The sequence below is a fragment of the Cololabis saira genome, chromosome 15 (assembly GCF_033807715.1).
Source record: "Cololabis saira isolate AMF1-May2022 chromosome 15, fColSai1.1, whole genome shotgun sequence".
Taxonomy (NCBI): Eukaryota; Metazoa; Chordata; class Actinopteri; order Beloniformes; family Belonidae; genus Cololabis; species Cololabis saira.
In genome coordinates this window covers 6567538-6853189 of record NC_084601.1, presented here as the reverse complement: position 1 = coordinate 6853189, position 285652 = coordinate 6567538, and the positions used below count along the sequence as shown (strand labels likewise).

General features: G+C 38.9%; 15 protein-coding genes and 1 non-coding gene across 32 annotated transcripts in view; 8 read left to right on the top strand and 8 right to left on the bottom strand.

The window, feature by feature from the left end:
* The window catches only part of ndufv1 (NADH:ubiquinone oxidoreductase core subunit V1), a 7935-nt gene extending 1214 nt beyond the window's left edge, over positions 1 to 6721 (bottom strand). The window contains exons 1-9 of the mRNA XM_061742315.1: positions 6632 to 6721; positions 4204 to 4313; positions 4035 to 4117; positions 3728 to 3898; positions 3071 to 3254; positions 1522 to 1711; positions 1138 to 1350; positions 90 to 256; positions 1 to 12 (exon numbers count right to left, since the gene is read on the bottom strand). The exon at positions 1 to 12 is cut by the window's left edge and continues 70 nt beyond it. Coding sequence (XP_061598299.1) covers positions 1 to 12; positions 90 to 256; positions 1138 to 1350; positions 1522 to 1711; positions 3071 to 3254; positions 3728 to 3898; positions 4035 to 4117; positions 4204 to 4308 — 1125 coding nt within the window. The 5' untranslated portion in view covers positions 4309 to 4313; positions 6632 to 6721. The remainder of the gene's footprint in view (positions 13 to 89; positions 257 to 1137; positions 1351 to 1521; positions 1712 to 3070; positions 3255 to 3727; positions 3899 to 4034; positions 4118 to 4203; positions 4314 to 6631) is intronic.
* Positions 6722 to 9088: 2367 nt separating this feature from the next.
* Positions 9089 to 25533, bottom strand: hcn3 (hyperpolarization activated cyclic nucleotide-gated potassium channel 3). 2 transcript variants are annotated; one of them, XM_061742313.1, is made up of 7 exons: positions 24408 to 25533; positions 19578 to 20007; positions 18915 to 19076; positions 16109 to 16327; positions 15308 to 15454; positions 13902 to 14142; positions 9089 to 11812 (listed from the first exon to the last, which is right to left on the bottom strand). In XM_061742313.1, the coding sequence occupies exons 1-7, from the start codon at positions 24869 to 24871 to the stop codon at positions 11562 to 11564; spliced, it is 1914 nt and encodes a 637-aa protein (XP_061598297.1). In that variant the 5' UTR covers positions 24872 to 25533; the 3' UTR covers positions 9089 to 11561. The 2 variants fall into 2 exon arrangements, with proteins under 2 accessions (XP_061598297.1, XP_061598298.1); XM_061742314.1 differs by lacking the exon at positions 15308 to 15454.
* A 25101-nt stretch (positions 25534 to 50634) lies between these two features.
* Positions 50635 to 52504, top strand: LOC133461109 (extracellular matrix protein 1-like). Its single transcript, XM_061741888.1, has 3 exons — positions 50635 to 50772; positions 50967 to 51223; positions 52029 to 52504. Exons 1-3 carry the CDS (start codon positions 50706 to 50708, stop codon positions 52230 to 52232), a joined length of 528 nt encoding a protein of 175 aa, XP_061597872.1. The 5' UTR covers positions 50635 to 50705; the 3' UTR covers positions 52233 to 52504.
* Positions 52505 to 55757: 3253 nt separating this feature from the next.
* LOC133461407 (phosphatidylinositol 4-phosphate 5-kinase type-1 alpha-like) lies at positions 55758 to 74836 on the top strand. 2 transcript variants are annotated; one of them, XM_061742308.1, is made up of 16 exons: positions 55758 to 55870; positions 56229 to 56372; positions 62372 to 62406; positions 62629 to 62715; positions 63693 to 63823; positions 64205 to 64322; positions 64626 to 64778; positions 66063 to 66362; positions 67414 to 67640; positions 67772 to 67855; positions 69476 to 69524; positions 69621 to 69705; positions 69901 to 70056; positions 70213 to 70351; positions 72268 to 72352; positions 72436 to 74836. In XM_061742308.1, the coding sequence occupies exons 2-16, from the start codon at positions 56327 to 56329 to the stop codon at positions 72439 to 72441; spliced, it is 1701 nt and encodes a 566-aa protein (XP_061598292.1). In that variant the 5' UTR covers positions 55758 to 55870; positions 56229 to 56326; the 3' UTR covers positions 72442 to 74836. The 2 variants fall into 2 exon arrangements, with proteins under 2 accessions (XP_061598292.1, XP_061598291.1); XM_061742307.1 differs by having other exon boundaries at positions 70210 to 70351.
* Positions 74837 to 75598: 762 nt separating this feature from the next.
* LOC133461408 (26S proteasome non-ATPase regulatory subunit 4) lies at positions 75599 to 82747 on the top strand. The gene is made up of 10 exons (XM_061742309.1): positions 75599 to 75649; positions 77656 to 77796; positions 77894 to 78008; positions 78482 to 78568; positions 78726 to 78794; positions 78915 to 79130; positions 79378 to 79486; positions 81682 to 81813; positions 81914 to 81966; positions 82187 to 82747. The coding sequence occupies exons 1-10, from the start codon at positions 75624 to 75626 to the stop codon at positions 82355 to 82357; spliced, it is 1119 nt and encodes a 372-aa protein (XP_061598293.1). The 5' UTR covers positions 75599 to 75623; the 3' UTR covers positions 82358 to 82747.
* Positions 82748 to 82923: 176 nt separating this feature from the next.
* On the top strand, positions 82924 to 99532 carry znf687b (zinc finger protein 687b). 3 transcript variants are annotated; one of them, XM_061742305.1, is made up of 10 exons: positions 82924 to 83058; positions 83640 to 85977; positions 87719 to 87981; positions 89733 to 89917; positions 91254 to 91430; positions 91543 to 91705; positions 94565 to 94903; positions 95468 to 95568; positions 95886 to 95973; positions 97148 to 99532. In XM_061742305.1, the coding sequence occupies exons 2-10, from the start codon at positions 83655 to 83657 to the stop codon at positions 97742 to 97744; spliced, it is 4236 nt and encodes a 1411-aa protein (XP_061598289.1). In that variant the 5' UTR covers positions 82924 to 83058; positions 83640 to 83654; the 3' UTR covers positions 97745 to 99532. The 3 variants fall into 3 exon arrangements, with proteins under 3 accessions (XP_061598289.1, XP_061598287.1, XP_061598288.1); XM_061742303.1 differs by having other exon boundaries at positions 87686 to 87981; XM_061742304.1 differs by lacking the exon at positions 82924 to 83058 and adding an exon at positions 83156 to 83552 and having other exon boundaries at positions 87686 to 87981.
* LOC133461656 (small nucleolar RNA SNORA13) lies at positions 94333 to 94470 on the top strand. The gene has a single exon (XR_009784214.1). It is a non-coding gene; the product is annotated as a small nucleolar RNA SNORA13 (small nucleolar RNA).
* On the bottom strand, positions 97876 to 105749 carry aqp10b (aquaporin 10b). Its single transcript, XM_061742310.1, has 6 exons — positions 105450 to 105749; positions 104742 to 104868; positions 103738 to 103875; positions 102695 to 102813; positions 100705 to 100922; positions 97876 to 100245 (listed from the first exon to the last, which is right to left on the bottom strand). Exons 1-6 carry the CDS (start codon positions 105747 to 105749, stop codon positions 100050 to 100052), a joined length of 1098 nt encoding a protein of 365 aa, XP_061598294.1. The 3' UTR covers positions 97876 to 100049.
* Positions 105750 to 109688: 3939 nt separating this feature from the next.
* On the top strand, positions 109689 to 112398 carry LOC133461402 (uncharacterized). Its single transcript, XM_061742300.1, has 3 exons — positions 109689 to 110115; positions 111073 to 111201; positions 111303 to 112398. Exons 1-3 carry the CDS (start codon positions 109746 to 109748, stop codon positions 111713 to 111715), a joined length of 912 nt encoding a protein of 303 aa, XP_061598284.1. The 5' UTR covers positions 109689 to 109745; the 3' UTR covers positions 111716 to 112398.
* Positions 112331 to 116313, bottom strand: hax1 (HCLS1 associated protein X-1). The gene is made up of 7 exons (XM_061742301.1): positions 116153 to 116313; positions 114725 to 114975; positions 114401 to 114621; positions 114268 to 114310; positions 114029 to 114162; positions 113079 to 113196; positions 112331 to 112744 (listed from the first exon to the last, which is right to left on the bottom strand). The coding sequence occupies exons 1-7, from the start codon at positions 116203 to 116205 to the stop codon at positions 112671 to 112673; spliced, it is 894 nt and encodes a 297-aa protein (XP_061598285.1). The 5' UTR covers positions 116206 to 116313; the 3' UTR covers positions 112331 to 112670.
* Positions 116314 to 118077: 1764 nt separating this feature from the next.
* On the bottom strand, positions 118078 to 156410 carry ubap2l (ubiquitin associated protein 2-like). 7 transcript variants are annotated; one of them, XM_061742292.1, is made up of 31 exons: positions 156355 to 156371; positions 156166 to 156269; positions 154185 to 154316; positions 152644 to 152721; positions 149936 to 150046; positions 149082 to 149256; positions 147703 to 147804; positions 147540 to 147585; positions 144888 to 144932; positions 143245 to 143351; positions 142154 to 142213; positions 142004 to 142056; positions 140659 to 140744; positions 140141 to 140321; positions 139820 to 140018; positions 138911 to 139248; positions 138593 to 138765; positions 137134 to 137254; positions 137015 to 137054; positions 136717 to 136912; positions 134323 to 134389; positions 132742 to 133066; positions 131778 to 131866; positions 131266 to 131319; positions 131076 to 131157; positions 129633 to 129850; positions 127286 to 127391; positions 125690 to 125815; positions 122425 to 122492; positions 122087 to 122281; positions 118078 to 119348 (listed from the first exon to the last, which is right to left on the bottom strand). In XM_061742292.1, the coding sequence occupies exons 3-31, from the start codon at positions 154272 to 154274 to the stop codon at positions 119253 to 119255; spliced, it is 3627 nt and encodes a 1208-aa protein (XP_061598276.1). In that variant the 5' UTR covers positions 154275 to 154316; positions 156166 to 156269; positions 156355 to 156371; the 3' UTR covers positions 118078 to 119252. The 7 variants fall into 7 exon arrangements, with proteins under 7 accessions (XP_061598276.1, XP_061598277.1, XP_061598275.1 ...); XM_061742293.1 differs by lacking the exon at positions 156166 to 156269 and having other exon boundaries at positions 156355 to 156410; XM_061742291.1 differs by lacking the exon at positions 156355 to 156371 and having other exon boundaries at positions 156166 to 156332.
* A 2698-nt stretch (positions 156411 to 159108) lies between these two features.
* LOC133461398 (protein C1orf43 homolog) lies at positions 159109 to 165435 on the top strand. Its single transcript, XM_061742290.1, has 7 exons — positions 159109 to 159446; positions 159522 to 159623; positions 160612 to 160717; positions 162620 to 162673; positions 163280 to 163446; positions 163578 to 163636; positions 164769 to 165435. Exons 1-7 carry the CDS (start codon positions 159378 to 159380, stop codon positions 164974 to 164976), a joined length of 765 nt encoding a protein of 254 aa, XP_061598274.1. The 5' UTR covers positions 159109 to 159377; the 3' UTR covers positions 164977 to 165435.
* Positions 165436 to 167176: 1741 nt separating this feature from the next.
* On the bottom strand, positions 167177 to 198174 carry tuft1b (tuftelin 1b). 2 transcript variants are annotated; one of them, XM_061741790.1, is made up of 12 exons: positions 197963 to 198174; positions 176812 to 176868; positions 176616 to 176708; positions 176432 to 176506; positions 175313 to 175381; positions 173971 to 174054; positions 171634 to 171744; positions 169668 to 169885; positions 168598 to 168703; positions 168318 to 168401; positions 167682 to 167770; positions 167177 to 167574 (listed from the first exon to the last, which is right to left on the bottom strand). In XM_061741790.1, exons 1-12 carry the CDS (start codon positions 198026 to 198028, stop codon positions 167502 to 167504), a joined length of 1125 nt encoding a protein of 374 aa, XP_061597774.1. In that variant the 5' UTR covers positions 198029 to 198174; the 3' UTR covers positions 167177 to 167501. The 2 variants fall into 2 exon arrangements, with proteins under 2 accessions (XP_061597774.1, XP_061597775.1); XM_061741791.1 differs by lacking the exon at positions 197963 to 198174 and adding an exon at positions 190324 to 190392 and having other exon boundaries at positions 167179 to 167574.
* Positions 198175 to 207163: 8989 nt separating this feature from the next.
* On the bottom strand, positions 207164 to 250026 carry cgnb (cingulin b). Of its 5 annotated transcripts, none has more exons than XM_061742284.1 (23): positions 249911 to 250026; positions 242455 to 243181; positions 239144 to 239571; positions 238601 to 238695; positions 238440 to 238515; positions 228735 to 228832; positions 227250 to 227382; positions 226230 to 226442; positions 223364 to 223512; positions 221826 to 221852; positions 221466 to 221492; positions 219580 to 219637; positions 219123 to 219335; positions 218835 to 218933; positions 218012 to 218269; positions 216977 to 217147; positions 215292 to 215453; positions 213683 to 213772; positions 213502 to 213585; positions 213297 to 213415; positions 210932 to 211040; positions 209350 to 209513; positions 207164 to 208433 (listed from the first exon to the last, which is right to left on the bottom strand). In XM_061742284.1, the coding sequence occupies exons 2-23, from the start codon at positions 243170 to 243172 to the stop codon at positions 208301 to 208303; spliced, it is 3624 nt and encodes a 1207-aa protein (XP_061598268.1). In that variant the 5' UTR covers positions 243173 to 243181; positions 249911 to 250026; the 3' UTR covers positions 207164 to 208300. The 5 variants fall into 5 exon arrangements, with proteins under 5 accessions (XP_061598268.1, XP_061598267.1, XP_061598269.1 ...); XM_061742283.1 differs by having other exon boundaries at positions 249829 to 249936; XM_061742285.1 differs by lacking the exon at positions 221466 to 221492 and having other exon boundaries at positions 249829 to 249936.
* A 1668-nt stretch (positions 250027 to 251694) lies between these two features.
* Positions 251695 to 259526, bottom strand: pygo2 (pygopus homolog 2 (Drosophila)). 2 transcript variants are annotated; one of them, XM_061742279.1, is made up of 4 exons: positions 259339 to 259526; positions 257216 to 257276; positions 256553 to 256605; positions 251695 to 255012 (listed from the first exon to the last, which is right to left on the bottom strand). In XM_061742279.1, exons 2-4 carry the CDS (start codon positions 257262 to 257264, stop codon positions 253216 to 253218), a joined length of 1899 nt encoding a protein of 632 aa, XP_061598263.1. In that variant the 5' UTR covers positions 257265 to 257276; positions 259339 to 259526; the 3' UTR covers positions 251695 to 253215. The 2 variants fall into 2 exon arrangements, with proteins under 2 accessions (XP_061598263.1, XP_061598264.1); XM_061742280.1 differs by lacking the exon at positions 257216 to 257276.
* A 1043-nt stretch (positions 259527 to 260569) lies between these two features.
* On the top strand, positions 260570 to 275989 carry LOC133461392 (SH2 domain-containing adapter protein E-like). The gene is made up of 6 exons (XM_061742281.1): positions 260570 to 261407; positions 263551 to 263677; positions 271077 to 271313; positions 272253 to 272496; positions 273481 to 273600; positions 273893 to 275989. Exons 1-6 carry the CDS (start codon positions 260931 to 260933, stop codon positions 274074 to 274076), a joined length of 1389 nt encoding a protein of 462 aa, XP_061598265.1. The 5' UTR covers positions 260570 to 260930; the 3' UTR covers positions 274077 to 275989.
* Positions 275990 to 285652: the final 9663 nt, after the last annotated feature.

The window sequence follows — 285652 nt, the reverse complement described above, 5'->3', positions numbered from 1 at the left end:
GATAATGTCAGTCTGCAAAAGCAACCCATTCTCCAATTAACAAGGTCTTCATGTGCGATGAAATACTCTTCAGAAGCGGCAAGACTTACAGATTTGTCCATGACGATAAGAGCAGCTGTACCAAGCCCGGTCTGAGCTTGAACCAGGCCATCAAAGTCCATCAGCACCTCTTCACACACATTCTTGGGAATGAGGGGAGTTGAGGATCCACCGGGGATTACAGCCAGCAGGTTATCCCAACCTCCACGCACACCACCTACCAAACACATGTCCGTTTCAATTACAATGAAAAAGTGCGTACTTAAACTGTCCTAATCTTTGAGTTGGAGAACATGGCAAATGCATTTCCATAGCATTAACATATTCACCCAAATATTAAATTCCAAACTAATTAAGTTGAGGCCCACATTGCTGTTTTTTAGCTCCAAAATGATATGACACATCCTGAGAGCAAAATGTACCTGGGTCAATGACGTGACGCCTATATTTTCCGAAAAACAGCTTTTTTTTTCCAATTCAAAAAAGGTTTAAATGGATAAAAAAATACAATATATATGACCTGCCCCACATATGGACTCACTTGAAATTTACAAAAAATACTAGTTATTTGGGATTTTGTTGTTGTTTTAAGCATCAAAATGTCATGTGGTGCGACCGTCCGACAATGACTCTTGTTTTGAAAACTTATTTGAAATCAATCTAAATGTTTTTAAATCAATCTTCTGCCCTATCTGGCATGATTTCCGAAATGTCTTGTAGTGTATAAGATATATACACATTTATATTTATATTTCCATCATAATATACAAACAAAGTTTGACTGATGTCCATTTTATGAAATATCATGTGACGCGACCATTAAAATAACAATTTTTGTATAACACTGAAAACTTGTAAAAAAAAAAGATGTCAAGATGTTAAGGAAATTAATTTATTTTAATATGAATCATGGTTGCACCACATGACTTTTTTTAAGGCTAGTGCCAATTCATCTTGACAAAAATCACTTAATTTAAAAGTTTTATATGAATTTATGTGTACACAACATTCTTAATGTTTGAACTACTGCAATAGATATTCTTTTTTTTATTATTTTAAAATTGACCTGTTGAAAATCCTTATTCGTCATTGACCCACCTGCATGTCTCTCAATGAGTTCTTTCAGAGGGATCGACATCTCCTCCTCTACGGTGCAAGGATGGTTGACATGCCCAGAGATGTTGAAAAGCTTCGTGCCGGAGTTTCTCTCCCTGCCAAAGCCCAGAAACCACGGGCCTCCGCGACGACAGATGGTGGGAGCCACCGCCACCGTCTCCACATTAGCGACAGTTGTTGGACAACCAAACACACCTTCAAGACAACATGTGGGAATTCATGTCATTTCAAATCCACTGTGTTCCAATCCCAATGAATGTGGTGTCAAGAAACATGGCCAGTAGGGAAAAGTCAGTAAGGTTGTATACAAATGTTTTTCAAAAATGTAATGCCAGATTTATTAACCCTGTGTGTACAGTTACTCACCCACATCAGCAGGGAAGGGGGGCTTCAGACGGGGCTTCCCCTGTTTTCCTTCCAGGGACTCGATGAGAGCGGTCTCCTCTCCGCAGATATAAGCTCCAGCACCACGCATCACAAACACATCAAAGTCATAATCAGAGCCACAGGCGTTCTTGCCAATCAACCCAGCAGCATAGGCCTCGTTGATGGCCACCTAAGACACAAAAGGAAAAAAAGATCATGAGAGCAAAGAATTCCAAAGGTCGCAACAGCGAGCAGTAGGCATGTAAGGACCCCTGTAGCTAAGATGAAAGAATAATACAGTTATAAACAGTATTCAAGTTGAGGGGGGATGGCATCCCCCCTGAAATAAAAACGGTCCAAATCATCCCCCCAGTAAAACTGCCATCCCCCCTTTCCATCCCTTATGTCATTTCATTAATGAATGTGGTTTTACTGCTATTTCAACATTTAGAGTCATCACCAGAAAAATAACACCAGAAAAATAACTTATTTGACAATTTTCACCTGTTTCAAGTAAATTTTCTCTTGAAATAAGTAGGAAAATTTATCTTAGGAGATTTATCTTATCATTACAAGCAAAAAAATCTTGTTCCACTGGCAGATTTTTCTACTTATTTTAAGTGAAAATCTACTGGAAACGGGTGAAAATTGTTGTTTTTTTCCAGTGATGAGGCTTGTTTTAAGTGTAATGAGATTTTTTTTTACTAAAATGAGACATTTTAACTAGAAATAAGACAAATATTCTTGTTAAGATTTTGAGTTTTTTCTGTGAAGGACAGAGTCATATTGATAAGTTCAGAAAAGTGTTTTTTATTGTTGTGTTTTGATGTATTTGATGTAAGCCCAGTGGATATTTAAAGCTTACAGAAGGTTGCATTTAACTGCTGCTATGTCATTCCTGCAGTATTTCTCTAGGTGTTTTGGTCAATGCTATTATTTGTAATATATTATATTATTTGTAATCAGCACAAATTATCTGACCACATATGATAAAATCCACCATCCCCCCTGATTTTTTTTTACAACTCGAGTATTGGTTATAAAAATAAGGGGTACATGTAATATTAAAAATTGAAACAAAAAACAACTGAACTTCCAACTGAAAATCCTTGGGAAGTATACAATAACAAAACTTCATTCAATAGCTTCAGTCTTAAGCCCCTTTCACACAGCCAGTTCGAGGCGGGAACGTTGCGCCTTTAAGCCGCCTCGCTGTTCTGTGTGAAAGTCACGGAGGCGGAATGGGGGGGCCAAGTGGCCCCACCAATAAGCCGGCAGCGGAGGTAGTCACAGAGCCGAAACGGGGTCTGTGTGAATGACACAGCCGGCATGCCGGGGCCAGCCGGGGCCAGCGCTGACGCTGTCGTCACGCCTCTGATTGCGGAACGCCGGCATGCTGTGTGAATTTACAGACGGGAGCGGCGTTATGCCGGCGTTGTATGGTTCTGTGTGAACCAACAAAGGCGGCGTATTGGCAGGACTTCTTTACACCAATATTGCGGAATCTCTGTGTGAAAGGGGCTTTAGTTTTCACCCCACCAATATTCACCTGCAAGTTGGATGACTCGTTGTAAAACTCTCCTCTGATGTAAATGTAAGCAGCACGAGCCCCCATGGCCTTCCCAGCAACCAGACAGCCCTCTACCAGCTTGTGTGGGTCGTTACGCATAATCTCCCTGTCCTTGCAAGTGCCTGGTTCTCCTTCATCTGCATTCACCACCAGGTACTTTGGCCTACAATGAGAAATTAAAATGAGATCAAATCATGGAGCAAAGTACATTTTTCTAAAAAGGTAGAAAAATTGTAAGTGAAAAGTCTCCTTCAATGTGATCAACTGATGTTCAAAATCAACCAAAAAATGTCTAGCCTTGACATGGGCATTCATTGCATACTCAGATTAATTATTCTTAATGGTTGACCAGGATGTAACGGATGGGGGGAAAAAAGGAAGAACATGCCACCTTTTAGAAAGGTTAAAATACCAATCTTGTTAGCAATGACCAGTCCTAAGTTACACTGGCTGGTTTTAATCAAGTGTATGGGCAAGACACCGGGAAAGCAAGACAATGCTTCCGAAAAGTAATCAAATATTCTTTCAAATAAAATTGAAACCGATACTTAAACATGAAAAAAAGACACAACACATTTCTGGTGGTTTACATCCGACATTAACCCTGGAAGTAAATTTGTCTCTCTCCTCACTGACCTGCCGTCGCTGGGTTTGTTCATAAAACTCCACTTCATGCCAGTAGGAAAACCAGCTCCACCTCTCCCACGCAGGCCAGAAGTCTTGATCTCATTAAGAATCCAGTCAACTCCTTTCAAAAGAATCTCCTTGGTTTTGTACCAGTCCCCACGCTTTTGGGCTCCCTTCAGCCTGAGGTATGAGGAGGAGGATAAGATGAGGAATGTGTTCTTTTAGTTTGTTTTGACTTCCCTGTCTGCATTACATCAACATAACTATTATGCTTTAGATTATAAAGACAATTTGAGAATAGCATCAGTCATGTTACCGCCAGTCATGACGACCATAAAGGTTTGTGAAAATTCTGTCCTCATCTGCCAATGGTCCAAACTTGGTTTTCTTTGGAGTGCTCTGGATAAATAACCCAAGAATGTTAATCATTTTGTCACAAATAAATGTGTTTTTACTGTGGTTTTAACAAGATACAAGGAGCCCACCTGCGCTGTGCTGTTGTATCGGGTAATAGCAGCAACGCCACTTTGGCTGACAGCAGCCGGGACGCGTGCCACCCCACAGACCACTGACCGAGTCAAGGACAGCATCCCTGCTGCAACAAAGACAGTGAATAACATTACATGTTAATCTCAGAGCAATAAAATAGTTTAAGTGACTTAAGTTATATAATTATAATACAATGTATTCATTTTTTTAAGAAAGAAAGCAAGAAAACCACAATTTAACCAGAAATGACTGCATGGGTCATCACTTCTATTGTATATTGTTCTGCTTGGATATTTTCTATATCATGCAACATCAATACAATTTTTTTTTTTTTTTTTTTTTAAAGTAGCTAATTTTGCTATATTTGTCTTTCAAAGAGGGCAACTACTGCTGTCAGGCACAAAACCCATTAATGTTACACTTTAAATTAAAAAGTCAAAGCAAAGTTTCCGTAGGTGAACAAGCAGATGGATTCCAACAGTGTGATGTAGGATGGATAAATTGTGACCATTCAGGCCTTCATATCATTAAATTAACGCTGTCCAAAACTCAGTTTAATCTGTACTAAATTGGATAAAAGATCCAGCCTCAGCTTTATTCTGTGGCCAGCTGGCTGCTCCTGTCATTCGTCTCTTCATTCCTGATTCTACATCAAAACTGCTCACAGAGCTGCAGGACTGTCAGTTTCAGGAGCCAAGTCCTGATTGATGTGGAACTGCACATATCAAAAATATTCCCAGCTCTCTTACCCTCTGCTACCCCACCCCTGAAACTATAGATGCTGTGACAGAATCCCTTCTTCCAGTGATGACCTGCCTAACTGCCTGAATGGGACTTGTACTCCTGTAGTGCACATCCTGTGGGTCAGCTCCTCCCACAGTGAAACATGTAAGTCCGTATAAAAACCTCTCTTGCTCTCAGCAATGATGATAACAATGTCATAATTTTGTCTGCCTGAAATGGGTAAAAGATCAGAACAGATCTGTGAACTCCCAAATGTTCATTGATCATCATTATTTGCTTGGATCATTTTATTAAAGAAAAGTTCCTGCACAGAAGCGTCTGACTACATTTACTAGTCAACCAAAATAAACACTGTTTTCATGTCTGTGTAAAAGCATACATGGTTTTGTTATACCATTACATCACATTGTTGCCCTCTTTTACTGCAGGCCATTATTAAACATGCTACAATTACAAAAAAGGAGCTTGCTGTTTTTACGGAAATTAAACCAGCCCATCTTTTCTTACTCCATAATTGCAATTTGGTTTCTGTATATCCATCCATCCATCCATCCATCCATCCATCCATAGAAATATGACAAATGCTCATAAGGCACAAATAGGGCATGGGGAAAAAAGTAAACATTTAACATTATATCAAAAGTCATCGCGCAATATATCCCATACAGGACTGTCTCAGAAAATTGTGATAAAGTCCTTTATTTTCTGTAATGCAATTAAAAAAACAAAAATGTCATACATTCTGGATTCATTACAAATCAACTGAAATATTGCAAGCCTTTTATTATTTTAATATTGCTGATTATGGCTTACAGTTTAAGATTCACAGAATATTCTAATTTTTTGAGATAGGATATTTGAGTTTTCTTAAGCTGTAAGCCATGATCAGCAATATTAAAATAATAAAAGGTTGGCAATATTTCAGTTGATTTGTAATGAATCCAGAATGTATGACATTTTTGTTTTTTTAATTGCATTACAGAAAATCACAATATTCTAATTTTCTGAGACGGTCCTGTATATTCCAACTTCACTAAACTATTTTAAAAAGGTATCACAATGGGCCCACTATCGCTTTTAAAAGAATCCGGAAGTGATTCACAAAATAAAAGCCAAACTGTTTATACCTACAAAATAAGAGCCCGTTACATCACCCGTATTGTTTACGTTACATCAAACTAATAGTCAGTTTTTTCAGCGACAAACCACTACCGAAATTAACAATTCTTTTTAAACTGGCCTCGGACATCTGAAAGTTAATTGTTGCATGGTCTTCTGATTATTAATTATGTTACTATTACGTGAGGTTACGTGAGAGGAACTTGTTAGTTAAAGAAGGTGAAAACAATAAACTTACAATGTTATCCGTCCTAACACTATATTCGTTAAAAACTGAGCCAACACATGATTAAAAACGTATAAATAAAACGACTAAATTGATGTTTTTTCCCTCACTGTTGTCTCTATCCGAGTACATATTGACCTCCATGCTAGTGTAGCTTAGCTGTAATGTAACCTTGTAAAGTCGGAATAAAGACAGCAAAATCCCAGCGCAAAGTGCGAATCCCACACTGGGAACATCTAGGTCTGATTGTTAAGAACTCGTACGTCAGTAGCAGCACCCAATAAACACGATGAAATGTCAGCAAAAGTCAGAAAACCACCGCTGCAGCAGCTTACCGTCAACGTTAGGGGTTTATGAAATGCAGCTGCAGGAAGAAGTGGCTCCAGCCCGGATACAATAACACATTTATATGTAACACATTTATGTAACACAGCGCTGCGGAGCTGCGGGAGGAGCGGTGTCATAACAGTGTGCCCTTGCAAAAAATCATTGAAAAAAAAAATAATAAAGACAAATTCTTATTATATCACTCTTTTGATTTTGATTTGATTTATTTTATTTTTGTACATGTAAAAAAAAGCAACACTTCATGAGAAGTTTAAGAAAATAAAACAAAACAAAGAATTTCATCCTTTAAAACTTGCTATCTTGATTTACATGTACAGGAAGAAGTGTAAACTTATTTAGTCCTACCCCCATTCACTGATCATTTAACCTGTATTTATAAATATTCACACACTATACTCACACTGCTAAATAACATTATTATTATTATTATTATTATTATTATTATTATTATTATTATTATTATTATTATTATTATTATGTTTATTATTATTATTATTATATACTGTAATTATACTCACACACATACTTATCTATACATACATACATACATACATACATACATACATACATACATACATACATACATACATACATACATACATACATACATACATACATACATACATACATACATACATACATACATACATACATACATACATACATACATACATACATACATACACACACACATAGTTGAATTTTCTATATATTTGTATATATATATATATATATATATATATATATATATATATATATATATATATATATATATATTATATATATATATATATATATAGAAAATTAGAATATTATATATATTATATATATATATATATGTGTGTGTGTGTGTGTGTGTGAGTATAATTAAAGTATATAATAATAATAATAATAATAATAATAATAATAATAATAATAATAATAATAATAATAATAATAATAATAATAAACATCATAATAATAAGCATGTATGTATACTGTTTTTATTGTTTCCAAATACCATCATTTTTGTTTTGTTTAAGTTTAATCATAACTTGTTATTGTCAAACCATTTTTTAATTTTGTCAAATTCTGAGGTAATATTGTCCAAAAGTTGCTGTAAATTCTCACCAGAATAAAATATGTTTGTGTCATCGGCAAATAGTATGAATTTCAATATTTGTGATATTTTACATATGTCATTGATATAGATGATAAACAGTTTAGGACCCAACACTGACCCCTGGGGGACTCCACACTCAATGTCCAAACATTGTGACTGATTTTCTCCCATCTTCACAAATTGTTTCCTGTTCTTTAAGTAGCTTCTAACCCACTGTAATGCACACCCCCTTATCCCATATAGTTCCAATTTATTGAATAATATGTCATGATTTATTGTATCGAAAGCCTTTTTTAGATCAATGAATAAACCAACTGCATATTTCTTTTCATCTATGGAATTTGTAAATTAACTTTTTTATTGCATTTTTTTTTCTCGCACTGCACTACTTTTTACTTCTTTTGCTGCATGTGTGTGTTGTGTGTACTACTGGTGCACTTCCCCATTGAGGGATGAATAAAGGACTATCTAATCTAATCTAATCTAATTTAACACAGCTAGCTGTTATTCCTTTTTTTGGGGTCACCTTCAAGTTTATATGATATTCAAAAATAAGCCATGTGACTGATATGTGCAGGTATTACGGTTGACATTAGTAATAATCCTGCTGATATCCTAAGAATTCTCTATATAATATAATATAATATAATATAATATAATATAATATAATATAATATAATATAATATAATATAATATAATATAATATAATATAATATAATATAATATAATGGATGGATGGATGGATGGATGGATGGATAATATAATATAAGTTGCTGAAATAAGTTTTTATTTTAGCAGTGGATGTGAGGTTGATAGTATAGAATAGTATTACAATATCAGTATGTATTATTTTATTTATTTACTTTTTTTACTTATCTTGCACTTGGGATTTCTTGACCACATAACCTGAGTACAACCCACCAGGGGAGGTTTTAAAAAAGATTTTCTATAGAAAATAAGGAAACAGTTGATAAGAGTAACAACAGCAGCAGGACGTTGCAGGTACGGCCTATATTTGCAAGATGAGTAACTGAGGAGGCGAAGAGATCCTCAGCTACTGAGCCTCAGACCCGAGGACGCCATTAACTGGCATATGCCCGGAACCATAAAGGATGGTCCATTGTTTGAACAACTGGCCACAAAAATGACAAACCGGGCTTTGCAAGAAGCAAAACCCAGCCAAATAACCCTCATCCCGATGTTTATCCATCCTCGTTTTGAAATGTACACCTGTCAGATGGCATATTTCATCCTGCTTATGTAGGGATAATTTGTCGTTCCACATTCCCACACATCTTACATTACGGTATGTTACGTGAATAACACTTCCTGACTTGCCTTCCCTTCCCTCTATTCGCCTTCAGGCACGGGCTGGCAAGTAACACACCCTGCCTTTATATTATCCAACGCATGTGAAAACACTCGTTCATCATCCAGTGATAATAGCTGGATCTAATCTAAAAACGTCTCTTTTGGAGCCAAGCCTCAGTCAAGGAACTGCTATTTTTCTTCATTCCGCAATTGCCTCAACTCTGAGGTTGAATAGCTTCTATGACCCGGACGTAGATTTACTCTTGTTTTGTCTTGCTTAGTTAGTCTCTCATTCTCATACAGGCCCATCCAAAAACAGTTATTCAAAACAACCAAGATGGCTGCCTTCACATGCTTCATTACCATGACTGTCTGCATACTCAATGGTTTCTAGAAAACGTTTCCTCTGTGCCTGCTGGTGTTACCCCTGGAAATCAAAGTTGATTCCAGGGTAACCAAACTTTTTCTTTGTATCAAATATAGAAAGAATAACGGCAGTATAGCAGAAGTATAGCAGTAAGGGAACCCAGCAAGGAAAAAACAATACAACACGGTTGCAATAGTTTTTTAATTGGTTTCTCCCTGTATTTATAAGGTTGTGTCCAGGGGCCCTGAGGAGGAACGGGACCCCTGATCGAGATTCTATTTGCTACTGAATAGTGGTATTCTTTTGCAAAAGAAAGAAACACTTATCCCTGCTGTGCCTGCCTCTGCATATGCTTGATGGCTTTTATAGCAAGTTTTCAATACATTTACATGTAAATTAAGTTAAAAAACGGACCTGAATTACAAAACCTGGTATCGTCTTAAACATTCTTGTTCAAAATAAGGCTCTGGTGTATGAATTTGAGCTGGTGTTCTTTGGTTTAGCCTTTGTCTTTCTCCTGTAGATCCCATACTGTAAGCATATAATACTTGTACTTCAAAGCTAATATAATAAAATGATACATGTATTGTTAAAATGACAACATTTTTGAAAGCAAGTGAATAGGAAAAATAATTTTAGATTTATTTTTTCAAGGGCATAATAATACATTGCATCACTGTTAGGGTTAAGTCTGAATGAATACATAGAATACAAAAGAATTTTGGTTGAGAATAAACCTATTTGTGGGATAACTAGAAGTGGTAAAATACATTTTCCTCCTAAATTAACCTGAGAACAGTTCTTATTACTAATATTAAAGTAATTGGACTGATGCTTTCAGGATTAAGCCCATATTTGACAAAACCTGCATTTTAGCATACAAACAAAACTAAAATCAATTAAACTGGGGAATATTTAGTTGAAAAAGGTGTTGTTATTTATTACAATAACTGATGATATTATTGACTGACTAACTGTGATGTAAGAGAAAGGGGACATTTTAGATACTATGAGATACTATGAGATGTGCTTTTCCTGCACAGGTTAACTTTAATTACACATTGATCGCTTATAAAAATGAAAATATACAGTAAGAACTTTCCCCTCAATCTGTAACTATGTAACATTGTTTGTAAAAGTTAGCCTGTTTGCATATTTATTCCCATAATTCATTAGTGTCCGTCTACCACGGACTGTCCCCCCATCCCACTCTACGTTACATTAACATAAAGACTCCAATCCTGACCTTATGCGTTACATTAACGCACATCCTAAGTCACTTTTGCACAGACTCATATCCGGCACTTTAAAAACCTCATGTTGTACATTTTTGCTTGTACATTTTCTCTCTTTTCATTACATATTTGCTCTTGTATTGTATTGCACCAATCACCACAACAAATTCCTTGTGTGTGTTTAACAAACTTGGCAATAAACCTTTTTATGATTCTGATTCTGATTCTGAATAAATTCGGAAAACATTTTATGAGGAACGTAATTAATTTGTTGTAATATCTTCATATGGAAAGTTAGGAAAATGCAATGACATGCAACAACAATCTGACATGGTTTGCTGCAACTATTTTCTGTGCACATTTTATGATGCAACCTACAACAAACCTGAGGGATCATTTGAATCAGAAACCTCTGTAATGAATTACCAATTGCTGCTATTATACTGTTTGCAATCAATATCCACAATAAATGATTTGACAGATAATCAACTTAGCGCTGCAGTTCTAAAGAATATGCAGAACTGCTACTGAAATATTCTTAATGCCATATTTATAATTAGATGATCTAAGGACACTGCTGGTTGAAAAGTAAATTATATTTGCTTGAGAAACAAGAAGAAAGCCTTGATAAAAGTCTATTAAGTTTGTAAATTATATGCCTGATCCAAACTGAACAATGAATAAAGATTTAAACAAACAATAGCATATAATAAATATATTGACATTATGTAACAAAAATACATAATTCGAAGGTACAATATTTTTATCCAAGTAGTGCAATACTGTCGTAATTATTAACATTTAGGGTCTCCCTCTGTTGTAGTAAAAAACAAATAATTTGAATTTGCATCAAAAATGTCCTTGTTAAGAGGTGAAGATTAGTGAAAAAGTGACAAATCTGCTATTCTCTGACTGGAGTCTCTCTCTTTAACTGTTCAGGGAGTCCCTGAAACTCCGTTGTTGGAGGCTGATAACTGGGCCTGCGTGAAACTCGGTCCAGTCGGTCCACGGCCACGCTCTCAAACGCCCTCCTCATCAGAGGATGCTCCTCCAGGACCTCGTTGAAGTCGTCTGCGCTCAGGGAGTAAAGGCGACAGTACGTGTCGGCCATCACGCTGGCCGTGCGTCGCCCCTGCGTTAGCAGGCAAATCTCTGAACAAAAAAGGAGAGAGTCAGGTTAACTCTTCATTTAGCTTTAAAGAAGGACAATTTTCACGAGTGTATTTTATTGTCAGTTCACAAAGTATCTAGTTTTGCATTTATTTTTATAGTATAATACAGCATATGGGATTTTAACAAAACTGTGGAGTTCTAATTTGTGCATCAAAAACCTAGATAACCAATTACATTTTCTAACTAAGTAATGTTTCATTCAAAAAATCAACACATCTCTGTTTTCATCAACTATCACTAATTTCAGCATCAAGCCAAAGGAGGGTGATACATCTGTCCTTTAACAGACTTTCTTCCCTCTTGTGATCCAAAAAATTATTTGTATCTGACCACATAATAAACACCAACCAGCAAGTTACTGTGATATAATTTTAAGTAAAAAAAAAAAAAAAAGAAAAAAAAGGGTAATTTCTTGTTGGTAATAAAGCTAATCCAATGTCACCACTTAATTTTTGTTTTGTAAATGGAACTGCTCTGGCATAAGTAATGGATGTACTGACACATTTTATCGTCTTGTGTAATCTCCTTGAAATTATTTCTTGTTTGTGTTCATTTGGTTTGTTAAGGCTGAATTATGCTTCTGCGTCAAAACGACGCCGTGTCTACGGCGTGTGGTTTTTGTACACGCAGAGGACACGCCGTCACATGCGCCGTCAGTGACGTGCACCTCCTGAAAAAGGTGCGGGTATACTTCTGCGTCACACACACGCAGAGCACACGGCGCACCCGTGACGTCGTCACGAATCCTTCGGACTTCTCCGTCTCTCCATTTGGTTCCGGTGCAGTACCCCCCGCGGCCACTAGTTAGCGATCTTTTTCTGAATGGTTTATCCGACTTTTTCCGGTCACAGTAAATCAAAGAGATAAGGACAACTATTGTGCAAAAAACAAAAACAAAAAAAATCACATATAAACGAAGAAAAGAGCCCTGGAAGTTCACTACTGATTCAAACCGGAAACCGGAAATGCTTCGCTTTCAAACGAACCAATCACAGCCCTCTCGGTCTGCGTGTGGTCGGCGTCTCCTCGACGCGTAGTTACAATTTTCAGGAGGTGCACGTCAGAGACGGCGCATGTGACGGCGTGTCCTCTGCGTGTACAAAAACCACACGCCGTAGACACGGCGTCGTTTTGACGCAGAACCATAATTCAGCCTAAATTGTAACTACGCGTCGAGGAGACGCCGACCACACGCAGACGGAGAGGGCTGTGATTGGTTCGTTTGAAAGCGAAGCATTTCCGGTTTCCGGTTTGAATCAGTAGTGAACTTCCAGGGCTCTTTTCTTCGTTTATATGTGATTTTTTTTGTTTTGGTTTTTTGCACAATAGTTGTCCTTGTCTCTTTGATTCACTGTGACCGGAAAAAGTTGGATAAACCATTCAGAAAAAGATCGCTAACTAGTGGTCGCGGGGGGTACTGCACCGCGACCAAATGGAGAGACGGAGAAGTCTGAACGGTTCGTGACGGGCTCACGGCTGCGCCGTGTGCTCTGCGTGTGTGTGACGCAGAAGCATACTGACACCTTTATTTAGTCGTTTATTTTTTGTTTGTTTCTTAATTATTAAATTGTACTCTTTATCGTTATTCATATATCCGATCATTTTTCTTTTGTGTAAATTCTTTGTAATTTTCATTTATTTCTATCATCTATAGATTTCTAATTGCTCATTTGTATATTTTGTTCGTATAAGTATGATATTCAATTTTATGTTAGGTGGAGGCACCTGATAAGCTCTTTGAGTTTTCGCCTCTTTCTGCACTTTAGTTTGTAAAGTTGTTACTTTTATTTGTGTAATTTTTAACTGTGCAAATAACTAAATCTGTGCAAATAAATACATCTAAAATGTCCTTTTATCAAGGTAAGTGTCTCAAATGAAAAACCTGTAATTGAAAGATTTTGGGGACTGTATGAGGACAATTTTTCTTGCTTCCTCGTTTTGACTTTTGGACATAATAGGGGGGAGGGGCTTCCATAAAGCTAAATATTTGTTGTGACAACACTATTTAAATGTCAAAGAAAGTTACATTTGTGACAATGAAGGTCAGAGTCAGTGGCAACTGATTTACCCCCAAAATACATTCCATCGTTGAGCTGGATCTCCTTGCTTCCGCGTGGTATGACTGTGACCGTGCCATGCTGGATGAAGTACATTTTCCTACCCAGCGTCCCCTCTCGTATGATAAAGTCGTCTGGTTGGAAGACTTCGAAACGCAGCTTGGTGAGAATCACTGTCACAAAATGAGGATCGGTGTTGGCGAAGAGCGGCATGTTGGCTACAAGCCCCCGACAGTTATAGCTGACGATCTCCTGCATGGGGGAAAGAGGGAGGAGACAATATCATCAAAAATGGTTACAGCAACAATGAAACATGGCTACTTTTGTCACACAGTGGATGCAGTTTCAGTAAAGATAGGTAGGGATTTCTGTATGCTTCTTTATTATTATGGCCTTTGAGCAAATTCTCCTGCAGTTCAAATTAGTCATTTACAAGTTATTGTGTCTACAGAGGTTTGCGGAGTTGGCAATTTTGTATAATCCTGTCTATGTGTTAGTGCCTACATTTGAGTTGGGGTTCGTTCTTTTGACAACACTGACAAGAGCTGGAACTTATTCAATGATCATCTTTTCAGTTAATAGTTTGCACTATGAAATGTCAAAGAGCAGCATACAAATGCTCAAGACACAGTAAAATCCTAAAACTCTGCTCTTTTTTTCTTTACAAATCTTGCAATATACAGGACTGTCTCAAAAAATTAGAATATTGTGATTTTCTGTAATGCAATTACAAAAACAAAAATGTCATACATTCTGGATTCATTACAAATCAACTGAAATATTGCAAGCCTTTTATTATTTTAATATTGCTGATCATGGCTTACAGCTTAAGAAAACTCAAATATCCTATCTCAAAAAATTTGAATATTCTGGGAATCTTAATCTTAAACTGTAAGCCGTAATCAGCAATATTAAAATAATAAAAGGCTTGCAATATTTCAGTTGATTTGTAATGAATCCACAATGTATGACATTTTTGTTTTTTTAATTGCATTACAGAAAATAAAGAACTTTATCACAATATTCTAATTTTCTGAGACAGTCCTGTAATAAAATTAAGTCCACATTTCCTTTTCCTGGAAAGTGAAAAATTGTAAATCCTTCAGAAACAAATATTTAGTTGCTTGGTCCTTGTTATGTGGTGGTTGGCAGTGTTTTTCTCATTTTTTGATGGTTCCCTTCAGGTTTGACTTGTTTTTGGACTATACGCCTGAAGACGAATTTGAATTTTGTTACCACCGTTTGACATTTCAAAATAAATTTTGGAATGGAAATTAATGTTATTAGTGGGCTCACATTTTTTTTTTTTTTACCTCTATTATTTATACCTGTGAAGCCATACTGTAGGGTGTTATTGGAAAGAGCTGAGGGAGAAACCAAGACAGATGAAATCCACTTAAAGGTCTGACTAACCCACCTCCTTCAGTGGATCACTGAGCTCTCCGAGGATGCTGTCTTCATCGAACATCTTGCCTTGGAATCGCTGCTCGTAATAATCATGGATCCTCTGCCTTACGTCCGCTGGCAGTTTGTGGAACGACATGTACTGTTCCACTTGCTTATACTGAAAAGATTTGCACAAGATCCATTGTGATTTGGCCCTTCATTAGGATACAAATGGACTTCTGCAGGACTGATGCCAGATATCAAAATTAGCTGAATTATTCCACGGCGTTTATGTAGTCTCTCTATTTGTTTTGTAGGATTTCCTCCTCATTTCAATAAGTGGATTACAAACTCATTTGCTGTCAGCTGATCCAAAACAAATGTGCTGCCATTGGACATCATCTGCACAGCTTTATTTTGTGGTAATCCTCAGGAAAGGATCACAGTAAGACCGCAAAATCCATCCACATATTCTATTTATATTCTATTTGTGGGGTCTCCCAAAATATATAATTAAAGCAAGAAAGCAGACCCATCATATGAAACAGGACTGTGATATTAAAACTCAAGACCAGAATATCATCCCACATCCCACTAGGGGAGTTTTTACCTGCCATTGTTTATGTAATAATTGCTCGGAGGTTTATGTTCTGGGTTTCTGGAAAGCGTCTAGAGACAACTTTTGTTGTATTAGACGCTATACAAATAAAATTGAATTGAATTGAATATCATGAACAGTCCATGTGAGTATCCTGTAACATGTGGCCATATTGTGTGGGTCAAAGGGTTTTTCAAGTGGTTGAACTCTTCAGGTCAAAGCAGAGATCGTTACCTTCTCTTGATACTGGCGATGTGACGCATCAATGGATTGGACCAGGTTAGCTGCGTGACCCAAGAACATGGCGTAGCAGGTGGCTCCAATAACCATGCTGGTCATGGTGAGCCAGACGTCACTCGTGCTCTCTGGAGGGTTAGCACCATATCCGATACATAACATGTGACTCATGGCCATGAACAAGGCGTGGGAGTATTGCATTTGCCAGGTTGCATTCTGAGAAGGAAACAGAAAATGAAAGAGGAGATGAGGCAGGACACAGATATGTGGTTACGTAGACGCAGAGGTGGGTAGTAACGAGTTACATTTACTCTGTTACATTTACTTGAGTAAGTTTGGGTAAATGTTGTACTTTTAGGAGTAGTTTTGAATCACTATACTTTTTACTTTTACTTGAGTAGATTTGTGAAGGAGAAACTGTTCCTCTTCCTCCGCTACATTAGGCTACGTTGAGCTGTTACTTTTCTTTTATCCCTTTTATCCACGTACGCGTCAATCTCATGACATCACTGGGTGATTCTTTGGGAAAAATGTTTGTTTTTGCATGTTTTGTCACATTTACACAGACTCAAACACACACAGAGTTTCTATGAGTTCATGTTTGTTCTAGTTCTGCCTGGTTAAAAAAGAAAAGTACAAAGGCTTTAAATTTTGTGCTACTTGTGCTTAACTTATTTTTTTATTCTGTTATTATTTTATTTATTTTATTATGTATTAAAGTACTTGAATTTACTTTAAGATTATTTTAATTTAAGCTATTTATTATTAATTTTAATTTATGTTATTATTTTATTGATTTCATTTGCCTGAAGATGATTATTTTGTACTTTTGTCTGTTTGAACGGTTGTGTTAAAAAAAGTTACTCAGTACTTGAGTAGTTTTTTCACCAAGTATTTTTTTACTTTTACTCAAGTAATTATTTGCATGACTACTTTTTACTTCTACTTGAGTCATATTATTCTGAAGTAACAGTACTTTTACTTGAGTACAAATTTTGGCTACTCTACCCATCTCTGCGTAGTCGGACTATGTTGTACACAAGCCAGCCACTTTATTGAGTATACCAGCGGTAACCAAGAAAGGGGCCGGTGAGTGTACATGGAGTTAATCATAATTAGACTGATTAAGAAATCCAAGTGAAAGTATTATGAAGGAGGCTTTTTATTGCATTTTAAATTTGAATAGATCTGTTGTATATACTTAATGTCTTTCTTAAAATAGATATGCGACTAGAACTATGTTTTTCATTGATGTAAATTGTGTGAAAATAAGTTGCAAAAACAGTTGCATTGTTATTAACTTACAACTGGCATATACCGGTAACATATATAAACCTGCAGGCCGCCCTCCTGATGCAATTTTTTACTGGGGTAGCATCATAACAAACATTTTCTCTATAAATTTAAGCTTACTGTAGATTTAAAAAACACAAAAACAACAAAAAACAACATTCAGTAAGGTATGGTACTGAGCTACGGAGGGACAATAGTTCTAATAGATCAAATACAGAGCCTCAGGTTTGCAATGTTGGAGAAGATGATCGCTATTATGTGACCACATCTTAATCTCAAGATAATTATATGTATATTATTTTAATAATTAGTTTCAAATGTAGTTATTTTTTATATAACATTTAAAGTTTATTCATTCAAATACTAGGAAAAGTGTGTGCCACATGTTAAATTATAACATATGAGGCACTGGTAACTTTGATTTGATACCATTTCATTTTAAATTTGGGATAAATCACTGTGTCTCGCAGTCTCTTGGAGTTTATAACTTTGCCATCTTAAGTCAAATATACTTAATTAGACTGTCGAAAAAACAACAACTTTGAAATTCAAATGATGATGAAAAAATTGAGAAATTGTTTGTCTTGTCAAGAAATTTCAGCTCATTCTGCAACTTGTGGCCTTGCAATAATACATTCACAGATACAACCTGATAACTTATTCCCATGTCTTAGAGAGGTGTGGCCAAGACTCAAATACACAAGGAAATGTAATGTGGTAACATTAGCTAAACCTTGCTTGCTACCAGCTCTAACAAGTTGTGAGCTCATGATCGACTGAATCTGTTGTTTATGACAACTGTTGGTATGATGCAGTTCAGAGGCAGCTGAGTCCCCATTGTTTCCATGATATGTGTGGCTAATAAGGTTAAAAAGATCATTTTTGTCAGACATATTTGGTAAAGAAACCTCAGGCCAGGCACAGGGCAAAACAATTAGCCTTGCTTTCTTCATATGGTAAAGATGATCTTACATTTATGATCTGTAAATCTTGGAAAGAACAAATTACAGGACTGTCTCAGAAAATTAGAATATTGTGATTTTCTGTAATGCACTTACAAAAACAAAAATGTCATACATTCTGGATTCATTACAAATCAACTGAAATATTGCAAGCCTTTTATTATTTTAATATTGCTGATTATGGCTTACAGTTTAAGATTAAGATTCCCAGAATATTCTAATTTTTTGAGATAGGATATTTGAGTTTTCTTAAACTGTAAGCCATGATCAGCAATATTAAAATAATAAAAGGCTTGCAATATTTCAGTTGATTTGTAATGAATCCAGAATGTATGACATTTTTGTTTTTGTAATTGCATTACAGAAAATCACAATATTCTAATTTTCTGAGACAGTCCTGTATACCATAATGTTATACATGAAGGAAAAAGCATATTTCAGACACATTTATTCCCTTGTTTCCAGTTAAATGCGCGCGCGCATTGAAAAAAAAAAAGTTGAACCATGGATGCTTGAATTTCCCTGTATTGAGATTAAACCATACTCACCACCATGTTGTTTTTAGACACCCAGCAGTCTGGGGGAAAGTCTTGCAGCATAGGCACCATGAAGGTCATGCAGCCGTCCCAGTGGCACAGGAGCAGCATCATGCCAATCAAATTGACTATGCGCACCACAGCACTGGCCAGGTCATATGTCATGTGACAAATCTGTCAGAGGGAAAGTAAGATTAATGAAAAATACTGATCTCGGTGCGTATCTTATGTCTACACTGCAAAAACTCAAAATCTTACCATACCTTACCTTATTTCTAGTTAAAATGTCTCATTTTTAGTCAAGAAAATCTCATTACACTTAAAACAAGAGTCATTACCAGAAAAATAACTTGTTATTTGACAATTTTCACCGGTTTCAAGTTAATTTTCACTTGAAATAAGTAGAAAAATCTGCCAGTGGGACAAGATTTATCTTCTCATTACAAGCAAAAAAATTTTGTTCCACTGGCAGATGTTTTCTACTTATTTTAAGTGAAAATCTACTTGAAACAGGTGAAAATTGTTGTTTTTTTCCAGTGATGAGTCTTGTTTTAAGTGTAATGAGATTTTTTTGACGAAAAAATGAGACATTTTGACTAGAAATAAGACAAATATTCTTGTTAATAAGAGTTTTTGCAGTGTAACTACATGTATTTTTTCATGCTGTGTATTTACTTCTTCCCACTGGTGAATGTATCGTATAAGGCGGGACAGTCGGAGAAGACGCAGTAGACTAAGGATCTTGGTGAAACGCACAATGCGAAGGGCGCGGGCGGTACGGTACACCTCAGACGAGTCGTGACGGGCCTCCAGGTCAACGATGAGGAAGAAGTAGTCGACAGGGATGGAGGAGACAAAGTCTACCAGGAACCAGCTGTGGAGGTAAACTGTGCGGATTTGTTTGGGGTCCAGGATGATGTGACTGTCCTCTCCCAAGATACCAGTACGGAAGTTGAAGACCAGGTCCATGAGGAAGAGAGTGTCCGACAGGACGTTGAAAGTGATCCAGGGCATGGTGTTCTGGTCCTCAAAGAAGGTGATTCCCCACGGTAAAATCACCAGATTGCTCATCATCAACAGAAGCATCACAATATCCCAGTAAAACCTGGACACAACAGGAGAGGGTGGCACAGTTAGATATTTGATTATGTCTCTGATTTTGCATACACAGCAAAATCATCAGTGTTAAATTAACATTACACAGTGCCTATACGTGCTAATTCTCTTTAGTGTAATTTTAACACTGTTTTTGTGTAAAAGTAAATGTTTCAGAGTAGAATTAATTAAGTTTTAGTTTATATTTCGAGTATGGCATGCTTTCTTCCATGTGCAGTGTTAAATTTACCATGGTAAATGATTGAAAAATGAATTAATTTTACTCTGAGAGTTTTACTTTTACACTAAACAATGTTACAATAACACTAAAAAGAGGGCACATATAGACACTGTTTAGTGTTCATTCAACACTTGTGATTTGGCTGTGTATCTTATTAGTTTCAATATTTAAATTCGACAGACAGACTTCTCAGACTGGCAAAATTATTAAAGAAGGAGAAAAGACAATGATAAGTAATAAATAATTCAACAGTCACCATTAATGAAATTCAGTCTCTTTTGTATACATAGGACAACCTTAAAGAAAGACAGCTATCCCTGAAGCTCTTCATGCCAATCATGCTTTTTTTTAAATAAAAACCAATTTCTTGCTCAAATGCATTTTATAGCCAACTGTGAATTTGAAAAAAGCTCCTGATTGACTCTCAGATCTCAGATGCAAAATTGCCTTTTTAGATTAGAAAGAAGGATGAATATATAAAGGTGTAAACCTTTTGAATAGCACGTCCAGATTGGAGAGCAATCGTACATTTCAACAGACTATGACTTGAAATAAACCATCAAGAAAGAACAAAACGAGGGACTTCAGGTGTGAAGGTCAGACTTAGGACATGATCCCCTGGAAAGACCAGAATACGACTATGTTTTGACAGTAACCATTCCACCTGGTTCAACTTGGACATTTCTGCCAAAAGGTTTGAAGGGATCCTGAAATGAAAGTGTGACATTCTGATTCTGAGTGCATTTACAGTTTGAGTGCATTATCTGCATACAGGTGAATAAGTTTGCTGGCTGGTGTTTATAAAAGCTTCATAATTCAAATGAAAGTTGTAAAGGATTGAAACAGCTAACAAAGTCAAGTGAAGTCATTCCGTTACGAGGTCAGTGTGTCATCCAACTGACCCTCATTGTCATAGTAGCTTCTATCACAATAGAAACCCTCATTTAAAATAAATGCATGAATGCTGTTTATCTTGTCAGGATCAATATTCTACAAAGAATCCAAAATATAAAAAGAAAGTGACAGTCTGCCTTTGTGATGTATTAAAACATTGAACTTTGTGCAGCTGTTCATCGTTTACATGCATCAATAACCCTTTTAAAACCTGAATATTAGCAATAACCCGAATTTGCACGGCCATGTAAACACCAATAACCCCTTTGAATAACCAGAATTTGCTCATATTCAGGTTTTTAAAAACCCGAATATGACCCCTGGGTTACTCCTTTTAAAACCCGAATATTGGGTCATGTAAACGCCAAACGGAATATCCCCATCAAACGGAACAGGAATTAGTTTTCTGCACATGCTCTGTTCACAAGGAATCCTGGTCTTTTGAGTCCAGGAAGTTTTTATAAACATGGAGAAACACAAGACCAGGAGGAGACTAATCACTTCATAAATGTAATGAAGGATATGAACATTTCTGCATTTGTAGACGGTAGAAAGTACGGGATAGTGAGATTTACAAGAAGGTGAGCAAAAATTTGCGCGAAGCAGCATTTGTTTTGAATTTGGATACAGGAAGAAGAAGCAGAAATGACGGTAATTGCGTCATCACGTTCTCCGCGCGTCGCTTGTTTGATCGGGATATCCCGAATGATTAATTACCATGTATACAGGGATAACCCTGTTTGCTCACGCATGTAAACGGAATATTCCCAATGTTTCAGTAACCGGAATATTAGCAATAACTCGAATTTTGACTGCATGTAAACGTAGTCATTGTCTGCTTCATCTTTTACACATTCCATCACCCTACATGTCACTGTTGACTACACCTGTGGTGAATGCTATAGATTTACTTACAGATTGTTTACATCAACTGTCAATCACTTTGGTCCCTCTGTGGCTGTCAGTCACTCTTTAATTACACTGGCAGAGTAACAGAATATCAGCTCCACTCTTTGTGATTACGACTATCCTCCATGAACTATGTGAATGAATGAGTGAGCTTTTCGTTGTCATTCATTCATTTATCTCACCATCAGTCCCTCACCTCTGTGCCCTCCTTGTTAACACCCTGGTTTACGTGACTGCTTATCATTACATCTCATGTTCCAGCGGATTAATGGCTTCTTCCTCCGGCTTATAACTCCATCAAAGACTCTACAAGACATTGTAGCTGCTGAGAGACACATGCTGTTCATATACACATGAGCTTAGCGTTAAAGAGAACCAATATCAACCATTTAGACAAGTTGTTAATAGCAATTGCTATTAAGAAAAATAACCAATAACGACCTTGCTGCCCCTTTTAGCGATGACAAAACAAACCTAAAGAATCAGTAACTATCAGCCTCTCTCCGGGTTTAGTAATACTGTTCATGCAAATCAACTCTACACCTTTATTTTGGATCAAATGTGCTAAAGGAATTATATTTCCCTTTAAATCTGGAAAAGGAGAGCTGAGCATAAATGTGCCCATTCAGCTGGTCCATTTTAGGAGGAAATTGACCATAAGGTTTAAGAAAAGCAGGCCCCTTTGTAATCTCTCCCTCGGCTGACTGTTTATTATTGCATAATAGAGCAAGTTGGGCATTATACAAATTATTATGGGTAATAATCCCTGTGTGTGGGTTTATCCTCTCTGTCTGTCTAGGCCTGATGGTTAAAAAAGTTCAATTTGATATCATCTGTTGTTGTGGACTCCACAGACAGATTGCTTGGGCATCACTGTTAAGATCTCATTTAGATCCCAAAGCTGAATAATCCAGCAAATCCTCTAAAATTGTTGCCAAATTGAGTTTAAAAAAAAGCTGAATGAGTTGGATCGAATGATCGTGATCAATAAATGTAGTTCCCTTTTCCTCATGAGCAGAAAAAATTGAGTCACAAAAGAGTGGTGTATCTAATCCAGCTGATCTTGCCCTATATACTGTATCATTAATCAAATCCTTTCATCGCCTTATCATGTGCTACGAATTGTGATCAACTACTGTCCTTGGAAAACTGGGCATAAGCCCTGAGTCACTGGGTGTCTGGTGGAGAAACTAAATGCTTTCAAGGGAAAATTGTTGATGACAAAAAAAACATTGAAAAACTTGATGTTATTATTGCTCTATATGAATTTGTCTCAATCTTTAAATAAATGATGTTGCAGAATTTTCTTCACAAACATCACTAAAATAATTAAAAAAAAAATTTAATTAAAAATCAAGTTTTGGAGTTAGTCATCTAAATATACACTGAAAAAAAATAATCTAATTGCATGTAAATATAACATATTTAAATCTGTGATATTAACAATTAAAAATGAAGTTTGTTGCTTTACATGAATACATCTAGTTTTGAACTTAATCTGCATTTGTTCAAAAAACCAGACATTGTGCCTTTTTTTCCTTAACAATTAGTATTTATGTGAATCCCAGGCAATCTTTTCATTTACACACGAACAACAAGCAATGATCTTGTTGTATTTACTTTTCCTTTAACAATTTTAATCTATTGGGAAGATTGACCAACGTTTAGATGAAACATGCTTTATTTGTTTAAGTAGAACAACCACAGTAAAAGAATATCTTGCTTGATCTACTTTAAAAAAATTAAGGCAACTTTTTCGGACGAGATTTTTATGTAGATCAAGAAAGACTAGTCTTTGTATAAACTACTTAATTTTTAGTATGTACAAAATTCATTTGCAAGACAATTGACTGTACTTGCAAAATGTATTATTTACATACAAAAAATTAAGTAGATTATACAAAGACTACAGGACTGTCTCAGAAAATTAGAATATTGTGATAAAGTTCTTTATTTTCTGTAATGCAATTAAAAAAACAAAAAGGTCATACATTCTGGATTCATTACAAATCAACTGAAATATTGCAAGCCTTTTATTATTTTAATATTGCTGATTATGGATTACAGTTTAAGATTAAGATTCCCAGAATATTCTAATATTTTGAGATTTGAGTTTTCTTAAACTGTAAACCATGATCAGCAATATTAAAATAATAAAAGGCTTGCAATATTTCAGTTGATTTGTAATGAATCCAGAATGCATGACATTTTTGCATTACAGAAAATAAAGGACTTTATCACAATATTCAAATTTTATGAGACAGTCCTGTAGTCTTTCTTGATCTACATAATAATCTCATGCAAAAAGTTGACTTGTTTTTTTTTTAAGTAGATCAAGCACAATACTTGTATGAGTGTATGATTACCTGAAATCACTGTAGGGGTGAATGATCCACACTCCAAAGCTCTTGACTCGTTCCTGCTCAGCAACGACCCCCTTGTGGCTGCCAAACATGCGCAGGGAAAACTTGTTAACCCCCGGTTGCAACATGGATCCAAACTTCTTCTGGAAAAAGGTGGAATGGTCCTGGAGGAGGTTCTCGATCCCTCCATCGCCGTCTCCGCTGGGCTCGAGCAGCCCGTCGGGGTCTGCGACGTAGTCCTCGTTGTGTGTCTGGACCAGGGACAGCAGCGTGCGGGTCACGTCGCTCCGCTTCTCCGTCGTCGGGGAGGGGGTGCCCGGCGGGCTGGCCCGCTGAGAGCCGCTCTTCCACCGGGAGAAGCGCAGGCCGCTCCAGCTGCGGTACCGGGACGTCTCGGGCTTGTGCACCGGGCTTTCACCCATGGCTTTCTGCTCGTCCTCTGATCGACTCCTGCGAGGGCTGCTCATTTTTATATTCACTTTGAATGTGAGCAAAGAAAAGTGGTGCTGATTTAGCTGGTTTTGGGTAAAGCTCACCAAATAAAGTATTATGAATATGCCATTTCACATGCAATATTTCACCCTGACTTAAGAAAAAAAAAAAAAAAAAATCACTGATTAAAGCTTTCAGAAACAACTTTAAATACGTTTTAAAGTTAGTTTAGTTTTAAATAAATGTAAAATAAATACATTAATAATACAATAAAATAAATAATAATAAAATAAAATAAAATAATAAACAATAATACATAAATACAATAAATAATAAAAATAAAATAAATGATAAAAAATAATAAATAATAATACAATAAAATAAAATGAATAAACTAAATAAATTTAGTTTTAAATATTTTTTTTACTCTAAAGTTATTTCGAAAACGCAGACAATCAATAAAACCTATTTGAAGCAATAAAAGCAGCAGTAATAAGTAACAATAGATCCCTCTTAGCGCTTCTCACAGTGCCAAAAACATGCAAGTATCAAAATCTTGTAATAAAATATGTTTTAAAAATCCCGCGAGTTCTCTGAATCCGTAAAAAGTTGGAAGTCCCAATTAAAAACTTCAGGCGATCAATCAAATCGGCTCCGTACGTCATCAACCACAGATGTGTCCACCTTTTGCTTGACCAAGCAAGCAAATTAACGCAGAGGGATCAGTGGCCTTCAATAATCGGCTTTTTGGCATAGCTGCACCCACCCCACCTCCACCCTGCTGGGGCGTGTTTCAAGGCTGATTTATGGTTCCGCGTTACACCAACGCAGAGCCTACGGCGTACGGTGCGCGTCGATTTAACGCGGAACCATAAATCAGGCTTCAGTGATGCACCTTCAACATGCACGGTGCGCTCTCAAACAGAAAAGCGGCAGGTCGGCATGAACAAACGTCATCACTGGTTAGACTTGTATTCAAGACCAAATCAAGATAAACATCTCAATTGACTGTAGGAGTGTGATGTTTTATTTTGTCCATGAAGAAAATGACATCACTTTTATTAAAAACCTGTTCATTCTGTATGGCAAATTTCACATACACAAATAATAAGTAAATACTCCAAAACTCCACCCCACTTTAAAGGTTTCTTACTTGAGTTTAAAGAGTACATTAAACTTAAACCTTAAACTAATTGACACCAAACAAAGTATAACATCCACACATATATATTATACAAGATTTTTTTAAAGATGAATACTGTATTTACATTTTACTTATTTATTTTTTCATTTACTTTTTTTTCTTTTTCATATTTTATTTATTCACTCGTTTGTGTCATTCTCCCTATTTCTGTTAATTTCACTGGAATTTTATATTTATTTTTTGTTACATATATATTTGAGCCCTTGTCTGATGTTTTTTGTATATAACCTCTCAATAAAAAAATAAAAATAAAAAAACTTGTAGTCAAGACCACCTAAACTGAGTCCAAGACACTACCAAGACCAGAGAGTATCAGGACCAGACCAAGACCAAGATTAATTCAGCTGAAGACCAAGACCGAAACAAAAAAAAGAAGTTATTTTGTCATTTTGCGTGAGTTGTAGAACATCAGCACCATCCTGGGTTCAGCTGCTTAGTTTCCATATGAGGTTGTATTCAACTGCAGCACAATAACACACAGACAGTGGATGTCTTATATGTGAACTCACTATAAATGTTTTCATCAGTTAACTGAGATCAAATATGTGTGGTAGTTGCACTACCGCTATTTCTACACTATTTGAGGATTGACACCACTACTGACTAGTCCCAAAGTCATCTAGATTTTTCTGAGTCACAATCTCAGAAAAGTCTAATGAATAGTAAATGTTACTGATTTAAATTGTACTTAATTTGTAGAGAAAATGTGCATTTTAAATATTGAAGATACACACAATTATCAACCTGAAATTTCATTATTTACCATTATAGTAGCCAGATTACACTGTATATCAGCATCGCTGAATAAGATCTAATGCTTAATCAATCACAACGATATGCAAATATTATTTAAAAGGCCAATGATGCCATATATTTATTCAAACAAGGCCATTATAAACACAATACTGTAATTAAATACAGACACACATGCAGATGCACCAAAACATTAAATCAGTTTACAAAACTGTACATTAACAAGAGGAAGAACTGGTGATCACAAGATTCACCTTGGTGTGTGCAACGACATCTCAATAATCTGAGTGGTCTCGAGAACTACAAGTCTACACATTACCAACTGACCACTTGGCATTTTCAGTGAATTTGACATCTGAGCTGCAAATACAGAGGCAAGAGAGCATAAAACTTAAAGATAATATTTATTCTTATCCTGTTAATTACTAATAGACCACTGCAACCAGCACTGGGAGGAATTCCTAGAGACAAGGGAAATGGCTACCAAAGTAAACCATGGCGGAACCTGAATCCTCCTTCTGCCAGTTGTTACTGCCAGGGACCTATAAGGCTGTGGTTGGTTGCCAAGTTGGCAACCCCAAGTCAAGCCGGGCATAGCTTCAGCTGAAAAGCCAAACTAAGCTAAAATAGTTCATTGTGTGCCTGAAAAAAAACGCCCAAAAACCTTAACAATCCTCATCAATACATATTTTTTCAAACATCCCATGAATTTAAACATAAACAAATCAGTAACATAAAAATTCATCAATAACTGGAACAACAGTCCACATATCAAAACCTGTTTTTATTTATTGACTTGTGGAGTGGCAGTCTCATTGTTTTCAGCTGGGTTTGTTGCCACATAATTCCCTGAAAGACACAAACATACAACGCTTACTCCACATGTTGTGCACCTTCCTGAAAAGGTTTGATTTGTTGAATATATGTGGTGACTTACGCTGCTTTTGGATCCTTCCTCACGTAATCACATATTGGTCTGTATTGTTTCAGATTTGAATTCAGCATGTCGAATTCCACCTTCCAGGCCTCGGACTCTGCATTCAAACTTTCTTTTAGATAAAGAAAAGAATGTTTCAGAGCCAAATAGTGATTCCTGCATTTCACCACATGGTTGCAAATGAATATCAACGTGCGTGTGTGGAAGGGTGTAGGTGTACCTATGGTCATCTGGTGTGCTTGGTCAGCTGCAACCTGTTCCTCTCTTTTTATTCCCTGCAACGGGGGAGAAATATTGTATGTTGAGATAAGTCAGAACATCACTAAACAATTAACTTCTTCCGTCAACTGTTTTTTTTTACCAGCTCATCGAACAAATAAGGAGCAGCTCAGAAGAAGGCTCCATTCAATAAAAGTAACTGATACAAATACTCACATCTATTAATACAATTAAAATACCAATAGCAAAATAAAAGGTTGTGTGATACCTGGAAGAGGTGGCACTCATCAGTTAGTACATCTCACTCAAATTATTCTTATTCTTATTCTTATTCTAGGAATTTTCATTATTTAAAGTTGAAAAAGCAAGTCAGGTACGTTGGAAAAGTGAGCACTCTGAATGGATAAGAGGTTAAAACCATTTAAGGAGCAACTGGTGAAAATGGTGAAAACTTTGAACTGAAACCGGAAGTGTGTGGTGTGATCAGGATAAAATTCAAATATTTCTCTGGGGGTGTGTATGACCAGTTAGGGATAATATATATCTCCAAATGAAACTATTTATCTGTAAAGAGAAATAAGCAACAAGTAGTTTTGTGGTGTATAAATTGATCTGGGTCTGGCCAACTGTAGCCACACACAACAGGACACAATTGATAAGAATTTATAAATTTACACATTTATTTGCTGTCCAATAATAAAATAAAATAAAATAAATAACTTTAAGTACAGACACAATTTAAGTTTGCTATGTCTTCATGTAGTCTTCATTTTTAAATCTATTCTTATGGGTGTTAAATGTATCTTGAAGTGTATAACGAGTTATAACGAGAATTTCTTGTAGGAGACAACAAGAACTATTTAACATTTTCTGTGTTTATTTATAAAAAACTGATTCTTTGGTTTGTTTAGTTCAGTGTACTTGTGACTTCTCTTCCAGAGTCTTTATTATTTAAAAGTCCTGTATTTATCGTACTACAGGCATTGTCTGACCCAATCCGTAGCTGACTGTAAGCAGACATGATCATTTTAAATGTGGACCTTGCTGCATCAGCAGCACAACACCAGAGGGAGACATGAGCTCAAACAAGGTCTCGGGGAAGCTGCTGGTGTCAGCATCCGTATGCAAATAAACATGGGAACATATTGCAATTAAAGGATTATTGTATGACACCCCCAGTCTGACCTCACCCCTCATTGCAATATATAAAGAACCAATTCTAATTCTAATAATTATTCTTGGCATTGTCATGATATATTGTTTCATTTATTATATTAAGTTATGAAATGTCATGGGATGTTAAACTATAGTATTGTTATATTGTTATATATTATAGTATGGTGATATCATTTTGTTATATGTTATAATATTATAAAGATTATTATGTTATATTAGGATATTACTATATTATTATGTTATTATTATAGTATTACATATATTTATTTGTTTATTTGTTTATTCTCGAATTAATATTCTTAATTTATTTATCTACTTTCATCATATTATTTACACACACACACACACACACACACACACACACACACACACACACACACACACACACACACACACACACACACACACACACACACACACACACACACACACACACACCTAGATACATATCATTGTAACTGATGTCGTCTTTTGTCGCTGTTTGTACTATATGTTAATAAATTTAAAAAAATAAAGGATTATTGTATGGATGAATGGTGAGAGAGGATAGTGTCTCAAAAAGGATTGTTTGATTATTCTTTAACAATTTCTATATTATGGTATTCTTATTCTTTGATGATTATGGTTGAAGGTTAGCTTAGTTAACTGGGTTAAACATGAGGGATAATGATGATCATTTTTCTTTTTTTTTACCATTTCTGTTTCACATGTGTCAGTCTGTGTCTTCTTCTTCTCCACATCCAGGCTGCTTGTGGCCACTGCAGTCTCCAGCTCCATCAGCACACTCTGGCTTTGAGTCACAATCTCCTCCAACGACTTTTTAGTTTTCAGATCTTCATTAATTTCGTTATAAGCTTTTTCTGTGCGCACTTTCAGTCCTTCGTACTTCTTTGTTATCAATTTAAACTCTTGGTGCTGGCCCATAATGACCATGAGCAGTCCTACGCACATCAGGATGGAAAAAATGGCCAAGATCCAGTAACCTCGCATTTATGCTGTTTGGAGTTGCTGTAAAGAAATATAGATGAAGAGAGATGAATGCACCTGGATAAACCAGGATGACACGTTTCTACAACTCAGTAAAAACACATAATTGAACATCAAACTTCTTCTAACATTATGTGTGTTGGCTTCAGCTCCACCCCCTGCTTATCTGCCTGTTTTGTGTATCTGGTCTGTACAAAACACAACTCTGTGTTGTCCCTTTTCCCTTTTCCCTTTGCCACGCCCTTCTTGTACAACTCCTGTGTCTCTTCCTGTTCCACGTGCAAACAGAGGGCTTCATTAAATATACCTTTTGTGAACCTTTAGAGCGCAAACACTGGGGAGAAAGGGCTCAAGTGTGCTTCAAGCTTTATAGGCAGTGTAATGTCACCATCACAGGGGAGAACCTGCTCTCATAGGAGCTGGCTGAGGCGGCTGCATATTTAAACAAAAAAAAAAAAGATTGTAGGCAGAGCTTCTTACAGCTGGAGCCTTTTTAACAGCACAGGTGCCTTGATTCTACCAGACAAAAGAAAACCAGGTCTTTTCACGTATTAATTCTTCTCGTTCCTGATTCTTGGAAAAGTTATAAATGCTTGGCTGAGCCAGGAAAAACATTATTGATTGTCTTTTAATAATTAAGAAACGGTAACTGTATGGAGAATACACTTTGATTTTAATTATGCTGTGGCTTTGGTAACACCTTTATTATTTTGTCTCACATTGTATACAGGACTGTCTCAGAAAATTAGAATATTGTGATGAAGTTCTTTATTTTCTGTAATGCAATTAAAAAAAGAAAAATGTCATATTTTGATTTGATTTGTTTATTTGCACAACATAAAAAAACGGTACAAAAGTTTAAATGAACATAAAAAAACATGAAAATATGTGCAGGTGAGAAAGGAAGCCCTAAATGGGCTTATTCAAAGTTCTCACCAGGAAAAATAGATTGTATTGAAATAATAGCAAGAACAAAAAAAACAAACAAAAAAAAAAAACAGCATTCAAAAAAGATGGATATAAACAGACAATTTCTCGGTGTGCACGTGCAGAAGTGAGTCCACATTAAGTGGAAGCACTTCTAGACGCTTGGTCAATAAGGCTGGTCTTCAATCTCTGTTTAAAACTATTAATAGACAGTGAAGATTTTGCGATAAGTATATGAGAGTTCCAGAGTGAGGAACCTCTGTCTTTGATGGAGAACTGAGTGCTATTGGTACGACTGAATGAAGAATGGAGATCCTCAAATTGTCTGGTATTATAGTTATGAATTTGCGAATCATACATTCTGGATTCATTACAAATCAACTGAAATATTGCAAGCCTTTTATTATTTTAATATTGCTGATTATGGCTTAAGATTCCCAGAATATTCTAATTTTTTGAGATAGGATATTTGAGTTTTCTTAAGCTGTAAGCCATGATCAGCAATATTAAAATAATAAAAGGCTTGCAATATTTCAGTTTATTTGTAATGAATCCAGAATGTATGACATTTTTGTTTTTGTAATTCCATTACAGAAAATCACAATATTCTAATGATCTGAGAGAGTCCTGTATATATATTGCGTACACATTGTACATATTTCGTACACATTCATAAGACAATATTTGATTATTTCAAGCCATATTTACACACAAATCAAACACAGAGCTAAAACCCATGCTGAACGTTGGATTAGATTGTTAGAACATTTTCAATTCGACTCAAATGAATTCAAACAAAGTTCTCACTAACAACGGCCTCACCCAGTAACAAGTATGTCAATGTTTGCGGGATTACTTCTCTATACCTGAGAAACAAAGGGAACCAGATGAGTGTTTGGGCTGTTTCTAACAAGCCAGGTATAAAGTCCTTGAAAGCCAAACAATGTATAACTAGATCTTCTTCTGATATGCTGTATTGTATATTGTTGATTAACTATTAGATACTCAAGCTATACATGTACATATTCTATACTTAACTTTTCTATCTATATTGCTTGAAAAGTCAGTTTCATCACTCGTATATTAGTTTATAACTTCTACACACTTTTATACCTCATTTGCATGCAAGTGTCAGTTACAGCCTGACTAGCGTTTCTGGTTATACAGGAATGAGGAAACGTAACTTTTCAAGCAACACTAGTTACCAGGTGTAATGCATATGGATCTCTTGTATTTACTCTTGCAAGTTGTGTGGATTTTAAACTATACGTGTTATGTTATTACAGTGGCAGCAAAGAGCTCTTGATTGTTACACATGTGTATTACAGGCCTTCATTATTCAGCTGTTTATTCTACATCTTTATCTTATTAAATGAAGACTATTTAGCAGGTAAATGAAACTCTCGACACAAGGTTATTCAAGATCTTTTGTTATTTCTTCATTTACAATAAGCAATTATCAACTTTAGCAGAGAAACATTTTGAAATAAAGACTGACATGCCTGAGTTGTCATTGGCTACATAAATACATTTTTAAAGAAATGCAACTTTTCCTTTTGCTCTTTACTTCAACAGATTAAAATAAACAAAAAAACAATTAAAGAAATCTTTAATTCCTTACCTTTACTGCCTTATATAAATCAGGGACACAACAACCAGGTTGCAATATGTCCACAACTCCCAAGGAAGTATGAATACAAGTGAGAGGAGCAATGTGTTAAGGAAACAAAAAAGTATAGTATGCATTAATCCTGTGGGTGGAGCCCCAACCGTCGCTGTTGCCACCTGAATATTACATTTAACGCTTGAACAGCCGCCAGCTGATTTACAATGCTGCAGTGAGAGTCCTGATGAGGATTACCAAGAGATATTTCTCTAATCTAAACTTCCCTTCACTTCCCCTGTTAGATTAAAATTCATTTAGCTACATTGCACCAAATAATATGCAACAAAAAACAAAACAACAAAAGCCCTTATCTTTCATGCAGTGTGGGAATGGGAAGCTTCCCCTGGCAACGAAAATGGACAAAGAAGCGTGGACAAGAGCAACAAATTATGGAACTTTAGTGACAATAACTTAAGACAAAGCAGTATAATAGGAGTGGACCAGAATCTCGGAAGTGAACAGAAGTGTCAAGTAACAAATAATTTAAAAAATAAAAAAATTTTGGTTATCTATACTTCACTGGAGTCATTATTTTTCAGACGACTTTTTACTTTTACTCCTTACATTTTCACGCAATTATCTGTACTTTTTACTCCTTACATTTTAAAAACAGCCTCGTTACTCTATTTCATTTCGGCCTTTAAAAAAAAACTATCCAGTTAAATTGCTCCATCCGGATAGAGTGAATTTGGTTGTGGTTGTTTCAGATGTTCTTGTCCAGTTTTGTTCTTACATCCGTTCCCTCAGATTCCTGCAACTAAACTTGGATGTACATTCCAATAAAGGTTAGGATAAATGATAACATGCCTCTGAAGTTTGACTTTTTGCACCATTACAATACTTATAGGCAACTAGTCATCATATCTCCTGCTCTCTGAAACACATGTTAATGCTCAATAGTACACATATATGCTTCTTTAATATATTTGCATTATACTAAGATGCATTCCGGTTGGTTAATTGGTACAAACATACATTTAGATTAACATGGCACACACACATCCAACTCCTGCAACATTACCATTTACATATAATGTTATTTTTAGTGATTGGATTATGGATAAATTAAAGTTCGTCACCTGGAACGTAAACGGGGCCGGGAACACAGTAAAGAGATTAAAACTTCTTAATCAAATTCAAACTCTGCAAGCAGACATTGTTTTACTACAAGAAACACACTTAGTTAAAGCTTCAGCAGATGCATTGGCCACGCCAGAATTTCCGCACGCTTATTCCGCCTGTTACAACTCCAGACAAAGAGGGGTAGCAATTCTCATTAATAAAAGAGTAAATTTCACTGTAAAGGACACACACATTGACTCAGAGGGTAGATATTTAATTTTAGTCTTGCAAATTCAAAGCTTGAATTTATGTATTTCTAATGTATATGGTCCAAATGTTGATGACTCCTCGTTTTTTCACTCTTTTTTCACCTCACTTTCTGCTCACCTAGACAACACAGTCATCATCGGAGGAGACTTCAACATGGTTCTGGACCCTGGAGTGGACAGGCTCAGTAATGCAGGCGGACACAGGAGTTGGCAGTCAGCAAGTATTGTTAAGCAATACATGAATGATCTGGGTCTTTGCGATACATGGCGCTCTTTACACCCAACCCTTAGGAACTACACTTTTTTCTCAGCCGTTCATCACTCATACTCTAGGTTAGATTATTTTCTAGTCAGTAGCTCTCTGATGAGAGATATCTCAGAATCACAAATACACCCAATCAATATTAGCGATCACGCACCTGTTTCTTTCACTCTGGGGAAGAGGGGGAGCGTATCATCCTCCAAAGTTTGGAGATTTAATACATCATTACTCAAAGACCCCGACTTTACTAACTTTTTTAAGAACGAATGGGACATTTTTTTGCAAATTAACGACCAGCCGGAAATATCAGCAAGCGTTCTATGGGAAGCTGGGAAAGCAGTAATGCGAGGCAAAATAATTTCCTTTTCGTCAAATAAAAAAAGAAAAGACAACTTAAAAACAAAAGAATTAGAAGGTGAAATAAAGACGCTAGAGGAGGCCTTCCAGACTTCTGCAGATGAACGTATCCTTAGCAAAATAAGGAAAACTAAAATAGAATTAAATAAAATAATTGACGCAAAAACGCAGTTTCTAGTACAAAGGCTTCGCCTGGAAAACTTTGCACATGCTAACAGATCAGGAAAATATTTAGCCAATCAATTAAAAATAAACAAAGAAAAAACAACCATAACATCTATTAAGGACCAGTCAGGGGAAGTTACACATGATCCCTGTTTAATAAATTCAATCTTTAGAGACTTTTACTACAAATTATACTCGTCACAAATTGAACCATCTGATCAATCCATTAATGAGTTTCTTGGAGAAATCAACCTGCCAAAGTTACATCAGGAACAGGTTACGAATTTAGATTCACCACTCTCAATAGGAGAACTCCATGAAGCTCTTCAACATATGCCCAATAATAAAGCTCCGGGCCCAGACGGTTTCCCAGCTGAATTTTATAAGGAATTCTGGAGCATATTAGCACCAACGTTTTATAAAATGATTCTAAATATTAGGGAAAATAAAAGCTTACCCTTAAATATGAACTCTGCTAATATTAGTCTTTTATTAAAACCGGATAAAGATCCCTTGCTCCCATCGAGCTACCGCCCAATTTCATTAATAAATGTAGACCTTAAAATAATTAGCAAGGCCCTTACTGAACGTCTGAAAAGAGTCACCCCTTCTATTATACATCCGGATCAAACAGGCTTTATTAAAGGTAGACATTCCTCTACTAATATTCGCAGATTATTAAATATTATAGATTATTCCAGTATCAATAAACAGGAAACTACTATTATATCCTTAGACGCAGAAAAAGCATTCGATAAGGTAAATTGGAAGTTTCTATTGGCAACCTTACATAAATTTGGATTTGGTGAATCTTTCATTGACTGGGTAAAAATATTATACAGCTCTCCCAAGGCACGTGTAAGGACAAATGATCAAGTCTCTACAAGTTTTACCTTGCAAAGAGGCACTAGACAGGGTTGCCCTCTATCTCCCTCATTATTTGCAATATTTATCGAACCTTTAGCAGCAGCTATTAGACAAAATCAAAATATTAAAGGTATACAATGCAAAATAGTAGAGCACAAAATAAGTCTTTATGCGGATGACGTACTCCTCTTCCTCCAGAACTCACGATCTTCACTATCACAGACAATTGCACTTATAGAGGGATTTTCATCTCTGTCTGATTATTCTATTAATTGGTCTAAATCCACCGTTTTGTGCGTGAACTGCAATTTTAGGAATATATCCAATACTCAATTACAATCAGGGAACATTAGATATTTAGGCATAAACATCTCCCCTAGGCTGTCAGAGTTAATAAAATTAAATTATGTTCAACTTATAAAGAAAATAGAAGATGATCTTGCTAGATGGAGCTCTCTCCCCATTTCACTCATGGGTAGAATAGCCACCATTAAAATGATGGTTTTACCAAAAGTAAATTATTTTTTCTCAATGATACCATTCAAACCCCCTATTTCCTGGTTTAAATCGCTGGACTCAGGTGTTTCAAAATTTCTGTGGAAAAATAAAACTCCACGCATTAGTTTAAAGACATTGCAGAAATCTAAAGAATATGGAGGTTTAGAGCTACCTAATTTTCAGTATTACTTCCTTGCCAATAAATTACAGTATATTGTAAAATGGTCAAAGGATCATCCTTTAGATAGTCAATGGCTGGACTCAGAGCAAGTGTTTTGCAACGAACTAGAAATCTCAGAGTTACCATTTATTAGTCAAAGTATCAAACGTCATCAATGTTTCAAAAGCATTAATATTAGCACAACTTTATCAGCTTGGTGGGAATTTCTTAAAGTAGCTAAAATTTCACTTTTTCCATGTAACCGTACACCCATATGGAACAACCCAGACATCGTGAAAAATGATAAAAAGATGGTTAACTTCGTTCAATGGAGAGATCAAGGAATACGGTATTTACAGCACGTAATTGTAGGAGGACAGTTTGTACCTTTCAATACACTTATGGTTCAATACGGAGTTAGCAGGAGTAAATTTTTAGAGTATCAACAACTCAAGGCCATAATAAATAAAACATACAAAATTAGACAATTAGACTTACAACTTCCCGCTAAGATAATAGATTTATTAAATCTAAGCAATTTAAAGTTGTTATCAAAACTTTACAGGTTAGTGTCTAAACTGGACGAGTCAGTCTCTCTCCCGATCTCCAAGTGGGAGGCGGATCTCTCTCTGAATACCGACCAGCTTTCTTGGTCACAAATATGCTTAAATACGTTTACTATGACTAAAAACCCAAACTTACAACTTATACAGTATAAAGTTCTTCATAGAATACATTATACTGGACAAAGGATGTTCCAGATGGGCTTTGTCACCTCTAATATCTGTTCACAATGCACAGAGAACACCCCAGATAATTATATGCATGCTTTATGGTTCTGTACACCGGTACAGAGGTTCTGGAAGGAGATTTGTGAGGATTTATCCACATGGATCGACCACAGAATCCCAGTGTGCCCCACGGTGTGTATATTAGGTCACCTGGGAGACACTCAAATAGATCCTAATTGGACACACCGGGTTCTCACTGCCTTATGTATCGCAAAGAAAACCATTCTAGTAAATTGGAAACAAAAATCCAGTTTATGTATTAACCATTTTAGGAATCTTTTATCAGATCATATTAGTAGTGAGATAATGTCTGCCTCCACTGAACAACACTCGGCTGAATTGCACTCTCTGTGGTCCCCGATTATTGGCTTCGTTACCTAGTGGGGGCGGGGGGGTGGTGATCTCGTAGCCCTTGGGGTTGGGGGTCGGCTTGGGGGGTCTGGGGCGCGGGCCTCTGGTGGCCCCTGGGGGGCGGTGGGTGGGGCCGCGGGGTCCTGTCCCTGGCCGGTGGGGGCCTTGGGGGCCTGTGGGGGGGGGTACCTCATGGCGGTGGGGGGGGTGGCTGGGGAGGGCTCGGGCGGGGGGGCGGTGGCTTGGGCGTCTCCGGGCCTCCTGGGGGGGGCTGGGCCGTGGACGTGGGGGTCCCACCCGGAGGGCCCGGTCCTGCCTGGGTGGGGGGTGGCTGTCTGCGCTGGGGGGGCATTGCTGCCTTGGTCCTCCGTCGCTGGGCGGGGGCCGAGTGCCCCTGCGGATGTGGGGACTCCGTGACCCTTGGGGTGTCCGCCGGGGTGGCCTCGGGGGGGGGTGGGGCCGGGTCCGGAGATCGGGCCTCCCCTGACCGGGGGGCGCACGGGCGGGCGCGGCGGCGGGGTGGCGCCATTCCCAGGTATCTATGTCTTATGTTGTCAGTATGAATGGGAGGATGTTGGACCGTTTCCCCCTCCGTCTGGGGGGCTCCGGCGGCTCCGGGGGCGCCCGTGGAGGTACGGTGGGGCCCTGGCCCGGCTCGGGGGGCCGGCCCCCGTCTACTGGATGGCCGGTGGGGGGACGCGGGTGTCTTATCAGGGCCAGCTTTGCTGGTCCTGCCTCCTGGCTTCGGCCTCCGCTCCCCCTCTTGCCCCCCCTACACGATTCATACGCACATAGGCGAAAGGCGGGGGGTCCGGGTCGTGGGGGGCACTGTCCCGCGTGGCCCGGCACTCCCCGCCTCACGGTTTTAACAGCAAACTAGACACTGCACATTCAACACTTTATAAATACACTTGACAAGGACACGTAGTTCGGGAGGGGGGGGGGTCGGTGTCAATCGATACTTGGCCCTCCCTCCTCCCTGTTTTTATGGCATTAATCACATGCACTCAACACAAGGGGCGGGAGGGGGTCCCACATCACCCGCGTTCCCTCACCGGCCTGGGCCTCGGACGGGTGGGTCGGGTTACCCGGGCCTGGCGGGGCCCGCCGTGCAGCCTGGGGTGCCTTCTGGCGGTGCTGGACCCCCCCGGGGAGGGGGAAACGGTGCGTGATTGTATGTCTGTGTCGGTGAGAATGCGGTATGGAAGGATCCTGCCATGGAGGATTTGAGCCTCCATTGGCAGGACATCAAAAACTTAATAATTTATCAATATTATATTATACAAAGATGGTTATTATTATTAGTATTATTATTATTAGTATTATTATTATTATTATTATGTATAGTATATTATATTATTATTAGTATAGGTATCGGATAGGTGAATGGATGAATGAATGGGATGCCTGGGTCTGGGGCCCTCCGTTGTCGGGCCTGCGCGGGTGTCGCCTTGTTGGGGGGTTCCCTCTCTCCGGGCCCGTCTCCGGTCCCCCCCGCTGCCTCTACGGCGGGGCGCCCCTCTGGTCTTGGAGGGCCACTTTCGTGGGGGACGGGTGCGCCTGCCCGCGTCGGCGGCCGGGGCGGCTCTGTCTCTCCGGGCAGGCTGGCCCCCTGCCGGGTGGGGGTCGTTGGCCTGAAGGGTGAGGGCCTCCTGGCCGCGTGTCCGGCCCGGACCGGGTGGCCGGGGATTGCCTGGGTCGCGGTCCGCCGCCGCGGGATCCCTGGCTGCTTCTTTCCGCGCCGTGGGGGCCCCGCCCGCGGGCCCCCTCGGCCGCCGCCGGGCGGGGGGGGGGCCTCGCAGGCGGTGGGTTGCCTCCCTCCTGCTTCTCCCCTCTGTGGGGTTTGCCGGTGGCCTGGGTTCCGGGCTCTTCCTTGTCGGCCTCTGGTCTCGCGGGTGGCGGGGTCGCTCCCCCCCCTCCCCCACTATAGATACACTTCAGGTGGAGCTTTGTTTGGTTTATTACACACACACACACACACACACACACACACACACACACACACACACACACATACACACATACACACATTTAGTCATTTAGTCACATGCACACACACACACACACACACGCATGATCATATACATACACACACACACACATAGACATACACACTGGCTTGTTCACCTGCATGCTGGCTCTCTAGTTTTTGGGCTTAGTTAGCGGTAGCGATAGCTTAGCTCAGACTGCGATCAGATCTCAAGATTTAGGTCGATTGCTGTTCGTGTTTTGGTTGGCTCCGTGCCGGTTTCGTGCTTTGTTTGTGGTTTTTTGTTGCAGATTTCCAGTGCTTGACGTGTGTCTCCGTGTGTTCCTGCTTCCTGGATTGGCAGTGGATGTCGTCACCCCCCCCCCCACCCCCTCCCCCCCCCAAAAAACAAAAAAAAAAACAAAAAAAACAAAAAAAAAAAAAACACTGGGTTTGTATGTGTATGTTTATGTATGTGTACGCATATGTGTGCGTATATATATGTATATATTACATATAGTAATAATGCACATATATACACTTTTGGTTTCTACCGTCATGGTATCGATCAATAATATGTGTGCAGACAAGGTAAAAAAAAAAAAAAAAAAAAAAAAAAAAAAAAAAAAAAAAATAAGATGCATTCATTTTCAATGGCTTTTGTCCTTAATGGCTTTTTCCCCCTTACATTACTTTTACTTTTATACTTTAAGTAGTTTTGAAACCAGTATTTTTATACTTTTACTTGAGTAAAAAACTTGAGTTGATACTTCAACTTCTACAGGAGTATTTTTAAACGCTAGTATCTATACTTCTACCTGAGTAATGAATGTGAATACTGAAGACACCTCTGGAAGTGGAGTCTGAACTCAGTCAGGAGTCTCGTCAGTCCCTCCAACTCATGGAGAACCTTGGAGAGACAAAGAAAAAAAACACCATCAAAGTAAACAACACACTTAATATGATATTACACTGCAAGACAACACCATGAAAGTTTTATGCTCACAACAAAACGAAAGTCACAAACATTCACTACCACACTGTAAAACCTAACAGTACATATTAATAACAGAAGTAAGTTGAAATAACTTGTGGTCACTCATTGCCATCAGTTAAGATAACTCAAAAATGAATTAAATAGATGTTTGAAGCTGGTATAAGATGTCTGTGTTTGTATTGTGTTAAAGCAACTTAAAGTTGAGTTACTTAAGTTATGACAACTACAATGGTTTAAGGCAATCGGTTTCCTAAAATGAATTGAGGAGCTAGAAGTTGTGACCACTAGAATGTGATCATTTAATTTAGAGGAATAAAACTGAGTAACTTTAACTTAAGTACTAACATTTATGTAAAGAAGATTCAATTAAGTTAGTCTGGCTTGATGCAAATTAATACAATCAACACTTTTTTAAATAAGTCTGAAGGAAATACTACTTATGAGTGTATAATACGTATTAGTTTTAAGTTCAGTTTACTGAATGAAATGGTACTATCCAATTTATTTAACCAAGTTACCTTAATAAATATTTGAGTTACTTGAACTTCAATGGAATATTTTTTTACACTTGAATTGTTTGAGTTAATAAACTTAAATGGTTTTAGGCAATCGGTTTCCTCAAACAGTTTGAGTTCAACTAACTTATCAGGTTTTACAGTGCAGTAGCACACATTAAATAAATGAATAAATCAGAGTTTGTTGATTCAAGAACTTGAGAGTTCTTCGTGATTGTCGGTCTCTCCTGACATCTGAGATTCCTTATTATTATTATTATTATTATTTTAATATTGCTGATTATGGCTTACAATTTAAGATTACAGTAAGATTCCCACAATATTCTAATTTTTTGGGATAGGATATTTGAATTTTCTTAAGCTGTAAGCCATGATCAGAAATATTAAAATGATGTCATAGCAACGTTATTGGCTAATTATTAGAGATATATAGAGATTTTTCTTTTCAATACAATTCTACAATTTTGTTATACAACGTATAATGACAATAAAAGGCATTCAATTCAATAAAATGGCTTGTTGAAGTAGTTCGTTCTTGTTGAATGAAAAATGTAAATCCAGAAAAAAACAGTCACACAAAAAATGTTTTTTGTTATTTGTTTAAATCATACTGATACATATATATTAAACGGATTTAATACTGATTTACCCATATTCAATCACTTTACATCACTTGTTACACTGAATCATTCCTCCTTGTTAATTGGATCTTGCCCAGGAAGCTTACAGGCCACATTGTACAGTAGCGTGGTCATGTATCGTTACTAGGTATGATGTAGTTCAGTTTCCGCATATGCTGATGATTATGTGCCAAAGGAATGAAGCTTTTGTTAAACAAGCACTCCTTTTTTTAGGTTAGCGTTGTGGTCTTCTGATGTTTGTTTGTTTTTTGCGGTGGTTACATGGTCAGAAAGGGAACAGGATTATACAATGACACCTCCATTAAAGGTCAGATGTTTTTTCAATGAAATTCAGACTTGACTTGATGACATCACAATGAAACAATTTTGCAAACAGTCTTTTAGAGCCTTAGAGAAACAGAAGCTAAATGAAGCATTTCAAACTTAAGTGAAAAAGGTCGCCTGGGAATGTACACTATAATAAAATAAATTATACAAATAAAAAGCTCTTTAAAGCTCTGAATAAAATCCCCTGTTACACTGACTAATTAAAGAGTCAGTGAAATTAAAGAGAAAACGTTTGAGTTGCTAACACAGAAATATATACATATATACACCTAAGTGTGTCCTGGGCATTGCTCACCCTCTGCACTGAGCTCAGGTCTCCTCCTTAACTTGAGGAGTGAACAGGTCACTGCTTTTCACCTGATAGGGTGGGGCTTCTCTGGCCGGGCCCGGACGTAGCGCGTGGAAGGATCATGTTATTCCAGCCGGATCCTCCCCACCCCATGTGGCGCCCCGGCTAGAGGGGGCATGTATAGCCCAGGACTGCTGCATGTTTTTGTGAGGGTAGCTCACATAAGCTACGCAAGGGAACACGGGGAGAACATGCAAACTCCACACAGAAAGGCCCTTTCTCCAACCCCACCCAGGGTGTGGGTGCTGAAGTCATGGGGGAGGTAAACAGTATATACTGTTTGTATATATATATATATATATATATATATATATATATATATATATATATATATATATATATATATATATATATATATATATATATATATATATATGTACATTTAAAATTGTTGAGCTATTAACAATGGACAGTCGTAATCAGCCTGAACAATGGCTGTGCGGGGCTTTTCGAGAGCAGTCCTTTTGTCATCGTGGAAACAGGCCCGATCATGCAGCACCACTGTGTACGGGCTGTACAGTAGTTGTGCAACCAAATAGGAGGAGGATTTTTCAACCCTAAGTGGTTCAATAATCAGTGAGTGGCACAGTTGGAGAAAATTATTTTCCTCTTACCATCACCGTCTGCTTTGGCAACATGTCTGCATAGAACGATCCTTATTCATTTATTTATCTTATTTATTTAAAGGTTTAGTTATCAGGGACAATGCACATTAATACATTTAAACACATGTAAAATATGCCAGAATTAGCCAAAAAGGCTATTTTGCATCTGCTGTCCCTGGACTGGTGTAAAATAGTCAACCTAAAAGAAAGGTTATTAAGATATAATCAATAAAACATTTCCAAATAAGAAGGCTACATCAGAATAAAGATTAAAAGGTAAGAGCCTAAGCTAAAATACATACACACACAGGTTAACATAAACTCAACGACAGACAATTGCTACAAACAAAAACAGAAACAACATGAAGCAGCAACAGTAACATCAACATTAATAACATAAGACACAGTAACACACTAACAGGCCAAAAAAAACAAGACAAAAGCACTTAACACAGAATAAAAAGCCATGCACAAAAAGCAACACTGTAACTAGACAAACTAATAGCCAACATGATGATGTATTTAATATGATTTTTAATTAATTACATCTATGATTTATGCTACTGCTAATCTTACCCCATGTGCTTCAGTGTTATCGTTTTATTACTTCACTTAGTCTCTCTGCAGGCCTTGGATTTATGCTGTTGTTAATTAGATGGATTTTAGATGGATTTTTCTCTCTCTATTTATATTTTAAGTTTTATTTGGTGGTATATGAGAGAATGGGCTCTGTGTCCAGAGACGTGTCTAATGAAGGCCTCGTGTGTACACTGAATGAATGTTTGGCCTCACATTTTAAGATTCAAGTGTCTTTCCTTGGTGGAAAAAAACCCCAAACTATGTGGCAGAGTGACGACTGTGAGCTGAATTTGAGGCAAACTGGACAATATTCATCTATCCCAAAAGGTTGCTTTGCATTCTATACTATGCTGCAAGAGCTCCTCCATCTTCTGATCACAGATTAAGATTATGATAGAAGATAATGTGAGGTACTGAATATATACATGTATATATTAAACCTGCATTTGGTTCAAAATGAAAGATATTCAATCTATAGGTCTTCAGCAGTACAGTGTAGGTATCAGAAATGCTTGTCAAGGCTTTTTCATTTAGGCAGTGGAAAACTACAGTGATTCTCAGATTTTCAGCCAGTGCGGTCTTTGTTTTACCCACAAAGTTTCCAGATAACAACATGAAATGAAAAGTTTTGCATTTTTGGCGAATATAAACACACAATCATCCAGTTCCAGACGACAGGAAGAGCTTATCAGAAGCTCTTTGGTGTTTCTGGAAATGAATAAAACTCCCTTTGATAAAAGTCTGCATCATGTTTCTTCAACAACTTCTCCTACTCAGTAAAGATAAGATAAGCAAAGGTCAGTATCTTTCACTGCTTAAAATGTAATTAAAGGAAGGATAATATCACAAGAACATAGCCAGGCTCATTACCTAGGTGTTTAGTATACATTTTCAACACTGTCTATTCTCATTTAATATAGCTTTCAGTCAAGAGGGTACCTGAGTTGACAAGAAATGGAAGGGAGTTTCTGTCAGTTATTTAGGAGCACATGAGGGTCATTTCTCACTTGAAACTCTGATTGAAGCACATTTAACTAGAGTTTTATGGACTCCATAAGAACATCAGAGACTATTGTCTGGTGTACTTGTACGTTCAATTATTAACTTTTTACTTGGATTGTCTTAACCAATTGTCAGACACTTACTGTATGTTGTTTCAAAAGGCTTTTTACCCCTTTACTTACAGCTATTCTTGTTTAATTAAAAATGGTTTATCTTACCTCCCTGTCTAGACTACTTACACGGTGGTCCTTCATTCAAGTCCTTTAACTTTTTGGATGAAGGTCAGTGCTTAGGAATTGAGTCTCCGGTGTTGCACAACATGCTTCGGCAGTAGTTGTTCAGCCTCCCCTAGCGTGTATAAGAAGACCAAAAGAACAATTGGTTCAGTCATAGTTCCAAAATATAATTGGACATATGTAAAAACTGTATGATAGTTTCTCAAAATAGTTCTTGTGTTCTGTTATACACATATCAAGTACAGGATTATGGCCGGTAATGTAAGTAAACTCTTCTCGCTTTGTTACAACAACAACAACAACAGTTACAAATGTTCTGCTGGGAAAACTTGCATCCTGACATTAACATGAATGTTATTTTAGCACACTCCTCATCACGTCAACATCAATCCTCCACAGTAGCCGCCTCCCCCAGCATGTTAGCGTTTTGCCTACATATCCACCGTACACAAAGCAGCACACTAAACAAACATGACTGCATTATCAAACATTATCATTGTATGATTGTTGATGGTTTTAGTTCTCTGACAGAATCAGAGAATCCGTCTCATTCATTCATTCATTCATTATCTTACCCGCTTTATCCCTTGCGGGGTCACGGGGGTCTGCTGGAGCCTATCCCAGCTCATTTCAGGTGAGAGGCAGGGGTTACACCCTGGACAGGTCACCAGTCCATCACAGGGCCACATATAGACACACAAACCATGCTCACAATCACACTCACGCTCACACCTACGGGCAATTTTAGAATCATCAATTAACCTAGCATGCATGTTTTTTGGACTGTGGGAGGAAGCCGGAGTACCCGGAGAAAACCCACGCAAGCACGGGGAGAACATGCAAACTCCACACAGAAAGGCCCCTGCCGGGCCTGGGAGTCGAACCGGGGACCTTCTTGCTGTGAGGCAACAGTGCTAACCACTAAGCCACCGTGCTGCCAGAATCCGTCTCAGGTCCCAATAAAACCAGCGCTCTTTGACGGTCTAATCTAACATATTTTATTAGAATCTGTCTCAGGTCCCAATAAAATATGTTAGATTAGACCGTCAAAGAGCGCTGGTGAAGGACACATTCACCCTCAGTCTAACACACCAAAAGAAAAAAAGAAAAACAAAAACTTCAATAAAGCTGCAGAGACAGAGGACACCTCTGTATACAACTTTATTTCAGGCAGCTGTCTCCGCCTGTAGTTAAAGGGGACCTATTATGACATTTAATGTCTATTTTAAACAGGCCTTGAATGTCTTAAAAACAAGCTTTTGATTGTTTTTTCTATATAAATTAGAAATTCAGCCTCTGGGCCATGTCTTTATCTTTACCGTTTCTAACCTCATTATCTATGCAGGATTCTGAGTGGGCGGGGCTATGATAATGAGGCTCTGCGCTGATTGGCTGCCTGAATGACGCAATACACCGCTACGAAAAAATGGCAGAAGCTCCGGTCGGCGGAGTTAAAGCAGCACAATGTAACTTTCAGCTTTTGTTGAGTTTGGCGGCTCCTTTGGACAAAAGCGATAGTGCTTTACCAGTAGTGTGGAAGGGTTCCTACCATCCACCTCAAAGTTACATAGTGCCAGTGAAGGCGATACAGACCCCTCAGACCATGACAGCTGCTACGTGATAGTTGGACGCTCTCATGCAGTTACACGGTTTTATAGTTGTGGGCGTGGTTTCACTCATCGGAGGCATAACCTCTGCTCCTGTTGTGACATCACGACAGGAGCAGAATCTGAACGGTTCGTAGATCCACATCACACTGGACGGCTCATCCGGGCGGCTGTACAGACACTGCAGAATTTGGTTGCTTTCCTCCTTCTCTGAGTTGGCAGGCTGAGGGGAGACCACTTTATATATGTTAAAGCAAGAAAAAACCTGTTTTTCATAATAGGTCCCCTTTAAATACAGTGGGGTGCATGGACTCAACATAGTTGTTGTTTGTGTTGCATTGCTAATGACTAAAGACTATTTAAAATCTTATTCGAGCAGCCACACCGTTCAGAATGAGACAAATACCCACATAGCTACTTCAGGGACATTTCAGGCAGTTAGAAACTTCCCAAAGCCATGGATGACCAGGGGTGTCCGACTCCTGCAATAAACACGCAACACTGTCTTCAGATCTGGTGACGTACAGTGGTACAAGGCTGCCTGGGCAAACCTGAAGAGGGTAATCGAGGATGCTAAAGCAGCATATAAACAGAAGATTGAAGAACTCTTTAGCAGCTCTGACCCCCGCATGGCATGGCAGGGGATACGTCACAAAACAACACCAGCAGCACTACCAGTGGAAGTGTCTTGGAGGCAGAGCAGCTGAACCGGTCCTTCACCTGCTTTGAGGTGAACCAGTCCAGTTCCAGACACCAGCAGCCAGACTGTCGTCTTTCAGCCTGCAGACGTCCTCACACTCCCCAGGATCAACACACAGAATGGAGCTGGCCCAGATGGCGTCCCAGGATGGGTGTTTAGAGTTAGGTGAAGTATTTACAAATATCTTCAATCTCTCTCTATCACAGTGCACTGTCCCCACCTGCATGAAGACATCCACCATAATGCCAGTTTCCAAAGAGACTTCAATAACAATATCTCTCAATGACTACAGGCCTGTAGCACTGACACCTGTAATTATGAAGTGTTTTGAAAGACTGGTCCTACAACACATCAAAGCTGCCCTGCTACCCACTCTGGATCCCCACCGATGTGCATATCGAGCCAACAGGTCAACAGACGACGCCGTCTCCATGCTGTGCCACCTGGAGCTGTGGGGGGCCTATGTACGGCTACTGTTTGTGGACATCGGCTTTTAATACTATCCTTCTCCAAGATGTCCAACCTGAACATACAACTCTGCCTCTGGATTAATAACTTTTTGACCAACATCTTTCCCCCACTCTGTCACTCAGCACTGGGGCCCCCCAGGGCTGCATGTTGAGCCCTTTTCTCTACTCTCTGTACACACACCCCATCTTAAACTACCAACACCACAGTGAAATTCGCAGATGATACAACTGTGCTGGAATTGATCATCAATGGTAATGAGTCTGCCTACAGAGAGGAGATTCAAAGGCTGGCAGAGTTCAATTCAATTCAATTCAATTTTATTTGTATAGCGTCTAATACAACAAAAGTTGTCTCTAGGCGCTTTCCAGAGACCCAGAACGTGACCCCGAGCAATTATTACATGGACAATGGCAGGTAAAAACTCCCATAGTGGGAGAAAAGCCTTAAGCCAAACAGTGGCAAGAAAAACTCCCCTTTAGGAAGGAAGAAACCTGGACCAGGACCAGGATCATAAGGGGGGACCCTCCTGCCGAAGGCCAGACTGGGGGAGTCGGGGACGTCAGCAGCACACAGCAGGCAGGTGGAAGCAGCAGCGGGATGACCAGAGTGTTGCTCAGAGAACAACCTGACCCTCAAAAAACAAAAACAAAAAACAAAACAACTGATCATTGATTACAGGAAGCAGCAGGACACACACACACACACATACACTACACGTCAACGGGGAGAGGGTGGAGAGAGTGTCCAGCTTCAAATTCTTGGCCATACACATCTCAGAGAACTTATGAACTTATGATGGATAATAAACACCACAGCAATAGTAAAGAAACCACAGCAGGGGCTATACTTTTGCCGCACACTCAGGAAAGCCAATCCGTCACAACAGCACCTGAGCTCCTTGTGATGGAAAACTTAGCCTTGGCCACTTGATTAAACCAAAACTGCTGAGAGCAGCAACATATAGCCTTGTCCTGACTAAGTGTGCAGACTCTGCCCCAAAAAGATTAACATTGACCTCCGCATTGATTTATCTACCAGAAAGAATGAATCATCATTCATGCCTTTAAAATGATTATGTTTCCTTTGTTTCATTGTCATTCTGCATTGAGATGCCTCATATATGTTCTGACCCGATTTTGACTCTATTTTAATTGCTTAATTAAATCAACTGAAATCTGAATCATCTCTCAAATCTTATTCTTGGTAACTAAGTTAGATACTCAGTTTCAGTCCAAATATTAACCTAGTTGGAAAAAACTGATTAATAGGTTTTTCCACAGCAGTCCTTCCATCGCTGCTCCATTGAGAGTGTGCTCACCTACGGCATCCTGTCATGGTATGGTAGTACTTAAGCTGCAGATGGGAAGTCACTGCAGAGGACTATAAAAACCGTCCAAAAAATGATCAACCAACAGCTACCTTCCATGGACAACATTTTCACATACCGATCCTAGAAGACACACAACATTCTGAAAGACTCACTCCACCCTGCTAATTATCTGATTGAACTGCTGCCCTCAGGGAAACCATCAGGTCCATCACGCACCACAAGCTTCTATCCAAAGCTGCATTGTATTACTGTGCAATTACAATAAATCTCTATTCTATTCTATTCTATTCTATTCCAAAGAAAAAAAAACTAAGAAAAAAAAACACTATATAACTAAACCTATCACTGTTTGCAAGTCATATAATAGCATTATGGTGACTACAGTAATTGTACACATTAGATTATAAACCAGTCCTGATGAGAATACATACTACGGTAATTAATGGTGGTGTATTACTGTATCCATGCACTGTTCTCCCTTATTCAGATACTTGTGTTCAAGGACTACACCCTGGTCATGCATCGCCACCTTGTTTGTAAGTTTAGAGAGCGGAAAATGAGGAGCTGAAGATAAAACATCTTTGAGGCTGTTGGAGTCTCAGAATCTAATTGAAATGTATAAAGGATGAACAGCATGGCTAATTTTCTTTTTTTGTCTATTTCTTTATTCTCAGTGTATACTGCAACATTATGGGGACTAATATTTATCATTCAATTCAATTTGATTGTTAAATTGCATCAACCCACACTTCATGATAGTCACAAAAAGAGCAGCCTTCACATTCAATGTGACCATATTTTTTGTGTGGATCTTTTCAGCTGCTTCTTTTCAGATATGTTAAAATTTCATTGCATTTTTATTTATTCCGATCATGGAAATATGCAAACAAAAAAACAAAAAAACAAGTAAAATGACAACACAATCAAAAGCATATTCCATAACCAGAAAAGAGCAGGAAAAAGAAAATCTTATTCTACCTGCCCCTCCCTCAAAACAAAATTGAACGATAATAACAGATGGTCTGCACAATTACAATTACTCAGTTAACATCACAAAGAAAGAAAAACAAAAAAATCAAAGATAGATTGTCTGTCTCCATACGCATATATTATAAATTTTAACTATTTCATCCATACATTGCTATTTTTTTCTCTTTAAATTTCTTTTTAAACTGAAATATGTTTATACAGCCCTTTAAATCATCATGTAATGAATTCCATAACTTAATTCCAACAACAGAAACACTCATCTGCTTTAAAGTTGTTCGGGCAAATAGATGTTTAAAATTAAATTTTCTACAACTATCTTCATTATTTGAACTGAAAGTAAACATGTATTGTAAGTTTTCTGGTAATGCTTTACATTTAGCTGTACATGATGGTGAGTGTCTGTATCTTAACCAAATCATCGAGTTTCAGTAATCTTGATTCAAAAAATCTGTTGAAGAGTTATTTGACAAGGAAGAAAGCAAACTTGAAGGCAATGTTTTTTTCTTTGCACAGTATGCATCAAATGTGCAGAGGTTTAAAGTGAAATGCATGCAATGTCTGACTTCTCACTCAAAATACACGGAATGCAGTATTATGGTATGCCAGCAGTTTTCAACTGGTTTGACATGACAAATATCACACACACACACACACACACACACACACACACACACACACACACACACACACACACACACACACACACACACACACACACACACACACACACACACACACCAGAACATTCTTTTCACCCCACCACTCCCACTCCACCTCACAAACGTTTCACTCCCACACGTGCTCCCTATCACTCATATAAATTGGTCAAGGATGCACCAACAGCACCAGTTGGAGGGGAAGTGACTTTTCCAGAAGTTCCTGCAACATCATCATACAGCCATGACTTCAGCAGGACGTCTTGTGGGGTTTTGGATAATTGCAGTAATGACTGTTGCACATCTGGGAGGTAGGTGAACCTCTTATCAAGTAATAATCATGTATAATCATAATAATTCATTTTATTTATGGGCGCCTTTCTTGACACTCAAGGTCAACATACAAAGTTCAAAGAGCAATCACTCCTTGATCATGTACACTTAATGTAATCCTTAAACAGCAATGCTTTTAACCTCTATGTTGCTTCATGTTTGATGTTCGCAGAAACCAAAAAATATTCTTACAATGAGCCAAACGTCCCGTTCCCACCTGCCCGTCCCACCATGAGGAACCTCGCTAACATTTGCCACCAAGGTCAGGGCCGTCCGAGGTATCCGGACAGTTTCTTCCCGAACTCTGGTGCCAGTCACTACCGCCGCCGTGGAGATGCAATCAACCGTCTGGAGTCGTGGTACAGTTTGTGCTGCAGTGGGCAAGTGGCACAGCAAGTGGGGCAGATTCTCTGCTGCGCCCAGCAAGCTGTGAGTCTGTCTTATATAACACTATTAGAATCCTTCTATTTGTTTTTTACAATAGTCTTGCTGTTTTGTCACAGAGATTTACATATATGTTAATGCATTCTAGATTTGCAGGACTGTCTCACAAAATTTGAATATTGTGATAAAGTTCTTTATTTTCTGTAATGCAATTAAAAAAACAGTTTAAGATTAAGATTCTCAGAATATTCTATTTTTTTTAGATAGGATATTTGAGTTTTCTTAAGCTGTAAGCCATGATCAGCAATATTAAAATATTTAAAGGCTTGCAATATTTCAGTTGATTTGTAATGAATCCAGAATGTATGACATTTTTGTTTTTTTTTAATTGCATTACAGAAAATCACAATATTCTAATTTTCTGAGACAGTCCTGTATATGTTTTAACAAATGTACAAAAAAAATAAGATTTCACGTAAGAGCTGTGGGACAAAAATGTTGTCACAAGCTGTTTCTATTTACTAATTCCCATATACACATCTGAATTAAAATTGTACAAATTGTATAATGCAAATGATATGATTAATGTAAAATATTATATAAATGTATCTTTTAAGAAGTCACATGTAATCAAACACGTAAAATGAAAGAATAAAACCCTGTTGCATATATTTTCAATATCATTAAGTGCATTTTACAGAGAATGGCAAACACTATACAAAGACACTGCTTTAAATGAAAAAAACAAAGCCTAATTATAGTGTGTGAGGATTTGTCCTCACGTTTGATAGACATAGAAATAAAACTGTGACATTAAGTATGTATTTATTTTACTCTCTCTCTCTCACAGTGGAAACACGCCTTGTCCCGTTTCTGTGCTGAAGAATTCTCCACCATGACTTTGGCGTATGAGTGTTGTGAGGACAAAGGAGAAGCGAGGTGGCGTTGCTTCGACAGCAGGCTGCCCAACCCAAACTACAGCGCAACACCCGGCAGCATTGCTCCTGAGATGCCTGCTGAGCCAGGGTTCACCTTCAGACAAGATACTTGCTAAAGATGACACAAAAAAAGCAACATTCATATATACACAGTACTCGAGTTGTAAAAAAAAAAAATCAGGGGGGATGGTGGATTTTATCATATGGGGACAGATCATTTGTGCTGATTACAAATAATATAATATATTACAAATAATAGCAGTGACCAAAACACCTGCAGAAATACTGCAGGAATGACATAGCAGCAGTTAAATGCAGCCTTCTGTAAGCTTTAAATATCCACTGGGCTTACATCAAATACATCAAAACACAACAATAAAAAACACTTTTCTGAACTTATCAATATGACTCTGTCCTTCACAGGATAAGTAAAATGGATCACTGCAAAAACTCAAAATCTTAACAAGAATATTTGTCTTATTTCTAGTTAAAATGTCTCATTTTAGTAAAAAAAATCTCATTACACTTAAAACAAGACTCATCACTGGAAAAAACAAAATCTTTCACCTGTTTCAAGTAGATTTTCACTTGAAATAAGTAGAAAAATCTGCCAGTGGAACAAGATTTTTTTGCTTGTAATAAGAAGATAAATCCCACTGGCAGATTTTCCTACTTATTTCAAGTGAAAATTTACTTGAAACAGGTGAAAATTGTCAAATAAGTTATTTTTCTGGTGATGACTCTAAATGTTGAAATAGCAGTAAAACCACATTCATTGATGAAATGGCCTAAGGGTTGGAAAGGGGGGATGGCAGTTTTACAGGTGGGGGTGATTTTGACCGTTTTTATTTCAGGGGGGGATGCCATCCCCCTCATCCCCCCTCAACTCCAGTACTGCATATATACCGTGCATACATAAACTTTCATCGGTCAAAAATAGCAAAGAGTAAACACTTATTATCCACATCTTGCCTCTGTCCCAGTTTGTCAGAATGGAACAGGAAATACTGGTCTGGTCCATGCTGTGTAAGGACAAGAGTCTCGCCCAGTTACTTTGTCAGCTCCGTATGTTAACCTTTTTTTTGTCACAATTGCAAAAACAACACATTGTCAAGATGTAACTCAAATGCTCACTGTTACACCTCTCATAATATGTGCCCTGCATAAATATTTATGTGTAGGATTCTCTATAAAACCCATATGCATGCATATTGTCTCTGAAGAAGCTACCAAGGAAGTTGTAGTTGAGGTTGAGTGATGGTTGGCTGGATTAGTTGGGTATGAAAGTACATGTAACTAAGAACATCTGTGTGTTTTTCTTCGCATTAATATACATAAACAACAAATAAACACCTTTCAAACATTTTGTCTGAGTTATGCTGTCTGTAAGAGCACCAGAACAGTCAAGACTACTTTCATTTCCTGTTTTAGTACTTAGCTTTCAAAATAAATGAATAAGTAAAAATCAAGACGTTATCTTTACAAGAAGTACTTTTTAGCAGGGTTTTATGTATATACACATTGATCAAATCCAATTACAATCATTAATCAAAATTCTAAAGTTTTATATATCAGGACTGAAATAAAAACATCTGGTTTATACTGGCTCTTGAAAATAGGTGAATACGACCTCAGATGACATGTTATACTGTCTCTTTTAAACAAAAGCAGTGTTCTGGACACTAAATGCTGATCATCAGCATATAGTAGCAGCTTTTTAAGAAAATAATTTAGCATTTTTCTCATGTGTAGCATTCAGTGTGTTGACACAACATAAAAAATGAAGGACTTAAACAATGAACTGAGAGAATCATTTCTTGTTACCTCTCAATGCAGGAAGAGTTAAAGACAATTTCCTAACCATTTGAATCCATCATTTTATAGTGAGAAAGAGTTTTTTAGTAGACAAACAGATGCTAGTCTTTATCTGGAGTGGGTATAGCTGAGGATTCTTCCCAAGATCACCCAAAACCCAAACATTAAAAAAGTCAGGAAAAAAACAACCAAAAACCTGCATCTCAAACTCTAAAGAGGTCGTCTACTCACAGTCTTATTGGCCACTCAACAAAACATGAATGATTAAAGCAGTAACTAAGAAGATCAAAATAAATATATAAAAATCATTAGAAAATCAGCAATGTGTTTATTACGGCCATATCTCTCTGGTGAAAGTTTACTGAACTTACAGCTGAAGAATTAAGGTTTTGTAGTAGGTGATCTTCAATTCTGTATTGTTGCGCTGCAAAAATCATCATACTACACCTGAGTTGACCATAACAACTGTTCTAACCTATATTATTTTAGTAGGTGCATAGCCCTCCAGCCCTGCTGGTGCAGCATTAGCTCTTGTGCCAACAATGGTACAAGATTCTCAACTTGGGTTTTCATCCCACAACAGATCAGATTTTATGAGCTAGTTTGAAGCCCTTCTAACATCGACTTTGCAGCATCTGCAGATTTTCAAAGTTCTTCCAAGAAAAACAATAAATAAATAAATAAATAAAATTCTTGCATCCAGGAAGAATAGATTTCTTTCATGATGTGAGAATACTTTACTTGCTAGAGTACACTCTGTTTTATTTACATAGGACACAGCATACCATCTTTTTTGTCTTTTTGAGGGAAGCAAGTTTGAGACATAATGTTTTTGATTATTGCTTTCCAAAATATATACTACGTTGCAAAAGATTTAGCCCCCATACTTTTTTTTTTAGAGCTGTTCTTGGTTCTGAGGGAGGTCACACTGAATCCTGACTTTAGCCGTTTTGTTTTGAAGACTGTGGGGTCTTACATGTTCTCACTTTATTTTCTGTTTATAGCAACAAGTTACAGTAAAATTACAAAAGTATATTAACTACAACTACAACTACATTTATAAGTTGCACCCAGATACTGCCTCCCATTTATTCTGGACCTCATAATTCATGGTGAATGGTTTTGTCAATACACATACAGTATATATACAGTGTCTTCCCCCAAGCTGTTGCTCTGATCAACTCTCACAATTAATAGAGTCTCAGAGAAACCAATCACCGTGCAATAACAATAATAGCAGCAATTATAATAACTATCACATGCACCTTCCGGCAATAATCATGTCTGCCTCATTCTGCTGCACCTTTCACTTTAAAAAAAATTGTATAAATGTTATTTTATTTAGAGCCGTCATTTTTCTACCTCATACTGCTGCACCTTCAGTTCTTTAATTGTATATATGTCAATAAGTGCCACATTTGTTTATTTTTCTGTTTGCTATTTTTAAATCTGGGTACAGCGAGCGATATAACCAGAGTCAAATTCCTTGTTGGACAATGTTCAAACCTGGCCAATTAAGATGATTCTGATTCTGATTCTGATAAATAAATGTTACTATTATATTATATTATTGTTATAATATATTATATTATATTATTGTTATAATATATTATGTTATATTATATTATATTATTGTTATATTATATTATATTATTAATATATTATATTATATTATATTATTGTTTTATTATATTATATTATATTATATTATATTATATAATTATCATATTATATTATATTATATTATATTATATTATATTATATTATATATTATAGTGTTTTATTTTGAAGTCCCTCGTACCGGAAGTGCTGTGTTAGCCGGACTCTCCCTGAACTTCCGCATAGCTTCCTTGTTTACTTGTTTTGGGGATTCATTGCTATTGAAAAGGATTTTTCTCTTTCTCTGGAAATTCCCGGAAATCCACCACAAACTCTTCGAGTGAGTTGCCGCTTTGTCTGTGTTATTTTCGTCAGGTTTTATAGCCAAACATTCGGTAAACGTAAATGTTAAACAACTAACTTTTTCGCTTCACTGATTTAGTGTCGAAACATAAAAAGCTCTTCAGTTGTTATAATATCGACCAATTACTACCAATTACTACCAATTACCACCTATAGTCACATCAAGATATGCTGTTATCATCCACGGTCATTGTCCATGAATGACAGCCTGTTCTTTAGTGAATTATTAAAGTTTTTCTCACCGCCAGAGGCATCAACGTGGCCGCTGGTGGTTTATTCTGGTAGGAACACTTTTAAAATGTCTGTCGATAATAAAACAAAGTTTCTTTACACAGATCCCCACTTGCCTGACTTGTGGACAGCTCCAGACTTGTTTTTAAAGGCTTATTCAGGACCCCAGTTTCATTAAAGCCCAGCTTAGTTCCTGTCTTGAATGGCCACAGCTGCAGAGGAGAGTCAACTACAGGACAATGTTTCCAGTAAGTACCGGGACATTATACACATTAAACTTTACACTCTGAGTTGTCACATTGATAAACCTAAAGATTTTTTAACCAGCTCAAGCTTATTGGATACAGTTGTATTTAAATGCAAACAATGTCTTGGCCCAACACACAAGTCTGTTATGGAACATTAGCAGCTGGGTAGAGGAGCCAAAAATTGTACTCAAGTAAAAGTACTGTTACTTCAGAATAATATGACTCAAGTAGAAGTAAAAAGTAGTTATCCAAATAATTACTTGAGTAAAAGTAAAAAAGTACTTGGTGAAAAAACTACTCAAGTACTGAGTAACTGTTGAGTAACGTCTGATTTATTTTTTTAACACAACCATTCAAATAGACAAAAGTACAAAATAATCATCTTCAGGCAAATTAAATCAATAAAATAAATTAAAATTAATAAAAAATAGCTTAAATTAAAATAATATTAAAGTAAATTCAAGTACTTTAATACATAATAAAATAAATAAAATAATAACAGAATAAAAAAATAAATTAAGCACAAGTAGCACAAAATTTCAAGCCTTTGTACTTTTCTTTTTAACCAGGCTCCGCAGGCAGAACTAGAGGACTCTCTCAGAAAATTTGAATATTGTGATAAAGTTGCATCATTTTCTGTAATGCAATTTAAAAAAAAAAAAAAAAAAAAAAAAAAAAAAAAAAAAAAAAAAAAAAAAATGTCATACATTCTGGATTCATTGCAAATCAACTGAAATATAGCAAGCCTTTTATTATTTTAATATTAAGAGAGTAAGATTCCCAGAATATTCGAATTTTTTGAGATAGGATATTTTAGTTTTCTTAAGCTGTAAGCCATGATCAGCAATATTAAAATAATAAAAGGCTTGCAATATTTCAGTTGATTTGTAATGAATCCAGAATGTATGACATTTTTGTTTTTGTAATTGCATTACAGAAAATCACAATATTCTAATTTTCTGAGACAGTCCTATAGAACAAGACAAAACATGCAAAAACAAACATTTTTCCCAAAGAATCACTCAGTGATGTCATGAAATTGACGCGTACGCGGATAAAAGGGATAAAAGAAAAGTAACGAGCTCAACGTAGCCTAATGTAGCGGAGTAATAGCACAGTTTCTTCTTCACAAATCTTCTCAAGTAAAAGTAAGTAAAGTATAGTGATTCAAAACTTACTCAAGTAAATGTACCGGAGTAAATATAACTCGTTACTACCAGCCCCCGGGTCTGGCACTCAGAAGGCGCGCCGATTTTTTCCAGTGTCCAGCCGCGGTACTGCAACCAAAAATCCCATGTGGCCCAAAAAGCTTTTTTCCCATAGACCGCAATAGTAAAAGAGAAGCCTCTAAAACTGTTCACAGGACACCTCTAGCTGTAATCACCGGCAATTACTAATCTTTGTATTTTATATTTTTAAGTCATGGACTTTATATCCGTCAAAGATGTTTTATAACGGCCAGAAAAGTCAAAGAAAAGTCTCTTTCTGGGCGTGACACGGCTGACGTCACAGCCGTGTCCGTGCATTCCACGGATGTTTATATTAATATATATTATGTAATTATATTATATTAATACATTAATAATATATGTAATACTATACATGTAATAATATACATTAATTAATATATTATATTAATACATATTATATTAATAGTCGAGTCATTGCCCCGGGGCATGATGGGAGGCCCCAGAGCATCATGGGAGGTGACTCAACTGCGCATGCTCTATGGGCCGCATAACGCGGAAGTAAACCCGGAAGTCAGGAACTTTTTCGGCTTATGCGCTGGCTGAGCAGAATGCATTGAAATGAATGGGCGGCCATTTTTGACGTCCCATCCAGTTTTATAATAGATCCATGGTTACTACCCACCTCTGAACATTAGTTGGATAGCTTTCGCTCTTTTTTTTTTTTTTCTTCAATTTTTTTCAATATTTTTTTACTTAATTTTGTTCATTTGCTGACTAGGGATGGGTTAAAAATATCGATATATCGATATTTTATCGATATGCATGTGTAGGAACGATTATCGATACATAAATCCAAGTATCGATTTAAAAAATTTTTTTTTTTTTTTTTTTTTTTTAAATCCCGATTTTTTCCCCCATTTTAATCACCCAGTGCTCCTACCTAAGTCAGTCCTGGGCATTGCTCCATCTACCAACCCCGGGAGGCCCTGCAATGAGCTCAAGTCTCCTCCTTACTTGAGGAGTGAGCAGGCTGCTTCTTTTCACCAGGCAGGGTGGGGTTTCTCTGGCCGGACGTGGCGCGTGGAAGGATCATGTTATTCCCTTATTGTAACTAGAATATCGATATCGAATCGTATCGTATCGTATCGGAAATCGTATCGTCTGGGACCTAGTGTATCGGAATCGTATCGTATCGGGAGGTCAGTGATGATACCCAGCTCTATTGCTGACTGAGGTTTTTAGTTTTGTGACATGCCATATTTTTTATATTATAGAGTCATGGTTTTCATTACATTGGTATCTGGATTACATGACAGCCAAAAAGGAGAATAACCAGATTGATCCATATATTAGGATAACCACATAGGTTGTATTTGAAATGATGCAGTTTTGAGTACCAGAACCCTCTTCAGATATTATGTATTTAAGAGCAAAAGTCTTCACACAGTAACAGTCTGAAGAAAACAGCAAATGCAAACTAATACTAATAAAATATGTTTTTGGTGTGTAAATCCATCAGTTTTTTGTCTTATTCATATGATTAAAAACTGAAACATGTAATCCAGACCTAAAATACATAGATTAATAAACTGCTCATGCTCAAAAAGCAATTTTGTATTACGCCTTGACGCTCCATTAAAAAAAGAGAAAAAGTACTGCGCAATGGGTGCCCTATTTGCTATATAACTTGGTAACCTAAACATAGTAGAAACATGTGCATGGAACAAATGATGGCTTAAGTGTTGCATACAGTAATTGAGCTTTAGATTTTCTTTTTAATGATCTAGCTTTACTTGTACTAGCTTCATGCATAGTTGGAGTAATGCATGATTTATTCATTTAATTGCATCACTTTCAGAAAACCCCTTCTAAAAGATAATATTATAATAGTAGGCACATGTTCAAAGGCATTTCTTTCCCCTCTGTTTCCCAATTAAAATTTAACCAATCTGGGCATTAGTTGTTATGATGCCATTTAAGTCATTGCAGAACCTCTGATTATGCAAGACCAAGATTCAACAACACCAGGACCAACAAAAAGGATGAAAATCCAAGTCAATCAGCCACCTGACTCCTGTGTAGCTTTTGGCCGCTGTTTCTTATGTCCTTTTATTACCTGAATATCCTTTTAAAATAAGAAACTGTAAAATGGAGAGAAAAATATGCTCCTCTCATGCAACTATTTTCAAGGAACTTTTCATGATCACATCATCTTGAAAAATAATTTTCTGTCAATTTGGCAAGTTCTTTTTTGATATTAATCATGCCCTTTTTCATTTGAAAAAAATAAATAAAACAAAAATCACATTCATCATCATTTAAACACACTTCAATATGAGGCATTGGGAAGTATTTCAAATGTTTATATGTGAGGGTGAATCCTACAGGATTTTGAGGGCGATTTATTTGAAGGAAAAAAAGGGGGAGAAAAAAAACTCCATCAAATTTAACCTTTTATACATACCTTTTAAAAATTACAAAAGAGCATTTCCCCTTTTTAGTTCCAAGCTCAGGTGTGATGTGCACGTCTACATCCACAGCAGACGCTGTACTTCCAACACTGGAGATAGTCACTGATAGATAAACAATGTCATGACATAATTTCCAAACTACTGCAAGCTAAGGTTTTTGGACTTTTTTTCTTGCCATTAATAATGTCTAAATATAATGTGCTTAGGCTGAAAACACTCAAACCATTATAATTTCTTGTTTTTAGTGAACACTGTAATTAGATAGATTATTCACAGTTCTTGTGGAAAAGATAAGTGAGCCCTTGGAGTTAATCGCTCTTGTCGTCTTGCTCTTGCTCTTGATCAGACCTGCAGCACATTTAGGAGGAATTGAAATGAAAAACTTCTCTTGATAGATCAGCTTGAGCTCAGACACATTAGTTGGACGCCTAGCCTGACTTGCTCTATTGAAGTCATTTAACGGCATCTCAAAGAGTCTTGATCTGGGCTTTGACTTTGCCACTCCAAATTATTATTTTTTTTTTTCTGAAGCCAACCTGTGGTAGATTTGAATCAAGGCTTCAGGTCTGCTGCATCACCCAGCGTCTACTGAGCTTCAGCTGGTTGTCATCTACACTGACATTATCCTGTAGGATAATTTGGTTAAATTTGAATTAAGTAGTGTTGGGAATTGTCATGAGGATCTTTGGCAAACTTACTGTCATGCTTTTTTGGAAAGCACAGTGGCTTCTTTCATCATGATCTGTCATTAGCAAACTACTTTTATCAATTACTTACTGTATTTAGCTGTAACTCATTAGTTTTTCTAAATTATTTGTTAACCTCCATTGAGAAATGTCATATTTAGCCTTTCAGGTCATCTTGGCTGGCCATGCGTTTATAGGAAGAGTAGCCAGGTTACAAAACTGGCTCTCTTTATTAAAAACATATCTCGCTTTACTGATCAAGTTTTAGAGATTAGTGATGCAGATGAAATATCAGCTGATGCTTCTTTTGAACAGCAAACATAACATTTTTGAGTATCCTTTATCAAATAAAGTAGCCCTGAACCACACTTTCAAACTTATTTCATTAACTGGAGTCTAAGTTTGGAAACTGAATCCAGTTAGCGTTCCTTGAAATCATTACTCTGTGAGATCACTTACTCTTTCCACAGCACTGTGAATGCTTAATGGGTGTATTCAATAAAGACACACAAAATTATAATTGTCCACATGTCATCATATTATGCACATTCTGTTTGTATAATATTGCTTCTTAGAGGAAAATCAGAAGGCTATTTATTGGATATTATTGTAGAAAACCACTTCATTTCAAGGGGGTTTCTTTATTTTTTCTTTCCGTTGTATGTTTTTCACCATCATTTTGAAGTAAGTGGGCCTAAAACAGCTATAACTCTAAGTTGATCAGGTCCATTTTGTCTTTTTATTGTACAATATTTGTAGTTTTCTTCTCATCAGACAATTTGAGGTCAAAATTGTCTCAATGGTCTGATGAAAACTACAAAAAATAAAAAAAATGTAGCTGTCACTCTGCTTAACTAAGCTCAGCACACCACACAGCAAAGACTTTAAAGGATAATCCAGCAGCTCAGTTTTGCTCTCTCTAAACTGACCACTCATCAATGTGGAATTTAAGAAGATTCCTCACATGAACTTCCTGGCAATAGTTTGTGAATGTTAATATTTCCCTGAACACCTCTTCCTTTACATGAGTGAGTGCGAGATAGAATTCCACTATAAAATATAGTGTACAGTTAAAATCCATGACTATAATCAACATCTTTAAATTATGTTTAATGTTCAATCTTTTTTGTTTTTCCCAGTGACTTTCATTACATCTACATCCCTTTTAGTTTTTTTTCCTTTTTTTCACTAGGGCTGGGCGATATTGCCTAAAAATAAAATCTCTGATTAAATTTCGTTCGTGTGTGGCATCGATTTACGATTTTAATCACATTAATAAACCCCGTCTTGTCCACGGTATCATTGTAGCATCACAATAAGTCACTTTTGTACAGTGTTCCTTGTTCCTTATCAGCCCTGTATGACGTGACTTTAATAAGGTACTTATCTAATTCCCTCCTGCTGCACAAAGACCTGCAGAGTCAGTTCTGGAGGGCACTGTCTTCTCTCACAGGTAACAACCAAGGTGTGTCTGCATGCTTGTGCCAGAGCTCAGCCGCACACCGCTGCCAGTTGTACAAATGATGAAAACTGTTGTTGTTTGACATCAATGCATCCATTCTGGGAAATTGGTTTGCTTGTTAACCTCATGTACTTTACAATGCGTGTTATTCTTCGCTAACTTCTATGTTTCCTCTCCTTTATTGCTCCAGATCTGACCGTGACGCGAAAAAATGTTACCACAGAGGTGAGAAATAACGGATTTATTGGGAGGAAATGTGTAATGTAGTTCTGCACATCACTTAGGAAACGGCCAGTGCTGAGAGCTCTGAAACGGAAGTGAATTTACCAATATTTTGCTGACATGTCATCTCGTCCTTCCCGTTTGAAGGATGAGAATGTTGCATACTGTTGTAAATGTACTGCTTGTTTTTCTTTAGTAACTTCTGTTTTTGTGTTTTATTGGCAGGGTCCGAGCATCGGCATGACTCAGGCCATGAAAAAGACGATCGGCCATCGTGGAATTGATCCCACGGGAGAGACAACATACAAAAAGGTCTATTTGCAGACTGAGACTCATTTTAACCCACAGAGGCTATAACAATTAATTATTTTGATTTGTGCTAATCTGGAAATGTTTTTTTCATTGACTCATTTATTTAGTCTATACAATTATGAAACATTTACATCATGATTGTAAGACTTCTTGAATGTTTCTCACGCAAGTGTGTGGGTAGTACCTGTTAGTTGTTTTATCCAGTTGATAAAGTCAGTAAAATCTTTGAGGTCTACACCCATTACATTCAAGTGGAAAGCACATTTTTCCTAGAAATATTACAGAATGTTTGTTATAATCATTCAATTTATTAATAAAAAAAAAAGAACAATCAGGGAAAGGGCTTTATTTTTTTTTTTCATAGACTAAAATGTCAGGATTTCGAGGATCAAAGTAGAACATTTGCTTTTTTCTTCTCACAAAGAGGCACATTGATGCCCCTCATCATGCCACATACCTAACTTATTTCCTTGCATCAAGTTTGCAACGGACAACCTAACCTGATTTAGCAGTAAGAAAACGTGATAGTCCAAATTTTAATTCAGACTCCTCATGTTGGCAAAGTACTAGACTGCTGCAAGAATTGGGGCTAATACTCTTGCGTTTCTTCCTTAGTGACTGTGTGTGTGTTTGTACATGCGCGCATTTGTGCGTGTATTCCCTGTTTAGCCACACTGACTGTGGTGTGATGAAGTTGGTGCAACCACACAAAGTTTAGCAATACTTCCTTGATTTGTGACTGAAATGTCAGAGAATCTCAGCTTTTTTATTGCAAATATACAACTTCAGAATCTCAGATTTTCTCAGACCATGTTTGTAAATTTACAGTGTGTATTTGTTCCTGTTATATTTTTCTCCCCCAAATCATGCCTACATAAGAATATTTTCAAGTCGCATTCAGCAATGATTACCAGCTGCAAGCATTTTTAATTGTATTTTCCATCTGATTAAAGTAAGTTTTCTTCTTTTTTTACCAGACCACATCATCTGCTCTAAAAGGTGCTATCCAGTTGGGCATCACGCACACTGTGGGCAGCTTAACCCAGAAACCTGAGAGAGATGTGCTGCTGCAGGACTTTGAAGTGGTGGAAAGCATCTTTTTTCCCTGGTAAGTTGTGAGTCTGGTCTTTTTCTGGCTCAGTGCGGGACATGATACCTAACTCTGACTTTTACACTTGCTAAAGACTTGTTTTGTTGTGTGTTTTGTCTGGCAGCCCCACCTTTTTTTTCTTTTTTTTTTTTCTTCTTCCTGTTCTGATGTTTGTTGTTTGTTTTCATGTTGTGGATTGTTCCTTATGTAAAATTTAAAAACTATAAATAAAATATTTAAAAAAAAAGTTGTGACTGTATAATTATGAAAATATATTTGCTTTATTTAATGCTCGTTGATAGCTTGTCTGTACAACTACAGCCCTATTTAGCTGTGCCGCCCTTGGTTGGTATGTAATATGAATCATAGATTTCTCTTTTTTTCTTTTTCCTTTGACAGTGAGGGCAGTAACTTGACACCAGCTCACCATTATGGAGATTTTAGGTTCAAAACATACGCGCCTGTTGCCTTTCGCTACTTCAGAGAGATGTTTGGCATCCGGCCCGATGACTACATGGTATATGTTTTTTTGTTCTTTCAACTTGCATCTTATTTTTTTCAGAAAATGTGTTAAAACAAGCCTTAAAAGAAAAGGAAAGGGGTGTGAATTGTGACAGGAATGAAGTAGTTGAGTAACCGGAAAGACTGAAACCGGCGAAGTATAAATAACGGAGTGTTGACACTGGGAAGGTGCAGCTTTTGAAATAGCAAGCTACTAATATTACTGTGTTTGGTTGTTTATGTTTTTAACCCCATAAGCCAGTACTTTACAGTTTCTTCTCATCCCTTTTTTAACCATCTTTCTCTGAATTATTTACAGTATTCTTTGTGCAACGATACACTAATTGAGCTGTCAAACTCTGGAGCCAGTGGATCTCTTTTCTACGTCTCTAGCGATGATGAATACATCATTAAAACAGTGCAGCACAAAGAGGCAGAGTTTCTACAGAAACTTCTGCCGGGATACTTTATGGTAAGATCATAGTGTCATGTCAGACACAAACCACAAACCACACCCAAACCATCACATACTGTTTCCTGTTTCATTGGTCTATTCCATGTAGTGGACCAGGAGAGTGTGTGCACAATTAAACACACTCATTTACCACACAATACATTTAACAGATGATCAGCATCTTCTTTGGGTGTGTGGCCACACAGTTTATTTATAGGATGTTGTAACAGTGCTTTATTTGAATACACTGTCAGCACTTTAAAAAAAAGAAAGTCATATCTAGTCAACGGATTATTTACTTCACAGCTGACAAAGAAAATAGACTAGACCAGGGGTCGGCAACCCGTGGCTCTAGAGCCGTATGCGGCTCTTTAGCGCCGCCCTAGTGGCTCCTGGAGCTTTTTCAAAAATGTTTGACCTTTTATTTCCTTTTTTTTTCTTTTCTTTTTTTTTTTTTCTTTTTTTCTTTTCTTTTTTTTTCTTCCTTTTTTCCTTCTTTTTTTCCTTTTCTCTTTTTTTTCCTTTTTTCTTTATTTTGCTTTTTTTTCTCTTTTTTTTCTTCCTTTTTCCTTTCTTTTTTAATCTCGACATTCCTACTTTTGTCTCGAAATTTTGACTTTTTTCTCGACATTTCGACTTTTTTCTCGAAATTTTGACTTTTTTCTCTGCATTTCCGCTTTTTCTCAACCTTTCAACTTTTTTTCACTAAATTTCGACTATTTCCTCTACATTTCAACTTTTTTCTCGACATTTTGACTTTTTTCTCAAGATTGTACTTCAGCATTAATCTTGACATTTCAACTTTTTTCTCGACATTTCAACTTTTTTGTCAACATTTCGACTTTTTTCTCGACATTTCGACTTTTCTCGAAATTTCGACTTTTTCTCAACATTTCAACCTTTTTTCACGAAATTTTGACTATTTCCTCAACATTTCGACTTTTTTCTCAAGATTGTACTTCAACATTAATCTTGACATTTCAACTTTTTTCCCGAAATTTCGACTTTTTTCTCGATATGAAAAAAATGATAATGAAAAAAAAGTCTTCCCCCGCTTGTCTTCATTCTAAGGCTTATACAAGACTTTTAATTTTTTGCGGCTCCAGACATTTTTGTTTTTTGTGTTTTTGGTCCAATATGGCTCTTTCAACATTTTGGGTTGCCAACTCCTGGACTAGACTAATGGAAAACACAATGATAGAGGTCAATGACACTGATATGTACCCCTCTCTCTCTCTCATATTCATCTATATATATATATATATATATATATATCTCCATCCATCCAATGTTCTTCCTCAGAACCTGAACCAGAACAAGCGGACCCTATTACCAAAGTTTTACGGGCTATATTGTGTCCAAGCAGCTGGTAAAAACATCCGCATCGCAGTCATGAACAATCTTCTACCGAATACAGTACGAATGCACCTCAAGTACGATCTGAAGGGCTCGACTTACAAGCGACGAGCCTCGGCCAAAGAGAGAGATAAAGCCAAGCCCACATACAAGGACTTGGATTTCATGCAGGACATGCCGGAGGGATTGATATTGGAGGTGGACAAATACAGTGGTGTTTGTAAGACCATCCAAAGAGACTGTTTGGTAAGCACTACAGAAAAACCTTTTAAAATATGAAGCTTTAGTTGTTTTTTTTTTTTCAAAGCAAGGGCGTAGGTTTGCATAGCGACGGTAGGGACATAACATTACCAACTTTTCAGGAGGCTCAAATTGTCCCCGCCAACTTTTAAGCAACCTTATTTGCGTTATATAATGAGTTCAGATATATAGGTAATTTAGATTGTCTTTCCAAATGTTGTAAGGATAGAATTGACCCTACCATTATTAAGTGGATTATTTTCATTATGTTCAGACTTATATTTACTCCTTTTTACTTGCCGGTCCATTTTTTTTTCCTCAAACGCACGTTTGATTGGCTGATGACTTGGTCTTAAAGCAGCCCAAAGGAGCTTTCATTTTTTGTTGAGTTTGGCTGTGCTTGTGGACAAAAGCAGTAGTGTTTAACCTGAAGGAAGGTTCCATTTTTATTTATTTTTGTTTTTTCAGTTATATTTAATTTATTTATTTAGACAGACAATGTTGAGTGGTCTTAAGACAAATGTTTATTTTTTGCATTCTGAATAGTTAAGAGATTATTAATAAGTACACTTAATACATTTATTGTGTATGTTACCGGTAATATAATTTAAGTTATGTTCAAATATTGCAATTTAGATTACTAATAAAATCCTGGAATATTCTGGAAGTTTTCAAAATGTTTCTTAAGTATTTTTTGAAAACAAAGGTTTGAATGGAACCGTGTATCAGGTGAACCAATACACATGAAAGTTAGTATAAGTCAATACAGATTTATTTTGCATTGATCATTTAGCCTATCAATTAATTAGTTTCATATTCGTGACAAATGTAGCCCTGACCCCCGTTCACCCAATCTGTTTGGTCTTATTAATGTCCCGTCCCCAGCAAAAAGTGAACATGGAGGTTATGCTGTTATATCGTCCCTACCAATGTTGAGACCAAACCTATGCCCTTGTTTCAAAGTTTCTGCAGTTAAAGTATAAGATTATTTCTAATTAATCCTTGGTCTTACATTATTTGTGGGTTGCTTTTCTTTTTAAATTGTATTTCTTTTCAGCTCCTGCAGAGTTTCAAAATCATGGACTACAGCCTTCTAGTGGGGATTCATAATGTGGACCAGGCCTGTCAGGAGCAGGCCAGTGAACGCAGTGCAGGTACGGCCGAGGCGTCGGCGGGGGCCGCAGACCAAAGGAGACCACAGGGACAAAAGTCCTTGTACAGCACGGCTATTGAGGCCATCCAGGGAGATGCTGGAGGCCTGGGGTCACTGGAATCAGAGGACAAGTGAGTTTCCATGTACTTGGAGCCAGGGAGAGGTCAAAGTGTGTGGCAACTTCCTCGTATAAGTCAGTAACTCCATTTAAATGCTTATCGAGTCAAACAGAAAATGCACTGAAAGCATTTTTATTTATCAGGACGGGAGGAATCCCTGCACGAAACTCAAGAGGCGAGAGGCTGCTGGTCTACATTGGGATTATTGACATTCTGCAATCGTATAGGTAATGTACATTTTGCCCTTGTTTAGTCACTGACATAGCAGAGATTTCAGATGAACAGATACTTTTATTAAGCAGCAGCTTCAGTGATCGTTTTGTCCACACTGAAGGCATTCAGGCCATTTGTGGTTCAGAGCAGTCGAAGCTCAAAGCTGGGCTTTAGAAGTAGATAACTATATTATGAGTATGAGCTCCTGTCTTCTATTAAAGCAGCACAACGTAACTTTCAGCTTTTCTGAGTTTGGCGGCATCTTTTGGACAAAAGCGGTATTGTTTTACCAGAAAGAACACTACGTTTCCCATGAGCACCAGCGCGTACTGCCGGAAAACTCCTGTCCCATCGCTGCATTTGTTTTGATGAGAGAAGACGGGACGCTTTTCTGTTTCACCAAGTGAACAGACGGAACGCAAAAAAAAAGATGTTAAACTGCTGGAAAGGAACTGGAATTTACTGGGGTTCCTTAAACAAGGAAGCCAGGGAGCGGTATATGGAGAAAATAATGATTATTAATTATAATAATAATTAATCCCTACTGAAGAGCCATGTGTTTCAATAAATTTGTATAATAGTACAACATACAGTACATGTTTTGTATCCCTCTTACTTCTCTTTTCTTTTTTTTTGACTGCTATATTATGCTGAAGAGGCTCCGAGGTGTGAGCAATATTTTTGTTTTCCTCGTGAGATTATTTTTTTCCTCTGCAGCTACAAATAAGAGTTAATATTTTTTCCTCAACAAACTAGTTTTATCTGAAGATTGGGGTTAATTACACCGCAGAGAGCTGGCCAGCAACTGCGTTTAACTGGAGAAGTGTGGAATAAAACCCATGTTTTGATCCGACCCGGTCTGTGTGAGTGTTTGTGGTTTAAGGCTGATTTATAGTTCTGCGTTAAATCGACGCAGAGCCTACGGCGTAGGGTACGCGGCGACACGCACCGTACGTTGCACGTCGCCACGTACCCTACGCCGTAGGTCTGCGTCGATTTAACGCAGAACCATAAATCATGCTTTACTGTGTGTTTGGTCGTTACAGCCGCGATCCAAAGCGAGCCGACGACTCTTTCACTCTTTTACTTTGTTATATCAGATACTTGGTCTCCGTGGTTCTGCCTCCGAGCAGGAAAGCAGTGAAAAGTTAAACCATTAGGATCTTTTCCCCACGTCTGTTGAGTGTGGAACTGCTGCAGCCACAATGCAGCTTCTGCGGAGCTGCGCTCCACGCCCCGCCCATTTTCGTCTCGACTGCGAATCGGGAAGGAGGGGGAAGTGACGTATGCCGTAAAGCAGTCAAAGTCGTAACGATTTGTAGTCTTTTAGTGTGGCAGGGTTCCTACCATGCTCCTCAAAGTTACATAGTGCCAGTGAAGGTGATACAGACCCCTCAGACCATGACAGAGGTGTCATTAAACCTGTTGGAAGTTGATGTACCATCACAATGACTCTGGAAATATGATATTAAGGTGGAAAAGTTACGTAGTGTCGCTTTAAGCACACAAAGGATGATAAAACGGGGTTCACTTGAGGTTAATGGGGAAAAAAGCTGCAGTGATCACTTTTCTGCTTCTGCTGTGAGTTTTGTGTAAATCTGCATGATGATGACGGTTTTGAGTTCTTTTTTCAGATTAGTGAAGAGGCTTGAACATTCCTGGAAAGCGTTGGTTCATGATGGGGTATGGTAGTTTTATTTGTTTGCTCGCTCTTAACTGTAATTTTTTTTTTTAATGGTTTAAAAGAACTGTTTTTCTTTTGGTTTTGTTTTTACTCAGGACACAGTATCGGTACACAGACCAAGTTTCTATGCAGAAAGATTCCAGAAGTTTATGTGCAACACAGTCTTCAGAAAGATGCCGCGTAAGTTAATATTGTAAATATCAATCCAAGCATATAAATAAATGGCAGTTAGTCAAGTCAAGTTTCTTTTATTGCAAAGAATTTTATTAACAAACTCCACCAGCCTAGCCGTGTGGCAATAAAAGGAACTTGACTTGAAATGTCAGTTATTTGGCTTGAATGCTTAATTTTCACTTGTGTGTCTTGTGTATACAGTCAAAACCTCCCCATCTAAGAAGCGGCGTGCCAATGGTCCTGTGAAAAAAGGTGCAGGCCCGTCTCTCTCGACCCAAACCAGCATCAGCAACCAGCATCCTTCATCCCAACACCAAGTCAGCGCCGACACCAGAGAGGACACTGAGGGGGAGAATGGTAAGAGATGGAAAAAAGAGGAATGCAAAAGATTCAAGCAGACTTTGGGAGAAAACAAGTTCCGCTTACTGATAAGTCCAAACATGAGCCAAGCATGTCATCAGACCATGTTCTTTGCAACACAGCATTTCAAGTTTATCCTCCTCTCCCAAGCAGCCATGCAGTCAGGCCGTCCTGACCTCCTCCCACAGACCTCACCAGCCAGTGATGCTGTTGATGCTTCTCTGGAATTCTCTGGATTTGGGAGAGAGAACAACACATCCAGCAAAGACCAAGAGAACAGCGCCTCCATGAGGTAGGAGGGGAATAGTCACTGCTACTGTAGGAATAGCTTATGAGTGCTGGTTTCAGGACAATACTGAGTGATTTCTTATAATGTACATAATGTGAAACGACTTAATAAGTTAGAATTGCCTTGTTTGTTAAGAGCCCATATGTACTTAAAAATGCAGGAAAAAAATACACCCTCTTTCAGTTCTGTGTGAATCAGGACACAACAAAATTAATCTTTTCCATAACGTAGCAGCCAAGTGCTCCTGATCAAAACCCAGAGTTTGACAGGAGCCTTTTTTCTGTGGATCCAGTAACCTCATATGAAAATGCCTTTGCTAGCCTATCAACGCAGGAGATAAACCTCCAAATGATTGGGCGTTATTCCATGTTATTTTATCACTCGCACATATGTATGTGTGTATGTATATGTGTGTGTGTATTTATATGCATATATATGGGTTGGACCTTCAGAACTACTTTAATCCTTCAATGCATAGATTCAACAAGGTACTGTAAAACATTCCTCAGAGAGTTTGGTCCATATTGACATGATAGCATCACAGTTGCTGCAGATTTGTCGGCTGCACATCCATGATGTGAATCTCCCGTTCCACCACATCCCAAAGGTGGTGTATTAGATTGAGATCTGGTGACTGGAGGCCATTTGAGTAGAGAACTCATTGTCATATTCAAGAAACCAGTCTGAGATGAGTGACTCTTTATGACATGGTGCGTTATCCTGCTGGACAGAACCATCAGAAGATGGTCCACTGTGGTCATAAAGGGATGGACATGGTCGGCATCAATACTCAGGTAGACTGTGGTGTTGACACGATGCTCAGTTGGTGCTAATGGGCCCAAAGTGTGCCAGAAAAATACCCTCCACACCATGACACCACCACCAGCCTGAACCGTTCATACAAGGCAGGATGGATTTCATGTTGTTGACGCCAAATTCTGACCCAACCATCTGAATGTTGCAACAGAAATGAAGACTCATCAGACCAGGCAACTTTTTTCCAATCTTCTGTTGTCTAATTTGGTGAGCCTGTGTGAATTGTAGCATCAGTTTCCTGTTTTTTGCTGTTCTCTGCTGCTGTAGCCCATCCGCCTAAAGGTTTGACGTGTTGTGTGTTCAGAGATGCTCTTCTGCAGACCTCAGTTGTAAAGAGTGGTTGTTCGAGTTACTGTTGCCTTTCTATCAGCTCAAACCAGTCTGGCCATTCTCCTCTGACCTCTGGCATCAACAAGGCATTTGCAGCCACAGAACTGCCACTCACTGGTTATTTCCTCTGTTTCGCACCATTCTCTGTAAACCCTAGAGATGGTTGTGCGTGAAAATCCCAGTAGATCAGCAGTTTCTGAAATACTCAGAGCAGTCCGTCTGGCACCAACAACCATGCCACGTTCAAAGTTCCTTAAATCACCTTTCTTCCCCATTCTGATGCTCAGTTTGAACTGCAGCAGATCGTCTGTACCATGTCTTAATGCCTAAATATATTGAGTTGCTGCCATGTGATTGGCTGATTAGACATTTGCCTTGTAGTTGGACAGGTGTACTTCATAAAGTGGCAGGTGACTGTATATGCGTGTGTATATTTTATGTGCTGATATGTAAATCCTTAGAAATTAACAATGGTTGAGTTTTTCCCCAACTCAACTTTATGTGACAGTAACAGAAGCAATCTTTGTCCTTGGATCTCCCTTATTTGGACATAAAGTACTCTCACTTTGTGTTTGTTTTTGTCTTTTATAAACAAGACAAAAATGTGTCTTAATCAGAAGCTTGTGAAGAAGACATCTATGCCACCTGGAGGCAAATGTCAAGGGAATTCATGAAAATCTAAACAAGTTATTTTAAAGAAAAGTATGTATCAGACTTATTGTTTCATACCAGTTAAAGGTTAGGTTCCCTCTCTGCTCTTTGTTTATTTTCAGAGCTCAGCTGCCTCATGAAGAAAGTATTGGTACCAAGGACACAATCTCACTTGGTGACTTAACTCCAAATGTCACCAAATGTGCTGTAAGTAGGTTCCAGTTTCTTCTGTGACATGTTGTATGTACTTGGATGTGGTAGTTTTGTAACCAAGTAATTATGGTTTGCAGGTGTAAATGTGGAAGAGTGAAGTGGATTCAAAGGAACCAAAACAAACTTGGAGCATTTTCTCAACAAGAATGAAATGTTACAGCTCCTTTGGTGTGATTTTGGGGTTCCAGACTAAATAAAGTCTAATAATGTATCATATAGACTAGGTGCGATTTTAAATGTTTTTCTTTTTTCTTTTTTTTTTTTTGTTCCTTTTTTTTTGCACTTTGATTTCCAGATTTCCTCATAGCATGGAAGTGGGTGGTTGTTCTGACACTAGTAATTGTGGGTACATTAATGCGGTGGGTAGTGAACACTATCATCTTATAAGAGTGCCTGTATTTACAACCGAATACTGTTCATGTTCCAGGTGAACTAAAACCAGGACATTGCCTTATTTCTGAGCAGGAATTCCTCATTCTGGCCTGGTTATTTTAAATTAATTATCATTTTTTGGAATCAATTATTTTGTGTTTACCTCATTACTTTAGCACATTCTTTTCTCCAAAGGTCTCTGTTCCACCAGAAGACTGCATATGAAAGACAGGTGTGGCCATGGTGACTTGATCGGTTGAAGTCTGAAAATTGTGAATACAGAATTTGCAGCATGAAAATGAACTTGAGGCTAAACTAGATGGCTGCTTTTATCTCTCATATGTAGTCTATGGATCCTCCAGTCAGAGGCTTGAGCCTTAAGTATTGTTTCTGCTCTATGATCGATTGCTTTAACACAAAACTATGTTGTTTATTTCGGGAACACATTTTTAAATGAAAGGGGTTAATTTGTAAGGAATCACTGTATTCATATGGCATATTCCAAATGTACATTATGCTGGAAAAACCTTTTTTTTTTCCAAACCAAGTGTTATAACTGGCATACTTCTTTACATACTGTGACTCCTAACCACCACATCTTTTGTTTGGGTGATAGGATCATTTAAAAACTTTTATTATTATTGTAATTTTAAATACTTTTACATTCAATACAAATGACTGATTGCTTTGGATAAATATCACAGTAAATGGTGACTGGGGCCTGTCTCATGAGGTGAAATTATTCTGAGTTTGTTCAGAACATTAAGGCTGAATTTTGTACTTTCGGTCTCACAAGCTTGGGTTCAAACTGTTGTTTCTATAATAAAAAATGCTGCAGTTCGACCCCTAAAAGAAAGATATTGGAGTTGAGATTTCTTTCCAAACATATGGCAAGTGACAGAAAGAATGTTATGACATTATGGTACAATCATTTACTTCGAATATGAAGAAAAACACAGAAGGGTGTTTGTTAGCAGTATCACTCAAAGTATGAACGGATATGCATGAAAATATTTATCCTGTTTTAACAGAGGTACATCATGGCCCAGGATAGAAGTGACCTTAGAAGTTAGCGTTGGAAGATTAAGTGGAAATAGATCAACAAATGAACTTTTGTTTTCCATGATGATATTGGGTGCTTTGCTTGTCATGACTGCTTCTCTGATATGCACAAGTAACTGAAGATAATGCTAATTCAACAGTTCAGCAATAAATCCTGTCGCTGCAGTTCGTGTCTGATTTTGGGTTTATTATATTAGAGATTGTAAACAATTCTTTTCACCCTACAGAAAATCCATGGAGTAGATTTTGTACAAAAGAAAAAAGTAGAAAGACTTTTTGGGACATTAATATCTGTTCTCTGACTTAAAAATGAGTCAAGTAGAAATGACACAAAAGCAAATGTTCTTGAATTTGTTTGATGTTGTGCAAACTACAAAATCCATGGCAACCACATATGAAAAGGTTACACTGAAGTTTGGTTTGCCCTTATTTAATATGTAAGGGTTGATAGGTTTATAGATTTATTATATTATTATAAGCAATATAAATGCAGAGCATCAACTGTCAATAATATGGTAATAAGCACTTTCTCTCTTTATATTTATTCCTTTATTTAATCTTATGTATTTCCCACATGGCTCTTTCAACTCCAGATGTTTATTGCTTTAATAGAGAGATGAGCTTTTTAATCATTCCAGGACCAGGTTGTTACTGGTGTTAAGTATTGTGAGGCTGATGACTTAAAATTACATTCATGAGACAGGCCCCAGCTTTTGTATATTCATAATTTTTCAGGGGAACGTTTGTGTGAAAGTGAACAAGACCAAACAATGTGCCTGCTTTCTGCAAGTAAAAACCAATGACGGTGATTCAACACCAGTCGGTTTCAACGGTCAATCTGGCTGTGCAGTTTTTAACTCGATGTAATGGTCGGGTCACATTAACTTAAATAAGTGTCCCAGAGGTCTTGTGGTATTGGATATTTTCAGTTGTTCAGCAATTAACATTTTTTTTATTTAAAAAGATGACTGGACCATGCAAGAACATTCTCAGTTTACACAATTGTATATGCCTAAATTAATAAAATGTGCAAAATTGACAAAACTGCTTTCCATGATGCATTATTTTGGCATTTTTATCTAATTTACTAATAGTATGTAAGCAATTACAGACATACTATGAACCAAATATGTAAATATAATCACATTTAATGTAATATTTATTACTTAATGTTTTTCTGGTTTTTAAAATATTTCTAACAGGGAGGAGGGGCTGAAAATGTGCCTTTCTCTAGCACAACAACCTTGTATCCAAGGCATTTATTTAGAATATCTTACTAGGGTTATATGTTAACAACTGTAAAATCAACTTATATTTTTATTATACATTTGTATTCAATGGCCTTTAAATTGTGCATGATATGATAATATAAAAGTCAGTATAAAGAATTGCGGATGTATTTCCACTGAACAATAGATTTTATTTTTTCCCCTCTCTCTTCATCAACCTGTAACTGCTATTATTAAAGGAGATTAAAAAAAGACATGTTGCTTTTTGTTGATGTTTTAATTTCTTTCATGAGCTACAGACAAGTGAAAAATAATTGTATTTTGTTTTAAAGTAAAAAAAAAAAAGTTTTAATTGCATCTGTGCAATGTTTCTGAACTCTTGAGTCCCTTCAATAGGCTGGAGTCTAAGAAAAAAGACAGTATTATTGATCATTTATTTGAGATAATGATAATAATTATTATTATTAATAATAATAATCTGTGAAAAACAAACAAAAACTAAGTAATTGTGAGCAGCCAATCAGATTCCTTCTTGCTCAGCTCTTGTCCAATAGGATTGCAGCGTGTACAGACGCGACAGAACGTAACAAGAAGTTTCCAAAATGGGGCTGGAAAGTACTATGGTCTGGTAAGAAGTCGAAAAAAATAATTTTTACAGTAGTAACCGGAATAATTGGGGTTCTTTTGAGGACATGGTTTGCCAGTTACTCGATATGACAGTTTATAGTCTTGAATAAACCGGTATTGTTTTGAGTGGAGCTGATAATGGACTGGTCGTTGAGCGGCTGAGTCATGTAGCTTCACTAAGCTACAATAAAGCTCTTTATGTGTCAGTTATTTAGCGCTTCTATGTTCAATACTACTCCCGTACTGTTTACGATGTAGCACATGTTTACATTATGAACTTACTACACGTTACTGTCTAGAAAAGCCTTTAACAAGTATTACCAAGTGCTAACGATAGCGAGACGTATTTGTTAGTTTTCAATTTTAAACGAAACTATGAGCTGTTTAACTTTTATAATCAGCTCTAAGATGAATAAAATGACTTTATCACCAGTGAACTGGCTGTAAAGAAGAATTTAGTTACTCTTACTAATGCAGACTCTACTAGGCCTGACAAATGTGTGATGGGATTAAACCAGCGTTAACGCAGACACTTATATTTATTTACACTCCCAAGTCAATGTGCACTGAATATTTGCACTAGTTTAGCACCTCAGAAAGGTTGTTTCTATCTCTATCTATACTGTATTTACTACAATACTTTCTGTTGCGCTTCTGATTGAATGCCAAACTGCCTTTCTGTACTTTTCTCTGTACTTGTATAATGACAATCAAGTTTAATCTAATCTAAACAAAAAAGAAAGTCCAGAGTGCTCAGAAGTTTCATCTTAATCATGTGACGAAGGTGCTTTTTGGTGGGAAAAAGGATGTCAAAAAAGAAGAAAAATCCAAGGCACTCTTCTTCAAATATAAAAACTGTAACCCACTTTTTAAAATCTTCTACATGAAATTTCAAATAAAGGCTTATTTAAATTAGGCATATTTGAAGAAGAGTGCCTTGGATTTTTCTTCTTTTTTGCCAATCTAATCTAACTTGGAAGTTCAAAATAAATAAATAAGAAAATTAAAAACCAACGCTCTCAGAGAGCTACTTCTCCTTTTGGCTTTCCCTCCAGGGGCCACAGTGAATCAGTTTCCTCCAATGAGCCTGTCTTCTGCATCCTCTTCTCTTCCCCCAACTACCTTCATGTCTTTCATTACATCTATAAACCTCCTCTTTGGTTCCTCTGATTCTCCTGCCTGACAGTTCAAAACTCAGCTCCTTCTACCAATATATTCACTATCTCTCCTCTGGACATGAACCATCTCAGTCTGGCCTCCTTGACTTCATCTCCAAAGCCTCTAACATGTGCTGTCCCCCCCGTGATGTCCAAATTCCTGATCCTTTCCAGTCTGCTCACTCCCTTAGAGAACCTCAGCATCTTCATCTCTGCTTCCTCCAGCTCTGCCTCCTGTCTTTTCCTCAGTGACACTGTCTCTAGACCAGGGGTCGGCAACCCAAAATGTTGAAAGAGCCATATTGGACCAAAAACACAAATGAAAAGTCTTGTATAAGCCTTAGAATGAAGGCAACACATGCTGCATGTATCTATATTAGTTATAACTGGGGGAAGAATTTTTTTTTCATTATGCACTTTGAGAAAAAAGTCAAAATGTTGAGAAAAAAAGTCAAAATTTCGTGAAAAAAGTCAAAATGTCGAGATTAAAAAGGAAGAAAAAAAAGAGAAAAAATGAAGAAAAAAGAAATAAAGGGGAAAAAAAGGTCAAACATTTTTGAAAAAGTTCCAGGAGCCACTAGGGCAGCGCTAAAGAGCCGACCCCCGCTCTAGACCAAACAACATCGCTGCTCTCACCAGTTTTGTACACCTTTCCTTTCATTTTAGCTGAAACTCTTTTATCACACATCACACCTGACACTTTTCTCCACCCCTCCATCCCGCCTGCACATGTTTCTTCACCTCTTTTTCCACACTCTCCATTGCTCTGAACTGTTGACCCCAAGTAGTTAAAATCCTCCACCTTCTCTAACTCTCAGAGAGCCACGCTTAACCGATATTTCTCTTTCAGTGTGGACAACAGCGAATACATGAGAAATGGAGACTTCCTGCCTACCAGACTACAGGCTCAACAAGATGCTGTCAACATCGTCTGCCACTCCAAAACACGCAGCAACCCAGAGAACAATGTCGGCCTCATCACTTTGGCAAAGTAAGTATTTCTCTGTTTATTCACCAAACAACCCATAATGTTTGTATAAGATGGAGTTAGGACGGCTAACAGTCTCTTCACTCATATTTTTGTGTAGTAACTGTGAGGTCCTCACCACGCTGACGCCAGATACTGGACGCATCCTGTCCAAACTTCATGCTGTCCAGCCTAAAGGAGAGATCACTTTCTGCACAGGCATCCGAGTTGCTCATGTATGTAATCGCAGGTTTCCGACTTGAACAAATAATCTGCACTGTTATTGTATGAAGTCATCTTTGTTTGGCATCTATGTTTAATTTTGTTTGCTTTTTTTATGCCATGAGATCACCTCCTTTTGTGAAGTGTCATTAAATACACAAAATTTAAATATTGAACAAGTTATGACAAGTCAGGTCCCTGGAAGTCCCTTGGAAGGTTAGATGTAGAGCTTAACCTGGTCTGGGAATTCTGCCAATGTAGTATTTTGAGAAATTGTGTGACTCTGGTGCAAAAAATATGTCTTGCTCGACAAACAAGAACACAAAAACTGTAAGAAGCGGTATAACTACTCACCACATTACTACATAGTGAAGACTTTTCTCACATTTTATGTTTTATTTTTTTCCTCTGTGGGGAGTGCGGGAGTTTTGTTTTCAGCAATTGTACATTTTGAGGTTGTTTTTTTTTTTTTCTTCTTCTATTTTAGCTGGCCCTAAAGCACAGACAAGGAAAAAACCACAAGATGAGGATCATCGCCTTTGTTGGGAGTCCTGTGCAGGATAATGAAAAAGATGTAAGTTAGTCTGTCTTGTTTCAGAGCGAGAGAAATGTCCTTGGACCCCTATCTGTAAGTGATATGTTTAACCTTGCCTGTTGTTTACACACTCACTTGTATGTTTTGTTTTGTTTTCTTCTCTTCCTGTTTCTGTCCCAACCTGCTGACCTTGCAGCTTGTCAAGATGGCAAAGCGCTTGAAAAAAGAGAAGGTGAACGTAGATATCATAAACTTTGGAGAAGAGGTGTGTGAACTCTTATTTTATCTTCAAATGTTAGATCTGAAATTACTTTTTGTAATTTTCTCTGCATTTCCATACGTGTTACTTCTGATTGCAACCATGTGACTCCAACTTTGTTTCCAGGAACTGAACACAGAAAAGCTGACTGCTTTTATAAACACACTGAATGGGAAGGAGGGGACCGGCTCCCACCTGGTAACCGTCCCCCCAGGACCCAGTCTGGCTGATGCTCTGCTGTCTTCCCCCATCCTGGCGGGAGAGGGCGGCGCTATGATGGGTCTCGGTGCCAGCGACTTCGAGTTTGGTGTGGACCCGAGCGCTGATCCTGAGCTCGCACTTGTAAGTAATAAATACATCCATGTTGGTTGATAGATAACTTTACATAGATGTGCTTAATCTTGGTGCGGCACAGCAAAGAAATTATATTTACCTGAAATGATTGCTTAAATTTTCATCACTAAACTGTAATTGGTGCAAGTCTGAGGTTCTGCACGAGCGTGAATAATAAAGTAAGAATTAGTTAATTTGTGAAACGGGGTTGTCTTTGTTCTTTGTGACCCAATGTGCTGTATCTGTATTGTTTTAGGCCCTCCGTGTTTCAATGGAGGAGCAACGGCAGAGGCAGGAGGAGGAGGCCCGCAGAGCTGCTGTTGCTTCTGCCGCTGACGCAGGGATGCCTACACCCGCTGCAGATGGTAGGAGCTGCTTTGATTTGATTAGATTTTTATTTTCGTAAAAACAACACTTCAAGAGAAGTTAAGAAAACAAAACAAATAATTTCATCCTTTAACACTTGATATCTTTGTTTACATGTGCAAAAAAGGAGTAGGAAGAAGTGTAAACTTATTTAATTACTTATTACTTACTTATTTAATCCTACTCCCATTCACTAATCATTTAACCCATATTTATAAATACTCACACACTGTACTCACACTGCTAAATAACAGTATTATTATCAGGGCTGCACATAATTATTTTGGTCTGGTGCTCAGAGGAGCCCCTGGATATGTGACTTGGGGCTCCAAAAACGCGGTGACCCGTCTCGCCGGATCGATAAAAGAGGGATGCAGGAATAAGTTATAGGCAAAACGATATTTATTCACTTATAAAGATGAATTAACAAATTATGGTGCGTGTTAGTCTGTAGAGTCAGTATAAGTAAGTTACAGTTTTTATCGGCCAGATTGGGATGCTCACGGCATATTTTGCACCTAGGGTTGCCAACTTTCAGAAATAGAAATAAAGGACGCCCCGATTTCAGCAGCGCAGGAGCCAAAAAAAAGCCCCAAAACTTCTAAACTAACTTGCATGACAGTACAGACAGCCAACCATATAGCAGCTGAAATAGCCGCCTATGCTATGTATGTACACATCAGCCAAGGTGTAGAATATTGCTACAGGTGAAGAATATGGTGTAAAAGTTAACTTATTTCAATAATTCAACTAGAATATGGTGTAAAAGTGAATTTATTTCAATATTTCAACTAGAATATGGTGTAAAAGTTAATCTATTTCAATAATAATAACTTAAAAGGTGAAACTAATATATTACCTACGGTAGTCTTACTGTACATGCAAAGCAAGATATGTTGAACCTTTATTCGTTACAATTTTGATGATGGAATTGTTTATTGATTTCATAAAATATTCTCTAATTTATTTTTTATTTGGGGTTTTCATAAACTGTGAGCCATAATCAGAGAGCAGCGTCTTGCTGGTGCAGGAAACTGCTGCTGCATGCAGTGACAGACACTGGCTGATTTATGGTTCCGCGTTGCACCAACACAGAGCTTACGGGGTAGGATACGCGGGAACGCGAACGTACGGTGCGCGTCGCCGCGTAACATCATGCAGCCACTTCTCGGCGAACACACGTTTTCTGTTCGATTCGGGTAGTGGTTCAGTTTGGCGTCTCTTTGTAGTTGGTGGTGGTGGAACGCCAAAATAATTACTTAATGGCGCTTGCTTCACATTTTGACGAGACGTGTCGGGGTTTGTTCAGTAAAGCTGATCCTTACCTCTCTTCCTGCCCAACGAGCATGGAGGGGGAGTAAGGACGCGCTGGGATTGGCCAGTACCAACTTTGAGTGGCAGTTCTGGGGAAAAGCTCTCGCAATAGATTTTTTAATATTAGTATTCTGGTCTGGCCACAACCAATAATATTAGCCCCAGCTGTTGGTACGCAAAAGCGCTTCGCAGCACAAGATTGACAGCGCACTGTGGATTTTGACGGCGCATGCGCTCTGGCGGCCCACTTATGTGCAGCCCTGATTATTATAATACATACATACATACATACATACATACATACATACATGCATACATACATACATACACACACACACACACACACACACACACACACACACACACACACACACACACACACACACACACACACACACACACACACACACACACACACACACACACACACACACACACACACACACACACACACACACACACACACACACACACACATAGTTGAATATTTCTATATATTTGTACACACATGCCCATATAATTATCTATATAAATATACTTATTTATACTATACTGTCTCTATTAACTGCATCTGCTCTATATCTATGTATATATCTACTTACACACATAATCACACACACACACACACACACACACACACACACACACACACACACACACATACATATATATATATATATATATATATATATATATATATATATATATATATATATATATATACACACACATACATACATACACATATAATTAGCTGCCCATTTCTGTACATAAATATAAACAAATTCACCCAATAGTGTTATCTGCAGGCGCTTAAAAGCTTTAACTTACAACAGTTTATAAAAGCTTGTTAGGATTTGATTTTTTTTTTTTCTTCCAGAATCAGAAGAAGCCTTGTTGAAGATGTCTGTGTCTCAGCCTGAAAGAGGCCCAGCAGTCCTGCCTGACTTCAGCAGCATGACAGAGGAGGAGCAGATAGCCTATGCCATGCAGATGTCTCTCGCCGGAGGAGGTAAATTTGTATGCGCAAATTTGTGCTACAACTGATATTCAAAGTCATGGATCTGTTTTCTTGTGTGTGAGGAAAGACAACTGTTTTTGTTTATGAACAGAGTATGGTGAAATGGACACGGGAGCCCCCATGGACACTGCAGAATCAGCCAAGGTGAAACAATATATAATGCTGTAAATTAAAAAAATATTTTTTTTAATAGGAGGCGTCGTATTATGATGTTGTCCATTTAAATAGATTGTTGAGCGAGGTGTCATTTTTTCATTGACAACATAAGTTGACTTTCAGTTGGAGCACATACCGATGCTGTTTATTATTTAAAATTGAGACCTGATCCAGTCTGTTTTATTGTTTGTATCTTTTTATTAAAAAGGAGGAAGATGACTATGATGTGATGCAAGACCCAGAGTTCCTACAGAGTGTCCTGGAGAATCTCCCTGGTGTTGATCCAAACAATGAGGCCATCCGTAACGCCATGGGCTCCCTCGCTTCGCAGACGGGAAACAAAGCAGATGGCAAAAAGGATGAAGAGAAGAAAAAATGAGGGAGGAAAACCAGAAAAATGATGAACACTTGTGATTGATGCAGGATTTTCTTTAATGTACAAGATTTCTGATTCACCACCCTGCATGACAGCTCTTTGACATTTACTACCATCCTTCTTCAAACATACCTACTTCCAGTACAGAATGACAATTTACTTTCTAATGTGACTGTATAACTTCCTTGCACAGATATATAAATGAATACCAAGTTAAAAAATGTAAAAAGGGTTTGTTTTCATATTTCCCAAACACTTTTCACCCTACAATTTGTCTACAAGGTATGATTAATAAATTACCAAATAAAAAAAGAAAATTGTGATGACAGCTTTTCAGACTAAAGAGCCTTGCTCCTGTCATGTTTTTATTTCCAATAAAAAGCCATGTGTAAATGTTTTGCCTTTTGCTGTGTTTATACTCATGTCATTATTGGCTCGTGTAGGAACATTGGGGAAAAACTAAACTAAACACGGCGACCGTTGTCTCAATATCCAAGCCCTGTCATTACAAGACGCTTAAAACGAGTCTGAGGGTCATTATGAGTAAAAATAAACATACGTGTCGTTTTTGTAGCATCCTCCATCCATGCATTTTTCCCAAAGCGCCAGCGCCGCTCTGATTGGTCGATCCCGGGTCACGTGACGGGAAGCGCCGCAGTTTCAGCTGAAAACCGAGCTAGGATAGTCGGGAATCGCATATCCAGGTAAACAATCAAAAATACACCAAATATTAAAGTCAAAACCCCCATCCCAGTCATGCTTTTTTTTTCTTGGTGACATCGTCGCCCCAATAAAACCCCGGGCCGTGTCCGCTGTCAAAGCCAAACCCGGAGAAGTCGCCTTTAATGGCGACGCTTAGCGCGTTAGCTCGGTGACCCTCGGTGCTGCTGCAGCCTCGCACCGCACACACCGTCCTTTCCCGGGGGGGGGGGATAACCGCAAACCGCCGATACACACACGCCTTTTTTTCTTTGCATTTGTCACATTTAGTCATCTCCTTAGAGCGTAGTTGGTGGTGAAACCCCGTTTGCAGCGCATGCCCCCCATTCATAGTGATAAAGTCTGCGAGAGGGGAGGGTTTGGCTGCAGGGACGGCGTTAGCTGCACCAGCACATCCAGCTAAAACCTGCAGCTCAAACCCGCTACAAACTCACCCGAGGGGACTGGGACTGGCACTGCTTTGAGGAAAAACCTGCATGTATGATCCACGTATTTCACAGGGAAATTCAAGCTGGAATTTAGTGTTTAAGTCCTGACCAAAGCTTGTGTTTGTGTGTTTCAACAGGAGTCAAATCCCGGTATGGGGGACATGAAGACCCCAGATTTTGATGACCTGCTGGCGGCATTTGACATTCCTGACATAGATGCCAAAGAGGCCATCCAGTCGGCCCCGGATGACGCCGAGGGACCCCCCGGGGCCGCCGGGGCTCCTCACCTGGGGAAGCCGGACGGAGTGGGGGGCGTCGGGGCGTCCCTGAGGCCGCCCACCCCGGCAGACCCCCAGCAGGCCGACACCTCAATCGTGAGTGTAATTGTGAAGAACAAAGTCCGCCATGAGACTGTAGATGGAGGCGAGGGAGTGGACACTGATCAAGACCCTATTGATGTGATCGCAGGGGTGGATGTGGGTCCCAGACTGGGTGCATGTCCCGCTGGGGCTGGGATGGCTGAGTCTGAGCAAGTAAACCACAATGGTTTCGGAGCATCATCCGGTGTGTCCGCTCCACTGAGCCAGGGCCAGTCTAACGGAGCCCCGTGGTCACTGAGCACCCCTAAAGTGTCCGCGGAAGAAGCCGGGGCCAGTACGGCCAAGTCCCACAAGCAGGGCGGCAACATTTTTAACAGACTTAAGCCACTTGTGGCGCAGGGATCTGGAGACCCGGTGGGCCGGGCCAGGAAGATGCAGCTCCTGCAACAGCAGCACCAACAGCAGCAGGATACGGGCCAGGAGAGACCAGACAGCGCCAAAGCATCACTACCATCATCTTCCTCTCTGTCCGCCGGGTCGTCTCCTCTGGCCGCCGGCGGGCCCGTTGGACCGGCTTCACCCTTCTTTCCGCCTTCCAAGCCTCTGCTTTCAGCGTCACCTTCTGTGCCCTCTTCAAACCCACTCCACTCGTCTCAGCCTTTCAACGGCGCTCCCAAAGGGAGCTCTGCTGGGTTTCAGCACCAGCAGTTGGAGGAGGAGGATTCGGACCCTGATTTGGGGAGCCCGCTGGTGATCCAGGAGAACCCCGACTCGCCGTCTTGCACTCAGTTGAGTCGACACTACAAGTCAGACGCTCACCCTCAACCTAAACTCGGTAGCACTCCTTTAGGATCGTCTCTGACTTCGTCGGCCCCCCTGTCCGGCTCCACGGACAGTCCCCAGGTGGAGGACCGGCATCCAGAACACGTCATCGAAGAGAGAGACTCGCCGGAGAGTCCGGAACCAGAGATGCCAAAGTCGGCAGCTCAGGTTGCGACTAAGAGATGCTCCAGCCCCGCCATGGCCCCCACGCCACCGCCACCAGAACTGCGGGAACCTAAAGAGGAGGAGGAAGAAATGGAAGTGGGCAATGGGATAGATAGGGTTGTGGATGGTAAAACGGACAAAGGAGAAACTGTGAGGATGAGTGAGGAAAGTATGGAGTTGGATAATAATAAACCTAAGCCCGTTTCCAGTGCTGGAGGAGAATCGGGCGTCGCTGCGCCGGCGGCCTCCGGAGCTCCATCCCGACCCCTTAAAGTCAGGATAAAAACAATTAAAACCTCCACAGGTGGAATCACCAGAACGGTGACCCGGGTGGCGCCTAAAGGTGGTGCTGCAGGGAAAGGCCTAGACGCTAAAGGTCAAGCTGGAGAACGTAAGGTGTTGGGAAGCAAAGCCTCAAAAGCGGACTCTTCTGGCGGCCACGTCACAAGTTCCCAGAAAGTAAGTGCTCTGAACGCTTTGCCGGTGTCTACACTCGCAGCCAGCAGCGTCATGCTCGCCGCCGCCACGAAAGTCCAAAACAAAATGGCTTCGTCTGACAAGCCAAAGGTTTCCGCCACCGCGGTCAGCATCACGAAGTCCGCCGCCCTTCCCGCAACGCCCGCCGTGTCTTCCTCCCCAAAGTTTTCAGTGGCTACCGGTGGGATAAGCGTACGCACGGCCACCAACAAAACGGCGAACGGGGGCGGCGGGCCCATCGCGGGCGCCGCGCTCCAGGCCAACAAACCCGCCTCCATCGTCAACAGCACGGGAGCGGTGATTTCCCGGAGTCAGTCCAGCCTGGTGGAGGCCTTCAACAAAATACTGAACAGCAAAAACCTTCTGCCAAGCTACAAGCCCGACCTGTCGGCTCCCCCTCCGCCCGAGTGGGGTCTCCCACTCCCCGCCACCGGGTACCGCTGCCTGGAGTGCGGGGACGCCTTCGCCCTGGAGCGCAGCCTGGCGCGGCACTACGACCGGCGCTCCCTCCGCATCGAAGTCACCTGCAACCATTGTGCTAAGAGGCTGGCCTTCTTCAATAAGTGCAGCCTGCTGCTGCACGCGCGGGAACATAAGGAGCGTGGGCTGGTCATGCAGTGCTCGCACCTGGTGATGAGGCCTGTCACTGTGGAGCAGATGATTGGCCAGCAAGACATTACACCCATTGGCGGTAAGTAGAGGTGAAGTGGGTGATTAAAGCAGCACTATGTAACTTTTCCACCTTAATATAATATTTCCAGAGTCATTGTGATGGAACATCAACTTCCAACAGGTTTAATGAACCTCTGTCATGGTCTGAGGGGTCTGTATCGCCTTCACTGGCACTATGTAACTTTGAGGAGCATGGTAGGAACCCTGCCACTAGAGCTGGGTATCGATTCAAATGTCAAGAATCGATTCGATTACAATTCTTAATATTCAGAATCAATTATCACCATTTGATTCGATCCGATTCGATATTGATTTGGGTTAGTGTTTCCTGGATTATATGACTGTAAAATAACTAGTGAAATAATGATTTCACAATAATTATTGTGAAATAACTAAGAAATAAATAACTCAAATAGGCATTTCAATATCCATTTAAAGTGGAAAAAAAAGAAAGAAATTGCAACAGCTCAAGCAGTAAACAAATTATTTTAGCTTGTCTGATTTATTCTGTCACCAGACACAGCTGGACATGAAGCACCCGGCATTTTTCAGGTATTTCATGACAAACCGTGTCCGATAACAGAGAAACCAAACAAGCTACAGTAAATATAGATAATATGAACTTCATTTAACTAATATAACTTTTAGTTAAGCTGAAATGTCCAGAATTTTCTCTAAAGAAAAGTTCATTTAGTTTAGGAGTTTTCAAAACTACTGGGATTAAAGTTCACCAGGCAAAAATGTAATGATGGAAAAAAAAATATATATATATATATTTTTTTTTTAATCAAAAAAAAAAATCGATCTTTAGACATACAAATCGATTTTTAGGAATTAATATGAGAATCAATTTAGAATCATTTTTTTCAACACAGGCCTACCTTCCACACTAAAAAACTACACATTTTTGACGAAAGCTGGGCGGGACGTGGAGCGCAGAGCTCAGCAGAAGCTGGTATCATGGCCGAAGCAGCAGAAAAAACGAAGAAAATAAAAGTTTTATCGGAGGAGGTGAAAAAAGAAAGCGGGAGAGTAACAAGCTAAATGCCCGGACAAGAATAAACATTGGCCCGGCGTTCACTCGCTGGCGTGAGCTGAAAGACGAGGAGGGATGTCCGACAAGAGAGACAGAATTGTTATGATACAAATGTAAATGTAGAGTTCTATGTTCAATAAGAATCAACATTAGAATGTTTTCACATACAGGGGATTCGTCTTGGGTTCTAGTATTTTTCCTGAGAACTGTAAAATTGTGCAGGGCTGATCTGCAAAATATAAGGAATGGGCATTCAGTTATTCACAGGTTATAAAGTATTTTTTTATTTTGTCAGTAAGTATGTTGGACTACTAATTTATGAAGAAGTCCCCCTGGTGCTCATGGGAAATGTAGATCTTTCTGGTAAAGCACTACCGCTTTTGTCCAAAGGAGCCGCCAAACTCAACAAAAGCTGAAAGTTACATTGTGCTGCTTTAAAACAAGAAAAGTAAGGTTGCTACTTTGCTTGAAGATGACCAACCTTAAGTTCAAGTTAACTTTATTAATACCCGTAGGTAGATTTGTTTTGCAGTAAAAGTAAGTCACTCATCGCTGCTAATTTTTTGTCGATTGATGCATCATGGGAAAAAATAACATAAAGCCGGTTTAAAAACAAAAACAAACCCCAACACTCATCTTCACTGACTGCTATCCATTTGTCTTCTCTGTTCTCCGCCCTGGGACTGACCAGGCTTGCTCTCGTCTTCGTCCTCCTCTCCTCCAGTCTCTTCTCCCTCTGCCGCTCCAGGGGCCCCCGTCGCCGCCGCCAACTCCAGTCCCATGAAAGACTCGTCGTCTCCAGCGACGGCTCAGCCGCGGCCGGTCCGCCGCACACCCCAGGGCCCCCAGGCGCTCATGCCGTTGCCCTGCAAGAAGGCCGAGGGGCTGCAGTACAACAACTTCAAATGTTCCGAGTGCCAAACGCAGTTCTCCAGCAAGACCGAGCTGGTCACCCACTTCCAGCAGATCCGCGGCGCTCCCAACTCCGTGAGTCTCGCAGACGATGCAACCCCCTCTTTCATACTTCCCTTGTATTTCAATGACTGCGTTTACATGCAGTCAATAACCCTTTTAAATAGGGCTGGGGATCGATTCAAATGTCAAGAATCGATCCGATTCTTAAGATTCAGAATCGATTATCAAGATTCGATTCCGATATTGATTTGGGTTAGTGTTATTGAAACTGTTTTTTGAGCTGTTGAATTATATTAATGTAGTTATGCAAAATATTACTACTAGTATTTGTAGCAAGGCTAGTGCTACGGGGGCCCGACCGACAGGATTGAGAGGACACAGAGTTTAGTGCAGAACCCTTTATTCACTCAACCTCACACCCAGGACACATGTGCACAAGCACCACGACCCAGCAGCACCTCACGATCAGCAGCTCCAGTCTGAACAACAGTCTCAGCAGCAGCTTCTCCTCTTATAAGGCTGGCAGGGTGGAGAGGCTGACGAGCCACACCTGTGTCCCGTCAGCCTGAGTGGCTGCACCTCCTCCACCCTGCCACAGTATTATATTGAGATTAAACGGCAAGTATTGCAGCTAATGATGCTGTAAGGACCAATCACCTCCCAGAATGCTGATAGAACTGCTTTAGGAAACATCACGTGGGTCAGAATTACCAAACAGATCCAGGGAGGAAACAGAGACGAAATGAAATCGGTTTTATTTTTTCCCACATTCCGTTTTTATTGGTTCCATTTTCGGTCTATTTTGGTTTTTAATTTTTGAGCATTTGGTTTTTAGCATTTTTTGCAAATGTAACCCCAAGACAGTATATAAAGTAATGAAATATAGACAATTTATATATTTATTTATTTATTTATGCAATTATAAACACTTTAATGCTTTCATACCTTTAAACATATTTAAAGGCAAAAACATGGCACCAGTTATTCTCGTGTCCAACAAAACATTCCTTTTTTGGGGATAAACAAAAAAGTAACCAAAAGTTGTAATGTAATGATGGAAAAAAAATACATAAATAAATAAAAGAAAAGAAAAAAAAAACGATATTTAGACATATGAATCGATTTTTAGGAATTAATATGAGAATCGATTTAGAATTGGGAAATCGATTTTTTTCAACACAGGCCTACTTTTAAAACCCGAATATTAGCAATAACCTTGTTTTGCACAGCCATGTAAACACCAATAACCCCTTTGAATTACCCGAATTTGCTCATATTCGGGTTTTTAAAAACCCGAATATGACCCCTGGGTTACTCATTTTACCCGAATATTGGGTCGTGTAAACACCAAACGGAATATCCCCATCAAACGGAACATGAATTTGTTTTCTGCACATGCTCTGTTCACAAGGAATCCTGGTCTTTTGAGTCCAGGAAGTTCTTATAAACACGGAGAAACCAAGACCAGGAGGAGACTAATCACTTCATAAATGTAATGAAGGATATGAACATTTCTGCATTTGTAGACGGTAGAAAGTACCGGTTTAACGATATTTAAAAGAAGGTGAGTGAAAGTTGCGCGAAGCAGCATTTGTTTTGAATTTGGATACAGGAAGAAGAAGCGGAAATGACTGTAATTGCGTCATGATGTTCTCCGTGCATCGCTGGTTTGATCGAGATATCCCGAATGATTAATTACCATGTAAACGGAATATTCCGAATGTTTCAGTAACCGGAATATTAGAAATAACCTGAATTTTGACTGCATGTAAACGTAGTCATTCATTGCACTGAACTCCTTCCTTGTTCCTTGAATCTTGCAGACGTGTACGCAGTGCTCCCCGCCCATGATGCTCCCTAACTCGTGTGCAGTGTCCGCCCACCAGAGGATCCACAAGCACCGAGCGCCTCACGTGTGTCCGGAGTGTGGCGGGATCGCCAGGCAGGCCAGTTTCCAGACTCACCTGGAGGAGGCCTGTCTGCACTTCGCCAGGCGGATCGGCTACAGGTGCCAAGACGCTGCTCATATTTGTTTCCGCACAAATCACAACACTTGTCAATAAAGGGCTGCGTCTAATGTTTTGCACCATTGATGCTGCTTTTAAAACTGCGTTTATACCAAGTCCTATGAACTGCATACCGTTTTTTTTTGGTAGTTGTAAGTACATAGCATTTCAGAACAAGATAGCCTTTTTAAATGAATTACAGTCAAGTTGGTGCTGTAATAATGATCCCAAATGACTGAATAAAAACTCTTTATCGTTCAGTGTTTTTAGCTTTTTACCATTTATACACAAAGAACTAATTGAAGGATATAAAAATGTTGGCATTTAAATAAAATTGGTAAATGCAGGGTTCATACGTTTTGAAAAAACCTGGAAAAGTCATGGAATTTGAAAATGTCATTTTCAAGGCCTGGAAAAGTTTTGGAAACATAAGTTCACCCCAAAAGTTTCGGAAAAGTCATGGAATTTATTTTTCTCACTTAATGATAAAATTTAGTAATAACAGCCTATAAGGTAGATTTAAAATTGATCAATAAATATTTCGTATAGAAAACCCGTGCGTTCTCAAGCGTGACGTTCCTAGCATCTTGCGCATCATGCAGATCAGTTATTATTACAGTTATTACAGTTATATTAGATTATTATACAACATATACTACAACATGCTTTTGGGCAGTCAGCGTTTTCATACTGAGCATCTCATACATGGAACACAGTACCAAATATCATACGAGACAAACCCACCCTCACCTCCTTCATTAAACACTTAAGAACAAGCTTCTAGAGAATCAAGTCTGCACTCATATTACATCTTAGTGTATTTTATTGTGTTTTCTTCTATTGTGTATTTTTTAGTGTATTTTACTGCTGTGTGTCATAATTTCTTGGACTGTATTTAATGTATGTGTGTCTGGAACCTTCTTTTACCTGCCCCAGGGACTAAAGATGCAAATTAGCCACTGGCTATAATCTAGCATATTTACATGAAAATGTTATTAATATGTACTGTCCCTGGTTCTTCCACTGTGGTGACTATTTACATAGTTTTATTACTATATTTCATTCATACATTGATGTTTTAGAGGTCATGTATAGTCATGGAAACTTACTGCCAAGTCATGGGAAAGTCATGGAAATGTGTTGGTTAAAATGTGTCTGAACCCTGTAAATGACCATTTTTCTTCCCTGGAAAACATTTGCTTGACCAAAATAATTAAGTTGATTAGTTGATAATAGATAATAGTTATTAGTTTGAAGTGATTCTTTAAAGAGAAACCAAGCAGCATCTCAGCCTATTTAAAACAAATGTGAATAATAAAATGTTAAATCTTTGTCCAGGTGTTCGAGCTGCCAGGTGGTTTTCGGAGGGCTGAACTCCATAAAGTCCCACATCCAGACTGCTCACTGCGAGGTCTTCCACAAGTGCCCCAGCTGCCCCATGGCCTTCAAGTCTTCCCCCAGCGCCCAGAGCCACATCAGCACCCAGCACCCCACGCTGACCGGAGGACAGGCCAAGTACCGCACACCCGTCCCGCCACAGCAACCGTCCCGCGCAAGCATCATTACAATCCCTCGTCACCTTCTGCATTCAAGTCCCTAATCTATTCTATTTCTATTCTATTTGCAGGATGATCTACAAGTGCGTGATGTGTGATACTGTTTTTACCCAAAAACCATTGCTGTACATGCACTTCGACACTCATTTAGCCAAGCAGAAAGTGCATGTGTTCAAGTGTCCTGACTGCACCAAGCTCTACGCTCAGAAAGGTTCCATGATGGAGCATATTAAGGTGTGTTATTTGAACCTGACAGATTCTAGGAGGGGCGAATAGATGCTGCTTTTTTTTTTTAGATTTTATTTTTATTTAGTTTTTCAACAAAAACAAAACATAAGACAGACAGGGTCATCACAGGTGTGTGGAAATGCATATTGTAGAAACAAGATCGGATGGGTCTGGGTTACATTTTTATCAAAATATATTGGGTCCTTAGTATGGAGCTAGAACAGTCTCATAATTCACAAATGCACAGGACAAGTTTTACAAATGCACGGACCGATTTGCAAATACACACACCGTTTCACACGTGCACAGGACAAGTTTTACAAATGCACAGACCGATTTGCAAATACACACACCGTTTCACAAATGCACAGAACAATTCACACGTGCGTAGGACAAGATACACAAATGTATTTTTGATGCACACACAAATATAACCTGATTTACAAATGTTTTTTTGTCTGTGAGCTGCGCTGGATTTGCGTGTGAGTTTTGAGACTCCCTTGACGTGACTCGATGCACAAATAGGTTTTTTTTAACACGGAAGGATCTGCAACCAATCAGATTAAAGGGGCGGATACACCTGCTGTTTGAACTGCGTTAGCGCTGTTCACTGAGAAAAGTGATTAATATTTCAAGTTGGTGCAGTAAAGATAAAAAACAGTTACAGGAGATAAAAAATAAATAAACAGGATGGAGAGGAGATCACTGCTGCTTTTCTTGTGATTGTAAATAAAACAGCGCGATCAGAGATGGTTTGTCGGGCTGTTCAACCAGAGCCGTCGGGACTGGAGAGCTCTTAGTCCTGCCGGTGCAGCAACTGATGATGAGAAACAGTGGAGATTTTTATATATTTGCTCTGTTTGGTTTCACGACGTATTACTGTCCCGCTGATTCAGCTCAGAACTAGACAGACAGCAGAGAGCTGCTGCGCTGCCTGACGGGGACGAGCTGCAGCGCCAGGTGGAGCAGCAGCGCATGTCAGGAGATTAATTTACTGAAATATCTGGAGTAAAGTTGGTATCAGTCGACTGATAACCGAAGAACCTCTGTATCCAGCTCAGATGTTTGATGATCGGTGGACTAAACCCCGACCAGCATCATCACCGCTGCATCTTCCCATGCACGACTCTATCTGCACCGGGACTGTGTTGATCTGCCGCCGCTGTTTTGACACGTTTGTCTCTGTGTGGTGGAAACGTCACATCATAAATGTGAGGATAACAGCTGCTTGTTTCTGACCTCCACGTCTGGTCACTTGTGGTCAGCTGGTCTGACCGGGACCAGCGCCGCTAGTGGCCAGAGCCAGAACGACCTGCAGCAATATGCACCCCCGTCAACAGGCTCGTTCTCCTGAAAGACACCTGTAGTTCAAATACAGAAAAATCTCTGCTGTTTCTCATCATCAGTTGCTGCATCGGCAGGACTAAGAGTCTCCAGTCTCCCGACGGCTCTGGTTGAACGGCCCGACAAACCATCTCCGATTGCGCTGTTTTCTTTACCGAGATCTCAAGAAAATCAGAACAGTGATCTCCTCTTCATCCTTTATTTATCTTTTATCTCCTGTTGCTGTCTTTACTCCACCAACTCCAAATAAACAGCGCTGACGCAGTTCAAACAGCAGGTGTATCCGCCCCTTTAATCTGATTGGTTGCAGATCCTTCCGTGTTAAAAAAAACCTATTTGTGCATCGAGTCACGTCAGGGGAGTCTCAAAACTCACACACAAATCCAGCGCAGCTCACAGACAAAAAAACATTTGTAAATCAGGTTATATTTGTGTGTGCATCAAAAATACATTTGTGTATCTTGTCCTACGCACGTGTGAATTGTTCTGTGCATTTGTGAAACGGTGTGTGTATTTGCAAATCGGTCTGTGCATTTGTAAAACTTGTCCTGTGCACGTGTGAAACGGTGTGTGTATTTGCAAATCGGTCCGTGCATTTGTAAAACTTGTCCTGTGCATTTGTGAATTATGAGACTGTTCTAGCTCCATACCTTAGTGTCCATGTGTGCCGATTGGGGTCCTACAGGATTTTAGATCATTCACTCTTTTTCTTGTTGATCCTAAGCGTTCCCTACCAAGGAAGATGTCTCCCATTCTTTCGTAACTCAAAAGTCCATTCTTTTTGTGCAGAGGGGAAATACAAAGAGCAATGGCATATTTCTTCTACCAAACACATACCAGTATACAGAAAATCATTTCGGGTTCAAATAGGACTTCCATTTTTCCCAGTATTTTTCACCTTTCTTGGTAGCATGTCTCAAAGAAAAAGTCAATATTTCCATATTATAGATTTCATTAACTATTTCGATCCATTCAAGGATTGTAGGGGAATCTTTACTCAGCCATTTTCTGGTTATTGCTTTTTTACTAGCTACTAACAGTATTTGTAAGAGGTATCTGTCCTGTTTATTCAGTCCAGTTGGTACATTTCCTAATTGTATAGCACTAAAATTGAAAATAAGTTCTGAGCTGATTATAGATCTGATCTCTTTCACTATGTCTATCCAATAGGAAGATATGTTTGGACATTCCCAAAAAATGTGAAAATGACCAGCTGACATATTACCGCACTTTCTCCAGCACTGGAATAGATGCTGCTTTATTTCACACTAAATAAGGAGTTAGTCATCTGCCTTTTATACGTTGCCCTTTCATTTAATTTTTTACAATGAATGTGGTGTCAGCAAAAGCATACATCAAATCTTGGATGGGCCTTAGCGAGGTTCCTCATTGGTGCCCATGTAGTAGACTCTATACCAAGTACAATATATCAGTAATTAGATCTGCTCAGAAATATGGCGACGTATACTGCTGGCTGAATCCGTTTAGAGTGGGTTGTAATAATCCTCCTCTTGGTTCCAGACTGCTCACAGAGGAGCCTCAGCCAAGCAGGAGTCTCAGCCCGATGCTTCCAACGCCGCCTCCGCCCCGGCCAACACGTCCGGCCCTTCAGGGGTCAAGTCGAAATCCTCCGGAAAACCAGACACCTCGGACGGCGAGGACTGGGGTCGGGATCAGGAGGAGGAGGAGGAAGAGGAGGAGGAGGACGAAGACGACGAGGGGGACGAGGATTACGAGGCCCCGGGGGCCAACGCTGCGGCCCCCGCGGCGGCTCCCACCGAGTGGACCTGCCCCCAGTGCCAGACCACCTTTACCGACAACGACGACTATCTGAGTCACGTGAAGATGGAGCATGGCAAGGTGGGGGCATTTCTCTCATTTATTCTTTGGGTTATTCTTTAAGTACTGTACACTGCAAAAATTCAAAATCTTACCAGGAATATTTGTTTTATTTCTAGTTAAAATGTCTAATTTTTAGTCAAAAAATCTCATTACACTTAAAACAAGAGTCATCACCAGAAAAATAACTTATTTGACAATTTTCTCCTGTTTCAAATCAATTTTCACTTGAAATAAGTAGAAAAAATCTGCCCGTGGGACAAGATTTATCTTCTCATTACAAGCAAAAAAATCTTGTTCCACTGGCAGATTTTTCTACTTATTTCAAGTGAAAATCTACTTGAAACAGGTGAAAATAGTTTTTTTTTCCAGTGATGAGTCGTTTTTTAAGTGTAATGAGATTTTCTTTTATTAAAAATGAGACATTTTAACTAGAAATAAGACAAATATTCCTGGTAAGATTTTGGGTTTCTGCAGTGTACGTACTTGTATCATGATGAAAAATGACCTCATAATCATTAGAGCACAAAATGAACTTTTTTTTTTAAATAAATATTCTTGCCTCCTGATGTGTCGGCTCCTCAGTTCCCTTGTCGTATTTGTGGAGGAACATTCAGCACATCTTCCAGCTTGCGACGTCATGAGCGTGTCATTCACGAGGGCAACAAAAGAGTCTTCCATTGCCAGTGAGTAAGCTTTCCTATAGTTCAACACATATACATTTGACCTATAATAATTCCCTTGAAATATGAGTTATTATGTTGCAAGTGTGTGGTGATCATATATGTAAACTGTGGAGACATTGCTGTGAACAAATACCAAATTAATTCAAATCTGCACCATTGAAAGTGCTACTATGACATAGTTTGACCACCAGGGGGCAGTCACAGCTTTATTTTATTGTTACATATTTTGGTAGTAATTCTTTAGAGTAAACAAAAAAATGCTAAAACCCAGTGTGAAGAATTCTGGAAGCCGTTTTAATCCTGTAATTCATTTTCAGATATTGCACGGAGGGTAAACGCACCTTTGGCAGCCGATTCTTGTTGGACAAACACATTCGGCTTCATCACAGATCCACTGATGGACATGTGAGTCAACTCGTATCCAGTGTCCTGGAGTCTCCTGGAGTCTCCTCCACACATTCATCTACCAACAGGGCTGTCAATGCTCGTTCACACAAAAGTACATTTAACCCTTGTGCTGTCTTTGGGTCAAGGGAGGGTGAAGGGAGAAAAGAAGGAATCAAGGAAGGGAGAAAATATGGAAGGGAGGAAAGAAGGAAGGGAGAAGGGAGAAAAGATGGAAGGAAGGGAGAAAAAGATGGAAGGAATGGAGAAGATAAGGAAAGGAGGAAGGAAAAGCAAAGAAGGTAATAAAGGAACGAATGACGAAAGGGAGGTAGGAAGAAATAGGAGTAAAGGAGGGTAAAAAAGGAGGAAAAGAGGAAAGGAAGAAGGAAGGAGAGAGCATGGCAGGAGGAAAGAAGGATAGAAGAATTGGGTCATTTTGACCCAAAGACAGCACAAGGGTTAAAAGACTCTTTCAAAGCAGAATGAGTCATTTCTTAATGCATGATGCGTGTTGTTTTAATTAATGAAATGTAGTATGGCAATTAGGACAGTGTTTCTCAATCCTGGTCCTCCTGGGCCCCTGTCCTGCATGTTTTAGATGTTTCCTTGCACCAACACACCTGATTCTAATTAATGGTCATCATTAGCTTGTCACCAAGGTCTGCACAACTCTGTTGATGACACAGGAACTTGTATCACGGAGTGTTGAAGCCGAGTAGCATCTACAGGACTGTCTCAGAAAATTTGAATATTGTGATTTTCTGTAATGCAATTACAAAAACAAAAATGTCATACATTCTGGATTCATTACAAATCAACTGAAATATTGCAAGCCTTTTATTATTTTAATATTGCTGATCATGGCTTACAGCTTAAGAAAACTCAAATATCCTATCTCAAAAAATGTGAATATTCTGGGAATCTTAATCTTAAACTGTAAGCCATAATCAGCAATATTAAAAAATAATAAAAGGCTTGCAATATTTCAGTTGATTTGTAATGAATCCAGAATGTATGACTTTTTTTTTTTTTTTTTTTAATTGCATTACAAAAATTAAAGAACTTTATCACAATATTCAAATTTTCTGAGACAGTCCTGTAAGTCAAGCAGGACGGGCCCACGAGTACCAGGATTGAGAAACACTGCATTAGGACGCGGTGCTGGTGTGTGAAGTGCAGCTTCTCCCCCCAGGGTCCCCCCCTCACCAGGAAGCGAGCGGCCACGGGCGGAGAGGGACCCGGCAGCTCCTCCGAGCAGGACGGGGAGGACCGCCCTCCCGCGACCAGGACCGGAGATGAGGAGGAAACCCCCACGGAGGAGGGGGGCGCCGGTCCAGCCAAGAGAACCAGGGCGTCGATCGCCTCCACGTCGTCGGCCCCCGGCGAGTTAGAGGAGGAAGACAACGTTTTCCGCTGCGTCCCCTGCGGCTTCTCCACGGAGGACGGGGCGGAGTTCCAGCGCCACATCCCGCAGCACCGGGGCGACACGGCGTCCTTCCAGTGCCTGCAGTGCGGCGTCTGCTTCGCCTCGGCCGGCTCCCTCAGCAGGCACCGCTTCATCAGCCACCGGGTGCGAGACACCCACAGCGACGCCGAGCGCGGCCCCGCCCACGCCCACGGCTCCCCGGACGGATCCCCGTCCGCCTCCCCTCTGGCGCCGGGCGAGGACGGAGACCTGAACTGCAAGGTGTGCGGCCGGCGCTTCGACAAGGCCTCGGACCTCAACACGCACTTCAGGACCCACGGGATGGCCTTCCTCACCGCACACAAGACGGACAAGCCCCAGTAGGGGACCAGCCCCCCCGGGGCCCCCAGGGCTGCAGAAAAATGAATGTTGACGACACAAGCTGCTCCCGTGCAGACTTTTCTTTTATAGCAACTACAAACTTTTACGCTCTACGGCACCTCCTCTGAGAGATTGTAACTGCATGTTTGATCCCGTTACTGAACTCACCCGTGGGTAGACTTGTGAGAAAACACTTTCCCAACTAAGGCATTTATTATTATTATATCAGCCATACTGTGTCTAATCCACCCTGTCCTCTCATTTCCACCACTCTTCTCTTTGCACTGACTGTAGCCACATGTCTGTCTGTAAATGTAACCGACACGTACGCCTCCCGCTGCACTTCTGACCAGTTTTGCAGCCACATTTTGGTTTTTTTTCTACATGACGCTAAATTCATGCTGCTCGCCCTCAAAAGGTCACGCTCAGTTTCCAGACCCTTAGATCAGCATTAACGCCTCCAGCGGAAGCATGAAGGGGAGTGTTTGAACAATGACACTTTTTTTTTTATTTTTAATATATTGCTATAATATTTATTTATACAAAAAACACATTGCTTTTGGCATTTGTGAGTCCCTTGCACCAAACGAGTGCAACACACGAGTTTAGAGAAGCATTTCAGGAGACGAGGTTGAAGGTTTGTAGCCTGTGTTGTGTGAATACTGTGTGATGTTAATCGTTAAGCTAGAACAGGTCAGACTCCCCGTCTGTTGTTTGTGTACGAGTTTTTGCCATGTAAATAATTACACTTACAGAAAGCATTCTGATTTTAGCAACTTGCTATGATAATGTGAATACATATAGTATTTGTACTTGTACTGTTCCCCTTTTTCTCAAAACTGAAGTTTAAAAAAAAGGAAGAAAAAAAAACTCCCCATCCCCCAAATTAGGTGCAAAGTGTAATTTAAAAAAAAAAAAAAAATGGATGAAGATGGGGGATGTGTCGTCTTACTGTGTATGAAAATGGTTCTTTTTTTATCTACAGGATCAGTGCTAGCTGTACTTTTTTTTTTTCTTAATCTCCCAGCCTTCAAGGTCACGTGATGGAGGCAAAAGTGGATTTTTTAAAAAAGGTTTTATTTGTATCTTTTATATGTTATATCATATTTATATGGCTTAATAGTGGAACTATGTCATTTTACTTTCCATGGTTGTGGTCTGCTTGCTGAAATGCCATACACTTTTGTGCTGTTTGAAAATAAATGTGATAATATGTCAGACAGCTGCAGCAGACTCGTTTCACTTCCCCGTCCTCTGCTGGACTAATCGTCAGCCGTGCATGGTTAAACTGATGCAAAGCTCGGTAAAACATTCTCTTTACCATCGTGGCATCCTTTAGTTTAGCCCTTTAAACACTAGCTCCTAATACAAGCTTCACAACGTCAGTAGGATCGTTCCAGTCCTCCTCACAGGAACTTGGATAGCTCAGCGAGGTCAGTAAGTTTCATAGAAATTCAAACCAATTCATCAATGGTTGCCAAGCAATGAAGCAGAGGTGTCAAGTAACGAAGTACAAATACTTCGTTACCTTACTTAAGTAGAAATTTTGGTTATCTATACTTCACTGGAGGAATTATTTTTTAGACGACTTTTTACTTTTACTCCTTACATTTTCACACAATTATCTGTACTTTTTACTCCATACATTTTAAAAACAGCCTCGTTACTCCATTTCATTTCTGCCTTTAAACAAAAACTATCCAGTTAAATTGCTCCATCCGGATAGAGTGAATTTGGTTGTGGTTGTTTCAGATGTTCTTGTCCAGTTTTGTTCTTACATCCGTTCCCTCAGATTCCTGCAACTAAACTTGGATGTACATTCCAATAAAGGTTAGGATAAATGATAACATGCCTCTGAAGTTTGACTTTTTGCACCATTACAATACTTATAGGCAACTAGTCATCATATCTCCTGCTCTCTGAAACACATGTTAATGCTCAATAGTACACATATATGCTTCTTTAATATATTTGCATTATACTAAGATACATTAATTTTCAATGGCTTTTGTCCTTAATGGCTTTTTTCCCCCTTACATTACTTTTACTTTTATACTTTAAGTAGTTTTGAAACCAGTACTTTTATACTTTTACTTGAGCAAAAAACTTGAGTTGATACTTCAACTTCTACAGGAGTATTTTTAAACTCTAGTATCTATACTTCTACCTGAGTAACTGAATACTTTTGACACCTCTGCAATTAAGTAGCGCTACCAAACTGATTTAACACTCAACCTCCTGGTACCAATAAGTCGGCCTTAGACGAGGACAGCTGTAGCATAGAAATGACCATTCCCTCTTTAACAGCTTAACATTTTATATGGAACAACTCCCCATCCAGCTCCAGCCCGGCTTTGGCCTTATTGGCTTCCTGGCCTGAGATCTGGCAGTCGGACGCCAGGGGAGGGTGGTGGACTTCAACCATCAGCTCGTACACCAGCGTCCCCAGCAGAGCCCCGGCACACGTGGCCACCAGGGGAACCCACCACCAGCCTTCTCCAGCCCTGGGGAGAGAACAAGCAGCAGGGAGGAGGACGTTACTGGTGCACAATACAGGACTGTCTCAGAAAATTAGAATATTGTGATTTTCTGTAATGCAATTACAAAAACGCCATCCATTCTGGATTCATTACAAATCAACTGAAATATTGCAAGCCTTTTATTATTTTAATATTGCTGATCATGGCTTACAGCTTAAGAAAACTCAAATATCCTATCTCAAAAAATTTGAATGTTCTGGGAATCTTAAAATGTAAACCATAATCAGCAATATTAAAATAATAAAAGGCTTGCAATATTTCAGTTGATTTGCAATGAATCCAGAATGTATGTATAATGAATTTTTTTTTTTTTTTTTTTTTTTTTTAAATTGCATTACAGAAAATAAAGAACTTTATCACAATATTCTAATTTTCTGAGACAGTCCTGTATATTGAAAGAAAATTTAAAAAAAATAAACTAACTTAAAAACATCCGCTCCCCAGCCAGCGATATACGTGAACAACCGTGGTCCAAAGTCCCTGGCCGGGTTGAGGGAATAGCCCGTGTTGGAGCCCATGGAGATGCCGATCACCAGGACGACCCCCCCCACCAGGACGGGCTGGAGACAGTCAGGGACGGGGGTGTTCCTCTGGTCCCCCAGGGCCAGCACACACAGCATCAGCGCCGCGCTGCCGATCACCTGGAAGAGTGGAGGTCAACACGCAGGTCACGGGCTGGACTAAAGCCATGTCCCCCTCGTCTCTGTAGCTGAGGCAGATGGTCCATAGACTTGTAGTCAAAACCGCCTAAACCAAGAAACTGCCAAGACCAGAGAGTGTCAAGACCAAGACTAGTTCAGCTCAAGACCGAGAACAAAAACAAAAAACCTAGTTATTTTGTCATCTTGTGTGAGCTGTAGAACATCAGCACCATCAGCTGCTTAGTTTCCATATGAGGTTGTATTCAACTGCAGCACAATAACACACAGACAGTGGATGTCTTGTACAGGACTGTCTCAGAAAATTAGAATATTCCTTTATTTTCTGTAATGCAATTAAAAAACAAAAATGTCATACATTCTGGATTCATTACAAATCAACTGAAATATTGCAAGCCTTTTATTATTTTAATATTGCTGATGGTTTATGGCTTACAGCTTAAGATTCCCAGAATATTGTAATTTTTTGAGATAGGATAGAGTTTTCTTAAGCTGTAAGCCATGATCAGCAATATTAAAATAATAAAAGGCTTGCAATATTTCAGTAGATTTATAATGAATCCAGAATGTATGACATTTGTTTTTTTTTTTTTAAATTGCATTACAGAAAATAAAGGCCTTTATCACAATATTCTAATTTTCTGAGACAGTCCTGTATGTGAACCAACTTTAAATGTTTTTATCAATTAGCTGAGATCAAATATGTGTGGTACCTGTAGTTGCACTACCGCTATTTCTACACTATTTGACGATTGACTCGAGTGCTTTTAAGGATTGACATGACTATTAACTAGTCCCAAAGTCATCTAACAAAACAACAAGCCTCCAACACCCCCCCTCCACCTCAGAAATGAATAGTAAATGTTACTGATTTAAATTGTACTTAATTTGTAGATGAAATGTGAATTTTAAATATAAAAGATACACACAATTATTGACTTGAAATGTCATTATTTACCATTATAGTAGCCAGATTACACTGTATATCAGCATCACTGAAATGGCATAGACCTAATGAAAAAAATAAAACATCTAGTCTTCTCATGTTTATCCAGAATGCAGTTATAGATGGAAAACCAAACTTTCTCACAGATCAGCTGGTAAGGACAGGTTCAACCCACAGTTACCAAACTAGACAGGTCAGCATGGGTCATCTTGGACTTCCCAAGCCTAAATCAAATCAACTCAAAAACTCAGTCATCTACAGGGCTTCCAGCCAGTGGAATTTATTATCTACATGTATTAAACAAATTGGAAGCAAATACCTATTTAAAAAGAACACTCAAACAGAAACTAATGGGAGAGACCACACGACAGGACTAATGCCACTTGTGTGTTTATTTAGGACTAAAATCATTACTCTGTCTGAGCCTCTGTACATGGATCGTTTAAGATATGTAAAACAATTATCACAATTTTTTATGTAAATTTGTTTGGCTGACAAGGTCTCAGTTGATGTTTGTATGTTTTATGTATGTTTGTATTGTTTTAGTGCTGTATGATTTTATGTGGACCCCAGGAAGATAAGCAACCACTGCAGCGGAAGCTAATGGGGATCTGAATAAAGAATAATGCTTAATCAATCATAATGATATGCAAATGTTATTTAAAAGTCAATGTTGCCATATATTTATTCAAACAAGGCCGTTATAAACACAATACTGTAATTAAATAGACACACATGCAGATGCACCAAAACATTAAAACCAAATGAAAAATACAAATAGTTTCCAAAAGTGTCCAACAACACTGACCTGGTCCACAACTCCCCCCCACACACTCAGGTAGTCTGCCGGGTAGGTGGAGAATATTCCTGCTGTGGCGGTCGGTCCCGTCACCGTCAGCCGACCCCCCCCATATTTCTGGATGGCGTCTGCAGGGAGGCCAAGCATCACACGCAGTAACGAGAGCTTATGCTGTGGGCCGGAGAGCTTAAATATTGTGCTACAGTCAGTACTGGAGTTGAGGGGGGATGAGGGGGAATGGCATCCCCCCCTGAAATAAAAACAGTCAAAATCATCCCCCCTGTAAAACTGCCATCCCCCCTTTCCATCCCTTATGTCATTTCATCAATGAATGTGGTTTTACTGCTATTTCAACATTTAGAGTCATCACCAGAAAAATAACACCAGAAAAATAACTTATTTGACAATTTTCACCTGTTTTAAGTAAATTTTCACTTGAAATAAGTAGGAAAATCTGCCAGTGGAACAAGATTTATCTTCTCATTACAAGCAATAAAATCTTGTTCCACTGGCAGATTTTCTACTTATTTTAAGTGAAAATCTACTTGAAACAGGTGAAAATTGTAGTTTTTTCCAGTGATGAGTCTTGTTTTAAGTGTAATGAGATTTCTTTACTAAAATGAGACATTTTAACTAGAAATAAGACAAATATTCTTGTTAAGATTTTGAGTTTTTGCAGTGATCCATTTTACTTATCCTGTGAAGGACAGAGTCATATTGATAAGTTCAGAAAAGTGTTTTTTATTGTTGTGTTTTGATGTATTTGATGTAAGCCCAGTGGATATTTAAAGCTTACAGAAGGCTGCATTTAACTGCTGCTATGTCATTCCTGCAGTATTTCTGCAGGTGTTTTGGTCACTGCTATTATTTGTAATATATTATATTATTTGTAATCAGCACAAATTATCTGTCCCCATATGATAAAATCCAGCATCCCCCCTGATATTTTTTTTTTTTTTTTACAACTCGAGTACTGGTTACAGTGATACTTAAAAACAGATGGGTTCATCAGCTCCACATGTGGTTCAGCTCACTGTGACTACGGGGCTCACCGTAGTACTGCAGGCCCACGGTGGCTGCAGCCAGAAACGCTCCCAGCACTTGGAAGAAGATGTAGAACGGCAGCTTCAGCCATGAATGTCTGCCCAAAGCACACAAGCTCAGAGAGACCGCTGGGTTCAGATGAGCCCCTGGAACGGAGAGGGAAAGTTGGAAATTATACATTTTGTCTGACAGTTAAATATACCAGTGGATTTTTTAAATTAAAGCATTGTGCAAAAGGTTTCAGCAACCTTGAGAAGTTTAGACCTTGCATCATGGCATTTCAAAACATTATGAGCATGAAAACAGAGGCAATGTTGTTGTTTTTTTAATTTGCTGCTTTTTTTGGTCTGTCTTATAAAAGGACTGTCTCAGAAAATTAGAATATTGTGATTTTCTGTAATGCAATTATAAAAAAACCTCATACATTCTGGATTCATTACAAATCAACTGAAATATTGCAAGCCTTTTATTATTTTAATATTGCTGATCATGGCTTACAGCTTAAGAAAACTCAAATATCCTATCTCAAAAAATTAGAATATTCTGGGAATCTTAATCTTAAACTGTAAGCCATAATCAGCAATATTAAGGCAAGGCAAATTTATTTATATAGCAGGATTCAACACAAGGTAATTCAAAGTGCTTTACATTGACATTAAATACTGTGCAACAGTGATACTTAAAAACAGATGCGTTCATCGACTCCACATGGGGCTCAGCTCATTATTAAAATAATAAAAGGCTTGCAATATTTCAGTTGATTTGTAATCAATCCAGAATGTATGACTTGCATTACAGAAAATAAAGAACTTTATCACAATATTCTAATTTTCTAATGCAGTCCTGTATAGTCACCCTGAGGTGAGAAAGATTTGCATGCCATCATAATCTCTCAAGAGGTTGTAGTCTGAGCAGTGAATAAACAGTAAGGCATAGGGAGATTTAAATTCATGACTCATAGGTAAAACTAGGGTCCTTGGACAAAGTTTCCCCAAGTCTAACAGTCTCTTACCCGAGACCCCACGAGATACGAAGACTCCGAATGTTACCCCCAGAGCAAAACCCAGATTGATTGACAGGTACTGGCCATTTCTTTCTTCAGAAGTGGTCACCTGGGCAACAGAGCCACATCCAAACAGCTGCAATCACAACAAAATCAAGAAGAGGTGTCTCAGTTGTGGAGAAATCTTTGTTTATACATTTTCTCTCTTATATATTTGCTTTTATATTTGTACTGTTTTGCACCAATCACCACAACAAATTCCTTGTGTGTGTTTAACAAACTTGGCAATAAACCTTTTTCTGATAAGTATCCACTCCACAATTAAAAACAAGTCATTATGCTGCATGAACTCAACTGCGTTTCCTTTTTTTAAAGTCCATTTCTGAGGAATCTTTTATGATCTGACCTGTAAATGTTCACTGCGTTGGCAGCTGAGATAGTCGTTAAAGATACAGCAAAAACATTATCTTACTCTTCCGTCCCAACTCCCTCAGTCACTGCCCGTCTACCCGTCTCTTGATCGGACCAAAGTCCCACAAAGTAATCCATTACACATTCAGGTTGTCTCAAGACAGCAGAAAAAGATTTTTGTTTTTTTACAGGAAACCACGTAAAAACCCTTGATAATCAGTTAAAAAAAACCAATGCTGGTCAAATTTATTTGCTTAATAATTTGTCAAAGGTTTCCTCATGCAACCAGCCCCTTAAATGACTTACAATTATGATGTAGACTCCCAGACATTCAGCCATGCACTCCCTGGCCAGCTGGCTTCTGATCTGGCACTTGTGCAGCAGCTTGTCCATGACAGAACTGTCCTCTGCCCCGTCCGGCCCCAGGTGAGCGCTCCCCGCAGGGCTGCTGTAGTCAGGTGGACCGGACTCACACTGCCCGCCACCGTCTGCCTCACTGGGAAGAGTTTGCCCTTTCACACTGGAGGGAAAAGCTACGTCACACAGCTTATGACAAGCCTGAGGTGATGCACCCAGCAGAGGAGAGTAGCCCGCTTTGGAAGACATTCTGAATCCCAAAAGCGTGGCCCGGATGGTCCACAAACCTTCTCTGGGAAGAAGGAAGCCATCAGCTCTCTTGTTAGGTGGTTTGTGATTTCAGCTGATTGGAATTGGCTCTGATTGATCCCTCTGTTTGATTGGCTGATGTTACTGCTGGCTTGTTTTTTCTCTTTGATGGAAAAATAGACCCAGAAAACTGTTGACCAAACCAAACAGCTGACATTTCTTTTTACTAAAAGTTGTCCACAGATACCAAACAAGAACATTAGACCTTTAACTGTGCAAAGAAGCAAAATGCTACATGAGAAAATAATTGCTGAGCAGGAATTTAGTTTTGAATCATTCCTCCATATTCTGCTGCATGTCCAAGTATCAGTTTCCAAGTTACTCCAGTCTGAACAGAGATTTCCTAGATCTAGTCTCTGGATTCACATGTTCCTGCTCTTCCAAGATGACCCTGAGCTGTTTCCAAGCCAGCAGAGTGACATTACACACAGGACTGTCTCAGAAAATGAGAATATTGTGATTTTCTGTAATGCAATTACAAAAACAAAAATGTCATACATTCTGGATTCATTACAAATCAACTGAAATATTGCAAGCCTTTTATTATTTTAATATTGCTGATCATGGCTTACAGTTTAAGAAAACTCAAATATCCCAAAAAATTTGAATATACTGTAAGGCATAATCAGCTATATTAAAATAATAAAAGGCTTGCAATATTTCAGTTAATTTGTAATGAATCCAGAATGTATGACATTTTTTTTTTTTTTTTTTTAATTGCATTACAGAAAATAAAGAACTTTATCACAATATTCTAATGTTCTGAGACAGTCCTGGGTCTGCACAGCCACCTCCAAGCAGGAAATATACCTCTTATTCTGTCCTCGCAGTTCGTTTCAGCTTGTACAACTAGACAGATAGCTAACATTCTGAAGAAAGGAGAGGCTGAAGAAATGCTTTTGTTTGAGGATTTCTTCTCTTTTGGTCCTCAATTTTATTTCTTGCATTTCTCTCCAGTTCTTATATTTTTATTTGTAAGACTGCAAACAATAAACAAAGATAAACATTACTACAAATAATGTCTGTTATATCTGGATGCTTTTCACACAAACATATTTACATAGTAAAATGGAAACAAACGTAAGCAGTAACAACATTAATGTTACTCTTTCTAACGCTATTACTGATTAAACAGATAAATAAAGCCAGCTAAATCGGCTGTGACGGACTAACTGGCGCCCTCTGGTGGACAAATAAAAACACTGCGCTGCCACGATAAAACGCTAAAGGTGACAAACTAACAACCAAACTTGAACGGTAAGTAAGTGTATACACTACAAATCACAGTATACTTAACAATATAACATGTCATTACTTACAGACAAAGATTTACCAAGCTCCGTTTGAGAGAAAACTTACCGTTTTCATGCTGCGTTTTCCAGCCTCGTTGGCATGGTAACCGTTAGCGTCGCTGGAGCTGCACGGGTCTCAGAAAATGGTCAGACTAGGAACGTTACTAGTTCACCTCCTGATAACCTTCAGTGAAAAGCGTTGCTCTAATTCCATTTTAGCCTGCTGAAATAAACAAAAGCAAAATCTGGAATTTCGTAGGTAAATTAGCAACAGGTCAGAAGTGAAGATGCATTCTGCATTAAATTACAAAGAATAAAAGTAAAAAAATAAATAAATAGCAAATAACAGCACAAAATCTAATCGAAATAAGCCAATAATCTGGAGAACAGTCTGTGTGCAAGGGACAAGGAACACATCTGGAATCCACCAAGGACAAAGTTTGCAACACTTCACATTTATATGATATAAATGTTATGTTAGCTTAGATATAAATTATATCTAAGCTAAAGCATCATTGTGCAAAGAATGTCTATGTGACTCTCATCCAGAGATGCTGCCATCTTCTCAGGCCCGAAGCTCATTAAAATCTGTCATACGATGCCACGCAAATCAAAATCTGAAATTCTTTTGGAAACCATGCCTCTTCCTCTGGATTTAAGAGAAAACTTAGTTGAAAAACCTGCTTCTCTGAGGATTTGGGGAAGTGTATGGAACTGGCAGCTAAACGTACATATCTGACTCAACAACCATAAGTAGGGATGTCTTTCATGTGTTCATGTGTTAAGAAAATACGTCCTCTGAACCAATGACTGTCAAAACACTCAGTTTGTTCAGATGACGATTCATTAATTCATAACTCCAGTAGAGGATTTGAGCCAGCACCTCCCGGTCCAGGTCCCGGACAGTGACCAGCATGTTTGAGATGCTGCTCCATCACAACTGACTGCTCCAGATGTTCCTGGCTGAATCACTAGTGCAGAAGTATTGATGTAACCGTAGCAACGATAATACTCATCAAAGTGTGGATGTTGGTAATGATCTCATACTGCACAAAAAGAACTGGAAAAGCTCTCAGTTTACATGCAGCAAAGAGATGGCATTTCTGATCGTATCAGGTAACAACATGCAGAAGACCCGATCACTTGTCTGAGTTTACATGCTGTTCAGAGAATCTGATAAATGTCCAGAGCACGGCTGACTCTGTGACGCTAGGAGGCGCTGTAACCATGGTAACCATTTCAACAAAGAGCCACTTCCGGTTGACCTCCACTTAACCCTTGTGCTGTCTTCAGGTCAAGGAAGGAGGAAGGGAAGAAGGGAGGAAAGAAGGAAGGAAGAAAAGAAGGAAGGAAGGAAGAAGGAAAAGAAGGAAGGAAGGGAAGAAAGAAGGAAGGAAGGGAGAAAAGAAGGAAGAAAAGAAGGAAGGGAGGAAAGAAGGAAGGAAGGGGAAAAGAAGGAAGGAAGGAAGGAAAGAAGGAAGGGAGAAAAGAAGGAAGGAAGGGAGAAAAGAAGGAAGGGAGGAAAGAAGGAAGGAATGGAGAAAAGAAGGAAGGAAGAAAGGAATGTAGAAAAGAAGGAAGGAAGGGCAAAAAGAAGGAAGGAAGGAAGGAAGGAAGGAAGGAAGGAAGGAAGGAAGGGAAAAAAGAAGGAAGGAAGGGAGAAAACAAGGAAAGAATGTACGAGGGGAGAAAAGAAAGAAGGAAAGGAGTAAAGAGGAAGGGAAAGGGAAGGAGAGAGCAGGAGGAAAGAATGAATAAAGGAAGGAAGGAAGGGAGAAAAGAGGAAGGGAGAATGAAGGAGAGAGCAGGAGGAAAGAAGGAACGAGAATTAGGTCATTTTGACCCAAAGACAGTACAAGGGTTAACAACAAGAAAAGATATCGTACGACGACCTGGTCTGATTTAGTTTGTTCCCTTTGCTGCCACTAACCTTGCGAGAGGCACAAAAGGCACAATAACCCCTTTTAAAAATTATTATATTATAAAACGGGAAATTTATGGGAAAATACTAATACGGGAGGACGGCGGGAAAGAGGGGTAAAATACGGCAGTTTCCCTGTCAAAACGGGAGACTTGACATGAGTGGAAAGAAGTCTCAAGTTTTCTACTGGACAATTGTGTCGTTATTAGGGAAAGAGGACTGGACTGGAGACACAAGTTAGGAGGGAGAACCAGGTTCTTTCCTCTCTTTTATTGTTCAACAGTTGTTCAAATCAGACCAGGGCATACGACATCTTTTCTTGTTGTTGTTAAGTGGAGGTGAACTGGAAGTGGCTCTTTATTGAAATGGTTACCATGGTTACAGCACCACCTAGCGTCACGGAGTCAGCCCTGCTCTGGACATTTATCAGATCTCTGAACAGCATGTAAACTCAGACCAGTGACTCGGTCTTCTGCATGTCGTTAACTGATACCATCAGAAATCCCATCTCTTTGCTGCATGTAAACGTAGTGGGTTGCAGCACCTAGATAACCCGTTCAGTCAGAATGTTAACGCCATGTAAACGGGGATCTGATACTGCAGTCTGCGCATGCTCGAGAATATACTCTGGGGGGTTAACCCGGAAGTGAAAGGAGACACCACGTGTTCAGCAGTTGAAGAGGAGACGGCGCGTCTTCAGGAGTTCTTTAATTAAACACCAGCATGGCTTCAGGAAAACCAAATCACTTTTGGTCGGACGAGGAGACCCGTTTCATGCTACGGCAGATACAGGAGCTAAACATTTTAAATTTTATGGATGGGCGCAAGAGTAGAAACGCGAACCTTTTTAAAAAGATCGCTAAAGAGATGGGAGACGCGCGATTCTTCAGGACAACGGAGCAGATCAAGATAAAGTGGAAGAATATAAGGAAGTCGTACGTTGCCGCCAAACACAGCAAAACAACCACAGGTGCATATGATCCGGTCATCTGTCCTTACTTCAGGATTCTGGATGAACAGCTGGGGAGTCCACGTTTGTCCCAAGTCGTAAAACAAGAGGAGGAGGATGTGGATTGGGAGCCATCCGACCAAGGTGAGTGTTGTTAACTTAGTTGCTGAAACTTGTTGCCTTTTGTTCAAAGAATGTTTTATTAGCCCCGATAGACGGGTGGTTAGGGAAACACCACATGGGCTTGCCTGCTCTGAACGAATATGAATAAAGATTTACACTACTTGTTGGGGGGCGGGGGGGTTATTGTCTGAGTTTAATGAAAATGCGTTTATATTATAACACACTGATCAGGTTTAATCAGAATACTGATTTAAAACCAATCACAGCTGTTTTCCAGGGTCAAAATGAACCGGTGTGACTGTTTATAAAACAAAGTAGGGGAAGGTGAGGTAATGTGTATCTAGGCAACGGTACACATTTGTGGTCACGTGACCGTGATGTTTTCAAACCCTGCCATTTCCCACTGGCTATGAAGAAAAGAACCTCATGGTGAAGCATGCTTTTTTGATAAAAATGTTTTTTTTTGCATGTAAAAGTAAAATTTCTTCCTGTCAACTTAATCAACGATTGTGTCAAAATAAATTGATTCAGGTAGAAAAACTTATATCATCCATGTTCATGAACTACCATTATATAACTGTTTTTTTTGCAGCAGCAAACAGAACGGTTGTACTGACAATTTTCCAACATTAAAGTTTTTCAACATTAAAGTTGATTCTTATTTTGTTTCAAGTGTTGAGGAAAATTTGTGCTTATTGACCAATCCCCATGATTACACTGCCCTTTGTCCTAAACACATTCTGACTATTGTTGCTAGAAAACATCCTGAACTAATAGTAAATGTGCAAATTGTATTGATGTATAATTTTAGCTTGCCTGGAGGGGACGAAATGTAAAAAGTGTCTCAGTTTAATGAAAGTAGGCACGATTATATTTGCAAAGAACATAATATGGAACCAATAATGTGATTATTCTGACAACTAGACAACAGAAATCCATATGTCTGACATAAGATTTCATTTTTGTAACCCTCTGCAGAAGCAGCAACAGAGATGAGCCATGATGATTCAACAGGCAGCACAACACAGCGAGGCTTGGATGAGGCTTGTAAGGTTGAAGAGACCTCCAGGAGCAGCTCCCCGCTGCAGAGGAACTCTGAGTTACCAGGTAAGTTCTGCAACATGCTGCTGCAGCTACCAATGCTTCTTTATGTTTAAACATACCCACGTTAGGACATGTAAAAAGTTTTACACCAATTCTGTCTTCAGAGACGAGTGTCCAGACTCAGAGACCTCGTCGGAGGCGGCGGGGGCAGACAGACGATGTCGCTCTGCTGTGTGAGCAGATTGCTGAGTCGAGGGATTTCTGGAGACATCAGCTTAGAGAGAGTGATGAGCGACAGGAGCGGTTGCTGACCACACTGATGGAGGGAACAACCAACATGTTTGGAGAACTTCTGGAGTCAATCAGGAGTCTGAGGCCTCCGGCCCCCACATCCCCCCCACAACCCATGAACTCCCCCCCACAACCCATGAACTCCCCCCCACAACCAGACGCCCCCCCAGCCCCGTCCACCCCCTCACGGCCAGTGACCTCCGACCCTCCAAACTGGTTACAGTGGTTACAGCACCACCAAGTGTCACAGAGTCAGCCGGGATCTGGACATTTATCCCATCTCTGAACAGCATGTAAACGTACTGAGTGACATCAGACATACCTTTTCTGAAGAGTGGCTTTGAAGTCTTTATTTTCAAAGCTTTGGTTGACAGTTGGAGCTGACGGCTAACTTTGAGTGGTGAATCCAAAAGCTGACAGAGGGAACAAGTACACTTACCGTAAACATGGTTAAGTTTTGTAGATAGGATTTTTCTAGCTAAACTTACCTTGATAGATGGTGTCGTGAAGTAACTCTGACATTGTTAACTGTCTTCGCTGATTTGAATGTTGGTGACTATTCTACGATGATATTTTATCCTTTCGATGTTAAATTACTTGGTTAGAATATATAGAGAGAACTAAAATGATGGAAACTGGGGCGTCTACTGTGTTTAGCCTACAAGTCTGTAAACGGGAGGATGCGGATTAGTCTACATAATAAACACTTTCCTTTTCACTCGATTTTTATATATACATGATGTGGCAGGACATGTTTGTGAAGTTTAGAAAACAAAGAAGTATCCAGCTCTTTTAACCAAGTTTGTGAAATCACTGTCCAGTGTTTCATTAAACTGGATATACGTCACGTGACTGATGAGCAGTGACCAGGAAAGAATAAAGACAAGAGGAAAAACAACCGTTGAAATATATTAAATCTTTATTGATTACTCGCTCACATACATCCACACTGGCTTGTTGTACAATTGTTGAACAATATAAAAATATTTTTAACTTTTTCATGTCTGTCTCAATTTGTGAAAAACACCGGCTCTCAGGATTGGCAGCTTTCAGACCAGATGGTTGGTTTATAACTCCAACTTTATTTTTACCAAGCTTGAAATATTTTATCCAAAATATTTATTTTGGCAAATTAAAAGGATGCAGGTGACCTTTCAACGAACAAGTCATCGCACAGCTTGAGTTAAACACGTGTAGTCGGGGAACTAAACTTGTCCAGAGATTCATCTTTGGGTTGCATTTTATTTAAAGCCTCCAAAGAGTTTAGAGAACAACGAATCAGCGTCCCGCAGGTCTGAGAAGTGATGAGGTCTGCCTGTAACACAAACATTGCATTCAATAAAACTTCAGTGAAAATGTATTTTAATATTTGGCACCCAATACCAGCTTAAAAGTAGTACTAAATTGCTAAACCTCATCCTTGTTGAACCCAGACTTTAAATTCAGTTTCAACCTAACACAAACAAATCCTAACCTCTAACAGGGTAAATTCAGAGTATGTTGCCATGGTGATTCACATATATTGTCCTCTTTGGAACTTAAAATGCAGGTTTTTCTGCGTATTCTGAGTCTACTATGTGATAAAAGCTGCTTTCTGGAATCCCTCCCTGTACTGACAGCTTCAAACCACAGACTAGAGCTCAGCTGACCTGGTACCACAGGTTCCGTCCGTTCTGTTCCCTCCAGGACCCCGGGGCCTCCGGAGCGAGTCACCGTGGTTTCCTCATTGCCTTGGCCATCTCTGACGGTCCGTCTCTCCTCTACAGTCTGACAGAGGAAGAAAAATTATACCTGGTGGTAAATATCTACGGACATGGACATGTTTGATACCCCTACAGCTTCCTGAGGCCATACTTCCTCCTGAAAGGTGATTCAATTACACATATACCTCTATGTATCTAGTATGATAATCAGTAACCAAAGTCTGAATAGCATATATTTATTAATTTGTTTTGAAAATGGTGGAATTTAATTAAAAAAAAAAAAAAAAAAGAGAAATGTACATAATAATCATGTTTTATCCTAAACTTTAGGGTTTGGGGTAACCCTAACCTTATTTTAGAATCACAGATATACTTGATAATTTTCTTCTGAATAAAGTCAAACTCAAAGTAAACAATGACCAAATTAAGAAATGCATATTTCTCTCAGGATTTAGATGGTAGTCACGTTACCTAAACACAATTCTATACATGTAAAACACATTTTTGGTTGTCTCATATTCAGTTCTCTAGGGATCGTCAAACGTAAGGTGTAAAGACATTAACTGAAATATGCTCTTCTTAACATTTAGAACTGTAATACAAAACAAATATTATAAAAGCAACACCTGCAAACACTTTAATGGGAACACTGTCCTAATTGCAATTAAATCAATAATAACATTATTGAGGTTTATAGAGATGTGGTCACTTTTTTGAACAACAGTTCAAGCCAGATAGTTTCTGGAAGATTGTCACTCAGGACTCAACATCACCGCAGCTCTGTGGTCATGAACGGAAAACAAGCTCTTTCAAAGAATAAGCACCATGCCTACTACTTGGTCATGTTTTGCTTCATCGAAGCATACTAGAGTTAAACACAGTTCCTGTCAACTCACCCCATCTGGTTTCACCACCTTGGTGACGGTGACCGACTGAAAGAACGAGCGGATCCTGGGCTGGTTCGGTGGTGAACCAGTGTGTGGTGTTAAAATTTGATCAAGACCACCAGACGACACTGCAGAGTCCAGATCTTAAGGGGATCAGAAAAGAAAACAAGTAAAATACATACATATACAGTATAAATTCATATATTTAACAATTTATTAAAAGTAAAAAATCAAAAAACAAATCTCACCTCTATCTTCTTTGACCCCCTCTTCTGGAGTTTTCTGTGCTCCCTGTTGCCAAATATCAGTAAAGTAAGAAAGACAAAATTACCTCATATCAACATGCATTTAATGCATAGTGTTACTGAATGTTTTATTTACTCTGAAACAGGGAGTCCAGCCACGGAAAGGGGTGTGAGGGACTTCTGGCCGCTCGTAAGAAGGTTGGGTGTCACTTGGCAGCTCTTTGTACGGCCTTGGTGTGTTTCTGTCAGGAGATCTGAGCATGAAGTCTCTCAGTAGGTTCCCACCGCCTGCACCTCTGTCTTCTCCATCATGAGACGGTGGCGGAGGCATTATCCTGGGAATACCTGGTCCAATACCTGGGGGGCGTGAAATAAGATACCTCAAGACAGAGGGAAAACGTGCAAATCCTACTCTCATAAGGCCAGAACTACACATATTCTTATCTCTTGTTTTCCATACCAAAGTTTCCAGAGTCTGGCTGTCCATCCCAGGTTCCCAGCTGTGAGAAAATCTCCTCCATCTCCTTCAGGATGTGGCCAAACACTGGAGGCTCCTGGAACCTCATCCCATCCGGACCAAAACTGAAGCCGAACCTCCAGGCGCCATCAAAAGGGTCCTGCTCCCCCCTGAACCCGTCATAGTAGACTCCATCCTCCTCATCCTCATCATCATCATCCTCGTCATGGGTCATTGCATCAAAGAAAGGGTCCCTGACAAATTAAATCAAAAATATGTCTTATTTTCTTAAACTTTTACTACGGTACTCACGGAACTGATCAGCCCATCACAAGTTGTTTTTCTTTTTTTTTTTAATGGGGGTGCGTTATAATTTCATGAAGGTTAATTGACACCAAATGTGATGTCATTCTTACAGTCAAAGTACTAAAACTCATGGATTTAGTGGCATTTCAATCTGCACAAGTAATGTTTAAAGCAAAAAATCATTCGCTACCAGATAACATTCAGAAATTATTCATTGGGAGGGAAGGGGGTTATAATTTAAGGGGTAACCTAAACTTCAAACCTTTAGAACGTACAACAAAAATATGTTTTTGTGTATCCGTTTGTGGAATGATTTGAATTTGGAGTTAAAAGAATGTACAAACATAAAACAATTTAAGAAGAAAATATAAAGACATAATTTATTTGAGGTATAAAAGTGAAGACTGTGTTTAAAGATCACCAGCTGTGTGTGTTTTGCTATTTCGTCATGTTGTCTTTGTATGTTTACATACAGGACTGTCTCAGACAGTCCTGTACATTTTTTTTTTTATTTATTTATTTTTTTTTTTTAAATTGCATTACAGAAAATAAAGAACTTTATCACAATATTCTAATTTTCTGAGACATTCCTGTATGTATTATATTTATATCATAATTATATTTATGATAGCGCTTACATCTGGTATTAAACAGGTTATTTTTGTAAAAATGATATATATTTATACAAATTAGTGTGTAGTATAAAAAATAAATAGACATAATTTATGTTTAGTTGTGGAAAGGGGGTGGGATTAAATAAATTTATACTTCCTCCCACTCCTTTTCGAACATGTAACTGAAATATGTGTTTTGATATTGGGTTTTTTTCTTTATATGGTGGAATGTACCTGGATTTGTTTTCTTATCTTTTCTTCTTGTTTTTTTTTTTTACACATGTTCGAAAAAACGAACGAAATATAACTGTTCATAAAAACATATAATTTGTTAAAGCTATCCGTTTTAATATGCTGCCTGGTATACAGTGGGTAGTAGGAAACAGAAGTAGATAATTAAATCGTATTAGAGCTGAATATAAACTAATTCTAAATTTAAAAGGACCCCTGTGGTTCCTGGTGAATCCCATAATCTCGACCGAACTATTTCACCTTGACTCCACAAACTCACCTCCGGCCTCCTGGGACTCCGAAGAACCCACGAAATAAGTCGAAAACACTCATCTAACAGAAGTTTACAGGTAAACGACTAAAGCATAACTTTAAACGCAGGAAAAACAGCTGGAAGAGTCGCCGCCGTAGCAACCACGCAGTTGTCAACAACGCCGTAAAGTGTTTTATTCAGCATGACGCAAGCTGTCGTAACGCTGTCGTAAAGCCGCGTAGCCGCCGTAATCTACCAAACCAACGCGCAGCAGAAACAAGCCACCCCTAAACACTGGAACTGACAAAATAACTAATACATTCTGTAAATGTATCAAATGGCCAATAGCCCTAAAAATAAAAAAGATGCAATTTAAGATTTTGAACAATGTATACCCAGCTGCTGAATTTATGCGCAAAAGATTTAACTTTGTTGTAGAACCCTGTGGGTTTTGCCTAGAAGAGCATTTGTTCTACTTTAGCCCAATCTCATTAAAATTCTGGCAGGAACCTACAGCTGTTAAACACTGGGATTGACAACATATCTTAATTTATATGGATAAACTTCCAAGAAATATATCAAACATGGTCAACTTAGTTATTTTACTAGGTAAATATCACATACATAAATGCAAATGGAATAACAGCAAACCCTCCATTGTACATCTGAAATATGAATGTAAACTGTACTTTGCGTCTCTTAAACTGATGGGTGAAAAAAATAAGCCGAAAGCTTATATGAAACGATGCCTTTGTTTCTTAATTTTTATTAATACACTTCCCATAGCTTTTCAGTAAATTTATCTTTTTTTTTTGCTCTCAACCCGCCCAAATGTTGAATATCTGTAGATAATTGTTTTGTTTCATGTGCCCTTTATTGTATACCCTACATAATTTTGATCAATAAAGTTTGAAAAAAAACAAGCCCTTATTTTTTAAACGCAGAAAATATATGAAAGAGGGAAAAAAATACATTTCTTCTGATATGAGAGCTCAATACACAAACATTTCGCTGAAAGTACTTGTGTGTCTTACTAGATTTAAAATGCAAATTTAGTTAAATTTAGTTTTATGGTACCATATTAATGTCTTTCACTGAATTTTAGACGTTTCAGTTGAAGAAAAAGTTTCCTCGCAACACTTTTCTATGAGGAAATGTTTTAGTGGAGCGTCTGACGTGACGTCACCTCAACAGGTGGCGGGAAAGGGAAGCCACGTGACTTCGAGAGGAAACGCCATAGACGTAGAAAAAAGGTATTCAAAACCAAAACACGTTTGTCTTGTTGAGCTGTACTGGGATTTAAAGTGTTGTAGAATATATAATGTAGAAAGAAAAACAGACCTCGCACCCAGCAGGATTGATGGGAAAGGGGCATGGTCACGGGTAGATTTATGGTTGCTAGGTTACGCATCTTCTCTGTCAGTTGTCTGGAATAAAGGCTTGTTGTCCAACCTCTGGAGTCTGCTTCATCCTGCTACACAGTAACTCAATTGAAATAATTGAAATTTGTTTAAGTATTTCTAACCAAACAGCCTTTAAAAACTTAATCCCTCCTAATAAGAGAATGTCTTGGAATCTCTTAAATCAGGCCTGTAAGAATAATGTCCCTAGCTCAGGTATTATACAGTTAGACGTACCAAACATTTGATGGCCCAAATTTCTTCTGGCAGTTCTGTTTAATTAGCTGATATTATCAGCTTCTTAAAAGCCCCTCAGCAACACAAACACTGGAAAATCACTGTCAAACTGTTAGAAGATGCTGTTGTACTCACAAGCCTCACAAATTTGTTTATTAAAAGACATTAACATCCAAAAATGATGAAAACGTCTTGGTTTATTTACTTAATATTTATATATTTTTTACAAAATAAAAAAAAAAAATATGAAAACAAAAAAAAAAAAGCTAACAAGTCTGCAAGGATTTGAGAAGGAAAAAGAGAAAGCCATTGACAAACGGACTACAGTACTTGTGTTTATGTATGTACAAGACTATCCATTTAAATTTCTTTTTTTTTTAAATGCACAGTACAAAAAAGAAAAATCACTGACAAAAAAAAAAGGAAAAAAAAAGTACAATTCTGTCCATCAGTACTGAATGGTGCAGATTTCCTTACATGTCGGGAGACAGGTGGTGTTGGAGGAAAGGGTGGGGGGGACATGAACAAAATAAAAACACACTGGAAGGCAGACTGGGTGTGTGTTGGCCTTGGAAAAAAAACTTCTGTTTTTCAAAATAGGTGGCATCTCACACAACGAATTTTTGATTCCTGGGAACGGTAACTGTAAAAGCGCTGGATACTGAAAAAAATCCTGTGCTACGCAAAAAACAAAGCACAGTACACAACCACGGCCCCATGTGTACAAACATACACACAGTCACATGACACACTTTCCTCGCAGTCCAAGCCAGTGAGCTTGTTTATATGTCTTTATATATATCTATATTTGGTAAAAAATAAACTTCACAACTCTACCAGTTTAGAGAATCATTTCTTCAAACTTAAAATATATAAAAAAAAAAAAAAGAAAGAAAAAAAGAAAAAAAACAACATTCAACAGCAAATTGTTTTTGGATATATTGTGTGGGAGGGAACAGTTTCCACCAAGGTTAAATTAGAAAGCGGGTTGAGGGTGAGAAATACAAAAACCAGCCTGTCCCCCCCACCTTCAGATTTTACTTCATTCTTCCACTTCAGAAAGAAATAAAGTGAGAACCAAAAGAAAAAAAAAACATTGAGGAAATGTTTTCTTTTAGAAAATAGTTCTATGTTACATACAAGTCAAAGAAAAAGGGGGTTTGGGGCGGGGATATCATATTACAAATTCCTCAACACTCAATATTTAATTTCTCAATTTATTTCTATAACCATTTAGCTCCTATCTCCCCGTTTCTTCTAAGCCCCTCTTGTCCCTTCCAGCCATCCATGCATGTCATCAGTGCTTGTTCTCTCGGCACAGCACCTCCTCTGACCACGGTCAGGACTGCGGGAGTGCTGGGCCAAGAAACTGGGGAGGGAAATCTCTGTAAGTGGAATGGGGAGTTTATATGTGGAGACCATTTGCAGAAAGAGTGCTGAGAGTCCCTCTCGGCTTGTCAACACCATGGAAGGTTCCCGCTCAGTCGATGTTAGTTTGCTCCCCAGTTATAGCTGTTGTATGCAGACTTGTTGATCTGAGACTTCTGTTGAATAGATGCATTCTGGCTACGCTGTCCAGTGCCGCTCTGTTGAAACAGAAAAAGATCATTGGTGAGGCGTCATTTCCTGCAAAGATTCAAATGATGCTGCACTTAACGGCAGGCGGATTCTAAAATACATTGCTTTTATCTGTCAAAGCTAAGTGCAAAATTGACACAACACAAACACTGCGTTTCCATGCATCAATAACCCTTTTAAAACCCAAATATTTGCAATAACCCGAATTTGAACGGCCATGTAAACATCAATAACCCCTTTGAATAACCCGAATTTGCTCATATTCAGGTTTTTAAAAACCCCAATATGACCCCTGGGGTACTCCTTTTAAAACCCGAATATTCAGTCATGTAAACGCCAAACAGAATATCCCCATCAAACGGAACATGAATTTGTTTTCTGCACATGCTCTGTTCACAAGGAATCCTGGTCTTTTGAGTCCAGGAAGTTCTTATAAACACGGAGAAACCAAGACCAGGAGGAGACTAATCACTTCATAAATGTAATGAAGGATATGAACATTTCTGCATTTGTAGACGGTAAAAAAGTACCGGAATAGCGAGATTTAAAAGAAGGTGAGAGAAAAGTTGCGCGAAGCAGCATTTGTTTTGAATTTGGATACAGGAAGAAGAAGCTGAAATTACTGTAATTGCATCATGACGTTCTCCGTGCGTCGCTGGTTTGATCGAGATATCCCGAATGATTAATTACCATGTAAACAGGGTGTACCTGTTAGCTCACGCATGTAAACGGAATATTCCGAATGTTTCAGTAACCGGAATATTAGCAATAACCCGAATTTTGACTGCATGTAAACGTAGTCAAAGTTGTCACTGTTTAGGGTAGTACTGTTGCATCATGGACCCAGATCAGAGAAGAATCATCTATGATGTCCACAGTAATAAAGTTAAATTTGCTGCATTTTGTACATTTGTGGCACAACTGGTAAACGTCTTTCAATTTTATAGAGTGTGGGCTGTGTCACGTAAAGTGAATGCGTAAATGCGCACAGCAGCGTTACAGCGGGGGCAAATAAATAAAAGTTAAGTTACAACAGTGATTGAAAACCAAACGAAGCGTCTGTGTCGTCTTCCTAAGCTGAGCGTTCAGAAAAACGCTGCAGGCGGTTTCGCGCATTCTTGTCGACTTTGCATGCACGAGGGCAACGCGATGGACACCCAGGCTGCCCAAAGGAAGACTGTAAGTCACTTCAAACACAAACGTTTTATTCTTTAAACCAGAAAAGGACAGTAAGAAGACAGACTACAGTTTACAAAGCACATTACTGGCCCTACTTTATGACACTGGTGCACTTTTATTTGCTTATTTGTTTACCTTCCTGCTGGGTATTTTAAGTTGAGCTGCTGTTTTCATTTAATTCAAATTTATGTTTAAATTTGCACAATTTTTACTAGTAAATAGTTGCACTATTATTACTCAATTGTTCAAGCTACCTCAAAGAGAAAATGCTCTGTTTAAGTGAAAAATGATAAAATACGGTCAGGTGAATAAAATAAAAATGGGGGAAAACCAAAATCAAATGACTGAATCTGATCAGGGGCAAAAAAACCTGATCGAAACATCTTGTACATCTAGTTTCTTGATAAAATACACAGCTTTTTTTTGTCATCATGTCAGAAGTAATACACCTTCCATTATCATGCCAGTGTGTAACAAATAGTTACAAACACTGAAAATAGATAATCTGTTATTACAATAATTTTCTCTCATTTTCAGACTTCCCAGTTACAAAAGGAGCAACTTTTCATATTTTCACTTTTCAAATAGGAACTTTCATTACCAAAAAAGTTGATAGCACCTGCTGTGATGAACACGCCACGCTGCTGGTGTGAACCAGATTTATTTTCAACCTCCAGTCCAAAGTAGGACGTTTAACGAGCAGTTTTCTCTAATGTGATGAACTTGTAATTGCAAGCGTCCATTTCTCAAACTGGAGAATTCTACGTGCATACAGGGTTTTTTTCCCCTCTTAAAAACAGATGAGATCCACAGCTGAAGACGGTAAAGACTAGGGAATGGGCGATATTTTACTGTTCACGATATACCGTCAAAAAAATTCCCAATGTAAGAATGTATCATCTCGCGGTAAAAACGATAAATTCCCGTTGATTACATTTTTGTGTAAAGCTGATTTATGGTTCTGCGTTAAATCGATGCAGAGCCTACGACGTAGGGTACGCGGCGACGCGCAACGTACGGTGCACGTAGCCGCGTACCGTACGCCGTAGGCGATTTAACGCAGAACCATAAATCAGGCTTAACAAACATGGCGGAAGGCGGATCTGAGAGCGAGGAGCTCGTTGTTAAACGAGGCTCCAGCTCCGTTATCTGGAACTGGTTCGGATTTAAAAAGAGTGACGAGGAGCAAACATCTATAATATGCAGAGTCTGCAAAAAAACTGAGTGCAAAGGATGGCAATACAAGTAATTTATTATATATTTTACATTAACATATTATTATATATAACAGCTGCTGCTGAGGTCTCCACCAGAGTGGTGTAATTGGTGTAGTTTGGTAGCATTTAGTATTCTTTTAGAGCAGTGTTTTGGGGGCTCCAAAGACTGAATGTGGTGATAGATTTATAGTTAAAAATGATGGAGTTGAATAATTATTATTTTTTTTAAATCGTCATTTTTATCGTTATCGGGATAAATGCCAGAAATTATCGTCATACATTTTTTAGTCCATACCGCCCATCCCTAGTAAAGACCACAAAAACCAAAATCCCTCCAGCCTGTGCATTACCTGGCTGTCTTGCTGCAGGTGGTGGTGCAGGATCTGAGAGTGGGGTTGTTGGTGTGGGGCCAGGATGTGCATGAAGGGGGCTGGAGCGTAGCCAGCAGCTGCTGGAGGGTTGATGGGCCCTCCACTCCCCAATGCTGACGGCAGGCTGAATGAAGCCGCTGGGGTCCCAGCGTGGAAACCCTGCTTCTCAAATGACTGCAGGAGGAAGCCACAATCAGAACTATTGACATTTTTGCACTACTCAAACTGTGTTTACAAAAAGTTAATTTAAAATCAACCAAAAAAACGAACAAATAAGTCCTTCATCAGAAGAACAGTTTGAAATTTTGTGTAATTACCTGCGTTTTTGTGTAAACAGACCCTGAAATATCTGGTACCCCCGTGTTGCTTGACGTCACAGACACTCCTGTAGAGACAGAGGAATAGCGGTTCATTTATTACATAAGAGTGACCTCCCCTAACCTGCCATGACCAGCTACATGGTTCAGTTCAGGTGGAGATCAGTTGAAAAGGCAGCACGGTGAGGCTAAGATGGTGTTGCATCATCACCGTGTATCTAATGGTTAATCTTCACGTGTGATCCTCTGCATCAGCACGGAGATGCAGATCAGGGTCAAGTGATTCGCCAAAGTAGGAAAATTCAGAAGCGTAAACTCATACTTTCATTACAAAATGTTGCTGCCTTCAGTCGTTGTCTGGTTGTGTTCAGTTCAGAATATAAACAGCAGAGAGTTGAAGTCTGATCAATACAATTACTGAACTGGAAGCAGTCTGACATTCATTGAGAACAATATTATCAGAGCTTTCATTTTACACGCATTTACATGCAAAGTGAGAAAACATAAGATGGATACACTTTCTTAGATGCTATTTTTGAAAAGAACATCCAAAAATCAGTTTAAGGAAACTGCTTAACATTTTACACCATCCATCCATCATCTATACCCGTACAGAAGAGTATTAGGGCCAGAAGTAATATAACAACAAACAAATAAAAATAATATTTTAGAGGAGGAAGATTTTTTTTTTCATTATGCACTTCGAGAAAAAAGTCGAAATGTCGAGATTGATGTTGAAGTACAATTTCGAGAAAAAAGTCGAAATGTTGAGAAAAAAGTAAAAATTTCGTGAATAAAGTCGAAATGTTGAAAAAAATGTCGAAATTTTAAGAAAAGTCGAAATGTCGAGAGAAAAAAGTCGAAATGTTGAGAAAAAAGTCGAAATGTTGAGAAAAAAGTCAAAATTTCGTGAATAAAGTCGAAATGTTGAAAAAAATGTCGAAATTTTAAGAAAAGTCGAAATGTCGAGAGAAAAAAGTCGAAATGTCGAGAGAAAAAAGGCGAAATTTCGACTTTATTCACAATTTTTTTTCTTTTTTCTCGAAATTGTATTTCAACAATCTCGACATCTCGTCTTTGTTGTCGAAGTGCACAATAAAAAAAAAATCTTCCACTCTCAAATTTTTTTTCTCTTGCCTGGCCCTAATACTCCTCCGTATTCCATAATACCTGCTTACTCCTGTTTTAAAGTCACAGATCTACTGAAGTCTATCCCATCTCTCTTCAGGTTAAGGCAGGGCTACACCCTGGACAGGTTGCCAGTCCATCACAGGGAAACATTTGTTTACATGTTTCTGAATATTTATAGACCAAATGAAAGATGTATGAAGCTGTGATTCTGTCAGAAATATAGTTAGAAAGTGTGTTTTTAGAAACAGAAACAATGACACATTTTAAACATTTAAAAGTGTTCCCCTAGGATTTTTTCTTTTATATTCCCTTTTTTTTGTGGGGATGGGTTGTCAGCTTTTAGGGATACACTTTTCACACCACAGACACACGTGTCCATTTTCTGGCTACACTGATGCTCCTGCTGCCAAAAAGAATGACGCGCTCTGCAGGACACTTTCAGAATTAATGATTAGCATTAGTATCTGACAATAATCAACTGTTTCGGTGTTTGTACCAAGGCATCATAAAAATGCTGCAAATGTTCAAAAGAGCCTGGAGAAAAATAAAAGGCTTAAAAATCAACAGAGATTGGACTAGAAATTTCAAAGTGATCACGATACAGCAAATGCAATTTCATTCTTGAGCAGCTTTACTAGTTAAAATAATATGCTAGAATGGGTAGGTGCATTTTTTTTCATGCACTGAACTTCTCTTACTTATCAGAAGCAAGCAGTACTGGAGTTGAGGGGGGATGAGGGGGGACGGCATCCCCCCTGAAATAAAAACGGTCAAAATCATCCCCCCTGTAAAACTTCCACCCCCCTTTCCATCCCTTATGTCATTTCATCAATTAATATGGTTTTACTGCTATTTCAACATTTAGAGTCATCACCAGAAAAATTACTTATTTGACCATTTTCACCTGTTTCAAGTAAATTTTCACTTGAAATAAGTAGGAAAATCTGCCAGTGGGACAAGATTTATCTTCTTACAAGCAAAAAAAAATCTTGTTCCACTGGCAGATTTTTCTACTTATTTCAAGTGAAAATCTACTTGAAACAGGTGAAAATTGTTGTTTTTTTCCAGTGATGAGTGTTGTTTTAAGTGTAATGAGATTTTTTTTTTTTTACTAAAATGAGACATTTTAACTAGAAATAAGACAAATATTCTTGTTAAGATTTTGAGTTTTTGCAGTGATCCATTTTACTTATCCTGTGAAGGACAGAGTCATATTGATAAGTTCAGAAAAGTGTTTTTTATTGTTGTGTTTTGATGTATTTGATGTAAGCCCAGTGGATATTTAAAGCTTACAGAAGGCTGCATTTAACTGCTGCTATGTCATTCCTGCAGTATTTCTGCAGGTGTTTTGGTCACTGCTATTATTTGTAATATATTATATTATTTGTAATCAGCACAAATTATCGTTCCCCATATGATAAAATCCACCATCCCCCCTGATTTTTTTTTTTACAACTCGAGTACTGGAAGCAAGTCATGGAAAAAGCCACAACACACCAATAATAGTCATAGCTCAGAAATAATGATAACCAAACCCGTATGGACTTCTCTGCAAGGCAAACTTGTTAAAAATAAAAGTACTTGTGTGCACAATGTTGCAACCTACGAAGAGATCCTCAAACATAACATTCATGTTACCCTAGAGTATCACATGATATCCAGTAAACATTATTTTTCCCTTCACTGATCATTGAACTCAGAACTGTGATGTGATCGTACAGGCAGTGATGATGTGGATGACAAGCAAGCGACAGACGATGGGACAGCATCACCAGAGGAACTCATCATCAGTGTCATTCAACAAGCAAAATTCAAACTCGCCATATTTTTGGTACCAAAACAAACAGGTATGGTCTGATGATGAGTTACCCAGCGGTGATTCAGCCAACACAGGAAACGGCCAACAAAGCTCGTAAGAAAAGCAGGCTGCACTAGACCATCTATAACCATAGATATAACCATCTGCTCCACAGGTGCAGCTCACCAGTGATGAGGTGAAGGAACAGGGGCAAAGAGGGGAGAGGGGTGGCTGATCACACAAGAAGGGCCCACTAGAGGAACAGGGTTTTCTTTTCTTTTTTCTCTCTCTCTCTCTCTCTCTCTCTGTTTCAATTTGGCATGTAGCGGCACTCACCGACTCCAGGCCCGGTGACAGAGCTGGCTGGCTTGTTTTGTGCAGAAGCAGCAGCGGCCACGGCAGTGCCGTATCCGCCCTTACAGAAATCCCCACTCCCTGAAGCCTGGCCCACATCCTCATAGCCTGCAACAGTCAGACACACAGCCGCAGCCCACAGCGTTAGACACACCAGGCAGGGGACGCAGACCTGCATCAAGTAGCATTTGCAAATAATTCACAGCGTGCGTTTGAAGTTGCACCTTACGGGCGGGTTTTTAACCAGATTGACATTACAGATGGACGTTTAACACCAAACTGTAATGTTTTCATTGGTAAAAACCCATCCTGGTCCAACAAGCTATTCAGAATGATCAGCAACATCATTTGCAAATACTATTTGACCTTAGTCTGGGGGGAGGAGGTGAGGGGAGTGAGGGGACACGCAGGGTGTGTGCGTGGAGGGGGGGGAGAGTGAGCTGGAGGTGGGTAATGGCAGAAAGCAGCAGATGGTGCAGCTTAGAACAAATAGCTGTTGCAGATGTTGTGACTACAAGTGGATCCTAAGTGATTGTTATTGAAAAAAGAAAAGAAAAAAAAAAAAAAGAAAAAAAAATACCATTTGACAATATAGATTTTAAGAAAACAAGGCACCACTCTAAGAATAATGTTCCTAGCAACAAGTATCCTACGTAATACAGGACTGTCTCAGAAAATTAGAATATTGTGATAAAGTTCTTTATTTTCTGTAATGCAATTACAAAAATGTCATACATTTTGGATTCATTACAAATCAACTGAAATATTGCAAGCCTTTTAATATTTTAATATTGCTGATTATGGCTTACAGTTTAAGATTCCCAGAATATTCTAATTTTTTTTGAATATTCTTGCAATATTTCAGTTGATTTGTAATTAATCCAGAACGTATGACATTTTTGTTTTTGTAATTGCATTACAGAAAATAACAATATTCTAATTTTCTGAAACAGTCCTGTATAGTAAGATGAAGAGTTCATTTGTAGATGTTAGGTGAAGATGAGGGCGTGCGCAAGAGATGTGGTTGATGGTTAGTCCCCGGGAAAAACTCCACTTGCTGAAATAAGCAAAGCAAGCCATGAAAAACAGCAGGAAACCAATAATCTCCCCCCCCTCCCTTTTTTCCTCCAAACTACTGTAGCCAAAAGTAGTATTGGTTTTTTCTCCTCTATCCAATCCTGTTGGTCTTAGACGTCCCAAAGCGATATTTGAAGAATTCATTCATTAAGGGAAAAAAGCTCCTCACATCTTCCTCGAGAATACAAGAAAAGCAACACAAAATGCATTTGTCTTTCTGTCACAACTCACTACACCCCCCCCACCCCGCCCGCCCCCAAACAAGTCACAGAAGCTTTCCTTTATGCGATAAACAACTGTCTTGACACAAAACAAATGTCATGACACAAGTACCGCGTTTTTGCTTGGACACGTTGAAAAATTCAAATGACATGTCACCCCTGAAGAAAATCCACTAGCTCATTGTGAGGATCATCACAGCATCAATGGTATGCACATTTACAGAGCAGGACATTTATGACACTCTAAACATCCTACTTTAACATGGTTAAACGCCCTCACCAGTGCTGTATCCATGGGAACCGTAGCCGCTAGCCTGCTGAAAGGGCGTGGCTGATGCGTTCACGCCGACATTCACGCCGTGCTGTTTTGACGAGGTAGGAGCCACCTGGACAAACCAACCAAAACACTTCATACTAGAACGGTAAAAAACTATACAATTCTTAGAGAAAATGGGAACACATTTAGTTCTGAAATACACTTTTCTGACTAAAAGGACACACAGAACAAAGTACAGTAAAAAAATCTCCCCCTCAAGATGTAAGACAGATTATAATCCTCTTTAACCCTTGTGCCGTCTTTGGGTCAAAACCTAATTATCCTGTTCCTTCTTTCCTCCTGCTCTCTCCTTCCTTCTCCCTTACTTCTTTCTTTCTTCCCTTCCTTCCTTCCTTCTTTTCTCCCTCCCTTCCTTCCTTCTTTTCTCCCTCCCTTCTTTTTTCCCTCCCTTCTTTTCTCCCTCCCTTCCTTCCTTCCTTCTTTTCTCCCTCCCATCCTTCTTTTCTCCCTCCCTCCCATCCTTCCTTCCTTCCTTCCTCCCTCCCATCCTTCCTTCTTTCTTTTCTCCCTCCTTTCCTTCCTTCTTTTCTCCCTCCCTTCCTTCTTTTCTCCCTCCTTTCCTTCCTTCTTTTCTCCCTCCCTTCCTTCCTTCTTTTCTCCCTCCTTTCCTTCCTTCTTTTCTCCCTCCCTTCCTTCCTTCTTTTCTCCCTCCTTTCCTTCCTTCTTTTCTCCCTCCTTTCCTTCCTTCTTTTCTCCCTCCCTTCCTTCTTTTCTCCCTCCTTTCCTTCCTTCTTTTCTCCCTCCCTTCCTTCTTTTCTCCCCCACTTGCTTCTTTTTTCCCTTCCTTCCTTCCTTTCTCCCCTCGTACATTCTTTCCTTCTTTTCTCCCCCACTTGCTTCTTTTTTCCCTTCCTTCCTTCTTTTCTCCCCCACTTGCTTCTTTTTTCCCTTCCTTCCTTCTTTTCTCCCCCACTTGCTTCTTTTTTCCCTTCCTTCCTTCCTTTCTCCCCTCGTACATTCCTTCCTTCCTTCCTTTCTCCCCTCGTACATTCCTTCCTTCCTTCCTTTCTCCCCTCGTACATTCCTTCCTTCCTTCCTTTCTCCCCTCGTACATTCCTTCCTTCCTTGTTTTCTCCCCTCCTTCCTTCCTTCCTTCCTTGTTTTCTCCCCTCCTTCCTTCCTTCCTTCCTTGTTTTCTCCCTTCCTTCCTTGTTTTCTCCCTTCCTTCCTTGTTTTCTCCCTTCCTTCCTTGTTTTCTCCCTTCCTTCCTTGTTTTCTCCCTTCCTTCCTTGTTTTCTCCCTTCCTTCCTTGTTTTCTCCCTTCCTTCCTTGTTTTCTCCCTTCCTTCCTTGTTTTCTCCCTTCCTTCCTTGTTTTCTCCCTTCCTTCCTTGTTTTCTCCCTTCCTTCCTTGTTTTCTCCCTTCCTTCCTTCCTTCCTTCCTTCCTTCCTTCCTTCCTTCCTTCCTTCCTTCCTTCCTTCCTTCCTTCCTTCCTTCCTTCCTTCCTTCCTTCCTTCCTTCCTTCCTTCCTTCCTTCCTTCCTTCCTTCCTTCCTTCCTTCCTTCCTTCCTTCCTTCCTTCCTTCCTTCCTTCCTTCCTTCCTTCCTTCCTTCCTTCCTTCCTTCCTTCCTTCCTTCCTTCCTTCCTTCCTTCCTTCCTTCCTTCCTTCCTTCCTTCCTTCCTTCCTTCCTTCCTTCCTTCCTTCCTTCCTTCCTTCCTTCCTTCCTTCCTTCCTTCCTTCCTTCCTTCCTTCCTTCCTTCCTTCCTTCCTTCCTTCCTTCCTTCCTTCCTTCCTTCCTTCCTTCCTTCCTTCCTTCCTTCCTTCCTTCCTTCCTTCCTTCCTTCCTTCCTTCCTTCCTTCCTTCCTTCCTTCCTTCCTTCCTTCCTTCCTTCCTTCCTTCCTTCCTTCCTTCCTTCCTTCCTTCCTTCCTTCCTTCCTTCCTTCCTTCCTTCCTTCCTTCCTTCCTTCCTTCCTTCCTTCCTTCCTTCCTTCCTTCCTTCCTTCCTTCCTTCCTTCCTTCCTTCCTTCCTTCCTTCCTTCCTTCCTTCCTTCCTTCCTTCCTTCCTTCCTTCCTTCCTTCCTTCCTTCCTTCCTTCCTTCCTTCCTTCCTTCCTTCCTTCCTTCCTTCCTTCCTTCCTTCCTTCCTTCCTTCCTTCCTTCCTTCCTTCCTTCCTTCCTTCCTTCCTTCCTTCCTTCCTTCCTTCCTTCCTTCCTTCCTTCCTTCCTGGACCCGAAGACAACACAAGGGTTAAAAAAAAAACAACAAACCCCCCCAAAACAAATCTCCCTATTTTCCTTGTGAGTGTGTGATTCTGATTTCAGCAGCTTGTTGAGATGCAGGTTTTCTCACCGGAAACACAGCGGGTCCGTACTGGAAGGTGTTGGGCAGGCCGGGCATGCCAGTGTAATAGGGTAGGCTGGTGTAGCTGTAGCCGGGGGGCAGCGCCGGGTTGAGGAAGGGCTGTTGTGTGGTGTGATGCGTCTGGGTCTGATTCTGTTGGGTCTGAGCTAATGTGGTGGCTGGAGCTGGAGATGATGCGTCGCCTCGACCAAACTTTGATAAGTCGCCTAAAAACGGGTCAAAAGAGAGGACGTTAAGAGTGGGAAATGGTGTCAGAAGGATACATACTGCAAAAGCGATGCACAACATGAAATAGTTTGTTTGCTTTAACAATTGGTGCGTATGTTTTGGGGCTTTTGTACCAATCAAGTTCTAATGCTGAGGAGCCACCGAGATGTGTGCTGGTTGCTTAAAACGCTACACTTCCCCATCAAAGTTGACAGTTTAATGATGGAGCAACAACAAAATCAGCCGGTTCTATATTTAGTGAAGGTGAGCATTTGGGAATCTATCACTAAATTTAATCTCAAAGGAACACGCCAACAGCAGGAATTACATTATTAAATTTATTCAGCAGACAATTATAAGATTGTTTTGCATTTACTTGTTTATCAGTTATAAACACAATAAACTGTAACCCAGCTGTACACAGATAAAAAGGCAACTGGGAAGAAATCCTTGGTTTAGAGCACTGCCTTTCCTTGCCAAAGAACAACAGCTGGACAGCCATCACCAAAGTTGGTTTATATCATATATAAAGTGGTCAACATCTGAAGTGGATCAGAACATTTAATCAAAGTTGTCCCCAAGACAAGAACAGATGTTCAACATTCTTGCATAACATTTGTGTTTCTGATCCACTTCAATTGTTGACTACAGTATTTCAAAAGTATCTTTATGGAGGAAAAGAAGCGCATCTATACCTAGATTCTAACAGATACTTTTAACTTTCATATAACTTTTTTTTCAGCAGAAGTTGGAATATGGTAGCGTTTACACTGGACTTTACAGGATTTTAGGACCTGTGTTTTTCCATGCATGGATATAAACTATGAATATTTTGAGAATTTTGTAATTATAGAAATCAGTTACAACTTACATTATTCTTATATGTATACATTTTGTATTTATACAGTGGTATGGAAAGTATTCAGACCCCATTTAAATTGTTCACTGTTTCATTGCAGCCAGTTGCTAAAATCAAAAGTTAATTTTATTTCTCAATGTACACTCAGCACCCCCATCTTGCCAACAGGCGAGATTTTATATATATATATATATATATATATATATATATATATATATATATATATGCGGTGATCCAGTGGCCTTAACATTTTTTTCCCCACTTCCCACTGGCTTCTTCAACAAGGTATTTCAAAATGCTAATAAAATCCTTTTTTTTTTTCTTCTCCTTTTTAAAATCGACTTAGTTATCAAAAGTAAACCTACCAGAGTAAGGGTTACTGGTCAGACTTCCCTCTCTTCCAGTCAATGCTGTTGTGGGAGTTGCAAAGGGGATACTATAGTAATCCTGGAAATAAAAATAAAATGAACTATAATACAAGTGACAAAAAAAAATTTGGTGTGCAGTTGTGCTTTTGTTGCTGGGGTTAAATGGTTTTTGGTAAACGACACTCACCAGTGGTATTCTTGTCTGCAGGACCTGTAAGTCGTCGTAGCCGTACACCTGAGGCTGCAAGAAAATATGTCAGAAAATATTTTTTCCCCAAAAGTAAGATCTCTTAATACTGATCACCTTTCTGAAAATTATAAATGTAACCAATTACCTACATACAAAATATTTTTTAAACTTTCACATTGTCCACAATTGGAGAAGATTACTGTGCTTTCTCCGTCACTGGTAACGCAAAAATATAACATGTTCCAGGGCAGTGGATATAGATATTTGTTCAAAAAATTTAAATAAAATTCATTAACAGAATATCTTTTTTATGCAGTAGATTACAGGTCCACAACTCTCTTTTTTTGCTTATCTGAGAATATAAAAGTGACTTAAAACATTTAAAAAAACTTTTCTTTCACCCAAACCTTTAACTTCAGCCAAGGTCATACAATTTAAGAAAACTAAGGAGTCAGACTTCACACGTACCCCAGACCCAGATCAGATATGGAAACCTGACAGAAACCTACCGGGTAGGCGTGCAGTAGTCCAGGGGCCATGATGTACGGGTTGGGCAGTAGAGGGGGCACTCCAGGTGGCAGGTTCGGAGGTGCTTTCCCTGTAAGCAAAACCATAACACCAAGCTCTAATAGGCATAAGATTCCATTGTGTGACATGAGAGCAACTTTCAACAACTGCAGATGTTTTTTTCCCTCCACTTATGTTTCATTCTTTACCTGGTGTATGCTGTTAATAAAACGCAGCTGAAGCAGAAGCTAAAAATTCTAATGTTAAATGCATGCACAGTGTCTCATCCATTTTTTTTAGAGCCTTGAAAAAAATCCTCCTTTCATGACAGCGCAAAAAAAGTGCAAAAAAAGCTTTCGCAATCAATAAGGGCTAACTAAACTTAAAACAGTCAGATACAGGACTGTCTCAGAAAATTAGAATATTGTGATAAAGTTCTTTATTTTCTGTAATGCAATTAAAAAAAAAAAATGTCATCCATTCTGGATTCATTACAAATCAACTGAAATATTGCAAGCCTTTTATTATTTTAATATTGCTGATTATGGCTTACAGTTTAAGATTAAGATTCCCAGAATATTCTAATTTTTTGAGATAGGATATTGGAGTTTTCCTAAGCTGTAAACCATGATCAGCAATATTAAAATAATAAAAGGTTTGCAATATTTCAGTTGATTTGTAATGAATCCAGAATGTATGACATTTTTGCATTACAGAAAATAAAGGACTTTATCACAATATTCTAATTTTCTGAGACAGTCCTGTAGATTGGATTTGGAAGTTTTTACTATTAACCAACTTGGTATACTTAGGTATATATTTTATGACACACACTGAAATACTTCTCTGCTTTTAACCCATCACTAGTTAGACTAGGACCAGTCTCAAACATGAGGTATGTTCAAATAAGTGAAAGCCACTTATTGTGTCCAGTCACAATAAGTGACTGGACAAGTGCCTTCTAACCTGAGGATGCTGCAGAGCTGCGTGTGGAAGAAGAACTTGCTGAAGAAGGAATGGTTGAAGATATTGTAGAGACTGAAACAGTGGAAGGGGCTGCTGCTGGAGGGCCCATGGAGGCAGCGTTAAGGCCCATGGCCAGACTGTTAACGGGGCCTAGACCAGACGGGGCCGAAACTGTGGCAGGGCCCACCGATGAGGCCTGAGGAGTACCTAGTGACACCTGTGCAGCCGCCGCAGAGGAGGAGGAGGGGACCGATGAAGATGGCACAGCCGACACAGACGAAGGGAAAGAGGAGTGCAGGTTCGAGTCACCATCTACGCCGGGATGCTGTTGATATGGAGGGAAAAAAATGCGCTTAAAGTCGATGACATTACGTTTCCCATAAAGTAGGGGTGTAACGATACACTAATCTCACGATACGGTACGATCCACGATATTGAGGTCACGATAACGATACGATATTATAGCAGTATTTTTTTAACAACCTTGAATGAGGAACATATGACTGGAAAAAATTGTCTTTTATTTGAAAGACACAAAATACAAAACAATACTGCACGTTTGCCCTATTGTTACAGTTTGTAATGCTTTATAACTGTTTAATTTTTAAAGAGAAAGCCAGGCCAACCATTTTCCACAAACTGAACTAAAAGTAAATGTCAGGTTTGCATTATGCATCTTCAGTTTCATACAAGTACCAGTATTTTGCTACAAACTGAATAGTTTCTCTCATGTATGATTTGACTTTTTTCTTTTCCAGAAATTTAACAACTAAAATTAAATAAATAAATAAAAGTAAATAAATACATACAATTTTACATCATAAAACAGATTGATTCATGCTCACCTTATAAGTGTAAGAGGAGATTTATTTTTGTTAAGAAGGTTATTTTGGTAATTCCGGGTTCATTATTTTATAAATATATTCTTTATATTGTGATGTAAATCAGGGACTATAATGACACTAGTCAGTTTATCTGTAGTGATTAGTCTGTTTTAGATTGGGCGGAGTGATACGCCACAGTACGGCACTAGGTGCTGTGTTGATGTTCTAAAATCCTACACTGTTGAGGGACATTAAAGTACACTGGAACTCAGCAGAAGTTGTCCCCGTGTTTATCCTACTCACCACCCCAAAAAGGTTTAATTTAATAAGGTAAGGCTTAACTCTACACCAGCCTTACATAAGTAAAAGTTCAGAGCTCAAAACCCTGCAAGAGTCCAGTGATCGGGACCAAAACGGTACTAGTTTCTTCTGAGCGGAGGAAGATTTTGGTCCCCGGGTCAAGGCGCGGTCGTCAAGCGTGGTCGGATGCGCGTTACTAGTCAACACAATAGATTAATATTAATAACGCAATATCGCGATACACTTTGTCACCTCCACGACACGTTTCGTTTTTGTATCGCGAAATTTCATGGCACAATATATTGTTACACCCCTACCATAAAGTTAAAGGACATCTAATGGGTTCATCTAACAGGAAATGCAGCTTTGATAATACTAACAGAAGGGAGGAGAAACACTCATAAGACACTTGTACTTTCAATCTATGTTAAAACAAACCAATAAGAGTATAGCTTACCATCAGACTCGAGTTCGATGTTCGGACTGAAGATGGAGCAAGGCTGTTCTGTTGTGATGTATGAGAGCTGTGAAAATAAAGTTGATGACATTCATCACCACATTTTTTCACCTTGATTAGTATATACTTCCAAATAAAAAGCTATAAAGTGAGACACAAGCTGCAGCCCCTAACTGAAATTCTTAGGAAAGGACACACCTTAAAAATCAACATGCAACTCAGTTACATTTCTATCACAGATGCACCGATCAATTGGCAACCGATCGTGATCGACCGATAGTGACCCTATCCGTTTTAATCAGAGTTCTCAAAATAGTTCAAAGCAGGCCGATCAGGTGACGTTTACAACTGCCGGCGCGTACGTTCCCACATCTCAGACTCGGGTCTCCTAAGGGGGCGTGGCCGTCTCTACAAAGAATCAACACTGAAAATAGCGTCGCCGGCATGGAAGTCTGTCCTAAAGGGACAACAAATTTGCAGTTTGCAAAGTGTTTGCAAAGGAGATACCCCGAGGAGGAATGCTACAAAAGAATTTCCAACACAACGAAGCTTAACTGTTTGGATCCACGGCACGCGCTGCCTAGTCGTAAATATTTCACTGATGAATGCCCGCCGGAGCCATACGAGACTATATGCAGTCACATCCACACGACAAGATCGTGTCAGTCGGCTTCACGTGTGACATTTGTAGTTCTAGTGAGTACCATGTGGATGCCGTGTCTAACTGCACAGTTTATAAATGAAAAACGTTTCAGAAGAGAGTTGTGCTTCACTCAAGAGTTTCCCGGGTCACACACGGCGGATGCTATCGCTAAAGCTTTCATAATTCATTTTTTATTTTAAGATTTAATCTTTTTTTTTTTTCCACAGGAAAACTAAGGTTTATAGTTAACAACTTGTAACAACTCTAAGAGAGTGAAATGTCTACTGTTGTCTGTGCACTAAACATGTTGTCTTGTAGACACATTTATTACCACAAGAAAGCTTAAGCTAGTAAACTACACGTCTTTGTAAGCGAGTGCAAGTCGTCTCTAGAGTGTGAAATATTGCACATTGCACTCAGCCTGCAATAAAACAGCAGTAAATTCATGACACTTTCTCATCCCCTAATAATACAATGTCAGTGTTGTGCACATGAGACAACAATATTGACAAAATTATGGATGTCACACTGTGATCGGTGATCGGCAATATCGGGATTGGCAGATACTGCTTTTGGGGATCGACCCTCAAAATCCTGATCGGTGCAATCATAATACTGACACCAACAAATCAACATAGTGTTCATAATATCCACTCATCCCTGTAAATGGCACTATTTAGAGGACATTTACTAAGTCCCCTCTAATAAGTTGTCATTTCAAATTGTTAAACGTTTTCTATCTACACCAATCTGGAGAATTGGTGTAGAACAGAACAAAAATCCATTGACTCCAGACTCCATTTCAGTTTGTAAACAAAAACAGTTGTGGTCCAACATGAATGGACAAAAAGTTAAACATCTGAAGACCAACCAATCAATTCAGTAATCTTTCTTGAAAAGTTTCTTTATGCATATAGATAGATTCCTGAAATCAAGTCCACATCTGTATGTGGTTTTTTAGCCTTGCTGAATAGCTAGGAATTTTCCTGTTTTTCCACATCTCTTTCGCTCTTCCTTTCATCATGTAATACCGTATGCTCTCTTGTTGAATCATACAGCTCAGACAAATATGTACAGGACTGTCTCAGAAAATTTGAATATTGGGATTTTCTGTAATGCAATTACAAAAACGTCATACATTCTGGATTCATTACAAATCAACTGAAATATTGCAAGCCTTTTATCATTTTAATATTGCTGATCATGGCTTACAGCTTAAGAAAACTCAAATATCCTATCTCAAAAAATTAGAATATTCTGGGAATCTTAATCTTAAACTGTAAACCATAATCAGCAATATTAAAATAATAAAAGGCTTGCAATATTTCAGTTGATTTGTAATGAATCCAGAATGTATGAAAATTTGTTTTTATTTATTGCATTACAGAAAATAAAGAACTTTATCAAAATATTCTAATTTTCTGAGACAGTCCTGTATAATGGAGGAATTGTGGAAATTGATGTTAAACATGTGGAGTCTGCATGGGCGGAGAATGCATTGACAGCATAAAACTGCTGCGATGTCAGGAACGCGCCATTAAGGGACGTTTACATGCAGCTCTCACGCAAAACATACACGGATGTCATTTTTGTTGGACTGGTCACTTGTTGGTTGGACTACCTTCCTTACAGCATGTGCGAAACACAATTTGACCATGTAGTTATACCCAACACCTAACAGGGTTAAAAGATGGTCTTAAAATGTGACTATTTGTTTGTAGTGTGAAGCCCTGAGTAGTGTAGCATCTCACTTGTGCTGTGGAGGAGGGATGGTGCTTGGCGGCAGGTCTTCGTTGTGCCCAAGAACAGTAAGAGATGTTTGGTTGGTTGCAGTCAACAAGGAGGACGGGCCGGAGCCGCTGTCTGCCAACGCGCCCATACTGGAGATGGATGCTGGCGGGACTGAATCAGAAGCTGGCTTGATGGACACCACAGACCCTGCTGCAACTGGGGCGAGAAATAAGTGGAATTTGATGTTAAGAGAATAATGAGTAAAGTAGAGCAAAAAATATTTCAATAATATTTTTAGGAAAGAGCTCGGACCGTTACCTTCTCCAGGTTGGGTTGATTGCATTGAATTGAAGCCATTCTGAAAAGAATTTAAAAAAGCGAAGGTGAGCTTAAAGGCTTTTAGAGAATTGAAAGGCAGAGGAAAGAGTTGGCCTTACTTTGGTCTGAATATCCTTCTGAGGAGAAGAGGACACTGAAGGAGGGTAACGCCTCGTCTTAGACGCTCTCTGATCATACATGTCCATCTGGCTGGAGTTGGAGAGAGCTGGAGTCGGGTCACTGTAGATTGTAAGAAAAGAACCAAATACGACCAAAGTTAGTGGTTCAGACTGGTTAGAATTAACATTTAAGTAACTTTTGAATGTTGCCATTTACTAAAATCAATTCTAGTTGGTCCTTGGTGCTGTATCGAGAACAAAGAAACAAAAAAAAGTCATGCTTGATATCTGGTCATGATTAGAAAAATGACAAACATTGTAAAACAAGTAGACCTCATTGAATCAACTCATCCAAAAAAGAGGCTGATAATGTGAGGCGTTAATGACGAAGATGCAGATATAGTTTTTATACAAAAACCTTTTCAATCTTTTATTTAGTAGAAACATTAGTTTAGCAAAGCACCCACACTCCAGCAAACAAACTATGCATTATGATTATCACATTTATCGTTTGTTAGATGTACACCAGATGGCACCATGTACCATATGTTGGTCTTGCATGAACAGATCATAAAAGCGTTTAGGTTTAACTAAAAGACATGGTTATTATTCCTTCTTTCTTTCTCAAAACATTAACAATACTTACATAAACATCACACATCCTTATAAGCAGTACTGGAGTTGAGGGGGGATAAGGGGGGATGGCGTCCCCCCCTGAAATAAAAACGGTCCAAATCATCCCCCCTGTAAAACTGCCGTCCCCCCTTTCCATCCCTTATGTCATTTCATCAATGAATGTGGTTTTACTGCTATTTCAACATTTAGAGTCATCACCAGAAAAATAACTTATTTGACAATTTTCACCTGTTCAAGTAAATTTTCACTTGAAATAAGTAGAAAGATCTGCCAGTGGGATTTATCTTATTACAAGCAAACAAATCTTGTTCCACTGGCAGATCTTTCTACTTATTTCAAGTGAAAATCTACTTGAAACAGGTGAAAATTGTTGTTTTTCCAGTGATGAGTCTTGTTTTAAGTGTAATGAGATTTATTTTACTAAAATGAGACATTCTAACTAGAAATAAGACAAATATTCTTGTTAAGATTGTGAGTTTTTGCAGTGATCCATGTTACTTATCCTGTGAAGGACAGAGTCATATTGATAAGTTCAAAAAACAGTTTTTTTATTGTTGTGTTTTGATGTATTTGATGTAAGCCCAGTGGATATTTAAAGCTTACAGACGGCTGCATTTAACTGCTGCTATGTCATTCCTGCAGTATTTCTGCAGGTGTTTTGGTCACTGCTATTATTTGTAATATTTTATATTATTTGTAATCAGCACAAATGATCTGTCCCCATATGATCAAATCCACCATCCCCCCTGATTTTCTTTTACAACTCGAGTACTGCTTATAAGTTGGCAGTGCTTTATCGATATATGTTGTGGTATTAACCAACCTGCTTGGGCTCGTGTAGAGACTGTTCTGGACCTGGTTGCCCGGTGTTGTCGTGGCCGGGGTCGACTCGTACTCCTGTAGAACGGGCTCTGAACCAAACTGCAGCGCTCCAAACTGAAGATTGAGGCCAGAGATGTCTGTCGATCCAGGCATCTCAACTGCCATAGCTGGAATCTGAGAACAGACAGTCACTGGTATTGGATCTTGAAATTTGGGTACAAGGATCAAAAGGTTTAACTGAACATATTGTTTTTTTCAAGTATTAAACAGCCTTTTTTAACAGGCTTTTCATCCAGCAGTACAATAATGTCAATGGTACCTTCGTTGTAATGGATGCCCTCTTCTTCTGCTGTTTGAGTTTGTGTTGCTGCAATGGAAGTGGACTTGAACCCTGGGCATCGGAGGAACTTGGGGAGACTTGCTGACCAAGAGAAGGAACTCCTGCCATTTTTGCAAGGGAGGACGCAGGTGACGGCCCCACATGGGGGGAGGATGTTGTTTGTTGCGTCAAGGAAGAAGAGGAGACAGGGGAGGATGTAGGCAGCCCTTTATCCTGCAGGAAAACGTCCAACATGGACGAGGTGGAAGTGGCAGCCTGGTAGGGCTGCCGCTTTGTAAAGGGCGTATGGATCCCAGACTCTGGCTGACTCTTCATATCTGTACAATGATGAGGGTAAAAGACTTAGCAAAGCGTGTAGTGCAGATGGTTTTCACAAGTATATAGAAAGATCTCCATTATCATTAGTCTTTTTTTTTTTTTAAATCTGCAACAAACATTGTGCTCTCAGCTAGTAAAACTGTAAGATTTCTGACTAGCAAACCAAACGTAACTTCTTCTCTGAACAGGAACAGCAGAGATGCCAACAAGAAAACCCTTAAGAATTTCACAGCTGTTTAGGGAAGTGCATATTTGTGGCTTGTTCCACCCGTTCACTTTGCATCAGTCCATTACTTTGTCACTACATTTTCTTAACCTAATAATGTCTGTGTTAGAACAGACTATCTTACAGCAAGAGCAATTAATGTAGTAAAAAAAGCCACCATAGTGTTTGCTGTGACCGATGGTTCACTTGCAGGTAAGACGCTTAATACTCAAATATTTCACACAACCCCACTTACAAAGAGCTCCTTTCACAACAACTGAAGAAAAGTTTTTTTCTTGATTTTACTTTCATGAAAAAAAAAAAAAAGAAGTGTTTTAATGTGATTCCTATTTGTGTCACCATACCATATTGTCCAAGTGACGCAGCACTGGTGTCCCAGGTTGGAGGAGCCGTGTTGGTAGGGCCGGTCTGGGAGTGCTGGGCCGCCAGCTGGGCCAGTGCCTGTGCTGTCTTATACTGCTCCAGGAACTGGGAGCCAGTAGTCCCCGTGCTTGCTCCTTTACTGTCTCCAACATCACCAAATCCCTTGCCTAGCATGCCACCCTGTAGTGTTGATAAAAACAAAACAAAACACAGTCAACACATTTCTCGTGTGGTAAGAAAGTTGTAAATTAGGAACTATACTTTTGGAAGCTGGAGTGTGTGTATGAAACTCGGGATCTCACCATGCTGTGCGGGGCGTAGGGAGTGCTGGAGGGAGTCTGGGATAGTGGGACCCCTTGCTTAGAGTTGCTAAAAACCAGTGACTGGGACAGAGAAGGAGGCTGGGTGCCCTCCATGGGGGGGTTTTCTGTCTCTGAAGAAGAAGAAGGTGGAGTCTTTCCCAATAGCACTGCAAGGTCAATCCTATTGAAAGGGAGAAATATACATTAGATTTTTTTAATTAATTTAAAAAAAAAAGAGAAAAAAAAAACAATTCTGATTTTTAAAATTACATTCAGCTTTTTTCTTAAATCAATGTAAAAAAAGAAAAAAGTTTCTCCATTATGTGAAAAAAAAGAAAAAAAAAGGTTTCAAATGGTGTATTCTTTAAGTGCTATAGAAAGGTGCTTGACCTAGCAACAACTTGAAACTTAGAAGTCAAACTCACACAAAATAAACGTAAATAAATAAATGTTTTGATCAATTTAGAATCCAAGTATTTGCTTGAGAGGAAGATGTCGTTACTGCAGATATAACCCACCTCTGTCCTTTGGTGATTGTAACGCTCTCTTGAGGCAGAGGCATTGATGCAACACTGGAGGCCGTGAATATCTTGGTCTCTGACAGCTGCAGAGGAGGAATAGTAAAGGGTAGAAAATATTTGAATTGGAACAAAATACTTAAATATCACCCCATCCTCCCCAAGTAACACCACATCTTCTCAATTGTTTTTTATTATTCTTTAGAAACACTCAAAAAAATATACAGTTAATAAAAAGCCATATCGCCCAGCCCTATTTTTAATATCTCGATATTTTTAGGCCATGTCACGATACACATCTCAATATTTTGCCTTAGCCTTGAATTAACACTTTGATTCATACAATCACACCAGTATGATGATTCTATATGTCTACATTTAAACATTCTTGTTCATACTGCATTAATATATGCTCATTTTAACTAACTTTCATGCAAAAAGGGGGAATAAGTCAAATTGACCAAAACTGTATTTATTAAACAGTTAATAAGCAGTGAGTGGCACAAACATAAAAAGTGTCATTTCAAAACAGAAAGTGCACGTTGCATCTCTGACTCCCCGTCTGAAGAACATCTGCTAAGAACATGTTCTGGTCCAGGTTTTACCAGGTTTTACCAGGATGAGCTGCTCTGAGCAGGAGGGCCTTTAGAGCACCTTTATATTCAGACTAATTGTAGGTGTAGGGACTGCAATGTTTCATCCTCTCCTCCTTTAATTTGCATCACTTTCATTTACTTTTAGAAATATGAAGTCATATAGTCTTGTTTGACTTTGTTTTGATGATAGTGATTGATTTCATGTGGCCACATTTAAGCAACACTAGGTGACGTTTCTCAGCTCTGGAAGAGAAAGGCTCGCGGACGCGTGTCGCACTGAGCGGATAGTTGGAGCTGCATCAGCGCGGCGTACAAGTAGAAAACATCCCCTCCCGTCTTTACTAAACCGTCCCAGTTTGCTTTGAAAAGAGTCGCGCGGATGAGCTCACGGTGCAAACAGGCCGCGTTTGGGAAAGTTTAGATGGAACTGACCGGCGGTCCTGGACAGCAGCGTTGACACCAGCAGCTGGTTGTTTGGCTTATAACGATGCACGCACGACAGCATGTGACTGACGTATGTAACTGGGTGCGTTTGTTTTATGTCTCCGAGAAGGAGAGACGAGAGAGTGAGAAAACCTGTAATTTAATGCCCGCGGCTAAAAGCAAATGCTTGACAATGTATACTCGAATATTCACGATATAGTCATTTTGTACATCGCAAAGAGTAGAAGCCGAGATACATCGAACATACTCGATATATCGCCCAGTCCTAGTTAAAAAAAAAAACCTAAAAAGCCTGCAACACTCACATCCTCATTCCAGTCCTCAGTGCCCCACTCTTCTTGGGCAGACCTCCAGGCACCTGCGGATCAGTGAGACAGTTCAATACCATGTCGGGGAGACAGAACTTCAAATAGAATAAGAAATGCATAAAATAAGTAAAGTGAAGATGGTTTTACCAGGAGCAGAGTCAAACTTGGGTGGGTAATTTGTTCCCTCTCCTCCAGAGTATTCCAATCCTGAAGCAAAGAGTCCAGGTTTATGTTGCATATTAGATCAATAATAGAAAATGGTAGTATTCTTTAGTCAGTCTGTTACATAAACACCTGTACATAAAGATCTGAGAGGACTGCATTAACTCTGGGATTCATACATTTGTAATAAGAGTGTGCTTCTATCCCAGACAGTAGAAACTGAACACAAGTACTCATTTTTACTGCTGAAGCTCTGTTATGAACATTACTCGAGTTGTAAAAAAGAAATCAGGGGGATGGTGGATTTTATCATATGGGGACAGATAATTTGTGCTGATTACAAATATAATATAATATATTACAAATAATAGCAGTGACCAAAACACCTGCAGAAATATTGCAGGAATGACATAGCAGCAGTTAAATGCAGCCTTCTGTAAGCTTTAAATATCCACTGGGCTTACATCAAATACATCAAAACACAACAATAAAAAACACTTTTCTGAACTTATCAATATGACTCTGTCCTTCACAGGATAAGTAAAATGGATCACTGCAAAAACTCAAAATCTTAACAAGAATATTTGTCTTATTTCTAGTTAAAATTTTAGTAAAGAAATCCCATTACACTTAAAACAAGACTCATCACTGGAAAAAACAACAATTTTCACCTGTTTCAAGTAGATTTTCACTTAAAATAAGTAGAAAAATCTGCCAGTGGAACAAGATTTTTTTGCTTGAAATAAGAAGATAAATCCCACTGGCAGATTTTCCTACTTATTTCAAGTGAAAATTTACTGGTGAAAATTGTCAAATAAGTTATTTTTCTGCTGATGACTAAATGTTGAAATAGCAGTAATACCACATTCATTGATGAAATGACATAAGGGATGGAAACCCCTTTGGCAGTTTTACAGGGGGGATGATTTTGATTTTTATTTCAGGGGGGATGCCACCCCCCCTCAACTCCAGTACTGTGGTACAGTGGTTGTGAACATAAAAATCATTTGGCTGGTAAATTTATAATATTATCATCACTATATTGGAGTCCATGAGTTCTTAATGAATCAACTTACTTGGTCCCTCCTCCAACTCAATGCTTCCTGTGTTGTTCCAGGTGCTGCCTCCTCCATAGTTCTCGTCTGTCTGGGCAGGCTCTGCATAGTCAGCAGGGTTGAATGTTCTGGGAAAGACAGTGGTAAGAGTTGAGGTCTGTGCATGGAGTGACAACCCCAAACTGCAGAAAGGCAGCTCTAGCAGTGATATTAGGCACAGCTGGGTTATCAGGAATTAATTAAATATGTTCACATTGGAAAAATTATTTTCTAAAAATGGATGTTGAAAACTAGTCCCAGCTATTCCAGAACTGGTGCCACTTTAGCACCAGTCAATTAAGAAAAAAAGAACTGAAAAGCTCCAGGTCAACTGACACCATTAACGGTGTTCAACTTGGATTTATTCCAGTAGTCTGCTCATGACGACAGGGGTATTGCCACCAAATGCAATCTAAATGCAGCAAATACAGTATGTTGCATGCCAGAAAATAACCAGATGAGATGCTTACAACATTGCACGACTCTGGAGACCGTTTTATATTTATGTTTTAAAATGATCGCACAGACTTTGTGAGTCAGGTACCAATCTTTGCTTCAGACACTGGCCATCATCCAGTCATAAATGTGATAAAAAAGAAGTTTCACAGACCTGTCACTACATTTATGGATAAAGCTGTGCTCAAGGTCAAGGTGTGCTCCTTTTAATATATATATATATTTTTTAATTAATTGCTAGAGCTAAAATTCCCATATCTGAATGTAGTGCAACAGCAGTTTTGACGACCACAAATAACAGATCATTTTCACTGCTCTCTTTATTGCTCCATTTGACTGTGTACTACAGAATTACCGTTATATGTGGTCTTTTAGAACAATATTGTTTTAATCTACAATGAGAGATGACAAAGTGAACATTGTGAGACTTTTTTTTTTGGAATAGTGGCAGCTGCTGACATATTTGCATCGGCTTATACAAACAAACAAGTGCAAAGTAAAAGGAAGCCAGAGTTGGCAGAGCCGAGGCAATGCAAGTTTAGTATTCCTCTCAATAGTGCTAAAATCCTTAAAGAACCCTTTCATAATAATATGAACATTTTTTTACTTAAGTGTAAAAAAAACAAAACAGAACTCCAAATCAGGTTTATGGGATTTAAATATTACGAGTATTGTTGACTTTTCTACTTGCACATTGTACCACAAGTAAATTGCACTTCATAGGAACAATGGAGGGGAGGTGGTAAAAAAAGAGAAAGAATGAGAAATGAGAAATATTTCCCTAACTAAGAGTTTGTACAGTCAAAAATGAGCAGTAGGAAGTCAGCATCTAAATACAGAACTTGTTTTTACTCGTACTCCGTGTCTTTTGACACATGTATGAATGCTGAGCAAATTACAGCTGATGCTACCTAGCAACGTGATGGAGTGCAAAAAGTCAAGCCAAGCCAAGCCAAGAAGCTGTCATTAACTGTCTAAGAGGCTTCCTGTACAAATCAAGATGCACTTGTGACTTACACTAACATATTCAATATCAATTTTCAGTAAGGTCTATCTATTTATAGAAAGGAGTCAATTTATTTTTTGCATCAGATCATCCTGCTTTATGCCACTCTCAAATCCTCCTTCACAAAGCAGTAAGAAGAGGCACACAGAGGCGTTGCACTCACCTCTCATCTCCTGCAATATCATATCTGGACCCCTTATCAATCTGGCTTTAGAGGAAAAATAATGGTAACAATTACAAGAGGAACAACAAAGTAAATGTTGAAGATCAAAATTTCCTTTTTCACACCACAACCTAAGACAGCATAAGCAAAATGTCTCAAAGCTGCTAGTGCCAATACTCTAATCATCACTATCTCTAATCATCACTATGCACTGTTACCTCACTTTGCAATACAAAGCAAGCCAATGTGTTTTTTATTCGTGGTGGGTCAAATTGTAGACATGAACTTCTTGTATAAACATTTTGCAAACATTGAAGTTATTCTAGAGTAAAAGTGTGGTAATGGTCCTCATATAAACATTTCAAATACGCTTAAAATGACACAGATATGCAATGTAAAAAGGTATTAAGGCCTAACAAAATGCCATTTGTCAATACATCAGTCATCAATCCATAACCCAGCACCACTCAACTGATCTCAAATCTTCACCTTACATCATCATCTTAAGACAGCTGTTTTATTCTCACCATTTCTTTTCCCCTCTTAAGATCATTATGATACCTACAAAGTCGGTCAATTGTATTCATATGGTTTCTAGATGGGCTAATGTGAAGATGTCTTAAAAGAATATACTGGACTCAAATGAACCTTAGATTTATTTCTAAGTGGTTAAAAAAAGAATTTCAGATATACTACTGTCAATAGATACAAAAAAGGGAGGACTGTTCACAGTCGATGCCTCCAGAGAAGTGTCAAAACTGATCCAGGACTAAGGAAGCAGTAGCCATAAATTCTCCTCCTCATTTTGCATCTATAAGTATATCCAAGAGTCTGTGTCAATTGGTATGGAGTAAAGATGGCATGATGTTGAAGCCATGTCCAGTAAATACAGTCTCACACATGTTAAAATTATCATCTGCAGGGAGCCTATCACTTTAGTGGAATGACATTTGAGTCTCATTGGAGCCTTATGATTGAAATCTTTACTGTGATGTTGGCTACTGCCTTCTGGAATAATGTTAATGGCACTACGTTGTAAAAGTATATTATAAAAACTGCCTCAATTCATGTTGTTTTGGCCCCTGGTGAAGGTTTACACTCATCTAGTAAGACCTACAGCTAATTTAACTCTAGAATATTTCTTTTATGAACAACTTTGACTGCCAGCTGTTAATTTCCTTCAAACTTTACAAGAGAATTAAAGCACAAAGGCGAATAAAAGTCACCTCTAAGCGACGGCCTTTCAAGCACAATGAGCCACCTAATGCGGTGGTGTTTGATAGCATGAAAACGTCTCAGTATGCAGACCACTACACTGGTTATTGTGAAGTAAAGAACTGAACCAAAGGTTGGAGTTAAACAGTGGATGGATGGATGAAGTAAACACTCGCTATGCAGCCTGATTTATGCTTCTAAACAGCAACTTGTCCTGTAACCTACATACAGGACCTGTGGGGTGGTTGATGTTTATTATTCGTTGCATGTGTCCCCCTGCCATTCCTGCACCAACTATTAGATGGCGGTGCAGGTTACTTTCTGCCATGTTGACCTCTCTTTTGATTTCCATTTGTATCTTGTGCATGGCAATGGCGCAAACTCATGTGAGCGCTGATAAATGTTAAACAACTGACTTTTATTGGCATTACACCAACCTATCCATCTTGAAAATGAAAAACAAAAAGAGCAGTAACCAGAAATATATAGAAGCAGTACAATGTTCCTAAGCTGACAAATCAAATTGTTGTTTTCTGTAGCAACAAGACATATAGTTATGGTTTTCGTGACCAGCACATCAGACTTGTGGTAGGTTTTTCCTTGCCACTGTTTGGCTTTCAGGTTTTCCTCCTGTAAGGGAGATTTTACCTACCACTGTCTATTTAATAATTATACTGTGGGTCTCTAGAATTGTTTTGTAATAGATGTTATACAAACAAAATTGAATTGAATAGAGATGATAGCCCAGCGTCCCTCACTATAGCATTTATACATCATTGATTTCACACAAAAGCAAAGGAAATCTAACAAATACACGACATTGTAGACTATTTTCAGTACAGCAGGTAATACAGACTATATCGATCATACAAATGAATTCTTTAATTTCTTTTTTTTTTTTTACAAAACCACTTGAAGAATGGTCTCTTTATAGCATCGATTACATTCTGATGACCTCTTCAGCCAAGGATTGGGAACAAATACAGTAATGGCAATGTTAAAATGGCTTTGAAGTAGTGACTTAACGCGTTGTTTTACTAGAAGAAAAACCTCTAAGGGAAAGGCAACACAGTTATTAGCCTCAATAGCAAAAGCTACATGCAAGAAAATATAGAAATTGGTGCAAAGTCATCAACTCACTAACATGTGAGCGTGCACGCAACATAAATCACTCAAAACACACTGTTCAGGTCTAAAGAGTGGGCGATTGAAGGTTAAGATATGGGGAGCTATCCAAAATTCACTTTGAAATGTTTGAAAGATCCACTGAGCAAAATGATACTCAGGTCATGCTGTTCTGACCAACTGGCTTCTGCATGTTCTCCCCCCGTAGGATAAAGGCAAACAGATTGATTTCCTGCTCTCTGGGGACCATGGCAACAGGTAAAAGTGAAATAAAAAGCCCTATGTATTTAGGCAACACAGGTATTCCCTTACCCCATGCCCTGCGCTGAAAATCTGCCTCCTCGCCGCCCAGCTGCTCCTGTGGAGACAATGGGCGAAAATTCACTTTCTTAGTGTGATTTACTGTTGTCACGCAGGGAAATGGCATCATAGCCATTTCATTCACAGAGGAATCAATCTAAAGAGGATTACCCACCTACAGCTCCCCGTCCTCTGCCTCTGCCCCGTCGGCCTCGCTCAGCCCCTCTTCCAGCTATTCCAGCTTTGGCTCCATCCAAGCCATTCTCCTGACCGCGAACTTTAGTGGTGAAAAGAGAAAGAGATCACAATAAAGGTATCGTGACATAATTTTTAACATGCTTTTAACACTATTAAAAGTCTTGGCCAATATCCCTCAAATGTGTGAAAGACAGTGAAAAACGCGTCCTTTTCCCCCTTTCCTGTCAATCATTGCCCCCCCCCCCCCCCCCCCCCCCCCCACATTTCCCACGCCCGCCGCTCGGACGGGGATTCGGCGCAGAGCTCTTCCCTCTTCGCTACTGAGGGAATCCTTGTTAGTTTCTTTTCCTCCGCTTAGTAATATGCGGAATAATATAGTAATTAAGCGGGTTGTCTCGTCTGATCTGAGGTCGTAGGCGAAAAAAAAAAAGGAGAGCGCGGGTGGAGAGGAGAGAGGCGGTGGCCGTCTCTCCCTCCAGCCCGCGGCTCAGTGCTGATGGGCAGGGAGCTGGGTGGAGGGGGCGGTGATTTAGCGGGTCTATACGTATAGGTCCGTCACCCAACCAGATGCGCCGTTTTTGCATAATTATGCGGAAATTCCCAGAAAGCACACAATACACTGAATGTTAAAAGTTCGTTTTTCTTGGGTGTAATTGATGTCAAGACACCCAACTAAACACAAAAAAAAAAAAAAAATCAAGAAAAATATTTTTTTCATGTCACAATCCCTTTAAAACACTGTAGTGGACGCAGAGCGCAATGGAAGGAAAAAAACTTCAAATTAAATAAAAGTTAAAAATTTGTAAGACTTCAAAGAGAAACGAAAAGCCTCAAGCTATTTTAGTACACTTGAAGAAGTAGATATAGTTTTTTTTTTTTTTTTTTTTTTAATACATCTACTGCTGTACATACTGGCATGCAATCTGAAAAACTGGGCTTGTGGGTAGTGAGCATATCCTCGCTTTTTGATCCACATACCGCAAAGCAAAATAGCCGTCAGAGATTAAGTATAACACTCCAATATGCAGCCCCAGAATAAAGTTCTCAGAAAGTTCTGTTTATATTTGTTAAAAAAAAAAAAAAAAACACAACCCCCACACACACACACACACACACACACACACACACACACACACACACACACACACACACACACACACACACACACACACACACACACACACACACACACACACACACACACACACACACACACACACACACACACACACACACACACACACACACACACACACACACACACACACACACACACACACACACACACACACACACACACACACACACACACACACACACAACAGTAGAACCACAGCAAAATTATGAAAGCCTTACATTCGCGTCCCCTGCTGGCTCCACGCCCTTTACGCTGAGCAGCACCTCGACGACGTGCTGCATCTTTCTCTCCTCCCTTGTCTCTGTTCTCTTTTCCTTCCTCTCCGGCTTCTGCCTGGCTGATCTCCTTCTGACCCGACACCCCTTTCTTCTTACCCACCATTTCCCAGGAGTCCTTACAAAGTAAATATAAAAAAAGTGTAAAGGATAAGCTGTTAAAGGGATGGTCTGGGCTTGCTTCATTATTCTTATACAGGAAAACTGGTCATGACTAACTAGTATGAAAACACCTTTTTATAGGTGAACTCGTCAATAGATGATTACATCTTTCCAATTTAAAAAAACTGAGACAACTTGAAAACAGTTAATTTTCAAGTAAGCTTTACAATATACATTCTTACCTAAATAACTTTATTCTGCATAAATAATAAAAGCATTGTATCAAGAAAATATGGACACTGCATGCACAGTCAGATGAGCATGGGTTCCATAGTAAGAGGCTTTACATCTGCCACCAGTAAGACTAAGGAACTTCCCTGTCAGTGATGTGCGGGTAGGTTAAGATATGACCCGCCATCGTCCGACATTTTCAGCCAACTCGACTGCAACTGGAACCGCAAATTTTGATTTACAGAAAATAAAACCCAACCGGCTACGTGATAGCGGGATATCATTATGCATATTTTTGTCTGACTCGTAACCGCAGGTGACCAGGGTCAAGCCAGCACATCACTGTTCCCTATTAAACTTTTATCTTTACAAACTACTGTGTCGAAGAAGGAAAACCCCCTCGAAAGTCATAAATATGTTGTATCGTTTCCAGAATCTGGTCTTCGAACAAAAGCAATACTCACAGTGTCTGGGCTACCCTCTAACAAGACATTAATGGCTCTGTTCACGTCCCCATTGCAATCATGCAGAGCGATCATCGACTCATCCTGGTCCTTGCCTGTGATGTCAATCAGCTGGGGAAACAAAACAAGAGCCAAAATGAGACAAAGAAGTAACCCGTGACATGTATTTCAGGTGCTTCAGTTATGTAAAGATTGATTGTTAAAGAAACATTACAGAGTTAAAAACAACTGTAGGTCTCTCATTAGATAGTAAGGAGCTTTGGAGGCCAAAACAGCAACATTCAAAAGCAGTTTTAAGTGAGATTGTGTTTGCAGCAAAATAGCAAATCATGTTTGAACTTGGGATAATCAAGCTATAAAAAGATAAATAGCTATTTTAAGTCTCTGACAAGACGGAAAAATGTAATTCCACTTAAGCAATAGTGTCAATAGACTCCGTAAAGACAAATAATTTTAACTTTGTATCCGTACAAATAGTGTAAAAGGGCTGGACAGACATCTACATCTGGTTGTTGTTATCTTGTAATATATCTGTATAAGTTGACCAATCTAATGTCAGTAGATGCAAAAGGAGGAAAGGTAATGGCTGCACCTCTATAGAACAGGATTTTAAGTTGGATAATCGACAAAATAGGGAAGTGTTACAAGCAGGTTTACTCATGACAAAATAAACAAGTAAAAGAAGGTGAAAAACAGTTGTTGCTTTTTAAACAAACTAATTCTAAGAAAAGAATAAATTAACATAAGACACCTGCTTTGACCCAATCGTCAATACTAATAAACACAACAATATCAAATGCTCCCATAGAATTTCACTTGAATAATTAAGTTATTCTGATCCGACAACAAATTCACCTGGCAGATTCTCCAAATACACATGCACTTACAGCAACGTTGTGGGCAGAAACCAGACTAACTGCTCCCCACAATACAAAAACCTTAGTCCAAACTGGTTTGTACAAGGTGCAAGTGTCAGCGCTGCTACTGTCATCTATAGCATCTTCAGTATATTACAATATTCAAGTTGTTTTTACAATTGGGTCCAGAAGTATTCTGGCAATTATAGTTTTTAAATCATATACCCATTATGCACTAATACAATTGATTTAAAATAAAAGCAATCAAGATGTTATCAAAGTTTAGACATTCAGCGTAAGAGGTTTTGTAAAAATTAGCATTTACCGTTTGTAAATTACAGCCATTTTAGGCACCGTAGGTGCAAACGGTGCACTATTAGGTGCACCGTATTGTGAGGCGCAATATCAGTAATCGGGTCTATTTTTATACATACGGCACACCCGGTTAAAAGGTGCATGATAAAACATATGGAAAAAAAAAAAACAGTCCCGTAAGGATGGATGATGGTTGCTTCCGAGCACTACATAATTAGTTATCTAACATTGTCTGATGTTGCAACCCGTATCAACCAAGGACCGACTTTAATACAACGTTCCCGTGTCATCTGAGCGGAGCGGCTTCGTCCCTTACCAAAGTCACAATAAAACATTTTGACAAATTTTTGAGGGCGGTGTACCACATAAAATTGGTTCGAGGTCAGTTAGCACAACAAAATTCATACATGAGACACCTTGGGTTATAAGGCGCATCGACGATTTTTGAGAAAGATAAAAGATTTTAAGTGCGCATTATAGTGCGAAAAATATGGTACTTCAATTTTCAAGGGCTCAAAGGTTTTTGGACAACTGACCGTTAAAAGATAAATGGCCAGGTATGGTCTATTATTTTATTACTTCTAAATAAAGAAATTTGCCTGGGGTCGGTATTCAGTTGGGATGTGGCCACTGTTGGGACCACCAGTATAAAGTTCCAAGAAATCTCAATGCAAATGAAGTAGGACATCGTTAGTATGAAAAAACAACATGAACTTATAGGAAAGACAGAAAAACCATAGGTGTGGGCAAATCAAAAGCTTGGTACATTCTTAAAAAGAATGTAAAAAAAAAAAACAAACACTAAAAAACAAACAACTGTCTGGCTCATCAAAAGACCTGAAAGATAATGAAAAACCACCTAAGTGCACCCGAGGCAAAATGACTGAATATTCTTGAATCACCATGTCAACTTCCTGATCTCAACTCAATAAAGAATAAACTGCACTAACTGAAGACGAAACTGAAAGCATACAAGCTCATAAACAAGCAGCACCTGAAAGTTGGCTGCAGTGAAGGCCTGGCAAAGCAAGAGAGGAACTGAATTTTGTGATGTTCTTGGACACAAGACTTCAAGCAGACAATGACTGAAGTATTTCCATCCAAATATAAAAAAAAATGATGGTTATAAACCTCTTAATGGGACCTATTATGGCATCTAATACCTATTTTAAACAGGCCATGGATGTCTTAAAAACAAGCTTTTGATTGTTTTTGCTAAATAAATTTGAAGTTCATCTTGGTTGCCTTGGTTGGGGCTTGAACCTGGGTCCTCCAGACCCAAGCCCACCTCTGTATCCACTAGACTACCACCCCCTTATGTCATGTTTCATTCCCAAAGATACAGCATACTTGAAACAGAGCAGTTCAATAACTTGTCAAAAAAATAAGATATGCAAGGCATAATTCAAAACACACATGTACATCAAAGGAGAAATAGCTAATGTAAGTAGACTACCAGTCTGCCAGTAAAACATAATGGCATTGTTATCCTATAGAGCAACAACATATCTGATAAAAGGTTGGGGATATGCCTACCTGTTTAACCTTTTCTTCAAAATCTGCATCATTGTGGTCTGAAATCATTTGGGCAAGTCGGATCTGCTCCGCGGTTGCCTGTTTTAAGAAGAGTGAAACATACAATATATGAATCAACAAATGGAATCAAAATATCTGCATTATTGTAAAAACACTAGAAGAAAGTCAATTCATAAAATTTTTACATCGAGCATTTAAGCACTGAGCAGGCAAATCCATACAGCAGCCTTTCTACAGTTGCTACCACAGCTACTGATAATTGCAACTTAATCAGTTCCATTTAGTAGCTAGTACTGGATACTGAAAACTCACAATTTAAAGTTAACTCCATTGTAAAAATATTGAACATTTTCAGGCGCATATGCACATATACAAACTATAAAAGTGGGTGTATCTGTGTATTCTATTCTCTGTCCTCTTCAGTTTATAAATACCTGATTGTCTTATGTCTCCTTTTTCTCAAACACAACACGTTATACATTCATTCACACACACTATAACACGTCACACACACACCAAATTGCTCCTATCACTGTTGTGTCTTTCCTACTTTTTCCACATTCCACACTACATTCTTAGTCCTCTTTGTCAAAACTTTTTTTTTATTATTTTTAACTTTTTTTCCCCTTTTCTTGAGGGACCAATAAAATATGGTAGACTGTCAAGAGGGCTGGTGAAGGAAACACACTCACAACACACCCATAGACACAAAAAAAACCTTTGTTGGAAGATTAAAATGCATATATGTGTGACTTTTGAGTTTTACCAAACTTGGTGTTAACCATTAATATATATGCAGACATGGGGGAAAAAGGAGGACATTTTCAACAAGTTCCAGTTGCAATTCCTAGTGCATTGAAGCATCCAGGGTGTCACACTAAATCCATACTATATATCCAAAACATAGACATATAGATTTGATCATCACAATTCCAGGAAGGAAGGAAGATGCAGTCGTTTTTAGATTTACATTTAAAACAGGACTTATTTTATAAAAAATGCAGCACTTCTATCAAAACTCAGAACCTCTGCAAGAAACCATTACATATCATCCCAGCTTGTTCTTCATGATTCAATTTCAGGCCAAAGACCATGAGGTAATTACAAAACCACTGTGACATAAGCTGATCACCTTAGGTCAAATACCAAGTTGACCAGTGCGGTTTAAGTTTATGTTTATACTACATGGTTGAAGTGACCCATATCCAATTTATCCAAGGCTGTGTGGATGAAATAATATTCAAAACTATGGTATCAAACTGTTATGATCTTTGAGTAGCATCTTGCCAACTTTGAGTTAAGCACAATCTAACCAAAACAACTTTGTATTAGAGCTGCTAAAGTCCACCATGAACTCATACAGAGAATATTATGAGATATGCATTCAATATTTGCAATTATACTCAATAACATTGTCTTCATTGAGGGTGTATATAAACATACAACTCTGATGCAAGGAAAACCTTACAAAATAGGTACTGGTCTGTAAATACTGCAATTATTTCTTGTGCACATGTACAGTTTAGTGAGACTGAGCGTACCTGAGGCCTCTGCTTGTGCTGTGTCTGTGTCTGGCCCTGTGTCTGCTCCCAGCTGCCCCGGGCTCGGCTCCCGCCCATGGACGTCATCATTTACAGTATATACAAATAACAGTATTTACAAAGGAATAACACCTGAGGAAATAAGAATAAGAGATGTGTTACAGTCCTGTGACCATGACATGTGTATAACATACAGTATGCATGTCTGGCAACATTTGAGCAGCACTTCCTCAAACTGCCTGGTAGCTTATCGTCTAGTGTTGGGGAAGAAGTTATCAGCTTTGTTTCCAGAGATGCATGGAAAACATTGACTAAGAGTTCCTTTCAATCCTTTTTTTTTTTTTTAATTTTTAATACTTGTCCCGCGAAACAGACGTGCCTTGATACACAAGGTGCTTACATAGTCCATGGGCCAGAGCCCAAAATTTCACTGGTCAGCACCACTCAAGGTGACCAAACTTACTTATGATTTTTGAAAAGATCCATGTCTGTAGATGATATTCTGGTATGATAACCTTCCTGAGTGGCAGCTGGATCATAATTATCAGCTCATGAAGTTCAGAAAATTACATTTTAGATGCTGCTGCATATCCTGGTTTAGACTCATGTACAGGATATCTGTCAATGTTTCACTATATTGTCTTTGGTATCATTTTAAAGGGGACCTTTTAAGCATTCATTCAAGCTAAGATGTGAATCTTTCTGACCAACATATTGGTCACTGCAGCTCTTTAAACTATAAACAACACACATTTTTACACAATTTTTCGCCTAAATGATATACTATTTTTTAGCCCTGTGTCATCTAGGAACAACAGAGACACAAAATACTAAAACTGGAATACTCACAGGACCATAAGGATTCAGGAAATGTATAATACACCCAATTTAGAATCATCAATTAACCTGAAGGGGGTGGGTAACTTCATGAGCTGATAACTACGATCCAGCTGCCACTCAGGAAGGTTATCATACCAAAATATCATCTACAGACATGGATCTTTTCAAAAATTATTAGTAAGTTTGGTCACCTTGAGTGGTGCTGATATCTGGTCTGGAACATGGACTAACAAGTCAATAACTTATTCACCTCTCAAACCATCTCTGATGCTCAATCAGTCTGTACTGCCAAATAACTGAATATGATCACATATGAATGCATCATAAATGGATCTAAGCTGACTTAAACATCCGATGGCAAAATACAAAAACACACATCACTCATGTATCATTCAATAGCAAAGTGTTAACCTTGCTGTGGCCACTTAATCTAGCTCACGTTACGTAAAAGCCTGTTCAAGTAGCTCACAAACAAACCCCGGGCCAGGGGCCCATCGCATACATTTCACTTCCACATGGCCAGAAAGCTAAGCCCCCCCCCTGGCTAATATTTGGAAACTGCTCGGGTCTCGGTGGGTTTTTCCTCATGGGTTTCCTCCTCTCACGTCTTCAGCCTCATTTATGCTTCTGCGTTAAATCCACGCAAGAGCATACGGCGTAGGGTGCGCGTCGCCGCGTACCCTACGCCGTAAGCCCTTGCGTCGGTGTGACGCGGAACCATAAATCAGCCTTTAGCCTCATGGCGACAACGAGGCTAGCCGCCGCTAGCTCGCCGGCTAACTCGGTGTGTCGACACCTGCCAGCACAAAGCAGGGCTGCAGAACTGGGCACACCGGGCCAAATAACCAACAGCTTCATTAGCTGCACTAATAGACACTAAAGCATTTTAAATATGCAAAAAAAAAAAAAAAAAACGCCCATGCAACAAGCTACCTGCTAACGCCTGCTAACATCGCCAACCTTTTCATAACCGGGTAAACGTTGGCCAAGCTGGCTCATTATCCCCTCCATCGTCCTGCAACTCTCATAACCGATGCGTCCCCGGGATAATCAGACTTTTCCCCCCACATTTAAGGACAAAGTGGCTTTACAGACAGGCCCACAGGCCGCTAAAATGAAAATAATAACAGGCGATACTGACCAGAACCCCGGTTCAATGTTACACACGGCTATACCCCGGTCGACAAAGAGATCTCGATGTCGACCTTCTTTTTGCGGATTTAGGGACAGTATACGACTCCTAGACTGAGAATGTAACAAAATTAATTTGGGGAGAAAATAAAAACGGGCGAGACTGGCTCACACAATAAGCGACGGACTGTGAATTTACCTGTTTCTTTTCCACTCTGACACCACAGAGAATCAGGTCACGTGGTCCGCGCAGCGCTGCGAGGAAACCGGACCCGCACCACGTGACCGCCCATTAATGTACTTTTATTCTTTTACCGGGTTGTTGAGACATGTTAGGTGCGATGCAAACATGCAAAAACGCAGACTTTTTTCCTGGAAAGTATGTACAGTACTCGAGTTGTAAAAAAAAAAAAAAAAAAAAAAAAAATCAGGGGGGATGGTGGATTTTATCATATGGGGATAGATCATTTGTGCTGATTACAAATAATATAATATATTATGAATAATAGCACTGACCAAGACACCAAAATCTTAACAAGAATATTCGTCTTATTTCTAGTTAAAATGTCTCATTTTAGTAAAGAAATCTAATTACACTTAAAACAAGAGTCGTCACTGGAAAAAACAACAATTTTCACCTGTTTCAAGTAGATTTTCACTTGAAATAAGTAGAAAAATCTGATTTTATCATATGGGGACAGATAATTTGTGCTGATTACAAATAATATAATATATTACAAATAATAGCACTGACCAAAACACCTGCAGAAATACTGCAGGAATGACATAGCAGCAGTTAAATGCAGCCTTCTGTAAGCTTTAAATATCCACTGGGCTTACATCAAATACATCAAAACACAACAATAAAAAACTGTTTTCTGAACTTATCAATATGACTCTGTCCTTCACAGGATAAGTAAAATGGATTACTGCAAAAACTCTAAATCTTAACAAGAATATTTGTCTTATTTCTAGTTAAAATGTCTCATTTTAGTAAAAAAAAAATCTCATTACACTTAAAACAAGACTCATCACTGGAAAAAACAACAACTTTCACCTGTTTCAAGTAGATTTTCACTTGAAATGAGTAGAAAAATCTGCCAGTGGAACAATATTCTTTTGCTTGTAATAAGAAGATAAATCTTGTCCCACTGGCAGATTTTCCTACTTATTTCAAGGGAAAATTTACTTGAAACAGGTGAAAATTGTCAAATAAGTTATTTTTCTGGTGTTATTTTTCTGGTGATGACTCTAAATGTTGAAATAGCAGTAAAACCACATTCATTGATGAAATGACATAAGGGATGGAAAGGGGGGATGGCAGTTTTACAGGGGGGATGATTTGGACCGTTTTTATTTCAGGGGGGGATGCCATCCCCCCTTATCCCCCCTCAACTCCAGTACTGTATGTACAGCAGTACACTGAAGAGCTACATTTGCACCACTATAAAGAAATCAGAGTCATCAGAGCATCAGGGCACCACATCGAAAGGATTCTGTATTTAATAAATAATTGAAAAAATACATTACACACAAAAACTGTTTGAATACAGAAAATAAAAATACAGTATCTTCTCTAGGATCATTGTTGAGTCTTGGACGGCGTGAGAACAGGTTGTCAAGAAATTGTCTGAAACGCAGCACGATTAAGTGCAATAAAAGTGCAATAAAAAGTCTTTTTTTCTGTGAAAGATGATATTTTCTGAAATACTTCTGATAAAACATGATGTGAACAGATCTTTTCCAAAATAAAAACTGTTTGATTACAGAAAATAAAAATGCAGTTTCTTCTCCAGGATCATTGTTGAGTCTTGGGCGGCATGTGAAACAGGTTGTCAAGAACACAGTATGAGTAAGTGCAATAAAAGTGCAATAAAAAATACTATGCACTATATAGTGCATAGTCCTTTTTTCCTGTGAAAGATTATTTTTTTCTGTGAAAGAATCAATCAGAATCAGAATCATGTTTATTTGGCCAAGTCAGGTCAAACAAGACAGGTACTCGGTTATTTTAGCTCACTGTACTGTAAGACTCTTATTAACATACATATACAATAAAAAAAGTGAAAGGTGCAGCAGTATTAGGTAGACATGGTCATTGAAAGGTGCATGGTGCATTGCTAGAGTATTTCAGATTATATTTTTTGAAATACTGCTTCTGATAAAACATGATGTGAACAGATCTTTTCCAACATAAAATTTTAATCAGTTTCGTCGCTCAGTTGGATTATTTTCTGACATATTTTTGATGGAATGGTATTTTTGTGTGTTTTCCATTTTATGGCCGAAGACCCTTCGTCTTTGGGGCAATATTTTGGATCTCTTGCCGGCTCCTACTGAATCTCCACACAAAGGTACATAAAGGGTATATGATGATGATGATGATGATGATGATGATGATTATTATTATCATTATTAATCATACTCAGGTTTATTGGCCAAGTCAGGTCAAACAAGACAGGGAATTTGACTTGGTTATTTTCGCTCAATGTACAGTAAATAGACAAATGGCTCTTTTTAATATATATATATATATATACAATTTAAAAAAGTTAAAGGTGCAGCATTATGAGGTAGATATGCTTATTGAAAGGTGCATTGTTACAGCATACGATTGTGGTTATTATTATTGCACAGTGATTGATTACTATGTATATAATATTATTATTAATAATAATAATATTTTTTATTTTTCTTTAGTTTTTTATTATTGCTGTTGATATATTTTTATTTTTATTTTTGAAAATCTAAAAACTTTTGATTGATTGATGCACATCATCGCTCGAACGGTAATACTATTACCGTAATAGTAGATCTAATCCTCGGTAGAGAAAACATAAAAGCAAAGATAAACATACAACCTACCTATAAAAACATCCTACAGGTATTCCCACTTAACGTAGGCAAACAAGATTCGCATTTGCTCTTTTATTACGACCATTACGGTAATTGCAGAGCTCAAAAACAATCAGCCCTGGTCGCAGGACTAAACTGCGTAATATCATCCATGATGTTGATGAACATGGACAATAGTTACAGCTCGGCAGCTGCTTAGTTGAATCTGGTCCGAATGCATGTTTTAAAACCTGCACTGATGTGAAGAGTTTGCAGTTTAGTGGTGATTGTTTGCAGAAGTGAAGCCTCTGCTGCAGCTAAGCTACTGTAGCCACATGATGATAATAATAGCCAGCTAGCCCGACGATCCGCGGATAAAAGTGCTCGATGACAGACATGGCAGACTCGTCTTTGTCTGGGGTCAATGTTGTTCTGGTCATGGCCTACGGGAGTCTGGTAAGTCAGCGCTGGTTACATCTTGTATACCTTTGTGGATCCAGGAAACCTGCTCATGTGTGTCTCTGCGTGCAGGTGTTCGTGCTTCTGTTCATCTTTGTCAAAAGGCAAATCATGCGGTTTGCGATGAGATCCCGCCGGGGACCGCATGTCCCTATCGGACACAACGCGCCCAAGGTAAAGACACCACTCACTGGGACATGTTTTCTTTTAATATTATTTGTTCTTTTGTATTGCACCAATAACCACAACAAATGCCTTGTGTGTGTGTGAAACTACTGGGCAATGAACTTGTTTCTGATTCTGATACTACTTGTGTTATGAGAGAGCACTGTGAATGGTATGTGTTCTGCCAATCTTTGCTACCTGCCGAGAAATGCTACTTTGTGGTTTTGCGCATGCGCACATTCGATTTCCAAAGTTTGATTGCCACACCAATCATTTCTTTTACAATGTAAAATTGATAATATGGGATGTTGAGTATTTGATCCTTCAAAATACCCTACCCATGGCATGAATTGCATTACACTTTGTGAACATTACACGATAAAGAGGAAAAAAAACAACAATTCTATGGCTTTATGGCTGTATAATAAGCAACTGTAGCCACCCGTGTACAATAAACCTGTCTCTTTGTAAGTGCAATAACCACTAAATACCTCACGTGTTTTTGAAAATATTTGTAAATATTTTGTAAATATTATCCGTTTTTTTGGTGTTTACTATTTTTTTTTCTCTTGTACATACTCTTTTTTCTACTTTTTATATTGCTCTTTTTTATTATTTAACTATTTATTGGTTATTTGAAATATAGAAATAACTTATTTCTATTTTAAATTTTTTGTATAAAGCGTGTGTGTGTTTTGGCTGCTGCACGACTGAATTGCTCCTCTGGGAGATCAATAAAGTCTTCTATTCTATTCTATTCTTTATTTGATATTCATTCAGTCATTGGCCTTTATTTAACCAGGCAGGTCATTAAGAACATTCTTATTTACAATGACGGCATGGCAAGAGACAAGGACCACTTGGGGGGAAAGGAAGTGGTTTAGGGAGTAAAACAGTAAAATTGTAGCTCTACAAAGGTAGAAAACCATTAGGGAGCATTTTTTGGCAAAGCAGCAGAAATTGGCAGAACATATGTCCTGTTTATGTTCATGTCCAGGGTTTGAGGGAGGACATTGACTACAGGCTGTCCAAGGTGCAGGAGATCTGCTTCGAGCCTCGTCTGCTGTCGGAGGGGGACGACAGGCTCAGTCGGGGGTCACTGTGTAAGTTATTATTCTTTTCCAGTGGTATCTGTAAAGTGTATATTATTTTCTTTATGTAACCAGTAGCTAAACCAGAAATCTGGGAGTGGTTCTGGACTCAGACCTGAATTTTAACTGTCACATTTAGGAGTGGGACGATTCGGGTAACTCACGATTCAATACTATGGCGATATGTGGCCCATGATAGCGATAATATCACGATACACAATATCTATGATATTCAATATATTGTAAGAAATTTCATCAACGATATATCACGATATGTGTGACTGAAAAAGAAAAAATACCCATAAAAAGGAAAACGTCTGTAGTTATGCATTTATTCAATGCCAAAGCTTCATACAATGTACAAAGAAAGTGCATTTGTATAGAGCGTCACTGCCTGCTAGGCTTATAAATGTAAACACTGTACAGCTGGACACATTGAAGTGCATGAACATTAATAACATGTCTTATATAAACCAGGACAGAGCACTGCTTTGTTTCTAACACTGAAAAGTCAGTAAGCAACTTAATTTTGCATAGTACCTCACTAGTCTTGTAAATGTAAACACTGTACAGCTGGACAAATTGAAGTGCATGAACAATAGTGCAGTGAAAACCACGTAAATCCATTATGTGTGTTGTAATAAAATATCGATATTTGCCGTCAGTTTATCGATTATTTATTGCGACAGAAAGCGCAACAATATATTGCAATATCGATTTTTTCCCCCACCACTAGTCACATTAAGAGTAGTGAAGTCAGCCTATTGTCACTTTGTTGGAGAGAAAACACTCAGTGATCTGAAGAAAGAGGCTGAGACTTAACTTATTTCTTGCAAGGGTAGCACACTAGTTGTAAACTACAACTAGCCTGCACCCAGCAGGGTTTATTTATTACACACAGAAAGTGGGTGTAGAATTATAGCTGTACAATCAGAAAAGGTGTGGTGTTGACCAGAGCATCATTCAGCATCATTCATGAGATAAAGGAAGGTCATATTACATGCACATAGTTGATTATTAATCAGGAAGTAAGTGTGGTATGGACCACAGCATCATTCAGAAGATAAAGAAAGGTTTAATAGAAGCTGGCCTACTCCAGTAGCAGCAGCCTGGACCAGTGGATTAACAATCAGGACGTCTTGACATGAGCATATTTTCCTTCTAACACACCTAACAACATATCTAGGATTAAATGACTGATGTTTCAGCAGGACTTGTAAGAACTTGTCCATGCTTTTATCTTCAGTAGCCTGGACTACTGTAACTGTTCTCACGGGTCTCGCTAAAAAATCCATTAAACAGCTGCAGTTAGTTCAGAACACTGTTGCAGAGTCCTCATAAGACCAAGAGAGTAGACCTTATAACTCCAGTTCTTAGATCTTTACACTGGTATTCTATCTGTCACAGAATAGATGTTAAAATCCTGCTGTTGGTTTATAAATCTCTGAATAGTTTAGAGCCAAACTATGATCTCCTGGTCCGTTATGAACCAACAGGAACCTCCAGGTCGTCAGGGTCACGCCTACTTTCTGAACCCAGAGTTAGAACCAAACACGAGGCAAAGTTCAGCTTTTCTGCTCCTCAGCTGTAGAACAAACCCCCAGAATGCACCAGGGCTGCTGAAATGCTCCATTGTTTTAAGTCAAGGTTGAAAACCTTTTTATCTACTGCTGCATTTCAGTAATCCACCATAATGTACTGCATCCTTTTATTTCTTGCATCATATTTGTTTTATTCTTTTTAATTTATGTCTGCCTGTCTTTAATTCTGCTCTTTCATTTTTTTTCTGCATTAAAAAAACGTTATAATGTAAAGCACTTTGAATAGTCTTGTACGTGAAATGTTCTATACAAATACACTTCTCTTGCCTTGTAATGTAACATGTGATATATGTTTTCTTTTTATGTTTTAAAGGTTGCTATAACTATTTGTATAGAATGAAAGCACTGGATGCTATCCGTGACTCTGGTGAGATTTCAGATTTTCTTCTTTTTTTTTTTCAATGATGTTTTATGGTTTAATGTCTGTTTACTGTCTTTATGACAGTGAAGCTTCTGATGAACAAACTTGTACAGGACTGTCTCAGAAAATTAGAATATTGTGATAAAGTTATTTATTTACTGTAATGGAATTAAAAAAACAAAAATGTCATACATTCTGGATTCATTACAAATCAACTGAAATATTGCAAGCCTTTTATTATTTTAATATTGCTGATTATGGTTTACAGTTTAAGATTAAGATTCCCAGAATATTCTAATTGTTTGAGATAGGATATTTGAGTTTTCTTAAACTCTAAGCCATGATCAGCAATATTAAAATAATAAAATGCTTGCAATATTTCAGTTGATTTGTAATGAATCCAGAATGTATGACATTTTTGTTTTTGTAATTGCATTACAGAAAATCACAATATTCTAATTTTCTGAGACAGTCCTGTATCTTTAATCGTAATTAACAACAATTCTTCAGTATTCTCTTCTCGCACTCTTGATGTGCAGTCACTCAGTCTCCTTGTGAAAGACTGGAGTTTTATTTTTTTCAACCTTTTGTTCCTTCCTCTCTGGATTTCAGGAATTCCCCTGCAGGAGATAAGCTGCAGTCCCAGTGCGTTTACGGGACGCAGCTTCAGGAACTGGCTGCTGGAGCTGCGAAATTCCCACTCTCTGATCAAGAGCAGTCGCAGTGCGCTCATCGACTGCTTGCTTGAAGGGTACGACAGCGCTCGCCACGGAACTGGGGTGGGTAAAAGAGGTTCATGTCTAACAAGATCGCTGATCATGGGAAAAAACAAAGAAAAAGATTGACAATTGTGTGAAAGTTGTTGTCAACTGTTGTAATATAACCATCTTGAATTAACCACTTGTTTTAGGTATTCGGGGAGGCTGAGTTTCTGGAATACCAACAAGCTCTCAATGAACTTGCTGATGTGTAAGTACCACTGTTCCAAACTTTTTAAAATTGGAAGTTTTGAAGTCAAGTTAAGCTTAATCACACTGACTAGCCAGATCAAGTTTAGATTTGTTTTTTAATAGCTATAATAGTTAATATCACATGATTTGTGCAGTCCCCCCTGTCGTAAAGTTTAAGGCCCAGTCCCAATCCCCCCTAGTCCTACTTTTCAGTCCTACCCCTAAATTTTGCACGTTCCCGTGAGAGTAGTGGTGTCCCAATTCCTCTTTGCATGTAGGGGTAGTGGGCATAACGAGGGCTAGTGTGTATGAATCTAGCCCTTCACAGCGAGGGATTTCAGATGCTGACTCACCGACCGAGGGCCTGAGAAAATTTCCCAGAATGCTTTACGTCATCATTTGCAGACTGAATCAAACAAAAAAACATGGCTGACATTTCTAATTTTTAGTGAATAAAATCAATATTTTGAGTTAGTTTCTGCATAAAAATGCATTTTGATTACATTTCTACCTAGAAATATATATTTTACTTTCATAATATTCACTCAGTGAATGTACATAATCACTCGCTTGGTCGTTGTTGCGTTGTATCTTCAGATCTCGCCAGAATAAAGGCTGATTTGTGGTTCCGCGTTACACCAACGCAGACCCTACGGCGTAGGTCACGCAGCGCGTCACCGCGTAACCTACGCCGTAGGCTCTGCGTTGATTTAACGCGGAACCATAAGTCGCCGGCAGCTCTTCTCATCCCGAAAACATCGGAGCAAATTTCTTAACAGGCGTTATTTGGATAAACTGAGCCCAGGTTTGGGATCTCAACGGTTACTTTTACGCCTGAAAAAATATTAAAACTTAATAAAGTGGCATATTAACAGCGCTACAGCGGAAATTAAAACAGCTTTTAGCTCTGGGCTTCCTGATATGGTGTGACGTATGTGCAAACGTAACTACACAGTCGCTTACGTACCCGAACGTTAACCACGCAGTGACGTAGCAAGTGGTGTCACAATCCCTAGGGAAGATTACAAGGACCCTACCTATTTTTAGGGTGAAGTGGTAGTGGGTGAGGGCTAGTGGTAGAAAGTAGAGTGAACATTGGGATTGGCCCTAAAACGTCTTCTCATACCTCTTTTCTTCTTACTTTCCCTCAGTGTGAAGGCCTATTCCAGCAGCCCCAGTCTGGACCAGTATCACCAGTCTGCAGCCAAAGACCTGACGGCCTCTCCGGTCCGCAGCGCTCCCTCCACCATCCAGGTCACCTATCTGCCTTCCACGGGCCAGCGCAGCAAGAGGCCCAAACACTTCCTGGAGCTCAAGAGCTTCAAAGACAACTATAACACACTGGAGAGCACGTTGTGAAACCACCACAAAGTGTTTGAGCATGAGGACTACACAGTATCAGGTGGAACGGAAAAGTTTCCACCCTATTCTTTTTTTTATTTTTACTTTTTTTTTTAAGATGAGCTTTAAAATTGTCAGTGCAGATAGTTATCGAAGACTAATCAGTACAATTCTTACTGTAGTTCAGCCCTTAAGTGCACATGCCTCGCCAGTAGTCTTGGGTTTTAGTTTGGACCTGACAAATCGTGCTCAGAAGACAAATTTGATTGTGGCCAACTTGGCAAATATTTCATTTTCATTTTTGTACAAACAGTTATTGGTTTTATTTAATATTTCTTTTCAAAAGCCCCAAAGTAAATATGAATTTTAGCTTTTGAAGATTTAAAATATTTATATGAAAAATGATAACTTATTTAATTGTATGATTTGTATTTGTGTGAAAGTTGTACTCCTTTTATGCTTTGACATAAAATCTTTGGACCCTTCTCTTCGTGGTCAGCGTCCTTTACCGATCCACTAGGTGGTGATATAAGATCAGAGTCTCACTGACAACAAGACAGAGCAGGGCTGCAGAAACTACAACGAAAAAGTCACATTACACAGTAGTTTTATTTAGTTTTAAATAAGAATGGAGAACATCTACCACAAAAGGACAGACTTAATGAATATATCTACAATGTTCACAGTCAATTGAAGAAAACCCACAAAGTTCATGCAAACTGCAGAATTTTGCTAATTAAATATGTAACATCTTAACACAAAAAAAATGCTTGTGCAGCACTTGGAGTAAGAAAAAAAAGCATAAAGTATTTTCATATATCACATGAAATACTTCTCCAGTTCTGAACCACTTTCAGAGAAAATATTTAAAACTGAAGTAAATCATGTCTCGACAATGAGACAATGCACTAACTGCATGCCTCCCATTTGCAAAGTGGTGTAAAGCACTGAGGAATTTGACCTTGACCCCCTTAGGGCACTTTATTGGCTAGACTGGGATAGAGAGCTGAAAAAAAAAACGTGATTATTTAGGCAGTCACGTGAAGAAAAAAACTAGTCTTAATTCAAAGGTTTTACACAGGACCTAAACCTAAAATTAATACAACCGCAGGTAATGCAGAAAACATTGCACTATGGGATAAATTATGTTGCATAAACTAAGCCAAGATGCAGAAGCTGTGAGTAATAAACTTAGTACCGGTTTTCCTTTTAACGCTTCCATAGGATTTTTCATGAATTTGAAATCTTTCATAGTTTACTGAGAATTATCATTTACAATTGTAAAACATTCACGGTAGTTTCCAATCCTCTCAGGAGAGGATATGCCGGCAAATTCATGCCAAGTTCAGACCATGCAATAGTAAGAAATACATATCTGCAGGCCTGCAGGTCAGAATGCTCATGATACTGTAAATGACTCAACTATGCCTTGCTAGGAGCGTTTGTCAAGAGAAAACATTTTCTCTCTAATATTGCAGCACAGCTCAAGGTTTTCAAAGTTACATCACAACAAACCATAAAAAGCGTTGGCTTCAGCTCTATTTACAGATGAGACCGAAGTGGAGATAAAGTGATTCTGAACACACCAGCAAATCTGCAACAGAGTGGTTCTAACAAGTTTTGTGATTGATCTGAGATTGTATTGACCTACAAAATACAGAACTTCCTGAGGACCAGATGAGTTTCTGAATTATATTTTAACACTAAAACCTTTTATCGATTGATACAGCTTATTCACATCCTGCACAAGAGAAAATATGAGCTTCACAGGATGCTTCGCTGAACTCTTGCAACTGCCCCTGGATCTTGATGACTTGCTGACACAGTACATCCTGTACAGGCTTGTATCCACGTTTAACATCCAAGAAGTTCAGCCGAATATTTTGAAGTGCACAGACGGTTCTTTCCTTGCGTCCTCTTCAGGATTTCTCCTTCTTCTATTCGGGATCCCTGCCTATACAGGACTGTCTCAGAAAATTAGAATATTGTGATAAAGTCCTTTATTTTCTGTAATGCAAACATGTCATACATTCTGGATTCATTACAAATCAAATTAAATATTGCAAGCCTTTTATTATTTTAATATTGCTGATCATGGCTTACAGCTTAAAAAAAACTCAAATATCCTATCTCAAAAAATTTGAATATTCTGGGAATCTTAATCTTAAACTGTAAACCATAATCAGCAATATTAAAATAATAAAAGGCTTGCAATATTTCAGTTGATTTGTAATAAATCCAGAATGTATGATATTTTTGTTTTTTTAATTGCATTACCGAAAATAAAGAACTTTATCACAATATTCTAATTTTCTGAGACAGTCCTGTATATTCATTTCGACACACTACAGCCAGTTACTGTATCTAGAACCGGTTTGCAAGTAATAGGTAATAACACAAAACTAATGTGCATGAGATATGTACAAAAATTTATTTTTTAAATCAACGAAGATCTAGAAATGTACTGTGTAATATGGATTGTAGTTAAATATTTATTGACAAATTGTTTTCTTTTCTGGTTATGTATTCGGTTGCTGCTTCGCTCAGGATTTGATCTCAATGACTTTAATGAATGGGAGGGCTTTGTTGGTCTGTGTCGTTGGTGTCAGAGGTTTGCTGCACAAAGAGGTAAAATATGATTAATCATTTGAAAATTGCATGGCAAATAAGATCACATTAGAAGTGAATAATGAGAAGCAGTGGAAATGAAGTCATTCATTCACCTGTAAACGATCTCTGGCTTGCTCTCAGATGGGGGTTGAAGGTCCTGGCCTGTTAGGAAGTACTCCATATGGTCATGCATTTCTCTGTTCTGCAAACAGAAAGAAATTAAAGAAATTAACTTGTGTTTCTTGGGTTCACAAGTGCTGTTAGAGTTAACCTTAAAAGGTGAAGTAGGAAATAACTACTGTAAATGTTCTTTCTTGACCAATAACAATAATGTTTCATAATTCTAGTGCCTGATATTTCCAGTTCATAAAAAGCTGAGAGGAATATGCAAGTCTCAAAAATAAGGGAAACATTTAGTTTCAGTTTTTCAGAGGGCAAAGTGGTGGCACAGATGTTCCCTATGGTACCTAATAAAAAGGTATGCAAACACTGGTAAATAGGCAGTTGAATCGCTGGAATATGTTCCCACAAAGACACATAAAGTGTGTGCTTATTTCTTTAGTGGCTAAGAAACATCACTCAAGGGAACTGACCTTTATTATTTTAAAATCTTTAGCCACAAAAAAGGCTTTTGGATAGTAAAATAAATCAGGGAAATAGTAGAGGAAAAAGTAGCAAGAGCAATAGCTATGAAGTCTAAGTAGGAATTCATTCATGCTCTTAAGAAAGATGAATAAGAGGCTGCTGACCTCAGCTTCTAGGAAAGCTACTCTCTCCTCCAGATCCCTGATGAATCGATCCCTCTCTTGAAGGACGGTCCGGGAGTTCTGCAGCTACATAATAGATAACAGAAACATTTAATGGGAGAGTCTCAGAAGAAAACACAACACACTTTTCCAGTCAATGCAGCATTATAACTACATAACAAACTACTTTTGTTTAACCACATCCGCTTCTTATAATCAAATTTAGTCATTAATGGCTTCCTGTGCCGGTGTGTTGGAGCAGCAACTTGTAATAATTACGTACCTGTTCAATCATGTGGCGGACCTTCCTCTGCTGACTCTTCAGCATGTCATCAAGGTGGTGAATCTTTTCTTTCAGCACAGCCAGCTCCTTCTCAAGCTCTCTGCGCCTACAAATAAACATACAAGACAACTATGATTATACTTATATACAGTACTCGAGTTGTAAAAAAAAAAAAATCAGGGGGGATGGTGGATTTGATCATATGGGGACAGATCATTTGTGCTGATTACAAATAATATAATATATTACAAATGATAGCAGTGACCAAAACACCTGCAGAAATACTGCAGGAATGACATAGCAGCAGTTAAATGCAGCCTTCTGTAAGCTTTAAATATCCACTGGGCTTACATCTAATACATCAAAACACAACAATAAAAAACACTTTTCTGAACTTATCAATATGACTCTGTCCTTCACAGGAGAAGTAACATGGATCACTGCAAAAACTCACAATCTTAACAAGAATATTTGTCTTATTTCTAGTTAAAATGTCTCATTTTAGTAAAAAAAAATCTCATTACACTTAAAACAAGACTCATCACTGGAAAAAACAACAATTTTCACCGGTTTCAAGTAGATTTTCACTTAAAATAAGTAGAAAAATCTGTAGATTTTTTTGCTTGTAATAAGAAGATAAATCTTGTCCCACTGGCAGATTTTTCTACTTATTTCAAGTGAAAATTGACTTAAAACAGGTGAAAATGGTCAAATAAGTTATTTTTCTGGTGATGACTCTAAATGTTGAAATAGCAGTAAAACCACATTCATTGATGAAATGACATAAGGGATGGAAAGGGGAGATGGCAGTTTTACTGGGGGGATGATTTTGACTGTTTTTATTTCAGGGGGGAAGCCATCCCCCCTCATCCCCCTCAACTCCAGTACTGACTATATACTGTATAGTAAAAGAAACCTGACCAATTAGGCACAGTACAGGACATATCATTTTGTAATTTTGATCAGTGGATGTTTGTGCCCTATGCTTGAGTAGTTCTTGAAAGAAAGCGGTTACTTGATAATAAAAAGTGACCCAGTGATTCAAAATTTCAGACGGCGTGCACTCTCACCTTTGCTCCTTGTCCTCATCTGTGTCTGCTTTCAGATGCAGCAGCTCCGCCTCCCCTGCAGCCATCTTGTCTTTGAGTATGCCACTCTCCATCTTCAAGCTTCCCAGCAACCTCTGCAGGTCCTCCACCTGCGTACCCCTCTGCTCCGACAGCTGCTCGGCCTTCTGCAGCCGCTCCGACTGCTCGCCAAGACGGCTGCGATACTCATTTGACTCTGCCTGCAAGAGGAGTCATGGAGTGAGACCCGTGTTGTTGTGTGTGATAATATTCATCTGTGGAAGATGCTCTATTAGAAGATGATGGGTGACTTGAGTTTTGTATTGATAGTTTGCAGAGGTGTCAAGTAACGAAGTACAAATACTTCGTTACCTTACTTAAGTAGAAATTTTGGTTATCTATACTTCACTGGAGTAATTATTTTTCAGTCGACTTTTTACTTTTACTCCTTACATTTTCACGCAATTATCTGTACTTTTTACTCCTTACATTTTAAAAACAGCCGCGTTACTCTATTTCATTTCGGCCTTTAAAAAAAAAACTATCCAGTTAAATTGCTCCATCCGGATAGAGTGAATTTGGTTGTGGTTGTTTCAGATGTTCTTGTCCAGTTTTGTTCTTACATCCGTTCCCTCAGATTCCTGCAACTAAACTTGGATGTACATTCCAATAAAGGTTAGGATAAATGATAACATGCCTCTGAAGTTTGACTTTTTGCACCATTACAATACTTATAGGCAACTAGTCATCATATCTCCTGCTCTCTGAAACACATGTTAATGCTCAATAGTACACATATATGCTTCTTTAATATATTTGCATTATACTAAGATACATTCATTTTCAATGGCTTTTGTCCTTAATGGCTTTTTTCCCCCTTACATTACTTTTACTTTTATACTTTAAGTAGTTTTGAAACCAGTACTTTTATACTTTTACTTGAGTAAAAAACTTGAGTTGATACTTCAACTTCTACAGGAGTATTTTTAAACTCTAGTATCTATACTTCTACCTGAGTAATGAATGTGAATACTGAAGACACTTCTGATAGTTTGATAGTTCGATGAAAACATTGTTCACAATGATGATGATGTTAGTTTTGCTTTTCATGAAACAAATCATGATTAACTCTCATCTATATTCAGCATGACTTCACCGGATCATTTTTGAATCAATTTAATTCTGTCAAGTAGTTAATTACCAGATTTCTAGTTTTCTGCCCTGCCTTGCTCACTGGGTAACGTACCAGCTAAACCTAAAACCTAAAAACACGTTTAACACGCCAAGGACATTAAAGATGTTGAATACAGTCCTAGAAAACTATTTGGTTTATAGCTTGAGCAGCAGCAATTCGGGCAAATAAAAGTAAAATTAAAACTGTGGTATATAAATTTGGTATTAGAGATAAGAAAACAAACTAAAATTATAGTGGCGTTAGAGCACTTATTTGATCAACCCCTTCATTGAAGCTGAACCCCCCCAAAAAAAAGAGTAAAACCAAGCAAAAGATGATTAATTTGAATTCTTTAACTGTGAAAGTTATAGCATTGTAGCAGTATTCATACTTTTCCCCCAAGTCTTCACTAAATAAGTCATTCCATGTACCATACAGTGCAATGCTATTGCAAAATAACTAAAATGAGTAAAGCTTCAAAGTAAAGGCTATCGCATGTCTGCCTGTTTGCACCACTTTCATTTTATTGGTGTCATTAACACAATTGAGAGCGTAAAATAAAAGAACACAGGGGAATTTATGAGCCAGCGGTAAAGTCTTTGTTTGCAGGCGGTGCCCATGCATGCCCTGACAGATCCTTTAGATACAATTCTGGAGAATCACAGGATGAGGGATGAGGAAACAAAGACACGAGTGGCAGATAATGTAAACGACTAAAGTAATGTGAGAGCACAGCGGGGATGAGTCATGGACGGCAACAGAAACCCGAGTCATGTTACTCATCGTGAGACGAACCTGCAGTCTTTCCCTCTCTTCCTGGTGCCGTTTCTCCATCTCTTTCATCTGTGCGTACAGACGTCTGGTTGCCTCTCTGAGGGTCGCACTCTCATCCTCATTATCATCAACCTAAAACAGCAGGCAGACAAATGTTGACATGCTCAATTAAGCTTAACTTACACTACTTGAACCTGAGTGGAGGGCAGGAGTTAACAAAGAGATAAAAGAGGTTGCTGACAGGCCATTTGCTTTGTCTCAGCTGAGGTAACAAAAGCATTATGATTAGAAGCTTGCTGTTGCATTAGTGCACTGAATGGTTTCCTTAGCATAAAACATTTGTGACATTTAGAAATTCGGGCATTATTAACTGACTTTGTTTTGTACCACAAAGTTTAGTTTAGTTTTAGTTTAGTTTATTGTTTTACACAGTTTTAAAAATATACAGGAAATATCTAATATAAATACTATACGGTGCAGCGTATAGAGGCAAAAAACCCAATGGGCTTATTTGAAGCCTGCACCGAAGATATTAAAATGTAATGTGTTATAAAGAACACAAGATTAACATACAAAAACAAAAAGTATAACTACACAAAAGTGATGGCAAACTAATAATGCAATATATAAATAATAAAGAATAAAGACAAAAAAATAAGTGTGTGTAAGTGTGCATGGGATATTGTTTTTACAACTTATATTACTTATATTGACTCCTGAGCAAATAAGACGGTAGATGTTACTATGAGTGAAACACAAAAAAATAAAAGAACATGGATACATGAACAACCTTAGATTGGGAAAACAGTTACAAAACAGCAGTCAAGTTCCTTCAAACGTCTTTTGTAACATTTCAAAGAGGAAGAGCTCTTTGCCAAGTGGGAAAAAATCCTTCCACAATTTAGTCCCTAAATCTCACCGAAGAATTGACCTCTGCAAGTGAGAAAGACAGGTGAGTGGGTAAGACTGACCCCCGGGAGCACACTATCCCTTCATGGTCCCAAACAACTTCCTTGGTAGACACCGGTGTTATATTACAGTAATGTAATGTGCTGAATCTAGAATAATGCATGAGAAATGTGATATTGTGCTTGAGTCTGAGAGCTGCGTGTGTGAGCCCTTGTGCAGTGTCAGTGCTGAGCTTAGTTCACAGCATTTTGGTCGTAGCTGATGAGGAAACAGTTGCAAATGAAATTAAATTCCTGTCATTTGCCTAAAAAAGGAATGTATTCAAACCAGTTGCAGCTAAAAATGACTTCTTCCTTGTTCCTTCCTTGGAAGCTGGAATTAAGTTGTTGGCAGATTCAGCTGGGAGGGCGTTAGGGTCTGTGGTCAGCAAGATTAAGATATGTAAAACTCTTGGATACTCTACCTACTCACAACTGTATGATGCCTGTGTCTCCCCCATATTAAATTATGCTTCGGGGGTCTGGGGATATAAGGAGTCTAAGATTGCAGATTCTATAGAGAACAGAGCTGCTCGCTGTTTCTTGGGTGTTCAAAATTTGCTCCGATTCTGGCCGTTCAAGGTGACATGGGTTGGCTTCCTGGTTCCATAAGACGTAAATTTGAGATGATTAGATTGTGGAATCGTTTCCTTAATATGCCAGAAGACAGGGTCAATAAGAAAGTTTTTATTTGGAGTAAATTAAATGGCTCGCCATGGGCTAAAGAAATATTTGCATTATTTGAAGAGGTTGAAAATAACTTAACCTGTTCAATAACTTAAATTAGTGATAAGTTATTTGCTTTATTTGAGACAAAATGGTTAAATTATATTTTGTTTAAGCCCAAATTACGAACATACATCCAAATCAAGCACAATTATGGCCCTGAACCTTATGTTAAAGCAAACCTAACAAGAAATCAAAGGTCTTTGAAAGGTTGTGTGAATTATGTGAACTTAACGAAGTGGAAAGTGAATTACATTTTCTGTTATATTGCCCTCTGTATGATGAACTGAGAACTCCATTATTTACTGAAATGTCTGTTAAAAACCCAGAAATGTTCTGGTTCTCTGATGATGATAGAATGGACGGGTTGTTTAACTTCAATGTTTTTAAGTTGGCTCATTTTGTTTCTGAAGCCTGGATAAAGCGTCAGGATTGTTTATATGTTTAATTGGTACAGGGTCTGTTGTCTGCCTTTCATTTGCTTTATGTTCCTTTTTCTTTTTTTGGTGTCTTGTAAGCCCACTCGGGCTGGGCACTTCATGTGCATGACATGTAAATAAAAACTTAAATCAATCAATCAATCAATCAAAAATGTCAGATGGTTTAATCATTCACATAACTGGGTCATAAAGAGCCACACAGACTTCAGAAGCTGCTAGAACATGTTGAAGCAAGATTTCCTTACATGAGTTTCAGTTAGGACCGCGTCGTCATTGGCAACAGCTGGATGGCTGCTAGGCACGTTGACTTTGATGCCGTTGGCTGGAGACTAAATAGAAAAAAGCAGCCAGTGATTGGTAGAATTCATACTTTTTCCATCTTTTACTCCTAAAAGATGCAACAACAACAACAGGGACTGAGAAAAATGTAAATGTGCAAATCTCAAAATTTGAAAACACACAGAATAACAATAGTGTGGCATTATATTGTAATTTAGGACAAGAGCCTGCAGCACATCTCCAACTACAACTAAGTTACAAAGTTGTGCTGCTGGGAAAATCAATACCTGCGTACATCTGACTTTTGAGTTCAGTGGGAAAGTACTTAACTGGCAGTTATTTATCAGCTCTGATCTACATCCATGGTTACACATCAACCAGGAGTACACATCACATTTCAACCAGAATCCTGTGCTCAGATTTAGGGCCCACTTTTTCGGAGCTCACTTTTTTGTAATCCCAACACTTTATGTTTTTGCATGTGAAGGGCTTTTCCCGTGGGGGTAGATAATGTCTAATAGAGAGATAAACATCCTTTGACGCATCTTAAGTTCTGTCGACATTGAAGTGCTCAGTGTTCTGAAGGTAAACCCAATAGCCCAGGAAATGTGAATGTGTGCGTTTAAACATGTGATTAAATTTGTCTACATTAAAATACATAAAATAATCAAACTCAGTACTTGTGTGTGAAATGGTACTAGAAACGTGGAATGCTTAAGAAGAAAAAAAGGAAGAGCGGTTCATCACTCTGTGAAAAATGGGATTTTATCATTTACACAACATCATTAAAAGATTCTGAGAATCAGGGGAATTTAGTGTAGAGAGAAAAAGCTGAAAATCAATACTGGCTGTCTACTCTGTGCAGGCACTGACGCAGTGCTGCACTAAAAAGAGAGAGTCTGTAGTGGCTCAAAAACCCTTCTGAAAACCAACTATATAGTTCAATGTTGAATCCACAAGTGCAAGTCAAAACTCTGCCATGCAAAAAGACAAAACCATACACAAACAAGCCCCTGGATGTAAGATAATGCAAAACTGTCCTGCTGTGACCTGACAAATAGTTAAATAGCTGATTTGTCGTTTTTATTAGCTTAAGCTCTGACTCGTTCTTTAAGACTTGTCAGTGTAGCAGATGCATGCAGATATATGCATGGCAGATACTGTCACCTTAGAAGATATCTTTGCAAAAAGAAAAACTTAGAAGGTAAACTGAGTATCACTATATCTGTCAGTGAAATGTCTTTATATTTTGCAGAAGATAATTTTGTGTCAGTATGTCAGTCCAAGTGTGGATCAGATATTATGTACCTTGTTGTTGTTGATGTTGTTTTGTCTGGCAGCCATCTGCTCTCTTAGAGACTTGAGGCAATATCTCACCTGAGCACAAAAACACATGACAGCTTTAAAAAAACGTTTATTATCCATACAATATAACTATACATTTCACTTTATTCAACTCAAACCTCTTGAAATAAATCCTCCAGTGTCATTCACTAGCAATTAAAGCAGCACTATGTAACTTTCAGCTTTTGTTGAGTTTGGCGGCTCCTTTGGACAAAAGCGGTAGTGCTTTACCAGAAAGAACTACATTTCCCATGAGCACCAGCGCGTACTGCCGGAAAACTCCTGTCCCTGTCGCGTTTGTTTTGATAGTGAATGAAATAAGACGGGACGGACTTTCAAAACCACGTTTCTGTTTTCAGCGGTCGTTTGCAGGATGGATAGTGAAGAGGTAATGTATCTATTTTTGGCTAAACAATATAATATGACGATGTTGAAAATCACTTATTTCAACTTGATTTTATTAGTGAAGTCACCCCCGTACCCCTGTCCTGTTTCAGCCAGATAATGCCCCCCAAACTACAAACGTTTTTTAGAGGGACTTCATCATAAATTAATAGTCCAACATACTTACTGACAAAATAAAAAAATACTTTATAACCTGTGAATAACTGAATGCCCATTCCTTATATTTTGCAGATCAGCCCTGCACAATTTTACAGTTCTCAGGAAAAATACTCCTGCGATAAAACTTTTATTTTCTTGGGTTTTTCCGCTTCTTCGGCCATGACACCAGCTTCTGCTGAGCTCTGCGCTCCACGCCCCGCCCAGCTTTGGTCTCCACTACGAATGGGGAAGGAGGGGGAAGTGACGTATGCCGTAAAGCAGTCAAAGCCGTAAAAATGTGTAGTTTTTTTAGTGTGGCAGGGTTCCTACCATGCTCCTCAAAGTTACATAGTGCCAGTGAAGGCGATACAGACCCCTCAGACCATGACAGAGGTTCATTAAACCTGTTGGAAGTTGATGTTCCATCACAATGATGATGATGAAATATTAGATTAAGGTGGAAAAGTTACATAGTGCTGCTTTAAAGGTTGAATCATTGTCTGGATGTGACTGAGTGAGCTCTGTCCATCAAACACTGACCTCCTGAATCTGCGACACCTCGTCCGTCAGCATCTTGACACTGTCCGTGGTCCTGGGGCGAGCTCCAAGGAAAATCTTGGAGACACAACAACAGCAGCATGTTACATGACAGAAGTGAGCGTTGTAGAATGAGGATTTAAAACAACTACATGAACAAACGCAGCAGCCAATCAACTTTACAAACCTTGATGACTTCGACTTTTTCTTCTGTGATGAGTTCAAGAACTTTTTTCTGCCCTTTAGGATTCTGTGGTTGTACTACTGCTATGCTGCTCCCCTGTTTTCATTAAAGAAATAAAGAAGGACAAACGACTAATTTAACATATGCTTGCCTATCAGTAAACAACATAAGAATAGCGCATGTCTCTTTCAATTTGTACCTTGCTCTTGTGCCGCTGTGAGGTGAATCCCAACTGCCTCAACTGCCTGCTGCAGTTCTGGAATGAAATATGAGAGGAATTACATGACAAACTGACGCATTGGGGGAACTGTGAAAAAAAAACCAAACAACCAGTGACGTGAGAGGAGAGGAGCTCAAAACTGAAAGTCAAGAGTGAATGTGTGGTGGAGCAGAGAGACAGAAATAAAGAGAGAGAGGGGTGGCTTTAGTCATAAAACTTCCCCAGCGTAGAAGTTCCTCTGGATATGTCCCATATTTGGACTGTAAAGCCTAGCAACCTACAATCAGGGGGGCATTTCCACTGAGATCTCCATGCCAAGTCTGCTGATTCTGACCAAACATGCGATTCTGCTCACTGGAGCAGATTAAACCGGGCAAGAGCAACCGAGAATACTCCAAACATCCCCCATAGCTTAGTCACTCTCAACTCCACTGGTCGCCTTGGAAACAATAACAGATATGTTTATAGTGAGTATTTAAAGAAAAAATTGTTTTAACCCGCATTTAACACGTGCACAGGCAGGGAATTCCAGAAAAATCAAGATAATTTTGTCATGGCCCATTTTCTCTTCCACTGTCGTCCCTTGACACATATGTTATTTAAGTGCATTCTTTTCAAATCATAATATAAAGTGTATTTTTATTGTACCAAAGAGAAACTTGAGTCCTCACTCCAAATAGCTGCATTTCAAGTACACTAAAAGAAATACAAACTATGACAAAAATACTGGACCACAAAAAAGTTAGGTACCATATTTTCGCGACCATAAAGCGCACATTTTTTTTTTTTTTTTTTTTTTTTTTTAAATGTGCCGGGCGCCTTATGAAACAGTGCGCCGTGTCTATTACCTGAATTACGGTAATGTGAGGCCGCCCACCATGAGAACGGTAAAAAGAGAAGGGGGCGGGTGAAGCCCCCGTGAGTTGCGACGTGAATGAGATTCCACTGAGCTGTTTAATGCGAAACAGATGATGAAAACTTTTAAGGATTTGCTTGATGTGTAAAGTGAAATAAAATACAATCAAACTAAGTTTTGCTCCGCTCTATTTAAATAAGCACACTTGTTCTGCAGCGCGCGTGTGTTTTGCATGTCGGAACCGAGGAAGCACCTGCCGTGGGTTTGCGGGGTCCGATCGCCGCATCCCCGGGGCAGATCCGGCTGAAATGCCGGTGCTCTTTCCCCGGGAGCCCCTACTACCAGACAGTGCAGGCGGGCTCCTCCGGTCCCGGCCGGTCGGAACCGGTCACTTTCCCCGGTTAAAGCCGCGTGATGCGCGCTGCTGCAGCCCGACTTCCTGGTTCCCCAAGCGGGGTCCGGTCGACCTGGTTCCTGGCCGCTTTAAGAGCAGAGATTTCTGGGGTCTGTCTCAGGTCGGATCAGCTTCACCCTCCGAGTTTTGCAGCCAAATCTGTCGGTTACAAACCCGGTACCGGATCCCGACATGCGCGTGTGTGTATTCGCGGCGAAACACACACATTCTCATTTATGTGGTGCTTGCCTGGCGCAGCTGATGGACAGAAACCTATGGTGATTTTTAAAAGAAAAACTTTGCATAAGACGTTTCCAGCCGGAGTCATTATAAGGACAAATGAAAAGGGGGGGCTGGATGAAGGGATAATGATCAAGAAGCTGAGACAGGTCTGGAAATTCGGACTGGCGCAGCTGAATTAGCGGAGCGGAGCTCCTGTCGGATACAACCCGGTACCGGCTCCCCGACAGCGCGTGTGTGAGCGGGTCCCGCGTCCCGGGTCCGGAACCGCCGCGGGACCAGCGCGGGGGGGGGGCGGACCGGGACCCGGGACCCGGTCCAGCGCGAGGGAGCAGACGGGGAGCGGACCCGGTCCAGCGCGGGGGGGGAGCGGAGCGGAGCGGGACCCGGGACCCGGGACCCGGGACCGCCGCGGTCGGGATCCGCAGCACAACGGTGTATGAAAAGTTTATTTACTCTTGTGCTTGCCTGCCACGCTGATGGACAGAAACTGCCGGCTATGGTGATTTTTAAAAGAAAAGCGTTGCCTAAACAGACTTTTCCAGCCAGAGTGAAATGAAAAGGGCTGGTGGCTGAGACAGGTTTATGTGCAGCGCCCCGGTGGTTTTTTTAAATTCTTTAATGCAGAAACAGAATATGAACATTTGAAGGGTTTGATTGATGTGAAAAGTGAAATAAAATATCAAACTAAGTTTTGCTTCCGCTCTATTTTTAGCGCGTGTGTGTTTTGCAGCGCGTGTGTGTGCAGCTCCGTCTCTGTAGACGGCACCTTTTGGGTCGGTGCGCCGTATGTGTGTTTTAAAACCAAAAATGACACACAAAACTGAGGGTGCGCCTTTCCACACAGTGCGCCATATGGTCGTGAAAATACGGTATGTACTAGCCTTAATGAGCTAATAAAGATGCATAGAATCACCCATAAATGTTGCTGTACAGTAGATTAAAGAAGTTGAAAAGGGTAAATAAAAAAATAATGTATTTTTAGCGAAGTTATAAAACTGCATTATTTGAAGTGATGGATACATGTACAGATTTATACATACAAAGATAGCAGCTGCCTCTCTAAAAGCCATATTCAGTCACAAAAGCACTTTCAACAAAAAAAACACATCTGCTAATATTACACCAGCTGAAGCAGCAAACTGTCTGTTTACAAGTGCTTTTAAGTCACTATAGATTAACTCAGACTTATCCAAGTCCATGTCCTGATCTTTCATTATAGGTAGCCTACTTCAAGTAAGCACCAGCTTCTATTGCTTGCAGCTCTATGGAATTTCCGCGCGCACGTTTTTAACAATAACCTCGACCATGTACATACCAAGTCCTGATGTATTTAAAAAAAAATTTTTTTTTAAATGTATCTTCTTAAATCTATCTTTTAATTTCTTAAAGGGATTGTGACATGAAAAACAAATTTTTCTTGATTTTTTGTGTTTTGTTGGGTGTCTTGACATCAATTACACCCAAAAAACAACGAACTTTTAACATTCAGTGTATTGTGTGCTTTCTGGGATTTTCCGCATAACTATGCAAAAACGGCGCATGTGGTTTGGTGGCGGATCGTTACGTAACGATCCGCTAAATCACCGCCCCCTCCACCCAGCTCCCTGTCTCCTCTCCTCTCCAGCGCACCATAAAGGCTGATTTATGGTTCCGCGTTACACTGACGCAGAGCCTACGGCGTAAGGTTACGCGGCGACGCGCACCATACGCTGAACCCTACGGCGTAGGCTCTGCGTCGATTTAACGCGGAACCATAAATGAGGCTTAACAAGGAGCTGTTTAGAGCCTCTTTTGTTCTAATCACCGGAGGAAAACTGCTAAGAAGACCCGCGGCCACTGACTGGACTTAAGACAAGGGGACAGTGCTGCTTGCATGCCTTTATTTTTATGATTGTTTGCTGTGGTTCGCCCTCCTGCTTTTCCGTGCATGCTTCGCCTGTCGCTCCCGGCTTAACTCTCCGACGCCGCTGTGAGCGTATTGCTGGAGGAGGAGGAGGTTTGGAGGAGGAGCGGAGCAATGATTGACAGGAAAGGGGGAAAGGAAGCATTTTTCACGGCGCAAAAAAACACTGTAATAAAAAGCCAGGAAAAGAGTACTACAGTGAAGTTTTTCTTGTTACACTCTTTTAGACACATTTGAGGGATGTTGGCCAAGACTTTTAATAGTGTTAAAAGCATGTTAAAAATGATGTCACAATACCTTTAAGGTGTGTCCTTTCTATTCTTTAAAAATGTCTCATTTTCATTCTGAAAACAGTTTACTCCATTCCTCTCATTATATTCATTAGAGGATATCTTGACATTCTATTTCATTTCAATTTTATTGATAAGTGCATCATTTTTTCCACAGCTATGTCTTCTTTTCCTATGTTATCTATCCTATCCAAATCTATATAGTTTCCTTTCTTTCTTTTATCTTCTGTAGATATGTCACATCATAGATAACGTGTAGGTTATCTATTGTTATCTAGATCATCATACACAGATATCATGTAGATGTGCTTAACATCATTTGTTTTATGGATCTGTGTATTCTATTCCACTTATGTCTGTTTTTGTATTGTTTTCTAGTTTGTATCATATTTGAGTGAATGAAAGTAGTGAATTCATCCATCATTTTATAAGGTTTTCATTTAACTGTATCTCTGACGTCTTTGGAGCTCTACATACATTATACAGTTGAAAGGATGATTTATTGTATTTCCAAAGGGACAGGAAGTCTGATGCACTGGAAGCTTCTTGTAGTGCAGCTATTAGAGATTACATAAGTCCTTTAGGGTATAACAAATGCATGAAAAAGATGAATAATTAAATCAAAGAAAGCACTACAAATTATTTAAAGACAAAAAAATGTCCTTGATGTCAGTTGAAATCTCCAAACAGACTCTTCAACCGACCATCAGACCAAACTAATATTTCCCTTGACTACACACAACCCCCTCAGGCCTTAGTACCGGTAGTGTGTGAAAAGAAAGCAAACCAAACTCTTTTACAACTGAATGTTCAGGATGAGGATAAAAGTCCAACTGCAGGTGAGTTACGTAACTTATCTTATCATCCACTAAACTGCTAAATCCTTGAGTCCGTGATGTGGAGGGTGTTTTGTGTCTATGCATGAGCAGGTACATGCTGGTGTTTATTCAGTATAGCTTTTCATGCTGTATGCATAAAGGGATAATACAGTGGGCCTTAACCTACAGTACACAGATCAACTATATAATTATAATCACCTGCTTTATGCCGAGTAGCTTCCCTTCATCCTGCTCAGAGTCTGACCAGTCAGGGCATGTAAGAACATCTGAGGTGTCCTGTGGTGTCTCTCAGCAGAAATTAGTGTTCTAACATGTTTAGGCTTAATGGATTGATGGGTGAGGTCTAACAGATACCATCAGATCCCATCAGACCAGATCTAGTCTGCAAAAATGTTAAGCAAAGAGATGGTGACGAGGCAAAATCCATGCCAGGGACTCGGTTTCATCTTAACAGTCTTAACAGTGTGGTGAAAATCTGTTCCAAGATTATTGGACTCAAGCAGAGAGACCTTGGCTCCCTATGGGAACAACAGGTTTTGAGGAAGACTCAGAGTATTCTGGGAACTTCTGGGCATGTCTTAGGAAAATAATTTTTGTGCCCAACCTGTGTGTAAGGGTAATCGCTTTTCCAAGTCTTTTAATCCCCTCTGCTGTTCGGCTATTAAATTTAAATGTATCCTCATGAATTTGTTGAATTTTTCTTTTTTTCTTCTTTTTTTTCATTTTTTCCCCTTTTTTCTTCTTTTTTTCTCTTTTTTCTTCCTTTTTTCTTTCCTTTTTAATCTCGACATTTTGACTTTTTCACGAAATTTTGAATATTTTCTCGACATTTCGACTTTTTTCTCAACATTTTGACTTTTTTCTCAACATTTCAACTTTTTTCTCGACATTTCCACTTTTTCTCAACATTTCAACTTTTTTCTCGACATTTCCACTTTTTTCTCAACATTTCAACTTCTTTCTCGAAGTGCATAATGAAAAAAAAAATCTTCCCCCAGTTATAACTAATATAGAAACATGCAGCATGTGTTGCCTTCATTCTAAGGCTTATACAAGACTTTTATATAAGATTTTTTGCGGCTCCAGACTTATTTGTTTTTTGTGTTTTTGGTTCAATACGGCTCTTTCAACATTTTGGGTTGCCGACCCCTGGTATAGACTGTTTTTTAATTAATTTATTGGTATCAGCACTTTTTTAATGCAACAAATTGCAGATTTTTGCACACAGCTGCCAACTTTCTCTCTGTGTTTCTATTGAATGTGTTGTGTTTTTTATGTGTGTGTTTGGCCGCGAGCTGCCAAATCAAATTGCCCTTCAAGGGATTAATAAAGTTGTTTTGAATCTTGAATCTTGACTCTATCCGCATAAAATCACACTGTAACGAGGATTTTTTTTCTGCTTAAAATGTTAGTGGTTTTGATTCCAGGGGCGACTGGTGTTTTTTTAGTTGTGGATGTCTTTGAAAACACTTTTGTTTCTCATCTTTGGTCTTATTTCAACTTTGTGTGGGTGTCAGCTGCAGAGCCACATAAACACAACGCAGTGGCCTGAAGCACAAAGACAAACAGCAACAATATACTGTACACTTAGATGGTATTTCAGTTACAAGTTAGTTGATAAGCTAGATAAGAGAGATATTATTCCATGCTTACTTTATTGTAGAGTATGTACACTGGTAGTTTAGTGAAGTATAAAGGATATATCACTCACTGATATCACACTAGGACAGGGGTCGGCAACCCAAAATGTTGAAAGAGCCATAATAGACCGAAAACACAAAAAACAAATATGTCTGGAGCCACAAAAAGTGAAAAGTCTTGTATCAGCCTTAGAATGAAGGCAACACAAGCTGCATGTTTCTATATTAGTTATAACTGGGGGAAGATTTTTTTTTCATTATGCACTTAGAGAAAAAAGTCGAAATGTCGAGAAAAAAGTCGAAATGTCAAGATTAAAAAGGAAAGGAAAAGGAATGAAAAAAAGAGAAAAAAAAGGAAAAAAAGAAGAAAAGGAAAAAAAAAAAAAAAAAAGGTCAAACATTTTTGAAAAAGCTCCATGGAGCCACCAGGGCGGCGCTAAAGAGCCGCATGCGGCTCTAGAGCCGCGGGGTGCCGACCCCTGCATTAGGATAAGCAGACTATTTATCCATTACCAGCTTATTATTATTTTCTGTCCGACAGACATTTCTACAAGCGTTACAGTGAGTACATGTGTCTTTTACAACGTGCAAAAAGGTAAGAAAGCAGACGTTTCTCCCCTCTGCATTGAATCACGTACAGTAACAACACGACACAAGTCTTCCCCAGCATGATCTTTTTATGTTCTCACTCTTCAGGTATTTACAACTTCTTCTGGTAAAATGTCACCCTCTGAAGCGTAGAAAGCTTTTGTCACACAGTGGCATGTTGCTGCCACTTAATTAGTTATTGTGAAAATGACTGAGGCTCTGAGTCATTTGATAGATAAAAGAGCCTGTTGTGAACTTTAAAGCAAAGCCGCAACAGTCACCTCAAACGTATGCACACACCACATTCTAAGGAAATCTTATAGTTTAACTTTGATAGTAAAAAAAGAAGAAAAAAACTGTTAAGACTGTAGATAAGACAGTTCATCATCTTGCATCTACAAATACACAAGCTTCATTTACACTCTCACTGAAAAAAATGTGGACACTCCCCTGCTTAGAAATTTGCATATCACAATGTCTGTACCGTACATGAACAGGCACGACGATGAAAACCACAGCAAAGAACAAGTGCCGCCTTATCTAACTTGATGTTTGACACACATCAGTAAAAAAGAGAAAAATAAATAGGTCACTGGTGTCACAGTTTTGGAATTACGATCAGAAAATGAACCGCTGTATAGAAAGAATAAAAAAACTCACAGAAGCAATCAGACCTGTAACTCAAGAGCAAATAAACCTACAGAAGTAAGAAATTAAATCATCAGATTACCAAGCAGAGGCCTAAGAGGGCATTGGCTAAAAGCATTTGTTATTTCTGCAGCCATAAACAGACAGCCTGTACAGTATATTCAGATGAATGGAGACGTTCAGGAGGGAGACAGAGAGAGCTGCAATGACGTGTTCAGGAAATTAGATCAATCCAAATGCCCATTACTCATATTAAACTGCAAAACAGCCCAACAGGTGCATGCCGCCGCACCTATTAATAGCAGCAACAGCTAAATAAAAATATACTATAAATCTCCACTTCCAAATCAGTCTTAAAAAGATGAGAATGATCTGCTGAATGTGGGAGATGTGCACAGACCCTGCATTCCTCCTTAATGAACAAGAGTCTGTGTGTAGGAAGACGTTTGCATGGTTTCTACAGGACTGTCTCAGAAAATTGTGATTTTCTGTAATGCAATTACAAAAACAAAAATGTCATACATTCTGGATTCATTACAAATCAACTGAAATATTGCAAGCCTTTTATTATTTTAATATTGCTGAATCTTAATCTTAAACTGTAAGCCATAATCAGCAATATTAAAATAATAAAAGGCTTGCAATATTTCAGTTGATTTGTAATGAATCCAGAATGTATGACATTTTTTTTTAATTGCATTACAGAAAATAAAGAACTTTATCACAATATTCTAATTTTCTGAGACAGTCCTGTATGTGTGTGTAACATTTTATGCATTTGAACCTCTGCAGTGAACATTATTATAAAACCACAGCATCTTCACTTGCAAGTTGCAACAGTCAACAGCTATGTCTGGCTTCTAGATAACTCCAAAGGGGTTGAGTCAAGAGACTATTTATGGTTTTTTAAGTGTTTTGTTCCTTACGTGTCACAAAACAAACTTGCGTGTGAGCGAGTGGAACAGATGAGGGGTTTGGACTGCGAGTGAACACACCCACCATAAGCCACGTAAAACACAAACAGAGATGCACGGCTTAGAAAAACAAAGAAGGACAACCCGTGAAATGTTTGCAGCACATTTGGTTACTTGCCTAAGCAACTCGTTCCCTTTGGAATTTAAAGAAAAAGCTGAATGGTTTGTCCTGAATGGCAGGTCTTAGAATGTAATTGTTTCGGCTGAAAACCATCACCGCTGAAGCGCAGAGGTGCTGACAAGCAGGCCTAAGATTTAACTGTGATCTCAGGGAGAGATAGATAAATGGCTCAAGGGCCTCTCTCTGTCACAGACACAGAGAGGATTGTGGGACCAATGCACCCTGGATGTGCTTAAAGTGTGCCAAAACAGTGTTTTCCTCACAATACACCACCCACTGAGGGTGTTACGAGGGGAATAAATACATCAGTAACTGTTTACATGTTTGTAATTCCTGTTATGTGTTTTCAGTCCTCTCTGGGTAATGTCCTCCCTCAGCACATTTCATGACTTTGGGGCAGTAAAAGTGAGTTCAAGACAAACTAAAGAAAGAAAAGAGACTGCACATTACAATAGATAGATAGAGGATAGCCCACGTAGAGGATGGAAAAGCAGGATCATAGCAGGAAGGGAAACAAAAAAAACTGTTAAAATATGAATTAAAACCAAAAATTGGTGCAAATACAGGACTGTCTCAGAAATTTTGAATATTGTGATAAAGTTCTTTATTTTCTGTAATGCAATTAAAAAGACAAATATGTCATACATTCTGGATTCATTAGAAAATCAACTGAAATATTTATTATTATTATTATTATTTTAATATTGCTGATTATGGCTTACAGTTTAAGATTAAGATTAAGATTCAATTTCACAGAATATTCAAATTTTTTGAGATAGGATATTTAAGTTTTCTTAAGCTGTAAGCCATGATCAGCAATATTAAAATAATAAAAGGCTTGCAATATTTTAGTTGATTTGTAATGAATCCAGAATGTATGACATTTTTGTTTTTGTAATTTCATTACAGAAAATCACAATATTCTAATTTTCTGAGACAATCCTGTAGACAAGATAAAATTATGTCTGAAAGTCCAAGTGCAAAGGACAATAAACTAAAAACAATTGTGAGGAGCAATCAAGATAGTAAGTGAAACACATGATAAACCAAAAACATCCACTAATTACTTCCCTGTTTCAGTCGGATGGTAAACAAAAAAACAAGAAACGTCAAACACAAAGTATCAAAGTGGAATACAGCAAAGAAACCACAGACAAACAAGAATGCTAAACACCAACACAATCACAATCACCGCTTTTATCAAACATCTCACCAAATTACAGTAGCTCACCCCGGGAGAACGGTCAGGCGTCAGACAGGTCAACATCACATCACATCACCATGACAACAGGCTCATTGTGGACAACAGCAGGATTTATTAGCAGCCACTCCCACACAAAATGCTTATTATCTGTCATTAAATCCAGATGCCTCATACTTGTGAAGATGTTCCAAAGTATAATAGAAGACTGAAGAGTGTCAAGGCTTCACTGCGCTGGCACAATAAAAACATTCCAGTAAAAAAATCCAATGAAAAAGAAATAAAAGTATAAAATAAATAAATATTAACGCTCTTATGACCCAAATGCCAATCTGAATAGGTGCATCTTTAGTTTAGATTTGAATTGAGGCGGTCAGTGAGGGACCGTAACTCAAGGGTCAGCATGATCCAGACTTTAGGACCAGCTACTGCACAAAAACGATCACTCTACTTTTTCACCTTCGTTCATGGAACCTCTAACAAAAGTTATCCTGTTGAACCCAGAGTTCTGTTGACGGAAATTTTACAACGTGGCAAAGTTATGAGCGAGCAAGGCCATTTATAGCACTAAAAACAAACAACAAGAGCTTAAAATGAATTCTAAATTTAACGGGGAGCCGGCGTAAAGAAAAGAGGACAGGTACTGTATGATGTGGTCTTGCTTCTGCGTATTCGTCAGCAGCATTTTGAACAAGCTAAAAAACGACGCAGTACAGTTTGGTTGATACCAAAATAAAAGGGCATTACAATAATCAAGCCAGGAACTAAAGGAAGCCTGAACAGCTTTCTCAAGGTCACCATGGCTCAATAACAGCTCCACTTTTGCTCGAGTCGAATGTGCCAGAAGCTCGCCCTGACACCAGACTTGATCTGTTTGTCAAATTTTAGGGCTTTTATTATAACAATTTTAGAGTTTAATGTCGCCCAGGCATCTGTAGATTGATTCCAGTACATTTGATGAACTTGTTGTCAGATAGATTTGCAGATCATCTGCATACAGGTGAAAAGAGACATTATATGATATCAGGTGAAAGTTACAAATCAGGATGAACGAATACTTCCTCTGCCTGTTCTTTATCCATCTTTATCCACTCAGGCTTTAGCTATGAGTGTAACTTGAGCCACCATCATTATGCATTTGCTCTATTGATGTGTTAAAAAAAAAAAAAAGTCTATGTGATCATCATAAATGCCTGAGTGCTGCCCTGTTGACTTGTCCATGCAGCTCAGGAATACTCCCTTCTATTACTAGAGTCTTCTTTGTCCAAGATTCAAATTAACGTCATGCTTCTCTTGCATGACAGTGCATGTTTACGCATAATCATTTCTTAGAACAAGCACGTTCACGTTAAATCAGTTCAGTGAGAAAAACTTAAATCCAAACATCAGCATTCCTAAGAAATAAATGATTTTAACTTTTAGTTTTGAAAAATGTTGACATCCTGTGCACACAAAAAAGAAATTAGTACAAACAGTACAAATGACTTGCCTTGTTTTTTATTTTTATCGATTATTTTATATTATACACGTAACAATGGAAAGTTATGTCTGTTGGTTTATGGTTATCAGTGACTTGTACAAAAAAAACTAACTACTGAAGTTTGAGAAGCTCTTATAATCTTAATATCAACGCTCTGTGAATACAGTCAGCGCAGAAACCAATTACTGTTTGACTATTGAAGGAGATGTGGCGATTATAACAGCTATGTTGAATTTTACAGCAAACATCCAGTGTGCACACTTGATTCATGACTTTTAAACTTACATGAGTGCCACTAGTACTATCTAACCACCACCCTACCGGGTAAGGCATTTAGTTGCACAGTAGTAATGAGCTCTGAGGGCGAGTGTGTTTTCACTCTTTGCTATCCTGCTTTCAGCAGATCAGACAATGCAGCAGGATGACGAAGCTGCACTACAGCTGCTTTCTGCATTTCTACTCGTCTTTGCCTCCTAGTTAGTGTTTACATGGTAGAAATACCATTTAGAATTTAAAGAAAACAGCAGCTGCATATGAATCTCATTGCAGTCATTACAATATCAAGTTTCACCATACGTTTATATAAGCCTGAATGGGACTTAAGACTTAAGTGGATATGTGTAAAAAAAAAAATGAACTAACTCCATTAGTTCACTTTTTTTTTTTTTTACATATCCACTTATGTCTTAAGTACCACTTGAAGCTACAGTTCAACTTCAGGATCTTTCGGCCGGCCCTTTTCTCTGCTCTTCAATTTCCAGATCAGAAACAAGTGACGTTCTGAGGGAGATTTCCCTGAACTTGGGAGGTATCGCTTGATGCACAATCAGAAGAAAGACCTACAGTTTTTCCAGGTGTATTGCCCACTTTAAAACATTTGTTAGAAAAGAAGTAAAAAGTAATCAAATATGAGGAGTTATATACGTTAACTGCCCCAAAGCCCTTCCCTGTAGGGCGTGAGACTCTAATTACCGCATATGAAAGTAATCATTTGTGGGTAAACTACCGCTGTACTTATCCAATTTATTAAAATATTACTCTAGTAGCTATAACACTAGATCATCAGAGAAAATTCTCCTCATGGTCCCAAGCACTGGAACAGAGTTGGTAAATCGTCCTTTTCCTTTTATGCACCGCAAGCTTGGAATGAGCTACAACACATACTCAACCTGAAATATTTACCCTCTCTTAACATGTTATAACATATGTTAAAATCAGTTTTCACAGAACAATGTCATTGTTTTTAATCAAGTGCCATTATTTGTCATGAATTCTTTTTAGCTTTCTGATCCTTGTATGTTTTATGTTTGTTTGTTTCTTGTTTTGATATGTTTTTATTTTTTTGTAAAGTTACTTGTCCTTGTATGTATTTTCTTTTATATGAAACTGAATTTATTTTTCTGCCGCCATCTTGACCAGGACTCCCTGGCAGAAGAGATATTGTATCTCAATGGGACTTTCCTGGATAAATAAAGGATAAATAAAAAAAAAAGTAAAAAAAAGTGTAGTCTGTGTAGTTGAACACACACTGATTGGTGACATAATAGCATCCCTCACTATCTGGACCAGCAGAGCGTCCTATTGGCCAGTGACCTCACAGCGTGACAGGACTGTGCAGACTCTGCTCTCGGCCCAGAGTCCTCCATGACCACTGCTCCTCACTGATTTGAAGATGAAGTCACTTGACAGATCAATAGTGAACAAAGGTACGAATCACAGATACACATTCCTTTACCTCGACCAATCAAATGAGCTTTTTTTGAACCAAATAACCTCCATTTTCAGGTATAGACACCAGAGCCGTGACATGCCAAAGACAAGTGTAAAAGCCGCCCATCACTCACTTTAGGGCAAGCAAAGTAGTTGGAATATCAAGCAGTACCACGGAACGGTAAGAGACGTCATAAAATCCTAAAACAGAGTTCCTGACATCAACAAATCCTGCCCTACCTGATTACTCATTACAGCAAAGCCTGAACAAATGATAGCAGCTCTATGTGTCACCGACATGGCATGAAAAAAAAATGCAGTTGCTTTTTTGTGCTACAAGATGTACAGTAAGTCACAAATAAGGAGTCTATCGCTTCTAAACACATTCAATTTGAGTTGTTAAGTATCTCCTCTACAAGCGGCTTAGCTTGACTGTGTGTGTATCAAAACAAACAAAGGATTTTCCTGCAACCCATGAAATAAGCAAAACTACAACAAACACCACCATGTGCTTCACATTTCACAACTCACAACCATCATCATCATCATCACACAGTCCTTTACTTTATCCCACCAAGAACCACTCTTATTATCTATTATCTACCTGTACAGACAAAGAAGCCTGGGAGTCTCCCCGTAGATCAGCCGGCTGTGATCCAGACCGTCTGTGTCCGTGTGACTAAGTGCGTGTGTGGGAAGCCGCGGTTGTGCTGCCTTAGAAGGCAGGGTGAGGCTCCCCGGCAGCCCAACCCTTCCCCTCCAGATTGTTCTCCAGTCAGAGAGCGACCGTGCCAGTCCCAGCAAGCACACGCTGCTGTTTCCAGCCTCCCCTGCAGGACTACAGGCTCCGTACACAATGGAAAGAAACAACTCAGGGGAACATTTCCACTGATTTGATTAGAAACAGTCCTGGACAGAAACATGTGCTTATCATAAATGTAAACGGTACAACTTTTATGGTTTTAAAATTGATTTTAGAAATATTTATGCAACCGTCCTGAGTAATCTAAATGACTCGGTCTACCGAGAATGCTTTGGCGAACCTACACACAATTAAATATGCTGTGATGTGTAATTTACTACTAAAGGAAAGTAGGAGGAGATAAAATACTGGAGGGACACCGCCTCATTTATTGCTTCATGGTGACAGTTGTCTGTAGCAGCACTTATATAAGTTATATAGGGGAGTTATATAAGACAGATTAATGAATTAAACTTTATGTAACAGTTACTGGCAATGTGAGTGTGTGAAGAATAAACAAAACTCTGCAAACAAAAGTTAAATGCTGCACAGGCCACTCACTCTGCAAATACAGCACTTAGTTAATCATACTCTGTTTTTCATTTCATCAAGTGTGTTACGAGGCTGCAACTGAGAATTATTTCTTATTTCCATTCTTTAGTTAGACTTTGTTTGTATGCCTTTATGATAATATTTGACAGTGTCTCCTCTAGGGCTGGGCGATATATCCAGATTTTAATATATATCGATATATTTTCAAACGCGATATGGTACGAGACAATATCGTTTATATCGATTTTACATTTTTTTTTATTTTTTTTTTCTATGATTTTGATATAGCTTATTTTGTGACAAATTGACTTGAATGTTTTATTTGAGATTTGCACAAATGTTTTGTTATTTGCACAACTGTCAACCTCAGTGGAAAAGTCTTCCTGTTACTGTCTACATTGTATTAATTGCACAGTGTATTTGAATTTAATTGTTATGCAGGAAAGGTATATTTGTTTTATTTTATTCAAGAAGCATTTTATGCAGGCAGTTTATTTTTATTTCATTTGTTTTATACATTTTGATATTGTGCAGACCTCTGTTAATAAAGGAACCTGTGTGACATTTGGCATGAGACTTTGTATTAAAACTGACTGTTTTTTTAAGGGTTTGCCTCAGAAAAAATGAAGCTAACAGAGATGCTATGCTATAATGCTTTGGGGGAAACCCCAATTATGGCACAGAAAAAATATGGATATATATCGAGTATCGCCATTTAGCTAGAAAATATCGAGATATGATTTTTGATCCATATCACCCAGCCCTAGTCTCCTCTGTATTCATTCTTAAGTTATTGTCACATCAGATAACAGCGTGAATACCAAATCACACTTATTCATGTTTTGTTTCACGATATTACATAAAATGAACGCTCACTCTCAGTTTGTACAAGTACATGAGGAATAGAATATGGCATAAAAAAATATTTGTATCACACAAAAAGGCCTTTCTCTCCAGTGGCCATGCAAATACACTGCTGAGTTTAAAGTAAAGACGTTACGATTTCACAATTTTAAGCTATCTAACGACATTTTTCTCCACAGCATGCTTGCTCTTGCTCATGCCATTATTGGAAAAACAATTATAGAAAAACAATTATATGTCAAGATTGGCACTAAAAGCTCAAAATTGAAGTAAAATGAGAAAGGCTGAAGTGTTTACAAAACAGATTGCAAAAGAATTCAGCGTGCATGTTTGCAGAGAGATCTCAGCATATTCATCTTAAACCGCTGAACAGAAAAGCTCTTTCATCATCCAAAGAGGATGACGCAACTCATTTGGATTCATTATATTTATATCAATCATTTAATGAAACTGTCAACGATCCACACAACAGTACATAACACAAATCATTAGGATCTCAAGAAACAGAATTCTCATGTTACTCTGATATTAAATCCATCAGCAGGAAGAAAAGTGTTTCACCTGTTCATTAATTAGCTGAGGAATGCATTTCCTGCCACATATAAACAAATGTTGTGTTCAGTCATGCCTCCATTCCATCCTGGCTTGTGCCATCATGATGTCACGCTTATTAACTGAGTTTAGTGTGGTTTCTTTCAAGCCGATAACGCTCCACTTGACCTAATCACTTCCATCATGTGTCATTATTCAGTGAGTCTAATAAGGAAGTGCATTAAGGAATGTTATAAAAGAAAATACATTGTTTGATTGCCAATGTAAATACAGTAGTTCTTTTTAACTACTAAACCAACAGGTCTTGCAACATTCAAGTCTGCAGCTTCAAACCTGTAAATATTCGGCTAAAAAATGTCAGATCAATTGTTTCTCAACAAATATTTCTTCACAAAAGATTAACTTAATCATGTCCAAGAATTGATTTAAATGATCTTATTGTTTCTTAAAGGAGCTGTATGTAAGAGCAATAATAAAACGAATCATAAAATGACCCCGATATGTCAACAGACATTTAAAAATCATGTTCATTTCAAATACTTATGTCACTGACAACAGCACTCAAGCCAGGATATTCCAGTTTAAAAAGAGGAGTTGCAGCCCTCAACTGATGTTGATGTTGTCATTTTTTGTTTTGTCCTGAAGCTCCACCCTCCACCTATCTCCCAATCACCAAGTCAGTATTGTTTCTGAAGCTCCACCCTCCACCTATCTCCCAATCACCAAGTCAGTATTGTTTCTGAAGCTCCACCCTCCACCTATCTCCCAATCACCAAGTCAGTATTGTTTCTGAAGCTCCACCCTCCACCTATCTCCCAATCACCAAGTCAGTATTGTTTCTGAAGCTCCACCCTCCACCTATCTCCCAATCACCAAGTCAGTATTGTTTCTGAAGCTCCACCCTCCACCTATCTCCCAATCACCAAGTCAGTATTGTTTCTGAAGCTCCACCCTCCACCTATCTCCCAATCACCAAGTCAGTATTGTTTCTGAAGCTCCACCCTCCACCTATCTCCCAATCACCAAGTCAGTATTGTTTCTGAAGCTCCACCCTCCACCTATCTCCCAATCACCAAGTCAGTATTGTTTCTGAAGCTCCACCCTCCACCTATCTCCCAATCACCAAGTCAGTATTGTTTCGGCATCCGGGTTGCCAGCTCGGCTCCAATTATCGCAGCAGCCGCTACGAACGTGTTGGATGAAAAACCTGGCAACCTCTGGTCGGGGGGAGGGTACACGCCGCTCAACAATATTTTGAAAATGACTGCAGTACCAGTTTTGGACATTTCTTACGGACAGCTCCTTTAAGTTAGAAATGTAGCTAGAGGGTGTCCTTTTATGTTCATAATGTGTTTTAACACATCAGAGCAGCTGCTCTTCATATTGCAAAGTTCAAGCGAAGCAACAAACAGGGAAATCCAGCACTGACCAAGATGTTCATGTTTAACAAACAACTAAGGAAGATGAATAAATATTCTCATTTTAACCCTTGTGCTGTCTACGGGTCAAGGAAGGAGGAAGAGAAGAAGGGAGGAAAGAAGGAAGGAAGGAAGGAAGAAAGAAAAGAAGGAAGGGAGAAAAGAAGGATGGAAGGAAGGGTGAAAAGAAGGAAGGGAGGAAAGAAGGGAGGAAGGGAGAAAAGAAGGAAGGGAGGAAGGAAGGAAGGAAGGAAGGAAGGAAGGAAGGAAGGAAGGAAGATGGAAGGAGAGAGCAGGAGGAAGGAAGGAAGGAAGGAAGGAAGGAAGGAAGGAAGGAAGGAAGGAAGGAAGGAAGAAAGGAAGGGAGAAGGAAGGGAGAAAACAAGGAAAGAAGGAAGGAAGGGAGAAAAGAGGAAGGGAAGAAGGAAGGAGAGAGCAGGAGGAAAGAAGGAAGGAAGGGAAAAAGAAGAAAGAAAGGAAGGGAGAAAAGAAAAGAAGGAAGGGAGAAAAGAAGGATGGAAGGAAGGGTGAAAAGAAGGAAGGGAGGAAAGAAGGAAGGAAGGGAGAAAAGAAGGAAGGAAGGAAGGAAGGAAGGAAGGAAGGAAGGAAGGGAGTAAAGAAGGAAGGAAGGGAGGGAGTAAAGAAGGAAGGAATGAAGGAAGGAAGGGAATAAGGAATAAAATAAGGGAGAAAAGAAGGAAGGAAGAAAGGAAGAAAGGAAGGAAGGAAGGAAGGAAGGAAGGAAGGAAGGAAGGAAGGAAGGAAGGAAGGAAGGAAGGAAGGAAGGAAGGAAGGAAGGGTGAAAAGAAGGAAGGAAGGATGGGAGGAAAGAAGGAAGGAAGGAAGGAAGGAAGGAAGGAAGGAAGATGGAAGGAGAGAGCAGGAGGAAGGAAGGAAGGAAGGAAGGAAGGAAGGAAGGAAGGAAGGAGAGAGCAGGAGGAAGGAAGGAAGGAAGGAAGGAAGGAAGGAAGGAAGGAAGGAAGGAAGGAAGGAAGGAAGGAAGGAAGGAAGGAAGGAAGGAAGGAAGGAAGGAAGGAAGGAGAATTAGGTCATTTTGACCCAAAGACAGTACAAGGGTTAAATGAATAACGCTTCAGGAACCAGTAAGGATTATGTGTGTCAAGTTATGTGAACAAGGTGTACAAGTTGAGCAGTAAGTAGGGCAGCTGTGGCCCCCGGGGCTTTTCAGGAGTCTGGCAGAAATGCACTGACATCATTCAGACTGGGATCAGAAAGAATGAACCGAATATTTTCTTTATTTGTTATAAGTATCATTTCACTGCCAGTGTGTTCGATACACCGTGCATGTATAATTGAATCCAAGGACATTTTTTTGTAAATGTAACATATTAAGTACAACACAAACTTGTCATCGATGTGAAAAGAAGAAAAGATCCTGATCAAGTTTTCCAAATGTGTGTACATGTAGAAGAATGTCTACAGAACAGTTCAACACCCACTAATGAGCAGTTGTTAACTCAAAGCTGATGTTGAAAGTCTTCATCTGATGCTAAATTAAGAAGAAGAAAAAAGGATGATAGAGTTGGCAGGTTAACTGAGCCCAGGTTTTAATTCAGTGATCCAATGAGAGGCTGCTCTAATCCCTTTTATAAGCAAATCAGTCAAATTCATCTGAAAACTTTAACGAAAACACCATGTGATTGGGAATCATTATAGCCCCAAGATACAAATAGATTTAAAAAAAAAGACCTTTGTCGCCGTTTTTATATAATAGGGGTGATATAATACACTACACAGGACACAGGCTCCCAGTTCTGTCCATATCCATAATTATTTCTCATATCAGATACAAAAGAGAAAGAAAAGCTCTGTAACTAAATAGAATTAAATGAATCACCAATATTTTTTCACAGAAACTGAACATGAGTGAAACATGAGCGTCTGGATAAAGGCTGATTTATGGTTCCGCGTTACACCAACGCAGAGCCTACGGCGTAAGTTACGCGGCGACGCGCACCGTACGGCGTAGGCTCTGCGTAGATTTAACGCAGAACCATAAATCAGCCTTAAGACCAGGACTGTCCATGAAGCTGACGTGGGAGCTCCGGGGAGACTGTTACATCAGTCAGGCGTTACAATCAGTAAATATTAGTAAACACCACTGTCAGGGCCTAAAAGCTGTGTTTTCTAAACAAAAAACTTTCAAAAGTGTGTCAGTGTCACACATCAAGGTGAACAAGGTGTACAAGTTGAGCAGTAAGTAGGGCAGCTGTGGCCCCCGGGGCTTTTCACTAGTCTGGCAGAAACGCACTGACATCATTCAGACTGGGATCAGAAAGAATTAACCGACTGTTGTGTCTTTATTTGTTATAAGTATCATTTCACTGCCAGTGTGTTCGATACACCGTGCACATATAATTGTATCCAAGGACATTTTTTTGTAAATGTAGCATATTAAGTACAACACAAACTTGTCATCGATGTGAAAAGAAGAAAAGATCCTGATCAAGTTTTCCAAATTTGTGTACATGTAGAAAAATGTTTACAGAACAGTTCAACACCCACTACTGAGCGGTTAACTCAAAGCTGATGTTGAAAGTAGGGTTGCCACCCGTCCCGTAAAATACGAAATTGTCCTTTATTTGAGAAAAAAATGTTGCGTCCCGTATTGAACTAATACGGGCCGCAATTTGTCCCGTATTTTCATTAACGCCCCATACACAAGTCTGTCACACAAACATCTAAATTTAACAATAATGAACAAAATAAAACACAGAAAACATTAAGGCCAGCAAAATCTTTGATTGTGTAAATGAACTTTTACGCCATATTCTAGTTGAATTATTGAAATAAATGAACTTTTACACCATATTCTAGTTGAATTATTGAAATAAATTAACTTTTACACCATATTCTAGTTGAATTATTGAAATAAATGAACTTTTACACCATTTTCTAGTTGAATTATTGAAATACATTAACTTTTACACCATATTCTAGTTGAATTATTGAAATAAATTAACTTTTACACCATATTCTAGTTGAATTATTGGAATAAATGAACTTTTACACCATGTTCTAGTTGAATTATTGAAATAAATTAACTTTTACACCATATTCTAGTTGAATTATTGAAATAAATTAACTTATACACCATATTCTTCACCTGTAGCTATATTTTACATCTGGGCTGATGTGGACATACACAGCATAGGAGGATATTTCAGTTTCTAGTATGGTTGTCTGTCTATACAGTCATGAAAGTTCAATGCTATTAAAGCACTTTAAACTTTAAATCAAAGCGTTTTGTTTTTTTCATATAAAATAAACAGATTTTTATGCAGTTTAGAAGTTTTGGGGCTTTTTTTTGGCGCCTGTGCTGCTGAAATCGGGGCGTCCCTTATTTCTATTTCTGAAAGGTGGCAACCCTAGTTGAAAGTCTTCATCTGATGCTAAATTAAGAAGAAGAAAAAAGGATGATAGAGTTGGCAGGTTAACTGAGCCCAGGTTTTAATTCAATGATCCAATGAGAGGCTGCTCTAATCCCTTTTATTAGCAAATCAGTCAAATTCATCTGAAAACTTTAAGGAAAACACCATGTGATTGGGAATCATTATACCCCTTAGATACAAAGAGATAAAAAACAACCTTTGTCGCCGTTTTTATATAATAGGGGTGATATAATACACTACACACAGCACAGGCTCCCAGTTTTGTCCATATCCATATTTATTTTTCATATCAGATACAAAAGAGAAAGAAAAACTCTGTAACTAAATAGAATGAATCACCAATAATTTTCACAGAAACTGAACATGAGTGAAACATGAGCGTCTGGATAAAGGATGATTTATGGTTCCGCGTTACACCAACGCAGAGCCTACGGCGTAGGGTACGCGGCGATGCGCACTGTACGTTGCGAGTCGCCGCGTAACCTAAGCCATAGGCTCTGCGTCGATTTAACGCAGTACCATAAATCAGGCTTAAGCCCAGGACCGTCCATGAAGCTGACGTGGGAGCTCCGGGGAGACTGTTACATCAGTCAGATGCTACACCGCTACAGTCAGTAAATATTAATAAACACCACTGTCAGGGCCTAAAAGGTGTGTTTTCTAAACAGAAAAACTTTAAAAAGTGTGTGACACATCACTCACGGTAGTGTTGTTGCCCTCCTCTCTTCTCTTCTCTGTCTGTCGACCCGCGACGCCGCAACCGCTCATCTTCTCATCGCCAAGTGGAGACAACACAAAAAAAAAAAAATACTAAAAAATTTGGTCGGTCGAAGGTTTATTTCTTATAAAAAATACCCTAAAAAAACTCCCGGATAAGACAAAAATGTAAAAAAGAAGTTATCTGGACACCCGGAGCGTGTTCCGCTGCGTGTGAGTCTTGGCGGGCTGTCCAGGTGAGTTAAATGGAGCGGACCCGCAGGTCTGTGCAGCCTACACATGTCATTATATGCAAATCATCACACAGGTTCGCCCCAGGCTTCAAAACTGCATACTTTTATTTGAGGCTAATTATTGCTTCCTTTTTTAGTACAAATTTTGCTCTTTTTCTATTTTTAGCCTCTCTTTTTTGTTTTGAATTAGTTGAATATAAATGTAAATGTAAATGTACTTTATTTATATAGCACCTTACATCGACCTACAGGCAGTACTCGAGTTATAAAAAAAAAAAAAAAAAATCAGGGGGGATGGTGGATTTTATCATATGGGGACAGATAATTTGTGCTGATTACAAATAATATAATATATTACAAATAATAGCAGTGACCAAAACACCTGCAGAAATACTGCAGGAATGACATAGCAGCAGTTAAATGCAGCCTTCTGTAAGCTTTAAATATCCACTGGGCTTACATCAAATACATCAAAACACAACAATAAAAAACAGTTTTCTGAACTTATCAATATGACTCTGTCCTTCACAGGATAAGTAAAATGGATCACTGCAAAAACTCAAAATCTTAACAAGAATATTTGTCTTATTTCTAGTTAAAATGCCTCATTTCAGTAAAAAAAATCTCATTACACTTAAAACAAGACTCATCACTGTAAAAAAACAACAATTTTCACCTGTTTCAAGTAGATTTTCACTTAAAATAAGTAGAAAAATCTGCCAGTGGAACAAGATTATTTTGCTTGTAACAAGAAGATAAATCCCATTGGCAGATTTTCTTACTTATTTCAAGTGAAAATTTACTTGAAACAGGTGAAAATTGTCAAAAAAAAGTTATTTTTCTGGTGATGACTCTAAATGTGGAAATAGCAGTAAAACCACATTCTTTGATGAAATGACATAAGGGATGGAAAGGGGGGATGGCAGTTTTACAGGGGAGATGATTTTGACCGTTTTTATTTCAGGGGGGATGCCATCCCCCCTCATCCCCCCTCATCCCCCCTCATCCTCCCTCATCCCCCCTCAACTCAAGTACTGCCTACAGGTGAACCAAAGTCCTTTACATAACATACAATCAGCAAAATAAAACAAGAATAAAACATATGAACATATAAAACATCAAGTATAAAAAGTGTCGCCACACTACTGGTATTAAAAGCCACCCTGAATAAATACGTTTTCATTTTAGATTTAAAAAGGGCCAGGTCAGAGATTGCACGTAACTCCCAGGGCTGATTCCAGAGCCCGGGGCAACTGAAAAGGCTCGGCCCCCCCAGTGCTTCTTTGACTGGGGCACTTCCAACAAACGTTGGTTGGAGGATCTCAGAGCTCTGCCATGCTCACGTACCGTTAAAATCTCTGATAAATAAGGAAGGGCAAGGCCGTTCAGAGCTTTAAACACAAACATTAAAAGTTTATAATCAACTCTAAAGCGAACAGGCAGCCAGTGAAGGGAATAGAGGACTGGGGTGATCTGCTCTCGTCTAGGTGTGTTTGTTAAAGGAGCATGAGGCAGGATTGAGGCAGGATTTATGAAAAAAATTTGTATACGTTTTAAGTTTTCTAGTAATAATGTCAGATGAAGCGTTCCAAACCAAAAAGAGTGAGCCCTCTAGTGTATCTCTCGTTGCTTTGAACAGGCTGTGTGCTGCAAAATGTGCTGCAATTCGGACTCCAAATTTCCCGCACTGTCCTGCGGATGTGACGTCAAATGACGCTGCATGCACGTTCTCCCCGTTCTCCCGTGCCGGCTTCACTGTTGGCTGCAGTACCCCCGACGGCCGTCGTGGTGAAGGGTGGCGCTAGAGAGTCTCATTTCTTAAAAGGAGCCTCAAGCTCCTTTAAAAGACGGGCTGCTGCATTTTGAACCAGCTGAAGACGGCTAAAAGAAGATTGGGCGATGCCAACATAAAAGTGCATTACATATGAACCATTAAATGGTTCATATGTTGTTGCTGAACTTACACACAACCATTGATTTATTCATCAAGTAGCCTACATCTCAGGGGTGGCACAAGCTGCAGAGATATGATAAATAGTTAATTAATGAGTCAGTTTCTTCAAGAATTCAAACAACTGAACTGTGTCTGACCTCAAGAAGGTGATGTGAAACTCTGTGAACTCGGTGAACCGTTGCATTTCGCAGGTAATCTTGTAATCTTGATCCAGGGATCTTGTTCCAGAAGGATCCCATGTGCTGTCTTTTTCAATTTTGGTTTGTTTCATAAAATTCTGTTTAACTTTATTCTCAAGAGTTTCCAACCCAACACCACTGACAACCTTTGTGAACCTGTCAATCTGCTGCTTCCTCTGCACCGCAGATCATTCTGAGTCAGACCTCCAAATAGTATGTCTGATAACAGTCCCACTACTTCCTGTAAGGCTTTTTTTACCCTGAACACTTTTATTATTGGTGGCATATATCTTGAAACCATGTGACATCCACCCTGACACATCAGCGCAGAGACCTGTCCTACTTTTAGAATCAGACGATAGCTGTGACAATGTGAGCTCATTACTGAATAATGGATCAAACTGGTCCAAAATGAACAGTGCCCTAAATAAAAACTTGACAAAAGGGGGGGAAAAAAAGTATTTTTTTCTGATTGTGAAGATCTTAAGCAGTAATGATCAAATCGAGCATTAAAGCTATTTTTAGGAAATACTTAAAAAAAAGACATGTTGTTTTCCTCTTTTTCTTCACAAGGGAGGTGTGGTAATACATCACATAAAAGGGCATTATTACCCTATAAAAAAGAGAATGAATCTAATCCCTGAAGCATAATCCTCCTTTATTATTCTACTTGAATACTTCCTGTCAGACTGACATGAAGAAATTCCACTTTAGATCTTTGTCTCCAATGAAAGTTTCACATTGTTCTAATATTTGTTTTGTCACACCCGCATTAAAGCTGGCACTTTGTCCCCATTACAGACACACAATGTCCTGATGTAAACACAACACGTCTAACTGGAGTGAGAAACCCCTCGGGTCAATGCAGACACTTTGTAAGATTTACACACATTTTTAAGGCAGCTTGTTTTCTAAGGACCAGCCCAAAGTAAATATGCAAGAGATTCACTGCTCATTCAGCTGTTTTCAGTAAGTAAGTAAGTAAGTATACAGTACGTAAGTTATTTCAACTCATTTCATCCTCTAAAAGGTTCATAAAATTGTAATACATCATTAAAACAACTGAACTCAGTCCAAAATTCCTCTAAAAATGTTGAATAGAGTGTGAAAAATGAACGTGTGTGACGTATTATTGAAATGTTATAATCTTCTTTGGGTGCTAAATGAGTGTAGGTGCTGAACATATCAAAGTGCTGAGGTCATCACTCACAACCAGCACTTACAGAAGCAAATACTCACTTTCTCACAGGCCAAAGATGTATATCCATGCTACTAATTACATGGTGTGCATCTAAGCAAATAATCATTTTTCAGTTTGATTAAAACCCCATCATTAACTGCATGCTATAAAAGTCTGCTGGACCTAATTTGTGGACAGTACATTTGAAGAAAAGGAAAAACAAAACAAACACAGTGATGGGTAAAGTAAAAGAATTCCCAGGAAGCCAAAGGGAAGGCGGAGAGGTTGGAAGAGGTGGAGCTGTAACAGCTTGATGTCTCGGGTAATTACAGTAAACCATCTACGGATTACAGACTCTGTGTCTCTGGGTGGAAAAACTTAGCTACGGCTTAAAGAGGGACGCTGTTGACCTGTGACGAGGAACTCTGATGGAGAATATATATTTTAGTAAAGGAAAACAAAAGAAACTAATCTGAGATATACAGGACTGTCTCAGAAAATAAGAATATTGTGATTTTCTGTAATGCAATTACAAAAATAAAAATGTCATACATTCTGGATTCATTACAAATCAACTGAAATATTGCAAGCCTTTTATTATTTTAATATTGCTGATCATGGTTTACAGCTTAAGAAAACTCAAATATCCTATCTCAAAATATTAGAATATTCTGGGAATCTTAATCTTAAACTGTAAACCATAATCAGCAATATTAAAATAATAAAAGGCTTGCAATATTTCAGTTGATTTGTAATTAATCCAGAATGTATGACATTTTTTTTTTTTTTTAAATTTCATTACAGAAAATAAAGAACTTTATCACAATATTATAATTTTCTGAGACAGTTCTGTAATATTTCATTTAAACCTAAACACTTCTTAATGCAATGTATATAGCGTCATGATGAAGTCTAATTTGAAGGCTATTTGAGTTCTAATTCATTAAATAATCACTTACTTTGAAAAGTCAAGCGTCTTCTGTGACATTTACTGTACGACTTACAGAAACAAATTCAACCGATTTTGTTTTGTGTCCTTACTTACTTGGTTCATAATCAGATGGCTTTGATAATCCACCAAAGAGCTGGGAACAGTTAGGTGAGTAGAGTAAAACTATGAATCTAAACTGTCACCCTGGTTAATGGGCTTCTCTCAAGTGAAAAGCCTATAGAAAGGAGCACTTAGGTCCCGGAGCCTATTTCTCAGACTCTGAACATTTATACATAATAAAATACTCTTTGACATAAACCTGTGGGCTTTCTGACTTGTTTAGCAGAAGGAACAGAACATGCTGTGAAAACATCTCTGAAGATGCCACAGAATCTAGCCTTGATCTTGTGTTAGTGTGTTCCTGCAAACGTGAACTTACCTCAGGCTTATCTGTATTTTAAACTGACTCCAGTGTGTACTTGGTCTGCTGTTAGTGTCTATACATTTGCAGCCCATCATTATCACTTAAAGACATGTGGACTCATCTCTGTCATAGACAAATTCATGTTGAGAACACTTGCTCTTTAAATACAAATCCATCATCTGCAAAACAAGCCAAACTTCAGTTTTGTTTAGCGTCACTTGCATGCTCCAGGATAACAACAAGATATACAGGACTGTCTCAGAAAATTAGAATATTGTGATAAAGTTCTTTATTTTCTGTAATGCAATTAAAAAAACAAAAATGTCATAGATTCTGGATTCATTACAAATCAACTGAAATATTGCAAGCCTTTTATTATTTTAATATTGCTGATTATGGTTTACAGTTTTAGTTAGTTAGTGATTTATTCCGAATTTATTCCGAGTTTAAGATTAAGATTCCCAGAATATTTTTTGAGATAGGATATTTGAGTTTTCTTAAGCTGTAAGCCATGATCAGCAATATTAAAATAATAAAAGGCTTGCAATATTTCAGTTGATTTGTAATGAATCCAGAATGTATGACATTTTTGTTTTTGTAATTGCATTACAGAAAATCACAATATTTTAATTTTCTGAGACAGTCCTGTATACATATGCCTTTTCACAAGCAGTTTATTTGGATTTTCAGTCTATAGTCATTTGGTTCCAAACTAAATATACATTCAAGGGGTTCTATGTGTGCCAATGAGTTACTTTTCTAGTAGTAAATTCCTTTGGTCAAAGGTCAAGCAAATGGGAGCCTCTTTACATCACATGGGTTAAGGGTGCGACCTCTGTACCAAAGTAAAACTCTTGGCTGCAGTGACCTGGGTTCAGGCTCCACGTTGCAACTTTCCTGTCCTTTCTCACCACCAATTAAAGAATAAGACATGTTTTCAGTTGCACTTTTGAAACCCACATTCAGAACAATGAAGACAGACTTTTCTTCAAGGTCAGTGATCAGCAAGCAATGTAAAAGAAAAGTCCAGAATGTCAGGAGCCAAAGTGAAGGCCTTGGAGCTAAAGAAAATCTCATGAATGCTGGGTCTCATAAAATAGTTACTCCAATAACTGTGCAATCTATGCACTAATTAGAACAAAATTCACTCAAATCTCTAACTCGGATGCTGAATAAAGACATTTAATATCTAAGCATTTTACAGTTTAACTATGGATAAACCTGCATGTAATATGAAGCTTTACTTGTTGACAAAGGGATACAGGACATTTGTGAAGTGGTTTTTCCAGTTGTGGGTGTTTATTTTCTGGTTTTCTTGTTATGAGGAACAACATGTTGACTATAAGTGATATCTTCTCCCCTAGAGACACAAGCTGTTATAATACTATACCTAGCGGACTCAATCTTTAAGAACAGTTACAGTTGCTACCAGAAGTTTATCACATCTGACATGAATGTTGAGGAAATGTTTCATTTTGTTGGTTGGTTTGGATTCCACAAGTAATTGTATTTGTAAGATGACAATAGATTTTGTTAGAGAATAAGCTTTGATTCAGTTAGTTGGTATTGGGTCGTTTTGCCTTTGAACTGTTTAAGGTGGTTGAAACGTGTTGGGGATCCCTCCACAAGCTTCTCATTACAGCTTCCTGGACTTTTGGCTTGTTCCTCTTGACAGAACTGGTGAAGCTGAATCCAATTTGTGGACAAAGTTGCTTCTGCATACTATTAAATGTCTCTGTTACGCACCGAACAGTCTAGAGGTTCAGGAGTAATAGTAGAAATTTCCCGGGAAGGGAAAAAGATGACGGCTGGGAGTGTAAACGCAATTCAAGTATTTTATTAACAAACAAGGACTCAAACTGTTAACACAAAACAATCCTCCAAAAAACCGAGGTCAACAAGGATTAACCATTTAAAAAAAAAAAACAATCCACTCAAAAGGAGGGACAACCAAGCACGATAAGGAAAACTCAGGAAAAAACACCAGTTTCTAGGAACCAAATTAGGCCCTGTCCCAATACTCCCACTACCCCTACTTTTCAGCATTACCCCTAAATTTTGCGCGTTCCCGTGAGGGTAGTGGTGTCCCAATTCCTCTTTTCACCTAGTGGTAGTGGCTTAAACGAGGGCTAGTGTTTATGAATCTGGCCCTACGGATCGAGGGTTTTCCGATGTTCACTAGCTGACCTAGGGCCAGAATGCTTTTCGTCATCATTTGCGGCGTGAATCAAAAAAAAAAAACAAACATGGCGGACATTTCTTATTTTTTAGTGAATAAAATCAATATTTTTAGTTAGTTTCTGCATAAAAATGTGTTTTGATTACATTTCTAGCGAGAAATATATATTTTACTTTCATAATATTCACTCAGTGAATGTACATAATCACTCACTTTCCCGTTGTTGCGAAGTCTTTTTCAAACCTCGCCAGAATAAAGGCTGATTTATGGTTCCGCGATACACCAACGCTGTACCCTACGCCGTAGGCTCTGCGTCGATTTAACGCGGAACCATAAATCAGCATTAAACTCGCTACACACTTGTAGGATACGCCTAAGTCAATAACACTGGCAGAACGCAAGGTGGTGAGACAGCGGTCTGGGGAGCACTGAAGCTCCACGGACACCAAACACCGCAGACAGCACCGTCCACAAAGGACAGCCACCCGGCAGCTCCCTTATAGCAGTCTCCTGATTGTCACACCTGCGAAGCCTCCTGATCTTTGATGGGCACCAGCTGCGAGACACTGTCCCAGCAGCTCCTGCAACAACCAGAAAAAGAAAACACACACCCTACGGCACGTAACACCCCCTCCCATAAGAATGAACCTCACCCCATTAATCCACCGCCAATGTACTCAATACATTTATTATGGGAGTAGCCTCACCCACGGGACAATGCATCTGCCACCACATTGTCTGCTCCTCTTTTGTGGTGGATAACCAGGTTGTAGCTCTGGGCCAGGAGAGCCCAACGCATCAAGCGCTGGTTACTGTTGTAAATCTGGCTCAAAAAAACAAGTGGATTATGGTCAGTGTACACAGTGACAGGGAATGAGCTTGACTCGAGTCGACATACACCTCAAAGTGTTGTAAAGGCAGGAACATCGCTAGTGTCTCCTTCTCAATAGTAGAATAGTTCAACTGATGATGCTTAAACTTTGAGGAGAAGTAGCACACTGGATGATTCACACCATCACTGTTACCCTGTAATAATACTGCACCGGCCCCAGTTGCACTGGCGTCCACCTCAAGGCTAAAGGGACAGTCTCCCATAAGTTTTCTAGAGGATTGAGGTCAGGGTTTCGTAATGGCTTCGCCAATATCTCCACCTTGTTTCTTCTTAAGCAACTTAGCAACTAATTTGGAAGTAGCCTATGCTCGGAGTCACTGACCATTTGGAAGATTTTTACAAACCCGCTTTTAAACTTCTTGATTAATGTCATGAGATTTTGCTTCAATAAATCTGCAGAAAATTCCTTCTCCGTAAGCATGTTGATATTTGGGATACAAAGGCTATAGCGGCGTATATTTTCAAAAGGTCTTACCAACGCCGCTTCAGTGCATACTGAAGCGTTGCTCCATTGGCTACCCGTAAAATTTAGAATCCAATTTAAAATTGTATAACTTGCGTATAAAGCCCAAAACGGCTTAGCTCCACGTTATTTGCAAGACCTGATAGTGCCTTATGTTCCTGGCAGAGCTCTCCGTTCTCGGAGTGCAGGTTTACTCGTAGTTCCTAGAGTATCTAAATGTAGATTTGGAGGGCGGGCGTTCTACTATCAGGCACCATTACTATGGAACCAACTTCCAATCTGGGTTAAGGAGGCTGACACCACCTCCACTTTTAAGACCAAATTTAAAACCTTTGTTTAGTAAACCTCTAGTTAGTGTTAACTCTAGTGTGTTAGAGTCAGTAGTCATAGTTGCAGCTATAGAACAAGACTATAATATAGGATTAGGCAGGTATAGAAAATGGATGAATGGAAGTAACCAAAGAAGAATAAAGCCTGTTTCAGTGCTCGTTTAACTTGTTTTAAGACTGTCTTCTTACATTTAAAAAAAAACAACTTATTTTGAAGATGTTGAACATTTACTTAACCGTATCAAGTTGAAATCTGACTGTGGTCCTTTCGTGCATGTTTTTCTCCAAAATGTTATGCACCTTTTTTGTGTTTTCTCTCTGTAAACATACTGAAATGTCTCCAAAACAGGTACAATGTGCATGATTCAAATAAAGAAATAAGAAGACTTCCCCAAAAATAAAGTATATATATATTTTGTTTCTTTATTGTACACAAAAGTACAAATTTTACTTGAAAATTTACTTCAAAATTTTCGGGAAGCTTACAACGCTGTGTGCACTGCACGTCGAATGTTACCTGCACTTTGGTACACATATTTAAATCTAACTGCAATCGCTCTTGGAACCCTAAAATGCAATAAAACAAGAAGTAATTTGGGATTGTTTAGAGAAAGATGCAGGCTTAAGAAAGCACATCAAATCTTACTTCAGTTATTACAACGATAGTAGCAACTTACAAAACATGCTGTGAAAACACGAGGTGAACAATCAGACATGAAGCTAATTTTTAAGGCATTTGAGAAAAAACGTGCACACGAATCAAGTTAATACACATTGGTATATTGAAGCAAATAATAGTAAAAAAAAAAAAACAGGAAAAAAAACTGTTACAGGCAGAAGTTTCATCCTCCAGGATACTTAATGCTACAGTTTGTGTATTTGATTGTCTTCAGTTTTATGTATCCAATACAGTACACATAAACAGGCTCCGGTTTTTTTTTGGCCCAAAATTGTTACATTCAAGAAATAATTAAAAAAAAAAAATTTTTCATCACATTTAGTACGAAGACATGCTCAGAGTTGCCAACAACACTCACAGATATAACTTGTCATGCACAAGCAACCACAATATGTAAATCGCATTTTGGTTGAGAAGCAAAATCTGCTGCATGACCTGAACGTAAACCATGAATATAAACCGTGTTACAGCAATGTCCTACAGGACATCACAGGAGTAACTATTCTTATAAAAACTGACATGCAGGGAGCCTTAAAAAAAAACAACAAAAAAAAAAAAAAAACAAGATGCAAGTTGACGCACATGTTACTGGCTGTAATTCATTTTTTTTAACAAAACAGAAAATAAAAATCTCAACAGAGATAAAAGATGGCGGAAGTGAAAGAATCGTAACCACAGCAGATGGTTGAAAGAATGCGGTCTTCTGTCATTCTTCCAACCTGCTGCTGTACTAAAAATAAACCACTGGAGGAAGAGTTGGAAGGACACAAAAACATGTCCACATAAGTGAGCCTCAGATGCCCGGAGTACTTTCTTCTGGAAAAGAAACCCAAACTAAACAAAAATTCATAGGTATTTCTAGGCTTGTTGCCGTCTTCTTCTAGCAGTTGGTGGTTTGTAGGTGGCTCTCGTTCAAGATGGCGGTGATGTTGCCATCATAGAAACCATCTTCTTCTTCAGAGCTTAAAGTGGAAGAGCCCAGAGCTGAGCGATGCGTCTGCTGTGACTTCCGTCTAAGATGAGACAACAGAAAGTCAATCAACACTCAAGCACTTTTTAAAGATTTCATTTTTTTTTTTCATAGGTTTCATAAAGTGTAGCTCACTGCATCTGGCTTAGTTACTACAGAGCTCCATCTAGTGTAAAGAAGACTCAGATACCAGCAGTACTCGAGTTGTAAAAAAAAAAAATCAGGGGGGGATGGTGGATTTTATCATATGGGGACAGATAATTTGTGCTGATTACAAATAATATAATATATAACAAATAATAGCAGTGACCAAAACACCTGCAGAAATACTGCAGGAATGACATAGCAGCAGTTAAATGCAGCCTTCTGTAAGCTTTAAATATCCACTGGGCTTACATCAAATACATCAAAACACAACAAAAAAAAACACTTTTCTGAACTTATCAATATGACTCTGTCCTTCACAGGATAAGTCAAATGGATCACTGCAAAAACTCAAAATCTTAAAAAGAATATTTGTCTTACTTCTAGTTAAAATGTCTCATTTTAGTAAAAAAAATCTCATTACACTTAAAACAAGACTCATCACTGGAAAAAACAACAATTTTCATCTGTTTCAAGTAGATTTTAACTTGAAATAAGTAGAAAAAGATTTTTTTTGCTTGTAATGAGAAGATAAATCTTGTCCCACTGGCAGATTTTTCTACTTATTTCAAGTGAAAACTTACTTGAAACAGGTGAAAATTGTCAAATAAGTTATTTTTCTGGTGATGACTCTAAATGTTGAAATAGCAGTAAAACCACATTCATTGATGAAATGACATAAGGGATGGAAAGGGGGGATGGCAGTTTTACAGGGGGGATGATTTGGACTGTTTTTATTTCAGGGGGGGATGCCATCCCCCCTCATCCCCCCTCTACTCCAGTACTGGATACCAGAACAGAACCAGAGGCCTTACTTCAGTTCTCCTTCCAGCGAGGAGACTTTGGCCTGCAGGGCCTCCTGCAGCTCCTGCTGCTCCTCCAGGTCCCTCAGGATCTTCCGACGGACGCCCTCCAGGCGCTCCACCTCCCCCTCGCTCTCATCAACCTGCCGTTTCAAGGCCTTAACACGGAGGGACAGCTGGGGAGGAAGAGGAGGGGAGTTAGAGGGCGACGGACAGGGTCAGGGGTGAAGGGGCAGGAGACAGACGGGCCGGGGCTAAAGGCGTCCAGCTGACGGGGTTAGTGGAAGGGAAGGGTCTAAATGCTAATACAGTAAAGACAGCAGGAGATGGGAACTCAGGGAGTTTTCTAGTGACCAAGTAACGGGTTGGATCGGGAAGAGAGCAGATTAGTCTTAAACAAAGCAATCAACTAGTGTTCAAACAATGAATAAACAGTAGGTGTGGGTTAAACTTTATCTGCAGATAATCTTTATGGCACAGTTAAATTGATATCAATCTGGCACATTAGAGAGAAGTTAGAGTCATGAAACTTGAGCCTGCATCAATAAAGTAGGCAACACTTTGGAGTTTAACATAATTTCAAATTTTCCTTTTCTTCTCTCGTTTTTATTGAATGTTAATTTTTTTTTTTTAATATATATATTATTAACATACAGTGCAAACAACGACAAAAGACAACATCAGTATGTGTGTGTGTGTGTGTGTGTGTGCGTGCCGTGTGTGAGTGTAAATAAGATAATTAAAATAGATCATAAATTGAGAATATTAATTTTAGAGTAAACAAATAAATAATTATTTTATTAATTTATTATTTAATTATTTATTTGTTTAATTTCAAATTTTCTGACATCATATTTACTTTAAGGTAAAGAAATTAAGTAATTCTTGTCGTGTCTTTAGTGTCTTTGAGTGTACTGCTTTTATGATTTGTACTAATGTAAAGCGCTATACCAATAAAATGTATTATTATTATTATTATTATTATTATGATCCTTATTCTTGTTGATCAAGCACCACGATAAATTCATTTTACTTTAATGGCAATTCAAAAACTGTGGAGATCTTGCAGCCTAAATCTTCTCTTTTATGTGCACTTTTGTCATTTGTTTTGGGATTGTCCTGGTTGCATATTTTTCCTCATGGGATCTGGCATCCCTGGCTTACGTTGCAGCTAAACCCTGACCCCACCTTGAAATAGATGCACTGATTTGCATCTGCACATGTAAATTCTGCTTGCACAAGCAGAAAGATGTTTTTGAGAGAGTGAAAAAAGAAAAGGAAAATTGCAAAAGCTCTTCGTATGCATGCTCTTTCTAATTTCTATTTACTGTTTAATCAAATTGTGTAACTCTTAAAATGACAGAAAGCTATGCAAACTGATTATACTATATTTTAAATCAGTTTTGAAGCTTTGAAAGTCAGGGAGAGCATAATATGGGTCTTTCTAATTAACAAATAATGATTTCCATTTTTTTCATTTCAATTTTCACTTAATTTTAAACTTTTATTTCAAAAAATAAAATCGAAAGTGTCAGCATTTCCTGTTTAACCTGTGACGCTCTATAGTAATGTGGATGAAATCCATGTTATTCACCTGATCCCTCTGTTCAACATGTTGGCTTCTCTCCTGGTCTAAAGTGACATTTAGGTCCTTCAGTTTTCTCTCCGTTCGTCTCTGAGACGCCTGGATACTGGCCTTCTCTCTGTAAGGAGGCAAGGGAAAAACATTAGGGTACTTTCAATTTGTTATTTTTTTTTAATTCTTAATAGGAATGACATTAAAAAAGGGCCTTCAAACACGTTTCATCGTTTTTCATGGAGGAAAGAATACAGTTCCATTAAGATGCAGGTTTGCTGTGTAAATAAATGAAATACTTCACAGCTCAAGCAAACTTCAGAAGTTGGGTAGAAACTTGGAAAATGTTTTAATTGCAGTGCAACCATCTTCGAAAATGAAATACAGCACTTCTTTATCACCCGCACACATTTTTGACATTTAAATGTGATTTTAGACTAAAAGTTATTATTTTATTACCAGATTTTATTGCTTTACGTTTTAGAGCTTCTCACATTGCAATTTTTTTTGTTGAAAAAAAAAAAAATAAAATCCTGAGCAGTAAGTTTGATATACGATTCTTTTTGCGGATAATAGATCTCCATGATTATGGTCTCTGGGCCCCTTGCCCCATCCATCTCGTGAGTGCATTAAACTTTGGGGTCAAACGTGAGTCTGACAGCAGCAGCTGGGACATCATGCAAGAACGGCTGTAAAAGAGAAGAATCCCGGTGCTGCAATGGTGCACTCAAACGTCAGGCCTCAATAAGACTGAAATGCTGTCATGCATTAATAAACAGTTCAATGAACTATTACAATATTGTAAAGAAAAATTGACTAAAATCTTTCCACAACAATGAGAGAAACTGTCAAAGCCACACACAATTACTTCCAGGTGTTGCTGTTAAAAGTGGTTTTACAAGCTTTTATAAGCGGTTTGTTTAGTTTCACTAATGCAACTCTCCTTCATTTTGGCTTAATTTTTTTTCCTCTTTAAATAAATAATGATATGGCTTGTGTTTTATTGTTCATTTACTTAATCCGAGGACTTCATAAGAACTAGAAAACTTTGTTTCAATGAAGAAAGGTTTGAAACTGAAGGAGGCGGTACTGTCTTTTTTGTGACTGTAACTTTACATTTAACATGCTTGTTTTATTGACCAAATATTCAGTAGTAACAGCAAACAGCTATTTTGTTTTAATTGTACTGGAAAAACAACTATAACTTGGGACTTGTGCTGCTTAGTTTAAAGTTTTGCTCACATTTCCTGTCAATTATAGGACTTAACATTTTTAAATGGAAATGTTCTTCACTGCTGACCAGTGTTACAAAAAATGTATAAAATTTAAATAATCTGAAAGTAAGGCTGTAGCACCCTATAATGTAATAATTTCCTGAAAATGTAATAAAATTTGCACTTAACTCAATCGAAAATGTAATAAAATCCAATAATGTAATAACTTCACCAATAATGTAATAAAATATCCTGACTGATATTGTAATAACATTTTACCGATAATGTAATACCTTATTACATTATTGAGAATTTATTACATTTTCAGGTGGGTCTTTTTTTTTTTTTCTAAAACTGATAATGTAATACTTGAAAAATAATGTAATATATATATGTTCATTTTCAGTCCAGAGTTCTACATTTTGTGTTTTAAACATCTAAGAATGTTATATACGCTGGATTTGAAACACCAGAATGACTATTGGGTTAAATTACAGACTTTGAGTACCATGTAATAAATTCCCAATAACGTAATAAGGTATTACATTATTGGTGTAAAAATGTTATTACAATATCCATCAGGATATTTTATTACATTATTGGGGAAGTTATTACATTATTGGGTTTTATTACATTTTCGATTGAGTTAAGTTAAACTTGATTTCAAATATACGTTTGCAAGGCTAAACATAAAACAAATGTGTATTTCTGTTAGAGGTGTAAAATTATGGCATGGACAAAGCAAGGAACTGAAAAGTTGCACAAGTTTGTATCAGCTTAAGAAAATGTTTAAAAAAGAAAAGATAAGTGCCTACAAAAAAGAAGAAGGAGAAAGAAAGATAGAAGAGTGGTATTTTTGTTTGTTTTCTTGTTATAAATATGTGTATGGATAGATTGGTGTTCAGTAAGTCAATGTAATTGTATTAACAGAGAGGGGCAGGTATCATAAGTTTTCTTCTTCCTGCTTTTTTTCTTTCATGGTGATAATGTGTACTTCATGGAATTTTGTACAACATTATTAAGAATATATACCATGAATGGAATAAATGAAATGAAAGAAATGAAAAGTGCAAATTTTATTAAATTTTCAGGAAACTATGACATTATAGGGTGCTACAAAGACTACATTTTTACACAGGTAGTTTTACCTCCGTGTAGTTTAATTATACCTTTCTTCACTTCGTAGTCTCTCCTCCAACTCCTGGACCTTATTTTCCAGCAGGGTGACTCCGGCTGAGGGCCGAGTCTGTCCCTCCATGTCGGCCACGCGAGACCTCAGCTCCTTTATCTGAGGGGAGTGGCAGCGTGACGTCAAATCTCAGCTTTTTTTTACCAAAAGCTGCTCTTAACATCTTTGTGGGAATGTGTGACAACCTGTCGCTCAAGTGCGCTCTTGTCCATTTCCAGGTCATGTCTTGCTGAACGCTCCTGCATGAGCTCTGAACGGAGCTGGTCCACCTGAGAGGAGCAGCAGACCAACAGGTAGGTTCAATAAACTGTTCAGGCCTTCATGTCTCCAGTCCATTTGCATGTGTATTCAAATATCCTGTCTCACCTGATCTCTGCTTCTGGTTATGCGATCGTTCAGCAGCTCCACACTACTCCTCTCTTCATCCAGTTCAATCTCCAGTGTTTTCATTTTATCCTGTCAACACATGTGCGCTGTTTAGTGGTAGTTTATTTTTGGTCCATCAGTTTCAATTGATACAATACATTGCATTTAATTTCCTGTCGTAGGAAAGAAATAATAAAAAAAAAAAAAGAAGTAAAAAAAAGAAGTAAGGAATAAACTGACCAAAAGGTGTAGCTGAAGCCTAGGCTTATTGTGCCTACCCTTTTTAACTTTGTTTACTTCATAGTTTATACTAATACAACAAGGACAAACAATCTACAACAACAAGAAACAAGAGGGAAGACAAACGTAAATATGACAGAAAAATCAAGTAAAAAACAAACAGAAGACAGATCTCAGAAAACTAACAGAGAAAGTAAATAATCAATGCTTAGAGGAAACAAAAAAAAAAAAAAAAAATCTCTGGAAGAGTGTAAGCAAAAGGAAACCAAACACCAATCATTACATTTTTTGGTATATAAATATTATTATTACAACAACAATTATTCTTATTATTGTAATTGTTTCATATAGTATGGAGCATAATATATACCGTATTTTCTGGACTATAAGCCGCTACTTTTTTCATAGGTTTTCAACCATGCAGCTTATACAAAGGTGGGGTTATTCTGTGGATTTTTCTTCCACCACTCGGGGCGCTCTAACCGGAATTAGAATCAAAACTAAGACAAAATAAATGCAAGGAAGAATACGCTACTTCTTCTTTAGCAGATAGAAGTAGGTAGAAGCAGATTTCAAACAGATAAATAGATAAATAAATACCGGTTATTTTCTCTTGGTTCTGTCCCGTTTTAATCAGCAAAGTTGCTGCCGTGTTAAAAGACACTGTTAGGAAAGGATCTATTTAGGTACAAACATGTACATCATTTACAGTTCAAAATCCTTCTGTACATGTAGTAAATATCTAATCTAACAACAGAAATATCTGCGGCTTGCATATATATATATTTTTTTTTAAATAGAGCGGCTTGTATGCAGGTGCGGCTTGTATATCTTTTTTTTTATTATTTTTTTAAAAATAGAGCGGATGCGGCTTATATGCAGCATTATATGCTTATAGTCCAGAAAATACGGGATATATATATATATATATATATATATATATATATATATATATATATATATATATATATATATATATATATGTATATATATATATATATATATATATGTGTTTTGTATCACACTAATGTTCTGTATCTTTCGATTATATTGGATTTATACATTGTTTTAAATGTATTTATTGAACTACAGTTTTTTAATTCATTATTTAGGGTTATTTATTTATTCATTCATTCATTCATTCATTCATTCATTCATTCATTCATTCATTCATTCCTTGGGGAGGCTGTTCTCATCATGTTGCCTCCCTTTCGGCACATTTAAACCTTTGCATTACATACATAACTCCATAACCTTTTTTAAGCCGTGAGCTCTTATCTTTCCTTGACCCATCAGTTTATTTGCTGAGCGATCAGTGGGTGTTTCTTTAGAAACCCCTGGTCCTGATCTCTGACCACAGCAGCCTCACCTCCAGACCTCTGATGTCCCGCGAGCGCTCGCTGCACGTGCTCCTCTCCGACTCCAGTTCCCCCTCCAGGTGCTTGAGGCGGTTGTTGAGCAGGTCTCTCTCCAGCTGAGCGCTGTCCCTCTCCTCGCTGCACGCCAGCAAGTCCTTCTTCAGACGGGAAACCTAGAGGAAGGTTGAGGAGTCATTTATTAAGACATTTTAAAGGAAATCCAGCCTTTCTCACGTTCTCACTGCAAAAACTCAAAATCTTAACAAGAATATTTGTCTTATTCTAGTTAAAATGTCTCATTTTTAGTCAAAAAAATCTCATTACACTTAAAACAAGACTCAACACTGGAAAAAACAACAATTTTCACCTGTTCCAAGTAGATTTTCACTTAAAATAAGTAGAAAAATCTGCCAGTGGAAGAAGATTTTTTTGCTTGTAATGAGAAGATAAATCTTGTCCCACTGGCAGATTTTTCTACTTATTTCAAGTGAAAATGTACTTGAAACAGGTGAAAATTGCCAAATAAGTTATTTTCCCGGTAATGACCCTTGTTTTAAGTGTAATGAGATTTTTTGACTAAAAATGAGACATTTTAACTAGAAATAAGACAAATATTCCTGGTAAGATTTTGAGTTTTTGCAGTGCTGCCTTCATAGCTCCAGTTAAAGTCGACTTCGGTGCCTGACTGATCTCTTTAGTGCCCCAACGCATTGTGGAGGGAAAAAAAAAAAACTTTCTTGCTTTGTCAGGATGTGACATTTATTTTTACATTTTTCTAATTGAATTAACATTATTGAAACTCAAAAAAGAAGTTGCAGTGATAATGCCTGGTGGTGAGTCACTCCTTCCCATCTCTGTGAACTTTTAATACCCATACAAATTTCAACAGTAATTATATCTATTGATAGAAACAGAGATTTGTTTAACACAGACATGATTCTGTTGCTCGGCAACACTTTAGGAGACCAGTTTAAAAAAAAAAAAAAAAAAAAAGGCTGCTGCATTCACTCCTGCAAGTAAAAACTTTAAAATCCAAAAGAAAAGCACAGGGACATAGATATTACTGTGTTGCATCACTGCTTCTTCTCACAGCTCTTTGTACCTGGAAACCTTTCCCTGTCCATGCTTTATGAAGCACGTCAGCTCTCACCATCTGCATGATTAATGTACACGCAAAATGGGCTTCAACAAAGTCTCGCTCAAATAAACAGGACCTTGGATAAAGAGTTTCACATTCTGGACTGTGCTGGTTTTGTCCTGATAACTGATACAAAAAGAATACTATTGCCATTATTTTCCCAAAAACCAGACCGCATTCATTATTCCATCTTCCTGCGGCTGAAATCACCAAAGCGCTGAAGAAGTCAGCTAGGTTTTTCTAAGCATCAAACTCCAAGCCAACAATACTCGAAAAACAAAAACACCCAGCAGAACAATTGATATGTTCTCTGCTGCTACTTTGAGTTAAATATAGGATTTGAAAGATTTCCTTTAGATGTTAGATAGCATCAAAACATTTTTGCAAAGAAGTTTGAAAAAAAAGACCTTAAAGAAGCTTAAACAGCAAAGAGATTGAGCTATTGTTGTTGGATTGATTATGCTTTACAAAACTGTTTTCAAATCGAAGGCAGATTTAATCTTACAGAGGTTCTGCATTTTTTTCCTTTGGTTTCTATCAGAGCTTTTTCCCCTTCACCTCTTCCTGCTGGGTCTTCAGGTTGCTCTGAGCCCTCTGCAGCTCCGCCAGCTTGTCCTTGCTGTTCCTTTGCGCCTCCAGCAGGTCCTTCCGCGAACGCTCCCTGAAGTCGTCGAGCTGCGTCTGCAGAGCAGATACCGACTGTCGAGAATCTCCCAACATGGTCTCCATCTGAGAGCAGATGAGTCAGAAAGAGAAGAGCAGGTTTGTTGACAGCATCTGTATGTTTCACCTGACCAAGACCCCCACCAGCCCATAACCAGTACTGGAGTTGAGGGGGGATGAAGGGTGATGAGGGGGATGGCATCCCCCCTGAAATAAAAACGGTCCAAATCGTCCCCCCTGTAAAACTGCCATCCCCCCTTTCCATCCTTTATGTCATTTCATCAATTAATGTGGTTTTACTGCTATTTCAACATTTAGTCATCACCAGAAAAATAACTTATTTGACAATTTTCACCTTTTTCAAGTAAAATTTCACTTGAAATAAGTAGAAAAATCTGCCAGTGGAACAAGATTTATCTTCTTATTACAAGCAAAAAAATCTTGTTCCACTGGCAGATTTTTCTACTTATTTTAAGTTAAAATCTACTTGAAACAGGTGAAAATTGTTGTTTTTTCCAGTGATGAGTCTTGTTTTAAGTGTAATGAGATTTTTTTTACTAAAATGAGACATTTTAACTAGAAATAAGACAAATATTCTTGTTAAGATTTTGAGTTTTTGCAGTGATCCATTTTACTTATCCTGTGAAGGACAGAGTCATATTGATAAGTTCAGAAAAGTGTTTTTTATTGTTGTGTTTTGATGTATTTGATGTAAGCCCAGTGGATATTTAAAGCTTACAGAAGGCTGCATTTAACTGCTGCTATGTCATTCCTGCAGTATTTCTGCAGGTGTTTTGGTCACTGCTATTATTTGTAATATATTATATTATTTGTAATCAGCACAAATTATCTGTCCCCATATGATAAAATCCACCATCCCCCCCTGATTTTTTTTTTTTACAACTCGAGTACTGCCCATAACCCTCTCACCTCCTTATTGATCTTCTCCAGGGCTCGGTCCAGCAGCCTCTTCTGCTCCTCCAGGTCGCTTTTACTCCTCTTCAGAACATCCCTCTCCAGGTCTCTTTCCTCCAGCCGCCACGTCAGCTCGTCCCTCTCTTTGCTCAGCCGCGTGCCAGCTCTCTTGGCCTCCTCCAGCTGGGTCTTCAGGGAGCGGTTCTCATCCTCCAGGACCTCCAGCGCATCCTCGGCCTCCGGGCTGCGCGGCATACTGGAGTGCAGCCTTTTCTGGAGAGCAGGAAATTATGAATATTAACATATCACAGATGGACTACATTAAGTTTTTATTCCCCAAAACTCTATTTACATAATCATGAAACATATTAGACAATATCAGAAGAACATTCAAAGAAAAACGCGTGTGGTTTTTGTCATTTGTGTGGTTATCTGTGCTGTACATGTAAATTTGAAATGGCTTTAAAGTCCACCTGAAGAAAGGCGTCCATACTTGAAATGTCTCTTTCATTATTTAAAGAAAACCAAGGCCAATCCCGTCTAGCCAAATTATTCGTTTTAAACGTCACTCTTCATATTACTGTGTCTCATCAAAAGCAAAATTGATATATTACTGCTTTAATGAACACACAGAACAAACATCTTATGGAGGAATTATTTTACATACATTTCCCCCCCTTTTCCTTTCATTTCTTGGTTGAAAATAGTTTGTGTAGGAGGGGACTTATTTGATCTTAGTCTGGTATGTATGCGTACCTAATTTTGCATGCATGTGTGCACTGTATATATATATATATATATATTTATTTTTTTTTTTAAATATTTTTTATTGCAATACCATGTGGGCCAGCCTCTCTCTGAGGCGAGTGTTAGTTTCCTGCAGCTCCAGGGTGGTGCTGTGGTCCCCCACTGCTTTTCCTGTAGATGCAGTCGACGACTATAGGGAGGAATGGAGCAAGTAAGAGAGAAAAGTGGGAGAAAAGGCAAGCGATACTGCTGACATTTTTATATTATGGCAAATTTTCTGTCATTTTCAGCACAGAAACAGTTTGTTTTGTTCTTTTTTCTTTTGAAATCATATTTATGGTCAAAGTAATTTCTTTTCTACATCCAAATGATACTTCACCTCCTTTGCCCTCTCGAGTGTCTTTTCCAGCTCAGCCTTTTCTTTCTGCATTTGCTCCTTCAACCTGTCGATCTCAGACTGAAGATGGGCCTCCTTCTCTCCACTCGCCTTCGCCAGGGCTTCCAGTGCCTCCTCTTTCTCGTCTAGCTCATCCTTTTGTTTGTCTAGGTCTGCGCGTGTTTGCCTCAGATTGTCATGGCAACGCTGAAGCTCCTTGGGATAAGTAATCAAAGATGAATGTGTGTGTGAGAAGCATGTGTTGGGGCACATAACAGTGTACTGATATGAATGTTTTGTTCTACAGTAAAAAAAAAAAAAAATGAATAAAAAGGAGATACAATAAACAATAATTTCAACCAAAGGAAATAAAACATCATAAAATAAAGGAGATGAACTTTTGCATCTCTGCTGCATAGTGAGGATAACTGCGCTGCTGCGTGATGGATGTGTGCGGTACCTCTCGTAAGGAACGATTATCATCGGACACAGGCGTCTCAAAACGAGCATTTTTCAGCCTGTGGATAAGCAAGCAGAATTTAATTAAGACACAGAGATAAAAGTACTTTCAAAAATCCAATAAATGGCAAGATGATAAGAAATGCACAAGTGCAAACACACAGAATATTTGTATATCAAATCAGCCACCACATCAAAACAGCTGGAGAGCAAAGAGAGTGACAGTGATAGTTTTATTAAAATGGCACCCGTCTGTAGTGGGATATATTTGGCAGCTTTTTAAAGTCGGTTCTAGAGGATGAAATCAATATAAGAAAAGGGCTGAAGGAGCTTTAACAAGATGCTCTGTGATGGCAAAACAACTAGGTCAGGGCAGATGTTGCTGGCTGTTCTCACTGTACAGTGATTAAGTCTCAATGATGAGTGAATGAATGAATCCTGACCAGCAGCTTCACATGCATTTTACCGTCAGAACCCAAACATGGAGCAATAGAAGAACGGCCTGGTCTGCACGGGGGAAATGGTTGGTTGCATGTGCCTCGGGTTATACCCAGTACCAGAGTTGTAAAAAAAAAAATCAGGGGGGATGGTGGATTTTATCATATGGGGACAGATAATTTGTGCTGATTACAAATAATATAATATATTACAAATAATAGCAGTGACCAAAACACCTGCAGAAATACTGCAGGAATGACATAGCAGCAGTTAAATGCAGCCTTCTGTAAGCTTTAAATATCCACTGGGCTTACATCAAATACATCAAAACACAATAATAAAAAACACTTTTCTGAACTTATCAATATGACTCTGTCCTTCACAGGATAAGTACAATGGATCACTGCAAAAACTCAAAATCTTAACAAGAATATTTGTCTTATTTCTAGTTAAAATGTCTCATTTTAGTAAAAAAATCTCATTACACTTAAAACAAGACTCATCACTGGAAAAAGCAACAATTTTCACCTGTTTCAAGTAGATTTTCACTTGAAATAAGTGGACATTTTTTGCTTGTAATAAGAAGATACATCTTGTCCCACTGGCAGATTTTCCTACTTATTTCAAGAGAAAATTTACCTGAAACAGGTGAAAATTTTTTTTTCTGGAGTTATTTTTCTGATGAAGACTCTAAATGTTGAAATAGCAGTAAAACCACATTCATTGATTAAATGACACATGTAAGGGACGGAAAGGAGGGATGACAGTTTTACAGGGGGGATGATTTGGACCGTTTTTATTTCAGGGGGGGATGCCATCCCCCTCATCCCCCCTCAACTCCAGTACTGGTTCTACCTGCAGCAGGATGCATAGGTGGTAAAGAAAGAGCAGTGGGGCGAATGTTCTGCTGAGCAATCCTGAGCGCTGGTATCCATACGGATGCTTCTGTGATAAACCTCACCCATAGGAAGCTTTGTAACAGACATAATCCTTTCAAGGAAATGGTATTCCCTTATGGCAATGGCTTCTTTTCAGCTGAATGTGTTCTGCCAGACGAAATAATTAAAGTATTCCTCTGATCTTGGTTGTATGACAGTTCTGAGGCCACCCTGAGGAGTTTTAAAAGACAAAAAATACAAATCTATGCTCAAATGAGCAAATGATATGTAAAACAAGGCTCGGCTCATCTGGCAGATAGAGGAGTTCAAGAGCAAATGTTTTTGATACCCGATACCGAAGAAGAATAAGGGACATGATGACATGCACGTCTTATGTTGGATTAATTGGCAACATGTCCTTGATCTCATCTCACACGGCCGTCAGCCAGCGTGACCCTCAAGGAGCAGCCGGGGTAATGTGGTGGCTGTTTGATGCAAATCCACTCATTTCAACACCAAACACAATGACAAACAAAAGCACAAAAAGAATTAAACTACAGCTCTAACCCACCTCAACAGCACCGCATCCAAAGCTCGTCTTTCATTAAAAACACAAAATTATGACAAGAATTTATCTTAAACTGGGATGTATTTAAAAGAGGGAAATATTAAGAGACAGGGAAAATCAAAACTAAAAAAAAAAAAAAAAGAATCAAACAAGAAAGCTCTATTTGAATCTAGATTTCTTTCTAGAACACTGACAAGATTGGGTTTCATCCTCACGAGATCACTGTTAGTAAGAGCTCGTTAATCTAATGATCATCAGATCAGGTGAGTCTCTCAGGTGAATTTCAGACAAACAAAAGCGGGTTTCTGATTGAAAAGGCTACGTCTATTCAAACCAAACAGAGTGGGACTAATGTTCTCTCACATTCGGCCGCCGGGTTGTCTCCCGTCCCTGCCAATTGAAAAGTCAAGCAAGAGAGTGCATGCATTAAAAAGAACTCGCAGGATATATAACGTTGCAAACCTGAGCCAAAGACAGTTCTCGCTGCAACCGTTTAGTGTTTACTCTTGAGTTTTCAACAAGCAGCCAAGATACTTTGAACGTATTCTCCTGACAGTTTAAAGATAAAGATGTACTTCACTGATCCCAGGACTGGGAAATTATTGTGCAGCAGCATCAGATACAGAGACAAAAAGAAGCCGGCAGCCCAACATAAAACCTAGATATACAAGTAGAAAAGTAATATCTAAAAATAACTATACATATTCATGCCCTACACATACACAATGGTAAGTGTGCAGAAATGATAAAAAATAAGAAATGTGCAAATAGAAGTCAGGTGTGTGCTATAACCAATAATAATTAAAGCTGCAAGCAGCGATGAACGGGCCCTCGCTCGTGCAATTTTCACCAATAAAAGGTCAAGGACTCAAAACAGAGTCCGATGACACTAACCACGACTCTTTATGTAAAACCATTCAAAGGTTATGGCAAAAAGTAGGAACTATCAAATATGGACCAATCAGATGAAGGGGGGGGCGCGCTTTTTTGCGTCTATCGTCGCCACCGTAACGCTTTTGACTGAGAAAAGTAATGCGCGTCGTCGCAGGATGGAGACGCACATTTTGATGTATAACACATCTGGGTGCACGTTACGGTTCGGACCGTATTAACGGCCGAAGAAATGGCATAAATTGCGCCAAAATTACGTGATTAATTCAAAATGGCCGACTTCCTGTTCGGTTTCGGCTATGGCGCCAAGAGACTTTTCTTTAAGTTGCGACATGATACAGGTGTGTACCGATTTTCGTGCATGTACGTCAAACCGTATTGTGGGGCTTGAGGCACAAAGTTTACTAGGGGGCGCTGTTGAGCCATTTTGCCACGCCCATTAAATTCAAACCATTAAATATCAAAATTTTCCCCAGGCCTGGCTTGGTGCAAAATTTGGTGACTTTTGGGGCACGTTTAAGGGGAAAAAAGGCCTTCCTTTCATCGGAAAAAAAAAAAAAAAAACAAGGAAAAAAATTCCTACAGATACAACTGTGCACTGTAAGTGTGAAAGCCCTAATTATTATTGAGAGTTATTGTATAGGGTGATGACAACAAGTGGCAGGAAAGATTTCCTGCATGTCTGTTTGACAGCAGAGCTGTAATGGTCTGTGAGAGAAGGAGCTCTGTCTGTCCAGGGTGGGGGGGTTCTGGTTTAAAGTCTGATTAAGATTGAGGCATGTTATTGATGAAGTAATGAAGAGCACTGATGTTACTGATGTTTGCTGTTGTAATGATTACCGGTATACAAGGATGTACATTTAAGAACTATTGAATTTTGTCCCCATTTGGATGCTTTGAAAATAATCTTTGAAAATAATATACTTTATTACCAGCTTAATATTGATGAATTCAGGTAATGGGACATTCACTTCTATAATAAAGATAACATAGGACTTGTAGGTACTAACTCCTCTTTGGTGTCGTGCAGCTCCTGCGTGGTCGCCTGCAGCTCCGTCTTCCACTGCTCTCCCTGACTTTTCCAACTCTCCAGCTCGTCCTCCAGCATCAGCACCGAGGTATTCACCTTCTCACGCTCCTCCTCTATCTGCTCCTGGGACTGATCACAGAAACAATGGGAGAGTTATGCGAGGTAGTGTTTAAAATTAGGTTTTTAAAAAATGATAGAAAACCTAACTCATTAGTCTGACATGTATATGAATAAGTCACACTAAAAAAAAGATCTTTTACTTTTTTCAGTGTGTATTCTGCATCTAAAAATACTTCCACATGAGAAATAACACAACAGAATATCAAGTAAACAAGACTGAACTTGATACAAGATTGATACTTTAATCCGTCTTGCACCAAATAAATCACCTCATCAAAAACAGCTGGGAGTCTGGCTGCTTACTTCCTGCTCTCAGGCTGTGCTGCTTTTTCTGACACCGTCGTTAAAGTTTTCTACATCCTGTGTGTATATATATAAATATATACTTCAATTTTCCTCAGCATCACATTCTGCAGTACTCCAAAAATATCTCTGTGGTGCAACTTTCTAACTTGGAAAGTTTTCCACTGATATCAGGAGTGACTCTGCACACTGGGCTCAGCTCGACCTTATGATAATCTGACTCACATACAGCTCGACTGCTGACTGCATACTGACTGAATTTAAAACGAGCAGATGCGACATTACAGGCTGAGCTAATACCGTGTTCACAGGCCATGACGGTCGCAAACTGCTCAACAGCTGCTCAAGACCTGACTGTTCACACCGTACCCGTACAGAGAGCTGGTCTGATGCCGTTCCACTTAAAAAGTTCAATGCCAGACTTTGATGTGACAACAACAATCCAAGAAAAATCCAGATATCAGAATGGAACATTTCTGCAGCTGTTTCAGACAGCTGGCTAGTTATGTGATTCTGCACCTTATACATGGAGGAGAAGTGATAGTTTGCATTCAGCGTGTTCCATCATGGTATGACCTGAAGGTGTGTGTTTCTCTGAAGTGCAAGAACTTGCAGGGAAAGAAATGCCAAAATAAACAAAGGAAAGCAGATAAGCAGTTAAAGTTGCATCTAACATGTTCTATTTTTTCAGTTTTCTTCTTTGGTCTCTTTTCACAGGTTGACATTTTCTGATGAAGTTATACAGGACTGTCTCAGAAAATTTGAATATTGTGATAAAGTCCTTTATTTTCTGTTATGCAAAAATGTCATACATTCTGGATTCATTACAAATCAACTGAAATATTGCAAGCCTTTTATTATTTTAATATTGCTGATTATGGTTTACAGCTTAAGAAAACTCAAATATCCTATCTCAAAAAATTTGAATATTCTGGGAATCTTAATCTTAAACTGTAAGCCATAATCAGCAATATTAAAATAATAAAAGGCTTGCAATATTTCAGTTGATTTGTAATGAATCCAGAATGTATGACATTTTTTTTTTTTTTTTTTTTTTTTTTTTTTTTTTAAATTGCATTACAGAAAATAAAGAACTTTATCACAATATTCTCATTTTCTGAGACAGTCCTGTATAATCACCCTTAGTTTAACTTAGACAAAGAGAAACCCCTTTCAAGAAGCCTGATCATGTTATTGACGAAGCAATGAAGAGCACTGGTGTTGCTGATGTTGCCGTTTATGTTTCCTGTTGTAATGATTACTGGTATATAAGGATGTACATTTAAGAAGTATTGAATTTTGTCCCCTTTGGATACTTCTGAAATAATCGCTTTTCACAGGTTGACATTTTCTAATGAAGTTACATAAACACCCTCAGTTTAACTTAGACAAAGAGAAACCCCTTTGAAAAATTAATGCACTGGAATACGCTCATCTTGCATCAGCATTACTGAGTGGAAGCACAACTGATGTGAGCTAGTTAGTAAAAAAAAAAAAAAAGAACAAAAAAAGAAAAGTATTTATAAGGATGCAGAGAATCTTTAAAATATCATATAACTTACAAACAATCCATATACTTTCTTGTGTTTAGTGACAAAACAATAAATCATTTTACTAATGAGCGAGGTTATTGGGCACCACTGGTCGCTTATTAACTAAGAAGGTTACAGAGAAGAAATAAAACCTCATAATCTGTTTAAGCTGCACAGTTTTCAGTCCTTTCATCTACATCTTCAGTGTCTTTCATTATTTGCCAAATTAGATAAGCAAGAGCTCTTCGATTCAGAGAAACTATACCATTTAGAATTTTCCTCTTCCAAAGTGCGATTTTCAAATGAAGTCCGAGCAAAAGATGAAGTCATTATATTTTGGTGGTAATCTATGGGCAGAAATATGTGCCACTAGAAACTGAATTTGAATAATTTATATTTGAATTGCTCAACTTGAATGATTGCATTAAAAAACTGAATCTGAATCACATAATTTGAATTTGTATTGTTTAATTTGAATCATTGCATTGAAAAACTGAATCTACATTCAGTTCTCACAATTCAAATTCAGTTCTTGAAATTCAATTTCAATTCTACTGTGCCAGACATCCGGGTCTTCCGGAGGAACAGCAATCGAGTGCAGATACAAAGAACTCCTTTTCACATAGCCTACTATAACCTATTTTCTTTCAACGATATAAACGACCACGGGGAGCTAGATATTTCTAAACCTATTGTGTTTCCTCCATTCTGTGTAAAAAGTGTAGATTTATATCTTGCCATTTTGTAGAAAAATTGCACTAGTATTTGGGGTAAAATGAGCCATGTGAGTTCCGCTCTAGTTATAGTGATGCGTTTTATTCAGGAAGTGCTGCACTGCACCCTAGAAGATTTCGATTTTGTATTTTTTCCAAGAAGGCAAAGGATATCCACCTGTGTGACCTGCTCCATGGTTTTCCTCAGGTTCTCCATATCTTGACTATATTGGTCCCTGAGAGCCTCCACCTCTCTGTCATGGCACTCCACCTCCTCCTTCAGCGCTCCCTTCAGCGCCGTCAGCTCCCGCTCTCGCTGATGCAGCACCTCCTCTTGGCGCTGGCGCAGCAAGCTGACCTCAGCCAGCTGGGCCTGTAAGGTCATCACGTCCTGCAGAGAAGGAGAAAACAGTTGGAGATGGAGACATGGATGGGCAGGAGTGTAAGGGTACACACAGTACTCGAGTTGTAAAAAAAAAGAATCAGGGGGGATGGTGGATTTGATCATATGGGGACAGATCATTTGTGCTGATTACAAATTACAAATAATAGCAGTGACCAAAACACCTGCAGAAATACTGCAGGAATGACATAGCAGCAGTTAAATGCAGCCTTCTGTAAGCTTTAAATATCCACTGGGCTTACATCAAATACATCAAAACACAACAATAAAAAACACTTTTCTGAACTTATCAATATGACTCTGTCCTTTACAGGATAAGTAACATGGATCACTGCAAAAACTCAAAATCTTAACAAGAATATTTGTCTTATTTCTAGTTAAAATGTCTCATTTTAGTAAAAAAATCTCATTACACTTAAAACAAGACTCATCACTGGAAAAAGAACAATTTTCACCTGTTTCGAGTAGATTTTCACTTAAAATAAGTAGAAAAATGTGCCAGTGGAACAAGATTTTTTCGGTTGTAATTAGAAGATAAATCTTTTTTCAGATTTTTCTACTTATTTCGAGTGAAAATTTACTTGAAACAGGTGAAAATTGTGAAATAAGTTATTTTTCTGGTGTTATTTTTCCGTGATGACTCTAAATGTTGAAATAGCAGTAATACCACATTTATTGATGAAATTAAATTATTTTTTCAGGAGGGATGTTTTTATTTCAGGAGGGATGCCATCCCCCCTCATCCCCCCTCAACTCGAGTACTGGGTACACTTGTGCGGGGGTTCTCATGGATACCGTCTGCAGGGAGTCTGTTTGGGGGGAGTTTTCTGAAACCCTCCGCAGCTCTTCCTGGAGCTGAGCCAGCTGATCTTCCTGAAGGTCTGAGCGGGACTTTGCTGCCTCTCTGGCCATACGCTCCCCGGCGAGTCTGCACAAACAAGTTAGTTAGTTAGTTAATTTATTTGTCCACAAGTGGAGATTTGTCTTTAGTCTCATAATACAAAAACAACAGTAACATGACACATCAACAAACACTTAGTTTGTTTTTTCTTAGTGGCAAAAAAGGAGGAACAACAAGGGCATATACATAAAAGACAAGTCTACCGAGACGTGCCCTCATTCAGTGCCTTAATAGCGTTGGGAATGAATGAATTTTTAAATATGTTCCAAGCACACATGTATGCTTTTCATTTTGCAACAGCACGCTCAGAAACTATGCCAATCAATTGATAGTGTATTGATTAAAAACAAAAAATAAAAAACACAAACTTCTCTTTCCTAATGCACGATAACTAAAAAAAGTAAATACAAAAAAAAAAAAAAAAAATCTGCCCAGGTTTTCTTACAGTTGATTTGAAGAATAAAGAAATTATAATTTCAGATTGAATTAAAGAAAACAAAAAGAAGAAATGCAGCAGACCTGGTATCTATCAGAATGGCTAAACATGATCAGATGCACTCGATATCAATCAGTGATATTCTGATAGAAATCTGGCTGGATATTTGAGCAGTATTCTTGACATAATTGTAGTTTCTCCATACTGCTATAAAAACAGTCCACATGCAGTGTTTTCAACACTGTCCTGGTAAGATTATTCCCAAAGCCTGTTTGATCAATTTAACAACTCGTTTTAAATTACTTCTGTCCTGATGCAACCTGTATAAAATGCTTTGGGTGATGCCATCCACGTTTTCTTATCATTTCATCCACACTGTATAATAAACCAAATCCCAAAGTAGCAAAACAGCCCCGTGCATGATGTTGGCTCTACCATGCAGGGAAGCTGGCACCATTGTTGGTGCTGAATGCTGAATCTTTACTCCCCCTAATGTTCCTCTGGGCATCGTGGCTCAACAACCCATTATTGGTTTTATCTGACCTTAAAATTGACTTTTAAAAAGGCTTAATGTTCATCCATGTGATCAGCTGCAAATTCCTGCAAAGCTTGAAGGTGTTGATTTGGAGCAGGGACTTCTCTATTGGATGTAACAGTGATGCTGGTGTTCAAGCATCTGTCAGTTTGTGGTTCATCCTTGATCTTGGGTGATTCTTAAACCTTTTTAAAGTGGCTACATTTCCAATAACTACACAGGTAATCAAATATTTGCATCAGATTCTTGTTTTACTTCCAAGGTTCTAAAAGAATTTTGCCCAAAGTTCAAACAAGTACTTGAAAATCAAATCAAATCAATCTGCTTGATAGTCATGTCCACAACTATGTATTTAAACTCTGAGAGGAACTGCAGAAGCAAAACAACAGATCCACAAACCGTCCTTACTCATCATGTGCTTCCTGCAACTCTTTCTTGCACCGTCTGAGTTGCTCCTGAAGATCCTCAATATTTCCCATTTTGACACTTCCATCCGATCCTGCTTTCTGCACAAACACACACAGAATAGAAAAAGAGACACACTAGCAAGAGCATCCCAGAGAGACAACATGGACCTTGGAAACGTATTATTCTAAACATTATAAATAAAGAATAAAAACTCTGGCTTGGTTCCTACGCCCCAGTTTCTGACAGCCACATTTTAATAAGTGCCACCAGTGTAAAAAAGAAAAAAAAGAAGAAAACAGAAAGGGGATCTCCCCACATATTCAACTCTTTTGACAGGCTGCAGGGAAACGGAGCAACTCATTCATCGCCCACACCGCTCTGTTAAGAGAAGGCTCCATCACACTACAAAAGGAGACATAAGCGCAGCCTGCCCATGAAACCACCGCATCCTCCTACACTCTCACTACAGCCACGCACACACACACTCCAAAGAGACGAGGCAAAGCTTCACATGTGAGCGCTCCTCACATTTCTGTTACTGTTACAGTAGGGGATTACTGTACAAAGATATGATTTGTACAGATTTGTTTCATTTTCTCTCATTCCCCAAAGGACAGTTTGTGGAAAATATGCAACATTTCTTTTCCTTGCTACGAGGAGAGATAATTAACAGCAGATAACATAAGTGGGAATAAGCATAAGCTATTTCAAGCAATTTGCATATATTACATCAACTGTGTCCTTATTTGCATTGACACTAATACTAAAAGAGACACTGGTGTTTTTCTGAAGACTCAAGTAGTCATGGGTGAATAAGAAGTAAGTATTAAGTCAGACTGGTTGTGTATCCCTGAAAATCAGTAGCTGCATATAAAAGATGGTTTCTGGCATGTTTTCATCCAAGTAAAGTCAATACCAAAGCTTTTTTTCTCCCACTGATGAGAGATGGCTCTGCAAGGTTTTGATGGTTTACTTAATAGCTTGATCAGTATGAAAATCACAGGCCAGTGCTTCAGATTATATGCTGTAACCTAATAATTAGTAGATTTCACCTAAAAGACACTCTCGACTAGTGCGTTAGGCCACATTTCCACTCAGTGGCACAGCTCCTTTTGAAATTTTTTAATAAAATCAAATCAAAAAGTAAAAAAAAAAAAAAGTCATGGAAGACTATAGACAATAGTGGAGGACATCCAGCAAATTGTAAATTAAAATAACTTTAAATAACTGACATTATTTAAGCTAAGATGTTCATGATTTACTCTGGAAATGTATAGATCAATGATCCTTTTAGTAAAATGTGCCTTAAAAGTATCAGTTAGTAAGGGGTATTTTCTTTAACTTGTGTTATTTGTAAATATTTAAAAGCACTTTGTGTTATTATTATTAAAATAATAATAAAGCAGTTATGGTACCCTTTTTTCATTAATACTTCAACACGATGAGACTTTCAAAGATTAAATAAAATTCTGCTTCCAGAACCATGTAAGCCCAGACATAGCTTTTTCCTTTGCAAGTAAAATTAAATTATTAGTAGCGGTGGAACAATTTTTTTCTTTTTCACTCTCAACACAAACAAACCTCGATATGCACATGACCAAAAACACTAGTGTCTGCTTTTCAGCGGAGGAAAGGCAGAAACAGGCACATACTGTAGTGCATTAACACTTTTTTTGACATACTGTACATTACTAGCTTAACGTACTGTCGTGAAAACACACTCCAGCATGAGGAACAACAGAAATAAACGCTGCATCCTGCTTTATATTCCACTGCCCTGCTGTGGTCTAACAGTCAAAAGTAATGTTTTAGTTTATAGAAAAAGCTGGAAACTAAATAACCTTCATCCTTTGACTTGATACCATTATTTTGTTTGCTACTGAAGAACCCAAAATGAATGCAACTACCAGTACATCTGTTAAACTAAACAGTGTGGTCAGTACTGGAGTTGAGGGGGGATGAGGGGGGATGGCATCCCCCCCTGAAATAAAAACGGTCCAAATCATCCCCCCAGTAAAACTGCCATCCCTCCTTTCCATCCCTTATGTCATTTCATCAATGAATGTGGTTTTACTGCTATTTCAACATTTAGAGTCATCACCAGAAAAATAACTTATTTGACCATTTTCACCTGTTTCAAGTAAATTTTCACTTGAAATAAGTAGAAAAATCTGCCAGTGGGACAAGATTTATCTTCTTATTACAAGCAAAAAAATCTTGTTCCACTGGCAGATTTTTCTACTTATTTCAAGTGAAAATCTACTTGAAACAGGTGAAAATTGTTATTTTTCCATTGATGAGTCTTGTTTTAAGTGTACCGTATTTTCGCGACCATAAGGCGCAACTTTTTTTTTTTTTTTTTTTTTTAAATGTGCCGGGCGCCTTAAGAAACGGTGCGCCGTGTCTATTACCTGAATTACGGTAATGTAAGGCCGGCCATGAGAACGGTAAAGGGAGAAGGGGGCGGGTGAAGCTGAATGAGACCATCCACTGAGCTGTTTAATGCGAAACAGAAGATGAAAACTTTTAAGGATTTGCTTGATGTGTAAAGTGAAATAAAATACAATCAAACTAAGTTTTGCTCCCGCTCTATTTAAATAAGCACACTTGTTCTGCAGCGCGCGTGTGTTTTGCATGTCGGAACCGGTGACTTTCCCCGGTTAAAGCAGCGGCTGGAGCAGCGCGGTGATGGGCGCTGCTGCAACCCGACTTCCTGGTTCCCCAAGCGGTCCAATCGACCTGGTTCCCGGCCGCTTTGCGAGCAGAGATTTCTGGGGTCTGTCTCAGGTCTGATCAGCTTCACCCTCCGAAATTTGCAGCCAAATCTGTCGGTTACAAACCCGGTACCGGACCCCGACATGCGCGGGTGTGTATTCGCGGCGCGACACACAGATTCTCATTTATGTAGCGCTTGACTGGCGCAGCTGATGGACAGAAACCTATGGTGATTTTTAAAAGAAAAACTTTGCATAAGACGTTTCCAGCCGGAGTCATTATAAGGACGAATGGAAAGGGGGAGGCTGGATGAAGGGATGATGATGATCAGGTGGCTGAGACAGGTCTGGAAATTCGGACTGGAGCTCCTGTCGGATACAAACCCCGGTACCGGCTCCCCGACAGCGCGTGTGTGAGCGGGTCCAGCGCGGGGGAGCAGACGGGGAGCGGACCCGGGACCAGCGCGGAGCGGGACCCGGGACGAGGGACCCGGGACCCGGGACGCGGGACCCGGGACGCGGGACCCGGGACGCGGGACGCGGGACCCGGGACGCGGGACGCGGGACCCGGGACGCGGGACCCGGGACGCGGGACCCGGGGCCGCCGCGGTCGGGATCCGCAGCACAACGGGGTATGAAACGTTTATTTTCTTACCTTTATTTATTCAGGGGTCTGTCCCAGGTCGGAACAACTTCACCCTGCGAGATTTTCAGGCAAATCTGTCGGTTTGATCTCTGGTAGCCTAACCAAGATGCAGAGGATGCGCTCAGGAGCCGCCAGGCTCCCGCCGCGGGTTTGCCGGGCCAGGGCGCACCATCCCCGGGGCAGATCCGGCTGAAATGCCGCTGGTCATTCCCCGGGAGCCCCTACTCCCATACAGGTGGGTGGCTTCGGTCCCAGCCGGTCCGAACAGGTCACATTCCCGGTTAAAGCCGCTGTGACGCGCGCTGCTCCACCCCGCTGGGGAGAGACGGGCTCTGCGCGGTGGAGGATCCGCACAACGGCTTATGAAAAGTTTATTTACTGTTGTGCAGAAAGTGACTGACACCGAGGAAATTCGGACTGGCGCAGCTGAATTAGCGGAGCTCTTTAATGCAGAAACAGAGGTTTTGCTCCCGCTCTATTTTTTAAATAAGCGCTTGTGTGCTTGTGTGTGCGTTCTGCATGTGTGTGCGTTCTGCAGCGGGTGTGTGTGTGTTTTCCGGCCGGCGTGTTTTGCGGCACGCGTGTGTGCAGCTCTGCTCTGTAGACTGCGCCTTTTGGGTCGGTGCGCCATATGTATGTTTTAAATCTAAAAATGACACACAAAAATGAGGGTGCGCCTTTCCACACGGTGCGCCGAATGGTCGCGAAAATACGGTAATGAGATTTTTTTTACTAAAATGAGACATTTTAACTAGAAATAGGACAAATATTCTTATTTTGAGTTTTTGCAGTGATCCATGTTACTTATCCTGTGAAGGACAGAGTCATATTGATAAGTTCAGAAAAGTGTTTTTTATTGTTGTGTTTTGATGTATTTGATGTAAGCCCAGTGGATATTTAAAGCTTACAGAAGGCTGCATTTAACTGCTGCTATGTCATTCCTGCAGTATTTCTGCAGGTGTTTTGGTCACTGCTATTTGTAATATATTATATTATTTGTAATCAGCACAAATTATCTGTCCCCATATGATAAAATCCACCATCCCCCCTGATTTCTTTTTTACAACTCGAGTACTGAGTGCGGTTCATGTCAAGACAAACAAGGTTTTGTACAACAGGTCCCTGCAGCGGAGGATCTGTCCTGGCCCGGGCTCCTCCACAGTCGGCTCATGGTACCACTCCAGCTCAATTATTAATGAGTCTCAATGACTGAGACCTCATCACGCTGAGCTTTCCTCTGCAGGTGCATCGTTGCCAAGAGACGGGACGGGCAAATAATTCACAAGCAGCCACGGTCTCAAACAACTACATAATAAAGGGATCGCACATAATCAAGTGTATGTAGTGTTACAAAGCAAGGACACAAAGGAATACCTTTAGTATTTAGATTATGCAAAAGTGCAAATTTAGAGGACGGTGCAATCTATTTTAATGAGGCGTCACGGGAACACAAAGAAACAAAAAACGTGGCATGAAAACTGATGGAGGGGTAGTCAGCATGCTTCTTAATTTTCACATTTTTTGGCATGCCCAAAGAGATCTTTGGAGACAAAGTGAATGAAAAAGTTAATTCACATGCTCAGAAAAGAGAGCCGGCTGCCAACCATCTGTGAGCTGCACCGCAAGATCTACTCTAATGAGAAAACCTCTCCTTTCCTTAACATCACTATTTTCAAACACTTGGTTACCCTGGACACCACAGAAGGGTGTTGGATTTTTACAGATTGCTGGACTGATCCTAGCAAGCCACTGAAGTCTGTTTGAGACATTCTATGTCTACTATTGATTATGATGTTCCTGATCCTTACACCGATCATCTTAAAAATAATATCATTAACTGCATTTGTTGTGCAAGTTTATGTGAGTCACATGCAAATGTTTTGACTCCTGGTCATTTTTTGCCATCTTTTAGTGGATATATAACATATTTTCAACCGTTTTGCTGCACTAGATTCTTTTGGATTATTTGTTATCGAAGTTTACTGTAATTTTGACCGTTCTTCGATTAATAAGATGATGAAAGACATAATGTGCTGCTTTTTTCTCCCTTTTTTTAAAACAAGTTTATAAATTTGGCAGCATCTGTGACACGTTTTTGTCACAGCACCACTCATACAGAACTACAGATCCCTTTCCAGTCGTGTCTTACAGCTCTGTTCAGAACAGCTATTTTTAGGAGGCGGACTCAACTTCCCAACTCCGTTCTACTGTTGTAGACTGGCCTCTTTAGAGATCCATTATAGTACTTGTTCTTAGGGAACACCAAATGCAGCATTACATGAAGCTGGGTGGCGATAAAGAGAATAATACTTGTCATATCGGGATATGTGAATGTTGCAACCAAGGTGTGAAACTAAGAAAAGTTTCATTTCTTTAAATGACCATTGGGGCTGATTCCAATAGCAAGTCAGTTTCCATTGACCCCCATCTGATAATGTCCAACCTTACAAAAATAGAAATAAAAATATTCACAACCTGGTTCAAAAATCAGTTTGGGTCTCCACAGATAGATTTCACATCCATGAAAACTGTACAGAGAGGGATTCTCTATAAACTATACATTTATGCATAATCAGGGGCAAAGTCTTCCGATTGACTGCTGGCTGTGGTTAAGCCTGAATTATGGTTCTGCGTTAAATCAACGCAGAACCTACGGCGTAGGCTACGCTGTAGCCTGACGTGCAACTCCCTAAAAATGTAACTATGCGTCGAGGCGACGCAGACCCAACGCAGACCGAGAGGGCTGTGATTGGTTCACTTGGTAGCAACGCATTTCCAGTTCTGGTTCGTGAAGCAGTAGTGAACTTTCAGTGCTCTTTTCTTCGTGTGTGTGTGATTTTTTTGGGGGGGTTGTTTTGGTTTTTTGCACAATAGTTGTCCTTATCTCTTTGATTCACTCTGACTGGAAAAAAACAGAAGCTAAACAAAGTATCAACTAGCACTCTGGGGGGTATTGCACCTCGGTGAAATGGAGTGATGGAGAAGTCCGAAGGGGTTCATGACGTCGTCTCGTTGACGGCGTGTGCTCTGCGTTGGTTTAAGGCAGAACCTTAAATCAGCCTTTAGCCGTTTAGCTGTCATCGGTTTAGCTATGTAGTGATTAAAACTGTCCTAACTTCTGATCTATTAATAAAAGAGCTTACTTTGCAAAGTCATCTTTCTTTAAGGATGTTTTTTTTTTTTTTTTTTTTTTTATAAATTGTACTAACACAACTAGCTGTGAGTTGGCCTGGAACAGTCCCAAGGCTTAGCTTAAAGGGGACCTATTATGAAAAACAGGTTTTCTCTTGCTTTAACATATATAAAGTGGTCTCCCCTCAGCCTGCCAACTCAGAGAAGGAGGAAAGAAACCAAATTCTGCAGTGTCTGTACAGCCGCCCGGATGATCCGTCCAGTGTCATGTGGATCTACGAGCCGTTCAGATTTGCGCATTTTCGTTACGTAACCAAAATGCAAACCACGGCCACAACTATAAAACCGTGTAACTGCATGCGAGCGTCCGACTATCGTAGCACTGCGTGACGTCGGACACTCTCTGTCCATCTCCCTCCAGCAGCTGCCACTTTATTGAGGTTTTTGTCGTGAAATGAGGAGGAATCATAGAGATAACTTCTCATTTCAACTAACTGGATCAGCCGTTCCTCATCCATGACCATTTCCAGCGCTTTCAACCGGCTTTCAACACGAGCGGCAGGAAACGGCCAGCTCAAAACGGCGCACCGCGACGCTGCAGCCAGTTAGGACAGTCCAATAGAAAATAAAGCAATGGAATTGATTTTGTCGCTGACGCTCGCTCGCATCGCATGCAGTTATGACACAGTAACTCCGCCGGCCGGAGCTTCCACCATTTTTTCGTAGCGGTGTATCGCGTCATTGCGTTAGGCGGCCAATCAGCACAGTGCCTCATTATCATAGCCCCGCCCACTCAGAATCCCACATAGATAATGAGGTTAGAGAATGGGAAGATAAAGACATGGTTCAGAGGCTGAATTTGTAATTTATTTAGCAAAAACAATCAAAAGCTTGTTTTTAAGACATTCAAGGCCTGTTTAAAATAGGGATTAGATGCCATAATAGGTCCCCTTTAAGTAGCCGGCAGCAGCTGCCTTTGTCATCAGCCCTAGCCCTAGCAGCAGCTGAAACAGCAGCTCCTCAAGCTCAAGCACCATCCACGTTTCCCTGCCACCTCTTACACTCATTCATTTAGCCTAAACTTCCACCAGGACCAAGCTCTGAAAAAGCCCCAAGAGCTCAAAGGCCGCGGTCAATAAGCCGTGCTTTGGTTTGTGCTGATCCTTGATCTGAGATTCCCCAGTCCTCCTTTCTGCTAGGGCAGTACTTGTTTCAAATGTTGTTGTGGTTGCAACACCTGAAATGTTGATGGATGGACAGATTTGATCAAAATGCATAAAAGGCAACATCAGTTAGCATAGGTTAGAAGGAGTTAGCTCAGTTAATATAGCTAACTAGTGGTAATTGTATATCTCAGCCAGCTTCCAGAACTGTTTGTTCCCCGCAATTTTCTCACCTTTGCATTAACTGGGGCCAAATTCAATTTTTTCATAATTTGTCCCCTTTAAAGTGGGGTAAACTAGTATTACAGTACTTTTTTGTTTAAAAATGTGGTTTAAATGAAACCAAAAAAGGACTGGATCATACGCACTAAGGGCCTGATTTACTAAAGGTTTGCGTGCGTAAAAACGTGTGCAAACTTGACAGCACCCGCAAACCAAAGTGCGAGCTGATCTACTAACAGCGTGCAAAGAGGATTGCGTCTCTGAAATGCGCAAAATTGCACACGCAATTCAGTTAGTACTTTTGCCCTGATGAATAATCAATATGGGGCGTACCCCCGCAGAAATCCTAAATACTGGGAGGGGAAGATGCAAATTGCTCCATTTACCGCGCAATGAGATTTACCAAGCCTGAAAGTAATTGCGCGTATTGTGATTGCGTCTGTATTTAATACGTTCGAAAGGAAGGTGCTAATCTGCTGCTGCTGTTATTGTGGCAAGGAGGCGACATCCAAAATCAAAGAATACGCAGAGAGAGAGTCTTTATTCTGCTGCATGCTATTTTAAAAATGGTTGCACAAGTTTTATTAAAGGCCACTTTTTCTTTAGTTCTTCGCCTTATATCTTGCCACCTTCTCTTATTGTGCCCCCCTCCACTCGCCCACAAGCAGGCCAAGCCTTTGTGCCAAAACTTTGTATTTTATTGATTACTTATCTTATTGAACGTGAAATCATCCTTCATAAATTACATTTAATTAAAACCCGTGCTTATTAATCACAAAACACAGGTTAAACATCATGACCAAATACGCTCCGACCCGCTGTGTCACTCAGCGCAGAGACTGCAGCTTCGCCTGAATTATGCTTCTGCGTTAAATCGACGGCGTAGCCGACGGCGTAGGGTCGCGGTGCGCGTCGCTGCGTACCCTACGCCGTCGGTTCTGCGTTGGTGTGACGCGGAACCATGAATCAGCCTTTAGTGCGTGCTGTGCGCTGTTCTGAACACTTCTCTTCTCTTCTTGCCATATTATGGTCCCGTCTGTCACACATTTACTGTCAATGTTTGCTATATAATATATAATATTTGCAATATACTGTGGACATCTGAATAAAAACTTAACTCATAAATAGATGAATCAAAGCGCTCTCCAGCTCTGTGTCTGATTGTCTTTTTCTCCTCAGATCATGCCGAGCACCGCGGGGTCACGCAAACCCGACCAATTAAATATTAAAATCAAATTCAGTCCTGTGGCCCGTTTTTCTATTTCGTATTTTTGATCTGTGCCTAAAATTGAAGTATGAAAAACCAGACGTTTTTCCGTTTTTTGTGTTATAATAAAAAACTAATAACAACATAACCAGTCACTTTTTCATGTTTTGGTTTTTGATTGGCAATTGAAAATGGAAAGAACGAATGATACATGGATTCATCCAGACTCTCCATGGCGCAAAGTTTGCGCTCGCAAACCGCAAGACGCGCAACACCTCATTTAAATACTGCAGTTTGCACCTGTTATCAATTGCGCACGCAATCTTAGTTGATCACCCGCAAACCACACAACAGCACGTGCAAACTTTTTCAGTGCACACGCAATTTAGTACTCTTTATTTAGGATCTTAGTAAATCGGGCCCTGAGACACTAATGAGCACATCATCTTTATGCCCAAAGGCACTTGAATACGTGGAGAGGCTGAGGATTGAACTACAAACCTTTAAACAGGTGGACAACCACTCCATAACCTGAGACCCACAGCCCCATTTCAGCTATCTGAATTATAGATGCAGTCAGCAAACCAGATTCATTGTCAACGCCAACTCTTTCTCACTAACCTGAACCTTCTGCCTGTTGGTCGTCTCATAGTTGAAGTTGACGTTTCTCTTGAGGGATCCTTCACTCTCACTTGTCCTGAGGAGAAAAGATTAGAACCAGGATTTTCATACAATTGTGAGATCTTCAATAATTAAAACATCCTGCTTGTAGTTTTATTTACCCTTCTTTAAGGATGTTGTAAATATCCTGCTTGACTTCAGCCTCTTCTTCTGTCTTAACCTCTGCACTTTGACTCAGACTCTTGGGAAGTATCTCCTTAAAAAAAAAAAAAAAGTATAAAAACAGACACAAACTAATTCAATATACAGGACTGACTCAGAAAATTAGAATATTGTGATAAAGTTCTTTATTTTCTGTAATGCAATTAAAAAAACAAAAATGTCATACATTCTGGATTCATTACAAACAACTGAAATATTGCAAGCCTTTTATTATTTTAATATTGCTGATTACGGCTTACAGTTTAAGATTAAGATTCCCAGAATATTCTAATTTTTTGAGATAGGATCTTTGAGTTTTGTTAAACTGTAAGCCATGATCAACAATATTAAAATAATAAAAGGCTTGCAATATTTCAGTTGATTTGTAATGAATCCAGAATGTATGACATTTTTGTTTTTGTAATTGCATTACAGAAAATCACAATATTCTAATTTTCTGAGACAGTCCTGTATACAAACTGCCTCCTGAAGTTGATACTTACAGGTTTTTTTGCGAGAGCTGGAGGTGTGTCTTTGGCTACAAATGTCTCTGGTGGTTTGAAAGTTGGCTTAGGAGCCTTGGGTGCCGTCACCGTGGCAACAGACGCAGGGCTCTTTCCAAAGCAACCCCGTTCTGGAGCAGATGACATTAATCCATTGGTGGAGGCAGGTTGAGGAGCAGCATAGGGATTCAGGATGGGAGACGAAGGAGAAGAAGGGCAAACTTCTGGCTGGGAATCTTTTCTGGCGTCCAGACTTCTGCACCTCCTGGCCTCATCGAACCGGAGCCTCTGCCTCGCCCCGGAGCGTCCTCGGGTCTGCGGGGCGCTCCCCGGTGCTCCGTTGTTGAACTTACTGATCAGCTTGTTAATTGGAGCCAGGGAGTTGGTGTCAATTACCGGAGCAAGTTCCTCATCAGTCGATAGCAAAGCTGGGTAGAGTAGCCAAAAATATTACTTAAGTAAAAGTACTGTTACTTCAGAATAATATGACTCAAGTAGAAGTAAAAAGTAGTCATCCAAATAATTACTTGAGTAAAAGTAAAAAAGTACTTGGTGAAAAAACTACTCAAGTACTGAGTAACTGTTGAGTAACGTCTGATTTATTTTTTTAACACAACCATTCAGACAAAAGTACAAAATAATCATCTTCAGGCAAATTAAATCAATAAAATAATAAAAATGTATTCGAATTAATAAAAAAATAGCTTAAATTAAAATAATCTTAAAGTAAATTCAAGTACTTTAATAAATAATAAAATAACAGAATAAAAAAATAAATTAAACACAAATAGCACAAAATGTGGCAGGCAGAACTAGAACAAGTATGGGGGTATTATTGTTCCAATATTATTTGTGTGTGCGTATCTCAATCTATGTGTGCGTAAAAAGATTTGTGTGTCTCTATTCAGATTTGTGTGTGCGTAAAAAGATTCGTGTGTCTGTATTCAGATCTGTGTGTGCGTAAAAAGATTTGTGTGTCTGTATTCAGATCTGTGTGTGCGTAAAAAGATTCGTGTGTCTGTATTCAGATTTGTATGTGCGTAAAAAAAGATTTGTGTGTCCGTATTCACATTTGTGTGTGTGTAAAAAGATTTATGTGTCTGTATTCATATTTATGTGTGCGCAAAAATCAGCCGGTAGCTCTCGATTGGCTGTCTTTGCACACGTGGATTTTGACACACTTCTGCCGCGGCAAATCTGTAAAAAGATCTGTGTGTAAAACGATTTGTCCGTATCTTTTGCTTTGCCCTGAGCTCGGACTCACAGGCTCACGCCAGGCTACAGTAGCAATGCAGCCTTCACCCACTAGTCGGCGCGTAGCACTCAGTCAGTACTTTACATGCAGCAGTTCCATCAGGGTTTTGAACATATTATTAGACATCGTTTGGACTTTTATACTGCATGCAAACACCTGAACCCCATCTACTTCGGACCTATGTCGGACACTTAGTAATCGGGTTGCATATGGAGTAAGAAAACTTCCAAAAAGATGTGTCCATGTTATAACTATTCGTATTCATAATGATAAACATTTGTATGTAAATAAAAAAGTTGTACTCAAAATGCTGCTGTCACGCACATGAGTCTGATAAATTATTAGGGTAAGAGTAAGAAATTAGGTAAGAAATTGACCTTTTACGTCTCATTTATTCATTCACACACGCACTAATATATTTGGGAAACCGTTAGGCACCAAATATAATATATTTAATTTTCTCAGATGGCAAAAACCCAAACCCGAACTTTATTGATCCCGCATACTGTGGGAGTAATTCATGTCATATTAGAGAACAAGGTAGTGCCGAAAATAAGAAAAATATATTTTCTCATCAACAAAGCATATTTTACATAAACATATTTAAAAATTTTCAAGTAACAAAATAACATATTTGAACAATTCTTCAGATTTTTTCAGTTCTTTTATTGTCTGAAAAATGGTTCAAATGTGTTATTTTGTTATTTGAAAAAATTTAAATTTGTTTTGTTGATGAGAAAATATGTTTCTCTATTCTTATTTTTGTGAGGGAGGATAGACTATTGTTTTTTTTTCAGCACTACCTTGTTCTTTATAGCTGATATAAAATGAATTACTCCTATGTGGGATCAATAAAGTTCTTATTTTTGCCCTCTGAGAAAATTAAATATATTATATTTGGTGCCTAACTGTTTCCCAAATATATTAGTGCGTGTGTGAATGAATAAATGAGACGTAAAAGGTCAATTTCTTACCTAATTTCTTACTCTTAACCTAATAATTTATCAGACTCATGTGCGTGACAGCAGCATTTTGAGTACAACGTTTTTATTTACATACAAATGTTTATCATTACGAATACGAATAGTTATAACATGAGCACATCTTTTTGGAAGTTTTCTTACTCCATATGCAACCCACCCGATTACTAAGTGTCCGACATAGGTCCGAAGTAGATGGGGTTCAAGTGTTTGCATGCAGTATAAAAGTCCAAACGATGTCCAATAATATGTTCAGAAACCCAATTGAACTGCTGCAGGTGAACGTACTGACTGAGTGCTACGCGCCGACTAGTGGGTGAAGGCTGCATTGCTACTGTAGACTGGCGTGAGCCTGTGAGTCCGAACTCAGGGCAAAGCAAAAGATACGGACAAATCGTTTTACACACAGATCTTTTTACAGATTTGCCGCGGCAGAAGTGTGTCAAAATCCACGTGTGCAAAAACAGCCAATTGAGAGCTACCAGCTGATTTTTGCGCACACACAAATCTGAATACAGACACACGAATCTTTTTACGCACACACAGATCTGAATACAGACACACGAATCTTTTTACGCACACACAGATCTGAATACAGACACACGAATCTTTTTACGCACACACAGATCTGAATACAGACACACGAATCTTTTTACGCACACACAAATCTGAATACAGACACACAAATCTTTTTACGCACACACAGATTGAGATACGCACACACAAATAATATTGGAACAATAATACCCTCATAAACAAGCCCATGAACTCATAGAAACTCTGTGTGTGTTTGAGTCTGTGTAAATGTGACAAAACATGCAAAAACAAACATTTTTCCCAAAGAATCACCCAGTGATGTCATGAGATTGACGCGTACGCGAATAAAAGGGATAAAAGAAAAGTAACAGCTCAACGTAGCCTACTGTAGCGGAGTAAGAGAAACAGTTTCTCCTTCACAAATCTACTCAAGTAAAAGTAAAAAGTATAGTGATTCAAAACTACTCCTAAAAGTACAACATTTCCTAAAACTTACTCAAGTAAATGTAACGGAGTAAATGTAACTCGTTACTACCCACCTCTGGTTGATAGTGAAGGCTTTGGGAAGGGCTTTGGAGAGGAAACGTTGCTCTGCTTCTTCCCGCTGTATCTACCCAAAGAACCGGTGAGGCCAGAGCTATTTGCAACGTCCCCTTTGGCTCCCGCTGTATTTAATCGAACAGGTTTCAGTCCCGCTTCGTTATACTCCTCCTGGCCAGCCTGCTCTCTTTTTTTCTCCATTTTAGTGACTGCTGCTTTGATTGGGGGATCGGTTTTTGGTCTCTCCACCCCTCTTTCCCTTCCAGCTCCAGCTTCCTCCTCACCTTGCGTACCTGCTTGCCCATCCCCTGGAGGTCGTCTAAGAGGGCTCCCAAAACCCTCCCCATCTTCTTCTTCTGCAGGTGAAACAGGGGAATGGGATGTACTTTCCACAGGGCTGTGGGAGTTTGCAAGTTCAGCTGGTTCTGTAACATGTTTGAAAGGTGAGGGCGGTCCTGAGGTGGGGGTGGGAGTGTTTAGTTGAACTCCGTACGAGTCACCTTTCTCTCCATCTTTTAGAACCACGTAAGGCTGCCCGGAGATTCCCTGAACCCTCACGGCCACCCCGTACTTGTTGGAAGATGGACTTGCATTGTTTGCTTTGGTTTTAGTAGTTTTATCCGGGTAACCTCCACCTGTGTCGTCCAGGTCTTTGATGAAGCGGATCTGAACGCCATAATCCACAAGTGGCTTTCTGTCGGTGGAGAGTGTGCTCATGCTGACTTCCTGTTTGGATGCAAGACAGGAAGGAAAAATCAGTTGATGCAGTAGAACAAATAAAGCATGCATTACCGTATTTTCTGGACTATAAGCTGCACCTGCATACAAGCTGCATCCGCTCTATTTAAAAAAAAAGACATGCAAGCCGCAGATATTTAGGTTGTTAGATTAGATATTTACTACATGTACAGAACTATTTTGAACTGTAAATGATGTACATGTTTGTACCTAAATAGATCCTTTCCTAACAGTGTCTTTTAACACGGCAGCAACTTTGCTGATTAAAACTGGACAGAACCAAGAGAAAATAACCAGTATTGATTTATCTATTTATCTGTTTGAAATCTGCTTCTACCTACTTCTATCTGCTAAAGAAGAAGTAGCATATTCTTCTTTGCATTTATTTTGTCTTAGTTTTGATTCTAATTCCGGTTAGAGCGCCCCGAGTGGTGGAAGAAAAATCAACAGAATAGCCGCACCTTTGTATAAGCTGCATGGTTGAAATCCTATAAAAAAAAGTAGCGGCTTATAGTCCAGAAAATACGGTATATGAAAAAGGACATGCAGCTAGTTTAAGGGCCATTTTCAATCTGCTTCACGACCTAGACATGCAGAAGATCAAGCTCCCACTGCCTCCCTTTCTCATCTTCCTGAAAAACTGCTTTCCTCCTCCTGGGTGGTGTTAACCTGACAGCTGGAGTATCACATTGCTTGTATATCTTTGTGAAACTGTCTCCTTCTTTCGCTGCTCTACATGTTCCTTTCCCTCACAGTCAGAATGTTTGTATTCATGTCATGCCAAATAAGCCACTGGGACAGTGGGAACTGAACTGAGAACCTCTCTGCACAGGTAGAGACCTACTTTACCAAAGGGTGTTACAAAAAGATAGGGGGAAAAAAAACCAACAACAATGTTCAATTGTATAAGTACGGAAGAGTATTAGGGCCATGCAGGAGAAAAAATATTTTGAGAGGGGAAGATTTTTTTTTATTGTGCCCTTCGATAAAAAAGTTGAAATGTCGAGAAAAAAGTCGAAATGTCGAGATTAATGTTGAAATACAATTTCAAGAATAAAGTCGAAATTTCGTGAATAAAGTCAAAATTTCGCCTTTTTTCTCAACATTTCGACTTTTTCTCGAAATTGTACTTCAACATTAATCTCGACATTTTGACTTTTTTCTCGGCATTTCAACTTTTTTCTCAACATTTCGACTTTATTCACAAAATTTTGACTTTTTTCTCAACATTTCAACTTTTTTCTCAAAATTGTACTTCAACAATAATCTCGACATTTCGACTTTTTTCTTTATTTTTCTCCTGCCTGGCCCTAATACTCTTCCGTATATAAGAGAACAGAATTTGGGGAGTTTCTATGTATTTCAACAACTACAGAGGAGGTAAAGTAGCACCTAAATCTGTTTTGGACTAATATTAAAACATAGATCTATGATATAGGTGTGTAGGTGATGGTTGTGTCAAAGGTGGATATTTTTGTGTCAAAACTGGCTGATGCAGAAGGAAGTTAGCCCCCAAAAGTGTACCGTCTGTTCAGTACTTCACTCGCAAATGAACATGGCTTTTATTTTAATGAAATGGGGACATTGCATTAGTTAAGTGGTAAATAGATGCGCAACTCGGGCTGTGATAACTCTTGTGTGATGTCTCTGGATCTTCCGGAGCTTCTAAAAATAAGAGAAATATTTCACCGGCGTTACTTCAACTTGGCTTTGAAGAATACATTTTTTGTTTAAAGATACATAAATAAAGTGATACAGAAGGTGGGCATTCAGTTTGAGATTTTGGCTTTTTAATAAAATTGTGCAGATATTCCTACTTTCCATATTCTCTCCTAGCAAAATACTGTAATTGATTCTTGTCTATTACTGAAAATACATGACAATATTGTTTTCTACATAAAGTAATTTTTATATTAAACATTTAAAAAAAAAAACCTGCACCAAGTTACTGGATTAAATCAGAGAAAACGTTTGTTTTTTTTCCTGAAAAAAAACTTAGGATGTTAAAACATCAAAAATGGTCTTTATTTGGGGAATTAAAGGAAAACAAGAGATACACATGTTTTGATGGTAATATTTCATATTGTACAAAAGGTACACATAATTTGGGCAATTCTAAAACAAATTTGGGACATTTTTCCAAGTCTGTCTGACTACGTTTACATATGAATATGAGCAAATTCAGGATATTGGTGTTTACATGGCTGTGCAAAACCGGGTTATTGCTAATATTCGGATTTTAAAAGGGTTATTGACTGCATGTAAACACAGTCAATGGAACCCACATTTAGTTACGGGAGTTGTTATTGCAAAGGGTGAGAGGTAGATGAGGACAAAGTAAAAAGCACCTTTTCATTATAGACTACACAGTAAAGCGCCAAAGAAAACCACCACAACTGGACTCATCTGGGGAGCTAAAATCATTGTACGTTTGCATTTAGTTTTCAAGGAAAGGCAGATAAATAATTTTGGGAGAAACAGAAAGGGAAAAACAAACCTTTAAAACTTTGGCAGATATTATTTTAATAGCATAACCTAAGCATGCCACCTCATATGCTCTGAAATTAAAATAAGAGGGCAAATACTCCTCTCATTGTCCAAGCTTTGTGGAGCATTAAACCCAGAGGGAAGTGTCAGGAATGGGCCTCCCCTCCTCTCTCTGCTGCTGGTCCTCCCAGCCACCAAACTTCAGAGTAGAGCCATTCAGGCATGGACTGTTTACTTTGAACTGGAAACACACACACATACACACACAGACACACACAGACACACACACACACACACACACACACACACACACACACACACACACACACACACCTGCAATGCATCTTTCATATGGTTGCAGTCCATCTAATAAGCACTGCTCCTCTGAGCATCTTCGTTAGTGAAGTATAGTGAATCACTCTTCTGTTGCTGCTATCACATTATCATATAAAAGGAAGTGTTGCTCTAGCGCACAGAGATGTTGGTATTCAGGCTGTGCAAATGTTGATTTTAGCTCCACACATCCCATCCAGTGTCATTAATTTGCCAGTGCCTCCAGCAGCACTCACAGACCCCTCTCCCCTGGGATTAAAATGTAACCTGCGCTACATAACTAGTGGTTATAGTGTAACGTACAGAACCTCCACCACCTCCAGATTAGATTAGTGGATCAAAGTTGGACTTTGTCTTTTTTCTTAAAAGAGAAACATTCTTGGGATTCCAGGTGTCCCCTTTCAATATCACGCATGGTTTGCATTTGTATAATAGGAGAAGATTAGGACAAAAAACTGAGAAGTGAGTCAGCATTGGTTGTAAAGGCTGCACATGTGGAAAACTGCCCACAAACGTGGAGACTAAGCGAAGAAAACATAATGGAAACAAATTAACAGCATACTTTTTCAACATGAGAACAGGCAACCAGGTTTGGAGACGTCAAAACAATAATGTGAAGGTTTAAAAATGCCCATCACTAGCCAATGTCTGCCTGACTGTCCCCCTCACCTGTTATGGTTGCGTTACAATCTAAAGCCAATAAAATGGAGATGGCAATGTATCTGAAGGCTGCTGTTTTGTGTGGGGCAGTTTCCAAGAGCAATTCTGCTACACCACAATCCGTGAAGATTAAAACATGTTTTCCACTTCTAACCATTACGTTTTACAAGTGAGAACAAAGCAGAAGAGATAGGCTTGTGGAAGACATTGTGTCAGATGGGTGTCCATCCAATAGCATAACAATGCCATCCAGCATCCTTTATTCATTTTAGTATGTAGTCGGAACCAGTACTGGAGTTGAGGGGGGGTGGCATCCCCCCTGAAATAAAAACGGTCCAAATCATCCCCCCTGTAAAACTGACATCCCCCCTTTCCATCCCTTATGTCATTTCATCAATGAATGTGGTTTTACTGCTATTTCAACATTTAGAGTCATCACCAGAAAAATAACACCAGAGAAATGTGACAATTTTCACCTGTTTCAGGTAAATTTTCATTTGAAATAAGTAGGAAAATCTGCCAGTGGGACAAGATTTATCTTCTCATTACAAGCAAAAAAAATCTTGTTCCACTGGCAGATTTTTCTACTTATTTCAAGTGAAAATCTACTTGAAACAGGTGAAAATGGTTGTTTTTTCCAGTGATTAGTCTTGTTTTAAGTGTAATGAGATTTTTTTTACTAAAATGAGACATTTTAACTAGAAATAAGACAATTATTCTTGTTAAGATTGTGAGTTTTTGCAGTGATCCATTTTACTTATCCTGTGAAGGACAGAGTTATATTGATAAGTTCAGAAAAATGTTTTTTATTGTTGTGTTTTGATGTATTTGATGTAAGCCCAGTGGATATTTAAAGCTTACAGAAGGCTGCATTTAACTGCTGCTATGTCATTCCCGCAGTATTTCTGCAGATGTTTTGGTCAGTGCTATTATTTGTAATATATTATATTATTTGTAATCAGCACAATTATCTGTCCCCATATGATAAAATCCACCATCCCCCCTGATTGTTTTTTTTACAACTCGAGTACTGGTCGGAACAGTATATATATAAAATTGCGTTGCAACACTTACAATTAAATATTCATGCAGTTAAATATAAACTTAATCTTTGCATTTACTGTGGGATATAAATCAGGCAAATTTAGCCGCTGCAGAATTTTTCAACTTTTATTTTGAAACATAACAGCTGAAATACTGCTTTTCAAAGTGGACAGGAGTAGCTAGAATATGTTCTGGTATGGTAGTTCTCATCCACCAGTTTACACACTTACATATACACTAAATGTTCCTTAAACTTTGTAAATAAACTACTAGGTGGATGAGCTAGGGACTGAGCTGTTGACATTGGGTGAGTGAGGACCAACTAGTTCAAGACAACCTTCACATAGCACGCTCTTTCTCTCACGTGTAACAAGGAAAAGCTTTGTCACTACAGAAGGTAGCAGAGACAGGAATGTGACCAAACTGGCCAATCAGCCATCACTTGCTCCTCTCTCCCTACCAAACAGGCTTTCTCCATTTACATCTGGACCTGGCCCATACCTTCCTATTTTCTAAAACTTTCTCTGGAATGTTTTCATGCACTTATGTACTTGAGTTGGAGTTGATTCAACAACCACTTGCTAAGATAGCTGAGCTTGAAAGTCTGTATATATTATTCAGTCCAAATATATTTAACAGTTATGATTATTGAGCAGAAACTGTTTACACTGACTCGCATCTGCAACTGTACATTTTGATCATTAATAATAATAATAATAATAATAATAATAGATTAAAGGGTTAACAATTCATTCAATCATGAAAACAGCCCAGCAACATTAGTATGTGGGGCCCATCTAATGGGCTGAAAAATACATTTCCCAATGGGGTTGCCAATGTCGGTCCTATTTGAGTTCCTGCTAATGGTTCTGCTCAGAAAACATGGATGATGAATGGACTTGGACATAAAATGGGTCTTATGTGGGTCCGACTTGGACCAACCACATAAGTGAACCAGTGGACAATCCCATTTGGGCCCAATTTTTTAGGCTATTTAAATCTTAGATGGGCTTCACACAAAAGTGTTGGCTGGGTATTTGTAACCCAAATGAATATGCAAAATTTAAGGTAAAAACCAGACACCTTAATGTAATACTTTAGTCAGAATTATAATAATTTTACAATATTGAGTAAAGACTCACTTGGAAAGCAGTTTTGGGAATTAAAAAACAAAACAAACCAAAACAGAACCAAGCTTAGATATACAACTGTGAAACTGAACAAAAAAGAAAATAGTAATCACTATAAATAAATAAATAAAATTTATAAAATAAATAATTAAAATCCAACACCTTTTGGCACACTAACCCACACATAGGGCTTTGTTTGTGAAGGGATGGCTGGTTGTCTTATTTAAATAGCAGCAACATGATAAAGTAGTCCCCCATTAAAAGAGATGCATGCTCAGGGTGAACTGGAAGTGTGGCCCCAGGCAGGACTATTTCTGGAACAACTTATTTCAAAATATACAAAAAAGAAACAACAGTGCTGATAATAAATCAGCCATAATCTACAAAGCAAGTAAGGATGCGAGGCTTATTTTATGTAACGCTGAAACATACTCCATTGACCTCATGTTAAACAAACTTTAATCAGAACTTTATGTATAAAAGCAACCTGTTTTCTAACAGAGTCTCTCAGAGAGAATCATTCCCTGTCTCACCTGTCTGCTCCTCATTAATTGCGTCACACCCACCTGTCCGGTCAGCCAGTATCGGTGCGCGTCGAAACCAGTGGCTTGTTTACCCCGTCCATGAGCTACTGGGCAGACTGGGACCAGCATATTCACCTGCCCACTGAAGCATTCAGCATTGCAACCCATTATGACCCATTATAACCCGGCATATCCGCTTTACCCAGCGCACACAGATCCGATTAAACAGCGCAGTGCGCGCAACAACACGCCGACACGGACAACTGCATCCAAACCTCCGAAAAGCGGACAACATACATACATAAACACCTTATTTTTTTAATTTTCGTGATAAAGCTGCTGCTAAACTCTAGAGCGAAGCTACAGGTGTCCATTTCAGCTTTTGTAAATGTTATAAACTGCTGGCTCAGGTGAACAGGGAGTCCTACACGGCTCATACTTTCCCCACTTTACGCACCTTGCGCACCGGAGTCTCCGTTTAGTAATTAGCGGACAAGTGGTCTAATATTCGCACTGCATCATAGTACATTTTACTGCACCTGCAAATATAATCCAAAGATGTCTTCCTCGGTCAGGTGTGGCTCATCTGAAGCGCTCTGATGGGATGGGAGGATGTGTTTCAGTGAAGAGGGGACATCGGGGAAATTAGTCCCGCTGCCAGTGGAACCTGTTGCCAGCGCGTCGGGCAGCTGTAGCCCCGCCTCCGCTGCGATCTGATTGGTCAGCGGCTCACGGGGGGCGTGGCCTATGGTCATCTACTGAAGGCTGATTTATGGATCTGCGTTAAATCGACGCAGAGCCTGCGGCGTAGGGTACGTGGAGACACGCACCGTAGGCTCTGCGTTGGTGTAACGCGGAACCATAAATCACCCTTTAGTGTGGACCAGCACAGCCACCGTGACCTACTTCAGCTGCACATGCATGGGTTCAATCGAAAATATTTTTGCATGGCGGCGTTTTCCATATTGGTACGTTCACGTCCACCACAGATGATGAGGGATTACTGATGATACTCAGCAACAGAGTAAAAAAAAAAAGAAAACAATGGCGTTTATACAGGACTGTCTCAGAAATGTAGAATATTGTGATTTTCTGTAATGCAATTACAAAAACAAAAATGTCATACATTCTGGATTCATTACAAATCAACTGAAATGTTGCAAGCCTTTTATTATTTTAATATTGCTGATCATGGCTTACAGTTTAAGAAAACTCAAATATCCTATCTCAAAAAATTTGAATATTCTGGGAATCTTAATCTTAAACTGTAAGCCAAGCAATATTCAAATAATAAAAGGCTTGAAATATTTCAGTTGATTTGTAATGAATCCAGAATGTATGACATTTTAGTTTTTTTAATTGCATTACAGAAAATAAAGAACTTTATCACAATATTCTAATTTTCTGAGACAGTCCTGTAGTTATTAGATCAACACTAAGTAGTACTTTTCTCCTTTATGATAGTTGGGGCACTTAAAAGCATCTTTCTCAATTTTGTGTTTCTTTTTAAGCCTGTTAAGTAAATTTAGCATCTTACCCTCTTACCAATAGACCAGGAGTAGGCGTTTTTCTTCGGTGTTGGGCTATATTTGCTTATTCAAAATAGTCATAAAGGCCCCACATTGGAACATCGAATTATTAAATGTAAACATTGTTTGTACGGATGATTGACTCTTAATGGTAATATGTAATATGCAGTTTTGGGAAAGCATATTGCATGTACAGTACATTGAAAGTACACTGAAAAGAATTATGAGACCTTCCACTTCTTTTACATCAGTGACAACCCTGCACCGTACTTTGCAAGCTCAAACACTTCAATCTACTCCGTGAACATATTCATACTCTAAATTTATATAATGCATTGCTGTTTGATCAATACTTGACAAATAGTTGTTAAAATGAACATATTCTCTTTCATACTCTTTAAATAAATATTTGTTCACGGCAGTTCCGTCAAAAAAGCAAACAACTGCATTACTGGCCTTGAGTCTAAAACAAACATAACCACTGCGCTCCTAGTATATTAAAGTGGCAGTATAAAGTTGTTTCAGTAACCGTAACAATCACAACTGAAATGTGATGTTTTTAATTTTTTTTTCTTTCTGCTGATATGATTTAATTTATTAAGTTCTGCATTTAGATTCAATGGTGACCACCTCCAACCCTCGGGCCGTACTTTGCTCATGTACACACAATAACATTTTACTTAAAATGCATTGTTAAAACTAATTTAGTTTTCATTCATTTTCTTGAAAGTCTCTTGATTTCTCACAAAAATTAGTCAACAAAGCCCTTATGAAAAAGGAATTATTCATTTCAATGAGTTTTCAACCCTCATTTTAATACAATGATTAGCAAACAAATTTTTAAAAAAGTAATAAAAATAGACTGACAAGAAGACAAAAAGAAAAAAAAGGCTTTACTTCAGAAATAAGTACCTCTCCTTTCTCCACCTGGTGTAGGACTCACTGGTTCCACCAGGGGGCACACCATATCCGAGCAACAACACCGCACAAATACCAGCACAAAACAAAAAAAGGAACAGCTGAAAGAAAGGCAACTCGGACAATGAATTAAGACAAAACAAGAACCGGGGGGTGTGGGGGCATCATAAACACCATGTATTGTGAGAAAAATGGGAACGTTGGTATTTTTTTTCTTCCATTCTTTACTTATTTGGTCTAGTTCAAGGTCTCCTGCAGTGCAGAAACCAGAGAATAAAGTTACTGCATTGGTTCACATGCATCCCCTTGTTTATGTTTTATTTTTTTTCATTTTCAAGGACTAAGCACATCTGATATGACATGATGTCACTACTTGCTATGCCAACACCATTGAAAAAGCACTGATTTCACAATTCATGTGTACTGCAGAGATAAAAATAATGCATGACTCAAATGTACTGTATAAAAAAAAAAAAAAATGTCCTGTACAGTATACAACCAACACACAAAGCTTCACACTCATGGTTTTGTTCATTGGTTAACTCTGCGATTTGTTCACAAATGATGAAAAGTTCCACACAAATGTTTTTTGTCTTAATATTTACAACTTTTTTGATGGCGAGATCCTCTCCCAGTGAGGTGTGGATAAAATCTCAGCCTGGTACTCCTTTGGATTCATCAGCACTGGATACAAAATGGTACACTAAGAAGAGTTAAAATGTGTGCATGTATGGGGGTTTGGGAAGTGTAAAACCTTTTGATTTACAATACAGTTGATTATTTTACACTGCAGTATATAATCTTTTTTTCACTTGTTGCAGTTGATTTAAAAAAAAAAAAAAAAAAAAAAAGGCCAACGATGTGATACGGCAGTGCTGTACTGAAGCATTATGGTAGCAAATTAATTAATGAATCCAATAAAATGAAATGATTTCTGATCTTAATTTACTTTTTCTTAATTTACCGAAATCTGTCATATTTTTGTTTGTTCTCATTGTGAATTTGTGCGTGAGCTGAAAATATCATCATGCACATGTGACACATGTGTGGCGAGTCAATCACAGTCAGTGCAGAAGCTTCTGTGCCAGTCACAAACTGAGGTAGTGTGTTGGTGTCAGTGCTGGTTGGCAGGCGGATATCTGAACAACTGTGTAGGTAACATTCATCATGATTTGACTCCTATCGTTGTGGAAGGGGGGTATCATTTGCCTAGAGTCACTCAAAGTGCTATATATAAGCATGAAAATCAGTGAGTGTGCTGCTTTGTGTAGTGAACGAATAAAGGGTTGGCCAAGACTTCGTTGGGCAAGTAGCTGACATGGCACGCAGGTCGTTCGGTTTTAGATCAGTCTAGATTTGTCCATGTGCGTCACACCTCGATATTTCTCTCGTACTCTTCAACTCTCGTTAGCTGCTACCAGCTGACCTAATCCCTGGCGCACAAACACGGCCTGGATGTCCTTGGTCTTGATGCAGAAGTCACAGGCCCAAACGGCGGCGCTCTCTCGAGTCAGCAGCCCGTACGCTGGTTCTGTCAGGCCTGTGCAGTCACGGTGGAACCAGCGTTGGCAGGACGCTTCGCAAAGAATAGCATCCTGGTCGTCGTGCACCTCTGCCATGCAGAGGCCGCACGGAAACACCATGCCAGGACCACCGAGTTTACCGGGACCTGAACCCGGCCCCGTAGAGGAAACGGTGCCACCGGGAGCCAGGGGGGACTGGGTGTTGGGAGTGGAGGTGGAGTTAGAGGGAGGGTTGGGGTTGCTGCCGGGAGTGTTGCCTCCATTGTTATTGGTTATGTTGTTCTGACCTGAATTGGAGGCAGCGTTTTGCATGGGACCACCTCCACTAGAATTGTTCTGTTGGTTGTAAGAAGAAGTGGAGCCCGGGGCAGAGTGTGGTGGAGTGGATTGTTGCTGCTGCTGGTTAGAGTTGTTAGAGTTAGGGGTGTTTGTATTGCTGGACGGCTGGAGCTGACTGGACTGTGGGTGTTGGGCCTGGCCTGAGCCGTTTAAGGGACCGGTAGGGGAAGAGTTGGGGTTGGGCTGCGGCGGTGCTGACGGAGGCTGGCCTGGTGTACTGGCACTGGACTGCTGGACGTCAGGGTGGCCAGGGAAGCCTCCCCCGGGCTGGGCTGGGCCGGAGTTAGGAGTGGGGCCAGGGGCAGGGTTATTAGTGGGGGGACCATTTGGATTTAAGTTAAGCTGCTGCTGCTGCTGCTGTTGTTGTTGCTGTTGTTGTTGCTGTTGTTGCTGTTGTTGTTGTTGCTGTTGTTGCTGCTGTTGTTGTTGCTGCTGTTGCGCCTGTTGTTGCTGTTGTTGCTGCTGTTGCTGCTGTTGTTGCTGCTGCTGCTGCTGCTGCTGCTGAGGGGGCCCAGTTGGTGCATTTCCCCCAAAACCCTTTCCGTCCTCGTTGCCAGGCCCAGGTGGACTGGGCCCGGGGTACGGACCATCCTGTGACGAAGGGAATTGTCCTTGAGGGGGCATCCCAGGCAACCCTCCTCCCACCATGTTGCCGCCGGGGCCGCCGCCCATACCCCCCATCATGTTCATTCCAGGCCCCATGCCTCCTCCCATGGGAGGTAAAGGCCCTCGGGGGCCTCCGCCGCCAGGTAACGGGGAACTGTTGAACGGGTGTCCACCTTGTCCGTGCTGCTGCTGCGGAGGGATACCGAAACGAGGGTGGGGTGGCCCTCCTCCGCCTCCGGGACCCCCCATACTCCCTGGAGATAACATGGGATTGAATCCGGGCCCAGGGTGCATGGGTGGACTGAAGTTTGGAGGCATGTTGAACTGAGAAGGGCCGCCCGGAGGGAATCCACCACCTCCTCCGCCTCCCCCACTGCCGCCGCCACCGCCGCCTCCAAAGCCAGGCATTCCTCCAAAGCCCAGCTGGTGGTGGGGTCCCGCGTTAGCCGGAGGGCCGAAGGGAGGCCTGCGCCCGGGCTGACCACCTCCCGGTCCTCCTGGGCCTCCCATGAAGTTCAAACCTGCTCCCATTCTGCCTCCGCCTCCATACCCACCTCCTCCACCAGCACCTGGACTTGGGAGAAACGGAGCACCGCCCGGTCCACCTGCCCCGCTAGGTCTTGATGGCGGCCTAAAGTCATCGTCAAATGGGTTGGAAGCAACCAGATGGTCCACCATGGGAGTAGGAGGAGGCGCAAACTCAGTGAGGTGGGAGAACCCTGCCGCCTAAAGGAAAAAGAAAGTTAAAGAGTTTTTCTGACCAAAGAAACATGAATAATTATGACACACACAGTAGGAATGGGCGATATTTTACTGTTCACGATATACCGTCAAAAAAATTCCCCACGGTAAGAATTTGTCATCTCGTGGTAAAAACGATAAATTCCTGTTGATGACGTTTTTGTGTGAAGCTGATTTATGGTTCTGCGTTAAATCAACGCACAACGTACGTGAAGGAAGGAAGGAAGGAAGGAAGGAAGGAAGGAAGGAAGGAAGGAAGGAAGGAAGGAAGGAAATGAGCCAGAAAGAAAGAAATTAGCCAGAAAGAAAGAAAGAAAGAAATGAGCCAGAAAGAAAGAAAGAAATGAGCCAGAAAGAAAGAAAGATATGAGCAAGAAAGAAAGAAAGATATGAGCAAGAAAGAAAGAAAGAAAGAAAGATAAATTCCCATTGATGAGGTTTTTGTGTAACAAACATCAATTTAAAATTTTATTACTTGCATATAAAGCCCAAAGCTCTGCAGTATTTACAAGACCTGATAGTGCCTTATGTTCCTGGCAGAGCTCTCCGTTCTCAGAGTGCAGGTTTACTCGTAGTTCCTAGAGTATCTAAATGTAGATTTGGAGGGCGGGCGTTCTGCTATCAGGCACCATTACTTTGGAACCAACTTCCAATCTGGGTTAAGGAGGCTGACACCACCTCCACCTTTAAAACTAAACTTAAAACCTTTCTGTTTAGTAAAGCCTATAGTTAGTGTTTAGTAAACCTCTAGCTGGTGTTGGTAAATCTCTAGGTAGTGTAAACTCTAGTGTGTTAGGGTCAGTAGTCATAGTTGCAGCTATAGAACAAAACTATAATAGTTAGTCTCAAATATAGCTTCGCGGTAGATATGCTGCTATAGGCTTATGCTGCAGGGGGGCACCGACATGATCCTCTCACCCTTCTTCTCCTCTCCTTTTCCCTGCCTCTCTTCTCCATTACCATTTTTATTTATTATAAATATCTCATAGCTATCATTTTTGTCCATCGTTCCTGTAGTTTCTTGTGTCGGCCCCCCCTTTTCTCTCTTTTGTGCATGTTTGCAGGCTGGAGCCTTGGGAGCTGCGTTCTGGCCTGTGTTCCCGCCCCCCCCCCCTCTGGTCATCCCATTGCTGCTTCCACCTGCCTACGTGGATGGATGTCTGCTGTTCCTGCTTCCGCCTGCCTGCACCCCCCCCCCCTCTGGTCATCCCGCTGCTGCTTCCACATGACTGTTGTGTGCTGCTGACGCCCCCCCCCCCCCCCCCCCCCCCACCTCTGGTCATCCCGCTGCTGCTTCCACATGACTGTTGTGTGCTGCTGACGCCTTTAGTATTCTTTTAGGAGCAGTGATTTGGGGGGCTCCAAAGACTGAATGTGGTGATAGATTTATAGTTACAAAGGTGGAGTTGAATTGGTATTTTTTTTATCGTCATTTTTATCGTTATCGGAATAAATGCCGGAAATGATCGTGATACATTTTTTAGTCCATACCGCCCATCCCTAACACACACAGAAAAAAGGTTACCTGAGCCGTGGACTTCCTTGCCTTCTTCTTCTCCGGGCTCTTCATCTGTGAAGCTGAAATAACAAAATGTAAGGAAAGGAGCAAAGATCAGGAGCCATAAGTGATCGAAACAATGTCTGCGTCGCATGCCATTTGTCCACCAACAAATCAGGTGCAGCATCACATTTGGATTGGCCAATACCCCTTAGTGACAGAGTGGAGCAGCTTTAGACCTAGGGCCTCTTTTCCAAGTCCAACAGTTGAGATGGATTCAATGATGGAACAAAGACTGGCATGAAGACAAAATGCTGAACATCCAGGCGTAATCATCACCAAGGTTATGAAGCCTTTAAATCGCAAATGACCCAGGCAGACCAAAATGACGTCGGCAAAGAGGGAGAGAGACCGCAAACAGAGGCAAAAGAGGTAAGGTCAATGAGGGAGACAGGAAAAGACTAAGACATGAGGACAAGGAAACGGAATTGAAGGTACACTGATAGCAAGATAGACATGAACCCCGTTCACAGATCAAGTCTGGGAGAAATAGCCACCACTGGAGACAGTCGTGAAGTTTACATATGGGGGAGGCGAAGAGGGATTTGCTAACAGCACCATTGCAGCCAATTGCAGCGCAGTAATGGATGACTCCGATCTGATTGGGAAATGGGTGAAATCAATTCCTACCTTTTCGTTTTCCTTGTCCCGCCAGTAGTCTCCCCGTTTCGGCAGCCATTAGCTAAAATGGCTGTTGGTGAAGTGGCATATCACCATTCATATGCAAGAAAAAAAAAAGTTAAAAATGATGACGTCTTGAAGGCTTTATGCCGACTATGTGGAGTCTGCCTTCAGGTCATGTTTACTGTGACTCTGAAGTGCAAAACACAACAACACTGGGCACAACACAGGAAAACAAGTAAAACCACAACAAAATTTCAGGGAAAAAAAGGAAGAAAACACTTGAAGATAACAGAAATTAAGCATTACAAAATATGAATCTTTTAATTGCTCTTGTCTCTTTTTTTTGTTGTGTTTTTATTTTTTGCCATCAAGCTCTCTGAAGTAATATATCTTTATACTACCTTATGTCTTAAAATGTTATCAGCAGTTTGTGTTTTTGTCCAGTGCTGCTGCATTTTGCACCTCAGGGTCACCATGCAATTAAGGCTGAAAGTGTAATTACAACTTTTTGCCAATATTCAATGGGACTAGATTATCTGGTCGTACGAGGCCGGCCCAGGGTCTGTAAACTCCCATCCAGCTGCAGCTTTTACTCGCCATGGTGTCTGTCACACTGGGATTTGGTCACCAAATAATCGCCAGGTAAAAACTGAGCAGGCTCGCAGCGCCAAGCAGAAGTTCGTCTTGATGCAAGTCACTTTCTGCAAGTTGAGCGTAAAAAACTAGTTGTTTTGCTACCTGGTTTGAACGCCGGTGTCATGCCAAAAAGTAATTACCTGCCAGAATCTGATTTCTCCCCTACAGTTAATGAAATGTTGTTTCTGCCTAAATATGATTTGATCTCATTCTTGAGCTTCATAATAACATAGTAACCACACGAACCGCGACCAATGGTGATTGTCGTATCCCAAAGTATAAAACCTCTTTTGGTGAGTCTGTCTTTTGTGTGAAGGTGCAAAACTCTGGAATTCTTCACCCACTAATTTAAAATTAGAAAAGCGTGGCAATATTTTCAACAGAGGACTCAAACTATGGTTGAAATCTAAACAACAGTGCCTAATGAATAGGTCAGGTCTGGTTCTGCTCTTGAATTATGTTGTCTTTGCTTTATATCTTATGTCATCCTCTAATTTTATTGTATATTTTATTGTCTGTACTTTTTTAAAAGCGTCCTGTGGACAAGTGTTGCAAATTAGCATGTATGCTAAAACACTCAAACAGTGCATTTGGTTCGTCCTATGTAATTGTGATGCCCATACCAAATAAAGAAATAATAATAATATAAACATTAGAGCTCACAGGATTGCTTTTAACTCTTTTAAAGGACCATTACAACACAAAATAGGCACTTTCACCTGCCAAAAATTGATTGAAGGCCAAATACAGTTAATGAAAAGTTGTTTCTGCCTAAATATGATTTGATCTCATTCCTTAGCTTCATAATATTGCTTTTAACTCTTTTAAAGGACCATGACAACACAAAATAGGCATTTTCACCTAGCAAAAATTGATTTAGGGCCAAATACAGTTAATGAAAAGTTGTTTCTACCTAAATATGATTTGATCTCACTTAAATATAAACACTAGAGCTCACAGGATTGCTTTTAACTCTTTTAAAAGAACCAAAATAAGCATTTTCACCTGCCAAAAATTGATTTAGGGCCAAATACAGTTAATGAAAAGTTGTTTCTGCCTAAATATGATTTGATCTCATTCTTGAGCTTCATAATCTGAAAATCTGACGTTTTAGCCAGAAATCAGAAGAAATCAGATTGTGGCAGGCAATCCCTTTGATTGGCACGACCCCAGAACAAGTTATTTTGCCCCTGTCCTGTCCCTTTTCTGAACTAATCACAAACAGATGTGCAGCTAACAGCTCGCTAGCCCAGGGAGCTAGGTGCTACATGGCCATCCAGCTTTACTGCAGCTTAACGTGGCTGAGTTTATCCAGCAGGAGCAACATGTCACCATTAAATCAAGTGTGTGTCGTTTGTCTCTACATGTGCTCCTAATGTACCTATCACATTATTTCTGAGACATAGCAATCTGCTGGGATGTGTGTCTGTGGTTAGCGCGGGCTAGCTGCAGAGTTAGCCATCTTGCAGACTGTCGTGCAGGAAAAACTGTACCCTTTCTCCGGTGCTTTGCTCTGCTGTCCTTTAAAATGAAAAGCTCTGGTGTTTCATTGCCAGCAAAGCAGTCCTCACGCGGTGTGGGCTCGTGGATCCATCTTTTCAACTATAATTCATTCAAAAACGCAAATTTTGCCATAATTAGCATGGGCTTCTCTCGTCAGCGGACAAAGAGGGATGAAGCCTGGGAGCCGAGCAGCGCGGGAGGTTCCACCTGGCCGACAGCGCGGGGGTGGCCCGGGGCACGGTTAATGCCTTTAAAAGTCTGTTTTAGTGAATACCGTGGGGAATAATATTTTATTGGATAATGTAAGGAAATACAAATCTCGTATCTCAACTATCCGCTTCAGTGGCAGCTGTTTACCTCGTTTTTTATAAACGAAATAGGTTCAGTGCCCCCCCTCTGACTGACACACGTGGAGCAGCCCTGAACGAACCATGTCGTAAGCTTGAATTATGGTTCCGCGTTAAATCGACGGCGTGCCTACGGCGTAAGGTACGCGGCAAAGCGCACCCTACGCCGTAGGCTCTGCGTTGATGTAACGCGGACCATAAATCAGTTTCAGTGATGGTCCGTACAATTAAAAACAGTACAGAACCTCAGTTAGTCAATCAAGCTCTTTATTTAATTACCACTGTTGTTAAATTTATGTTGAGCTATTCAATCACATTTTTACAAAAGTTAACTTTAGCTTAAGTTATTTTTTGAAATAATGTGCATGGAAGTGAACGGTGGTGTGAAAGAATGTGCATAATGTACTTTTGCTGCAGCATCTTAATGCCTTATAGTTTAACTATGAGGTCTTGGCTTTATCTTGATTTTTATAGTTTTTCTTCGGCTATGGTTATTTACTTTGATTATTATTAATATTATGATTATTACTATTGAACATGGTACCACAACAATTATATATTCAATAATAATTATTATTAATAAAGTCATCTGAATCTGTTTTATTATTATTATTATTATTATTATTATTATTATTATTATTATTATTATTATTATTATTATTATTATTATTATTATTATTATTATTATTATTATTATGTTACATTCATTACTCAGGCTTTTTATTCCACGGAACAATTTAACAAATCCTTAAATGGTTATTTGGCCATGGCGTCGGCAAATAGACTTATTTATCACCGCCCACCCAGTTCCCCCTCCTCTCTTTAACTGGCCCGCAGATCCCCCGGTCCTTTCTTCACTCCAGACGCAATCAGGAGCTTTATTGCAGCGGTGCACAGTTGTAATAGTCCAATAAGCCACTCTGGGAATGGGACCGCATATCAGCATCAAGAAAAACTTTGCCTTCTTTCGGATCATCCCACTCCGAAGGCATCTCTTCATCCAAAGAGAATAAACTTTTGCTCTGCAAAGAAAGAAACAAGTGTAAGGAAGTCACAAATGGGATAAAGCCGATTTAGATTAGAGTTTTGGATGTTTTTTTTTTTTTTCATTTAGAGTCTCTGTCCTAGAATAAAGCAAGGGAAGTGTTTTGTTAAAGAGACTGTGTAAAGGTGAGTCTCTGGGGGCCGCATGGTACTGAAAGGTGTCGCTTCAGGCAGAGAAATCTTTTGTTGAAATGGCAAAGTGGTTCAAGGAGTTCCCCATAACTCTGAAAAATGGTTCCGACAGAATCCGCTCTGCTTCTGAATCAGGGTCACAACCCAGAGTGAGTAAAGCTGCACCGGTGTCCGGTCCTGGTACCAACACAAGCGGCTCCAAGACGGGCCATCGCAAGAACTCCTCTGCGGACAGCACGGGTGGAAGCGTCGGCTCTCTCCTGTCCAGGAAAAACCGAAAAAACGGGGTGATCTCACAGAAAGACGGGAAAGTTTGGGAAGGTCTCCTCACTGGGAAGAGTCGCAAGAACTCCAAAGCAGAGGTGGTGCTGGAGGAGCAGGGTCGGCCCCAGAAGAGCTCCCCGCCGGCCAGCAACTACATCAGCCGCCTCATCAGGGTGGACGCACAAGACAAGGGGCCCAACTTCAACAGCGGGGCCGTCACCGGGGCAGGGATGCCTGAAGCTGAGAAACCTGCACAGTGCAAGATAGAAACAGTGAGTAAAAGTCACAGTTACACTGTCTTAAACCAGTCTCCAAGAGTAAAAGTCACTGTTAAGCCTGAATTATGGTTCTGCCTTAAATCGACGCAGAGCCTACGGCGTAGGATACGCGGCGACGCACACCGTACGGTGTGCGTCGCCGCGTACCCTACGCCGTAGGCTCTAACGCGGAACCATAAATCAGCCTTTACACTCTGTCTTAAACAAAGTGTTGCTTCTGTTATTCTACTTACGACAAATTTCAAGTTTAATTTATCAGTTAGAATAGCAATTAAATGCCCTTATTTTGTGGATGAGGTAACAAATTTGAACGTTTAGTTTCCCCAGAGACAGTGGTGGAAACCAGTTAAGCACACATTTAGTGACTGTTTCAGAAAATTAGAATATTGTGATAAAGTTCTTTATTTTCTGTAATGGAATTAAAAAAAAAAAAAAATGTCATACATTCTGGATTCATTACAAATCAACTGAAATATTGCAAGCCTTTTATTATTTTAATATTGCTGATTATGGCTTACAGTTTAAGATTAAGATTCCCAGAATATTCTAATTTTTTGAGATAGGATATTTGAGTTTTCTTAAGCTGTAAGCCATGATCAGCAATATTAAAATAATAAAAGGCTTGCAATATTTCAGTTGCTTTGTAATGAATCCAGAATGCATAACATTTTTGTTTCTGTAATCGCATTACAGAAAATCACAATATTCTAATTTTCTGAGACATTCCTGTATATAAACTTAAATACGGTTTTGAGGGACAGTCCAAGGAGTTTAATATATGTTTAATATACCAGTTTTCTATTCAAGACCAAAAAAAACCATGCAAATATTTATCATGTTGGTACGAGCCAACTTGCTTGTCATGTTTTCAGTCCCACCTCAACAATATAAAATATGTAGCAAAGTGCTTTAACTTTGACTTAAATACTTCATTTTTTCATGCTTGTGCCCTTCATTCAAGGACAAAAGCAACATTACCAAAGAAACGCAATGAAAACGCATCAAACCTGTTTGAAATGAGGAGTCCAATATCTAAATCAAGTTTTGAAAAGTGCTACTACGTTTCATTTTCTCCCCTTCCTTTTGTCTCTGCACATTGTGTCCACTCCTCCCAGTCTGTCATTTTATTCCTCTCCTCTCTTCACCCTTACGCCCACCTTCCCTGCCTTCAATACAAAGCTGTGGTCAGACATGAGGCCTTCACCTTCCTCTCCTACATAATCAGGCTCAGTATCCTTGTTCCCTCCACCCCTCCTCTCATCGCTCTGTCTCATCCATCTCTTTCACTTCTTTCACCTCTCCTACTGATTACTGTCACATTATAAAAAGCACTGTGTTATCTGACAGTCCCTTCTGGCCCAGATTAAGGAAACACAAAAAAAAAGAGTACAATTAAACATAAAAGTAAGGAAGTTGATAATGAAGTGATGGTGAGAAAAAAAGGACAAAGTGAATGGAAGCTTTTATTAGGTTAAATTAGCTTAAATAAATAAATTCAATATGTTTTTCAGACAGTTGCTTTGTTGTGGTACTATATTCAAATGAATCAGTGAGTGAAACAATCATAAAGGAATGGTAACATGTTGCTGTTTCCTGGTTTTTAGACAAAAGGATGTGGAGGAAAATGAATGGCTGGATAAAAAGAGTGATTTATTCTTCTTCTCTTCTGTGTTTTTCATTGAAAAAGTTGCCAATTTTTGCTGAAGGAAAATAAGATGGTTGTTTTATTAATTTTATATTTTTCAGACATAAGCATCCTGAAAATTAGTAGATTCATTAAAAGTTGACATCATGTATAGAGGCAGGCCTAGAGTTATACAAACTCTCAGGCCTATATTCATCTTGTTTCTTCTATTTAATTCCATTTGGATGGTTGTTTTCTATTTTCAAGCTACATCACCAGTTTGAGTTCTTACGCGGATTCATGCTTTGTGGCAGGACTCTGCTCCAAATGAGGAATTTAAATTGACTGAAAATCAGTTTATCTAACATGTTTTATTTATTCTTCCATAACCAATACAGTAGGATCGTTTTTTTTAATGAACAGCCAAGTTACAACCTTTTTTTTTTTAGTTATCTTTCCCCACCTGAAAAAAACCAACATGTTTCTGTTCATTTTCTTTGTTTTGTGATCCAGCTGATCATTCTGGAGGATTATGCAGACCCCTTTGATGCTCAGAAGACCAAAGAACAGAGGGAGGCAGAGAGGGTTGGGGAGAACGACGGCTACATGGAGCCGTACGATGCACAGCAGATGATAACTGGTAAGCCCCGTAAACCGTGAGCAGAGCTGGGTAGAGGAGCCAAAAATTGTACTCAAGTAAAAGTACTGTTACTTCAAAATAATATGACCCAAGTAGAAGTAAAAAGTAGTCATCCAAATAATTACTTGAGTAAAAGTAAAAAAGTACTTGTTGAAAAAAACTACTCAAGTACTGAGTAACTGTTGAGTAACATCTCATTTATTTTTTTAACACAACCATTCAAACAGACAAAAGTACAAAATAATCATCTTCAGGCAAATTAAATCAATAAAATAAATTAGAATTTATAAAGAATAAAAAATAGCTTAAATTAAAATAATCTTAAAGTAAATTCAAGTACTTTAATAAATAATAAAATTAATAAAAATAAAAAATAAATTAAGCACAAGTAGCACAAAATTTCAAGCCTTTGTACTTTTCTTTTTTAACCAGGCAGAACTAGAACAAACCCATGAGCTCATAGAAACTCTGTGTTTGAGTCTGTGTAAATGTGACAAAACATGCAAAAACAAACATTTTCCCAAAGAATCACCCAGTGATTTCATGAGATTGACGCGTACGTGGATAAAAGGGATAAAAGAAAAGTAACAGCTCAACGTAGCCTAATGTAGCGGAGTAAGAGAAACAGTTTCTTCTTCACAAATCTACTCAAGTAAAAGTAAAAAGTATAGTGATTCAAAACTACTCCTAAAAGTACAAAATCTCCCAAAACTTACTCAAGTAAATGTAACGGAGTAAATGTAACTCGTTACTACCAACTCTGACAGTTTTGTAATAAAGACTCTACTTGTCTTCATGTGAATGGCAGCGTTCCCATCTCCAGGCTCTTCAGTCATCTCTGCATGAGCGTGAAACAGCTCCCTTAGTCTCTTTCTGCACCCCATGGGGTTGCTACGGCAACTTAGTTGTATTAGGACAATGGGTGCAGTTTCCTGTCCACGCTTCCTCTTTCCTGCCTCTGTTTCCTAGGGCTATTCTCTAAAAAGGAAGTTTGCCCTACCGGCATCTCGGCCGCAGATCTGTATAACCCCCCTATATGGACCTGTCTGACCATTAATCAAAACTTCCCAGGTTCAAGGAAATCTGGTGGCCAGTCAACTAATCACATGCTGTCCTAACCTTTCATTCTATCAGGGTATTGTTTTTACTTACAGGGCTTACACATAACCCGCTGTGAACTCGAGAATGCTTTATAGGTCTGTTGTTTGGTCCATTGTACTTATGTGGGATGCTGTCATGAGAAGAGGATGTGATGATGTGACTGAATCTGTTTAGGAGGCTTAAATCATACGGAGGAAGCCAGTGTGTGATGAACTCCAAGCAGCTATTAACCTATTATGACCTGATTATAATATTTAATCAATATTGTCAAGACATTCAAAACTGTTATATTTCTTTTTCATTCATTTCATTTCATTTTATTCTTTATTTCATTAAAAAAAATTCAAAATAATTCAATACAAATACAAATGTTCATAAATTGTGAATGAAAAGGGAGCAGAAAGAAGAAGAATCTTATCTGATCTGCCCCTTTTTCCAAGAAATAACTTCACAAATAACATAGATTAAAAATACTAATAATAAAAAACAACAACTAAGTGAATAAAAAAAAAAAACTAAAATAAAATAAAATTAAAATAAAATAAAATTACCGCCGCCTATGGGTATGTCAATCAAACTCAACTAACATATTTCATTATATTTACTTAACATACAGGCTTTAATTGTTCTTTTGAATGTAATGTTTGATTTGGATTCTTTGTTTTCTTTGTTCAGATTGTTCCATAAACTGATTCCTTTCACAGAAACACAACGTTCCATCAATCTAGTCCTGAATCTTGGTTTGTTTTAAAATCTCTGTTCCTTTTAAGTTATACTTGCTTTCTCTTTTTTCAAATCTTTTCTGAATGTTGATTGGTAAAGTTTTTTTATGAGCTTTAAACATAATTTGCAGAATACTATAGTCTACTAGTTCATGAAATTTCAACAATTTTAACTGAAGGAATAATGGATTTGTTGGATCTCTATATCGTTTTCTACTGATTATTCTTATGGCTCTTTTTTGCAGAATGAAAATTGATGGAATATATGTTTTACAGGACTTTAATGTCCAAGTCCATAAAAGCAGAAGATTTAACCTCTCAAATGCTTTTTAAGTCTGAAATAGCTCAAGTTATAGAAGGCATTATTAAACACATTGGATGTAATAGGTTCGTAAAAATCAATCTCTGAGTTTGATTAGAATGTCTTTTAATATGATTTAATTTACTTTGATTGAAACAATAACTCAGATTATGAATGTCCCGTATTAATTTCCTGGCCATAGTCCATCAAAGCAATATTGTGATGATTTATAACCTCCTCTCTTCCTAGTTCTCGCTGTCAGGAGATAAAAACATCCCTTTGGGATGTTCTCATTATTCTAACTTCAGATGCTTGATCAGAGTTTGAGAGGTCATAAACATTTTCCAGTTGGCAGTTAATACAAAACAGATTTGGTGTTTTAAAATAAATATGTCAATTACATAAACCTTTTTCATTTTATAAAAGAATGTATTTTCATTAGAGCTGCCTCTCTGCACCACCCCTATAAGTAAAACAATACAACTTGTGTAATGCAATTTAACAAAAAAAATCAAACAATAGTTATAAAAATTGCCATATGTATTGATAAAGATACAAAAAATATGAATGGGAAAACTGTTAAAGACAAAATTGGGGCTGACTTTTTTTTCAATATATGTTAAATTCTTCTAATAAAATAAAGTAGGATATTTCAGTGTATTATTTCATGCCAGGCATTTAAAGGTTTGAATAGATAAGCAATAATTTAAAACCTACAGCAGCATGCGCACAGTGGATTTTCAAAGTTTGCATCATTTCTTGCACGATGTAAAATGGATAATATGGGATGTTGAGTATTTTATCCTTCAAAATACACTACCCATGACATGAATTGCATTACACTTTGTGAACATTATACGATAAAGAGAAAAAAAACTACAATTCTATCTCTTTATTTGATATTCATTCAGTCATTGGCCTTTATTTAACCAGACAGGTCATTAAGAACAAGATCTTATTTACAATGACGGCCTGGCAAGCAACAAGGACGACTTGGGGGGAAAGGAAGTGGTTTAGGGAGTAAAACAGTAAAATTGTAGCTCTACAAAGGTGGAAAACCATTAGGTAGCATTTTTTGGCAAAGCAGCAGAAATTGGCAGAACACCGGTCAAGCTGATTTCACCTGACGTAATTCTGTAATGTTTGCTCTGAACCCGTGTTTTTGCCCAGAACTTAAGCCAACCGTGTTGTTTTTAAAGTGCTTATAAATAAAGTGGAGTTGAGAGAAATAAATGAATCAAATAAAAACACATGTCTAACTGGAAAGTTTAGGAGACTTTCCCTGTTTTAGGTCATTTAAGAATCTACAGATTTATTTTTTGAATTTTTTTTCCCTTTTCTTCAAATTTTGAAGTTTACAAAAATTAAGTTGACTGTGGCGCCAAACTGCTTCAAGAAGTAAGCATGATGATGTTTTGGCAGTAAAGGTGTTTAATAGGATAACTGATTGATTTGACTTTATTGGAGGGTCAACAATGAATTTTCTTTAAAGCACACCTTCAATCACAGGAGGCTCATTACACAAGACCGTTGGAAAATGAAAATAATTAATTTGTGGAGCATCAGAAAGCTGGTTTGTCCTCGGGTACAGTGTCCTTACTCAAGAGGTTTCAGAAGGGGTCACTTTCATCTGTCCAACAAATAACATGCAACTATAAACAGACGTGGGAGGGAGGCAGCTTTGGTGCCCCAAAGATGAATGTGCTTTGGTTTGAAATGTAAAAGTGAACCACAGACAGTATTTGAGTTGAGGGGGGATGAGGGGGGATGGCATCCCCCCTGAAATAAAAACGGTCCAAATCATCCCCCCTGTAAAACTGCCATCCCCCCTTTCTATCCCTTATGTCATTTCATCAATGAATGTGGTTTTACTGCTATTTCAACATTTAGAGTCATCACCAGAAAAATAACACTAAATTTTCACTTGAAATAAGTAGGAAAATCTGCCAGTGGGACAAGATTTATCTTCTTATTACAAGCAAAAAAATCTTGGTCCACTTGCAGATTTTTCTACTTATTATCTCCCATTATATTATCTTAATATCTACTTGAAACAGGTGAAAATTGTTGTTTTTTCCCGTGATGAGTCTTATTTTAAGTGTAATGAGATTTTTTTTTACTAAAATGAGACATTTTCACTAGAAATAAAACAAATATTCTTGTTAAGATTTTGAGTTTTTGCAGTGATCCATTTTACTTATCCTGTGAAGGACAGAGTCATATTGATAAGTTCAGAAAAGTGTTTTTTATTGTTGTGTTTTGATGTATTTGATGTAAGCCCAGTGGATATTTAAAGCTTACAGAAGGCTGCATTTAACTGCTGCTATGTCATTCCTGCAGTATTTCTGCAGGTGTTTTGGTCACTGCTATTATTTGTAATATATTATATTATTTGTAATCAGCACAAATTATCTGTCCCCATATGATAACATCCACCATCCCCCCTGATTGTTTTTTACAACTCAAGTACTGACCATAGACCAACAATGACAGACATTATAGAGATGCTGACTGGAACCAGTGAGAGGATCATCATCTTTTTTGTGTCAACCGACATGCTTGTCAATGCTGCTTTGAACCAGCGAAAGGACACCCAGCATGCTAAATATCTGGGCATATGTTTTTTCTTTCTTTTTATTACATTGGTTACATGGACCTATTTTTCAATTTCAGGCATGCAAGACATTGCAACAGAGGTTAGGACAGTTATAACCACTTTGTAAAGTTGTACATTTCTCCTCACAACATTTAAAAGACTTTTCTGACACTCAGGATACCGAGCGATGGAACATTTCAGCTCTTATTCAGTCCCATTCTCCATGCAAACATATCTTGAGGTGTGCCACAATGGAGTTGATGCATTTTTCTTTGTTTCAAAGTTCTCCACACGTTCTCTATGACGGGCAGGTCAGGACTGTCGGGAGGCCGGTCCCTGCAGACCGGTCCAGCACCCGTGTCCTTGTCTTCCTCCAATATGCCTTTGTAATGTGCAGAGAATGTGGTTTTGCATTGTTTTCTTGAAAAATGCCAGGATGTCCCAGAAAAGTTGTCATCTTGAAGGCTGCTTGTTGCTCTAAAGTGTCAAGTAACTGCTGCCAAGGACACAGACACAACTCCAAACTCAGTACTCGAGTTGTAAAAAACAATCAGGGGGGATGGTGGATTTTATCATATGGGGACAGATAATTTGTGCTGATTACAAATAATATAATATATTACAAATAAATGCAGCCTTCTGTAAGCTTTAAATATCCACTGGGCTTACATCAAATACATCAAAACACAACAATAAAAAACACTTTTCTGAACTTATCAATATGACTCTGTCCTTCACAGGATAAGTAAAATGGATCACTGCAAAAACTCACAATCTTAACAAGAATATTTGTCTTATTTCTAGTTAAAATGTCTCATTTTAGTAAAGAAATCTCATTACACTTAAAACAAGACTCATCACGGGAAAAATAACTTATTTGACAATTTTCACCTGTTTCAAGTAGATTTTCACTTGAAATAAGTAGAAAAATCTGCCCGTGGAACAAGATTTTTTTGCTTGTAATGAGAAGATAAATCTTGTCCCACTGGCAGATTTTTCTACTTATTTCAAATGAAAATTTACTTGAAACAGGTGAAAATTGTCAAATAAGTTATTTTTCTGGTGATGACTCTAAATGTTGAAATAGCAGTAAAACCACATTCATTGATGAAATGACATAAGGGATGGAAAGGAGGGATGGCAGTTTTACAGGGGGGATGATTTTGACCGTTTTTATTTCAGGGGGGGATGCCGTCCCCCTCATCCCCCCTCAACTCCAGTACTGTCCATACGGCTACAGAGCTGCATGGCTTGTGCATTTGCTGATAACAGTCAGGAAGGTCCTTGCTGTCTTTGCTCCATAACAAATGTCAACCATTTCTTGGAGGAAAAAACAAACAACAAAACTAGTTAAGACAAAACTCGCAAATGTCTTGGTCTTTCCACAAAACACGTATCCACTGGTTATTTCAGCTCAGGTTTAGGGATTATAAGTGCCCACTCGCTGAACTTGCTGCAGATTCTGTGAGTCTTGTGTTTTTGTATTTCACCTTCTTGGGAGCGATGAATTGCCCCATGCCAAACGTTTTAGATTACGTGTTGCAGGAAAAGCAAATATGCAGATATTTCAACAAATATACAGGACTGTCTCAGAAAATTAGAATATTGTGATTTTCTGTAATGCAATTACAAAAACAAAAATGTCATACATTCTGGATTCATTACAAATCAACTGAAATATTGCAAGCCTTTTATTATTTTAATATTGCTGATCATGGCTTACAGCTTAAGAAAACTCAAATATCCTATCTCAAAAAATTAGAATATTCTGTGAATCTTAAACTGTAAGCCATAATCAGCAATATTAAAATAATAAAAGGCTTGCAATTTTTCAGTTGATTTGTAATGAATCTAGAATGTATGACATTTTAGTTTTTTTAATTGCATTACAGAAAATAAAGAACTTTATCACAATATTCTAATTTTCTGAGACAGTCCTGTACTATTGATAAGTTTTTGTCTTGTTTTTTTTTTTTTATTAATGAAAACATTCTGAAATATCTTTGGCTCATACTGTCTGCAAAGAGTCCAAGTAAATTCATGAATTTGCATATCGTTTATAATTTTTTACATCAGAATGGTGGTTCCTAGTTTTAATGCTGCCTTTCTGCTGAAGAGACTTGGCACCAGCTCCAGCTGAGCCCTGAGAGGAAGAAGCGGGTATAGATGATGGATGGATTTATTAACATTTTGGGCTTGTCTGCTCAGGTGTTAAGTTTCCATCACTGCCTAATGAAGCTATGATAAATTGAACTGACTACTGCAGAGTCATTGTCACCTCATAAAGAATCAAAGAGTATGATGATATCCTGTAAAACTAGGATTGCATGACGATGGAAATAAAACAGACAGGGTGATGCTATTTTTTCCAGCAGTGATGACATCCAAAATGAACATGAGACATTTGACTATGTGTGCCATGGATGTTAATTGGGAAGAGGCAGGTCGGTATACCAATATATGAGTGGTTAGAAGCCATGACAGGACTCTAAAGAAATTGAGGGGTAAAATATGAAGGTTCTGTCGATGGTAAATTCTGCCAGTACTTCTCCTCTGACATGTGTGGTTTCACTCTCACACGGTTCCCTCCAGCTTTTGCAGCTGGTGCATCACTCCAGTCTAGAGTTCCCTGTATCTCGGTAGAGTTAAACCTTGAGTAATTTATTTTCCACCTGCCAGAGATCAGACGTCGGGGATCTAAGGACCTGCTGAAGGTGTGCGACTTGATGGAGGGGAGCGAGGGAACGGTGGAGGAAAGTCAGCCTGCTTCCATACAGATCTATGACATCCCGTATGAAGGAAGCGGCGGCTGCGAGAAGACGACGGCGTCCAGGCCGGAGCTGGATTCACGTCCTGCTGATGAGTACGAGCTGCCCTGGGAGTGGAGGAAGGAGCACATTGTTCGAACCCTATCTGGTACGGCAGAAACGCCATCAATACACTCTCTTTATACAGGACTGTCTCAGAAAATTAGAATATGGTGATTTTTCTGTAATGCAATTAAAAAAAACAAAAATGTCATACATTCTGGATTCATTACAAATCAACTGAAATATTGCAAGCCTTTTATTATTTTAATATTGCTGATCATGGTTTACAGCTTAAGAAAACTCAAATATCCTATCTCAAAAAATTTGAATATTCTGGGAATCTTAATCTTAAACTGTAAGCCATAATCAGCAATATTAAAATAATGATGATAATAATAATAATAATAATAATAATAATAATAATAATAATAATAATAATAATAATAATAATTTCAATTTATATAGCGCTTTTCACCTGAAGCGACAGATCTCAGAGCGCTTTACAAAGAAAACTAAAAACAAGACTAAGAAACTAAGACAAAACCTAGCTACTAAGTAAGATAAAAAGTTGTGGGCAGCAAAAAAAAAATAATAATAAAAGGCTTTCAATATTTCAATTGATTTGTAATGAATCCAGAATGTATGACCTTTTTGTTTTTTTAATTGCATGCAGAAAATAAAGAACTTTATCACAATATTCTAATTTTCTGACACAGTCATGTAGTCCTACTTTCAACAGCTAGTCTCATTCTCTTATTCTTTAACCGTAGTTAAAAAAAATTGTTGGACCAGTTGCCAAAGTTTACACTGCTTCTGTTGAGCCTTTTAAAAATAATATGAAAAACACATGTTGAAAAACCCCAGCCAGGCCTACCATCACATCTATATTTTATAGGCTACTCAGACTGGCGCCATTCTGAATCACATCTTGCAACAACATCAAAGTGCTGTGTTCTTATTTCATACTGGAGGCTTCGGCATCCAGCTGAAGCTCTGGCAGAAAGTCAGTCTTGCCTTTTCATAATGGGAGCTTGTCTTCCCTCAGCGCAATTTGACAGCCCAACCAAAGATGAGACGTCTCACCTCACACTCACCAGACAGCTGCAGCATCCAGCCGGCCAGACGCAGCCGCAGCAGCAGCAGCAACATCAGCATCAGAGGCAGAAAAGCTGGACCCAAAAGATACTGCGATCCTCTCCTCCAACCCTGCTGCGATCTTCCACCCCGAGTAGCAGCTCTGAAAGTGAGGCCTGCTGTGTTGACCCCTCCCTGCCCCTGGAAAAACAGAGGTGAGGACGTGCTTGGGTCTTTTATGTTGCAGAAACGAAATACAGTAATTGTTCATTAAAATAATGGATCGTCATTTTGAAGAAAGAATGAGCATGCCTCAAAATGTGAACTTTCCTGTTGGGAAAAAACACAAACAAACCTTTACAGTGCCTTGCGAAAGTATTTGGCCCCCTTGAACTTTGTGACCTTTTGCCACATTTCAGGCTTCAAACATAAAAATATAAAACTGTAATTTTTTGTGAAGAATCAACAACAAGTGGGACACAATCATGAAGTTGAACGAAATTTATTGGATATTTCAAACTTTTTTAACAAATAAAAAACTGATGGAGTCTGCAAAAGACCTACTGGGATGGAGATTTGTCTTCCAACAAGACAATGATGAAACATAAAGCAAAATCTACAATGGAATGGTTCACAAAAAACATATCCAGGTGTTAGAATGGCCAAGTCAAAGTCCAGACCTGAATCCAATGGAGAATTTGTGGAAAGAACTGAAAACTGCTGTTCACAAACGCTCTCCATCCAACCTCACTGAGCTCCAGCTGTTTTGCAAGGAGGAATGGGCAAAAATGTCAGTCTCTCGATGTGCAAAACTGATAGAGACAAACCCTAAGAGACTTACAGCTGTAATCGCAGCAAAAGGTGGCGCTACAAAGTATTAACTTAAGGGGGATGAATAATTTTGCACGCCCAATTTTTCAGTTTTTTATTTGTTAAAAAAGTTTGAAATATCCAATAAATTTCGTTCCACTTCATGATTGTGTCCCACTTGTTGTTGATTCTTCACAAAAAAATTACAGTTTTATATCTTTATGTTTGAAGCCTGAAATGTGGCAAAAGGTCACTAAGTTCAAGAGGGCCAAATACTTTCGCAAGGCACTGTATATAGTTTACATGTCAGTTTCTCATTTAATTTACAAAAAGGTTTGCATAAAAACCAGATTGCTCACTGGTGAAATGTACCGTCCTTCTGTCCTCAGCTGGTACCATGGCTGTGTGACTCGCCAGGAGGCAGAGTTTCAGTTGCAGTCGAGCAGAGAGGCCAGTTTCCTGGTCAGGAACAGCGAGTCGGACAACAGCAAGTACTCCATCGCCCTCAAGTGAGTGTAATCTGAAAGCGCATGGTCTGTGTCACAAAGGCTGAAACGTTGCTAATTGGATTTATTCCTTATTGGTCCCATGCTGTGTGGTGCGTAAATGAATTAAGGTGCAGTGAGTAAATGATCCTGCTGCGAGGTCAACACTTGCAGGAGGGACCTTGTGGGCTGGGTGTGATGTGTTATGGTACAGCAGCCAAAGGCGTGGGCCTTGGCATTATTTTATATCACTTCTGGATGGGGAGTGAACTCTGCTAACTCCTGCCTCTCCTCTCTGCTCCCGGTCATAACTCAGGACGAGCCAGGGCTGCGTTCATATCATGGTTGCACAAACAAAAGAAAATGGCTACACCCTGGACCAGAGCAGCTGCGTGTTCCCCAGCATCCCAGAGGTGGTGCACCATTACTGCACTCAGCGCCTGCCTTTCAACGGGGCCGAGCACATGACGCTGCTGCACCCGACGCCTCGTAGCCACTGATTCTACCTCAGAATAACTTAGGTATACGAATACAAACACACCCTTGAATTGAAAATGAATTAAAAAAGAAATACACCATAGCATTCCTTCTGATTCTACCACCCTCCTTTCAGCAGGCTTCACTTTATTTCTCATATGTCCCTTTTATTTTATTTTTTATTTCTTTTTTACTGAAGACTTGATCTTTAAAATGTTGTAAAAGCCTCTAGCTGACTGCTTTTTCCTGTTTATTTTACTTTGATGTGCAGCTGATGCAAAACAGCCAGGCAGCTGTTTTGCATATGAACACGCTTGGCCGATATGAAAAGACACTTTTACTGATTTAAATGTGAACTGGGTTGGTGTAGAACCTGCAGACATGTCGTTTCAGTCATGCATGTACTGGAGGCTGCTGCTGACATGTTTTGCTGCAGTGAAATATTCAGATTCTTTTTTTTTTAACTAGCAAAAACTAAAAACATTTGAATCTCTGACTCTTGTCTCCCTCTGGTGGTCGTGTTGGGACACTGCACTAGTTTACCAGCACAAAGACCTCTCAAAGTTCCCTTGATAAAGAGCATGCACACAAGCATATTATTCCACTTATAAACATTTGAACCCCAACTCTATGTGCATCCTTGCAGAAATCTGTAATTTCTGCCTGTATACTTGTTCTGCAACTGGCGTCTCTTGAGGACTTTTCTGTTTTACTGTGAACGAGGGACTTGTTTCTACTTAATTATGTGCACTGTGAGGAATGAGTGATTCACCCCCATACAATGTGCTTGATGTAGTAATGGCTCGACAGTAGTTAAGAGTTTTTACTGGCAATATGAGTTTAAAGCTGGACAACATCTGTATAATATCCAAGCTGTGATTTGTGTGGAAACTTTCTTTTCACTTCAACACCTTTCAGGAATAAAAATGAGACTTCATTGGACATTTAAATAAAAGGAAAGAAAGTCAGAACAAAGGTGTATTGCTTTAACAACGAATGAAATGGAAAGTTTTGTCTCTTTTTAGATATTATTTATTATCCAGGCTACTAAAAAGTGCTCCTGTTCTCCTTCAGGCTGTAACAATTAATTAATTTCTCTTCAGAGTTAAAATATTTTTGAATTGAACACCTCCTGGTGCGAATAGTACAGAAGAGTATTAGGGCCAGGCAGGAGAAAAATAAAAATAATATTTTAGAGGAGGAAGATTTTTATTTCATTATGCACTTCGAGAAAAAAGTCAATGTCGAGATTAATGTTGAAGTAGAATTTCGAGAAAAAAGTTGAAATGTTGAGAAAAAAGTCAAAATGTCGAGAAAAAAGTCGAAATGTTGAGAAAAAAGTCGAAATGTTGAGAAAAAAAGTCGAAAAGTCGAGATTAATGTTGAAGTAGAATTTCGAGAAAAAAGTTGAAATGTTGAGAGAAAAGTCGAGATTAATGTTGAAGTACAATTTCGAAAAAATTCGAAATATCGAGAAAAAAGTCGAAATGTTGAGGAAAAAGTCAAAATTTCGTGAATAAAGTTGAAATGTGGAGAAAGAAAGGCGAAATTTCGACTTTATTTTTTTCTCGAAATTATATTTCAACATTAATCTCGACATTTCGACTTTTATCTCGAAGTGCACACAAAAAAAAAATCTACCACTCAATTTTTTATACGATAAATAACAATCTTAGTTTCACTGGTAGATTTGTATCCTCTTCATACATTTTGAACATAACAAATCAACATGTAGATATGGTGTAACAGGTTTTGTCTTCCATCAGTGCATTTTGACAGCCCATATTCAACGGTATGCTGTAAATTTGTTTCAGGCACCGTTGACCTGAATGTATAAACTTATTCTTCAAATGTTGTAAAATTCATTCAATTCAATCTATATGCTGTCAGTCTCCTGTGAGTGTTTTCCCTTGATACCAATAAATAAACTATATAAATGGGAAACTGAGTGTGTTTATGTCATTGATGAGTGTTCTAAAAATGATCAAATCATCAAAGCGCCTCATGTCTGAGGAAAAAGATGCTTTACAAAGGCTAACGTGACTGAATGAGGGCATTTTTTAGCTGTGACGGGCTGATTGTGGCCTCAGCAGTTTGGTCATTTGTCTGTACTGCAGTTTGCTAAAATGGGATCTCATGTTAATTTAGGTTAGAGTAAAAAGGCTAAAGGGGAAAGATCTGGTTGAGGGATTAAGTTTTACCTAAGGATCATGTTTAAGACAAACAGCTTACGTACCTGCAATGTGTACACCATGTGCAGATCAACGGTAAATGCAGCACTAAAAACAGACAACGAGTAAGAGTAGTAGTACTATTACACCCATGTCAAAGATCTTAACGTGAAGGGGGGGCATTTGACACCATCCTTCTCCTCTTCCCTTCTTTTCTTACACATCTCCTTTACCTTCCTCACTCTTCCAGTGTTATCTGAGGCTGAAAACTGTCTGGCCTCTGATTCTCCTTGACTCTTGGTGAGTCAGCATCATCGCTTGCTCATGCTTGATGCCAAGAGTTTGTGCTTTTTCTTTTTTTTCTTCTTCTTTTAAAAGGCAACAGAGGTTAAGCTTCATTGTTTTAAACCTCAAATAACTTTCAGTCTTCTCACAAATGTTGAGTAACCTACTGCAAACCTTCTTAAGCAATAGACTGATGTCATTTGACTTTTATCCGCTTAGCTACAAAACAAAAACACAATTTTAGTGGTACATTGACTTTTACTTCACTAGAAACCTATGAAAGAGTCTCACATCTATCCATTAGAATTGCTGAGATCAGAAATTAAGAAGCATTATGAGCAAATGACTCAACGTACCTTTTACATACTCCATAATAGTTAAATATTCCATAATTTCCATGTCTTTTCATGTACTTATGTATCTACTAATTCTGACGGTACTTATTGGAGTTTCAATTCAATTTTCAATTTTATTTATATAGCGTCTAATACAACAAAAGTTGTCTCTAGACGCTTTCCAGAGACCCATACCCAGAACATGACCCCTGAGCAGTTATTACATAAACAATGGCAGGTAAAAACTCCCCTAGTGGGAGAAAAACCTTAAGCCAAACAGTGGCAAGGAAAAACTCCCCTTTAGGAGGGAAGAAACCTTGAGCAGGACCAGGCTCATAAGGGGGGACCCTCCTGCCGAGGGCCAGACTGGGGGTCGGGGACGGCAACAGCACAGCAGGCAGGTGGAAGCAGCAACGGGATGACCAGGGGTGGGGACCGCAGGCCAGCACGCAGCTCCCGAAGCTCCGGCCCAATCAGCAAGTCCCAGGTTTGGGTGCAGGGTCGGGGAAAGGTTGAAAAGGGGCAGGGCCAGGGAGAGCAGTCTTGACGGACAAACCTCTTCCCCGCCTGCCAGGGCCGTTACCCTGCCCCCCTCACTCCCACACTGCAGGATCCGGTGTTGTGCATTCAGAGATGCTCTTCGCCACCGGCAGAGGATGCTGCAAGATGGACAAAAGAGAAAAAAGAGAAGAGAAGGGGGGGGGGGAAGCAGCACAAGAAACTACAGGAACGACTCAAACACACTACAGTTTACGCTACCTAGAGATACCAACACCAGCTAGAGGTTTACTAAACACTAACTATAGGCTTTACTAAACAGAAAGGTTTTAAGTTTAGTTTTAAAGGTGGAGGTGGTGTCAGCCTCCTTAACCTAGATTGGAAGTTGGTTCCATAGTAGTGGTGCCTGATAGCAGAACGCCCGCCCTCCAAATCTACATTTGGATACTCTAGAAACTGCGAGTAAACCTGCACTCTGAGAACAGAGAGCTCTGACAGGAACATAAGGCACTATCAGGTCTTGCAAATAATGCGGAGCTAAGCCGTTTTGGGCTTTATATGCAAGTAATGCAATTTTTAATTGGATTCTGAATTTTACGGGTAACCAATGGAGCGACGCTAACACTGGAGAGACGTGGTCTCTCCTGCTAATTCCTGTCAGTACTCGTGCTGCTGCATTTTGGATCAGCTGGAGCCTATTCAGCAAATTACTTGGACATCCTGCTAATAACACATTACAGTAATCTAGTCTAGAAGATACAAACGCATGAACTAGTTTTTCTGCATCACTCTGTGAGAGGATTTTCCTAATTTTTGCAATATTACGGAGATGTAAAAATGCTATTTTACAAACCTGATTAACATATGGTTTAAACGACAAATCCTGATCGAAAACAACACCAAGGTTTCTCACAGTTGCACTGGAAGCCATCGCAACACCATCTAATCCCTTCCTAAAATGCTCTGGACCAAGAATGATAACCTCTGTTTTATCTGAATTTAGAAGCAAGAAATTTCTGGACATCCAGTCCTTGATGTCCCTAAGACATGCCTGAAGTTTAACTAACGGTTCTGTTTCATCCGGCTTCATAGACAAGTAGAGCTGCGTATCATCAGCATAACAATGAAAGTGTATGCTGTGATTCTGGATTATACTTCCCAATGGCTGCATGTATAAACTAAACAAGATTGGCCCTAGCACTGAACCCTGCGGAACACCATAACAGACCCTCGACTGTTCTGAAGAAACCTCATGTACATGAACAAACTGGAACCTGTCAGATAGATATGATTTAAACCAACGTAGAGCTGTCCCTTTAATCCCAACAACATGCTCTAACCTGTGCAGTAAAATGCCATGATCAACAGTGTCAAAAGCAGCACTGAGGTCCAGTAGAACCAGTATGGACACTAATCCCTTATCTGAGGCCATAAGGAGGTCACTCGTGACTTGAACCAGTTTTGTCTCTGTGCTATGATGCATTCTGAACCCTGACTGAAAGACTTCAAACAGATCCTTTCTATACAAATAGTCACATAACTGGCTTGAAACTGCCTTTTCCAGAATTTTAGTGAATGACTTTAGAGTGACTGACTTGCTGTGAAAACAGAGCTCAGAGGCCACCAGAGAAAGTGGATCATAGATGGACACAATAACAGATTGCATGCTTATCTGTTCAAACGTGTATCTAAGTGTGTTATTGTGAGGTTCCGGGACTTTTATGGGATTTGGGAGAAGGCTTAGTTAGACTGTCTCTGATAGTTGAGAGTAACTTGGTTCAGGTGGTCAGGAACAACCGAGGAACCACCACTGTCTGGCCATGAACTGGACTGTAAAAACCCAGACTTTCAAGCTCACTGAATTTGTGTCTGATCACAGACAAAGAAAACTCCCTGTGGGGGCTTTTCAGTCGGATGAGACAGAAATTCATTTGTCTGAGCTTTTCATGGGTGGGATCATGCTCTGAGGCGGTTTTGCTGCCATGACGACTTAGATTGCACAAAGGCGGTGAAATAAAACCAAAGTAGAACTACTTGAATGTACGTTAAAATCATAAGATTGACATTTTAAACCAGGTTATGACTCGTTCTTGGACAAGGAAAAGGAAATCATACTCACAGCAAAACTTCTTGTAGAATAAATAAAGGTGGCAAACATTCTGTTTTTGAATCCACCTGTTTAAAGTTTTGATCTCAGTCTAATCAAACATGGAAGAAACAATGCTTATAAGTCATGTCAACTACAGGAAACCCGCAAGTTTATTCTAATTTTACCAGCTCTTCTACAAAGAGTGCTTCAAAATCAGTCATTTTAATACAGATTGGGAGAGAAAGAAAAAAAAAGTTCTGACACTCGGTTGAAAAGGTTAATGGATTTTGAGTGAACAAAGATCAGAGAGAAAAGACGGGAGGAGTTCGGATGACCAAGCAAGTCTTGCACAATGTGGGGCAAGTTACTTCCAAAAAGTAATATATTTCATATTATTAGTTACTTACATTTGAAAATAATATGTTTCTTTAGAGTGTTGAGTAATAAGTTACTTATTACTTTTTAGTTATTTTTTAAGTTCTCAGTTAACTGTAGTTCTTCATAAATATAGTGTGTGTGTGTGCGTGTGCGTGTGCGTGTGTGTGTGTGTGTGTGTGTGTGCGTGTGTGTGTGTGTGTGTGTGTGTGTGTGTGTGTGTGTGTGTGTGTGTGTGTGTGTGTGTGTGTGTGTGTGTGTGTGTGTGTGTGTGTGTGTCTGCGGAGGGGGGGGGGGGGCAACATTAAAGTCTAATGATGTCCATAATACATCTTACAAGTATTGGTTAATGTCAATAGCTGAATTACAACAATGTAATAATATAGAATAATTAAACAACGCAAACCTTTACACCACATGACACAAAATCTTTTTCTATGCTTCATGTATTTGCCTCTGAAGCACAAAGTGCATCAATGCAAAAACGGAACAACAAAAAATAAAGTAGATTAATAATACTTCAATAAAGAGGTATAACAGCCACCAGACATGGCATGTTTTTTTAATAAAGTAAAACCTGAAAATATATCCCACTTTGAAATATCAGTAATAAAAGTGCTTGAGAACAGCTTATAATCACATTCAATATTTCAAAATATGGCTCATTTCAGTTCCATAGAGACCTTAATACTTATTAATATTTTGGTTGGGACCAAACAAAGCCTTATTACAGCCAAACAAGGGCTAAATATACTATATAACTGATTAAATATACAGCCAAACAAGGGCTAAATGTAAAACTGAACTACAACTACTAAAATCCAACAAAAGTACTTGTTATAATGCAAAAGGAGAAGCTGCTCCTAAACTGCAAAGCCTTTCAAGAGGTGCACTGGATGGTGTTGCAGCATTATGCCTGAGTGACACTTTTTTAACCCTTGGAAGGAGGTGAAGGCTTCCCATCATACGATAATCCATTACCTCTGTTTCCACAGACATGAGTGCATTTGAGTCATCTAGTTGTTCAACAAAAGAAAAAAAGCTTTTCTCAGTGCGGGCGGCAGCCGCAGCAGCTGGACGAGGATCAGGCATCTGGGTTGAAGGTTCCTCTGACAAGGAGCTGCACTCTGTAATGAGCAGGAACTTGTTGTGGTCTTTTCTTGGTGTCTCACTTTCCCAGCGAAGCTTAAACTTGGGCAGTGAGACAGCAGCATACCAATGCATTCTTGGAGTCAAGACTTGCGGCAAACCAGCTTTTGATTGCTTTCACAATGATATCAGGGAGCTCATCAGTCATCTTTGATAGTCCATTTTTAACTGCAAATGGTTTTGGGCATTAGAATTTCCATAGTTTGGCTGAAGTGTACCATAAAAACAAGTGTCCTCCCCCTGCAAAATGTCAAGGGCTGTGGTGAAAGGTTTCATGATCAGACAGTATTCTTTGAGAAAACTGGTCTTTCTTGTCATTCATGCATGTAATCTGAAGCTGTGTGCAGAGCTTATTGATGTTGACTAGGGGCATTTCAATGATGCGTGCATAGGCACCATAAAATGAGTTCCAACGAGTTACTGTGGGAACAATTCTCTTTTTTTCACTGATTTCTTTCTTTCAGGGACTCTGATGCAACAGTTGAGCGTCTGGCCTTTGTCCATAGTGCTGAACATTTTCCAGTAGCACAACGATACACAGCCCTAGAGTCTGAATTAGATGCCAACCATTTGTCAACTTCACTGTTTGCAATTAGATTCAGTGTATGAGCTGCAGATCTATGGTGGGGAGGCAGTTCACAGATGCTTTGACCATCATCATCATCATTGTGAAGGTCTGTAAAGGTAGTAGCCTCAGTAGCCTCTTCCTTCTGCTCTTCATCACACTCAGGTTGTGAAAAGTGGTAAAAAATTGGTATTGCAATACTCTTGCAATACCACTTTGTCCCACTAGAGGTGATGATGTGTCATTGTCGCGTTTGTTCTACCTCTATATTGTACAGGACTGTCTCAGAAAATTAGAATATTGTGATTTTCTGTAATGCAATTACAAAAACAAAAATGTCATAGATTCTAGATTCATTACAAATCAACTGAAATATTGCAAGCCTTTTATTATTTTAATACTGCTGATCATGGTTTACAGCTTAAGAAAACTCAAATATCCTATCTAAAAACATTTTAATATTCTGGGAATCTTACTCTTAAACTGTAAGCCATAATCAGCAATATTAAAATAATAAAAGGCTTGCAATATTTCAGTTGATTTGTAATGAATCCAGAATGTATGACATTTTTGTTTTTTTAATTGCATTACAGAAAATAAAGGACTTTATCACAATATTCAAATTGTCTGAGACAGTCCTGTATATTCAATCAATATGAGGGAGTTATTCTAATCATGTCTGACATATTGAGAGCATTAAACTATAGAACAGAAAATATGATATATAATGAAATGAATAAGAATTAAATTCGATACAATAATTTATTGTATCCTTTATCTTCTTACACAAACAGTTATTCTAATATGATGCTCAGTTATTTATTTAATTTACAAAGTATGACATCACTTCATCTTAGAATTTTTTTCATTCAGCCATTTGGGTAAAATAAATAATATCTATCGAGGTCACCGTCAAGTTTTAGTTCTGAAGTGATGGAAACATGAGGTTCAATTTCAATTCAATTCAATTCAATTTTATTTGTATAGCGTCTAATACAACAAAGTTGTCTCTAGACGCTTTCCAGAGACCCAGAACATGAACATAAACCCCCGAGCAATTATTACATAAACAATGGCAGGTAAAAACTCCCCTTTAGGAGGGAAGAAACCTTGAGCAGGACCAGGCTCATAAGGGGGGACATCTCCTGCCGAAGGCCAGACTGGGGGGTCGGGGACGTCAGCAGCACAGCAGACATCCACGCAGGCACATGGAAGCAGCAGCAGGATGATCAGAGTGGGGGGGGGGGGACCGCAGGCCAGCACGCAGCTCCTGAAGCTCCGGCCTGCAAACATGCACAAAAGAGAAAAAAGGGCGCCAGCACAAGAAACTACAGGAACGATGGACAAAAATGATGGCTATGAGATACTTATAATAAATAAAAATGGAAAAGGAGAAGAGAAGAAGGGAAGAAGAGAGGAGAAGAAGGGTGAGAGGCACCGCCCAGTAGATCATGTCGGTGCCCCCCTGCAGCAGAGGCCTATAGCAGACTAATCTGCAAATCAGTGAGCAGCGGGATACACAATTTGTCCTTTGTGCATGGTTATGCCTCAATTCCAATGTGTTTTGTTGACAAACATGGTCAGCAAATAAAGGAATTAAATATGATGCACAACTGGCAACGTCTCACCGAGATGAATTAATAGGCTAAACTATTTTTGCTAAGATTTGCTAATGCTTACGCTAAAGTTATAATCCTAGTTGTTGCACAGTAATTGCATCAGAAGTAGAAAGCAGCACAAAATACTCAAGTCAAAGTGCCCAAATACTTTAACTGATTGCACTGCTTTAGGAAATGTACAGTTTGTACAATCATCCAAACACGTTCTTTATGAAACTGAAGTTTTTGAGCTGTATAGGTCTTAACCCGACTCACTGGGTTGCAGCCATGAAGTTTCCCTGAGGACTTCTATCAAGATGGATTTCATCAATGTGAGGAAAGCCAGCCATCTCAAATTCTATCCAAGACAGAGCCAGCTACACCCGAGATGGGATTAATCATCTTATGACAGAGGCCTACAGCCTTTACAACTGCATACTTAAATGGATATTTTCACCACAGTGTCACGTACGAACAGAGGTGGGTAGAGGAGCCAAAAATTGTACTCAATTACAGTTTTTCACAGTTGCTAACGCCCAAAAAGCAAAAATTTGGCACAATTTGCACAACCTTCACTTCATGTACCAATTGCTCGACCCAAGTTGGCACTACTTCACACTCCCTTATCTGCATTAGAGTCTGACTTTCCTTCTTTACACTCTGATGTCAATTACAAATCACCTTGCTGTCAAAACACTACACACAATTTTCGGTTGTTGCACACAGTTCTCAAGTAAAATCTCAAAGCATCAACCTATAACACACAAATATTCAAAACTCTACACTTTCAGGTCGGTTGAGCAATTTGCAATCAGTACTGCAGTATAAAAGTGCCTTGAGCCTCTGTTTTGTTTGGTGAACAATGGAGAACATTGGAGAGAACCAGAGAAGGAGAGAGGTAAGAGGAGGAGGAGGAGGAGGAAGAGGAGGACGAGGAGGGGTCAAAGGGGAGGAGGAGTAGGAGGTAGAGGAGCAGGAGGTCGACAAAGAGGGAGAAGAGGAGGAGGACAAGGAGAAGGAGCAGGAGGAGAAAGAAGAAGGAGAGTTACCATCTCTAATGAGATACGGGCAACCGTGGTAGACCACGTTCTCAACCATGGTTTGAGCATGAGGGAGGCTGGCCAGAGGGTCCAACCCAACCTCAGCCGCTACACAGTTGCTGCCATCATAAGAACCTTCAGGGTGGAGAACAGGTACCAAATCTATTTGCCTTGTTTACTGTAATACTGTATATCAATAGAATACAGTGTGCTCACAGTATTTGCATTTTGCAGGACTGAAAGAGAACCACACCGTGGAGGAAGAGCACAGATTTTCACAGAGGAGCAGGAGACAGATGTTGTAAATATTGTTCGTGAGAATAATACAATCACGCTCCGGCAACTACAGTCTAGGATCCTGGCTGACCATGGCACTTTCAGGGACATCCACACTGTCAGCCTATCAACATTAGATAGAATCCTCCGCAGGAATCATGTTAGGATGAAGCAGGTCTACTTTTTTTTGTGAGGGGGGTTCACTGTACTGTACTGTTCTGTGTGTGCTAAAATTAAACTTTTTTTGGTTGCATATTTGTGTGGTGTTTTATGTTTGACTATACAAAAGTAGGCCTACAGACATTTTACAGAAGGAGAAAAAGCACATTTTCCAAAGTCATTGTCATTCATATGGTGTGTTCTGTTTCTATAATTGTGTTTTCAGTTTTGCACCTAAGTGTGCTGTAACTGCTTGGTAGGGTGCAGACAAATGCTTAGTTGTGTGTACTCAATGAATGGTATGTGTGTGTCATTTGAAAAAATGGCTGTGTGTACCAAATGAAAACACGAGTTCCATTTTGTGAACAGGTAAGAGATTTGATGGCAAAGAGTCATCTTGCAAAGGGAGTGTCAGGTTTAGCATTTTGTGTGTGAGGTTTTCAGATCTGTGTGTTCAGTTTGAAAAAAGCTGTTATTGTTTTGGGAAATGGGTATTAACGATTGTGAAAAACTGTAAAAGTTACTTCAGAATAATATGACTCAAGTAGAAGTAAAAAGTAGTCAACCAAATAATTACTTGAGTAAAAGTAAAAAAGTACTTGGTGAAAAAACTACTCAACTACTGAGTAACTGTTTAGTAACGTCTGATTTATTTTTTTAACACAACCATTCAAACAGACAAAAGTACAAAATAATCATCTTCAGGCAAATTAAATCAATAAAATAATCAAATAAATACATTTAAATTAATAAAAAATAAAAAATAGCTTAAATTAAAATAATCTTAAAGAAAATTCAAGTACTTTAATAAATAATAAAATAAATAAAATAATAACAGAATAAAAAATAAATTAAGCACAAGTAGCACAAAATTTCAAGCCTTTGTACTTTTCTTTTTTAACCAGGCAGAACTAGAACAAGCCCATGAACTCATATAAACTCTGTGTGTGTTTGAGTCTGTGTAAATGTGACAAAACATGCAAAAACAAACATTTACCCCAAAGAATCACCCAGTGATGTCATGAGATTGACGCGTAAGCGAATAAAAGGGATAAAAGA

Coding starts and splice junctions, on each gene's coding strand:
- hcn3 (XM_061742313.1), bottom strand. CDS start 24,871: ATGAGCAGCCCTCGCAGGAGTCGATCAGAGGACGAGCAGAAAGCCATG. Junction 16,328..18,914: donor TGTCTAAAAACAACATGGTG/GTGAGTATGGTT, acceptor TTTCCTTCTCAG/AATGCAACCTGGCAAATGCA. Junction 14,143..15,307: donor TCAGTGATCCACTGAAGGAG/GTGGGTTAGTCA, acceptor TCCCCCATGCAG/GAGATCGTCAGCTATAACTG.
- LOC133461109 (XM_061741888.1), top strand. CDS start 50,706: ATGACTTCAGCAGGACGTCTTGTGGGGTTTTGGATAATTGCAGTAATG. Junction 50,773..50,966: donor GACTGTTGCACATCTGGGAG/GTAGGTGAACCT, acceptor TGATGTTCGCAG/AAACCAAAAAATATTCTTAC. Junction 51,224..52,028: donor TCTGCTGCGCCCAGCAAGCT/GTGAGTCTGTCT, acceptor TCTCTCTCACAG/TGGAAACACGCCTTGTCCCG.
- LOC133461407 (XM_061742307.1), top strand. CDS start 56,327: ATGGCCACAGCTGCAGAGGAGAGTCAACTACAGGACAATGTTTCCA. Junction 56,373..62,371: donor ACTACAGGACAATGTTTCCA/GTAAGTACCGGG, acceptor TTATTGCTCCAG/ATCTGACCGTGACGCGAAAA. Junction 67,641..67,771: donor TCACTGGAATCAGAGGACAA/GTGAGTTTCCAT, acceptor TTTATTTATCAG/GACGGGAGGAATCCCTGCAC.
- LOC133461408 (XM_061742309.1), top strand. CDS start 75,624: ATGGGGCTGGAAAGTACTATGGTCTG. Junction 77,797..77,893: donor GGCCTCATCACTTTGGCAAA/GTAAGTATTTCT, acceptor ATTTTTGTGTAG/TAACTGTGAGGTCCTCACCA. Junction 79,487..81,681: donor GCCTACACCCGCTGCAGATG/GTAGGAGCTGCT, acceptor TTTTTCTTCCAG/AATCAGAAGAAGCCTTGTTG.
- znf687b (XM_061742303.1), top strand. CDS start 83,655: ATGGGGGACATGAAGACCCCAGATTTTGATGACCTGCTGGCGGCATTT. Junction 87,982..89,732: donor TCCGCGGCGCTCCCAACTCC/GTGAGTCTCGCA, acceptor TGAATCTTGCAG/ACGTGTACGCAGTGCTCCCC. Junction 95,974..97,147: donor ACAGATCCACTGATGGACAT/GTGAGTCAACTC, acceptor TTCTCCCCCCAG/GGTCCCCCCCTCACCAGGAA.
- aqp10b (XM_061742310.1), bottom strand. CDS start 105,749: ATGTCTTCCAAAGCGGGCTACTCTCCTCTGCTGGGTGCATCACCTCAG. Junction 104,869..105,449: donor TGGGAGTCTACATCATAATT/GTAAGTCATTTA, acceptor TTGTGATTGCAG/CTGTTTGGATGTGGCTCTGT. Junction 100,923..102,694: donor GGGGGGGAGTTGTGGACCAG/GTCAGTGTTGTT, acceptor CCACTCTTCCAG/GTGATCGGCAGCGCGGCGCT.
- LOC133461402 (XM_061742300.1), top strand. CDS start 109,746: ATGGCTTCAGGAAAACCAAATCACTTTTGGTCGGACGAGGAGACCCGT. Junction 110,116..111,072: donor TTGGGAGCCATCCGACCAAG/GTGAGTGTTGTT, acceptor AACCCTCTGCAG/AAGCAGCAACAGAGATGAGC. Junction 111,202..111,302: donor GAGGAACTCTGAGTTACCAG/GTAAGTTCTGCA, acceptor TTCTGTCTTCAG/AGACGAGTGTCCAGACTCAG.
- hax1 (XM_061742301.1), bottom strand. CDS start 116,205: ATGAGTGTTTTCGACTTATTTCGTGGGTTCTTCGGAGTCCCAGGAGGC. Junction 114,976..116,152: donor GGAGTCCCAGGAGGCCGGAG/GTGAGTTTGTGG, acceptor TTAATTTGTCAG/GGACCCTTTCTTTGATGCAA. Junction 114,163..114,267: donor GGGGGTCAAAGAAGATAGAG/GTGAGATTTGTT, acceptor GATCCCCTTAAG/ATCTGGACTCTGCAGTGTCG.
- ubap2l (XM_061742293.1), bottom strand. CDS start 154,274: ATGATGACGTCCATGGGCGGGAGCCGAGCCCGGGGCAGCTGGGAGCAG. Junction 149,257..149,935: donor TAGAGGGTAGCCCAGACACT/GTGAGTATTGCT, acceptor TTACTTTGTAAG/GACTCCTGGGAAATGGTGGG. Junction 140,322..140,658: donor ACAATCACCAAAGGACAGAG/GTGGGTTATATC, acceptor CCCTTTCAATAG/GATTGACCTTGCAGTGCTAT.
- LOC133461398 (XM_061742290.1), top strand. CDS start 159,378: ATGACAGACATGGCAGACTCGTCTTTGTCTGGGGTCAATGTTGTTCTG. Junction 159,447..159,521: donor TCATGGCCTACGGGAGTCTG/GTAAGTCAGCGC, acceptor CTCTGCGTGCAG/GTGTTCGTGCTTCTGTTCAT. Junction 162,674..163,279: donor GGATGCTATCCGTGACTCTG/GTGAGATTTCAG, acceptor TCTGGATTTCAG/GAATTCCCCTGCAGGAGATA.
- tuft1b (XM_061741790.1), bottom strand. CDS start 198,028: ATGAGCGGTTGCGGCGTCGCGGGTCGACAGACAGAGAAGAGAAGAGAG. Junction 169,886..171,633: donor AAGAGAGGGAAAGACTGCAG/GTTCGTCTCACG, acceptor CTCCTCTTGCAG/GCAGAGTCAAATGAGTATCG. Junction 168,704..169,667: donor GATGAGGACAAGGAGCAAAG/GTGAGAGTGCAC, acceptor GTTTATTTGTAG/GCGCAGAGAGCTTGAGAAGG.
- cgnb (XM_061742284.1), bottom strand. CDS start 243,172: ATGAGCACACTCTCCACCGACAGAAAGCCACTTGTGGATTATGGCGTT. Junction 238,516..238,600: donor TACAACATCCTTAAAGAAGG/GTAAATAAAACT, acceptor TTTTCTCCTCAG/GACAAGTGAGAGTGAAGGAT. Junction 219,336..219,579: donor ATAATCGTTCCTTACGAGAG/GTACCGCACACA, acceptor ACTTATCCCAAG/GAGCTTCAGCGTTGCCATGA.
- pygo2 (XM_061742279.1), bottom strand. CDS start 257,264: ATGGCTGCCGAAACGGGGAGACTACTGGCGGGACAAGGAAAACGAAAA. Junction 256,606..257,215: donor GGGACAAGGAAAACGAAAAG/GTAGGAATTGAT, acceptor TTGTTATTTCAG/CTTCACAGATGAAGAGCCCG. Junction 255,013..256,552: donor CAAGGAAGTCCACGGCTCAG/GTAACCTTTTTT, acceptor TTTTTCCTTTAG/GCGGCAGGGTTCTCCCACCT.
- LOC133461392 (XM_061742281.1), top strand. CDS start 260,931: ATGGCAAAGTGGTTCAAGGAGTTCCCCATAACTCTGAAAAATGGTTCC. Junction 261,408..263,550: donor CACAGTGCAAGATAGAAACA/GTGAGTAAAAGT, acceptor TTTGTGATCCAG/CTGATCATTCTGGAGGATTA. Junction 273,601..273,892: donor AAGTACTCCATCGCCCTCAA/GTGAGTGTAATC, acceptor GTCATAACTCAG/GACGAGCCAGGGCTGCGTTC.